The 205,926-nt window shown below is 40.7% G+C and overlaps 2 protein-coding genes and 1 long non-coding RNA gene across 3 annotated transcripts; 2 read left to right on the top strand and 1 right to left on the bottom strand.

Annotated features, from left to right (window-relative positions):
* The first annotated feature begins 4,715 nt into the window (after nt 1-4,715).
* On the top strand, nt 4,716-50,463 carry DHX36 (DEAH-box helicase 36). The gene is made up of 25 exons (XM_043875472.1): nt 4,716-5,047; nt 9,496-9,620; nt 10,392-10,623; nt 12,065-12,103; nt 13,261-13,431; nt 15,170-15,249; nt 16,326-16,400; nt 16,543-16,709; nt 18,821-18,902; nt 22,867-23,007; nt 23,476-23,578; nt 23,965-24,052; nt 26,674-26,729; nt 28,727-28,791; nt 29,522-29,665; nt 31,866-31,983; nt 32,925-33,023; nt 37,600-37,773; nt 37,915-38,001; nt 38,942-39,025; nt 41,590-41,689; nt 41,783-41,873; nt 44,559-44,679; nt 46,918-47,070; nt 47,368-50,463. Exons 1-25 carry the CDS (start codon nt 4,784-4,786, stop codon nt 47,551-47,553), a joined length of 3,045 nt encoding a protein of 1,014 aa, XP_043731407.1. The 5' UTR covers nt 4,716-4,783; the 3' UTR covers nt 47,554-50,463.
* A 7,844-nt stretch (nt 50,464-58,307) lies between these two features.
* Nucleotides 58,308-192,396, bottom strand: ARHGEF26 (Rho guanine nucleotide exchange factor 26). Its single transcript, XM_043875473.1, has 15 exons — nt 192,280-192,396; nt 190,718-191,863; nt 189,014-189,053; nt 185,350-185,495; nt 163,623-163,679; nt 160,234-160,394; nt 120,240-120,392; nt 117,409-117,538; nt 113,922-113,996; nt 101,753-101,842; nt 96,331-96,485; nt 75,893-76,102; nt 63,732-63,799; nt 62,451-62,555; nt 58,308-60,421 (listed from the first exon to the last, which is right to left on the bottom strand). The coding sequence occupies exons 2-15, from the start codon at nt 191,795-191,797 to the stop codon at nt 60,279-60,281; spliced, it is 2,613 nt and encodes an 870-aa protein (XP_043731408.1). The 5' UTR covers nt 191,798-191,863; nt 192,280-192,396; the 3' UTR covers nt 58,308-60,278.
* Nucleotides 60,416-68,663, top strand: LOC122676135. The gene is made up of 2 exons (XR_006335439.1): nt 60,416-63,916; nt 66,666-68,663. It is a non-coding gene; the product is annotated as an uncharacterized LOC122676135 (long non-coding RNA).
* Nucleotides 192,397-205,926: the final 13,530 nt, after the last annotated feature.

The following is a 205,926-nucleotide window of genomic DNA, read 5'->3' as shown; positions in this document are numbered from 1 at the left end:
TTTAAGATCAAACTTGAGGGTTAATTTAATATATGACAAATGGCCAGATTAATCCGACAGTATAAATCAACAGAGTTAAATGCCTGTTATGAAAGCAGAAGTTGAATATTCTAATAATGCTTTGTAAAAGATGGGTTTTGATATATTAAATTTAGATGTATAACTTTATAAAACAGAAAAGTGATTTTGCTGCTTACAGTATAATTTCTACCAGCAAGGAAATTACAAACAGAATCATAATAAAAATGAAGAAAATAGTAAAGGCAGCTCCTTAATAACTGCAGCACTTTGAGTGGAAAGGAGATGATGAAAATCACGGTTTAAAGAACATAAGGACTTGGTTGTAAGACAGTAACAGTCCTTTTCTCTCCTGTGTGCCATTTTCTTTTCACGGGACTTGGGCCTCTGCTGGGGGAACTGAAAACAAAACAAAAAAACAGTAGGATATTCCCATTTAATTGTCTTTGGTTGTTGAATTAACAATATGATGGATACACTTAAAAGCTCTGTTGTATTGATACAATACCAGGATTATTTACCCTCAAGCCATAGAGTAATCAGCATCACGTTGGTAACCTGTAACACTTCAAACTCCAAGGCAACAGGAGTGGATCTCAAGAGAAATCTACAGGTGCCTATGCCAAAGCATGAACGGCTCCTATCAATCCCTGTTAAGAGAGGGGAAAGTTCGACTACAACAATATAAAATCTGCTTACTCTTTAATGTGATTGTGATTGTAAAAATGTGTTCTGGTATAGGACATATCCTTACAGATATTTTGTGCTATGTTTAAATATCTTACCTTTGCATTGTTATATTGTTCTTATTATTAATAAATGCTCTATTTCATATAGTTTATCTCTTTTCTCCACAGATTGATATAACTGAAGACAAAAACTGTTTACTTAATAAAAATATCACCACCTGGTGGTGACTCCTATAAACTGAAAAGACATAATCCCTAAGATTTCCCAATAATATAAAAGCCTATTACATAATCCCAAAGACTTCCAAGAGTTATGACTGACAGAGGCAACCATTTTGAAGATAGCAAATATCACAGTACTAGTTAGAACATAATTTTTAAAAGGCTTGGTAATGCCTTATTTGGAAGTTTTTTCTCAAGGTAGTTCTGTAGTACTGAATAGATAAATAGATTTTCTCTTAATTTCTTACACTATTCAGCCACTTTCATTCATGTATTCATCATAATATTTAGTGAATGCCTATTTCATGCTAAAAATTATTCTAGGTACATAGGATTATAACTGCAAACAAAACCAAAAGAAATATATGTGTGTGTGTATACACATATATACTGTGACTAGACTGTGAGTACACAGACTTCTTTGACTTTTTTTCTTGGGGAATACAGTTGCTTTACAATGTTGTGTTAGTTTCGGCTGTAAAGACTTTCCTAACATCTGACATCATGTGTGAGTTCTGGTGTTCCCAAAATCACTATCAATTTTAATAATTCACTAAAAGAACTCACAGACCTCCTTGAAAGTTGTGTAGTCACAGTTATGGTATGTTACAAGGAAAGGGTACAGATCACAACCAGCCAAGAGAAGAAGCACATACAGCAGAATCCAGAAAAAAGGCCTAAGTGTGGAGCCTCTGTTTTCCTTTCCCTGAGGAGTCACGAACAGCGTTACTTCCCTAGCATCGACGTGTGACCACACACTGGAATATTGCCAATAAGGAATGAATCTTGCCGTGCAGACTTTCATGGGGCTTCATCATGGTAGGAGTAGGGCAGATATGGGTGACTGCTCACAAGACTGATCTCAGCTTCCAGCTCCTCAGGAGGTCAAGCTTATATGGAATGAATAACCCAAAGTTACTACACTAAATCACATTTTTACTACCTGGCTGATCTAAGGAACTCAAACAAAGTCACTTCTATCACATATAACATTCCAAGTGTTTAGTTACCTCCCCAAAAGAGCAAAGGTCAGGGCTCTCTTTGGATAGGATTAAGCTCTTCACTACATATACGTACACTGGTCATATACAGCTCTTATATAGGTCATATACAGCGCTTCACATATATATGTATATATGCATATGATATATCTCAGGTAATGCTAAGTATTTTGACATAAAATAGGCACCAGATGTAATTTTAAAAATTAGAATAAAATAAAGGAATAATGACAGAAGAAGTGTTGTTTTCAAATATTTTAGTGAGGAAAGCATTCACTGATTAAGGTAACATTTCATCAGAGACGCAAGTCAAAGATCAAGGTGTTAACTGATTTGGTTCTTGGTAAGAGCTCTCTTCTTGGCTGTAGACAGCCTCTGTCCTCACACGGCCTTCCTTCTGAGGAAAGAGAGAGCAAGCACTCTGGTGTCATTTGAAACACTATCTCAAACAATCCACACTATTTCCTTCTTCTTTTGTTCCTATCATCTCCAATGACTATCTAGCCCTATACTGAAAAATTCCCATACTTGTACATCAATGGGTGTGTACATCAACTGTGCCCAATGGGTACATTTATTTGAACTATTCATTCCTATAATTTTAATATTAGCTAAGAACTCCCAAAACATACTCTTAGTCTTCTCTCTCTTCACTTTTAACTCATATAACCAACTGCTTTCTAGACATCAATTTATATGTTTCATAGTGCCTCAAACTCTATTATTACTTATATATATTAACTCAAGCCTCCCCCTCTAACTTCCCCCCACCAAAATCTTCCTCATCCAATGTTCTTTATATTTTAGGATACAGTACCTCCCCATTGGATCATCTTTCAAATCTTCAACTTGGGAGTCACCTGACCCTTTCCTCTAATTCTCCACATCCAGTGAATTACCAAATCTTGACCATCTTTTCCCCATTAGTATTTCTTAATTCCAGTCCTTCCCATCTTCCATCTTGCTCTGTCATCCCATTCTGTCTCCCCAAAATCACAGCCTAAGTCTCTCTACATCCATTCTTGCCTTCTCCATTCCTTTCTACTCAAAGCAGTCAAAATATTTTGCTGACTTAAAATGTATTATTCTTTCTGTGACATGTAAGGTCTTTTATGGCCAGGCTCCTTTCCATCACTTTGGCCTTAACCATCAATTTCTTAAGTTTCAGTGTGGAATTTTCTCACTCTCCAACATTTTCATCATCTTTCTTCATGTACAACATTCCATCCCCCTGTAATAATTTACTGCTTACCCTCTCATTCTTTAGAAAGAACTAACTTGATTCCAAAATTATATTCTTTTGCTATAACATCTCATGGCTATTGGTGGGTGGGGGAAAAACTTTTCCCTTTACCCTCCTATGTTTAGTTCTCTGGGACTTGGCATACTAAATTGACAAAAGATGGATTAGCAAATGAAGGAAATGAAAATCCACTCCAGTATTCTTGTCTGGAAAATCCCATGGACATAGGAGCCTGGTGGGCTACAGTCCATGGGGTCACAAAGAGTCAGACACAGGTAAGCACACCCACACGCACACAAAACAGATTTAATCACATATCTACAGGAGTTCACAGAATTGTGCCTCAAGGCAGTGGTTAGAACTTGGCACTTAGGTACCATCTTTTAGGGAAGGGGAGGAGGAGAAAGCTATTTATGGGAAAACAAATGTTTTTTACAAAAGATAAGTGTGCTTTTATGAGAATAGATGGAAGATATGATATTTTTGTTACCAAGTCTTTTTAGGTGTGATGCTGATTTGCAGTCTCCAGTGACAAAAGTCCATCTAGTCCATCTTCTCTGATTACATTCCCAAGGAAGGGATTTATGACAATAAAGATCTTCTGAGTTCTTCTGGGAGGCAGTGTTTTTAGGCATTTAAAAGATTTCAGGAATTCAAATGCCACGGTTCAAAATAATGTTTTCTGCCACAGAGAAGTATTCTGAACCCTTCATATGGCATTTTCCTTTAACTCAAAACGTACATTTCTTTTGCCTTTATCTTCTCTTAAAGACTGTAAGCAAATGAAAGTTGATGCCAGACTTGTCTTGTTCAGTGAATATCTCCAGCAACTTTAAATCAGTAAATGTACAAATGAACCGGATATTCCCAGGGAAATTTGCAAACCTGTGTGGCCAAGCCACTTGATTATTCAAGAATAGCTCGTAGAAGATACTCAAGGGCCTGCTCAATCAGCAATAGACAGCTTCACCTGAACATAGGAATCTTCAACTGCTGTTTTATTTAAATTGCCTAAGTTCTCTGCACGGAATTTGGGTAAGCAGGCTCATCTTATGCCTTTAGATAAATGTAATAAATAACGACAATCCTTTAAGCGAGGCAGGAACGTTCTTATACTTAATCATAGATTTGAAACAGGTGCGAGGCTGTTTTCATGCCATAGCCACTAGTTCAAAAATTTTAAAAGGAATTGATTTCTTAAAGACTTTAGGGGGAAAAACATTCGACTCACAGGTTCTTTTACTGTGCCAACCGACGTTCACAGGGCCTACTGGGAAGCAAACTCCCAAGAGAATAAACTAAAACCCAAAACCCGTTTCCTCACATGCTGGACTTCGGTAAAGAAAACCTGAGCCTCCTGCCGGCTTTCCCTCCAAAGGTACAGAGGTAAACATCTCTGAGCACAACACACATTTCACCTGAGCCAACCCGGGGACCTCCCGGGCCGAAGTCCTCTGACGTCACCGGAAACGTCTGCTTGTGACGTTCAATGTCCCTCCCTCTTGCGCTGGGCGCCGGAAGCAAAGCGGAAGTGGACGCGTACCGGTTTCCGGCCCCGGTCGCCATTTCTAGCGGTTGCAGGTACTCACGAGTTGAGGTCTGCTGGGACAATGAGCTATGACTACCATCAGAACTGGGGCCGCGATGGTGGCCCCCGCAGCTCCGGCGGGGGTTACGGAGGAAGCTATGGAGGCAACCATGGAGGAGGCCATGGGGGGAGCCGAGGCTCTGGAGGTGGTGGCGGCGGCGGCGGCGGCGGAGGGGGTGGTCGAGGCGGCCGAGGCCGACATCCCGGGCACCTGAAAGGCCGCGAAATCGGCTTATGGTACGCGAAGAAACAAGGCCAGAAGAACAAGGAAGCAGAGAGGCAGGAGGTAAACTGTGACTCGGTAGTGGAGGGAGGATGGAGCTGAACAGGTTTCTTTTCCAGCCTTCCGCCCCCCCCCCCCTTTTTTTAAACTTTTTTGTTTTTTTTTAACTGGGGTATGTGCTTTGTGAAGTGCAAGTACTAAAGCTTCCTGTGGTGGATACTATAGCGGTAACGTTGGCCATGTGCATCTTACCTGGAGCTGTTGAGGTTTAGCGGGCCAAGAGTATACTTTGCTTGAAAGACAGAGACCTGGGAACCAAATATTAAATTAAAGGTCCGTCCGGAATTAACTTTATTGGATATCGCGTAGTATCTCTGGCTATCCTTTCTGGTATGATAATGTTAGTTTCATTTAAGTTCTCTGCCTGATGAACTCTAAAATAGCGGTTTTATACATTAATACAGGTTTGCGTGGAACAAAACTTTCAAGCCCTATTTTGAATGTAGATCCTTCCAGCTTTCATTTTAGTATCAAAATAGGCACAAACTCAGGTTTTTTACTTTTACGGTGGGCTGCGGAGATTTCTGCTGATTAGCAGCTCTTTGAGAAGGAAACCTAGGATCCTAGAAGTGGAAGAGGTTTCGAGAGTTGATTTGGTTTAGTCTTTTGTCTCAGCTGGCAGTTGTTCTTTGATTTGTATACTAAACACCTGTCTGTAGTAAAGGAACCATTAAAGTTCCCCCAGTGGCCTATTTTAATAATTATGTATATATGATTAAACCGAAGTGTTCTTAATATGAGCTTTACAGTAGCTTTCTACTGACTTAAAAAGCACCTTTCATATTAGATGCGGAGTGTGATTGAATCACCATTTAGGCGTCTGTGTTTCAGTCATCTCATTTCTGTTTTCCATTTATCCATGTCATTTTTATTGAATTTGGGGGAGGGGGAGCATTATCCATTTATCCTAACAACTTACCATTATTCTTCAAACAACATATTTATTTGACATGCAAAAATTAGCGTATTCATTGAGCAAACTTTCTTTTAAAGTTAAGGGAAGCACATTTAAGTTGTCTTGAAATTGGGAGAATGATTCAATGATTAGTATTAGAGAATATACATAGTAACTTCCCAAGAACTCTTTATCAAATTTTTTTTTACCCCCTTTTTCACACAAGGTTTTATGGATGATGCTATGGAGATCTCAACAGTATTCAAGGAGCTTACAGTCTAGTTGGAAAAATAAGAACTAAACAGATGAAACGTTAAGCAAATCAGGAAAATCTGTTATTTCCACCTGAAGCCAGTTGTACGTTGCATGATTATGAACTAAACTCTTGACTTCCACCACCTCCCAAAACCTCCTTTTTAGTACGTCACTGGCATCTTTTCATTTGTCAAGGCCAAAATGAGATTTGTTTTGATTCTTCTTTGATTTCAGCAAATCTGTTTTCCTTCTTAATATATCTCAAATCTAACCACCTATCTCCACAATAGTTACCATAGGTCAAGCCACTATTTTGTTTGTCCCTGAATCTTATCTGGTCTTCTACTCCTTCCCATAAAATCTGACTCTTATAGAGCCTTAGATCATCTCATTCTCTAGCTGACAGTTTGAAAACCAGGTCACTTGTCTCAGTCTCATAATTTCAGTCGAATCCTAACGTGTTTTCCAGGAATCTTGGCAATTTAGATTCTACATATCAGATTTCCTTCTACATACCATACTTTTCTGAGCTCGTTTCCGAACCTGGTGTAATTAAACTTTCGTAAACATACTTTTATTTTTGCTTTTTTATTATAGTTCTTATACCATTCTCTAAAATTATCTCTCCATTTTCTCTACTAAATGTTTCAATTTTTTGAATTTTTTGAAATATTTCAATAATTTGGCTCAGCTTATCTCTTTTTTTGGTCACTTTCAGTAAGGAAGCTATGGCCTTATCGCCTAACTCAAATTAGGAAGAGCCTAGTAGGTTCCCTAGAAAAAGAAACCCTTAAGCTGAAACTTGAGAAAGTATATTTGTGTTTGTGACTTGGGATCTTGGAATGGGATTTTTAGGCAGAAGCTGCAGCATGCACCACAGCCTAGAGGTCAGGAGGAATGTGTTCAAAGAACTGAACAAGTAAGGACGTGGCTGAGGAGGGCACAAAACGGACTATTATTTTAATTTGCAACCCAGTACTCATGTATAACTGAACAAGACGTTTCATAAAATAATAATTACCTGTACATTGCCTGGGGCTTTTGTTTTTGTTTCTACCTTTCTGCCGCCTCCGCCTGCCCCCCTTTAACGCTGGTCATGATACTTTCATTGTACAGATAGGAGTATGAAAGGTCCTGGACTAGAAGATAAGCAGGGCTCTGACATTCTTTCCCCTAAGAACTCAAGCAAGTTATTAAAGCATTTTAAGCAAAAATGAAGTGTTAGATTTGTGTTTAAATTCACTCTGGGTAGCAGTATAGAGAATGAATTGAAGAGAGACAATCCTGGGATGGGGAGACCAGTTAAGTAGCCCCTGAAGTAATTCAGGTGAGGAATGACACCTTGGATTAGGACATTGGCAGTAGAGATGGCAGGAAGTGGACCGCTTCAAGTATTTTAGGAGATAGACTCAAGATGATTTTATCTGGAGGAAGGGGAAAGCAGGTGTGAATGAATGACACTAATGACTACAAAAAGCACACTCATCGGAGGAAAACGATGGGATCAGCTTAAGCACACCAAGTGCAGTATTACAGGGCATATAAGTGGTGGTTTCAAGGAAGTAGAAGGCTGTGGGTCTGATGCCTAGAGAAATCTAGACTGCAGGTGAACACTTGACAAGTTCGTGGGACTATGCCTAGTAGTTGGGATATAGAAGTGAATGGGAATAGTGCTGGGGACAGGCCTGAAATCTGTAGACCATTGCTTCTCAAACCTGAATCACCTGGCATCTTGTAAAAATGTAGAACTCGGGTGGGCTCAGATATAGCTTTTCTCACAGGCTCCCAGATGACGTCAATACTGCTGGCCTGCTGAGCACTCAGGGTGTATAATGAAGAACAAGAAAAACTTAAGGTATGGGCTGAGAAAGAGAAGCTTGAAAGATCTAGGAAGGAGCCTCCAGAGAAGAGAAAAATAAGGATGTGGATGTTGTCTTGGAATCCAGGAGAATCCTTTAGGGAGAAAAAGAGTATATAAAAAAGTGAAAGTAATCAGTAGTGGCAAATGCTGCACTGATCAAGTAATATAAGAGTTCAGAGTGTCTTGGATTAAGCAACTTGTAATTGGTAGCCTTGATGAGATCACTTTTCATGGAGTGGTAGAATTAAAAACCAGATTACAGTGGAGTGTCTAGAGAAGGAAAGGAAGAAATGGGGGCACTTCCAGGCAGTTCTACAGTGGAAAGGAAGAAGAAAAGTTAGGGGTGGGAGAATTCATGGGAGGATATTTGTTTTTGTTTTAAAAGTGAAGAGGTTTGACAGTGTTCAAGTCCTACCGTCATGAACTGATTGAAGTAAGGAGCCAGTGGGGAGGAAAGGTGTACCAGAGAAAACTGATCATGTACAGTAGTAGTAAATGGCCCGTAGATCTTAATGCCTTATCACAGTAAAGGTTTTCTACTCACATTACTTGACCATTGGAGTTCACTGAAGAGTTCTCATGAGAATAAAGTCCACAGAGCCTCTGCTCAATAATTTGGACAACATTGTGAGTCTCCTTTGCCAGGAGTTTACAATTATAAGCTGAAAGAATATTTGAGAATGTCCAGAGCAGGAGGGGAATAATAAAAAAATCAAATACCTTGATAAGTCATGAAACCTAAAATATGTGTCAGAGATTCTTCAGGCAGAAGGTGAGGTAAAGTGAAAAGTGATATAACTGGAAGAAGGTTAGGAAGGAGACAACCTACAGAAAAAGGCTAGATTCAGGTTTGGAATTTCAGCATTCCTGAATTCACTGCCACAGCCTTTGGGGCCTCAATGTGCAGAAAACCTCATTAAAAATAAGTTGCCAAAAAACTTTTCTATATTTTTCAGGGGCTATTTCGTTTCAGAGGCCATTTAGAATCATCTCACCTTCTTGTGAATACAAAATTAATATTACAAGTTGAGAACTTTTTAAGTAAGAATATTTATAATGTAAGAGATTTAAATGCTCATTGCCACCAAAATACTTCTTGCATTTTTTAACTTTTGTTTTTATCAGAACATTTGTGTTTATTAAATTGTATCTTTTAAATTTTAAGATAGGAAAAAAGAAATAACAGTATAATGCAAGGGTAGAAAGAGCACCAAAGTTTTAGTAAAGGACATAAATAATGCTTTCTTCACCAGTTATCTTAGAGCTGATTTTATGGATACATAGTAGAAAAGTGTTTGGAAGGCAAGTGGGGGGTGAGTTTAACTTTCTCTCATATGCTTGCTGAACACATGTTGTGTTGCTTTTATTTTTTTTAGTTGTCAGGTGATTTTGCACGTTTCCCCATGTTGATAAGGGTGCTTTTTCCTTTGCACAAAATAGAGAGCTGTAGTGCACATGGACGAACGACGAGAAGAGCAAATCGTTCAGCTGCTGCATTCTGTGCAAGCGAAGAATGATAGAGACGAAGAAGCGCAGATATCCTGGTTTGCTCCCGAAGATCACGGGTAAAACAAAAAGTATTCTTTTAAAAAAACTGAACAGAGTGACACTTGTTTAGAGCATTTGCTTGCAAAAAATGACAATAAATATTGTCAGACTCTTCTATAAGTGAAATTTAGCCTCAAAGTATTTTTTCTTCTTATGTAGATTGAGCAGGGTTAGTGAAAGATTTAAAAATCTAGGTGGTATCCTTATTCCCACAGAAGAGTTTAATGGTAGGAATAATCTACTTACATAGGAGGCTGATGAAGTTATTATTTATTTTTCTAGCTACCCACCATTGTATTTCCAAAATTCTCTTGTGGAGGAGATCTGTAAGAAGTTAAATTGCTGTTTTAGGAAATTCATAGAAACTATCATCATCAGGGCAAATTAGAAGTAGTTTTTCTGGGACTGCATAGTATAGCATCCCATTTGTAGCTCAAAAAGGGTAGCAGGAAGAAAATGAAGTTGTGAAATAAAACAAGGCTCAGAAAATTAGGTAAAGAAAATTAGGTAAAGTTAAGTCATTGCAATGAAGGAATGACTATTGGGTTGATTTTTATTGTTTTAACTACCACAAGGAGTAACTTATCTGTCAGTATCTATTTGTAGGGTGGAAAAAATTAATTTATTATAAGAATCTAAGTATTTTCATATTGTTCTACTAATATTAAAGAATAAGGACTTGATTTTGGTGATTTTGAAATCATTAAACAGCATATTGTTTTATTTTGTTTCAGGGCTTGAGTGGATCTTTATTTAACCTTTATCATTTTTTTATTTTTTCAAAATAGATACGGTACTGAAGCTCCTGCTGAAAACAAACCAAATTCAGTAAAGAAAGTTGAGCATCAGGAAAAAAAAAAGATAAATCAAGAAAAGAGGCCATTTAGAATCAGGGACAAATACATTGACCGTGATTCTGAATATCTCTTTCAAGAAAATGAACCAGATGCAATTCTAGACCAACAATTATTGGAAGATTTACAAAAGAAAAAAACTGACCTTCGGTATATTGAAATGCAGGTAATGGAAAGAAAAGATTTTTACTTGTCATCTCTTCTGACACTTGATAAAAATATATTTATGGTTAGAGGTAGCTGCCTGATAATCTAGATGAGTGAGATTTCTCAACAAGCCATCCTCTGAGAATCTCCCCACCCCCACCCTATTCCTCCCTCAGACTCCGGCCTGGTCCATAGTATAGAAAAGTAGTGAGAATGGAATTACTGTCTCACAGTTTATATGATGAAGAGAAGAAATATTTAAGAAATGGGTAGTGCAAATGAAAAAAAAAAATCACTCTTTAAGTTTAGTATTTCTAAACTATTTTAGTGAGATGTCATAAGAGACAGGGTGGTTAGAATTGTAAAGTTGTTTTCTTCTGGAACATCGAATCCACTCTTTCCTTTTACAGATGTTAAAATTAAATCCCTCAAAAGTCATATGATGTGCTTATGCCACTGACACTTTAAAGACAGAACTGTGGCAGCTGAGTTCTCTTTTGAAGTTTTTTCAGTATTTTCTTTTCCTGGTCAAGGTCCCTCCTGCTAAAACATAAAATTGAATGATTTGTGGATGTTCTAGAGATAGATGTAATAAAATGTTCACTTTTTTTTTTAAGAGAAAATAGGGAATTCTGGGAGCCATGTCTTTAATGTGCAGATATGTACTGCCATTTTTGAGAAGGGCAGATCATTGTATCTCCTGTAGGAAAGAAAGGATCTTTTGGCTCAGTGAAGGTTGACTATCCTTCTTTAAACAGATCAGCTGAGGTTGTCTAGGGACCAAATGCTGTAGCTCTTTGATGCCTTTTGAGTTAAAATATGTATTAGGGACAGAGAAGATTTCAAGATGAAGTTATTGAGAATATTTTACCTGAGAGCTGAACTGCTTGTATAACCTTAGGAATACAGTTAGCTGCCATCTCTGCTTTGTATGGAGGACAGAACTCAGATATTATTGAAGATGAGCAATTGATCTAGTGCGGAGAAAGTCAGGAGAAGAAACGGTTGGTCTTCCTTTCGGTCAGGCGTGTTGTAAATGCTTCCTGTGTACCACGTCATTTAAACCTCTTGGCAGCCCTCTGCAGGAGGTTACGTTCGCTGTTTCACGGGAGGAGAGAGAATCTTAGGTTAGTGACCCACCTGTGCTTGCACACGTAGTACCAGAACCAGGTTTAAAATTTAAATGTTTTCAGGAGCTCAGCTTTTTTCATCCTTGGTAATATGCAATATATTTTTTTCCTTTAAGTTATAATTTTTTTCATAAACATTTTTCCACTTGCTTGATGCCTATCGTGCTATTTTTCAAGGTAAGTCTTGACACCTCACATAAGGTATGTGGTAATAAAAAATACTTGTGGACTCTTAATATGTTTATCTATGATATATTTTATTTACCAGGATTATAATTTGATTACATTTCTCTTGTAAAAAATTAAGAAAAAATTTTTTTATAATTTCAGCACTTCAGGGAAAAGCTGCCGTCGTATGGAATGCAAAAGGTAAAATTTATATAACTATTTAATATGATCTGCAAAATGCTTAAATACATTTCTTTTAAGTGCCGAATCAAGAAGAAATATAAATTAATGAAATTTTTCCTAAAGGATAGTCTTGGAAGTTCATTTTATTCTTTTGAATTGTTGAAAGACCAAAAAAAAAATTTCTGAAGCAGTTTTACTGAAAATTTTTTTATGTCCATGATAGAGTTTAAAAATAGAATTTTCACTTGTTAGTTTATGTTTCCTCATACAGTCACCCTATATAGAATAATATAGTCACCCATCCTTCCCTGACCTCTCAGCCATCCTTTGTTTTGACTTTACTTTTTTAAGGACAGTCTGTTTTGGTCACTGTGTACCTCTTTTTCAGAACAGTGCTTTACATTCTATAGACCCCTAGTAAATACCTTTTGAATGAATGAATCATGGTCTGCTTCTAAGTACTTCTAGCTGTTACTTTGTTGGAATTTGTTCTGATATATATGAGGTATTGATAAATTTTTAAATGGTGAGTTTTCAAGTTAGACTGTTTCATAGATTAAAAGTAACTCCTAATACCCTTTTGAAGTAGCGGTGGGATGGTTTTGTCAGTACTACTAATTTGAAAATATTCATGTTTATAAGAAGATCTTTCCTGAGTAGGCAGCTTTACAGATAGTACCTGAATTTTAGCCATTTGATGTAGTTATTTAAAACTTGGCTCTGTTTTAATTATTTAAAAGGGAATAGTCTTAAATTATACTCTTCTTTGTTCTCAAAACAGTATACAAAACTTGTCCTGCTGACGAAGCCATATTTTTTATTTATAACATAGATCCTTGATGTTCTGAGTAGTTTTTTAAGGGGATTAGCCTTATATTCAATAGACCCACATGTCAACATTAATCAGTGTTAATTCTTCCATGAATTTATAAGCTGTCTCCTTTTGCTTGTGTGCTTTTCTCTGACAGCCGTGGCTCTGCTTTTAAAATTTGGTGCCTCATCTCTTGAAAGCTGGTAGATCCAGATACCCAAACTGCCAGCATTGCATATAACAGAATTTTCAAGTATTAATATGCTTATTAAAAACAATTAACCTTCAGTTCGGTAAGATTCGGGTAACTTTTCAGACTTAGTTAACATGTGATGTCTTTCACTTTTTTCTCCTTTTGAAATAGGAATTGGTAAATATGATTGATAATCATCAGGTAACAGTGATAAGTGGTGAAACCGGTTGTGGAAAAACCACTCAAGTTACTCAGTTCATTTTGGATAACTACATTGAAAGAGGAAAAGGATCTGCTTGTAGGATAGTTTGTACTCAGCCAAGAAGAATTAGTGCCATTTCAGTAAGTAATCTCTCACTTGTTAAAATTCCCAACTTTTTTTTTTTCTTCATTCTTCTATGTAGTCTTGCTAGAAATTACTGATTTTGAGTGTTGGGGTGATTCTTAATTAGGTTTAGGATATGTTGCTATGAAAGCAAGTATTTGGTAGTAAACACCAAGAAATTGAATGACCTCTCTCTTATTGATAAGATGTTTAGGAGTTCAAGATAAATTGCAAATCCAGGCAATTTTCTATAAAACTAAATGAAAAGCTGATAATGTTTATAGAATTGATTATGAGCTTCAAATAATCTCTATCATTAGATACTTTACATTTTACTCCTTGATTCATTTAATACTGTTTTCAGCTCTTTTTTTCAGTGTATAGGTACTGAATGACAGCAATATTTCTGATTTTTTAGTGCAATTCAGTATTGGGGAATTAGTCACAGAAAAATAAGGTGTGTGGAGTTTATTTTGAAACAGGTATTAACTGCATGTTTGTTATAGATAACGTTTTTTGTTTGTGTTTAGTCAGATGACCTAGTTAAATATGAGTTGTATGTTCTGTAGAGATGTTTGGGGTCTTTCAACATCAGGTGGACAGTACGTTTACTTCAGTGTTAGGTAACTCTGTGTAAATTTAGATTATGAAGCTTTCCAGTTGTATTTGATTTTATGATAGTGTTATTTATTACATCTCTAAGTCATTTTATACAGAGTCTGTGGTCAGGAACTGCATTACCAATTACAGCAACGTTTTGTAGAAATTACAGTATACGGTTAAGTTACAGTTCCTAAGAGATAACTGTCTTAAAAAAGTAAACCTGCCGTGTCTGTGGGAGGATAATATTCCTGGAAGTGGCATAAGTTCACAGAATGGTGAAAAATAAGCCACTTTTATTGTGACACTATTATATAGCTAGATTTTGGTTAGAAGTCTAATTTTATCATTTTCACTAAAACATGACTGTCAGTTCCTTCACTCAGTCGTGTCTGACACTACGACCACATGGACTGCAGCATGCCACTATAAATTGACAGTAAGGAGAAATGTCAATTAGGTTATTTTGTTGCTTTTTTCCCCCCCAAGATCTGTTGGTATTTAAATGGGCAGTTTAATCAACAGTATAAAGTGAAGTAATGGTCTGAGTTAATGTATACAGGATATGATGATTGGGAAATTTTACTTCTGAAGTATTATTTCTTAAAAGCTAATTGTCATTTTCTATTTCTAACCGCATAAATCACTGCTCTGTCACTAAATGACTGTTGGTTACTTTCAGTATTGCACAAATCAGTATTAGTTTATAGGATTTCATCTGTCCAGAGCTTATCTTTAGCAGTCATAACTCTAAGAACTTAACTAAGAGTTAAGAATTAAGCCTGCCAATCTACAAAAAAGAATCAGATAAGAAAAAGTATCAAGTATATAGTTACTCTCAAGTTATATTCAACCTTTATGAGTTTAGATTAAAATTTCCAACTGTTTTTAAGACAAAGAGAGGACTTATAGAAAGTTGCTTTGGAAATAGTTAGGAGGGAGAATTTCAGAGGAAATGAAAAGTAAGCATAAGCAGGTAGTCTTCAGCTCTTAAAAGACACAGTCTTAGATACCTCAGATTTTAATATGTTTCTCTTATTTTAACTCTTGAAAATCTAATGAGTAGTGTTTCAACAACTCCAGATTTTCAGACATTTAGGATATTTACTCTAAAGGAAATGTTTTCTTTGTAACTGTATTTTATTTTAATTAAAGGTTGCAGAGAGAGTGGCTGCAGAAAGGGCAGAATCTTGTGGCAATGGTAATAGTACTGGATACCAAATTCGGCTCCAGAGGTAAAGAGTGTTCATTTGTTTTGTTTTTGGCCGTGCCAGGCAGCTTGTGAGACTTTAGTTCACTGACCAGGGATTGAACCCAGGCCCTCAGCAGTGAAAGGGCTGAGTCCTAATCAGTGGACCGCCAGAGAATTTGCAAGAATATTCACTTCTTAAAAAAAAAAAAAAAAGAATATTCACTTCTTGTTTACAGGTAGATTTTAGTGAAACTTCAAAGTTATCAGAGATTTAAAAAAAAAAGATTTTCCCCCAAATTTTTATGCTGGTTATTGTTTTTAGAATTAACATTTGCAGTAACTGCAACATAGGCTTGCAACCCACAAAATCTTTTTTTTTTTTTTTAATCCAAATTCAGATTTGAATTACCATTTTAAGATGTCTTTTGATCCCTGGGTTGGGAAGATCTCCTAGAAAAGGGAATGGCTACCCACTCAGTGTCCTTGCCTGGAAAACTCCGTGGACAGAGGAGCCTGGCAGGCTACAGTCCATGGGGATCTCAAGGAGCCAGACACGACTGAGCAACTACCACTTTCACTTCACTTTTTTTTCGCTTTAAGATGTCTTTTACACCAGGAAATGTTCAGAAGGATAACATTTTTCCTGGCTGTGTTAGTGGACCATCACTCGCCTAAAGGAGTGGCCTCCTGTACGTTTTGGTGCCACCACGCAGCCTCTGACCACCTTAGTTTAGTTTGTATCTTAACCCCCATCCCCCTCCACTGTATTTTTGTAGTCCTCTGCAGCTCATGATACTGTCTATCTTTTTAAATGAACTGATTTTCCAGTCACTAAACTGAAGTTGAGTTTCCTAAATATTTGGTCTTTTTCTGAATGGTAGGTCTTGTAGAGAAATCACTAACATTGTATTTATAACAAAAATAATGTATAATGAACTTGAAGCTAGTATTTCTCATTACTGTCCTGTAGGAGTTCAGGTAACTAAAAAATTAAGGATGAAGTTTTTCATTAAAGCTGAAAGCATTTTTTAAATTGAAGATATTCTCTTAAACGTTTGTGGTATTTAATAGTTCATTAGTAAAGAAAACCAAGAATTAATTCATGTCTTTTATTCACAGTCGGTTGCCAAGGAAACAAGGTTCTATCTTATATTGTACAACAGGAATCATCCTTCAGTGGCTTCAGTCAGACCCGTGAGTATGTTTCAACGCAGGACATCTAGTTAAACATCATCAAAAGATGTCATTATTACATTGGATTTTATTATTATGTAAAAGTAAAATGGTTCTGTTTTTCATTTTGTGCCAAGTAGCAAACTTTATGCTTCTGTTGTAGCCATCTGTCCAGTGTTAGCCATATTGTGCTTGATGAAATCCATGAGAGAAATCTACAGTCAGATGTTTTAATGACTGTTGTTAAAGATCTTCTCAGTTTTCGATCTGACCTGAAAGTAGTATTGATGAGTGCAACATTGAATGCTGAGAAATTTTCTGAATATTTTGGTGAGTAGAATTTATGATTGTTACATTATAGAGTTATCAGAAAACCACTGAGTTTAGAAGCAGTTTTTTAAAAAATGTATTCAGATGTTTAGTGATGCAAGTAGTCAATGTTTAGCAATGCATTATATTTGAATATTCATCTACCCTCTGCTGCGAAGTCACTTCAGTTGTGTCGGACTCTGTGCGACCCCATAGATGGCAGCCCACCAGGCTCCTCCGTACCCGGGATTCTCCAGGCAAGAGTACTGGAGTGGGTTGTCATTCCCTTCTCCAATCTACCCTCTAGTAGTTTTTAAAATATTATTTGTTTTTGACTGTGTTGTGTCTGTTGCTGCACGGGCTTTTCTGTAGTTGTGGGGAGCAGGGGCTACTATCTAGTTGCGGTGCGCAGGCTTCTCATTGCAGTAGCTTCACGTTGCAGAACACAGGCTCTAGGTCCTCAGGCTTAAATTGTTAGAGTATATGAGCTCAGTAGTTGTGGCACATGAACTAATCCAGAAGCACGTGCTGCTGCTGCTAAATCGCTTTAGTCGTGTCCGACTCTGTGCAACCTCACAGACGGCAGCCCGCCAGGCTCCTCCGTCCATGGGATTTTCCAGGCAAACCCGCTGGAGTGGGTTGCCGTTGCCTTCTCTGCCAGAGGCATGTGGGATCCTCCCATACCAGCATTGAACCCGTGTCTTCTGCATTGGCAGGCAGATTCTTTACCACTGAACGCCCAGGGAAGCCCTCTCTAGTAGTTTTTTAAATGGTGGCATCATCTCTGGTCTTGTAGTGAAGACATGTAGCCTCTTGGTGCTACCACCAGATAATTAAGGTGACATTAATGAAGTCAAACCGCAGATTTGAAAATTTTATTTACTTTTTTGATAGTCTTCTGTAGCTTTTATGTAGTATCTCAGGCTACAGTGGCAGTTTGCTAATAACAGTGGTAACTAGCGATAACTGATATCAGTGATAACTGGAATACCTTCAGCTTGCTGGGTGCTGTATTTGGCCTGTCTTCATTCATGCTCATTGATACCTCGTGAAGTAGGTGCTATTATTCTCATTGTTACAGATGGAAAACAACCTCAGAATAGTTAAGTAGCTTACCCAAGGTTGCATAATTAATAGAGGGTCAGGATGATTTGAAACTAAGTTTGAGGGAATTCCCTGGGAGTCCAGTGGTTAGGACTTAGTGCTCTCACTGCTGGGGCCTGGGTTCGATCCCTGGTCAGGGAACTAGGATCCCACAGGCTGCACGGAGTAACCAAGAAATAAAAGAGAACCTAAATTTGGGTAGCTGCAGAGTACATTCTTTTAAAATTATGCCTCACTGTCTCTACTGCTTAAATTGTTTGGGGAAGGAGGAGAAATGGGAGGATGTTCAAATGGAATAGCACTGTATTTAATGTGTGTGTAATCAGCCCAGTCGACCCTCAGAGCCTTCCTTTTTGTCTCTGTCTCAGTCCTTTTGATGAGAAATCCAGAGCTAACACTGTGTAAAAGTACGCAGGTCAGAGGCATAAGTGTCCTCAGAGCTGTGGTGCTGCTTCAGTTACCTCCCTCTGTGCCGGAGCTTTGGCCTTTGTTTATGGGCAACATGGTTTATTTTGTTTGGTACAGAACCTAAATAACATTTAAGTAACAGTACTGAGAGACTTCTTTTTTAACTAGTGATTCTAAAATAGTAAGCAGTAGTTTAATAGTCCGTTAGTTCTTGCTGTAACTACTCCTTTCTTTCCCTAATTCTAGATGCCACAGAGGTCATGTTCCTTATGTAGATTTCACTAAAACTTAGGTTCTCATGGCACCATCTTGGCTAATGATGAAGAGAAACAGACTTAATAGGTCCTGAATCCAACTTACAATATGCTTTTTTTTTTTGGTATTCTGGGTTACTTTGTAGAACTGTGAGGTGTGTATACAGTTTTGTAACAGTAAATTGCTACTGAATGAAGACTAAACTGTTGTTTTTATTAAGTGAGATATGGAAAAATAAGGTATTGCTGTAAAAGTTTCAGGACCCTTTTCTGAAGTTAAAACTAATGTAGTCATTGTCCTATTTACAGTTGATTTTTTTTTTTTTAACATTTGAATACAGATTTATGTTTTATCTACCATAATAGGTAACTGTCCAATGATACATATACCTGGCTTTACTTTTCCGGTTGTGGAGTATCTTTTGGAAGATATAATTGAAAAAATAAGGTAAGTAAATATTAAAAAGTAAAAGATTAAAAGTACTAATATACTTTAATATATTAGTATCACCATTTTGTCAAACTTTAGTCTAAGAAGCTCATCCTTAACTATTTCTTTCTAAAACATTGTTTTTCTTTAAATCAGGGATTCCCAAACTTGGTTGCAAATTGAAATCACCTGGAGTCTTTGAAAATCCACATTGACATTCATACCATATTATATTGCAGAACCTGGGCTGGAGCCACATATCAGTATTATCTTGGGCAGAAAAGTTTGGGAATCTCTGTCTTTAGTGTTGAACTTCTCTTCTGATTCTCCTGCCTGGTATTCATTCTCCTTTGCTGGCCTTTGTTTCCTACCCTTTAAATATGATATTCCCCTAGAGTTCTCACCTTAGATGTTTCTCAGCCTTTTATGATTTCACTGTGCAATCCTATTTCCATGACCATAGTTCCTAATTTTCAGAACTATTTTCCTATAGCTTTCAGAAGTATGGTTTCAAGACTGAATTCTTCCTGAATTCTAAACTTATCTAAATCTATACTCAGCAGCATTCCAGTGTCACAGATTTCTTGAACCTTACATTTTTCAAACAAAAATCGTCATCTTATATTTGATTCCCACTGTGCTTCCACCAAAAAAATTAAAATAATTTGTGTTGCTTAGTATGCTTTATAATGGTTGCTCCTGTTGTCCTCCACCCGGTTGTTTAAACTCTAAATCAAAGTAGCTGGTGTTTCAAGCAGTTAAGTTCTAGGATACATTAACTGCTTTACATGCTCAGTAACCAAAGTATTGTAAGTCATTCTGTATCCCGTCCCACTTTCCCCCATGAAAACCCTGAGAGCTTTCTCCTTGAACTTACCTTCTCGTTTCTGTTTCTTCTACTTAAGGTCCTTATTCTCTCTCCTATGTTAGTGTAAGAGTTTCTCTGTGGGCACTGTGGTCTTCTCTCTCACAGATGCTAGCCATCTGTTTTCCCCAAAACTCTGCTCATGTGAACTTTCTTCCCTAGGGTATGCCTGTTGAGATTTCTCTTTGAAAACTAGTTGAAGACTTTTTGTTGGTTTGTCTTGGCCTGGAGTGGAGCGCCTTAGCTGGTATGCCCAAGTTACAGTCCCGTTTACACTGGCCTCTAGCTGCTAGCAGGTTTCTCGAGGAGCCATCAGAATTACCTTAGTATCACTTTATGAGAGAGGGCTGAAGGCACAGACCCACAGAATCAGGGTCCAGCTTCTTAGCCTGTCACCCCAAGGCTCTTTACAGTCTGGCCCTGTCTGTCCAGTGGCATACATTCCTCATGCCGCTTCTCTTAGGCACTGTCTCTTCTATGCCAGCTTGTGCCCTTTCTTTCATGACTTTATGCTTTGTTACATGCTGTTTCCTCCTTTCAGTTACATTTGCCACCTTCTCCCCTTTTCATCTGTAAACTATTACGTAAGAACAAATCCCTGCCCATTCAGCCTTCTCTGATACCTCTCACAGTGAGTTACCTTCTCAGCAAGACTGCCAGAGCACTTTTATCATATCTCTTGTACCACTTACCTCATTGCCATGTGATGTATCTTTTTATATATGTCTCTTGCACTAGATTTCAAATTTTCAAAGTGGAAGATTTTGTCCTATGGATCTTTGTAACTAGTACATAGCACAGTACCTGGCCTATAGTAAACATCTGAAAACTAAATGGACAGATGTAGAAACATTTATGCTGAGATTTTTCAAGACCCCACAGCTTACTTGTTAAGGGAGAAAACCAGAAAGTGATAGTGGGAAGGTGAGAACAAAGATCCTACTGCATACTTTACATGGAGAAAAGTCAGCTGAATTTTGAATGGACATTTATATGACATATTTTTGAAATTTTATGGCTTGCACTGTGCACTAAGATCTGAGAGAAAACAAGGGAATGACTCATTACACACCTCCGGAGCTTGTGTCTAGATAGGGACACGTACAGGCTGTTACTCTCAAGGAGTATACTCTGGTCATACTCACGTGACCAGAGTTTTGGGGAAAATAGATGGCAGCATTTGTGAGAGTGAAGACCACAGTGCCCACAGAGAAACTCTTACACTAACATGGGAGAGATAATAAGGACCTTAAGTAGAAGAAATAAAAATGAGATGGTATGTTCAAGGAGAAAGCTCTCAGGGTTTTCATGGGGGAAAGTGGGACGGGACAGAGAATGGCTTACAGTACTTTGGTTACTGTTCTGGGTAAGTGAAGAGTGTGTAAGGCAGGGATAGCCTGGACAACTCAGGAAAGCAGTGAGGTCGGCAGGGCAAGGAGGGAAGTGTGTGTCAGGGAGGAACGCATTAAAGTGAAAGAGGGTATGTTGGTCTTCCATGCTCTGGTTATATCATCAGTGCTCATAAGTTTTTATGCTCTCCCTCCTCAGTTCCACTTTCAACCGTGTGTCCCCGTTTCTTAACCATAGCACATTGACCAGTTGTTTTCTAAGGTAATAATAGGCAACAGCCTGACAGTAGAAACAAAGATTCAGGGATCAGTAATCTAACATGACATAAAGATGAATTGCTTTCTTAAGGTCTCCAGAAGGCAGTGAATGTACACAGAATTGTAGTTAAGGGGTGTCTCTTGAAGCAACAGGCGGTATCTGTGCACTTGTTCTGTAGCCAGCGAAAGAGGGGAGGTGAAGTAGGGTGGTCATTGGATAGAAGTTTTCAGCAGAGGCCCCAGCTATTCCTTTTCCAGAGGAAGAGCTGCTCTGCAGAGAAGTAGGAAAGAAAATAGGTGAGATATTATGCTGGGTTGTGATTGGGTCCTTGGGGAGGGGGCTGAAGGTTACCTCTGGTCCTATAATTGCTGGGAAGGGAGCCAGCTGTGGGTCCATCCTGCTGACTAGATTAATCTCTGTCTCAGGTTGCCCTACCTCATGCTGGTGCCTCTCTATGTATCGAAGACTTAGGGGAGTCCTGGGTCACAGGTACTGAATAGGGAAGGGGATTGATGAACTCTTTGGGGTGTCTGCTATGTGTCAGGCACTGTGCTTTATCCCTTTATCCCTTCTTTTTCATTCTCATGTCAGTACTTAAAAGAGTATTAATCTCTCAAATAAGAAAACGCAAAGCTAGAGGCTTATACCTTGTCCAAGGTCACATAGCTAGTCAGTGGCGGAGCACGGATGTCAGTCCCATCTGTCTGACTCACAAAGCCCATGCTTCACACCCCCCATTCTGTCTAGATGCTCTCATCTAGGTGAGCTCCGAGGGGCTTTGCGGTTAAAGAATAGGTTTATCTTTCTTTGTCTCTCTCCACTCCCATGCCTCTCACACCTCACTTATGGTAGGTGACATGCAGTGCAGCATGGTGAAGTCAGAGCGTAGCCCTGGACTGACTTGTAAGCCCTCTGAATGCTGATTCTGGCTCTGCCATTGTCTATGTCTGAGACCGAGCAGAACTAAGTAGTTCTCAAGCATGAGTCTCCGGATCTACAGACCATGTTATAATTACACTGTCTGAATTTCCTGGGGCACTAAATAAAATTGCTGGATGAGCAGACCCCAGCCAGACCTACTGTATTCACATCACAAGATATAGGATTGAGGAATCTGTTTTATAAACTCCCCAGGGAATTATTTGTGCCCAAGTTTAGAAACCTCCTATATTCAAAATCTGAGTCTTCTAGGCAATTGTTAACTATTATTTTGAACCTATATTAATGTTGACTTTTGATATAAAAGTAAATTCAAACTTACAGATTGTAGTTACTCTACCACTTAAATTTTTATTGCTGAAGATTATCTAGAGCTTTTACATATTTTGATAATGATTTTAATCTAAAATGTTACGTGTTCATATTTGTAAATAAATTTAACTAGCATTTACTAGAAAGTATCGTGAAGATGTTCTTTAAAATTTCTTTTTAGAATCCTAAAAAGTCAGAGATATTAGTGAAAACCAATTTTAAGTAAAGTGAAGCTATTTAAGAGTATTTTTATTTTAGATATGTTCCAGAACAAAAAGAACACAGATCCCAGTTTAAGAAAGGTTTCATGCAAGGGCATGTGAATAGACAAGAAAAAGAAGAAAAAGAAGCGATCTATAAAGAACGCTGGCCAGGTTATCTAAGGGAATTGAGACAAAGGTAAGTCTGTTTTTGTTTGAAAGTGAGAACATAGTAGCTGAATGACTAAAACAAGATGCAGGTTTGTCTTGACTTTGTATGTATTTAAGGGTAGCATTGTTGTTTAGTCACGCAGTGGAGTCCAGCTCTTGTTATTTAGTCACTAAATGTAGCCTGCTAGGCCTCTCTGTCCCTGAGGTTTCCCAGGCAAGAATACTGGAGTGTCATCTACATTGGCAGGCGGGTTTTTTACTGCTGAGCCACCAGAGAAGCCCTGAGGATAACATTTTGAGTCTCATGTTCTAGCTGTATACTTTACTGATTTGACTTGTAAACATTATCATAATCTCAATATTTCTTTTTTTTTTAATATTTCTTTTTATTTATTATGTTTTCCCATTTGCAGATTGAGTTACTTTTAAAATTTTATGGTAAGTTAAACGTCAGGAAACTGTCAAGTATTTCATGACTTCATATTTGACTTGATAGGTATTCTGCAAGCACTGTAGATGTTGTAGAAATGATGGATGATGAAAAAGTTGATCTGAATTTGATTGCTGCCCTTATTCGATACATTGTTTTGGAAGAAGAGGTTAGTTTTGTTTTTCTTTAATTTTCAAAAGTGAAACATTTCAATTTCATGTCAAGGACTTGAAAAAATATTTTTTCTTAAATGCTTTTAAAAAAAATAATCTTTGGAAGAAATGGCTTTTGATACCAGGAGCAAGAATTTCAAAATACCAAATGATTTAGCAGTTTGACCTATTTGAAGAAAAGACTCAACAAATGAAATGTCTGGATTATAAATCCTATTTTTAAAAAGGGAACTTTAGTTCACTTTTTCTTTAGTTATAATTAGTAGCTAAAAGTCGTCTTGAGCTAATATAATTTTAATGAAGACTTAATTGTGCACAGAATTGTACTCTTATTGTATTTTATTATGTGATCCTTTGTAACAGTTATTTCCCCTCTGCACAGGATGGTGCAATATTGGTCTTTCTACCAGGCTGGGACAACATCAGCACGTTACATGATCTCTTGATGTCACAAGTGATGTTTAAATCAGGTATTTTAGAAATGTATTTTATTGCCATTCTAAGAATGGTACTTGAGTTATGTGTAGTCTGGTTATATTCTTTCATTTGAGCTTATTAGTCCAAGTTGAGTTTTTTCAAAAGTTGGATTTTTTTTTTTTCCCCCCTAAAGTTCTGGGTCAGAGATAAAGATGGTAGATACATAGTGAAGTTTCTTATTAGTTTTATGGTGAGACTGTTCTCCTCTCTGCCTAAATTTGCCCAATAAAATTGAGTCTTTGGTACCTGAGGTTTTTGTTTCTTCACTCACTTCTCGTTTAGTTGGGCAGAAAAGAAATTTGAATTTTCCTCTTAAGCCAGTATTTCTCAGCTCTAACTGTACAACAGAGTCACTCATGGCACTTCTTTTAAAATGCAGACCCAGATCACATCCTCATACCAAATATTAGAATGTGACCTGCCAAATGTTAGAATGTGACCTGAATATCTGAAGTTTAAAAAAAAAAATTCTCAGATGATCTGATTGTTTAATAGGATGTTTTGAAACATGCAACCTCTTATGTTTTAGAGAAATGCATTGGAACATTTTTCTCCTATGAAATTAAGTTATAGCTTTTTCCGGAGTCACTGTTAACTTTAGTAAAAATCAAAGCAAATTCCATTTAAGTGTATTTTAAAATAGTTCTGAATATGCTTCCTAGCCTTACTCTGTTGATGTGCTTTGATACATTTTATTTTTTTTAAAACACTGAAAAATATTTTGATCTAATTTTATTGGCTAAAATACTTTTTAAATCCCATCATGGTAATGCCCTCAAATTGTTCACTATAATAAAAATTATTTCCTATTCTCTCACTGCAAAAATATTTTTGTCTGGTTACCATGACTTCTCTATAATGAAATACTACTTTATGTTTTCCTCATCATTGGTAACTTCTGTATAGAAAAAGTATAGGTTGTGATTAAACTATACAACCATATATTTTTTTTTAAAACAGAAATATTTCTCTGGCTGAACCTTCCAGCTTTGGCCTTTCCTTCCCCCATCATAAACTCTATTATATGATCTACTTTTAGTTTTAAAAATGTGAGTGTGTATGTATTTTCCAAGAAAATGTAGAGATCATTTTGGAGGAAGTAGGGAAAGGGTGTGATATTAAAGATTATTATAATTGACTTCATTAGCTTCCTGATTTAATTATACTCAGGGATGGAAGTATTATAGTTCCACCACCAGCTTCAGTTCAGCTCAGTCATGTCTGAGTCATGTCTGACTCTTTGCAACCCCATGGACTGCAGCATGCCAGCTTCCCTGTCTAAACACCTGGAGCTTGCTCAAACTCACGTCCATCGAGTAGGTGATGCCATCCAACTGTATCATTCTCTGTCATCCCCTTCTCCTCCTGCCTTCAATCTTTCTCAGCATCAGGGTCTTTTCTAGTGAGTCAGTTCTTCGCATCAGGTGGCCAAAGTATAACCACCAGCTTAATTTCTTTTAAAGAAAATCTTTCAAAAATTAAACATTCCTAATCTTTATCATCATCTGATAACCCAGTCCATAATCAGATTTTCCCATTTTTTTCCCCCCAAAGTATCTCACAACTAGCTTGCTCAGACTGTAGAAAAAGTCAGACTGATAAATCGTTTAGTTTTAGAACATCACTCCCATCTTCCCTTCTTTCCCCATGGTGGAAAAGGCTAGGTTCTACTTTCTGGAGATGTCTAAATCTTTATAGTATCATTTCATTTGATCATCTTTTAATCCTGTTTTCCTGCCAACTGGAAGTTATATCTGAAGGCCTGATTCAGTTTAATTAACTTGATTGAGTTAAGTCAGAGTGGATGTATTTCATACTGTGTCACAGAGATAAGTAGTCGAAGGCATTCTTTGTTAAGCACTATTTGACAGCTTTTTACAGTTTAGAAGGGTCACAGAGGCTGTGGGAAACACTGTATCTCCTGAATAACAGCGGTTCTTTTTTTGGAAAATGCAACTACCTAGGGTCTTCTGGACATTCTTGTTAGAGATTTAAGTTAGGTTGCACTTTGGTAGCTATATCTGGCTGAAATTTACCTTTCTGTAACACTCTCTCCTTCCCATTACAGTACTATATCAAACTGACTGTTGACTGATAATCATGAGTGGGCTTGAGCAACTTCATTTTGAAACTTAAAACTTCCTATATACCTAAAAAATTATTATTTTTTAATGTGGGTGACTTTTGGAATATACTACATTTTACCAGTGCTATTTCATTATTTTTAAGTGGATGTGGGAATTTAATAAGTAATTTGCTTTAAAATTTTCTTTGATTAAAGTAGGATTACCCAAAGTCTACAAACGTATTCACCCATATTAAATAAAATCCTTTGATCTTTAGTTAGTGGTGGGAATGGAGTTAATGTTTTGTTTTGTATTTTTTTTTATATAATTTGAAAAGGTTGCTACCCACTTTTCAGCATTGTATAAGAATTTAGAATTTGCAGAAAAAATATTAAGAATATAAAATGTATATACTTGGTGTGACTGTACATAGGAATATAAATTAAGAATTAATGTGACTCAGCATCTGAACTTACTGTTCCATGTAATTTTTATGGAATTTTCTGCAGCTTTTTATCTTAAAGTTTAATTTTCTTCTTAATTTTCAGACAAGTTTATTATTATACCTTTACATTCTCTGATGCCTACAGTTAACCAGACACAGGTATGTTGTTAAATTTATCTCTCAAACTGAGACAAGCTTTAAGGACTGCTTATTGTATGTTTTGTTTTCTTTTATTTTTGAAGGCACATTTTAAAATAGTAATCTGTACAAAAAATACTTCTTTGAGAACCTTTGCAAATGAGTCTTCAGGGAATGACTGTACAGAAATTTGGATAAGAGGGTAATCTACGAATCACATTAGTTTCATCAGCATTAGGGGAACATTTAAAGGTTGCTTTTATCAATAGCTTATTTGGGTTTCCTGAATAAAATAAAAAGATATGTGAAAACCAATAAAAATAATTCAACCTAGGAGTGAATAATCTATGACATACACAGTTTGATACTGAGATTTTGATTTAACAGAATTAGTACATTTGTAGGCATGCGATTTCAGTGATGTATTATTAATTATGGTTTTGGATGTTTTGACTGTCAGATTCAGGGATCTCTCTAGTTAGAATGAACAGTGCATTCCCAAAGGAAAGGTAATTTTCTACTGTGTTTACAGGCCCTGGTAGAATGAGATGGGTCCATTTTTCCACTCCCTTTGTAAGCAATAATATAGATATTTTTAATTGAGAGCTTTTTACTGTCTCTGCTGGTATGATAGTTCTGAGTAAGGCTCAGCTAGCTGGAGTGGGTACAGTGTGCACGTCTGAGGGACGAGAAGAGGAAAGACAGAGCCCTTGATCCCAAAGACTGAACAGAAGAGCATCTGGTGTGGGAGTACTTCCGTCGCTCATGCCCTAACTGTGAAATATTGAGGTTAAAATTTGCTAGAGGATATGTGACTAGACTGGCAAACATCATTTTCTCTTATTGCCATTTTTATAAATGAGACAAGTTTATGCTGGTTTCTTTTCTTTTCTTTTTTTTTTGCTTTTCAGCCAAGTGGTGTTTACCATCATGGCGTAGGGTTTATTATGTGAAGGGGATTTTTTTTTAAGTCTGTTTCAGTCTCAGTAGCTGGTATACGGAGAAGGCAGTGGCACCCCACTCCAGTACTCTTGTCTGGAAAATCCCATGGACGGAGGAGCCTGACAGGCCACAGTCCATGGGGTCGCTAAGAGTCGGACACGACTGAGCGACTTCACTTTCACTTTTCACTTTATGCATTGGAGAAGGAAATGGCAGCCCACTCCAGTGTTCTTGCCTGGAGAATCCCAGGGACGGGGGAGCCTGGTGGGCTGCCATCTGTGGGGTCACACAGAGCCGGACACAACTGAAGCGACTCAGCAGCAGCAGCTGGTGTACAGTGGTGTAGCTGGCTGGCGTCCATTCTGGTGACTGGGCATGTGCCTTGTTGGTTGCTGTCATCTGTATGTCTGTGCATGCTCAGTTAATCAGTCGTGACTGACTCTTTGCAACCCTGTGGACTGTAGTCCGCCAGGTTCCTCTGTCCATGGAATTTTCCAGACAAGAACACTGGAGTGGGTTGTCATTTTCTACTCCAGGGGAATCCTCCCACCCCAGGGATCAAACCCTGTATCTCTTGTGTATCCCCCATCAGCAGGTAGATTCTTTACCACTGAGCCACCTGGGAAGCCCTGTTTTTATCTGTATAGTTTTTAAGTAATTCATAATTCTTTACACTTCTGTCCCTCTCCCTTAAAAAGTTTGACAGCACAGTAAAATGTTTGCATTCTGCAGCATTTGTTAAAAATTTCTTTACCATATTTAAATATCAAATTAATAATTTTGTATACTACGTAAATATCTGTACATTAAAATAATCTTTAAATACTAACCTTTCATTTGAAATCTTGTTTGTGATAGGGTTTTGATATCTATGGGAGATTTGGTTTACCAAAAGGGAATTTTGTGATAATGAAGATGATGTATAAGATATAACTATATCTATAAATATTAGATGCATATGTCAGTGAATGAACAAAATTGCTAAAAGTGAACAGTACTTGAAGTAATTACTTTAATTGCAAGAATGGATGTATCAGAAATTCACTCTTGGGATTTTGATGTATGTATTCTTGCAGGTGTTTAAGAGAACTCCTCCTGGTGTTCGGAAAATAGTTATCGCTACCAACATTGCAGAGACTAGGTAAAAATTGTTTTTTAATTACGAACTACTAGTGATTACATTTGTTTTGAGCACCATAATAGTTAACATATCTTAGTCTTTTTTCTACAAAATACTTTGTGATTTCTTTAAACCTGTTTTAATTTAGTTGCAGTGAACATGGGTTTTTGTTTTTGTTTTTTTTAAACCTATACTAATGTTTTAGCCTCCTTAGAAATAGGCTTTTAAGTGATTGTTTTAAAGCTTCCCTAAAGAAGCATGGGGACTGAGGTCAGTACTTCTGGTTGGGAGTAGAATTGATAGAATTGATTGATTGTTTGGTAATCAGTTTTATATATATATATCTATATATACTCTTTAAAATCACTCCATTGGAGGTACTAATATACCAGTACAGTCATTGCAACAGATGGTTCTGCAGAAGCTGGTGTTAAATCATGGCACTGGAGGGCTCACAGAGCTAGTTACAGAAGTCCTCAGGCAAGCTGTGAAGTTGGACTGAGGGCAGATAGGAATTGTAAACATGATCTGTAAAATGGGCCCTGTGTGCTGCTACTAAAGCTGCTGATACCGCCTGTGATGTGGTGTCTGATCCCCATTTGTCAATGTGGAAGAGTGGTGAAAATCCTGAACTACTGAAATCAAGTTGATTCGATAAAAAGTGTTTTAAAATCCCTATCTGTAGATCTGGTATAGGCTAATATGCTTTAGATGTGTTTTTAACAATTTTTGTGTATTTGTTTCTAAACAGCATCACCATTGATGATGTAGTGTATGTAATAGATGGAGGGAAAATAAAGGAGACGCACTTTGACACACAGAACAACATCAGCACGATGTCTGCTGAGTGGGTGAGCAAAGCCAACGCCAAGCAGAGGAAAGGCCGAGCTGGAAGGTAAGATCACAGCTTTGAAGCCTTTACAAAAACACCAAAAATTTTGTGTACCAAATTTATTTAAGGAAGTTCCCTTTCATCATTTTAAAAACTTACTGCAGCATGTTTGTAGATGGGGGGAGTCATTTTAATCATAGTTGTTTTGGAAAAAGTATGTCAGGTTTTTTATTTTATGATTTTTCTACCTCTAATTCCTCAGTCTGGTTAATTAAAGTTAATATTCTTTATCTTATTAGCTATATTATCTGTGATTGTGTTTTTCTTTTTTTAAAAAACATATTACTAATAATGATTGCTGTTAATAATACTTGAATGTCAGATCATCCTCTAGACACTATACACATTAACTTGCTTAATCCTTCCCACAGTGCTATGAAGTAGGTTATTATCTCTATTTTGAGGGTAAAGAAACTAAGGTATAGAAAGATAAAGTCATCTCTTGAAAGTCACACAGCGTTAGAAGTAGCAGAGCCAGGAATTTGAATTTAAGTAGTTTGGTTCCACAGCATGGGCTCCTAATCACTACACTTCACAGCTGTACTGGTTTTTCACTATGAGTTAACCAAGGAAAGTACTTTTTCCCACTTACGTGATAGCATAAGAAATAAGAATACCTTTTTTTTTGGTTGCCCATGGTCTTTTTTGTGGTGAGCAAGAGCTGCTCCTCGCTGACGTGCATGCGCTTCTCATTGCGATGGTTTCTCTTGTTGGGGAGCACACGCTCTAGGCGCACGGGGCTCGGGAATTGTGGCGTGTGGGCTCCGGAGTGCAGCCTCAGTGGCTGTGCACGGGCTTGGTTCTTCTGCAGCTTGTGGGATCTTCCTCGACCCGGGGACTGAACCTCTATCCTCTGCATTAGTAGGCGGATCATTATTCACTGTACCACCAGGGAAGTCCAAAACCTCTGTTTTAATGATCGGAGAAAAGATTTGCCTGTAACACAAATAATTGCACTTATTACTTGTTTTAATGCATACTTCAGAGTATTTTACACCATAACTCATGAGTGATAGAATCATGTCTGAAGTTTGAAGAGTTTTTATTTTACCTCTTACATGTAGAAAAAGATTTCCCTTAATTTTTAGATTGTGGCTTAGGTAAGGAAAGAGGAGTTCAAAAAAAATTTGACAGACCATTTATCAGCGTTTTAATAAGTTTATACTACGTATTTAAAGCTGTGACTCACTTGTTATAATGTTTGCAGATTATTCCAGTATAACTTACATCAGGTAGTTTATTGGATTATGCAGTTGGTGCTCTTGAGTCATACTCCTGACTTCGTCCAAGAAGTGTACCTTCTACTCTATTAAGAGGGGATAATTTGATTGGGAGCCTAGCAAGATTAGGGTTTCCCCATGCAGACCAATCAGTAAACGTAAAGTATTGCATTTTATAGAATTCTTCATCCCCACTAACCTGCTGAAAGTTAGTTGTGGAACTGCAGTGTTTTTGTTGATGTTTTGTCTTTAATTGAAGTATAGCTGGTTTACAGTGTTGTTTTAGTTTCTGGTGTACTGCACAATGATTCAGCTTTTCTATATATATATAGTATTTTAATTCAAATGGAAAATAGTCCCTTGCGGGCTCTGTGATACAAATTTCTTTTAGCAAAGCTAATTAAGACTGATAATTATTTTGAAGGCCAGTGTAAACTGTATTTATTATGTGGTCCTTGGTGGAGATCCTATAGATAATGGGTCCTCTAAGCCACCAGATAAGCCCATCATTCAGATCAGTAGATGCAAATAAGGAAAAAAATGTTTCCAACATCTCTCTGAGAGCTCACTAGATAGCACATACCTAAGAGCTTTTAAAATAATACAGACGGGCTGGCATAATACAGGGTTTGTTACAGAAGACGCTCACAAGGCCCAAAGAGATTAACCTGTGTATACTGCTGATTGTGTGTCTACCAGTCTGAAATCTGTAATAGGTAACCAAATTATTGGTAGGAGGGAACCTTGTCTTTTTTAGAACTAGGACTTAGGATTAGTGGATTTAAGCTTATTCAGAACAGATGAGGAAAAGGAATATATGAATAACAATGAAGTAACAAGTAAATTAGTTATGATGTGGCTTGTAAGAAATAGATATTGACTGCTCTCCCTGCCTTTTCTTTTCTCTGGAATTCTAAAAAGTCACTGATAATACTTACCCCCATCCCGCCCACCTTGTTGTTGGTTTTTTTTTCTTTTTAAAGAGTTCAACCTGGTCATTGCTATCATCTATATAACGGTCTTAGAGCAAGCCTTCTAGATGACTATCAACTGCCAGAAATTTTAAGAACGCCTTTGGAAGAACTTTGTTTACAGATAAAGGTAAATTAAGTGGGAGAATTAAATAAGGTTCTAGTTTTCCACATGTTTTATAGAGGAAAGTAATATATTAATCTGCCAGAAAGAATTTAGACCACCATTTGTTTTTGTGTTAGTACAGTTTGACCCCTGAGCAGCCTGAGGGTTACACTTGCCAGTTATCCCTTCTCTGCCTCAGAAAATGACTCATCCAAGGGTGGGCCACTGAAACAGCTTGGTTAGAATTGGGACTCAAACCCTAGTTCTGTTGGTTCTACATGTTATGCTTGCTTATTGAACACAAACTTTCCCCTGCACTTAGTTAATTTAAAGGTCTGTAAAACGAAAATGCAAGTACTATATTTATTGCAAAAAAAAAAATCTGCGTAGACATGAACCCATGCAGTTCAAAATTGATAAACTGTAAACTGTTTTTAAGCTTCTGTCATGTGTATATTAAACAGTTTTTAATTACATACTGCTCTAGAGCCAGACTATCTGGGATTGAATCCCAAGTCCTGTGGCAAGCTAGTTATTTTATATTAGGCAAGTTATTTAAATTAACTTCGTGAAATTCTTAGAACAGTGCCTGGCACATGGGAATTGTTCAGTAAATCTTAGGTACTGTCACTACATCTTAAGATTCCCTCATTATAAACTACTTACCTTTTTTTTTTAAGCATCATATATTTGATAAAATTAGCCACCTTATTTTGAAGATAATCAGTAATCAACTTGTTGAGATTTTAACCAGCTACTTCTCTCATTAATAGAGTTAGTGGGTGTTGAAAGTAGTATGTTGGCCTTTAAACATTGAGAATCACAAACATAATTGTAACTTATTCTGGTAAAATAACTAACTGGAAAATTGTGTATAGGTTTGATGCTTTATTCAAGTGAGTGACACGGGGAAGACTAAATTCTGTCCATATATGACATGTTTACTTATATTTGTCTCCCCCCAGATTTTAAGACTAGGTGGAATTGCTTACTTTCTTAGTAGGCTAATGGATCCACCATCGAATGAAGCAGTGTTACTCTCCATAAAACACCTGATGGAACTGGTAAATTTGTTTTGTTTTTTCAATAAATCCTAACTTAGATTTAGAGTGTTTAAGTAAAGCAAGCTAATTACAAAATTTACCCTTGATTACTGCAAAGTAGGCCAATGAGTGTGCAGGACCAAATTGATTCACTATTTGGCTGTTCAGCTTTAAGTATGAAATAAGTTATAAAATGATACTGTTGTGATTTTCTTATCATACTGGGCTCTTTCCACACAAGTTTTTTCATTGTAGGCATGACTTAAAATTACATAAAAATTTGGAAATCTTTCCATTTCAATCTTTTAAAACTTTCGAATCTTTCAGTTTCCTGTTTTGATCCTCTTCACTTGTATTCTTGAAAGGAATTTGGTCGCTGTATTCTGTTCTTTCTGATTTTCTTAGTTTTTTATAGCTTTGTCAAATCTAAGCAACTTAATGACAGTATGGACATCTTATAAAGGCAGCTCTTCTGTTTTTGAAGGAATGCTAACAGGTGACTTTCCCAGAATAGATCCCACTACCTATCATTGTTTCTCTTAACAGCTTTTGCCTTAGTTTATTTTATGAAGGCAGTGTTTTGAGGAACAGGCTTCATTGTCTCAGGTGCCCACTTAGTTGGTAGTCATCCCTATACAAGACCACGTTGAGAAGCCGAACACTACTGGCTGTAAGTTAGTGCCCTAAGTAGAAACAAAGAACAGAACTGTGCTGTCCAACTCAGTATCCACTAGCCACAGGTGACTATTTAATTAAATTACAAATTCAGTATCTTGGTCATACTCACACATTTTAGAAGTTGAATAGTCACATGGGGCCAGTAGTTACTGCATGAACAGTGCAGAAATGACAGTCCATCAGTGCTGCAAGTTCTGTTGATTAGTGGTGGGCTAGAGGATGCTGCTGGGTGTATTTTACATATTTAATTTTTTTTTTTTTTGAGTCATCTGTGTAGATAGTTTTGGGAATTTGGTCCATATGAAAACATTGAAATAAACTTGAGAGTAATAAGTTGTTTAAATGAAAAGTATTGTAACTGATCTGACCATTTTTGTTTGAATTTGGGTTAGATTAGTGAGATTGCTGATATTTTAGGGAACAGTGTGGTTTTACTGACTTTAAAATTAAAGTCTTCCCCTCCAGATTTTTCTCTAATAGAACATAGCAATAGAGAGCTAGGTGGTGATCAGAGAATCAACTTAATTGTGGTAGAGACAAATGACCAGAGGACAGCTGGAGTCTGAAGCCAGAGTGGGGTGACTTCCTTTCTCCTGACTGAATTTAAGCACCAGTCTTTACTGAGCCATTTGCAGGCAACAAAATTGTGAAAAGGCCTGGGACATCCTTGCCAACAGTAGGGTCTGAAGCCTGCATTTTGAAAAAACTTTTTTATTGTGCAATGCAGAATGCCCATCCAGGATAAAAGAGCAAAACAAAAACCATCCAGCTTAATGATTTATTACACAAAGTGACCACTGTTATTTTTATTCATGTCAAGAAGTTAAGAACATCTCTGGGATACTAAAAGGCCACTGCCTACCCTCTCCCATCACTCCCTGAGTCTCAAAAATAACATCTATCATAACTCTTTAATGGTAGTCTCTTGCTTTTCTTGATGATTTTACCAACCAGAATACATCTCTATAAAGAGCTCGATTTAATTTGATCCTTTATAAACTTTACAGAAATCCACATAGGATGTTGGGACTTTTGGAAGAATGGGGTTCTGAATTCTTTCAGTGAACATTGTGAAATTCATGTGCATTACTGCTTTTAGCTGTAAATAGTTCATTCATTTTCATTTCTTTATATGGCTACTGAAAGGTATTTTTGGTTGTTGTTTAATCGCTAAGTTGTGTCCGCCACTTTTGTGACCCCATGGACTGTAGACCACCAGGCTCCTCTGTCCCTGGGTTTTCCCAGGAAGGAATACTGGAGTGGCTTGCCATTTCCCTTCTCCAGGGGACTGAACCTGCATCTCCTGCATTGGCAGGTGAATTCTTTACCACTTAGCCACCTGGGGCTTCCGGTGGCTCAGATGGTAAAGAATCTGCCTTCAGTGCAGGAGAACCAGGTCTGATCCCTGGATCAGGAAGATCTCTTAGAGAAGGGAATGGCTACCCACTCCAGTATTCTTTACTGGAGAATTCCATAGAGGAGCCTGACGGAGCCCATGGGGTTGCAAAAGAGTCCAACACAACTGAGCGACTAACACTCACACTTTCACCTGGGAAGCCCAAAAGGCATTTTGCTTATTTCCAATTTGAAGCAATTACATACGCTGGTAATGAATATTCTTCAGTATTCATTGTTTCTTAGTGTACATGTTTAAGTATTTCTGATAGGTATATGTGTAGGAGTGAATTCAGTAGGTAATGCCCAACCATTTTCCAAAGTTGTCAAACTACTTACACTCCTACCAGGGCCAGTGGTAGGTGAGCATTCTCGTTGCTCTATAGCATCCCCAACCTATAGTCTTTTATTCTAAGCATGTTGATAGGTATGTTGTAGTTTAATAGTTTCAATTTGCATTACAGTGAGTACTGTTAAATTTGTATGCAGCGTTTCATGCTTCCAGCCCATTTGGATAGTCTCATTTGTAAATTTTTGGTGCCAGTTTTTCTGTTATGTCATAGGAGGTTATTATATATACTTTTTGTGTTCTGTTGATCTGAGCCTTTTGTCAGTTGTGTATTGCATATGTCTGTATTTTTACCTTATCACTTTTTACTAGTGTTTTGGTGAATAAATTCCTAATTTTAATGTGAAATATATATCAGTTTTTTCTTTATTGTTACTGCTTTATGAGTCTTTATCTACCCTGGAGTCATAGTGATAATACTGTTTTCAGTTTTTCTTCTTCGTACTTAGAAATAGAATCCATGTGCAATTGGGGTGTGTGTGTGTGTGTGTAGGTGAGGTAAGAATCAGTTTTTAGATATGTGGGACAGTTGACTGAAACTGTTAGAAGGAAGTTTATCCTTTTCCTTCTCTTTGTTCTGCAGTGTTGTCATCAATCAAATGTCTATGGGTTTGTCCATTTGTAGGCTCTGCTTTATTCTGTTGATATGTATTTTTCTTGAGCTGCTATCACACTGTCTTAATTATAATATTGAGTCTTAACCAAGCAAGAACATGCTCTTTCCCATTGATTTAGTTATTTAATCTCTTGGTATTTCAGCATTTTCTGTGTATCATACAGATTGATGTCTTGATTAGTGGTATTTTTGGATTCGAACTTCAAAATTTTGCATTATCTTGTGTGTCTGCTATACAGAAATCAAGTTGGTTTTGAATGTTGACCTTGTTTTCATTAATGCTGTGAAACCCACTTATTCTCATAACTGTATGTAGATTTTTTTGCGTACAATCACATCTGTAAATAATTAGAATTTTATTTCCAGCTGTCATCCAGGATCCTTAGTACAATATTGTGCAGAAGTGATATGATAGTATGCATTCTTATGTTCTTATTCTCAAAGGAAAAGCTGTCAATAATTTCATTGATCATGTTCTTTGAAGATTTTTTTGTGGAAACTCAAGGAAGTTTCTATTCTTAGTTTATTTGATTTTTATTATGCATGGATAATTTTATTATGTATGTTTTTATCAAATACCTTTATTTCCTCTAATGAGATTATCCAGTTATGCTGCTTTTTATGTTTAATTTGTAATGTATTGAATTACATCAGTTTTTCAAATATTAAACCAACTTTCATTCCTGAAAGAAACCTAACTTGCTGTGATTCAATTTGCCATTGTTTTAAGTTTCTCATGTATAAGGTAATTTAGTTTCCCTTCCTCCAGATGTCCCTGTCAAGCAGATACCAAGATTATGCTAAACTCAAAAAACAGGCTTAAAAGTTTTTTTTTTTCTAGTCTCTGAAAGAGTTTTTGTAAGATTAAAGCAATTTCTCTCATAAACTTTTAGTAGATCTCAATATTGGCTATATTCCCTGTGTTGCACAGTACACAGTCCATTAGTTTGTGCCTCTAATTCCCCTGCCCCTGTAACAAACTCCCAGTGGGTTGGAGGAGCAATATGAGTTTTATCTTTTGCTATTTTTGTTGTTGTTCAGATTTTGTCATTTTGAATGTGTACTTACTGGACATTGTGTTTATAGAGGTCTTTGTGGATAAAAACTTGGAACTTGGGGTGATAATTTCCTGCAGAGAGGATTCATGTTGCCTCCTCTGGGAAAAGATGCTCCAGTGTTGTTCACCTCTCTAGACTTCTTTCTCTCCCCAATTACTGGACTTGTAATTTTTGTAACTCTTTTGTAAAAGAATTTTGTAATTCTTTTGTCAGTGTCTTTAGGGCAGCTTTTCTTTATCTTATTGAATCCTGGCTAATACGTTATTTCTCATTTTTCTTCTAACATTTATAGTAAAGCTGAATTGTGAGTTAATTGTTTTTTTGTTTAAATCAGTTTCTAACCTTTGCTGACCTCAAAACTAATATTTTGATGATGAGAACTAAAGCTGAACAATATAAGGGCATTTGGACATGAGTAGACTGTCACCTTTTTTTTTTTAAAGCAAACTAAAATATGATGCTTTACAATGTCTGTTTTAAACATAAACTCTTACTTCACAGAATGCTTTGGATAAACAAGAAGAATTGACACCTCTTGGAGTTCACTTGGCACGATTACCAGTTGAGCCACACATTGGGAAAATGATTCTTTTTGGAGCTCTGTTCTGTTGCTTAGACCCGGTACTCACCATTGCTGCTAGTCTCAGCTTCAAAGATCCCTTTGTGATTCCACTGGTAAGAAGTATACAAATAAAAAGCTAGGTTTTTCTTTTTTTTAACACAGGGTAGTTATTTGCTTAGATACACTTTTTATTAGAATGCCATTCTCCTTTATATACCATCAGAGCAATTTAAGCTGCCTTCATCTGTTTTAAGGGAAAAGAAAAGGTCGCAGATGCAAGAAGAAAGGAATTGGCAAAGGATACTAAAAGTGACCACCTGACTGTCGTGAATGCATTTAAGGTAAAATGGACATATTTTAAATTTAAATTTTTTAAATATGTGTTATAGTTAACAGGAATGAGTTAGTGAGTGAAAATGTTTAAAATTAGGTGAATATTTGAAAAAAAATTATATACACTTTCCAATTTTGTGATAGTGCATTATTACATTTACCCTTTGGAAGAAAGTCTGTTCTTTGTGTTTTGATAACAGAGCAAGTGAACAACTTATTTTAAAGCATTATTTGCTATTATTCATTTCCATATTTGTCTTATTCACATTTATGACAGGAGCTTCTTTCCTGTTCATTAATAAACTATACCTGTATTCAGATTTAACATTTTGATAGAGGATCATAATCATGTATACTCTTCAAGAAAGAGAGACCTTTTCTCTTACAGCCAGGCTTATCTGAGGATAAACATGCCTCATCCATCTTTGCAACATTTAAGTGTAATTTGGGGTATGGAGACAACATCTTTTTATTGTAGTTCTAGACTCAGTTTCCTGTTATGGGATTGTTTATGTATTTTTTTTTGTTCCTTTGAGCTAATTCAGTATTTTTCCCCCCTCTTCCTTCCTTTTCTAACTTAAAGCAAAACATATTTGTGAAGGTGAAAATATATAATAGCATTGAAATTTGCCTAACAGGTTGTTCTTTTTGATTAGTACATCATGTGCAGAATGGTGCTGTTTTATGTAAAATGAACAGTACATTACTTTATAACTTGCTCTTATTTGTGTAAAGAAAGGTCTGTAAATTTAGTTTTGCTTACCTATTAATGACTAGGATCATGGGGAGTTCATGTTTTTGTAGTTTGTTATTTTTTAAATTATTTGGGTTTTTTTACAGAGAAAATTAAAAATCAGAAGGTAAGCATTGTTACTAAAATAAAGACAAACTAGTAAGTAATCTTTGCTTTGGGGAATAAAATTAATACTTTATTTCTTTGCCCCCTAGGGATGGGAAAAAGCTAAACAACGTGGTTTCAGATATGAAAAAGACTATTGCTGGGAATATTTTCTATCTTCAAACACATTGCAGGTAATGATGAGTGTTTTGAAGTAATTCTCATATATGTTAGATTAGGGGATATATGTATCCATTCTGTATGGTCAGATCTATACCAAAATGTTAATTGTGAATTTGTCTTGTGAAGTTGAATCATACAGAATCATAGAAAAGACTTTATTAAATCAACTGCTGCTAATAGCACAAGAAAAAGATGTACAACATAATAAAATAATGGCTAAGAGAAGAAACAAGCCCAGAGTTTGGCAGGAAAACACAGAAGCTCGTTTACTCTTTCTGCACCCATCCTTTAGTTGCCATTTTGAGGATTTGTTCTAAAATTTTCACTGATACTCCTAAAATCTGTTTTAAACTCAAATAGGGCAAGTATCTCTTTTTAAACTTTAGATAGGTATTTTTATCCTGAACTGACTTAGTATAGTGAGAAAACACTATTGGAGACACTTGTGAAACAGAAGAAAGTAAACAGTTAAGGCAAATGCAACATCAGGCACTGCAATGAACTAGAGAAGTGATCTCAAGCCAGCAGGCCTAGGAATATCCACACCTTTTAGGCTGTGTGGCATGAACTCTGGTAATGGACATTTAGCAGATCTACAAGGCAGTAAAGAATCCAGAATCCAGCATATGTAATTAAATGTGCCCAAACATTAACAGAATTAAAAGAAGGGTAATGACAAATTGTGAAAGATAATACAGCCAATGGATAAAAGAAGGGAACCTGGCATATCTCAGCAGAAAATACAACTGTTTCATAGTTAGAAACAGTTGAAGAATGCGGTTTCAAGAAAAGAAAAGAAAATAAACCAGTAAAAGGAATGAAAAGATTGCTGAGCCAAGAAGACAAATTGAAGGCCATAGCATCATAAGGAACAAAATGGGCAGCCTTTTAAAACAAAAGATTACCTAAAAGGAAAGCTTGAGATAATCACAGCCTGTAGATGCAGCCATGAAAGAAAAAAATAAAGCAATAAGGAAAAAGGTCATAGACAGGAGGACAGCATTGATCTGTCATGAAGGTAACAGGTGTCTCTTCATAGAAAATCCAGGAGTGATTGAATACGTATTCAGAGATATATGTAAGAACATGTCCCTTGAGTAGAAAAAAAATGAAGTGAACTACAGTATGAAAAGATAGTTAAATCCAGTGTTACTTGAGAATACTATATCCTGTCAAGATACTAATTCAAGTATAAAGAAAAATGACAGGCATTCAAGAAAGCACTTGAAATAGACACTCATGAACTGACCTTGAAAAACTTACTGAGAGTAAAATGCTGCGTATTAAGAGGTGAATCAAAAAGAATTTAGGAATGGAGAATACATGCTGAGTATACATTGAAATTATTTAAATATGGAAAAATGCAAAATGGTGTTGAGAATTATGGATATAGAAAAATAAAAAACAGTATTGTCCTGAACAATATATAATAATGGTGAGAGAGATCAGGAGGTGGCCTGGCGATTCAGTTGTAAGAGAAATTAGGTAGGAAAACTAAGGTCACACAATTAATAGAAAGGATATATATTTAAAAATGACTTGGGACTTCCCTGGCAGTCCAGTGGTTAAGACTCTGAGCTCCCAATGCAGGGGACCCAGGTTCAATCCTTGGTCAGGGAACTAGACCCCACATGCCACAACAGCGAGATCCTGCATGCCATGGCTAAGACCTGGCGCAGCCAAATAAATGATTTTTTAAAAATAACTGTATTTCATAATCTATTTTAAGCTCACAGACTTCTTTGTTAAATATCTCTTATGATTATAAAAATGTTACATTCATCTAATTCAGTTTTATTTCTGTTTAATTGCCTTAAATTGAACTAAGGGTAAATGCTTTTAATAAAACAGCTTCTGTACTGTTATTGCAGTTAAGATGGCATTTTTGTCCAGTTCTGATGAGTATCTGCAATATTGTTGATTTAATGATATTTCTGATGGTATTGAGATTAGGGAAGTCTTTTGTACTTTGCTATATTATTTGAATGCTTTTTATAACAAATCATGTATTATTTTACTCATGGTCATTTTCTTAAAAACAAGAAACAGGCCTTAAGCTTTTTTACCAGGATGTAACAGTAGTTCTCAGTAGTACATATGTGAATGTTATTTTACTGTATGCTTTGCTGTATTTCCTCCCCCCCAAAATATGGGGTGGAGAGCAATTTTGGAAATTAGTCTTTTTGCTGAATAAAAGAATTCTTAAACATCAGTTGTTACTCCCTATAGCAGGCAAGCCTTTTGTGTAGAAGATCGGACGATAAATATTTTCAACTTAATATACACATGGTTTCCGTGGCAGCTGCTCATCTTTGCCATTGTAATACAAAAGCAGCCAAAGATAATACGTAGACAAATGGGTGTGGCTTCGTTTCAATAAAACCTTGTTGACAGAAACAGATTTTTATAAATTTGTAGTTAACTATCCCCTGCTGCAAAACATCACATTTTTGCAAGAGTATTTTGTAAAGCAGGCAAAGCTCACCATGAAATTTATTTATGAGTGCACGCTTTATAACCCCTGTAGATTTGTGTGAAAGGTATTCTAGTTCTGTTTGTTACTGTTGCTCCCTAGATGCTGCATAGCATGAAAGGGCAGTTTGCTGAGCATCTTCTTGGAGCTGGATTTGTAAGCAGTAGAAATCCTCAAGATCCAGAGTCTAATATAAATTCAGGTACAGCAGGAAATACAGTGTAAATAACTTGCTGCTGTTGTCAGTTGTATCAGTAGTTTACTTTTTTTTTCCTCTACCTCTCACCCCAAATAGATAATGAGAAGATAATTAAAGCTGTCATCTGTGCTGGTTTATATCCCAAAGTTGCTAAAATCCGACTAAATTTGGGTAAAAAAAGAAAAATGTAAGCATTGAAGATTATTATAATTACTTATAGTTCTCTTAAACTTTTGAAACCATCTACTACAACATGGCTTGTATTGTACATTTGTTCTTACTTGTAGTAGGACCCTATTCTTTACTTTGGCTATTTAAGGGAAGGCAAACTGTTTACAGTAGATACCACTGTTCCTCACTGCATATCCTGGAGTCTTTTCCTTTGTCACCCAGTATTTCACAAAGAATATTAGTAATGCCACTGTAAATGTGCTTCACTGGTGGCTCAGATGGTCAAGAATCCTCCTGCAATGTGGGGAGACCTGGGTTTGATCCCTGGGTTGGGAAGATCCCTGAAGAGGGCATGGCAGCCCACTCCAGTATTCTTGCTTGGAGAATCCCCATGGACAGAGGAGCCTGGTGGGGTACAGTCCATGGGGTCACAAAGAGTCAGACACAACTGAACGACTAAGCACATAAATATGAGAATAGTAAGCCAGATGTTAAAAAGCAGTGTCTCGGTGGAACTTGCTTTGGAGTAGATTATGTTTCAGGATTTTTTTTTTTTTTCCTCTCTCATGAAACAGATAATCTTGTACTTTAGCTCTTTGGATGAAATTGTGGGGGTTTTACCTATTTTGAGAAATAAAGTATAGCTTTAAATATAGGTCCAAACAGAGTCAGCCTCAATAGTAATTGGAGACAACAATAAGGCATATTTTTGCCCGGTAAGCTCACTCATTCTGGTGAAGAAAAAAGAGAAACTGAAAGTCACCTATGGCTTGCAGTATATGAGTTGGTGTCAGACTTTTGGAAGACACTTTAATATTAGGTATCAGCAGTCATTAAAATAGTCACCGGCCCAGTGGTTTAATATGTTCTAAGAAAGTCATTCCAAATGTTTTTTGCAAAGTATATTGTAAGCAACATAGATGTCTAGTAGCAGTGGGAAAATTATGGTTTTATGAGACCATACTGTATGGCATTTCTGTAAGGTGTAAAAAAACATCATTGTATATTGGCATAAAATATTTGAACTAATGTTAAGTGAAAGAGTTGGTTGTTCTATACACATGAAAAAATATAGACCTCAAAGATAGCCTAAAGTGCAGTTGTTGTTCTAGTGCCGTGGTTCTCAGCATGGGTCATCTTTCCTTCCCAGGGACATTTGACAGTTTCTGCGGACGTTGTGGTTTTGTAACTGGAGACGTATGTGTTACTGGCATCTAGTACATGGAGGCCAGGGGTGCTGTTAAGCATTCCACAATGCACAAGTCCCCCATAAGAAGGAATTCAGTAGTCAAGAATGCAGATGTTGAGAAATCTATAATGTTGTACCTGAGAATAGGGTAACATGAATGTTGATCATTGTGATTGGATTATTTACATTTTAAGTGATCTGAGTATTTTTTGACTTCAGTACTTTTTCAAATTCTTCATATATATCCCTAAAATGTACAGGTAGCTTAACATGTTACAGGTAGCTGAAATATTTGGAATACATTTTGTATATCCCTCTGCCATCCTGGGAAGACTTTATGAAGAAAATGTATCTTTGGATTGATGCTTTGTTTTGTAAAACGTGCAGGGGTCAGCATATTTTGGCATACTGGCTGAAAAACATCTTTGTAAATTTTTGTTGAAACACAGCCGTGCCTATTCTCTGCCTGCTTACTAGCTACATTAGCAGAGTTGAGTAGTTGTGACAGAATGCCCCCAAAGCCTAAAATACTTTGTCTCTGGTCCCATATAGAAATAGTTTGCCAAATCCTGCTGCTCTAGTGATGTAGGGTTGCAGGATGACATTGGTTAAATTGACTGTGTGGTGAGGAAAAATAATTGATTTTATTTTAAATAATGGTTCATGACTATGATGATTTTATGGATCCCTAAAACCATTAAAAAGATACCCTCAAAAACAGAGGAAGTATTAATGGATTATCCCTTTATAATATAATCACCAATGATTATATAAAAATACTATCTCATATCTTCTTGTTGAATAATATTAACTAAAGACTCCTACAAATTGAGGTGAAATCCTTAACTATCAAAGGAAAGACCCCCTAAGAATGGAGAGACTGTGCTGGAGCTGTGTATGTTTATTCCAAGTATTCCGGTTTTGAAATGGGGCTGGAGGGTTCAGTGAATGTGAGGCCATTTAAAACATATTTTAGAATAGGTTTTTAAAAATCAGAACTATGTTTTAAACAGAATTCTCCGGTTTTTAATTTTACTTGTCTGGGTATGTAACCTGTGGATTTTTTTTTTAATTGATCATTCCATTTATTCCGTAAATGGAGGACAGTTTAACAGTTTCATGGTTTATCAGTATCATGATTTACAGTAAAATGTACAGACTATTCTGTTGGTCTGATTCACTTAGAATTCTCTCAGGTATTTATTTCATTCTTTGTCTTTTAATGGTGTATATATTAACATAATTAGGGAATATTTTGTCACTTTTCTAATATGTTGAGTAATTATACCTATAAGAGGATTTGTTTTATGATTTAGAGTGTTCATATTTATCTGATACTTTTCCATGTCTTATTAAAATAAAAATTCTCTTTCCTTAAATATAAGTTTGGAAATATATAATGCAGAAATAAGCTAAACTCATCTGTGGAGTTTCTTTTGAATCTGGGATGGTTTGAAGTCTCCAGAGTGTTTTGTTTTGTTTTTTTAAACTACATTTTAACTTTTTTTAAAGGGTGAAAGTTTACACAAAAACTGATGGAGTAGTTGCTATTCATCCTAAATCTGTTAATGTGGAGCAAACAGAGTTTCACTACAACTGGCTTATCTATCACCTGAAGATGAGGACAAGTAGTGTAAGTGAATGTATAAAATAGCCATGGATCTGAATAGCAGTCTTACTGTGTTTTTAAAATTGTTTAGTTTTCATAATTACAAACAAAACTTGTTTTCTTTAAAATATTTTTTTTAATTGGAGGATAATTGCTTTACAGTGTTTGGTGGTCTCTGCCCTTCATCAGCGTAAATCGCCTGTAATCATGCATATATATCACCATCCCTCTAGGGCATCACAGTGCAGCAGGCTGGGCTCGCTGTTCTCTGTAGCAGCGTCCCACTCCTTAGCTGTTTTATACTGGGGAGGGTGTACATGCCAGTGCTACTTTCTCAATTTGTCCTGGTCACTCTTTCCCCCACTGCGTCCACGAGTCTGTTCTCTACATCTGCATCTCCATTTCTTCTCCGTAAATAGGTGCATCAGTACTATTTTTTTAGATTCTGTATATATGCGTTAATATGTTTGTTTTTCTCTTGACTTACTTCATTCTGTGTAACAGGCTCTCGGTTCATCCACCTTACCACAGTTGACTCAAATTCATTCCTTATTATGACTGAGTCTTTTTTTTTCCCCCCATTTATTTTTATTAGTTGGAGGCTAATTACTTTACAGTATTGTGGTGGTTTTTGCCATACATTGACATCAATCAGCCATGGATTTACACGTATTCCCCATCCCGATCCCCCCTCCCACCTCCCTCTCCATCCCATCCCTCTGGGTCTTCCCAGTGCACCAGCCCCGAGCACTTGTCTCATGTATCCAACCTGGGCTGGTGATCTCTTTCACCCTTGATAATATACATGTTTCAATGCTGTTCTCCTGAAACATCCCACCCTCGCCTTCTCCCACAGAGTCCAAAAGTCTGTTCTGTACATCTGTGTCTCTTTTTCTGTTTTGCATATAGGGTTATCCTTACCATCTTTCTAAATTCCATATATATGTGTTAGTATACTGTATTGGTGTTTGTCTTTCTGGCTTACTTCACTCTGTATAATGGGCTCCAGTTTCATCCATCTCATTAGAACTGATTCAAATGAATTCTTTTAATGGCTGAGTAATATTCCATAGTGTATATGTACCACAGCTTCCTTATCCATTCGTCTGCTGATGGGCATCTAGGTTGCTTCCATGTCCTGGCTATTATAAACAGTGCTGCGATGAACATTGGGGTGCACGTGTCTCTTTCAGATCCGGTTTCCTCAGTGTGTATGCCCAGGAGTGGGATTGCTGGGTCATATGGCAGCTCTATTTCCAGTTTTTTAAGGAATCTCCACTGTTCTCCATAGTGGCTGTACTAGTTTGCATTCCCACCAACAGTGTAAGAGGGTTCCCTTTTCTCCACACCCTCTCCAGCATTTATTGCTTGTAGACTTTTGGATAGCAGCCATCCTGACTGGCGTGTAATGGTACCTCACTGAGGTTTTGATTTGCATTTCTCTGATAATGAGTGATGTTGAACATCATGACTGAGTCTTATTCCATTGTATGTATGTACCACAGCTTCTTTATCCACTTATCTGTGGATGGACATCTGAGTTGCTTTGTCCTAGCTGTTGTGAACAGTGCTACAATGAACATTGGGGTGCATGTGTCTTTTTGAATTGTGGTTTTCTCAGGTTATATGCCCAGTAGTGGGATTGCTGGGTGATCTGGTAGTTTTATTCCTAAGTTTGTTAAGGAATTGCCTAAGTTTTTTTTTTTTCCCGATAAGACTTACAATGTCCTCAAGCAAATAACCTGTACTTTTTAATGTCTGCAGGTTTGTTGTGATTGATCTTTCTATTTTAATTAATAGAAGGTTATTTGATTTTCATAATTTTCTTTCAGAGCCTATTTTTCAAGAAATACTGACATGGTATATAGGAGTTCACAGTGTATGAAGAATTTTATTGCCTTGCCAATATAACTTATAAATACTGGTCAGAATATTAAGTGGGAATTAATATATAAATAAAAAGAGCTTCAGCTACATTATTGTTTTGGTTTTATCACTTAGAAAAATACTTTGTTTCCAGAATAGTTTTACTGATTGAATCGAAACAAAAATATAAAACTACTTTGTAGTCTGAAGTAATGAAAAATGACTTGTTTAAAATTATATTTTTTTTAAATTAGTCTGTGATTACACTGACAGGATAATAATAATATCTGTTTTAGAAGAAAAACACTAATTGATACTAGTGATTTTACTGGATTAATGTGACAATAATCCTTTCCAACTCCTTAATATATTAACTTGCCTTAATTTTCTTTATAGATATACTTGTATGACTGCACAGAAGTTTCCCCATACTGTCTCTTGTTCTTTGGAGGTGATATATCCATCCAGAAAGATAATGATCAGGAAACTATTGCTGTAGATGAGTGGATAATCTTTCAGTCTCCAGCAAGAATTGCCCACCTTGTTAAGGTGACTGACTTTACATGATTGTCTTTGATTCTGCATGCAAGTTTGTATACAGTGTTGTGTTTTTATCTAAGTTTGTACATGTTACATTAAATATTTCTTGCTTTATTTCAACAGACGAAATTGTGTTGAGAAATCGATTTATAGTTTTTCTGAATTGGTTTTTGAGATAGTTACAGAGCAACCATTCTGAATGGCTAATAGCTTATGAAATTTCTTGTACCAGATCAAGTCACTTTTATTTATTACACTGATAGTAGACCTGCCTTTGTTGAACATGTATCCTTTTTCCAACTTCAGGAATTAAGAAAGGAACTAGATATCCTTCTGCAAGAGAAGATTGAAAGTCCCCATCCCGTAGACTGGAAGGACACTAAGTCGAGAGACTGTGCTGTGCTCTCGGCCATTATAGACTTGATCAAAACACAGGAGACAGCAGCTCCCAGGAGCCTGCCGCCACGCTTCCAGGACGGGTCTCGCAGCTGACCGGCGTTCTCTGTGCCCGGAGAGGCCACTTTACCCCTGTCTTCCATCACGGTTTAACTCCGGGCCAGATGCCAAACCCCAGGATATGAATAATTCTAATGTGTAAGGTAGAAACCTTCAGTAGGTAGTAAAGACTTAATGTGCATGAATTAACGGTTGTCTGTAGCTACTATAAATACACCATAAAAAGCAGGAAGTTCTCTGATCATACACTCTTACTGTGGTCATGCCCACATTTTGAGAATATTCCTCTTACGTACTTTGAATGTTGTGCCACTTGAGAAAGTCCTTTGCTATGAAATATTAATCTTTCTGCCCATAATGACCAAGGATAGAATCAGTAAAACTAGAATGATTAGCTAAAAAGCAGTGTCAAATAAGAATTTCGGCACATCCACATTTTTTCTAATGAAACTTCTGTCAGAAGTAAATTAATTTGTTGTAATAAAGTCCAGTATTTAATAAAATGTACAGTGTGTAAATCTCAGCTAGCTTTTTGGCTTGGTTTCTGCATCTCCACCTGTCCCTTGGGTGTTTTTTTTTAATCTTTTCAGAATATATTTGTATCCTTGTTATATCACCCTGTGCATCTTAATGCAGTAGTAGAGAGCCTGGGTCTAGAGCCTGGCCACCTAAGTTCAGATTTTAGCACTGTCACTTACCCAAGATCTTAGGCAGATTACGTGGCGTCTCTCTGTTCCCGTTTTCTTTCTCTGTAGAATACAGGTAACAGCTGTGAGAATTACATAACTTGTTATATATAAAGTGCATGGCCTAGTGTCTGGTGTGTGTTGGGTACTCAGCAGATGGTAGTAGTTACTTGTCCATGAAATACTGTTAATACTGACCCGTTAGGCTACACTTTTCTCCTCATGCTCTGAGTGCTCTTTTATACTCTGAGCCAGTGGCGGCTAGTCTGACCTGTACTGTGCAGCCCTGTCGGATTTAGACAAACACTGTTGCCTGTCAAACAGCCTTTTTGTCCTTCACTTCCTGTTTGCTTGTCATGTGTCCCCTCCTCTGTGCAGCCTTGTTCCCAGGGATGTTGGACCCTCTTGCCCAAGGGTGAATCATGCTTGGTCTAAGCCAATCACGCATGGCCTTACTCTCCTTATAAGTAACTCTTCAGGCATGAATATATGGACCTGTCGTGTCTGATGTCAGCTGAGAAGAGGTCTGCACCGGGGGCATCTGAGAAAGATCTTCCTCACTGGTACTTCGAGGAGGAAATTCTGCACTGCTCCTCTGGACATTGTCTTGTCTGTATTTGGCACTTAGAACCGCTGTAGCCATCTCAGAATCACTAGGTTGGCTCAGCAGGCAGGTGGAAATCAGCCGAGTCCTTGGTAACACTAGTGAGCTGTTGAATTATGGCTCTGCAGCTTCCCTGCACATGGACTTACTCTGATAACAATAAGCCCTTTATTGTTTTAGTTAGCCTCTTTTAGAAGTCTTTTGCATAACTTGGCAGAACGCGTGTTAACTGCAACACCTAACTGTCCATCATTGAGTGTTGTTTGCTGAGGCTTCTATCTCTATCATTTATTTTGTGATCTAACAGGTTGACCTTTATATCTGAGAAAAGATGTAAAAGTTGTAGTATTGGAAATACTGTAAAAAGACAAACCTTGGAAGAACAGCCTTGGTATACCATGAAAACTACAAATTTTCTTGTGTCTTCCAAAGAAGCCAGGGGAAAAGGAGTATCATATGATGACTGTGATGATCTTAACCGCACTGCTTCAGGTAGTGCCCCCATCTCTGGGAATGTATGTCAACCTATCATTTCCTCCTAGGGTCCTGAATATTTTTTTTGTGCGTTCTAAGTCCATTCTCTTGGCTAGTCTCCCAAAAGTGATTTGTCTGTCACTGAATTCTTATTCTGCGTCATATTGTGGCATGTTAGTTTTGGCCCTAAACTCAAGGTGATAATTAGGTACTATATGTTCTATAAAAATGTTGTTTTCATGTTTGTGCTTTTTTTTTTTTTTTGGCTTGCTTGCTTTTACTATACAGTTTAAATTCAGTTATTTGACCAAAATTGTCTTTGCAGAAAGCAGTTAAAACAGATTACTTGTTAATTAGTTCTGTGTTCACAGACCAATATTTACTCTCCACAAATGGGAAAGATGTTCCTGAAGGATTGTTTAACAGATGAGCTATTTAGAGAGATCAAAGGACTTAATTATCACCTCTAATTTATGTCCTCTCTATAGCCAATAAAGATGGAAATTTTAACTGACGGTGCTATTTATGTTTTTTGTTTACAAAATGGGTTGTTACTTAGTGACAAATGTATTCCAGGTCTTAGCACTATCTGTTATTTGGTAGTTTTAAAGAATAAGACATTAAGAAGAAAAATCTATTTGGCTTCCATTCTGATACCAAGGATAACTCTTGGAAAAAATAACTCTGAAACAGAAACTTATGAGGGGAAAAAAAAGGCACTGAATAACCTTTAAAAAAAAAAAGTCTTTGAAAAGTGAATCTATATAACACCTTCTTAATCATTAACTTGGGCAAAAGCTCTAGATGCATTTATACCAATTATTGCAAGTGATTTTCTCTTATTCATTTTTAAAACAAAGTCCACCCTACAAGTTTGAATAATAAGAGAGTTGTAGGAGGAATTTATTTTATGTACTCTATTGCTCAAAGTAAATGGTAATCCTTCTGCTCTTGAGCTCTGAGTTTATGTATATTTAAGTAATTGTGATCATATAGTATAATCATATTTATAATATACTAATTGTTTTTACATGGCGTTTTTATTCCGATTTTAAAAATATTCATTGTAGAATATTTGAAAATTCAACATATAAAATATGTTACTACTGTTACATACTTTTTTAATAAGTTTGAAGATATTATTTTATGTATAATAAAGTTACCCAAGTATAATTCTGTTAATTTTGTCAAATGTCTTCATTTGTAATTGTTACCCTGATGTAGAATATTCCTGTCACCTAAAAATGTCCTTTGTTCCCCTTGCAGTCAGTCCCCTGCTCCCACTTTCACGCATTGGCAACCATTGATCTGCTTTTGGTCACTAGAAAATTCAAAAGTTTTGCCTTTTCTAGAATTTCAAATAAATGGAACAATATATAGTCTTCTGTGTTTGGCTTCTTTCAGTTAACAAAGAATGCTTTTGAGACATTCATGTTGCTCTGTGCATCAGAAGTCAGATCCTTTTTGTTGTTTAGTAGTAGTTAGTAGTAGTGTTTGTTACACCACAGCTGGTTTTATTCTGTTCAGGATTTACTTTTGTTTGTATCTGTGGCTGCACTGGGTCTCAGTTGCTGTACATGGGCTCTTCTGTAGTTGCCTTGAGCAGGGCCTGCTCTCTGGTTGCGGAGCACAGGTTTCTCGTTGCAGTGGTTTCTTGTAGCGGAGCACAGGCTCGAGGCACGCAGGCTTAAGTAGCTGCAGCTCATGGGCCTTGTGGCTCCACAGCATGTGTTTTCTTTCCGGACCAGGGATTGAACCTGCATTGGCAGGCGTTTCTTTACCACAGAGCTACCAGGGAAGCCCATCACAGCTTGTTTATTGATTCACCAGTTGATGGATCTTTGTGAGTTATCTTTAATTTTTTTTTTGGTGTTATAAGTAAAGTTATTATTTTTGTATGTATACAGGTCTGTGTGTAGATAGGTACTTTCATGTCTCTTGGATAAGTACCTATGGTTAGGATTGCTGTGTTTTATTGTATTTAAGTTTATAAGAAATTGCCAAACTGGCTTCCAAATTGGGTGTTCCATTTTACACACCTACCCTCCATATGTTATGATTCCTAGTGTTTCAAATCCTCACCAGTACTTGGGTATTTTTAGTTGTTGTTTGTTATTTTTAGCCTTGAGTGGATGTGGAGTCTCATAGCTCATTGTGATTTTGTTTTGTATTTTTAATAATGATCAGTGATGAAAGTATTTCATGTACTTACTTGCTGTTTTCCTTGGTTGTCGTATATATGTGTTCTGATCTGATTTTCCACCTCATGTTGTTAAGTAATTGGGGCTTTAGGGATATTAGAGAGGAAGGCTTATTCTCTGTGCATTTCAGAAGTGCAGAAAATCTAAAGCCATTGACCTGAATATGGCAAAATGTGCCACTCTTCATTCGCTAGTACAGTGGAAAGAGTTATCAGGTGCCAGAAGAGAATTCAGAAGGAGCTGTCTTTTTCAAAGATGTGGCAAAAAACACCGCAGAGCAAGCAGCGACAGCTGTAGAGGGGTTTCTCTCCTGGGCATCAGCAAATGTAGGCATTTTTACAGCTGACAGAAATGCAAATAAATAGTCTTGTGTAAACACTGGTGCAGAAGAACAAAATAGCCCTGGAAACTACAGGGCTCAAAAGCGGGTTTTCTCTGACCCTTGGGAACCGTGCTATCCATGCAGAGTCCCTGAATCTGTAGTCACAGTACCGTAAGGATTACACTGAGAAGAACTAGAGCAGACTTCTGTGGGAGAGAAACACCAGGTGTAGTGGTCATGATGTCAAGAGGCTGCACATCCCCTGTGAGGAAAAGAGCAGGGCATAAGACAAAATTTTCTTGTTTGGGTAAGGGCCTGGGAGTGAACGAAGACAGCTGATGTAGAAGCGCTGCAGAACCAACCTTTAAGACTGCTTAGAGTTTTGGTGGTTTGTGGTTTTCAATGAACTGGCCCATTTTATCAATGTTGTTGAATAAATGTGAAGTTGTTTGAGTATCTTCTTACCAATATCTGTTAAATCTATAACAACATGTAGGCTTCCATTCCTGACACTGACAGTTTCTTTTTTGGTCAGCTTGCTAAAAGGTGTATCGATTGTATTCATCTTTTCAAAGAACTAGCTATTTCACTGATTTTCTATTTTCAGTTTCATTGATTTTATGTATTTATCTTTTTTCCTTCCTTCTGCTTCTTTGTGTTTACATTTTTTTTATTTCTAATTTCTTGAGGTGGCAGCTTAGATTTAAGTGTTTAGTGCCATAAATCCCTTTCTAAAACACTGCTTTAGCCCCAGCCTACATGTTTTAATGTCTCATGCCACTCAGTATATTTTTTATGTCCTCAGTATGTTTGCCTCTTAATAGATTGAGTGTGCTGTTTAATTTTCAAGTGATTAAAGATTTCTCTGTGGTGTTTCTGTTAATTTCTAGTTTGGTTCTTTTATGGTAGTTGGAAAACAGTTCTTTGACTTATTTTTTAAAAATAGTTTTATTTTTGACTGTGCTGGGTCTTGCAGCTTTCCTCTAGCTGCAGAAGCGGGGCTGCTCTCTGATGGCGGTGCACAGCCTTCTCATGGCAGGGGCTTCTCTCGTGGAATTTGGACTCTAGGGTGAGCGGGCTTCAGTAGTTCCAGCACGCGGGCTCCGTAGTTGCAACTGCCAGGCTTAGTTGCTCTGTGGCATGTGGGATTGAACTCTGCTGCATTGGCAGATGGATTCTTTACCTCTGAGCCACCAGGGAAACCCTGATTTCTTTTAAATTTGTCAGTTTATTACCCAGAGTGTGATCTATCTTGGTGAATTTTATATATCTGCATGAAAAGAAAGTATAACCTGCTGTTTCTGGGTGGAGTGTTCTCTAAGTTGGTATCAATTAGGTCTCATTCCTTGATGTCGTTCAGTTCTATACCATTACCCACTGTATTGTGGATTTGTCTGTTTTCTCCCTTGAGTTCTGTGAGTTTTTGCATCATGTGTTTTGACGCTCCAGTATTTGGTACTTACACACTTAGGGTTGTTACGTCGTCTTCACAGAATGCCCCTTTTATTGTTAGGTAGTGGTCTTTGTTCCTGGTAATTTGCTCTGCTTTATCTGTTCTAGTGTAGCCCCTCCAGCTTCCTTTTGATTGGCATTTGCTTGATACAATCTTTTTTCCATTCATTTACTCTGTACTTACCATTATAATTGCATTTGAACTGTTTCCAGAAGTTGACAGCATATAGCTAGGTCACTTTTTAAATCTGTCAATGTCTGCCTTTTAATTAATATATTTACATCAGTTACATTTTATGTGTGCCATTTTGTTTTTTGGTTCTCTTTTCATTCCCGTCTTTCCCTTTTCCTGCCTTCCTATGGTTAGTTACTTGACAGTTTATTTAGTATTCCACTTTACTTTGTCTGTTGTTTATCAGCATATCTCTTTGTAAAGTTTTTGCTTGCTCTATGGATTACAGTGGACTTCCAAGTGGCTCAGCAGTTAAAAAAAAAAATCCCTCTGCAATGCAGGTGATATGCGGGTTCGATCTCCAGGGGTCAGGAAGATCCCCTGGAGGAGGAAATGGCAACCCACTCCGGTGTTCTTGCGAGGAAAATCCCATGGGCAGAGGAGCCTGGTGGGCTACAGTCCATAGGGTCGCAAAGAGTTGGACACAACTGAGCACATGGATTACAGTATACATGTATTGCTTTAGTTTTCCCAAATATTTCCTTTATAAACTGGAGAAGGAAATGGCAACTCACTCCAGTATTCTTACCTGGAGAACTCCATGGCCTGGAGCCTGGCAGGCTACAATCCATTATATCAGGCAATATAATTTTGCTTCAGCCAACCAATATTTTAAAAACTAAAGGATAGTCTATTATATAATAGTTTACCTAAATGTTTTACCCATTCTATTGTTCCCTCTTCATTCTAGACATTTCAAGTTTCCTTTTCCCACTTCCTTTGAAGAACTGTTAGTGAAGGTCACTCAGTCGTGTCCAACTCTTTGTGACCCCATGGACTATACTGTCCATGAAATTCTCCAGGCTAGAATAGTGAAGTGGGTAGCCTTTCCCTCCAGGGGCCTCTTCCCAACCCAGGGATCAAACCCAGGTCTCCTGCACTGCAGGAGGACCTGTTTAATAAAGACTGTATTTTCTAGAGCAATTTAAGGTTTACAGGAAAACTGATTGAACTGTATATAGAATTCCTGTGTACTTTTACCCCCTCTTAACTTCCCCTATTATTAGCATCTTGGTACATTTGTTACAATGGATGAGCCAACATTAATGCATTATTAAGTAAAATGCACAGTTTCCATTAGGGCTCATTCTCGGTATTGTTATTTGAACAAATGTATGACAACATATATTCACCATGACTGAACCATGCAGAATACTTTGACTACCCTGAAAAAAGCCCTCTGTGCGCCACCTGATCCTCCTTTCTTCTCCCTGAAACCCTCGCCCTCATGGGTCCTTTTACTGTCTCCATGGTTTCGCCTTTTCGAGAATGTTACATACTTGGAGTCATTTAATGTATAGCTTTTTCACTTTGGCAACTCTTGGTAATAAGCATTCAAGGCCCTTTCATATCTTTTTATGGCTTGCTAGCACATTTATTGCTTGTTAATATCCCATTGTCTGGATGTACCACAGTTTATCTGTTCATCTATTGAAGATTATCTTGGTTGCTTTCAACTTTGGCCATTATAAATAATGCTGAGATCATTTTTGGGTAGATATTTCTGCAGACATAGTTTTCAACTCATTTGGTTAAGTATCAAGGAATGTGATTACTGCATCATACGGTAAGTGTTTAGTTCTCTAAGAAACTGCCAAACTGTCTTCCCAGTGACTTTTGCATTCCCAGCAGCAGTGAATGCCCCATGTCCTCACCAGTATTTGCTATTGTCAGAATTTTAGTCATTCTCTCATTTTAATATTGTAGTTGCATAATAATGTATGATCTTGAACATCTTTTTCATATGCTTATTTTCTATCTATATATCTTTTGAGTTTTCTATATTTTTGCCCATTTTTAATTGGGTTTTCTAATTATTTAGTTTTAAGAGTCCTTTGTATATTTCAGGTGCTAATCCTTTACCCAGATTTTTTTCCAAGATTTTCTCTTTTTCTGTGGATTGTTTTTTCATTCTCCTTTTAATGAAATTCAGCTTACCAGTTTTTTCTTTCACTGATCATGTCTTTGGTGTTTAAGAAGTCATCTCCAAACCCAGGATCACCTTGACTTTCCCCTGTATTATCTTTAAGGAGTTTTACAGTTTTGCATCTTACAAAAGTTTCCAAATAAATGGATAGTTCTTAATTTTTGTTACTGATTTCCAATTTAACTATGTTATAATCAGAAACCTCACTCTGTATAACTTCAGTCCTTTAAAAATGTGTTGAAACTTGTCTTACAATTCAGGAAGTAGTCATATTTAAATATTCTACCTGTGCATTAATGTATGTGCTGAAATTGTTGCAGCATGTCCTAGAGAAGCCTATTATATTATTTCCATCTTCTACACTTTCATTGCTTTTTATCTATTTTTTACACTTTTTATTTTTCACATCAAATGAGACAGCTATGTTAAAGTCTCAAGCTGTGACTTTGGACTTAATAAGTTACACTCTTTTTTTTTTTTTTGGCTTTTTCTTTTTTTCATTTATTTTTATTAGTTGGAGGCTAATTAGTTTACAATATTGTAGTGGGTTTTGTCATACATTGACATGAATCAGCCATGGAGTTACATGTTCTTGCTTTTACTTATATTGAGAACATATAATTGAGTGCTAAGTCGCTTCAGTCATGTCCGACTCTTTGCGACCCCATGGACTGCAGCCTGCCAGGCTCCTCTGTCTGTGGGTTTCTCCAGGCAAGAATACCGGAATAGGTTGCCATTTCCTTCTCCCAACATATCATTGGAAGAATATATATTTAAAATTGTTACATAATATCTTCCTGGCTAAATGAAACTTTCTGTAGGCTGTATCCCTAGTCGTACCTTTTATTTTACAGATGGTTTTATCTTGACACAGTGACAGGTAGTGAATGTTAGCATGTTGTGCCCAAACCTCCCTCAGGAACTGCCAGCAACCAACAGCTTTCGCTCATCAGCCATGTAACAGGAATTGTCCTCGGCTGCAGGGTGTCGCCTCAGCCAAGGGCACGTCCCCTTTCTGGACACAACCAGCATCCTTTGGTGAGAGCGGGGTTGCCAAGACCCACCCCCTTGCCAAAGCCCCTCTTTCTGCTCTGAGACTCCAGGTAAATCTTTGCACTCGCCACCTGTCCTCTGCGGGTTTCTTCTAGCCTCTCTCCCAGTTCTCCAGTAGCTTTTAACTGTCAAATCTGACGTTAAACCTACTCCATAATTTCTAGTTTTTTCTTTTTTCTGTCACTTCTTGTGGTTGTTAAAGCCAAACTTCAAAAAGCAGTAATTATCTCCATGATTATTAAGCATGCTCAATCATGTCCAACATTTTGTGACCCTATGTTGTATCCTGCCAGGCTCCTCTGCCCATGGCATCTTTCAGGCAAGCATACTGGCCTGGGTTGCCATTTCCTCCTTCAGGGGATCGTCCCAATTCTTGGATTGGCAGGTGGATTTTTTTTTTTACCATAAATGTAGCAATTTAATGACTTAATGATTTTACTATTAAGAATTCTCTTATGAGTGTATCAGTTTTTTTCTGTATCCAGATGCTGTGTCTGAGGTTTGTTTTTCTTTTTTTCTTTTGCTTACACTTTCATTTGAGAATTTGTTTTTTTGGAAATAATTGAGAACTAAGATGATGGTAGCTTTCTTCAGAATGAGGTTTTGTTTCCTCCGAAGGACCTTGGTATGCCGCAGTCCCAAAAAATGAAGCTTGAGATTCTTGAGTTTTCTCTCTGCAGAGTAAGCCCTTTGGGGACCGCACCCACAAAAAGGAAGCGGTGGTAGGTACCGTGGCCTGTTACTTAGTGCACAGAGGATGGGCTGAAGAGGAAGGTGCGTCCTGCTGCCCCAGAGAAGATACTCCCTGTCGCCCTGCTCCCCTCGCCCGTCACTCCCTGCGTGAAAATGCAGCAGAGATGCCTTTATGTTTCCTATCACACAGCTCGCTCTCAGCTGCAAAGAATGCTGGAAAACTAGCATTTTAAGGTGGTGTAAAGAGTGTTGCAGACAGAATCCTAAGACAAGCCCCATGATCTCTGCTTCCTAGGTGTTGGCATCTCCAATTAGGTTATACTGCATGGCCAAGGAATTACGCAGATCTAATTAAGGTCCTAAATCAGCTGAATTTGAGTTCATAAGGGAGATGATTCTCTGGGTTTCATATAATTACATGAGTTTTAAAGTTTTCTCCAGCTGGTAGCATAAGATGAGAGAGATCCCACGTGTGAGAAGGACTGAACATGCCACGACTGCCCTGAAGGTGGAAGGAGCCACATGGCAAGGCGTTCTAGTCCCTGGGAGCGGTGAGCACCGCCCCACCTGCCCTCCCTCCAGCAGCCAGCCAGGAAATGGGCTCCATACAGCAATCACCAGGGATGGAACTCGGCAAGTAACAGGTATGAGCTGGAAAGCAGTCAAGCCAATGCTCGATTCCTGTCTTATGATGCTAAATGCAGAGAACTCAGCCAAGCCATCCTAAACTTCTGACTTCAGGACTGTGAGACCATAACGGAATGTTATTTTAAGCCACTGAATTTGTGGAAATAATCCAGTCATTCTTTGTCTTCCACCAAGATTCACAAAGGGGTAAAATGTCCCAGGTACAAGGGTTCAGATACTGAGTGGCCAAAGTGAACTTGCAATAAGGTGTTTACTCCAAGGGTTAATAACTGAATTATTTGAGATAAGCTATTCAGTCATGAGGTTTCATGGCAACTCTTAAGAAAGAAATAGGATGGCCCAGTTCTTAAAAATGGCCATGTTTTAGAGCAGCTGAGGCCCACATGTACCCAAAAATGATTGGACAGACAGCTTTCATATTAGCTACAGATACCTTTTGAGTAGAACTCTGATTTGACTCAAAATGCGGGAAACTTAAATCACATCAGCATGAAAGAACAAGTATATACAAAATCTTTATAAACTCACGTATTTTTGCCAAAAGTGTACAAGCAGTCTCATTTCACTGGGACAAAAAAGAATATTTTTGTTCTCCACAGGTCACTGAATGAAGTCATTGTACAATTCAGAAAAGCTATACATAGAAAGTGAACTGGGTGTGAAAAACAATACTCTGTCACTCACACTGTTTTATCTAATAGCAGTATTAACCCACTTGCTAAATAGGCTTTGACTTATAAGATGCACGTGTGTCCAGAACTCTTCAACATCTCATACTGATGAAGGATTCATACAGTTGCTAATTTTTAGTTTTAACAGGGTATTAGCAAAAAATAATACGAAATGGTCTCTTTGCAAAGCAACACATTTACTTTCCTTCCGTGAAAATGACCCATTAGTTAAATTTTGTCAGCCTCTCCTCCAAAAAGCCTGTGGTTTGTTTTACCAACCCTGGGACCTCACTAGCTGTCCCACTGCTATTCTCCACTGACAGACTGGCCCAGACCTCAAGTTGTTCAGGACCTGGAATATCTTTATACCCAGAAATGTTCCACTGATAAGGGAGAGTGATCCAGGGGCAACGCGGCCACAGGGGGCCCCCCACCACGGGCTCAACTGCTGCAGTGACGGACACAAAGGTGAGCCAAGCTCACTCGCCTCCTGCGCTGGGCTCCTGCGGTTACTCACAGCAGATAAACTTGGCAGACGGTAGCTGGGGACATGTCAGACAGGGACCTGAGTCCTTGAATGGTGTTGCCAGGTCCTTCGTGGAAAAGAATGGAGTAGAGGTGGAAAGTAGCTGCCAGTAAAAAAAAAATCATCCCTCCCCCTCACTCTTCCAAACCCTCCATTCTGTCTTCATGAAAACATTCAATCATAATGACTCTTCTCTCTCCTTGTACTAGTGAAAGAAATAAAGTTCTGCATATACCCACAGTTAAGAGACTTCAAATCCAGCAAGCAAGGCCTTTAGTGCAAATAAAATGAGTTCCCATTAAGGTCAAAATGTTATGTTGTAATTAAGTACCAAGCTGGCTTGATACATTTTAAGGTCCAATTTTACCTTCCTTAAAATGGTTAAAGTATGTTTCAGCCAATTTCCTTCTGCAAATAGGAGTAGGAACCGTCTAAAACCTCATGTTATTGAAGGCAAAGCAGCCTCACGTCATCTAATCAGCTCAGTTGAGTCTGTTTTTAAAAAGCAGGATCCTTGTCCTATATTCAAGATTTTCTCACATATGTGAGGCATCTAAATTCTATGTTGTTAGAGTAGCCTATGTTTTATTAGAATATATTTACCTAAGACCAAAGTTACGTGAGAAAGATTTAAAAAAAAAAAAAAAATCTTCTAAGGCTCCTTCCCTTCCAATGAGGAAAGGGGTGACAAAAATTCAAGTGTCAATTTCCCTTTTCTGGGAAGAGGTTTAGAAAGGCTGGGCTCACCTTCAGAACTCTAGCAGTTCCTTTTGAAATCTATCATATCTAAAATATAAAAGTCAGGAAAAATAGTTACAAAACTGGGCATTTCTTAAAGACATAAAACCTTGGTAATACTGGAAGAACCATGTGAAGGAGATGTTTAAAGAGAGCTAATATACATTCTTGGTTAAGTGAAGATAGAGAAAATGAGGATGCAACATCTTACATAGATTTTCTTTTTATGCTAGGACATGATGCAATGAGGAGTAGCTGAGGCAGCCTGATCCCTGAAGTGAACTGCTCAGCTATTCTGTTAACCTAAAGAGGTTTGCAAAAGGATTGCTGTGCACAGACTGAGCGTTGCGGGCTAACCGTATCCGGTAGCTGTTCTCCTGAGAGAACAGAACCACCCGGCAAACTTAAAGGCAAGTGTTTCCATTCTTTTAATTAACTAGGCTGTGTTAAAATTAACATCAAAACCATATCTGAACCAACCAGCCCACCATGATGTAGTGCAAATCTCGCAGTGGCAGAATACCCTCGGAGAGGCTACACGTTGGTTTCCAGTCCCAGCAAACGTCCCATTCTCTCCACATTCTTGTCAATCGTAGCTTGACACGTTATCTCCTTAGCACATTCCATAGGAAACCAGCCCCGTTCTCCATCTCGAAGTCTTTCCCCTTCATACCAGCCTGCAAAAAAGAGCAGAGGTCTCAGGGGACACCAAGTATTTGGAGGAATCTTGATTGTGTTTGGCTCCAAGGGAGGAGCGTAGGGGCAAATTTCAGAGCCAGCATTCTGCCCCAGGTTGGGTATCAAAGATGATGCAAGGTGAGGAGAGAGGTGGAACAGAGGGAAACCTTTTAAGAGGGAATCAATGGCATGTCATGATGAAATGCAGGACATGATCAGAGGTCCTGAAGTGAGCTGGTTGGGAGAGTTTAGGAGCTTGGGCTGACTTGAAGAAAGGAATGATGATGCTTTGGGTACTGAGAAAGTAATTTTTTTTTTTACTTTATTTTTTTATTGAAGTATAGTTGATTTACAGTGTTTTGTTAGTTTTAGGTGTACAGCAAAGTGATTCAGTTATACATATACATATATATATATATATTTTTCCCCCCCAGATTCTTTTTTTTTCCCTTAAAGGTTATCTCAGAAGTCTCGAACTGTCCTCGTTTGTTTTCATTCCTTTATTCTGTTCCGTGGCAGTGATTTCCACCACTGTGTATTCCAACTCACTTATCCATTCTTCTGCCTCTTTTATTCTGTTGATTCCTTCTAGGTATGTTTTTCACTTCAGTTATTGTATCCTTCCACTCTGTCTGGTTGTTATCTTTTATAACTCTTTAAAACTCTTTGTAACTTCTCTGTGCATCTGTTCTTTCCCATATTCTTGGGTAGATTGCTGATCTCCACATCAGTTAAGTTGCATTTCTGAGGTTTTATCTTGTTCTCTTGTCCGAAACATATTCCTGTGCCATCTCATTTTGTCTAAACTTCTGCGTGTTTTTCTGTGTATTTGGAAGGTTAGTTGTGTTTCTCAAACTTGGAGAAGTGGCGCTTTACGGGGGCTGTCCTATATGTCTCAGCAGTACACTCCGCTCGCATCACCCAGGGGCCAGAGGCTAGCTGGCGCCTTCCTGCTGGGAGGTGGGCCTGGGTCTTGGCTCTCTGGTGGGCAGGGCCATGTTATGGGTTGTGTCTACAGGTGGCTGTGGGTTCAGGAACTCTTTAGAGAGCCTGTCTGCTTATGTCTGTGGCGGTGTTCCTGCTCTGTTGGTTGGTTGGCCTGAGGCTTCCCGTTCCTGGAGCCTATGGGATGTTGGGTAGGACCAGGTCTTGGTACGAATAAGCCAATATGTTAGGCACCAGGATTGTCATGTGGTTGAACATAACCCAGTATGCCTGCCATCAGTGTCTGTCCAGACAGTGAGCCACAGCTGACTCCTGTTTCCTCAGGAGATCCTCCAAGACCCGCAGGTAGGTCTGATGTAGGTTCCTGTGAAGTCACTGCTTTTACCCTGGGTTCTGCTTACACATGACCTTGTGTATGTCCTCCAAGAGTGAAGTCTTACTTCCCCCCCGAACTGTGGAGAGCCTACACTCCTGCTGGCTTTTGAAGCCAAATCTCTGGGGGCTGCTACTCCTGATGTCAGACCCCCAGGCGGGGAGCCTGAAGTGAGGCTCAGAACTCACTCCTGTGGGGAGAACTCTTGTAATATAATTGTTCTCCAGTTTGTGGGTCACCCACCTGGGTGGAGGGAATGTGAGATCTGCTTGTATCATAAGTGCACCCCTTGATCTTGTTGGGTTTCTTCTTTGTCTTTGGATATATAGTACCCTTTTTAGGTAGGTTCCAGTCTTTTTATTGATGGCCGTTTACCAGTTGTGATTTTTGTGTGCTCATGAGAGGAGGTGAGCTTAGAGTCCTTCTACTCTACCATCTTGTCCCCCATCTGACTTGAATGAGGAAGGACGAACCTCTGGAGCGGAGAACTAGGTCACTGGGGGACCAGGAAGGAAGGAAGCATTTCATGGTTCCTTTTGACTAACAGCCATTACTGCAGCCTATTAAAAACATTTAGAAACAGTAATGTGTAGGTACAGGAGAGAGAGGTGCATAGGAGAAAACCAAAGCTCAGGGAACATAAGCACTGACAATAAAATGAGACCCTGAGTGCTGGACCACCACCACCCCACTGAAACCCTCCCACTCACCATCGCTAACACGCTGATAAATGAGGACCACATCTGCCACCTGCAGAGAGAGTTCATCTGGCTGCTTGGCAGTAAATGACCGAATGATTTCCACTTGGGTCAGTGCTGAGGGGGAAAGAGGACATAATGAGAAACGCAACAAGGACAAATCAATAATTTGCATTCATTCAGCCACCATGGATAGAAAAAAGGTAGGCTTCCAAAAAGAAGCAGAAATTAGTTTCCCTTACTTGGCCACGAGCTTCAGAGTTAGAAGCTCAGAATCAAGAGAGGCCTTTTATGATACATGAATCCCCTCAAAATTAGCTTTGATAAGTCATTAGATACATCACACAATACAACCGGAAACAGCCACTGGGGAAACTGAGGCAAGACAGAATGGGTATGTGCCAAGGCCATGCAGCTGAGGATAAAACCCAGAATCTGTGCGGTTCTCCTGGCTCTCACCCAGGGTGCTGCCCCAGCCCACCCAGCAGCACCTGAGAGCTGCCCGAGAAGGGTAGAAATAAAAGAAGTTCCAGCCAAATGTTAGATCCTAACAATCTTTTACTTCAGTGACTTGCTCCTGGCTGACCTAAGTTCTTACTTTGTTTTTTAATATGAAACTTGATTCCAGAGAAATTTCAAGCCAGTCCCTTTAGCTTTGACTTTAAGCTGTGATTTGTGAGTGCTCCAGGAGATCCAGTTTTGTTGCCCTGGTCCTTTGAATTTGCACTTCCAGCTAGAATCACCCAGAGCAGCGTAACGTCAAAGCAACATGCTTAGCACATGGCACTGCCCTTCACTGTGTCAGCTAGGGCCCCCTAGAAAAATAAAATATTTCTAATATTATTTAATAACAAAAAGTCAAAAGGAAGGGTAAAGTGATTTACCTTAAGGTTAAAAATACACTTTAGTATGGAGAAGGTCTAAACATGCTATTACTGCCCACTGACAAACTAGAAATGTAGGAGCTTGACAGTACAAGCAAGGCGGTCACTGTGAATTTAACTTTACTCTCACTATCGTATGTAATGATGCCCCTGACTTGCAGGCGATTTAGAGACTCAGGGAGGCTATGCAATGATCTGCCACGTTACAGAGCAAAGAACTGCACTTCAGGTTGGAATCTGTCCCCTTGTCTTCCAAAGCGGGGTGCATCCAGTGCCGATGTGGGGCAGCAAGGGGGAAACCTTGGGACCTTACTAAGCGGGTAGTGTGGCATTTAACCACTGACAACCCAGCAACCAGCAGGGGGCAGAGCTCTCCATCTTTCAGACTGGCAGCCCTCCGGCTACTTACAGGTCCGATCTGGAGGCTGCTTCCCACTGCTGTGTCCCAGCGCAGTTATCCAACGGGCTCGCTCACTCCTAAACGCAGAGAACATCCAGTTGAGAGATTCAACAGTGCTTAGACACAGAATGAAGTATGTTCTAGAATGTAAAGGCTTCTTTTCCCCCAAAACAGGGCAGAGATTCTCTAGAAAGGTAAGTGGCTGGTCTTCAAAACCCAGGTAAGAGTTATTTTAAAATGATAATCTGGAAAATGTAAATAAGCCCCAAAGAAGTCATTGTCAAGAGATTCTGAATGGATCTGTCTTGTTATTAAGTGGAATTTCTCATATGACAGTTTGTTGTTGTTGTCGAGTCGCTAAGTTGTGTCCGAATCTTTTGTGACCCCACAAACTGGAGCCTGCCAGGCTCGCCTGTCCATGGGACTTTCCAGGCAAAAATACTGGAGTGGGTTGCCATTTCCTTCACCAGGGGATCATCCTGTTAATAAATAGCTGATTACACTAATACAATCACAAAAAGATACTTTGTACACTCACAATCTGATATTTAACATATCAAAATAAAATTTCATGAAAAAAAATTCTAGTATTTATCTCTTGCCACTCCCTCCTCTCTTCTCCCTGCACACTCCACCCATTTCCAAATAAATGAGAAAACTGAAAAACTGACAGATTTAAAGTCGTTCTGTCCTCCTACAACAAACATTACCAAATATGAGCCTTAGCCAACTAGAAATTCTCTGTTCTCAGATGCTTAAAGTGGTTTTGTGATTACAGAAAAAAGAAATTTTTTATATTAAGCTATAATTACATGAAACAATAATTATTTAACTAAAAGATCAAAAGTTTAAGATGAGCAAACATTACTCTGTGATACAGTAACCCCAAGTTTCTGATTTGGACAGTCAAATATTAGGACTGTGATTAAATAAACCACACAAACATACACACTTTAAAATCTTTTAGGAAGCATTTGTCAGACATACCACTTGAGAGCCATTATTTAAGTTTCCCAAAAGCCTGTTCAAAGGATGAGAAGACTGAACAGAAGTTCCAAGGTAAGTGACCCAAACCAAGGTCAGTTTCTACTACTACACTCTACCTCTTAAGAAAGGGATGCCTTATAATAATAAAAAAAATAACCAAATGGGACCTAATCAAACTTAACAAGATTTTGTACAGAAAAGAAAACCATAAACAAAATGAAAAGATAACCTATGAACTGGGAGAAAATACTTGCAAATGCTGTGACCAACAAAGGCTTAATCTCCAAAATATACAAACAACTCATACAGCTCATAGGGCTTCCTTGGTGACTCAAGACAGTGAAGTGCAATGCAGGAGACAGGTTCAATCCCTGGGTCTAGAAAATCAATCCCTAGCTCAGGAAGATCCCCTGGAATATGGGAATGGCTTCACTTCAGTATTCTTGCCTGGAGAATCCCACGGACAGAGGAGCCGAGTGGGCTAGAGTGCAAGGGGTCACAGAGTCAGACTCAACAACTAACATTCTCACTTTCATACAACTCAGTTAAAAAAGACGCAATCAAAAAATGGGCAGAAGACCCACACATTTCTCCAAGGAAGACGTACAGATGACTAGTAAGCACATGAAAAGATGTTCAACCTCACTAACTATCGGGGCTTCCCGGTGCTCAGACAGTAAAGAATCCGCCTGCAATGCAGGAGACGCAGGTTTGTTCCCTGGGTCGGGACGATCCCCTGGAGAAGGAAATGGCAACCCCTTCCAGTATTGCCTGGAAAATCCCATGTACAGAGGTGCCTGGCAGGCTACCATCCATGTAGTCAGAAAAGCTTTGGACTAAACAAGATCACATTATTGAAGAACACACATAAAACACTACATGATTCTTAAGTGTATACAGATCTGTAAGTGTTTCCTTGGGTACAACCACGTACTCACACCCCCAGATCAAGACACAGACCTGCCAGGAGGTTCCTTTCTGTTCTTTTCCAATCAGTGAACTCCCGCAAAGGTCACTGCTGTTCTGCTTTCCGTCACACAGAAAAGTTTTGCTTATCTTGAACTTTATGAAAATGGAATCCTATATTGTTGTCCACTTTGATACCTGGCTTCTTTTGTTCAAAACATTCACCCAATATTGAAAACACAAGACTCATCTCCTCCAAGCTGGCCTCCTCTGAAGCATGAACCACGTTTCTGACATCATCCCATTCTGATAATGCTGTCCCTAGGCCCCCCTCCACACAGCCCTGTCACACTGCTGGGCAGGTACATGCTTCCTAAAGGCAAGCACCTCATCTCTGTATCCGCCTGCACGTAACAGGAACTAGTCAACCCTGACCCCTGCTAAATTGGTACTACTCATCGCACACTGACCCCATCTTCTATGGGCTTATCTGTTTCTTCAGCTGGGCCACAGATTCCCCCAGGACAGGAACTGGATCCTAGAAACAGTATAAGGGATTGCGTATATGCCAGGTATGGTGCTTTTTTGTGTTTAGTGAGTACCGTCTCATCTTTACAACAATTTTGAAAACTGTTACCACTCTTTTTTTCCCCAGAGGATGAAGCTGAAGTCTGGCGTGTTAAGCACCTGCTCATAGTAAAACTGCTAAGTGGTACAGTCAGACTGTGAGCCAGGCAGCGGGGGTCATAAGAGGTGGTGCTCCTTAGCAAGTGCTCACAAAATAACCAGAGAGGCAGGAAGGGTAGAAACTGCAATCTGCTGAAAGACAGACTTACTTAAAAGAAAAACATGAGGTCAGGCCCTGATTGAGTTCATGTGTCAAGTAGTAATACGCACAGTTCATATAGAAACTCGTGATACCGCCTTGCTTTCAAGAACTTGATCTCTCTCTAATACAGGCCCAGGAGGTTTTATAAGGAGCCAGTAAAGCACAACCTCTTTTCAAATAATCCCTTTGTTAGGTAAGATTTTTTTTTTTTTTTAATTCAGGTTCAACGAGAATTTCTAAAGTACAAAGGCAATTGAAAACTAAACAGTATCTTAAGGATAGAAGCGCTGTTTGCCAAGCATAACCTGAAATGATCCATCTGTGTCTCCACACGCCATATCCAAACCCATCTGGCTCACCATGGCATCTTCACACGGCCCTTACCGCCGTCTGCAGTCCTCAGCGTGGACCCTTCTCTGGCCCTGAGTGACTGGTCCCAGCAGCAGCCTCACCCTGCAGCCGGCTTCCAGAAGTCCAGATGAAATCTTTCTCCTGTGGCACACTGCCTGGATGCTAATGGCATCCTTTAGACACAGCGGCCCCTCACAGGGACTCCAGGGCACAGAACAAGACACTCCTTGTTGCCTTGCTGAAAGGAGCCGCTTCTTGAAAGGGCTTCAATGGGATCAGCCCCACCCCCTCTGAGATGCCATCAAAACCGCACGACATTACCCGGGGCTTCCACAAACTGTGCCAAGGAGCTCCCACCCGTCGTGAGGCGGAAAGCGCTGCATCTCTAAAGCTGGGAAGAGACTTGGTCCACGTAAAATGGAATTCTAAGAACAAGAAAACCCTGAGCATAGACATACCCATTATTAAATTTAGATATGAGGTCCAGGGCGCTCACAAGCAGACAGCTATTTTCTCTAGGGACAATGAGACAACACAAATTAACAGTCCACACCACACCTAGTTCATTGAGATTTCCCTCTGCCCAAACAAAGTGCCAGAATCAACAACCAATCCCGCTAATGGAGACCCAGGGCAGGTCAACTTTTAAGGCACTTCTGACCCCTCCTTTCAACCAGCATTCACCAAGTCCCTGCCTTTGCAGGAGCCCTGCGGTAGGCAGGGGTTGCTAAGTGAGTAGTAAGGAGTCTCTTGCTCTTCACAGCCATCAGTGAGGGATCAGAGCAAAAGACAAACAGAATCCAATGCATCCTGCATTGTGCTGGGATGGCACCTTCTCCGTAAAACCCATCTGACCGGGAGAGAAAGGAGACCGAGCTGAGGAGAGACCCCTTTGACATAGATATCTGGAAACGCAGTCCTTTCTATCTGCATGGCATGAAAGGATGCACCTCCAGTTCTTCCCCACTCAGGAGTCAGCCATCGTAGCACCATGACCTGTCCCTTACGTGATTATGCATAGGTTTAAACTTAATTGCACAAAAGTCAAAGATACAGCCAAGCTGGACTTTCATTGACTATCAGGCATCTGCTAGAAAAGACGGATACATCCCGAGAAAATGGAAAGCACTGTTTGAAACGGGCAGGAGTGTGGATTAGGTGGAAGGGAATGAATGTGCCCACAGAGGGCTTCACTATTGGAGGGGGTCATCCTGGTCTTTCAATAGAAGCCCAGAGACTTCAGCTGCTGTTTGACCTTCCTTTATCTCTCTTAAAATGGCATTTGACCAGACACCTTTTGTGCTCCTTCTCACAGCCTACAAATTTACCAACAGTTCCTTTTGAAACTCCTGTACCCATGGCCTTTGGAGAAAAAGTCCCCTCAGCCTTCCTAAGGTGATCATGGAGACCACTGTTTCTGTTCATTCTCTCACACATTCAGTTCAACGAGATGAATTCAACGTGTGATCCAGAGAAAACCCACAGGGCAGAAAACATTCTCATGAATGCTATGCAACAAAGCCTTATAAAGCTGTACCAGCTCAATTTATTTAAAAAAAAATCTAACCAAAGCAGTTGCCCTTGCTCACTAAGAGTTTTTTAAAATTTATATTCTGTGACATGCTATATAGTTAAATCAGTTGTTTCTTGTCTGTCCTATCAAACAGCTCATGAGACCTAGTCTGGTCCACAAATCCTAGGGTTAATTTGAAGTGGATCAGCTACTACCTGTTTCCTTTAAAAAAAAAAAAAAAAAGACCAACGCCATCACCTGCTCTCCTTTTCCTGGATATCAGTGATGAGGAATCACCAAAGTTTAAGTATCCTGATGGGCACCTACAAATGTAAAAGATTATTAGACGTAGGTTCAACAAATACTACAACCTAAAATAAATTTTTCCCATACAAAGTGTCATCTCTGGATTTTTCTTAAAGGGCGAAGAGTAAGTTAGACATACTATTTACAGTTTTATTCCGTCCTATTTACTTCCTGTTAATTAAGTCATTAACAGAAGCAGGAAGAGAGCAAAAGACTGCCTACAAACAATGCCCCTTTATCAGGGGGCCCAGGAGTGGGCTGTCTGCATGGCTGACAGGACTAACCAAGCCCATTAGGCGTCTCGTTCATCTTGTGAGACAAACTTTGAGAAGGACCTCTGATTACAGCTTAAGGTGATTGTATCTTATAGCCAAATAGAAGATAAAAGTTTGTGTTCCTTACTAAACATGTCCTGCACAGGCTGGACCCAAATGCCATCCAGATTCCACTGTGGACACAGGAAGCCAAGGACGCCGCTTGCCACAGCCTCACTCCACGCCAGCTGCGGCTGTCCGGGCTTCACTTTAGTGAAGGCAGACAAAGGGGCGCTCGGGCGCCAGCATTGCTCTTGAAAGGCCAGAGGAAGAAGTGACCGGAGTAACACACTCTCCCCTCGTCCTTTTATCAAGGGGAAGCTTCTGTATTTCCCACAGACTGTTGTCTCATTAATAATACAGTGACTTAAGATCTTTAAAAAGCAAACAGATATAACACCGTATGGCTTCGAGGTACATCCTTAAAACGGTTTAACCATGTCCTTGAGAACACATGTTGAAAAACAGGTGGGATTTAGATAACACTTGCTCTAGCAGCACAAAACCACCACCACCAACAAAATCCCAGTCAACAGAGACGGACAGAGGAGCAGTGTTTCCCTGCACTTGGTTCCAAGTCCACCTTGGCTTGGATATAGGAAAATAAATTAGATTAATCGTGGGGCAATTCCAAAAAGTACTCATTGGGAACCTGCTGTGTACAAAGTGGGAAAAAGACAGAACAGGCTGAGTGTGGGGATTAGTAGTAAAACCATGCAGAACTGGGGAGAAGAGTTAAAGGCTCTGAGGATGCCTCAAAAGATAGATATGCAGGTGGTCCTGGGGGGTGGAGGAGGTGGGATGGAAACATGTAGGAAGACGCAATACACTTCCATTCAGGAAGAACCAGTCCAGGATGGATCTGTTCAGACCTCGAAGCATCAGAAATGCCACCAAGTGTCCCAACTGGATAATGTGAAATTAAAGAAACGCGCATGTTAGGGGAAGCAGAGGGTACCAGCGATGACTGGTTTCAGAAAGGCTGCATTTCTGAAGGGGAAGTGGAGAGGAAAGGTTACATGTGGGGGGGAAATGAGAGTGCATAGATAACAGGTTGAGAAAAATTCAAAAAAGAGGGGTCAGCATAAGAGCTGGATGGCTAACGGAATGGCATTAGAAGTAGAGAAAGGAAATCTGGGCTGCTGGGGGTGGTCCCCAGGAAGCCCTTGCTCATCCTCTGATGCAGTGCCCTCCCCGGGCGGCAGAGGAAGACTGCGTACTGAAGATGGTTGAGGAGTGACTCAGAACAGGGCCAGGGCACCGTCGATTCCTCTTTCCCTCACGGCCACCCCAGCTCGGCCAGTCCTGAAGCGGGCCTGTCGCCTCGGCCTCCACAGTGTACTGTTTCCATCTCTCACAGACCACAGCGCATGCTGCCGTCTGACTCATCTGGACTCACATAATAGGAGCCTAGCTGCTCTCCCCGGTGAATCTCCTGCCTCCACACCTGCCTCTCCAGCTTATGTGATTCTAAACCAGTGCTTCTCAAAACATCTGGGGTGGACTGGTCTTCACCACCCCAAGACCCCACCCCACCCCTGTTCCAATTCAGTGTGGACCGACTGTTCTCAAATACAATGAGAATGAGTTGCTGTTGAAATAATCACACACTAGGATGCTGCAGAAGTGTCAAATTGCTGTGTGTTTTTAACTGTTTCCCTCAGGCCGGGCCAGGAGCTCATGTGAGGACTGGGAGCCCACAGGCCCTACTGGAATAGCCCTGCTGAAACGCTCCCGGCTCCACCAGTGTCTCAGCTACCCACTCTCCCCTGACTTACTGTGGTCCAGTCACTTTCACGACGTTCAGGCCAAGTTTCCCGGCAGCTGGGACTTGCTGTGCCCTCTGCGTGGACCGTTCTGGCCCTGCCCTTTCCCAGAGGCATTCTCATTCATCCCTCAGGGCCCCGGAGACGTCTTTCTGCGCCATCTGATTTGGAGGACATTCTCCACCCAAGCGCCTAACGCTCACTCCAGAACACGCTGCCTGACTCTACTATTGCCCCTGCACTTTTTTTTCCCCACTCATTTTTAATATTAGATGAAGAGGGCTTCCCTGGTAGCTCAGTGGTAAAGAATCCACCTGCCAATGCAGAAGACATGGGTTTGTTCCCTAGTCTGGGACGATCACACGTGCTCCGGAGCAACTAAGACTGTGTGCCCCAACTACTGGGCCTGGGCTCTAGAGTCCTGGAGACTCCGGTTGGGGGTGGCGGTGGTCAGGAGTGCTAGAGCAGAGGGTGGGCGAGACAGAACCGACGGAGAAAAATGAACCAACAAGCATGGTGCATGCGGCAAGCGCTCGGCATTCTCGGGAACAAGAGCACCAGGAGCCGCGCTGAAGGGTTCCCTGCAGAGGAAAGACCTGGCACCTGGAGCGAGCCCCGAGGACTGAGACATCTGCTAATTTGAGCAGTTCCAAGAAGGGTATTCCAGGAAGTGGGAAAAACGGGCAAAGGAACAGAAAAGGACGTTCTGAAGTGGAAAATAACCTGGGGGGTGCAACATCTATTCAGCATTATAAAATATTTCAGATCACATGATGCCCTACATTTACCACAGACCTTTTCCTTTTTTGAGTCTATGGATTTATACTCCACATTTTAGTAGTTTTTACATTTGATGGTAACTGGCTTCCTGGAGTTTCCCCTTCAGATCCAGAGTAAGGCCAGGTGGGAGTGGAATAGTCTCCTGGCTGGCAGCTTCTCAGGAAGAAGCTTAAAGTTATTAGAACGCTAGAATCAGAAAGGTCAAGGTCAAGCCGCATCTTTGTCAGTAACCCATTGCCTGTGTCATTTCAGGCAATTCACTTCACCTTTTGGAATCTCATCTGACATCTGGGGAAAAAGCTGAGGGAGCTGGACATCAGACTTATAATGAGGGTCACTACATATTGTCTAAAGATGCTCTGGAGAGCCAAAGAGGGGCCTATTCTTAATTTTGCCAGAACAACAGATATAACACTGATCCCGAAGAAACCAAGACGTTGTCTTACTTAGATGTCATCTTACTTATTATGTACCTCAAAACCCTGAAGGACCATCCTCGAGAAACGCCCACAGCTCCCTTCTTCCTGCTCTCTGGCTGGCTTAGCGTCTGGCCCATCCCAGATGCTCGCCACGTGTTTGCCCCACTTCCTTTCCGTGAGCTTTTCTGCATTCTTTGTGTAATCAAAGCTATTAATCTGTTCTTCCACAATTCCACTGTCTTATGATAGCCTAACTGTCCCTGTGCCAAAGAGCCGCCCCCTTCCTACTGCTGCTGATTTTACATTCCCAGGTGGCCTCTACTGAGAACAGTTTTTCAAAGAAGGTAAATATTTAGGTACAGACCTCATTCTTTTTCAAACCAAAGAATAGCCAAAGAATGTAAATAATTGATCTGAAATCCTGCAATTATTCAAGGTCAGGGTGGTGATAAAAGCCTTGTTTTCTCAACTAGATTGCTGATGGACTATTTTAACCACATATAAGAGCTAAAAAACCTGCTCACCTATACCTTTCACAAACCTTAGATGCAAGGAAAACATTCTACACAAACCAAGACTCTTGATTGTTCAAAACCATGTAGCCCCGTGCCAACCTGCACATTTCCAAATGCAGCATATAACAGCTTGCCAGGGTTTTAAACAGCTGATTTGAAAAAAAAATAAAAAAGAAAGTGCATTTTGACTGTCCTGTTTTTTTTCAGCACCCAAGTATTTGTCCAGATTTTTACTTTGCGACTGTAACTGAGTTGGAAGCAGGGGAGAGTTAGGGAGTCATTCCTTCCATACCCAAGGATAGAGCTACCCGTTCACATCTTCTGGAATGTTCTCTTGCTATTAAAGAGCTACAAATATGAGTCATACCCACGGGTTTACGGGTGACATAACTAGATATTCTGAGAATTTCTAGTTGAGGAAATGAACATCCATTCAGTCCACGACAAGATTAAAAAGCAAGAAAACGGATGGAACACGGGTTACAGAAAGTCCCAGGAAGGGATTGAGCCTCGGTGTAAAAACTGAATGTTCCGGCTTACTGCCTACTCTCTTGGAATAATCTCAGAAACCAGCAGCAGAGATTACATAAATTATGGATGAGACAGTCAAGAAAAGATCTGTTGATATGTTGGCAAGATCTGAATAAAGAACAAACAATCCTTATAAACACAGAGAAAAGGAAAACATGAGTGAAACCAACAACACTTTCTCCCTTATTAAAAATGACAAACCAGTGTCTTCATCTCCGAATAATTCTTTAGAATGTCTGGACAAGCAGTCATCTCTGAAGTCTTTAAGACTTATTTTCATCCTTAAAGTTCTTTAAGATCTAAAGCTCAGAAGTACTAAATTCTCTTTTTTGAGAGAGGCTTCTCCAAACAGAGGAGATCTAGGTCTGTCTTTACACACTAAGGGGTTTTATCGTTTTTAAGAGTTGAAGAAATGCCTTCAAGAAATGCCTCAGCCCTGGCCTTGGGTGTGTCCCCCTGCTGGTCACCTGCATAGCCCAGTAAGCACCACACCCAACAGAGATGCCCTCCCCAGAGGCACAAACACAGAGGAGCATCCTTGGAATGTCGCAGGGCTTTCCAGCCCTTTCCTGGAAGAATTCTGGGGCCTAAGGAAGAGGCATTTCTTTGTTTTATAAACAAACACAGGGGATGGCGCTCCTTTTCTTACTCATTCCCTCTGTTAGCTTGAGAAGTGCGTTTGGAATCCTCCCTTTCTGCTGTTTTTCAATCTCAAATAGCTTTCTACACCCTGCCCCTCCTGGTTTTCTTCGCCCTTTGAAAAGTTGCTTCTAGTGCCCAAAACATGACATGATCGTTCATCGTTTCACGTGGATGGCTTTTCCCCTTCCTTCTCTTTTCTTGTGTCTCTCTTTAACAAACCAGGGTCCCTGTTAAATATTCTTAGAAGATGGAGATTGTCTCTTTGGGTTGACTTTCACTAAGATTTTGTTACAGTCTTAGGGTGGTTATTCACCCTGATTCATTTTCATCACACCATGTTAAGAGCCAAGTAGGACAGAGTATAGGAAACCCAGAGAACCAAGGATTAGGGACCTTCTTTCCCTCCACGGCTTCAACCTCTGACCCAACATAATACCTGCCTATGATGATTATTTTAAGAGGAGGCTTCCAGTTTCCAAACAAATTGGCCAAGTATCTCTAAATGGACAAAACTGCAATGTAAACGAATAGGATCCTGCGGGGCCTTCTGGGGACAGAACCCCCACCCCCACTGTCCTCTGCTGCGGCTCCTTCCAGAGGTACCTAAATAACAGTGTCTGATGCACATTCCTGAGCTGTGTCACAGATGCTGAAACCACCACCAACATGGAAGAAATACTGCTCGATGGTCACGCACCCCCAGACTACTGGTACCTAAGGACTGATAAGGGAGACCACCCTGTTACCTGAAATCCACCAATCAGAACTGCACCTGCTGACCACATACCCTGTTAACCCCCTCCCTCACCTGGCCTTTAAACGTGCTTTGCTGACATCCATCGGGGTGTCTGGGGGTTTTCAGAGCACGAGTCAGCCATCCTCCTTGTGTTGGCACCTTCACGATCAAGGCTGCACTTCCCTTCATCACAGGCCAGTGTCAGGAGATCGGCTTGACAGTGCACAGGCAAGCGGACCCAAGTTTGGTTCCGTAAGAGCGAGGGCAGACTTGACAATAAGCCCCTTAGCTTCATCCCATATGGCCTTCCCTGGTGGCTCAGATGGTAAAGAATCTGCTTGCAGTGCAGGGGATCCAGGTTCAAAGCCTGGGTTGGGAAGATCCCCTGGAGAAGGGAATGGCAACCCACTCCAGTATTCTTGCCTGGAGAATCCCACGGACAGAAGAGCCTGGTGGGTCACAAAGAGTCGGCCATGACTGAGCAACTAACCCTACCAGCACTGGCTTCATCCCACGTGAGAATGGGCTGCCTGCTAACTGCCGCTGAAACTGTTGGCACAACCGTGATGACTGTCCTGCCTCTGCATCGACTCTGGACAGGAGAGAGGGTTCATCAGAATGTTCGGGAACCGCTGAAGAAAACCACCCACCTTGACCAGGCAAGGCGATAACCACTTGCATGAGTTGTCTCACAACGGGAGCGTCCCGATAAGGAATGGGGTGCTGCCCCCAAAAACTAACCAGAAGAATTTGGGAGGGGCCGAAAGGAGGGAGGAGATGCCACCCCATAATATGAGCCAACCTCCCAGAAACTGTCAGGCCGGAATCCATCATGGCTGAGAGATGTGCGTGCCGCTAGGGAGGACCCTGAGTCAGACCAGGTATGAGCCAAACAAGATGATTCCTCATTACTATGAAACCGAGGTCGCGGGCTCTGGCAGAGAGGTCCTGCTGGGTTCCGTTACCTGTGGCTCTCCGCCTGGGCACCACTTCCCTATAAAGTCTCTTGCTTTGTCGGCACATGTGTCTCCTTGGACGGTTCATTTCCAACTGCTAGACAAGAGCCCGCTTTCAGGCCCTGCAAGGGGTTCCCCTTCCTGCAATAAATATATTTCCCTAAACCCAGTGTCTCTTTTGACAAATCACTGGGCTGCCCGGCTGAAGGTAGGTGACTGCAAAATGACTTCAATTTCAGTAGCTAAGGAAACACAGGGCCTAGACTCAAACTACCAGTAAGTCATATTCCTAGGGCTCCTGGGTCATATTTTTATCAATAATTAAAATAAACTGATTTTTAAACCATTCTGTAAGTATAAAACTCACTACTTAAAGCACAACATATCCATCAGGACTCATGGGGACAAAAATAACAATACCATCTCTCAGTACGTTGAGAGGATCAGAGTGAGAAGATGAGTATCTATACAAAACACCCAGATGCTCTGCTTGGTGCATAACAGGCAGGCAATACAAATACACAGTAGGTAGCGTTTTACTGTTTCTAGGCAGTCTGTGGACCAAGGGTAATTAGACCGTCAGCAGATATGCTGAAACTCTTGCCCTGCACATACTTACTGCGTCTCCGCTCCCAGCAGCATCTCGACTTTCTCGTTGGCATGGTTACTAAGGACAGTCAGCGTAAAGAGGTGACTGGCAGAGTTCTGTCTTGAATAAAGCATTGTGGAGCTGTTCTTCCCTGGAGAAGAATTAAGCTCTTCACTGTCACAAGACTCCACCAGTAGCTGATCTCTTAAAGAATAATCGTTGACATTGTAACTTTCTTCACTGTAAAGAAAAGGGGAAAAGAACATGATCAGGAATTCAGTGGATGAGACTGTGACGCTGTCAATTTTCAAGTCACACGTTGGGGGACGTGGAGGGGAAGGGAAGGAGGACAGGGAGAGAAGGATTTACCTTAAATACGAATTGAACTCTGAATTATTCCTACTGATTATGAGTCAGCATGTGTGCTCATTCACTTCAGTTGTGTCCAACTCTTTGTGACCCCATGGACTGGAGCCCGCCAGGCTCCTCAGGCAAGAATTCTGGAGATCGTCCCGACCCAGGGGTTGAACCCACATCTCTTACGTCTCCTGCACTGGCAGGCGGGTTCTTTACCACTGAGCCACCTGGGAAACCCTATGAGTCAGTATAACCCTCCAAAATGAAAACCTCTTAATTACTATTTTTCTGTTGTATACTGAACTGTATCTTAGGTATCAAAGCAATATCGAGACTTCCCTGGTGGGCCAGCGGCTAAGAGTTCATGGTCTCGATGCAGGGGACCCGGGTTCAGCCCCTCGTCAGGGAACTAGATTGCACATGTCACAACTAAAGATCCCAAGTGCTGTAACTAAGACCTGGTGCAGCCAAATAAATATTTTTAAAAAGTAATTAGAAGCAATATTAAAAACAATTATTAGACCCTCCAAGTTTCCCTTTACACTATCCTGACATTGCTGCAAAAAGTAAAACATAGAGACATCACGGGACTGCTACTCCCCAGCCTCACCTCCATCTGCAGGATGAGATCTGCTCACACTGGGAGGCAAGGCTGCCCCACCAGCCCCCAAACCGCCAGGCACAGGAGGAAGAACAGCCTCAGAGGTGGGTCTTCTGGCAAGACCCCCGGCCCTTCCTGCCAGCACGCACAGCCTCCCCACCAGCTTCAGAAGCGCCCACTGAGCCCACCGCTCCCTCCACCCCTGCCTGTGCCCCAGACTGACCCCCTGGTGGTCTCCATTCCCCGGACGGACTCTGACCTGCACAGCCCTAAGCACGTGCCTAACTGGGCCTCACCTCCCCAAACCCCCAGCTGGACGCTAAACCCTTCCACTGCGTCCTCTGGAAATCCAGTGAAGTCTTCTAAATCCTCAGCCTCTTCTCTGAACTCTCTCTTTACTTCCTTGCCTTAACAGATACTAGGCTCCTCCTAGAGAGCACTGCCTCTCTAGAAGGCTTTCCACCGGCTTGAGTTTCATTATTCTAGACAACAATCACTTCCTCCTCCCAGAATGTCCTCAGTCTCTATTTCATCATCAAAGTCATCTCCAGGCCCCTGGATCCTGCCTCATCCTCATTCATGAGTGTAGCTGCTGGCTTCCTGCTGCTGTCCAACACCCCTTTCTTGAATTTCCACGTGACAATCCTTCCACGATCCTGGCCTCTCAGTTCCTTGATTTCCCCTTCAAGGATCGACCCTGATATCACCAATTGCAACCTCTCTGCAATCCCAATGTCAAACCCACTTCCTAACCAGCCCTGCTAGTCTCTTTGACTCATCTCTTCTAATCCTCAACCCCAACAATTTTAACCCACCATTCCTACAACCCACTGATTCCACTGCCTTTCCCTCCAGCCTTGAACCCTTCATGTCCTCTCATTCACCCTTATGCAATTATCCAACTTGAATTTCCCGATACCTAATTATATAAGCACTCTTTGTATACACAGTCATTTTCTTGGCAAATCCCAACTCTAGTTAGATACAGCTCTCCTCTATTCTCTACCTGTCCTGCAGTTGAGCATGGCAGAGGTCAAAAATAACTGGTGAATAAATGGATGACCATGCAATACATTCTAATGCATTCTAAGAACCATATTGAACAATTAACTTACCTAATAAAAAATGCAAATTTATGAACTCAGAAGAGCTAAGAAAAATCCTAGTGCTCAAACTATACTAGGAAATTTCAAAATAGGCCATTTTGCTCAAGATTTCTGAGAAAATTTTTCATCTGGTAGTGGGCATCTGTCAACCATTCCCTGTAACTCTCCTTTAAAATCTTTATGATCTTTTTAAAAATTTAGTTTTATAGATCCTTCCCCCACCCCAAACCAGCAAATACAGTTGTATCATCCATAAAAGCAAAAAACTGCCTTTTGATCAAGCCTGTTTGTTGCTAGGGTAATAATCTGTATTAACTGGAAGTTCACATGGCAACATCATCCCCGAAACTCGCTGAGACCTCGCTTATACACACCAGCATAACTGTGCTCAGAATATATAAAATATTTCTCATATCAAAATGAGGGTTATCAAAGTTCATGTGATTTTTATAAAAGGAGGAAGCAGGGTAATATACTTTACAAACAAACAATATTATACCTTGTGGACCACAACCAAAGCAGTCAATTTTGGGCAAAGCAGGTGTGGGGTTGCAGCCTGCAGGCCCACAAGGCTTGTGGTTGCCCAGCCTCAAGACAGACCCCCAACAACAGAGACGTCAGCGGTTCATGGGAGAGGGGACCTCACATCTGAAACGAAAGGGTCCCAGAGTGACAAGTGTGCTGCAGGCGGCAAGCAGACCCGGGCAGCAGTCTTCAGCGCCCGGGGGAGAAGCAGCTACCATTTACAGGGGGAAGTGACATCAAGTGGGCTCACCGGTTTCCCGGAAAATGTCCCTCACAGCCCCTCTGGTTAACAATCATCACGAAGGCAGATGTTTCCCTTAACAGACTGGCATGTGAAGCTGTTCTGGCCAAAGGATGAGAACAATCACCAGCTAGGGCAGTGGGCAAGCACATTCCCGTGAGTTGGGCAGAGGTGAGGGAGGGATCCAGCAGGGCATGTAGACAGTAAGAGAAGGGCCATCCTGAGTGGCCTGACCACACAGCAGGTGAGGCTTCTAATACTGTCCAGACATCTCAGACACAGATATAACAAAATCCAGGACTCAGGATGAGACCAAAAGGAAAAAGAATAAAAATGAAAGCAAAACCTCAACAGCAGCAGCAAAAACGAAAGGAAAAAAAAAAAATGAAGCCTTTGGTACTGTCCTCTCTCTGCACCCCTGAGCCACTCTCTTGGTCCAACTCACAAGCTTAAAAAGATCATCTTTTAGTTAAAATCATTTCCAATTAAAAATAATTCTGCTTCAGACAGGGAACTCCAAGCTCCCTAATGGTGTGCACATGGGGTATTTAGGCAGTGCCCTACGCTATGACATTGCACAGGTATTCTCTGTATTCCCAAAGAAATAAATGGCAAAGAAATCTGCATGCTATGAAGGCAAGTTCCGAAAAGGCTTCAGCATAAAGTGGCTTTACTTGCTAGATGGTCCCCAACAGGATTCCAAACCAAGAGTTCATAGGAAACTCATGCAAATGGACATGAATAAGCTACTTAAATCTCCCCCCTCCTTAATTTTCAGAGTTATTATCCCCTGTGTTTGCCTAAATGCAAACAATATCAGCTAGTGTGTTTCACTGATGTGTTGAATCTCTGACTTCAGGGGGTAGGTAATTAGAGACAGAAGAAGTAGAAAAATTAATAGAATATTTTTTTTAATTGTTCTCTTAAGCCATGACAACTACAATACCGTTAAGACCTAGGGTGACCATTTGTCCTGGTTTATGCCTGTTGTCCTCTCAAACGTTCAGCTGGGATGGCAAAGAGCGGCCACCTCATTTATAGTTGTGTGAGTTCACCTCAAGATATCTGGTGTCCACACATCTGGGTCGTTGAGCTTTCCCACTGTTTTAACTCCTGTATCCAAAACAGGACACAGGAAACAAGTGTGCTGTCTTCCTAACTGATTCAATAGCAGTCACCCAATATCATTATTTTATCCAGACCTGCAAATGTCTTCATTATGTAATAAATAATGTCCACAACTTCTTCACCACTCCTTTAACGCACTTAATATTAAAAAAAAAAAAAAACAAAAAAACTTGATTTAACAGTAGTCAAGTCAGCTATTTATCCTTGTCGGCTACTATTCAAACCCAAAGGAACAGACAAGGAAAAGGAACTCGCTAGCATGTCCGTGCTCTCTCACACAAAATACACACTCACAGTTAATCTCATAAAGGTTCAAATTACTATCTCCCCCTCTCCAAATCTGCTGAATACTGACTGAAGTTCTTTCTCCTCATGACAACTGGCACCTACTAACTCTCTCACACTAATACAAAAGGATAACTGTTAAAATACATGCTTAAGGATTTCTCTGGTAGCACAGGGAATAATAAGCTGCCTGCCAATGGAGGAGACACAGGTTTGATCCCTGGTCCGGAAAGATTCCACATGCCTTGGAGCAACTAAGCCCATGTACCTCCAGCCTATGCTCCCCAACAAGAGGAGCCACTGCAAGGAGAAACCTGGGCACCGCAGTGAAGAGTTGGCCCCTGCTGGCCGCAACTAGAGAAAGCCTGTGTGCAGCAAGGAAGACCCAGGGCAGCCCCAAATAAATAATAATAATAAAAATACGTGCATAAGCAGAAGAGCGGGGAATCCACAGTCAGATGCAGCCATTCACAACCCCATTCCCCCTTCTGCTGACCCACCCATGTCCAGTAAAGTATAAAACAAGCTCAGCTGGGTTAGGAAAGATCCCCCTTCCCTAAGGGAAGTTGATGCTAATCAGACTTCCCCATGTTTGTTTCTTTCATTTAGCAAACATATGGTTTACATAGCCTCTGAAACAATCTGGATCATGAATTTAGGAAGTTAAACTGCTCAGAAAAAGGCAAATGGAAAAACCACCTTGCCTTGCAAGAAGCAGTTTACACGTAGACTTCCTCTGATTGTCTTAGCCGCACTCCAAGCTTGCCAGCTGCTCATCAAAGAGCAGCCGCTTTGTGCAAGCACAGCCTCCTATCAGGCGCAGCAATCAGACCAATGTAAGCCTGTGGCTCTGTGGCATAAACAACGATGGGTCTCCCTGTCGAAACTTACAGTCCTAGTAGCCTTTGGGATGCCTTTTCTTAACATGATAAAAAGGTTGGAATGCTTTCATAATGGGCATATATTTGAAAAAATAAAGCATAAGTATTAGTCGCTCAGTTATGCCTGACTCTCTGTAACCCTATGAACTGTAGCCTGCCAGACTCTTCCGTCCATGGGATTTCCCAGGCAAAAACACTGGAGTGGGTTTCCATTTCCTTCTCCAGGGGATCTTCCCTACCCAGGGATTGAACCTGGGTCTCCCGCATTGCAGGCAGTCTTTATCATTACCCAGGAAGACCTGGGCATATATTTATTACTTTTAAATAAGGGCAACATTTAAAACTGCATACATGCATGAAGTGAAAGTCGCTCAGTCATGTCCGACCCTTTGAATCCCCATGGACTATACAGTCCATGGAATTTTCCAGGCCAGAATACTGGAGTGGGTAGCCTTTTTGTTCTCCAGGGAATCTTTCCAACCCAGGGATCGAACCCAGGTCTCCCGCACTGCAGGCAGATTCTTTACCAGCTGAGTTACTAGAGAAGCCCACATACATGCATGCATGCTAAGTTGCTCAGTCATGTCTGACTCTTTGTGACTCTGTAGACTCTAGCCAACTAGGTTCCTCTGTCCATAGGGATTCTCCAGGCAAGAATACTGGAGTGGGTTGCCATTTCCTCCTCCAGGGAGATCTTCCCAACCCAGGGATCAAACCCCCGTCTCCTGTGTCTCTTGCATTGTAGGCGGGTTCTTTACCACCACACCACTGGGGAAGCCAGTTGCATACAACATACATTTTTAGAATACCAAATTTTACATATTTAGAATATTTCAAATAAAACTCACATATTAAGAATACCAAAATTTAGAATACCAAAGCTGCATGTGTATACACACATTAGTGACAGCATAACGACAGGCACCCAGCTCAGCATAGGACTTACTTTGGGAAAGAGGGGGAGAAAAAAGGGATGAGGAAAAGGCTCTAAGTAAACCTGCAATATTGTATCAGGACTTTTTTTTTTTTTTTTTTTAAGAGGCCTGGCAGTGATATAGCAGGGGGAAAAAAAAAAACAACTTGTATCTGTTAAACCTGGATGATAGGAATGTTGGTGGTGGTGGTGGTTTCGTCGCTAAGGCATGTTCGACTCTTGCAACCCCGTGGACTGTAGCCCGCCAGGCTCCTCTGTCCTTGGGATTCTCCAGGCAAGGATATTGCAGTGGGTTGCCATTCAGTGTTTGATAATTTTCTGTATTTTTGAAATATTTTGCAATTCAAGGTAAAAAAAAAAAAATCTAAATAATAAAGGCATAGATGTGAAGACTGTCAGCATTGCATGTATTCTGTGGATGCCTGAGGGTACAGGTGAAGGGACTCTTGGGCAATGGAGTATTTTTTGCCTTACAAACAACTGATTACTTGCAGATAACATCATTGACTGAAATATATTACAAGGTAAGAGCGAATTCACTAAAATGGTTGGGCTAAAAAAAAGAAAAAGGCTTTTCCATATATGAATAACACGCAGAAAATATAATGGAAGAAGATCTTATTTATAATAGACACAAAACCCACAAAATGTTTAGAATTTTATTGAAGTTTCTTCTACATGAAGACAGCCTTGAAATACTTTAGAAGAAGGCCTGAATGACTAGAAAAGTTTGATATTAAAGAGATATTAATTCTTCCTGAATTAATATATAATTTTAACATAATTTCCTTGAAAAATCTCAGTTTTGCAGGGGAAGAGAGGAGGGGGAATAGTCAAGCTGATTCTAAAATATGCAGAAAATAAACATGTAAGAACATTCAGATTGTGAGAAAAATGAGTGACTAGCCATATGATATATTAAAAACATATTCTAAAGCTACAGTAATTCAAAGACTGAGACGAATAGATATCAGCTGACAGAGGGGGTACTGAAACAAGAGTGGTTCACAAAGGGAAAGGGAAAGGGAAGTCGCTCAGTCGTGTCCGACTCAGCGACCCCATGGACTGTAGCCCACCAGGCTCCTCCGTCCATGGGATTCTCCAGGCAACAGTACTGGAGTGGGGTGCCATTTCCTTCTCCAGGGGATCTTCCTGACCCAGAGATCAAACCCGGGTCTCCTGCACTGACCCTAAATACATCTAGGAATTTACTACATGATATCAATGACATTTCAAATCTGTGGAATATTGATAGTTTAGTCAACAAATAATATTGGGACATCTGGAGAAACACCTGAAAAGTTTTAAGAAGCTGGATCCCAACCTCACTCCATTAATCAGGGTACTTCCTTGGAGCCAAGGTATGTAAGCATCATGAAGAAGAGGTGGTAATGGAACGGGTCTTTCTATAGAGCCTTGTGATTAGAGATGAGCTTTTACACATGCAAATACCATAGGAAGAGTTTCCACCTTAACCCTTATGAGCAAACCTCTTAGATACATAACAAGGACGACCAGGAATGAGAAACAGGCTGGATGACCAAATGGAACCAGGAGTACAAAAGCAAAGACAGAGATGGGGAAAGCAAGAAGAAGTGTTAGACTTTAAAAGACCAGCTTTCCCTATGCCCTGCTCAAGTCAGCCTTAATTGTCTCACCTGCCACCTTGCATTGTTCTGGAACTTTCTTTCAGAGCCAAAATCTGACAGACCAGAAGGAGAACTTCCGATTATTCCTTTTGTAGAAGAATTAAATTTAACAGGAAAATGCAAGCAAAGATTATCCAAAACAAAACACAAGGATTTTCTGCCATCTATCATCAAGAATAAGATTTATTTTTACCTATTCAACACCTCCCTTTCCACAGGCTTTTTGTAAAACATGCAGGCAGCTTCCCTGTCCTGAAAAAAAAATTTCACTTGAATCTGCTGCTGAAAAGACAAATGTCTACTGAGCTAGCAGCTGCCTGGCATTTTCTCAGATCCTTGTGCCCACGTACCAATGAAATTGCTCTCCAAAGTCATGATGGCCCATCGCCCCAACAAACCCCGGACCTGCATACCACCACTGCTCATCTCGGCCCTTAATGAGGTTGAGCACCCGTGACAACCTGGAACTCTTCCTCTCCTAACGCCTTCCACTACAATTCTAGGTCATCCTTTTTTTTGTAGTGGCCATACTCCAAGTTTCTCTCCTAGACCTTCTTACTTTCCTCAGGGATCTGTAATGGCTCTGCCCTGCTCCCAGTATGTGGATTCACAGAAGTTCCTGGGGTTTAATAAAATCAAAGAGATTCTTCCCACTTCCCTTCAAGACACATACAAGAATTCTTCCTCTGAAGATTTCAACTTGTTTCTCTTTCCCTTCTGAAATCATGATTGCTAATCCCCACACCTGACTTTGTGCTTAACTGGAACAAGAACACCCTAGTTAAACATTTCTAGGAGGCAGGAGATAGGATTATGCTGAAGTCTACTTTGAAGTTACACTTTCTTCACAGTGGCTGAAGTTGATTTTCATTTTAAATCTTGGTATTAGAATTATATATACAATTTTTATTTTTACTAGAATAATATACAATTTTAAAGCCGTGAAGTACAGTGTAACAGACAAGAGTACAGGATTGACTGAGCGTGTCTGGCTCAACTTCGTCACTCACGGACTTTGTGATTTTGAGCAAGTTACTGGTCCTTTCTGTGTTTTCTCCTATGTAAACTGGGGATTACAATATACCTCTTAGGATTGTTGGGAGGATTAAATGAAATAATACATTTATTATCTTTTTGCATGTAAAGCTCTTACAATCATGCCTGGCTTGCAGCAAATGTTATTAGCTAGTATTTAAAATCTTCCTATAGAACATCACGCCTTTACACTGCCTGACATCTTGTGAAAAGCCTAATAATTATAGGTGCTTTGCAAATGAGCAAGTGGACTAAGCATAATTAGAGCCAAATACCTGTGGTCAAAATATCCATTATTTGGCAGAGGCTCCAACCAGCAAAACAAGGCATGAAATTTGCCCCCAAGCCGATTTCAAACAGCCTTATGTGCTCAATGCCTCAAAATAATTCTGAAGACTAACAAACACGCCACACACATGTTATGAATATTTACTAGAAGTCTTTATGAACAGTTTTTATTTCTCTTAGAATGAAACACTGAATGGAATTACCAGGTCATATGGTAAATTGCTTAGCTTCTTGAGAAACTGCTGGGCCACTTTCCAAAGTGGTTGCATCACTGTACATTCCGATAAGCAGTGGATTAGGGCCCCAGTGTATTAGGGCCACATCCTTATCAGCAGCATCTTTGTCTTTATTATAGTCATCCTAGTGGCTGCCAAGTGGTACCTGGTTTTGGTTTCAACTTTCATTTCCCTACTGGCGAGTAATGTTGAGCATCTTTTCAAATGCTAAGCCATTTGGATATCTTCTTGGCTGAAACATCTATTCAAATGTCTGCCCACTTAAAAATTGAGTTGTCTTACTTTTGAGTTTAAGATCTCTTTATGTAATCAGGGTAAAAGTCCCATATCAAGTACGGCTTGAAAATATTTTATCCCAGTCAGAGGATTGTAAATTCCATTTTCTTAGTTTTTTTTTTTTCTTTTTCTATTATGTAAGTTTCAGGTCTACATTGTTCAGGTCCACTTTATAGCACAGCCAGCTCTAAAAGAATAAAGATGAAGTCCCGTGGTTAAGACTCCACCTGCCAACTCAGGGGACATGGGTTCGATTCCTGGTCCGGGAAGATTCCACATGCAACTAAGTCTGTGCACACAGCTACTGAACCAGCGCTCTAGAGCCTATAAGCCACAACTCCTGAGTCCACAGACACACACCGACTGAAGCCCTCCCACCCTAGGGCCCGTGCTCTGCAACGAGAGAAGCCACCGCAGTGAAGGGCAGCCCCCGCCCTCCGCAACTAGAGAAAGCCCATTTACAGCAAGGAAGACGCAGTGCAGTCAAAAATAAAAAAGTAAACCTTAAAACAAAAAAGACCAGACTTCCAGAAAACCCAGAAATGTCACGCACTTTCTATTTCACTGTTGAGAACGTAACAAATGGTGGCGATGAGGGTCACGTTTGTTGGTAAGATCTGTTATGATTTACCGCCACTCAAAAAGACTGCCAATGATTCACACAGGATCAGAAAGCCCCAATCCAGGAGAAAATAATAGCAAATGAAGAAACAGACAAAGGATTAATCTCAAAAATATACAAGCAACTCCTGCAGCTCAATTCCAGAAAAATAAATGACCCAATCAAAAAGTGGGCCAAAGAACTAAACAGACATTTCTCCAAAGAAGACATACAGATGGCTAACAAACACATGAAAAGGTGCTCAACATCACTCATTATTAGAGAAATGCAAATCAAAACCACAATGAGGTACCATTACACACCAGTCAGGATGGCTGCTATCCAAAAGTCTACAAGCAATAAATGCTGGAGAGGCTGTGGAGAAAAGGGAACCCTCTTACACTGTTGGTGGGAATGCAAACTAGTACAGCCACTATGGAAAACAGTGTGGAGATTTCTTAAAAAACTGGAAATAGAACTGCCATATGACCCAGCAATCCCACTTCTGGGCATACACACTGAGGAAACCAGATCTGAAAGAGACACGTGCACCCCAATGTTCATCGCAGCACTGTTTATAATAGCCAGGACATGGAAGCAACCTAGATGCCCATCAGCAGATGAATGGATAAGGAAGCTGTGGTACATATACTCCATGGAATTTTACTCAGCCGTCAAAAAGAATTCATTTGAACCAGTCCTAATGAGATGGATGAAACTGGAGCCCCTTATACAGAGTGAAGTAAGCCAGAAAGATAAAGAACATTACAGCATACTAACACATATATATGGAATTTAGAAAGATGGTAATGATAACCCTATATGCAAAACAGAAAAAGAGACACAGAAATACAGAACAGACTTTTGAACTCTGTGGGAGAAGGTGAGGGTGGGATGTTTCAAAAGAACAGCATGTATATTATCTGTGGTGAAACAGATCACCAGCCCAGGTGGGATGCATGAGACAAGTGCTCCAGCCTGGTGCACTGGGAAGACCCAGAGGAATCGGGTGGAGAGGGAGATGGGAGGGGGGATCGGGATGGGGAATAAGTGTAAATCTATGGCTGATTCATATCAATGTATGACAAAACCCACTGAAATGTTGTGAAGTAATTAGCCTCCAACTAATAAAAAAATTAAAAAAAAAAAAAAAATAAAGCCCCAATCCAGGTTTATCATCACTGACCTCTCCAAATGAAGCAAAAAACATACTGAACTCACTTCTATCAGTTACAGAGTTACAGAGTCTCCTAATCAAATACTAGGGATGTTACAAGACAACTGCTAATACAAACACGTACCCATGAACCAGATCACCGTACCAAAGAATAAAAGTTGATCAATGATTATCCCTCAGTCACTTGCCATCTGACACGGGTTCTTGATAGGAAGGGAGAGGCATGGTGTTAAATGCATTTACTCCTAAGGCCATATTTCAGAGGCCATAATCCAGGTTTGGAGAAGGAAATGGCAACCCACTCCAATATTCTTGCCTTGAAAATTCCATGGACAGAGAAGCCTGGCGGGCTGCGGTCCAGGAGACTGCGAAAGGGTGGGACACGACTTAGCGACTAAGCAACAACAGTGCGGGTTTGGCCCTGGGGTGCACCAGACTCAGCTCTCCAGCAGCGGCTTAAGGTTTCAAGGGCTTCCCTGGTGGCTCAGACGGTTAAGACCCTGCCAGCAAGGCAGGAGAAGTGGGTTCAATCCCTGGGTTGGGATGACCCTCTGGAGAAGGGAACGGCTACCCCCTCTAGTATTCTTGCCTGGAGCATTCCATGGACAAAGGAGCCTGGTTGGACACAACTGAGCGACTAACTCTAAGGTTTCACACCATTTTTTAAAATAAGAAAATGTTCCAGAAGTAAAAGGGCAGTAATATGATTTGTGCCAAATCTTCAGCGAAAGACACCCAAGACTAGGAATGATGATGATGCCAGCAGGCGTCAGTCCGGCAGCAGGGACCATTCACTGCGTTAGGCACTCTGTGAGCACGATGGCGATTCTCACAGACACTCCCGGAAGACCATGACATTGCTTCCTCATTGTACGGATGAGAGCACCGAGGCTCTGAGAGATCAAAGGCAACTCGCCCAAGGTCACATGGCCAGGGTTTTGACACAGTTCTGTCTGACACCAGGGTATTTATATTGTGCACTTGGGGCAACAATGACCCTTCTTACAGAAGCAGAGAAAAAATACTCTTAGCTCCCAGATGTCAGAGGATCAAGGATGTGTGGGGCAGCAAGAGAAAGAGAAGAGGAGGAAGACGAGATGGGGTTCCCACATCTCTCCCATCCCATCCCTCCATCTTGATCTTAGAATCCGATCCAAGTGGTCACAAACAACCAAGCTGTATATTCCAGGAATAAAAGGGCTTTGCGTCAGAGCCTTGTTGCCTTTTCTTTATCCAAGATACTCAAAAGTTAATTTCCCGAGGAAGGAGTTTACTCTGCAGAGGCAGAGCGACAATGTCAGGTAGCCTCAGCTTTCTATAGTGGCAAAGCTGTCAAAATAGAAAAACTCAAAATGGGGCCAAACTAGGCCATGACCCTTTCCAGGGAGCCCACACCACTTTAAGCTAATGGACATTCGAACTACTTAGGAAAAGGCAAGTTCCAGCACATCTCTGAACTCCTGATAATGATCAGGTAGAATTCTATTACAGAAAATCCTTTTCTTTAAAACTTGAAGATCTGTAATGTGTCATGGAGTTCAAGTTATGTCAATATACACAATATTTATGGAACTGGGGATCAGGAAGTGGAAAGCTCCGGTCTTAAATATCTGAGGGAAGGAAATGCGAAAAGGAAACGCTCTTCCCCACACTCTGATGCTAGATTGGCTAAAGGCAGAGGAAGGCTCACAAGTACACCTTGGGACCCCTTCTAATTTCCTCTCACAACCAGTAAAACTATAAAAATATTCACTTAAACAAAGACCCGCTTTGAAAAATGTGTCTATCAAAGCAAATAAAAAAGGTACCAGTTTGTAGGCTATTTTTCCAAGAACATTACAGGATGGTGGAAAGGTAAAAATATTCTAGAAAAACGAAATTAAGAATTAATGAACATAAATTGTTAGAGGAGGTTCCAGAGTCAGACTCAGATGAGAATCCTGGCTTTGCTGAGAGACCTTGAAAAAGAGACTTTAATCTCTTTCTGCCTCAGTGCCCTCATCGGTAAAATGGAAATAATACTTGATTCCTGTGATAACTCAACGACAGAGTCACAAACACTCTGAGCACAGTGAATGGTACACTGTAATGCTCAATAATACAGGCTCTTACCGTCATTATCACTGTTACTACTCACTAACTGTAGAGACTACCCCAGACCATCATGGACAGATCATCTGTGGGACAGAATCCAGGAGAAACTGAAACACACACATCACAACATGATTGCATTTACCGCCATGATAAAAAGACTAGACTAGATTGCTACAGTCTTTTGGGATTGTGCCCAGCACCCACACAAGGTCAATCTATCTGCAGCTCAAAACGTGCTCAGGGGCACAGTGGGGATGGTGGCAGCAAAAAGGCTCTACAGGCAATATGCTCAGTGACCCACACTGGAGGACTAACCCCAGCCAAAGGGACGTGCGTTCTACCTCTCCAGGCATTTCTGTCTTTTTTGAACCTACCCCCACCCCATTTATCTTAAAGGCAATGTGCTATTTTTTTTAAAGAGCTCTTAGGACTTCCTTGGCTGTCCAGTGGTTAGGTCTCTGTGCTTCCACTGCAGGAGGCAATAGTTTAATCCCTGGTCGGAGAACGAAGATCCTGCAAGCCATACAGAGTGGCAAAAAAAAAAAAAAAAAATTTTTTTTTTTCTCTTTTCCAAACTATCCATTGTCAATTGAGCTTCTGTGGCAAAGAAGGCTTCCCAGTTGTGGCCCTAACTGTCTACTATCTAATCCTCTGCCATCTTCCCCTGCCTCACAGCTAAACTAAAACAATCATGGTTGTCTTATTCCTCTCTGCTATATGCTGGCTTTCCCAGCCTCCTTTATAAGGTCTTGTGACCCAAGACAGATGGGTAAAACATAAGAAGCCTTCTGAAGACTTGTCTGAGGAAGGTTCTCCTCTGCTGATGAAAAGAAAAGGCACTTGAGAAGACAGTCCCTTTTTGGTCAGGCTCTAAGCCTTGCTCCCCTCCTACGTCCTTGAAGGAAATCACGATGCCTGGACTTGCAGCAATGGCGCTCCATGCATGCGCGGCAGAAGTGAACAGAGTGCAGAGGACGTGCAGCCAAGCAATGGGAAGGCGCTGGGCCACGGGTGCGCCCACTCAGGCTCTCCACGTTTGGTGACAGAGGTGAAGGTCTTCATTGCTTGGGCCCACTGCAATTTGGGTATCCAGTTACATATAGCCAAGAGCCTTCCTAAATAACCTCAGGGTAAATTTCCCAAAGTGGAAGAGTATGCAGGGTTTCCCAAGCTCATCTGACTTCTTATGTATGTGTGTGTTTGTGTGTGTGCATGTGCGTGTAATAAATGAACATTTTTATTGCTTAAACCCTTTTGTACGGGTAGCTCAAAACATTCGTTGACACAATAGGTACAAAATGAAAGCAAGCCAAAAAAACTAAAACAAAAACCCTCCCTCTGCAGAGCACAATTTTGCAAATACAATCCAAAGTGTTTTTCAGATTGAGGGTTATATGTCATTTACGGGTAAGTTTATAGGTAAAATTCCAGAAGATGTGAGAAGTCACATGATAAAGCCCCAGATTTGTTTTTGCCCAGATTAATTAAAAGTGAATCTATAATGGAACAGAACACAGAAATCACATATCTTTTAAAAATAAAAGAGACTCCAAAGAACTTTTAGCTTGGATGTGGAATGGGGGAAGGCCGCCCACTGAACAATAGTGTCACTCTGTTTAGACTTAACCATCTTCACATTTGACAGATATTTATTACCCGGTCATTATGGGCCAGGCAAAGGCTCAGCACTGAGGATGCAAAGGTCATCTCGACAGACATGAGCACACAGTAACACAAATATTATGACAGAGAAAGTGCAGGGCTCTATGGGAACGCAGAGCAGTGGAAATAAACCCACTCCAAGGAATGGGTAAGAGCTCCCAGTGGATGTGGCGATTCATCTAAAGCCTAAAGAATGAGAAGGACTTTGCCTAGAAAAGATCTGGAGTGGAATGGGGTTATGGAGTAGAGAGGGGTATTTCAGGCAGAGAGAGAAGCATGTGCCAGGTCTGGGGGGCTACAAAGGGGGACATTATTCAGTGAGGCATTTATGCTGAGTGCAAGGTAGATCACGGAAGGGCTGTTTGCAAAGCACAAACTGAGTCTTTTAAAAGGCACACTGTGGCTGTGGAATGTAAACAAATGGAGGGATGGTGGCAGGAATCCAGTTCTGGGCGAGTTCAAGGTGGTGGTACAAGGGCGTGGCAACAAGTGAGGACAAAGGCTGTTCCATCACGGGCAGAAGACCGGGGACTGGACAGATGGGGAGCACGGTGGGAAAAGGCCAAGGAGGGCGTCCAGGTTTCCTGTGGAGTAACTGGGTGGATGGAGAGTTACTAAGGAGGGAATAGACCCTGGAGAGGGGACAGTTTGAAACAGAAGATCTGTATATGAAGGCAACCTGTGAAACCTCCAAGAGCTGTTCAAGTCACATGACCGTGATGACATTCAGGAGCGAATGAAAAATGGCATTGTGCGTGTGTGCTAAATTGCCTCAGTCATGTCTGTCTCTTTGCAACCCCATGAACTGTAGCCCCCCAGGTACCTCTGTCCATGGATTCTCCAGGCAAGAACACTGGAGTGGGTTGCTATGCCCTCCTCCAAGAGATCGTCCTGACCCAGGGATTGAACCTGAGTCTCTGATGTCTCCTGCATTAGCAGGTGGGTTCTTTACCACTAGCGCCACCTGGGAAGCTCATGAAAAATGGCATCAATGTTAAAAAAACAAGCAAATATGTTCCAGAACTGGCTAAAACATTACAGCACACTTCTTCATTCTATGTTTAAGTGAGGCAGTGGGATGGGCCAAGCAGCACAGGAGACTGAACTCCGGTCTCAAAAATATGCTGAAACCTAAACTCCTGGTTCTGTGCACGTGCCCTGATTTGGAAATCAGGTCTTTGCAGATGAAATCGGCTAAGATGAGACCATTCTGGATTAGAGTGGGCCTGGAACCCAGTAGCTGGTGTTCTTACAAGGAGAGGGAGACTTTAAGACACACAGGAGAGAAGAAAGCCAGTTGAAGGTGAAGGCAGAGATTGGAGCCACGAGCCCAGGGAGCCACCAGGAGCAGAGGTAAGGAAGGATTCGCTCCTGGATCCTTCGGAGGTGTGTGGCCCTGCCGGCCTCCTGATTTCAGAATGTTGCCGGCATGACCGTGAGAGACTAAACGCCTATTTTAAGCCACCCAGTTTATGGTACTTTATTACAGCAGCTGTGGAAACTATTACAGGGAGGAAGACTTTGTTTTAGCTTCAGAAGAAACTGGAAAGGAAGGCCTAAGGCAGATAGAAGGCAATGAATGAGACCGGCAAGACCATTACAAATTGTGTTTGGGGAGTCTGGCCCAAACACTTAGGTCTTGAATTCAGTTTTTATATTTCAAAACTGAGGGCAACGGTACTTAATCTGTAAAGTTGCACATGGGGGTGTAGTCTGTGCACTGTCAAGGGTAATTATAAATATGCTATTGCGAGGCACAAATTAGATATTACATATATTTCTGTAGATTATTCAGTAATCTATGAACACACCATGGCAACCCCTTCCTCTTTTATGATAATACCACTGCTGCTGCCGTGTCAAGTCTGATAGACCTGTACACATTCATTCCCCTGAAGGCAAAGCTGGTTGACAGTCTGCCATCATTCTAGCACAGGGATTCTCAACTGGGAGACACATGACAACGTCTAGAGACGCTTTTGGTTGTCAGAGTACGAAGGAGGTCCTGCTAGCAAGCAGTAGGCAGAGGCCAGGGAGGCTGCTAAAACATCCTACACAGAATACAGCACCCCGCCCCCCCACAACAAAGAACTGTCCAGCCTCAACTGTGCTTCTAGAACTCTGCTCTGGAAGCACCCGATGGCCTGCAGCCAAGCTTCAGGGACCAAGGATACACTTTCTCATCCACAGCAGTCAAGCTGATCGCATATTCTCCTGAAATGTGACACAAAATTATTATCACTATTAATACGGTGACTCACAAGTAGCCCAGAGCTAATGGAAGCTTAAGTCCTTCTTGATATCCTAACAAAGAGTGAGAATTCCTGTCCTAGAAGCAGCTAGTGACCATGCCGCTCTGAAGGCACCAGCGGGGATACACATACACACACCGCAGGGCCCAGGCGTCCACACACCCCGCCCACCGGCGTAAACCCTCTGCCAGGCGGGACTGGAGGAGGAACAGCAGCTGTCCTCCCCAACAGTCCCTCCCAGGAGCCGGGGAGCCTCCCTGAAGCTGAGCAACCCCTGGAGACCCAGCAGTGGAGCTCCCGGACTGAACCCTGGAATTAGATATTCAGCAGTGGGTGGCTGGAGCAGGCCCTTGGCGCTGGCACAGGTAGTCAGGTTATCTTTTATCTGGACCTTGTAGCCAAGCCTGAAATATTGCCTCTTCCAAGCTGCTGTATCTTCTCTGTGGCTGCCTCTGGCATGCGAAGCATTTGTAGTTGCCTCCTTGTAGCTATAATGTAAATACGGCTGTGCATACTGGACATTTTTAACCAAGCTTGTTTATCAAGCCTCTGTGGTCTGCTCATCCCCCTCGCCACATATTCAGGTCATAAACAACTTGAACCTCCAGTGCTATTCTTGGAGTCAAGAGCACCTTGAAAATAGGATCAGCTAATTGCTAAAGGCAAGAAAACCCCAGTTTTGGTAAAGGCACAGTCAGGTACTCAGGGTTGCCCTCTCTGCTGAAGCTGTATGATTTTCTTTTACTGACAAAGAAGTTCAAACATACCTAAGGAAATAAATGTGGGACAGCACGCAGTGCAACATTAAATGGCAAAGTCTCCCTTGGAGGGCAGAGCACACTGCTAAGTAGAACAGCACATATGTTAATCCTAACTTTGAGAAGTCTGTATTTATTGGGTTCTAGGCAAGTTCAAGGATAAAAGTTGTGCCATACTCGTTTAAATACCCGGAATGTTTCCACCACCATAATCAAAACTACATTTACATTTAAAACTGGCTTGGTACTGTCAATGTATCTTTTATCATCAAAATCAAAAGTTTAGTTAAAGCTTTTGGTCCATTGAGACAGAGCAAATATTCCAACAGATGGAAAATGTTAAAAGTCAAGAATTCTGGCATTTGAAGATTCATATATAATTACCCTCCTCTAAAAGCAAAACATCATGAAGAAAGCCAAAGAAACATGCTATCTCATAGGAAACCAACAACAAAACACAAAAATACAAAAATTACAATTCCTCTCCAATCTGTAAAACAAAATTTACTGAGCTACTTGAACTTTTTAAACCTCCCCAGATAATAGAGATAATTTCTTCTTGAAGTTATGGGAACACTATTTTCCTAAGTATGAAAAATAATCATCAGCATCTTAATGTATTCATCACAGACACATGGCTTTTCAGGGCAGACCACACAAAATTTTCATGTCACGTTGACAACGAAGCGGCTGAGGTAATTCATAATACAGTCTGATTTGAAGGAGCAGAAAGAAAAGCTCAACCTCTGTTTCAGTTTGAAAAAGGAGAATTCAAATAAATATTTCATAGTAACTTGGACATTGAATTTATATATTCATAGAAGCCTGTGTCCATGACTGCCTTTGGGCAGTAGTGTGTAGCGTCAGTCACTCCGCTGTGTCCGACTCTTTGCGACCCCACAGACTATAGCCCACCAGGATCCTCTGTCCTTGGGGCTTCTCTGGTGGTTCAGATGGTAAAGAATCTGCCTGCAATGCAGGAGACCCAGGTTCTATGCCTGGGCCGGGGAGATCCCCTGGAGAAGGGAATGGCAACCTACTCCCATATTCTTGCCTGGAGAATTCCGTGATTGCCTTTATCTTGTCTAAATCGTACCCTGTGAACTAACAATTGCTATTCCTATCATACGCCATCAAGTCAGCCTACCTTTTTCACCTTCACACACGGAAACAAAAAACCCACAGATTTATATTTTAATTCTAAGCTCATATTCTGAGAAAGATAGACTGTTTACAGAGAAATAGCAAGAAGATCTTTTATAATCCTATCTATGTAGAGTACATTTAATAAAGAATGCTCCCCAGGGCTTCCCTAGTGCATCAGTGGTAAAGAATCCACCTGCCATTGCAGAAGATAATGGGTTCGATCCCTGGTCTGGGAATATCTGACATTTCAAGAAGCCACTAAGCCCGTGGGCTACACCTACTGAGCCTGTGCTCTAGAGCCTGGGAACCATAACTTCTGAGCCCTCACGCTGCGACTACTGAAGCCCGCGTGCCCCAGAGCCCTGCCCTGCAAGAAGAGAAGCCACCGCAAGGAGAAGCCCGCACACGGCAACTGGAGAGTAGCTCTCATTGGCCACAACTGGAGGAAAGCCTGTGCAGCCGTGAAGACCCAGCATAGCACAAATAAAGTTAAAAAAAAAAAAGAAATGCTCCCTAGAGAAAGGCAGCGCTAAGGGCTAAGCAGAGTGTGTGTGTGTGTGTGTGTTTTGAGTGGGGACAGTTAGAACAAATATCAGAAAAAAAGGCTTGTACACTAGTCCTCCTGGAAGTTTCCCTAGAGTAGGACCTGCCTACACAACCAGAAGTCTAAACTAAGAAGAAAAAACACTCTGCCACCCAGGAGACTGACTTTCTTCCCCGAAGAGGGGAGTACTGGACTACTGCTAACGTCCTCCCCATCACAGGGAAACTTTTTTGGACTAACCATTTTTAAGAACACTGGATTTTTAAATTAAGCCACAGGAAGCACTCGAGTTGCACTTCAGCTTGTTCTCAATCAGAGCGACGTTTATCTGTTTCACACAAAGGTCCTACAGCAGAAGTGTGAAAAACGCTGACGGAGAATAATACCATTGCCTCCCTAGGGATGTCAAGAGAATCCAAGGGCATAAACGTGTGAAATGCTTAGCACAGAGGTTTGCAGGCTATCAAAGCTCAGCAGTGGTTGGTGGGAATGATGATGCCCATAACAATTCGAATCTTTGCTGCAGAGGTAATTTAAAGAAAATGAAGCGCAGATGTTCGTATGATTTGCTGTGAAGAAATGTCACACTTAACATCTCAGAAGCTTTTAAAAGATGATCACCTCCAATAGTTGCTTGCACCACAGAATTTTAAAACTGGATGTGCAGAGGGCAATGCCACAAAAAGGCTCACCTCTTCTTCTTGGTGATGATGAGCACATCGTTAAACAGGAAGAAGTAGACTAGCTGTCGGGACGTCCTTTTCGAGAAAAGCACCGTGTCTTCCACGTACGCCGTCAGCTCGCCTCTTTTTACCAGCCACCGGGAAGAGGAGACCAGAGGGAAAGGCTGCAAAGAGAGAAACGCTCAGTACCCAAAGCCAAAGTCACGTCTTTTTAGGATCACCGAAAGCAAAGTTTACAACTTACATTCAAACAAATGATACGCCGTTATTCTATAATAGTTCATGTAATAGGTACATAATGGTAAAAACGTAATTAAAGGAGAACACATTCTTCAAGAGAAAACCAAAAGGAGCCAAAAGAAATCATGTATTTCTATTTTCCAATAGAAAAAAACTGTTAATATTAACTTGTCTATATAAAGACTAAAACTCAGTCAGAAAATGTTACTAGGTCAACCAAAAATTGTTACCCTCCCATTAACTCTCAACTTTTTGAAAAAGAAGACTGATAAGGAGTCACTTAAAACTGAAAAACCTCAAAATGAAATCTATTGGTATCAACTGTAGCCATTTCAGATACCACAAATCAGAATCCAAATATACCAAAAAACATTGATAACTGTACTTAAAAAGAGACAAACATAAAATAAGAGATAAAGGTCTGCATTCAATTCATGAATTAAAAAGATTTTATTCAAAAGGAAAGAAAAAAAAAAATCCCTGCAAATGTATGTTATGTCTATAGATTATCTACTTAGCTGTATTCTGGAGAACACCTATTCTTGAAAGTTTATGGTAGTTTCCCTCATGGAAGTTAGTCCCTGAAAGCATCGTGCCACTTTCTGGTTGTGAAAATGAACTTCTTCCAGAATAATCCACCTTAATCTCACAGAAAAGGCTATATTCAAGGAATTACATATTGCCTTTTCTTTATTCAGTTTACAGTTTCCAACTGGAAAACTCTCAAAACCTCAGAATAATCCTTACCCTTGAGAGTTCCTTTTTTTAAAAATTACCAGAAATGCTTACTGCCAAAAATCTGATTTAAAACACGACATCCATAATATAAGCAAAAGTTCTTGGACACACAAAAGATAACTCTAGTAAGTGTGGTGCAACCAAATGTCATCCATTTCAGAGAATAATGATTAAAAATAGCCAGAGGAAATTGAGGATATAAGGGAGGAAATTCAAAGGCTAAGAAACGATTTCATTTTTTTTTTTTTAAATTTATAAAGAACATTTCTAAGACGTCTGCTCACAAACACATACTTTTTGGTTGGCCAAAAAGTTCCTTCAGTTTTTAAGTAAAAAATAAAAGACACATTTTTCATTTTCATCAAGAACTTTACTGAACAGAATATCTACCATTTTGTTCTACTATCATCTGCCATTTTTCAGGCAACTTCATAATTTCATCTTCCCAAAACTTTTAATCTTTTCAGCCAAAGAACTGTTTCAAGTGCCTTTTACAGTCTTCCAGAGAATTGAAATTTTTTTCCATTAAGAGAATTTTGTAAAGAATGAAATAGAATTCAAAGGTGCCATGTCTGGTGAATATGGCAGATGAATCAGAACCTCCCAGCCAAGCTCCAACAGTTTTTGCCTGGTTATCAAAGAAACAGGCGGTCTTGCGTTCTCCTGATGAAAGAGTATGCGCTTTCTGTTGACTAACTCTGGGCGCTTTGTGTAAGTGCAGCTTTCAGTTGGTCTAACTGGGAGCAGGACTTGTTGGAATTAATCCTTTGGTTTTCTGGAAGAAGTGCATGAGAGAGGTGAGCCAATCCAACCCCATCATATACATAACATCACCTTCTTTGAATGAAGACCAGCCTTTGGTATAGTTGGTGGTGGTTCCTTTCATTTGTCCAGTGATCTCTTCCATTCCACATTATGCATAGTATTCACTGTTCATCGCCCATCACAAAAATGGGACATTTTCATTATGTTTAAGTACAGAATTTCATGGGGAAAGATGGTCAAGAAGGTTTTTTTCATTTTAACTTATGTGGAACCCAAACATCAAAGCAATTAGTGTAATCAAGCTGCTGTAAATGATTTTCAATGCTTGATTTGGATATTTTGCATATGTCTGCTATCCCCTATGTGGTGTAGCATTGAGTGTTCTCAATTAATGTCTTGATTTGATCACTATCAATTTCAACTGGTCTACCATCCAGCAAGAAACTCACAAACCACATCTGATATATTCAATCAGTCACAGCACCTTCTCCATATACCACACAAACCTTTTTTTTTCTTTTTTTTGCATTTTAGTCATGCTTTTACCTTTCCTGAAATAATAAGGCATAATATGCAAAAAACGCTGCTTTTTCTTCTATCTTCAATACTAAAATGGCTACACAAAAATTCATCAATTTTGATAAGTTTTTTTTTTTTCTAAATGCACACTGATGTGACTGCTGTCACACATCTAACAAACTTGTTCTGAGTTAAGTTAAAGACAACTAAGCATTATTAGAGCTATCTTACGGAAAAAAATAAACAAATGTTTTGGCCAATCCATATTTTCCTGAAGATTTAACAAAGGAAGATGAAAGACTATGGCTGATCTTAACATTTCAAATGTGTCTAATAAAAGAGTTCATATAGTTATCAGCCTCCAAAGTCAAATCAGTCTGTGGCTGAGACTTAAAAGGTGACAGAGAGGTTACTTCAATAATTTAGGAGGACCCCCACCAGCAAACACGAGAGGTCACAAATAATCAGAGTCAGGTTAGGTCCTGCCACAGGACCATAACTACAAGATAGCACTGAAACTGTGCCATAGATTATATAGGATGAATCAAGGAGAGTATTACGTACCTGCCACCCTACGCCTATTCTTAGTTTAGAAGACAAGGGGAAAAAACCCTTGTTCTCGAAATAGATTGAATTTTTGTTTTACTTTTTAGATTAAGTTTTGTGAACACTTCATAATCCACTAGGCAAAAATAAATTTCTAATGTATATCTAAAATTGACAGTGGCTTTCTCCAAAGAAGACATAGAGACGGCCAACAAGCACATGAAGAGATGCTCAACATCACTAATCATTAGAGAAATGCAAATCAAAACTACGAGAAGGACCTCCGTGGCGGTCCAGTGGACAGGAATCCATCTGCCAATGCAGGGGACACAGGTTCAATCCCTGATCTGGGGAGATCCCACACGCCGGGGAACAGCTGAGCCCACACACAGCTACTGGGCTTGTGCTCTAGAGCCTGCGAGCTGCAACCCCTGATGCTAAGCCCGCGGGGGCCAACTACTGAGCTTGTCTGCCACAGCTACGAAAGCCCACACTCCCGGCGCCTGTGATCTGCGACAAGAGAAGCCACGCAAACGAGAAGCCCATGCACTGCAGTCAAGACTGGCTCCCACACTGCAACCACAGAAAGCTCGCACACGGCAATGAAGACCCAGAGCAGTCAGAGAGAGACAAAGAAAGAAAAAACTACAGTGAGGTATCACTCACACTGCTCAGAATGGCCATCAGCAACATTTATACAAACAACAAATGCTGGAAAGGGTGTACGGGAAAGAGAATCCTTCTACACTGTTGGTGGGAAGGTAGATTGGTACAGCCACTATGGAGAACAGTGTGGAGGTTCCTTAAAAAATAAAAATAGATCTGTCATATGAACCAGTAATCCCATTTTCAGGCATATACCCTGAAGAAACCATAATTTGAAAAGATGCATGCACCCTGATGTTCACTGCAGCATTACTGATGATAGCCAGGACATGGAAGAAACCTAAATGTCCATCGACCAAAGAACGGATAAAGAATATGTGGTACATATCTGCAATGGAATATTAATCAGCCAAAAATAGGAATGAAATAGTGCCATTTACAGAAACAGGGATGAGCCTAGAGGCTGTCATACAGGGTGAAATAAGTCAGAAAGAGAAAAACAAATACTGTATAATATCACTTATATGTGGAATCTAGAAAAATGGTAGAGATGAACTTATTTGCAAAGCAGGAATACAGACACAGACATAGAGAACAAACTTACAGTTACCAAGGGTTGAAGGGAGAGTGGGATGAACTGGGAGACTGAGGTTGACATATATACACTGCTATGCATAAAATTGATAACTAGTGTGAATCTACTGTATAGCACAGGGAACTCTATTCAGTACTCAATGACAGGAAGAGGGCATTATAACAGAAGTGTGTGTGTTGTTTTTAGCGAGTACTCATCATCTTCTAAGAAAAATCATGGGTCATGTTTCTGCATTTAAAATGTTACAGTCAGGATGTCATAGCGGAATAGTTTACACTGATCTGCAAGTCAGGATATCTAGACCCTAGCCCTGATTCTGCCACCATAAGCCAAATGACCCTATTAGTGATTAATTATTCTCTGGGCTGTATTTTCCTCATTTATAAAATAAAAGGGTGTATCAGTGACCCTCGAACCATACGACACAGTAGAGAGTTATCTGCATAGAGCCATCATCACTCTAGTTCCACAGCTCAAATGCGGAACCCGTTCACTATGAAAAAATATGACCAGTGACTTTAAGCTGCTTAATTAAATTCAAGAGGCATAAAAAGAAATAAAATCACAACCATGACCACTCACATCCATTAAGGATTCAACTGTGAGCCACAAAGGACTTGACAATGGCCTAGCCTGGCCACGGTCATTTCCTTGTTCATCCTGTCACGTGGCCCTGGGCAGTAAGGGACACGCAGCAACATGCAGCACATAGGCACAAAAAGAATTACGTAAGAAAAACAAACGTGAAAAGAATAATCCACTAATTACCCTTTTTGCCAACTGGGAAAGGAGTCCCCTCATTTGATTGAGGAGAAATGCCCTAGTCCAGCTCATGGGATACCACTGTTTTGCCGGACACTTTGGCTCAGACAGTAAAGAATCTGCCTACAATGGAGGAGACCCAGGTTCGATCCCTGGGTTGGGAAGATCCCCTGCAGAAGGGAATGGCCACCCACTCCAGTAGGCTTGCCTGGAAAATTCCACAGACAGAGCGGCCTGCTGGGCTACAGTCCACATAGCCCATGGAATAAAGAGTTGGCCACAACGGAGCAACTAACACTTTCACTTTTATTTTTTTTGGAGAATACAAAAGCAATCTCCTTTCCAGTCTAAAAATTCTGTCATTTTACTATGTCTCCTCAAGTTTGGTCTCTTCCTCGGAGGAAAAAAAAAAGTTCTAGTTAGATAATACCTAACTCAGTGGTTTAGGGAAAGGTCACTTTATCTGGGATAAGCAAGAGCAGAATTACCCACAACAAAGAATCTGCTGCTCCGCCTGCCAGCCTCTGTGTAATCCATTTACAGCCCTGCTTTGACAAGCAAATTCCTCCACACTCTGCTACTCTCCACTATCTCCCTATTCACTGAAGATCTCAGCAAAAGCAGTAATAAATCTGTTTATGAAGAAGTACGAGAGAGTACCTTAATTTTAAATTCCAGCTGGGAGTTAATTGTGTACATCATTTCCGTCCTTTCCATCTTCCGGGCTCCTTCATTACAGAGTCGCACCAACTGCAAACAAGAAAAATCAGGGAGGGTTAAGAGGTGAAGGAGAGAAACCTCACTATCAAATGCAGATCGTGCAGGAAATAATTAGCACATTGGAAAACTCCAGACAGTTCAAGAATCTCCAGCTTCACACAGTCGAGACTCTGTACCCAGTTGGAAGTGGTGTCATTAGGGTGTGCAGACAGAGGAAGAATGCCCTGAGAGTTTTCAGGGACAGACGTCCTCGTGTTATGCGTGTTACTATATGACACGCTTCACATACACCGAGGCAGGTTCACCGCGTGGTCCAACCTGTCCGTTCTGCCCCCGCTCCTCGCCTTCACCCATGGGAGCCCCACCAAGCCCAGGGCAATTCAAATCAGAGGAGCCTGAGGGCAGAATACCAGACTTCAAAGGCAAATTCTCAGCTGAATGCTACGCTCAAAGCATGTGACGGGTAACCTAGATGCTGGAAGAGGACAGCCTTCCGCTGGAACCTAACAGTCAGTGATTCTTCAAGCTGAGGGGAATGCAGCTTAATTAGCACTACTGAATTATCCACAAATAGATGGACTAATAGTCCTTGGATGAGGCTGTGATACTGTGATTTATAATAAAACAGATATTTTGTCTTCTATCCACTGTTTCTGGCACATGGCTCCTAAAACCCTTGTAATTTCCTATATAAGAGCCTTGGGGGCATCTTTGGCTATAATTTAGTATTGTTGCCAGTTCCCAAAATAGCTCCAGGACATAAAAGTGAACCAGGTATCTTCTGTTATTCATAACAAGCCCCTTTCAACCTTGTCTGAATTTATATTAATGAGGCGATTTTCGGAAAGCTCCTAAAGATGGGGTTGGTTGCCAGGGGAACCATTCAAATAATTAGAGAAAAGACTGGAACTTTCAGGCCTACCACCTGACCTGCAGGGAGGGAAGAAGGGCTAGATATGACTTGATCACTACTGAGCAGTGGTTTAATAAATCATGCCCATGTAAAGAAGCCTCCAGAAAAACTGCTGAATTCTGGAATGGGAGGATTTCCAGGTTGGTAAGAAGACGACATCTCAAACTCTGAGGATAGGACATCCGGAGCTTGGGACCCTTCTGGACCTCACCCTATCTCTTCCTTTGGCTGCTCACTCATATTCTTTAGCATCCTTTGTAACAAACCACCAATCTAGTAAGTAAACTGTTTTCCTGAGTTCTATGAGCCCCTCGAGCAAATTAATCAAACCTAAGCAGGGGGCGGGTGGTGGAAACTTCCCATTTATAGCCAGTGGGTCAGAAGCACATGTAACAACCTGGACTCATGAAGAGTAACCAGAGTGAAGTCTGGGGTGTGGCCTGGGGGGCCTGAGCCCTTATCCTGTGGGATGCGCTATCTCCAGGCGGAGTGAAAACTGAATTGAATAGAGGAGGCCACACGGGCTTCCCAGGTGGCACTAGCAGTAAAGAACCGGCCTGCCAATGCAGGCAGACATAAGAGACACGCGTTGGATCCTTGAGTCGGGAAGATCCCCTGGAGGAGGGCACGGCAACCCACCCCAGTATTCTCGCCTGGAGAATCCATGGACAGAGGAGCCTGGTGGGCCACACAGTCCATGGGCCACACAGTTGGACACGACGGAAGTGATTTAGCACGCACACATGCGCAATGCCACCGAGCTGGGAGGGCAGAGTTGCTCAGTGTGGGGAAAACCCGCACACATTTGGTGACCACAAGTGTCAGAAGTGAAGCGTTCTGTGGGTAGAGTATTGTGCACAGAGGATCCACCCAAGAGCCACAAGAAATTTTGTATTGTTAATTTCTCATTAACTGAAAAATCTGTAAAACATGCCCATAACAAGGATCATTGGCCATAAAGACAGTGTGATTGTTAAAAACAGAAGCTAGAAATTCTGATTAGATTTACTTTAATATTGGTGCTTTATTAAGTAGCTCCTACTCTAAAAATAAATGCTAACACATAAGTAAACAAAACAGGCCATAAAAGGCTCTGACCTAATCCTACAAAGGCTCTGACCTAATCCTACTTCACCGAGGTAACTGGAAACAAGATGGGTTATACACTTCCTCTTTTTTTCCCATGATTATATGAACATATAAATACATATAATGTGTAAAAATTATTTTATTTTTGTAAATGGATCCCCCAATGCTTGTCTGGGACTTAATTTTTCCCCTTCACAATATTTCTCCTTATAAATATAACATTCACTGAAAAACAAGTTTATTTTGTACCCGGTATGTGTCAGATGCTAGGGTTGCAACATTTAAGAGATCTACAGTCCCTATTGTCATAAAAGAAGGGCAGACACAATAATCAGAGACTGAAGTCTTAAGGAAAAAACAGAGGGGCAGGGGTCCAGGGAGGAAGAAGGTGGGGAGAGAGTAGGGGGCCTCTCCTTAGAGTTCCTCTGAGCTGCGCTGAAGGAACAAAGGTAGTTGTAGCACGCAATCGAGGGGCAGCGTTGGCCCGGGCAGAGCGAACACCGGAAGCAGACTGCTGTGTGCCTGAGGAAGTAAGATCCCGACACAGGAAAATGGCACAAGGGGAAACTGAAGGGCCAGGCCAGGGTCAAAGCACACAGGCTCTTTTGGCATGTGGGTTGTGTTCTAAGTGCAAAGAGAAGCCACCCGCAGGCTTTCAGCAAAGCAGTGGCAGGATGCAACATACGCTGTGAGCACATGTGCTTTCACAGCATACCTGTTCCATCCCCAACTGACGGACGCTTGGACGATTTCCAATCACTTGACGGATTTTCTGGGCTTAAAGGGTATGCCTATCTTCAGTTCCAGCATATCTTTAGGCCCCAGTGGTATGAAGAGTTTACTGATGCAGGGACTGGTGGTCCACCTGATCAAAGCTAGGAGCTTCCCTGGTGGTCCAAAGAATCTGCCTTCCAATGCAGGGGACACAGGTCCAACCCCTGATCAGTCAACTAAGGCCCTACATGCCTTGGGGCATCTAGAGTGCCCGCTCACAGTAACTATTGAGCACGCACACACCACAACTAGAGATGTCCATGTGCTGCAATGAGCAAAGCCTGCACAGTTCATAGTATCTCCTTAATGCTGTGACCTCCAGAAAAACTTGTTCAGTCTTTATAAGTTCAAATCTGATCATGAAACTCCTCAGTTTGAAATCTTTAAAAGGCTCTTTGAAGCTTCCAGAATTAAATCTCACCAAGATGAGGCTCTGGCACCTACCTACCCGACCCTACTTCTCCTATCTGGGGCCTCAGTGCTACTGAATTTCCGCCAAAGGTCCTCCCCTCTGCCACGTCCTTCACACTTCTGATGTGTTTCCCTCCACCTGAATGCCCTTCACCCGACTCTGTCCAACTGACTCCTTCTTATCTAGATTTATACCACTCTGTTTGTCTTTCAGGTCTCATCTTGGGTATTACTTTTCTTAAAAGACTGGAGAACAGAGACTGAAATGTCCATATCTGCTAGTTAAGTGCCTGGCCCAGTGCCCAAGACACAAGGAACACTCAGCAAATAGCAAATGATAATGTATAAACTTTAGGAATTCTTAAAGAGATGGGAATACCAGATCACCTTACCTGCCTCCTGAAAAACCTGTATGCAGGTCAAGAAGCAACCGTTAGAACTGGACATGGAACAACAGACTGGTTCCAAATCAGGAAAGCAGTACGTCAAGGCTGTATATTCTCACCCTGCTTATTTAACTTATATGCAGAATACATCATGTGAAATTCCAGGCTGGATGAAGCACAAGCTGGAATCAAGATTGCAGGGAGAAATATCAATACCTCAGATATGCAGATAATAGCACCCTAATGGCAGAAAGCGAAGAGGAACTAAAGAACCTCTTAATAAAGGTGAAAAAAGAGAATGAAAAAGCTGGCTTGAAACTCAACATTCAAAAAACTAAGATTATGGCATCTAGTCCCATCACTTCATGGCGAATAGATGGGGAAAAAGTGAAAACAGCAACAGACTTACTTTATTTTCTTGGACTCCAAAATCACTGCAGATGGTGACTGCAGCCATGAAATGAAAAGACACTCGCTCCTTGGAAGAAAAGCTATGACAAACCTAGACAGTGTATTAAAAGCAGAAACATCACTTTGCTGACAAAGGTCCATCTAGTCAAAGCTATACTTTTTCCAGTATCATGTACAGATGTGAGAGTTGCACCATAAAGAAGGCTGAGCGCCAAAGAATTGATGTTTTTGAACTGTGATGCTGGAGAAGACTCTTGAGAGTCCCTTGGACTCCAAGGAGATCCAACCAGTCCATCCTAAAGGAGATCAGTCCTGAATATTCATCAGAAGGACTGATGCTAAAGGTGAAGCTCCAATACTTTGGCCACCTGATGCAAAGAGCTGACTCATTGGAAAAGTCCGTGATGCTGGGAGGGATTGGGGGCAGGAGGACAAGGGGCAACAGAGGATGAGATGGTTGGATGGCATCATCAACTCAACGGACATGAGTCTGAGCAAACTCTTGGAGACAGTGAAGGACAGGAAGCCCGGCGTGCTGCAGTCCATGGGGTCGCAAAGAGTAGGACACAACTGAACAACAATGTACAAGCCGCTTTCAGAGATCATTTCCAAGTACTTTAAAAAGGGGGGGGGAGACATATAGACCAATGGAACAAGATAGAAAGCCCAGAGATAAACCCAGGCATCTATGGGCACCCTACCTTTGACAAAGGAGGCAAGAATATAAAATGGGGGAAAGACAGTCTCTTCAATAAGTGGTGCTGGGGAAACTGGACAGCTACGTATAGAACAATGTACACTTCCTAACCTTATACACAAAGATAAACTCAAAATGAATTAAGACTTAAATATAAGACCAGAAACTATAAAACTTTTAGAGAAAAACACAGGCAGAACAATGTATAACATAAATCATAGCAAGATCCTCTATGACCCACCTCCTAGAATGCTGAAAATAAAAACAAAAATAGACAAGTGGGACCTAATTAGGCTTAAAAGCTTTTGCACAGGAAGGAAAACTACAAACAAGGTGAAAAGACAACCCTTAGAATGGGAAAAAACTAGCAAATGAAATAACTGACAAAGGATTGATTTCCAAAATATATAAGCAGCTCCTTCAACTGAATACCAGAGAAACTCTATCAAAAAAATGGGCAGAAGACCTAAACAGACATTTCTCCAGAGAAGACTTACAAATGGCTAACAAACATATGAAAAGATGCTCAACATCAAGTGCAAATCAAAACTACAAAGAGGTATCACCTCATGCCAGTCAGAACAGCCATCATCAAAGAGTCTACAAACAATAAATGCTGGAGAGGGTGTGGAGAAAAGGGAACCATTTTGCAATGTTGGTGGGAATGGAAATTGATACAGCCACTATGGAACACAGTATGGCGATTCCTCAAAAAACTGGGAGTAGAACTATCATATGATCCAGCAATCCCACTACTGGGCATATACCCTGAGGAAACCAAAATTGAAAAAGGCACATGTACCCTAATGTCCACTGCATAACTATTTATATAATAGCTAATACATGGTAGCCACCTAGATATCCAACATCAGATAAATGGATAAAGAATTTGGTACATGTAGACAATAGAATATTCCTTAGCCATAAAAAATGAATCCATTTGAGTCAGTTCTAATGAGGTAGAAGAACCTACAGCCTATTATACGGAATGAAGTAAGTGAGAAAAACTAATATCGTAATATATTACTCACATATACGGAATCTAGAAAGACAGTACTGACCAACCTATTCACAGGGCAACAGTGGAGATACAGTCATAGAGAACAGATTTACGGACGTGGGTCGGGAGGAGGAAGGTGAGGGTAGGACAGATGGAGAGAGTGACAGAGAAGCATACACCCTACTGTGTATAAAATAGGTAACCAATGGGAATTTGCTCTATGACTCAAGGAACTCAAACCAGGGCTTTGTAACAACCTAGAGGGGTGAGAAAGGATGCTTGGTGGGAGGGAATTTAAAGGGGGCGGGGGCATGTGTGTACCTACGGCTGACGCATGTTGATGGATGGCAGAGGCCCACACGATATTGTGAAGCAATTTTCCTTCAATTAAAGACAAATAAGTTTGGGGATAAAAAAGGTGGGGGGACAAACTCATTGGAAAAGACCTTGATGCCGGGGAAGACTGAGGGCAAAAGGAGAAGAGAGCGGCAGGGGATGAGGTGGTTAGATAGCATCACCAACTTGATGGACACGAATGTGAGCCACCTCCCGGAGATGATGGAGGACAGCGGAGCCTGAAGTGACAGTCCACGGGGTCGAAAAGAGTTGAACATGACTCAGTGACTCAACAACAACTGGCTGCTGGCTTCTGCATTGGGCAGTGCAACTCTACAAGTGTCCTCAGTATCACTGAGCAAGAAACTACACCGCTGTTCTTCTGCTGGGAAGTCAACGGCCCTGAGAAGAGGACAGCTCTAGAATTTCTCATTAGAAAATGGTCTCATATACCTATGTAGTATATTCTCGTGATCAATGTTCCTCTTCCTCAAAGTACAAGGATAAATGTTAATTTTATATTCTTCAGGTGCGAAATGGTGGCAAACTAATAATGAAAAATTTTCCAAAAGGTAAAAAAAAGTAAAAAATAGAAGGGGAGGGTGGGGGGGGGGGACAATTCCTTTATCCCATTTTAAAATGAAAGGGAAAATGGAAAATAAATTCATCATCTTTATTTCCTAAACTTCCAAATACCAAGTTCATCAGCCACCACTTCTGAAGGCATATGAAAAACAAAAACGTTCCCCAAGGAATGGTATCCTCAGTGGACTCTGTGTAGTGACTATTTTAAGGGACAAGCACTAATTTGGATATGTGTGCTCTCGTATTTTCCGTAAAATCAGCCTCTGCATATTGAAACTGTGCCTTCCTTCAACATCTGTCAAAGCTTTATTAAATTTAGTTCACTAAATTTTTTGCTTTAGGCAAAACTTATGTGTGGGGAAAAAACCTCAATCTCTCTAATGAAGTATAAATAAAAACAAAATATTTTCAATTTGTCAAATTCACAAAGATGAAAAGAATATTAGATGCTGGGGGGAAGATACTTAGAAATACTTCCGGTTGTCATGGACACGGGGACAATTTTTCTTACAGGTACTTGGGGGCACTTAAAACATACCAAGCTTTCCCCACCAATAAACCCACTTCTGGAAACTTTACAACAGAAATCATCAGAGGAGCACAGCCATTTATGCAAGGCCATGCAGCACTATTTAGAACAGTAAATGAAATGGGCACCGCATGAATCCATGTTTAAACGTACATTTACATTCACTGGAAGCACACACACAAAAAAATAAAATGACAACAGCCATTACCTTCAACAAGACTACTAATACATTTTGTTTTCTCTCATTTCAAACTTTCAAATTTTCTGTAATGGACACTTCTGACTTTTAAAAATGTACCTTTGTAAACTTTACACACATTCTTTCAGAGCAATACTTAAATAGTGAAAAAAAACAAAACAAAACATAAATTCCTCCCTGCCACACCCCCGTCTCTTCACCATCAGCAACCACAGTTGAAAGCTTGAGTGTGATACTAAATACTACTTCTGACACAAATATGTATATAAACGCACTTGATTATCTAGATGTCATTATGCTATTTCTTCTGTTCTGCAACTTCATGTTCTTCACTTAATACAGCTTAGAGATCTTTTCGTGTTAACAGCTATCTACCTCTTTGTAAACAGCTGAAGCGGTAAGTTACAGGAAAAGATTCAAGAGGACTTGGCTCTTCTGCCACTAGCAGAAGAGCTCAGAACTTAATACTATCTCCAAATAGAAGTAGAATTTTTATGAGGTGTAAGTTAAAGCAGTTATTCTCTTTCTGTGGGAGAATAAATAGAAGGCAAGAGCAGGGGAGATTTCATTGGCATCAGAAACCATCTCTTGACCACCATTCCTTAGACACAGACAGCTCTGCATCAGCTGAACTATCAGGTTCCCAGGAAATTTCCCTCCTCCCAGCTCCACCTCCCTCAAAGGAGCAGAAAATCAGAAAGTACATACATGTTTCACTTGATAGAAACATCCTGTTTTCAGACTAAGTTAATAAGTCTCTCCAACTGCCCCAATTCAGAAAAATTGTCATCATCATTTCATCAATACACACGAACAATTTCGCTGAAGTATTATTTGCACTAGGCAAATACATTTCATTAGCATTTTGATCACCAAAAAACACATTACTCATTTTTCCCCAAGAATGAGTAATGATTTAGAGAGACTTGCCCAAGGGCCCTAGGTGGAATCTGCTTCTAAAAATTTGGGTCTCAACACACCAAATTCACTGTAACATAAGTATTGGGAACTCTCAGTTTCTCTCATTTCAGAAAGAGCAAGCAAGTGAAAGTCTGCATTTTGATTTCGAACCATAAACGCTCTGTGTAGCATAATCTTTTGGTTAAGAATACTGACGTTGTTTTCCCATCTATAAAAACCCACCGGTAACCTGCACAAATAAAAAGAAGATGAATCCTTGAGCTGGCGGTACTGATGACCTCAGTTTCCTACATCTAGAGACTGAGGTTATAATCCTGACGTCCGTGACTCCTACGCAAGAGAGAAAAACGCTGTCCTAGGGAAAACACTTGCTTAGGTCACTGAAACAGCAAATCTTCACAGATGGTCTTTCACGTAGTAAGTACCAAGGTACTGCATGCTTAGTTGCTTCAGTCATTTCTGACTGTGCGACCCCACGGACTGCAGCCCACCAGCTCCTCTGTCTATGGGATTCTCCAGGCAAGAATACTGGAGTGGGTCCTCATGCTCTCCTCCAGGGGATCTTCCCAACCCGGGAATCAAGCCCACGTTTGTTAAGTCTCTTGCACTGGCAGGCGGGTTCTTTACCACTACCATCACCTGGGAAGCCCTGTATCAAGGTAAGGCAATTAATTTTTGCCAGCCTGCCCTAAAAGCACCAGTGCCAAATCAAGTGAAACAGCGATGCCTAAAGGAACATAGCAGTCTATTCAAACTGGGACGTAAAAGTCTCGAAAAAATTAGGTATCATTCCTAATTCAAATCAATCACTACTACCTTCCTCCTTTTTCTGTGTGAAGTTTTTTCTAGCTTCTCAGTTACAACCAAACAGAATCTGACAATCTCTTTCATATCCAAGACTCAACTTCTCCAAGTAGCTTCTCCTACGGATGCCCCCATCCACTACAGGATTTGGGGTCCTGGAGGAGAGACCCACGGGCAGCAGGATCGTAGGCAACTTCATACCTGTCAGGCTAAGTTTCTTCACTTAGTGTTTTGCAAAGTGGGATATGTGTATCTCCTTCTCTGATGGAGCAAGAGATGCATTCAAGCGGTTGGCAGATCACTATATTCTAAATGTTCACATCCTCCCAAAATACATATTGAAATCTTAACTCCCAAAGACGATGGTACTAGGAAGTGGGGACCTTTGGGAGTTGCTCAGAAGTCATGGGATCGAGCCCTCATGAATGGGGTTGTGCTTTATACAAAAAGTCCCAAAGAGCCGCCTTGCTCCCTTCTGCCTTGTCAAGGCTGCAAGAAGTCTGCAACCTGGCTGGAAGAGGGATCCCAGTCAACTCTGCTGGTTCCCTGATCTCAGACTTCCAGCCTCCAGAACTGAGAAAAAAATTTGCTGTTTATAAGCCAATCAGTCTGTGGTACTTTGTTCTAGCAGCCCAAATGGGCTAAGACACAGATAAACTAATTTTTAGTATAAAAATGTTAGAAAAATGAACAACTAGCTTATAAAACTCATGATTTTGTAGTAATTATTGGCAAGGATGAGGATAAATAAAAAATGGAGTCAGTTTAAAGTTGACTGAGGGACTTCCCTGATGGTCCAGTGGTGGAGTCTGTCTTTGCCTTCCAAAGCATGGGGTGCGGATTCAATCCTTGGTCAGGGAACTAAGATCCCACAAGCCTTGGGGTCAAGAACCCCAAACATAAAAAAGAAGCAATAATGTAACAAATTCAATAAAAACTTTAAAAATGGTCCACATAAAAATATTTAAAAAATAAAGTTGAAACAATAAAATTCAACATAAAGTTCAATTGATAAAGTTGATTGAAAGAAACAGTGCTTCATAGTCAAGTATCACAAAGATGCACAAAACTCGAGGCAGCTTAGAGATGCTTAGGATGTTTCTGTGATCATGAGCTTTGCTCTCCTGGGTCTAGCTCATCTCATATCCTCACTGATTCTCAAACCTTCAGCTGCATTTTCTCAGCGAACTATTCCTGTTAGCATTTAAACATACCCACAATTTTCTAACCTTTAAACAAAAGAAGACCCTCCCTCACTTCCCTTTCAACTCATTTTACCCTCAGAGCCCAGCGGTTGAAACGGCTACACTCACTGGCCGCACAGTCTCACCCTCCACACGCGCCAATCTGGCTTCCACACCTACCCCACAAGGACACAACTCACCTGATAATAAATATACCCAGTGCATGCAGCGATCATTATCTCCCTTTGTCTTTCCAGAGCAACCAGCGGGGCTGCCCTTCATTCCACCAAATTACACGCCATTTGCCAGACCATTAGAGGGCTCCCCTGATAGCTCAGTTGGTAAAGAATCTGCCTGCAATGCAGGAGACCCCCAGTTCAATTCTTGGATCAGGAAGATCCACCAGAGAAGGGACAGGCTACCCACTCCAGTATTCTTGGGCTTCCCTTGTGGCTCAGCTGGTAAAGAATCCGCCTGCAATGCGGGAGACCTGGGTTCCATCCCTGGGTTGGGAAGATGCCCTGGAGAAGGGAAAGGCTACCCACTCCAGAATTCTGGCCTGGAGAACTCCACGGACTATACAGTCTTACTCTTCTTACTTCTTACTCTTCTTACTCTACACACTCCTGGGTACTTTTTACCCACTTTCCCAGCTTCAAAAATCATGCCCATACTGATGATCCACAAACCAATGTCTCCTCCTCCAGGACCCCAAATCCTGTAGTGGATGGGGGCATCTGTAGGAGAAGCTACTTGGAGAAGTTGAGTCTTGGATATGAAAGAGATTGTCAGATTCTATTTGGTTGTAACCGAGAAGCTAGAAAAAAATTCACACAGAAAAAGGAGGAAGGTAGTAGTGATTGATTTGAATTAGGAATGATACATGTCTCCAGTTCAAGTCTCTCCACTGAGCTCCTGACTTGGATATTCTATAGGAATCTCAATTCCAACACACACACGATGGAATCGTCAGCTTCTCCCTATGCTCATACTGTGGAAGTAAGAGTATCCATCTAGTTGCCCGAGACAGGGACGATTTTCCTTGGCTCATGTCCATAAATATACCCACCCAAGTCATCTCCACGCCTACCTCCCCAATGTTGTAGGTTTGCTTCTTTGCCTTCTAGTATCATATCAGTATAGGCTCTGGTCATCTGTAACCTAAGCAACTGTAAAGGCTTCATCACTGGGGCCCATGCTCACTGCCAACTTCACAGCACATGAATTTGTAGCTCCCACAGCATCCTAGGATAAGGTTCACAATTCCTTAACATGGGTCCTCTGCGCTCTCTCTCCTGGACTGGGCTTTAGTCACGTGAAGAACATTCTAGTTCAAATTCTACAAACAAGTCTTTGGGTCTTTGCATGTTCCTGAAACACCCCTCCCCAGTCCCTGGCTCAAAGCTGCTCTTGCTCCAGGTTCCAGCTTCAACATTTCTATGTTCTTCCTCTCATGTCACTCACCATCCTTTATTGTAACTCTTATTTCATGTCTGCCTTCCCCTTTGTACAGCACATTCCATGAGGGCAGTAACCACACGTGTCTTACTCATCCTCACATTTTCAGGGGCTGGCATTGTCCCTGGCACTGTAGTGGATATGCAATAAATGTTTCTTGAATGAGAGAATGAATAAACAGCTATTCAGACACCAAAAGAAAATGAGATCTCTAAAGGCCCTTAAGACTGTCTGAAATAGTAAAAATACCAATTTCACTTGAGTATAGGAAACATAATTTTGTTTTTCAACTACTTAAAGAATGGTGCACAAATGGCTGTGAGAATCAACCAGTTTTTAGCATCAAATCCAGACAGGTTCTCTTCTGAGGGATCTGAGTGTTTTATTGTCTGATAAGCTACTCAACAGTTACCTTGCTCACTTCCTTTAAGGCTCTTTTGCAGACTTCATATTTCGGAGAGTCCTTAGGTGTCTTTTGACAGATAGTCTGCAATGAAATAAAAGAAGAGCAAAATCAGCTGATTTATTCTATTAAGTAAAATAAAACCAATGTCCAGCCATATACTCTTACTCATAGCAAACTTAACAATGCTGAAGACAATACTATGGATGAGTATAAAGATGACATTAAAATAGTAAATAGTCTTTAAAGGCATAGAATCCATGTTCATCCAGAGGATGATTTAATAAGAGGATAGACTTCAGAGGTGGGTGAATCTGGTTTCTAATTCTAGATCTGCTCCTTATGAGCTATTCGACCTTGGGCAAGTCACCTTCCCTTATAAGCTTCTATAAGCCTCAGTTTCCTCATCTGTAAAATTGAGATAAAGCCACCTATAAAGCCACAAGGCTGTTAAAAAAGTTAAATGATAATGCATGGGAAGTTCTTTATGAATAACCTGCATACAGTAGGTCTCCAATCAATGACAAAATTACTTCAATGATCCCTGTTATCATCATCATTATTACAGGTTATTACATTTGCAGATGATATCATGTGAAGAAAAAGGTCAAGAAAAAATGGCTGCTGGGTTTTTTCTTGATATGCTTATATTGCAATTTTTGTGATGGTAAAATTGAGTTCAAAAATTGTCAACTGAAGACATAATGAATTATACATAACTTTTGAAACTATATCCATTCAAAGCCAACAGAACCATTTCAATTGTTGAAAATGTTAACCTCAATTAACAAGTGTAACTAAATCTCCAAATGAAGTAAAATTGAAGAGATCATGTTTTAAGTACATTGAGATTCTGCCCAGTGGCCCAATTCTCACACATGGGCCACAGATGAGGGCAACAGGTATCCAGCGGAAGGGGAAGACACCAGAAACTAGCAAACACCAGAAACTACCTTACACGCAGAGGAACACCAAGCCTGTGAATCTCAAAGTCAGGTGTCAGGAATGCTGTGTGTGACATGTAAGAAGCACAGACCGGACCACTGGTGGTTTTATATTAATGTACTCAAAATTTTTTCGACTATGACCCCACTGTAAGAAATATTTTTACACTGCAACTAGTACACATGCACACAAAATGAAAGTTTTTTATGAAATAATATTTAATCACATTATGAACAATGTATATATCATATACTGTGTGTTCTACTCTATATTCATTTTCTAAAAACACTACTCATCATTCAAAAGTCAATTTCATGACCCACTAATGAGTACAAAAGCAGTTTGAAAAATATTAGTTTTTATTTCTGGGAGAAGGCCATAGTTTCTTTTGTACACTTTAATTTTATGTAAAATTTTGCACACACTAGGGAAGAATGACTACAGCTTAATCTACAATCTCAAAAGAGTCTCTGACCCCAAAAAGTATCATTTCTTTTTAGAGTCTGTGTGATACACATGATAAATATTGATACAAAAAATCAGAGCTAGATTTGCAAAACTGCAAGTTTCCCAATATTAACAAGGAGAGAAGTCCCTAAATCACACAAGATGGACAAGGATGGGTGCAAAGGTAGTAGACTGAGGTGACCTAGGAGAGCAGCAAGTGCTGTGAGTTCTGAAAAGACAGCTGAACCTCAACACTGTGCGGCTGGGCCAAGAAAGTGACCACAATCCCACCCTTTTACTAATTTCTAAATTTCACTGCTTCTTTGAACTTATAATGGAATAGAGAAAATGGAATTTATTTTGTAATCTTAGACAATCTTAATTTTTGCTATATTTTTATCCTGTATTTTGACTTATAAAAAGCAAGCATGTCAAAGCTGACATTATATTATCATCCAAATTTAAAGCAGAACTATGCCAAGATATTTTAACTTGATCAGAAAGATACTCTTTGAACTACCATATGATCTAGCAATCCCACTCCTGGGCATATACACGGAAAAAAACAAAAACTCTAATTCAGAAAGATGCACGCGACCTGATACTCCGAGCAGCACTGTTCACAATAGCTAAGATACGGGAGCAGCCGGAATGCCCATCAACAGACAACTGATTTAAGGTGCGGTTCGTATGTGTAATGGAGTACTAGACATAAAAAGGACGAAATCACGCCATTTGCAGCAACATGAATAGACCTAGAGATTATCACACTAAGTGAAGGAAGTCTGACAGAGAAAGATAAATACCATATGATATCACATATGTGGAATCCAAAAAAACAATACAAATGAACCTAAAGATAAAAGAAAAAACTCACAGACGCAGAAAACTTAAAGTTACCAAAGGAGAGAGGAAAGCAGGGGACGGATAAATCAGGAGTTTGGGATTAACAGATACAAACTACTACATATAAAACAGATAAGGAACAACGAGTTACTGTATGAAAAAGTAAATATCTTCTAATAACCTATAATGGAAAATAATCTGAAAAAATATATATACATATGGTATATCTGAATCACCTTGCTATACACCTGAAACTAACACAATATCAAAAATCAACTATAGGTCAATTTTATTTAAAAAAAAAAAAAGGAAAAGGCGCTTGTGGGCACACCAGCCGGATGGGAGGCACATCAGTCACCCCTTTCTCCTGCGGCTGCCGCGGCGGTTCGGGCCCAGCCAGTGTGCAGCCGTCCGGGGCCACCGCCTGGCGGTCCTCCCCGCCGTGCTCCCCGCCGGCCCGCCTCTGCTCTCCCCGCAGTCACGGCCTGCACTGCTCACAAGCAAGTACGTGTTTTCTTCATGAATGCTCCCTGCGATAAGATCAGATGTCTGGATTTTCCTCACTCACTCTGAGCAATGCAAACGAGGGCAGGTTTATGCCTTGTGATGCTGCAGAGACTCTTCCCATGTGAAATGGGAGCCCTTTGGCAACTTGGGGCATCCCAGGTGGCACCGGCAGTAAAGAAGCTGTCTCCCAATGCAAGAAGAGACGCGGGTTCAATCCCCGGGTCGGCAAGATCCCCTGGAGGAGGGCATGGCAACCCACTCCAGTTCTCTTAGCTGGAAAACCCCACGAACAGAGGAGCCTGGTGGGCTACCGTCCGAGGGGTTGCAAAGAGTCGAACATGACTAAAGCAAGTGAGCACACATGTAGCAGCTTGGAAGATGACAGAGAAAGGGATCCTAGTGACCCAACAAGGAGACTGAGGCCCAGAGAGGTGAAGTGACAGGCCAAGGTCTCACGCCTGGCGTTTCAGCCGCAAAGGAATTCAGGACTCCGGACCTCAAAGTCAATGTTCTTCCCATTTCAGAAAATGTTAAGTGAGGGTTGTAATCTAACTTCTTTAGAGCGACCACACAAGCCTAAAGTGAAGACAGTTTCCCATGTGGGACTTTCTAGCCAAACAGCACCTTCTCACTGAATTGGGAAATGTTATAGAAGGGATATAGTTTAAGCAGAAGAAGAATAATTTTCTTAATCAGATTTGTTGCAGCAACAGCTATCCGCAGAGGAAGAAGACACCAGGTCACATCTTACGTCCATCAGCAGGGGCAGGCGGGTCACCCTCTGCATGGGGAGAATGAGGAAGGAGATCATGGGGAGGTTCCTGCAGTCTTCATGGGACTCGATTCGGGACAGAACTTCCTTGAAAGATGGGTTGGTGGCTCTGAGGGAAAACAAAAAGACAGAACTTCAAAGTATTTCCTCTTTAAGTTAAGAGGCAAGTCAAAATGTATTATAAAACACTGTGATAAACGTATAGATTATCAATGATTTTTAAATATATAAACAACATAAACACATAATAGGTGGACATGGATGGCTTCGTCTCTTGACAGTCAAGACTGAATATAAGTTTAAGGTAGTAATAAGAATAATAAGATGAAAATATAGGTGCCAGAAATTTTTAGAAGTAGAAAGTAAACAAATGAAGAAAGCAGTGGTATCATAATGGTGAATGTATACATTAAAAATTAGTATATACACTACATCTCATATCTGATCATCTGCAAACATTCCACTAAAAAAAATGACACAGGTGTTTTAAGCCACGTCTCTAGCCTGAGATAATAACCTAAGAAAGAAACCTCAGGATTTACTTACTAGCAGGCTTTTGGACTTTTCCAAAGCTTCTAAGACAGAAAACTTTCTGACTATGTCAGCCAGAATATCCCTCCTCTCCCAGTGATGCTAGAACGGAACAACACTGCCACAACATTTCTACGAAATTTAGCAAGATACACGGACATGAAGGGTCTCATGTGGCACCATCCACGTAACTTTGAAGGGGATTCCAGTAAGAATGTGGAGTCTCAGCAAGGTCCCCAACTTGCCAAATAAAAGATCTAGCATTCGGTGAAGACAGAAGTCAAACCAAGGTCTTCTGACTTTCAGCGGGTCCCTGACATGGCATCTCAGAGAGTTCTGTCACCTCACCTCACCCTAAGGGTAGCTCTGTGGCGTTACAGTGTGACTTGTGAGGGGGACGTGGAGGAGGGGTTGACCTCAGATTCTGTGAGCCCCTGGTGAGGGGTGAGGGAGGCCAAGAAGCAGCTGAAACTGCTTCTTGAAACTGGCAACTGAAACCTTTTTCCAAAAAATTATACTTTGAAACTTAGATGATTTGCTTCAAGGCTGCTAGAAAGAAATCAGGAAACACCCAGAACAGCAAGTTAAAAGAAAGTACTCAGAAATGTTATAATTTCCTTTTCTTAAACTGAGGAGTTAAGTTTCCTGCTAACTTTGAAAAAAAATTTTAGGAAATTAAAAAAGAATTAAATTTTAAACCAGTTGCATACTTAAATCACTTCCGCCACCTCCAAAGATTCTGAATCTAGGATGGACCCTGGGTGTTGTTTGTTTGCTGGTTTTCAGATTCCAAAGTGCAGGTAAAGCTCAAAGTCACAGCCCCAAAGGTAAATTTACATTCTGAAAACACAACTACTAATTTCCATGTGAAAGCTCAAATGACGATATTATTGAGCTAATTTAAATAAAACCTTTAGTTTTAAAGAGTTACATAAAGTACAGAGTACTTATTCAAGTTTTTTTGATTTTTTTTTTTAATCTGGCAAAACAAAACTTAATTTAGCTCTAATTCCAGGCTTTGGCTTTTACACTTGTCACTTGGATTTTACAACAGTTAAACAGTAACCTTTACATCGCAGTTCCCATGGCAGATGAGGGCATCAGGTAAGGTCTGGAGACATTTCTGGTTATCACAGCTGAGGTGAGGCTGGGCTTCCAGCAGCTGGTGGACAGGAGCCTGGGGAGCTACGATGTATGGAACAGTCTCCACAACAAAGACTAGTCCAGGACAAAATGTCCGGCAGTGCGGACAAATCCTGCTTTGTGCTAATAACCTCATTTAGGGCTGGCAGCTGTGGGGTTTCCTCTCTGCCTGTACAAGATTTTAAGGAGGATGTGGAGGGGGCATCATCAGCCCTTCTCACCCACGTGGGGGCTGCTTCTCTAAGGAGCCATGAGGTCATCATCACCAGAGGGTCTCTCACATTGTCTAGAGACTGGCCAGTGTGCCACGCTTCAGTCATAAACACCACAGCTCACAGAAGGATGACAACAGCCAGTCAGCCCCCAAGCTGAGTTTACAGCGATGTCCAACTGTACTGCCAGACACAGAGCTCCTGGGGATAAACAAGCCCCGGCCCCAATAAAGCAATGCAGACATTGCTGAACCACTGCTGAATGCTTTCAGACTAGGGATGGCATATCCATCACACCAAAACTCTCAGCAACCTAAATAGAACAAAGGGAAAAGGTGTGTGTGGAAATTTAAGGTTTACTTCTTTTTTGTTCCACAATTAGAGCCTTTAAGAACTCAAAAAAAAAAAAAAAAAAAAACTGCCTTCCTTCAGACCATCCTTGTTCTCCTCACACCTAAACATCCAGAGGGAAAAGATGAGTGATTCCCATAAACAACTAAATACAGAGTTGTCATTTGAATGGAGGAAGATTAGAATACTAGAGGACACTCGGCTCCTAGGCACTAGTTCAAGAACTATATCTTGGCCTCAGGCAAACTATTTAATGACCAGATAACAGCTTAAAGAACAACCTTCTCACCATTCAGAATGATGATCATCCATCATCATTACCCTCCCCCACCCCGCCACCCAAATCTTGCAGGAATTAAAAAAAAGAAACAAGGAAAAACTCAACAAGCTATAATTTCAGAAGAGCTTTAAAGAAAATTCTCCACAATTGGGTTTTTCTAATCTAACACTCCTGCCCAAAAGCATCTCTCTTCCCAAAAGACATTGAATTTAAGAGATCAATGAATTTCAATCAATGTGACCAAATTAAAATATAATTAGATCATTAAAGCCGCAACATTCAATACTGCTTACAACAATTTTTGCAGTGTCCGCTGTTGGTAGACTTCATTTGTGCAGTATTTCACATATGGGTCAAATGTGGATGCTGTGTGCTTCTCCACAATGTCACTTATGTCCTCTATGAAGATATTATTCTGATGTCTTGCTTCCAACTCTGTAAAGAATCTAAAAAAAAAGAAAAGCATTTATACTGCTTTCTGTATGCTTTAATAGACAACAGATTATCCTCATGAAATGCTATTATACAGGGTTTGAAAATACCAGCAGTACATGGTGCCAAAAACATACAAGAAAAAAACTATAAAACAGTCTAAGTTTAAATCTATCATATTAACATCTTATTCCTTCATATGAAAGTGAAAGTGTTAGTCACTCAGTCGTTTCTGACTCTTTGTGACCCTATGAACTGCAGTCCACCAGGCTCCTCTGTCCATGGATTCTCCATGCAAGAACACTGGAGTGGGTTGCCATTACCTTCCCCAACCCAGGGATCAAACCCAGGTCTGCCACATTGCAGGCAGATTCTCCACCATCTGAGCCACCAGTGAAGCCCATTACTGCATACTGCTAGCTTAAAACATTGATAGTCCAGGACATTTCTACGCTTTCAGGTATATTTTGGAATGTACAGATTTCACTATTTTTCAAGAATTCCCTAGATACTTGGGGACGAGGTGCACCATTAATCCTTACATATATTATTGTATTGAAAAGCATATAAGCAAAATACCTAAATAAGTGCCTAAAAACTAAGTCTGAAACAGACCTAATTCTATGGGGCCTTTCTCTCCAAATAAAAATAATCATATCGTTTACATCTAACATAATACATGACACTTAAATGACTTTGTAAATGCTTTAGATTGCAATTTAGAGTTGCCTTGTGTGCACTCACACACACCTATATTGTGTCTAGCCCAGTCAAAATTAAATTTCAGATAAACAATGAATAATTTTTTAATACAACTGTGTGCAAAATAACTGTATGGGACATCTTGGGTGTCTTGCATTTCTTCTGTCAACCTTATATTGGGTCCAATTTTAACAAAGTATCAAACTCAGATATTTGAAACAGAGTGTTCTTCCTCTGGCCCACAGACCAGCAGCATCGGTATCACTCAAGAGCTTATCTAAAAGGCAGAATTTCACCCCTCACGTCTCCCAGTCTGAACCTGCACTTTATCAAGACTGCCTGATAGTCTGAACGCACACTACACTGAGGACTTCCCTAGAGCACACTTACTGACCCTGTTCGGAGCAGCAGGAAAATCTATCAAAAATAACTCTCACACGAGGACTAAAGGGTTTTCTCAAGTCTGAAGAAGGTGAAATCAATAACAATGTCTAATGTTGACTCTAGAATATTAGTACAAGGGAAGGTTAGTTTTGGTATTTAGCATGTCATTGCTCCTTACCAGTTTGTTGGGTGGACTCCATAATACAAAATTCAAGACAGACAGTGAATGAGACAACAGAAATTTATACAAGATTATTAATGGTATATGCGGGCTAACATTTTCTCACATTTTTATCTCAGTTCTTTTCAAAGAAAATCCTGGCACCCAGAAACAAAACAACTAAGAGGTTGAAGATCTTATTTTCGTAAGGGTTGGGAAGATCCCCTGGAAGAGGAAACAGCAACTCACTCCAGTATTTCTGCTGGTATAATCCCATTAACAGAAGAGCCTGGTGGGCTACAGTCCATGGGGTTGCAAAGAGTCAGACACGGCCAAGTGACCGCGCATGCATGCATGTTGACATGTACATTAAACTCATTTTAATATAAATTGTATTAGCTTGTCATCATTATCTATTCTTTTTTTTTTTTTTTTTTGACTACACCACACAGCTTGTGGGATTTTAGCTTCCCAATCGGGATTGTGCCCAGAAAGTGAAGAGAAAGTGCCGAGTCTTAACCACTGTACCACCAAGGAATTGGCTCTATTCAATTTTTAAAAGTCTCCAAAGGAGCTTACAAGACAAAGGAATACATTTTAACTTCCTAGAAGAATTAATATTTATATTCTGGGAAAGCACCTACATGTTTATTACCTTTAAAAAGGACTCAGGAAAATAGTCAATATGGTTCCTATCCACATGACCTCATCATCCAAATTCCTTGTTTAAAGAGCAAGCGGAGCAAATAAAAGCACACCGTGCTAGACTTTTCAGCCTTCCTTCCAATGGGATCAGGCTGAATAAGCACAGTGTCCCTCAGGATCAGAGAGCAGGTCAGAAGAACACATCTATGTTTCAAAACTCAGTCAGTGACTTCATGTCACTTTGTCACGCTGAGTTTATTCAACATTCAAAGAAAATATCAAACCCTCTCTAAAAGGTTTCAGAATTTCAAAAATGTCCAACTCCAAACCCTCGACAAACAAAAACCATGTTACTTCCTATCTAGACTAGTCCCTGACTTCAAGAAATCTGTCATCTATTAAGATGGTAAGAATGGTAAATATAAATGATACAGGAAAACAACATGCCTGTATATAATTAACTACGTGTTGAAACATGTGCATAAGAGTGCTGGTGGCAGTATCTTTTTAAAAAAATTATACAAACTATGTATCTTTTATTGTAGTAAAATACATATTACGTAAATGCTGCCATTTAAACCATTTTCAATGGCTTTAATTGGTGTCAGTATTGTGCAACCATCATCACTATTTCCAAAATACTTTCCCCACCCCAAACCGAAATGCTGCACCCATAAAGCAACAACTCCCCATTCCCCCCTCTCCTCAGCCCCTGATAACCTCCCATCTTCTTTCGATCTCTGTGAATTTGCCTATTCTAGATATTTCATGTGAGTGGAATCACGCAACTTTTTCTCTAGCTTATTTCACTTAGTATTCTGTCTCCAAGGTTCATCCATATTGAGGCGTGTATCAGAACCTTTTCTTCTTTATGGCTGAATAATATCCCATTGTAGGTACTTACTATAATTTGTTTATAATATGAACAGGTTGTTTCCACCTTTTGGCTACTGTGAATAATACTTCTGTCAACATCCCCCTCTGGGTATCTGTTTGACTGGCTGCTTTCAGTCCCCTGGGATATATATCTACAAGTGGAATTTCAACCTTGCTGACTCTGCCGCTAGTAGTGTATACCAAGAAATGACAGTATAATAACAAGAATCAATCAGAAGCTGAGTTAGATGCCAAGGAGAGGTTATTTCATTAAATGAAGGCTGAGTAAGAAATAAAGGATAGAAATGGTATGGACCTAACAGAAGCAGAAGATATTAAGAATAGGTGGCAAGAATACCCAGAAGAACTGTACAAAAATGATCTTAATGTCTCAGATAATCACAATGGCTCACCTACAGCCGACATCCTGAAGTCCGAAGTCAGGTGGGCCTGAGGAAGCATCACTATGAACAAAGCTAGTGGAGGTGATGGAATTCCAGGTGAGCTATTTCAAATCCTAAATGCTTGTGAAAGTGCTACACTCAATATGCCAGCAAATTTGGAAAACTCAGCAGTGGCCATAGGACTGGAAAATGTCAGTTTTCATTCCAATCCCAAAGAAAGGCAATGCCAAAGAATGTTCAAACTACTGTACAATCACATTCATCTCACAGGCTAGCAAAGTAATGCTCAAAATTCTCCAAGCCAGGCTTCAGCAATACGTGAACCATGAACTTCCAGATGCTCAAGCTGGATTTAGAAAAGACAGAGGAACCAGAAATCAAATTGCCAACATATGTTTGATCATAGAAAAAGCAAGAGAGTTTCAGAAAAAAATCTACTTCTGCTTTATTGACTTCACCAAAGCCTTTGGTTATGTGGATCACAACAAATGTGGAAAATTCTTAATGAGATGGGAATACCTGACTACCTTACCTGCCTCCTGAGAAATCTGTATGCAGGTCAAGAAGCAACAGTTAGAACCAGACATGGAACAATGAACTGGCTGCAAATTGGGAGAGGAGTACGTCAAGGCTGTATATTGTCACCCTGCTTATTTAACTTATATGCAGAGTACATCATGAGAAACACTGGACTGGATGAAGCACAAGCTAGAATCAAGATTGCTGGGAGAAAGATCAACAACCTCAGATATGCAGATGACATCACCATTATGGGAGAAAGTGAAGAGGAACTGAAGAGCTTCTTGATGAAACTGAAAGAGGTGAATAAAAAAGCGGGCTTAAAGCTCAACATTCAGAAAACTAAGATCATGGCATCTGGTCCCATCACTTCATGGCAAATAGATGGGGAGACAATGGAATCAGTGACAGACTTTATATTTTTGGGCTCCAAATGACTGCAGATGGTGACTGCAGCCATGAAATTAAAAGACACTTGCTTCTTGTAAGAAAAGCTATGACCAATTTAGACAGCATATTAAAAAGCAGAGACATTACTTTGCTGACAAAGGTCCATCTAGTCAAAGCTATGGTTTTTCTGGTATCATGTATGGATGTGAGAGTTGGACCATAAAGAAGGCTGAGCGCCGAAGAATTGATGCTTTTGAACTGTGGTGTTGAAGAAGACTCTTGAGAGTCCCTTGGACTGCAAGAAGATCAAATCAGTCAATCCTAAAGGAAATCATTCCTGAATATTCATTGGAAGGACTGATGGCTGAAGCTGAGGCTCCAATACTTTGGCCACGAGATGCAAAGTACTGACTCATTGGAAAAGATCGTGATGCTGGGAAAAACTGAAGGCAGGAGGAGAAGGGAACGACAGAGGATGAGATGGTTGGATGGCATCACTGACTTGATGGACATGAGTCTGAGCAAGCTCCGGGAGTTGGTGATGGACAGGGAAGCCTGGCATGCTGCAGTACATGTTGTCGCAAAGGGCCAGACACAACTAAGTGACTGAACTTAAGTGAGTAAGAAATGGGTCTTTACCTCCTGATGCTCAGAGGTGAGTGGCCCATGGGAGGCAGGGAGCCAATCACTTGCAATACGAGACCTAAGACAGGGCCATACAGTGAAAACGACAGTGTAGGGCGGGGCAACTGGAGGCCGAGGAGAGGAAAGGTGTGAGGGGTCGTCAGTGATGGGGATGGTAATGCAGGAGGCCAGGGGACAGAGCACCTGCCGCAGGACACCATGTAGGCAAAGGCACGAATCTCATTCAGAGAAACTGTGGGGTTTAGCAAGCTGAGATGTCAACCACAGGAGGAATAGGACAGAGAACAACGGTGGCAAAGCAAGTGGGCCTGAGCTGGACTGCAAAGTCTGACTGTCTACTGAGCAGCTTGAACTTAATCTATGCACAAAGAGAACCTGCTGGAGACACTGAAGCCAATAAATCATCCAACTGGACAGAGACAACTGACACAGAAGTGGGGAAGAGCATCTGCAGGCCAGTGAGATGCTCACCTAGGCCGGTAACAATAAAGCCTGCACGGGGAACCAAAAGGAGAGGACACATTAGGGTAACAGTTTGGAGGGAAAGTTAATACAATGGAGAAACTCATTTGATGGAAAAGTCAAGGAAGACACTGTGGTTTCTACTCAAAGTTTCTAGCTGGGCAACAAGTTGGGTCATTAAGCCATCCATGAAGGCAGGAACTTAGGAGGAAGAGGGAGAGGCAACAAGCGTGCAGTTTAATTTTCCCTGAAAATATCCATCTGTGAGAATTCAGAGCCACAGGAATTCTAGGTAGTATGTAACCAGGACGAGTTCATTTTTAGCTGGTTTTCATATAAATGCAAACTATTTGTAATTTCTTTTAGCTCCAAGAGTCATTTAAGAAAATGTTCAAAGAAAATGGAAAAAATAAGAAACCATTCATAAGGTCATTATCATGTAAATCTAAGAAATATCTCAGAGGCAAAGCTCTCTTCCAATTTCTTGTCTTCAGCTAACTGTTACAGTCTGAAAGAATGCAACTATATGACCAAAAACAACAGTAACTTGGCTTTTCCCAATGAAAAGGGAAATTCATCTATCACTCTTGAAAGTTTGCCAAAGTACAAGATTAAAAACAAAGCACTAATGAAATATCTGTTTACGCTACTTATTTTGATACAATATAAATGAAGCCACCCATCTTTTATTTTGACATGAGCATAATTAAGGCATAATTCAAAGCCTTCTATGTTCAATTCTCTACTGGTTATTTTGGGCAAATTTGCATATTTCACTCAATGAGCTGAGCTACCAACAGGCCAAGAAAGTATTACTAAAGAATGAGGTATTATTTCCATAACCGAGAATGCTGGAGATCCAAATGAAATCTGAAGCAAAAATAAAAGCATTTTGATTCCCTGGGTGAGACCTGAATGCAGTCTCTGAAGCAGTCTGGCTTACTTGAAGGACAACTCTTTAATGGAAATCTATTTCAGCCCAATGAATTCTTTTTTTCCTGGCACAATACCTTTATTATTTCTTCTTTGTAGCAGTACCAAGATGATCATGTTTTACAACTGATCATGTTACACAACCTTTCATTTTTTTTTTTCCTACCAAAATTTTAATGTCATCGCTAACATCTAGAGAAACCTCTGATGGATCAGGAAAGGCCTCCTGGAAGCACTGCCTCTTAACCAGACACCCCGGTTAACCCTGTCTGACTCTTGACTAACCATCACCAGCAGCCGGTAGCTCTGAATTCTCACAGATGTGTCTTTTCAGCATCTATTTCACCTCTCTAAAGGGAAATGAAAGTGACTTGCTTCTTGCTTCTTCTGCCTCTACCTAATCACATCCATACTTCACAGGAGGGCTGCAAATGATTGCAGCCCCTCCAGACGAGCTCCTTGGCTGTGCAGAGAAAAGTTCGGGGCCACCAAGAAACACCAGGCCAGCCTCCCAGGAGGTGAAGACTTCAAGATGAGAAGCACATGGTCACATCTGCAGAGCCTGCTCGAGGCCTATAGCCTCTCCTCTAATATTTCCTATAACTACAGGGACTGCATATTCTTTAGGCCTTTTGTGGTTGCTTTATCAAATGATGGTTTTAATTGTATCACTGCATTTTCAGGGAAAAAGCAAAGTCAACAGGGAAGGAGCCGCTTCTGACACACTCAGTACATATACTTTTGTGAGCATCATTTTCTCCCTTCTGTAGTAGGTGGAAAAGACCTACCAATATGAGGATAAATCTCGCCATACCACGACTAATAGCCTCTTCAAATTCAACTGGTAATGTCATTGGCATGGCAGGGATGAGTAATCCTGAGAGATCTTTGGAGACAGTAAATCCACTCATCTACAGAGGAGAGTAACACTTATTTAATACAGACAACACATCTGGCTTCAGCTGTCAGCCAACAAAATCTCCGCCATGGGTTTAGCACAGACGACATGCTCTGATGGATGTCAAGTAGCCAACAGTTGCTAACCATGACCACCATCCACTGCGCCACGTCCAGCACTTCCCACACACTGCCTCATCTAACTTAACCCTCAAGCTGACTTTATGACCGCCAATGAACCCATTTTACAGATAAGAAAACCAAGGCTAACCGAACTTATGTCACAACTAAACAACAAGCTTCAGTTTGAACGCAGAGCCTTTCTGAGTCCAGAGCCTGCTTGAACTACTTCACCTGCTGCCTCTGGCTCACAGGTACCCAGTGCTCTGGTACTACCCGCCAGTCCTCAATCTGAACATCCAGCAAGAAGGCTTACAGCTGGACCTCAAAGAGGCAATACGTTACTTTCCAAGAGTGACTACTGAATTATCTCAACAAATGATTTACACACATCTACAGAGTAAAGACCTTCTCAGTGGATTTACGCTGTGGCAAGAGGTGCAAGACAGCACAGGAGCTGACCATCTCCCTAGATGCTGCCTCCAGGAGGGCGGCAGCCAGTGATGCGTTCTGGTCCTGGTCCACAGAGTGAGAGCAAATATTGGTTAAGGGGTGGCTGGTGAAACCCTCTGGGAGTCATTCCTAGCCACCCCCACCCCCATTCCCTGCTGCCCTCCCCTTTGCCCCACTCATCCTTCAAGTCTCAGATTCACTTTCACCCCCTCCAAGAAGCTTTCCCTGACCCTTCTGGGATGGGTTAGGTCCCCTTACTTTATGTCTTAATAAACCTCTATGCTTTTCTTTTGGTGTGTCTGCTATGATTGTATTTAACTATATAATGATTTTGTTTACCTCAGCAAGGGAGCTAGAGGACAGAGGTCGTGTCTGTTTTGTTCAACACTCTATGCTTGGGGCCTGGCCATAGGACCTGAAGTATAAAAGACAGTTAAACAACGGATGGATGAATAAATCTAATTTGTGTTTTAAACAGTAAATATGAAGATGGAATCCACTCAGGGAATTTTGTTCTAATGCCATTTATAGGACACCTACAAAGAAGTCAGTCTCTACCTTGCTCTGTGCTGTATTGCGCTTAGTCGCTCAGTCGTGTCTGACTCCTTGTGACCACCAGGCTCCTCTGTCCATGGGGGTTCTCCAGACAAGAACCCAGGAGTGGGCTGCCATGCCCTTCTCCAGAGGATCTTCCCAACCCAGGGATCGAACCCAAGTCTGCCACATTGCAGGAGGGTGCTCTACCCTCTGAGCCACCAGGGAAGCCCCGACCTGGCTTTATTCACTGGTAAATACATATTCATATTTACTGACCACTAACTGAGTTCCCAGAGTTGTTCTAGGCACAGTGAAGGTCTCAGTGAAGACACTCACTCCCAGCACAAACTTTTACAATCCTGACAAGTATGGTCAGCGCTTCCTAGGTGGCTCAGTGGTAAGGAACCCAGCTGCCACTGCAGGAGAGGCGGGTTCGATCCCTGGGTCAGGAAGATGTCCTGGAGAAGGAAAAGGCAACCCTCTCCAGTACTCTTGCCTGGGAAGTCCCACGGACAGAGGAGCCTGGTGGGCTAGAGTCTACAGCTCACTAGGCTCCTCTGTCCATGGCGTTCTCCAGGACAGAATACTGAAGTGGGTTGCCATGCCCTCCTCCAGGGGATCTTCCTGACCCAGGAACAGAACCTGCGTCTCTTAGGCTACAGTCCATGGGGCTGCAAGAGAGACAGGATTTAGAGACTAAACAACACGTATGGTCACTAAGATGAGACGCAGTTTAGCCCAGGTTTCTTCAGTGCCAGCTGCCCTTACTGAAAACCTTGCCAGACTGGCTCCACCTTCACCAATTTAGGGAGGATTCCAGGTGACTAAGAAGCTCAGCAGAGAGCGCTCGGGCTGAGGAAGCACAGAGAGCCGGGCTCTGCTTATGGTCATCGCAGCCTTGTGCCTTTCTGGGAATGGCGTCCTCTCAAGGTCCTTTTCCTTCATTAATATGCGTGGGCCTAAAGCAAACTCACCTTCCTCCCTTGGATGAGCTCACGATCTAAGTGGCTGTGGTTTAGTGCTGGAGAGGGTCACATTCACGTACGCCAGAGACATGTAACATACCAGGCAGGTTTCACATGTCTAAATTGCTATTGCATAATAAAAAATATCTTCACTAAACAAAGAAATATTCCAGATAAGTGGCAGCAAACTATGTGCTCCTGGAAATACTTTCCTAACAGATCAACAAGAGAACATTCTGTACTCCACCAAAATGAATTTCTACTCTGCTGAGCGTAAGTGAACTTTGGGGCTTATCTGTTTGCATTTGTTGGGGGTTTTGGGGTCTTTTGTTTTTTGGGGATTTTTGGCGGTGGTCACGTTGACATTAAAACAATTTCTTTTAATAGAACAGACTGTGGAGAGCAAACTCATGGCAAGAATAACACCACTAACCCACGGCAGGCATCATTAACAGATTATGGTGCTCTACCCATATGCAGAATCTGTACTCAAGCCATTATCAATCAATCAAAATCAATGATGAACATGATGAAGCTCACCTATGAATCCTTCACTGGACTCACACTGATGGGAAATCTGTTAATTCAACAGAAATAGAGGGCTACTGCTTCTCAATAAGAATACCCTACATCCTGATCTGGTAACAGTCTCACAGGGCTTCCTCCCCAGCAGACTATACATCTCTTTCCATTCCATTTTAGTGTTTTGTGACATTTTCTCTCTGGATTGATAATAAAGGGATAAGGGCTGAATCAGAAGTGTTTTGGGAATGTGAGAGGAAAAAAAAAATTCTCAACAAAGATGTCCATAAGGTCCATCCTGAGACCTATTCTTTAATCCTGAAAATCTCTAGGATGAATTTTGTTAAAGGATCCTTAACATCTTATCAAAACCTTTTAAATCAACCTGGACATAGGACAGAGGCCACGGAGGTGAAAGAGATAAACAAAGGGTTTTTTTTTCTTATCCTTAACACCACACAACACAGAGCCCGCTAGGTTTAAATCCAGCTCTCCACTGATGCCTTCAGTCCAGGGCGCCCAGCAAATCTCAAAGATGAAAGGTGGAGCTGGGGGCTGGGGGAGGGATGGGAGGGAGCAAACACAGAACCAAGTGCCCCCGAGACTTCCCTGCATCAGTTAAGGCTCCTGCTTGCTGAGTTCTTTCTCTCACTGATCACAGACAAGCTAGAGGGAAAAGAAACATGACCAAACAAATAGTAAGAAAAATACCATTTTTAAATTTCTTGAAATTTTAATACCATTAGACCCAGTTTTTGCTTAAAAATGAGAATTTAAAGTATTTCTCATATGACTGCTTCACAGAAGCTGGAGGAAAAGGGTCTTGTTCCCATGGTAACCTTCTGCATACTCCATTCTTTTGTTTCAGCACTACTCATGAATTTACCCACATTTTAACTTCACTCAGAATGAAGATAACACTCTAATGAATGACAGGAAGCATGTACCAGAACCCGTCTCAAAACACCCTGACAAGAGGCTTTGTGTAGGCATAGGCCTGGGATGCTTGGGCTATGACGGACAGTTCTGCAGTTTTTAATGATGGTTTTAAAAAATCTGAACACAACTATACATTTCCATCTGAAAAAAAAATCACACCCCCTCCCGACAATTTTATATATAACTGTGAAGACCGAATGTGCCTGGTTCATCCCTGGATTTCCAGGACCTAACAAAGAATGAGGACTCCATCTCTTTGCTATGCACCTGAAACTATCACAACATTGCTAATCAACTATACTTCAATACGAAATAAAAAGTTCTTAAGGAAAAGAAATCTTTATTATACCATTATTTCAGATGTGGAGGTGAGAATGGGGGTGAAATTCGCCTACTGTTTTCAACCTGCTGACCTAACCAGAAACGCGGTTAGCTTATCTTGAAATTTGTTTTGATTACAGAATTGAAGGCTACTAATACACAATAAACTTCAAGTGTGTTACAGACTGTAAATAAAGGGAAAAATCAGGATTGTTTATTTTTCATGGCTGACCTGATTGCAACATTTTATTTAGTGTTATTCTTGAACATTGTTTCCCTGTGATGAATAAAGATTTGTGGCTAATTTAAAATAAAAAAAAAAGAATGAAGACCTGATAAATGCATTGATTGAATCAACACTAGGTTCCTATTATTCCTCCTTGCCCCACTGTTAAAGTGCTGACTTCCAAGGAGAGGAGCAGTGGGTGATAATATGAAACAAGCATCTCCCAGGAACATGAGTTAATAACTTCAGACATGAGTTAAATTATCAGGGTCCTCACAAACGGGGTGGGCAGGGCCAAATGGCCCTAACGGCTGGCAAGTAAGGCAGGTGGGTGTCTGCTCCAGACAGAGCATGCAAGATGCAGGGCATGTAACTCAAGAAGTTTTGCTAATCCACCGCCTGGCCGAAATTCTTTGAAAACTCCAGACCTAGAAAAGATTTATGACTTTCGGAGGGACTGTTTCCTTTTATTAGATGACAGTTACATAACCAATTCCATGACCCTCTCCCCTTGGCCGCCTGGAAGGCTGTTTTTTTTTTAACCCTCACTGGAGCTCGCAGCTCCATAGCAGGAGAGCTGGCTGGGCGCACTGACTACCCTTGTCCCCACCCTGGTCCCCACGTCCCCCTCAAACAGCCTGTGTACATCTCATCCGCTGCGACTAGTCTTGAGCCTTTGGTGGATGCAGTTGGAGGACAAAATATCAACTATGAACAAATAAGCCAGGAAAATGTGGATGCTTGGGTGTGCTTGGAAATAGCACCGAGCATGAATTTACAGAACGCTGGGACAATATCAAGTAAAACAATAACATCTTTTCATGCTGAAGCCCCCTTTCCTGTTGTGAACTGATCATTCTTGAACAAAATCAGCACAGGGAAGGACATGCGTGCCTTCAGACACTCTCTCCAGATGCTTTTTAGGTAATGCCCTCGGTATTCCAAGTCAGAATTTAAACCACAAGGAAGAGTAACATTTCCAACAAGCCCCAAAGCTTTGCATCTTCACTTTTCTTTATTAAATATGCCCCCAAAAGCTGTCTTCCTAAAAGGAGGCAATGCTTTCTATAGAACCATCAGTTTCAGCAAAAAGAAAAAGGAACCAGGACACAGAATTTTGGAAAACTCTAGCAGCTGGTTTCCTAAGCCATAATATCCTAAGAAAAAGGACGCCTGTCTGAACGAGGGAAACAGAATTCCATGTCTTTGCTGACACTTTTCAAACCTGCTCCAGTTTATCAGCAGCTGGCTCCAGTCAGGCCCTTTCTCACACAACCCTCTCATTCACCTTTCATCAGGGATTTTTAAAATACTTTCTTTTTAGATGGTTATTAGCACTGGCCAGCAAAGTAGCCAAAGAACATGATCTACAGGGTAAACAAGTTCTTAACCTGGTCTTAAGTGGATTTGGGACGATGATAAATTTGTTCCTGCATTTATTAAAATGAAAGGGGCTGAGTACAGAAGACTGGTCAAATCAGTCCTGCAACACGCAGGCATCAGCTCAAGACCAGTGGCAACACAAGGAAGCCAGAAACACACAAGGCCAGACCACTGGTAGAGGAGCATGAAGACGTGAAGAGAGAGAACATGCAAATACTAAACCTCCTCAGTACCAAAGACCAGACTTTCCACTTTCTCTTTTTCTCAGTCTTTATACTTTTCTCCAACATTAGCTGTATGTGATCTCTTATCTCATGAGTAAATTCTATGAGATAACAGTATCTATAAATAAATACACTTCCAGCTGAAGTCCATTTTGCACTGTACCCACTATATAGCAAGGCTATCATGTACCATTACATCACACCTCTGGAAGATGGATGTAGGGTACTGGTTACAAGTGCAGGCTCTTACAAGAGCCAGATGGCCTGGGTTCAAATCCCGACCCGTCTTCTGCTAGCCTTGTAGCCTGAGGCTACTTAATGTCTCCATGACCTATTTCCTCATTTGTAAAGTGGGAATAATAATGGTATGACCTCATGTGGTTCTCACGATGACTTAATGAATTAAAACAAGTGGCCAGAATGTGGTCTGGCATGAGGTATGTGCTCGTTAACATTAATTATTACTCAAGTGCAATAAAATTCCTTTCCCTCCCATGTGAATTTACACAATTCACATGTCTTTTAAATGAAGCCACTAAGCTTTCTCGATTTTCCAGTCCACTCTGTTCAAGGACAGCAAGTCTAGCTCCTATATTTCCATCAATTAAGTCTGGGTGGGCAGGTGCAATATCATCTCGCCATACACCAAATCTGCTCAGTCATAGGCATACACTTCCTCATCAACTTACTAAAAATTGTAATAGGTACTTATCAGTGACAGAATTAGAGGATTAGCTCAGTTCTTTACTGGGCTGAAGAACCACTGGCTTTGAATCAAAATACTTAAAGTTAAATTTCTAATTATTTGAGAATTTTATATCTCATTAAATTAAAAAATGCCTTCTCACCATAAGTTTGCTTTTGGTGTCTAGGAGTCTTGTTTCTGCTTTGCAGATAAGTTCCTTTGCATTATTTTTTTAGTTTGGAAAACTCACGATTACCAAAGGGAAAAGGGGAGGGGGAGGAATTAATTAGGAGTATGGTATTAACAGATACCCACCACTGTTCAGAAAATAAACAACAGGATTTACTGCATGGCACAGGAAGCTATGAGGGCCTCCCAGGTGGCACAGTGGTGAAGAATCTTCCTGCCAATGCAGGAGACATGGATTTCCCTGGAGGAGTAAATGGCAACCTACTCCAGTATTCTTGCCTAGAAAATTCCGTGGACAGAGGAGCCTGGCGAGCTATAGTCATGGGGTCGCAGAGAGTGGGACGCAACTGAGTGACTGAGCACACACGCACGGAAGCTGTATCTGATATTCCGTAATAACCTATCATGGAAAAGAATGTGAAGATGTACCCCTGGAAAAAAGGCTGCTCACAGTTCTAGAGTTCAATATCCATCTCATCGATCTTATATCCTACCCCAGTCATTTCTCTTTCCCCTCATTATCACAGAGATCACTTCCACATGAAGAGGTCTGATTCATTCCAACCCTGTGCAACATGACTTTTGCCCATTTCATCCCATAGACATTACTCCCTCAAAAGTCTCTAGAGTTTGACACTATCATCAGTTACTGCTTCCTTTTTAACCTAAACAGATAATTGTAAACGATTTAAAAGAAAACCATTTACTGAAACCATGATAAATAATTATAAAATTTGCATGCTTTTTAATTTATATTTTAATGACAATATAGTAAAATTCTGTAATTTTTAAAGTAATATTTATTCTCATTTATTTATTTGACTGTGCCAGGTCATAGTTGCAGCATGTGGGATCTAGTTCCTTGACCAGTGATCGAACTTGGGCATCCTGCGTTGGGAGCATGGAGTCTTAGCCACAAAAGTCTTCCCATCAGGGAAGTCCAATTTCGTGTATTTTGAATCTAATGACATTTTACTTTATTATTGTTTAGATTAGGACTACCCAATAGAAATATAATGTGAGTCACATATGTGAGCTACATAAGTAATTTAAAATTTCCTAGTAATAATATTAAAAAAGTTAAAAAAAAAAAATCAGGGGTGAAACTAACGCTAATAATATATTTTATTTACCAGTATATTAAAAACATTATATCAAAATATAATCAATATAAAAGCTATTAATTAAATATTTTACCTATTTTCATATTCAGTCCGGGAATCAGTGTATATTTTACACTTATAGCTCACTTCAATTTCAACAAACCATATTTCAAGTGCTCAGAAGCCACACAGGGCTAGTGGCCACCACATAGGACAATGTATCTTTAGACCACTGAAGTTAACAGAAAATATAAACTAAAATATGTGAAAATCTTTACTATAACAACTAAATTCATGATTTTGCTGAAGGCAAAGAAATCAAATTTTGTGAAATAAATGTATAATGATAAAAAGAAAAAAGAACCACTGGCTTTGTATAATGAAGACCCTAACACAGAAAGATTCACAGAAACTGAGAAATTACTGGAAGTGGAAATTTTATACCTGCAGCCAGGGCCTAGACTGGGGGGAACTCAGACTGCCACACTAAATAGCTTCAATTCCTTCCTTAAGTAATAGAGAACCACTGAAGTTTCTTCTGTTTTAGGAAGGAAATCTAGAGGTAGGAGGGTGAAGGACAGGATATGGGGCTGAAGGTTAAACTCAGGTACTAACAAGAAGGCAAGGAAGCCAGTCACCATCTACACACACGATCCACTTAAGACGAGACTGGCAGTTCCTCAAAACGTTAAACAAAAGGGTTACCATACGACCCAGTAATCCCACTCCTAGGTATACACTGGGAGAGAAATGAAATGAGAAGAGAAACGAAATGAAAACATATGTTCACACAAAAACCTGTACACTAATGTTCATAGAAGAATAAGATATAACGGCAAAAAAGGGAAAACAGCCCATGTCCATTAACTAATGAATGGACACATAAAAAGTGGTATATGCATACAACAGAATATTACTCAGCAATAAAAATAAAGATTTGCATATATTGTGACATGGATGAACCTTGAAAATATGCCAGGTGAAAAAAGCTAGTCATAAAAGATCATATATTATATGATTCTATTAATATGAAATGTCCAGAATAGCTAAACCCAAGAAACACAAAGTAGACAGGTGGTTGCCTAGAGCTGGAGAAGTCTGGGGGGAAACAGGGGTGAGTGCTAATGGATGTCATCTCTCTGTTTGAGGTGATGAAAATGTAAAGTTGATTGTGGTGATGTCTGCTCAACCTGTGAATATACTAAAAATCACCAAATTACACAACTGAAATGCATTATTTGTATGGTATGTGAATCATTCTCTCAATAAATCTCTTTTAATAAAAAGAGCAGCAGCTGGGAAATGGGCAACAGGGGTAAGAGCTGATCTGCACACATCCTGTTCATGGATAGAGCTCTTTTTTTCTGCTTTCCCAGAGAGTGAATTCTGTCTGTGTTTCATCTCTTTTCAAGTGACTCTTATGAAAAGTCCCAAGATTTAAACAATAAATGAGAGCTGCCCTGGTTCAGGCTGGGTCAGGAGGCCCAGAGTCCAGTTGTTTGGACCAACACCCAACTTGGCCGACCCTAAAACGCCTTCAGGGAATTCCGGGCCCCTGGGAACGCAATCTGAAACCACTCAGTGGATCCAAAGGGCTGAGAGATGTGGGAATGTGAAGCATCTTTGTAGGGTCAGCGAGAGGGAATCCAGCCAGACTCTGCCTAGTCACACCAGGGAACTGGAGACAGAGCATCCACACCAAAGCAGCCCTGCCCACCACCCACACCTTCAGTCCAGTGACAACTGCCTGCCCTCTGCCCACACCTTCAATCCAGTGACAACTGTCTGCCCTCTGCCCCGTCACCATACACACTCCCTTGTAAGGGTGAGTGATGGGTTCATTTACAGAAAGCTAGAAAGGTCTGGTTTTACACCCTCCCTTGAGGTTTTCAAAGAGCTCCAATGATGGTAACTGTGTTCAGAAGAGTCAAAATGATCCAAAATCTTACCTGGTATTTGACCATAACCAAGATGCTAGCAGCCTTCACTTTTCTTTAGTGACAGTGAATTTAGAATTACAAAATACATTATCTATTCCCTTAAAGAACGTTATACAGCATGCATAATGGAGCCTACGTTTCCTGCTGCCAATCTGTAGCCTATAAACCATGAGAAGTCTTATTTCACCACTGTTTGTGTTCTGTTTTATACATGTACCCCTTTTCTCGCACTTGTTTGTCTACCAAAATCCTGGTCCCCAAACACAAGTCTTCAGGAAAAGTATTTTGCACTTCATGTTATTCCCCACCCTTTTTTTTTTCCCCTGCTTCAATCCCACTTTTCCAGAACTAACAAAAACTGCTTCTAAAAGCTCTGGCCCCATCACCCCATTCCTCAGAACTATCAATGAGACCCAGCTGTCTGAACCGAATCTCCGACTGTTAACTTCTAACCACACAACCGCCTCTGAGAAAAGCCCATGATGCGCTTCTCTTCCTTCCTTTCTAACCAGCTCTACAAGCCACTCCGAGCCATCAAGTCAGCCTCCTACCTGCTCTCACCTACATCCTGCAAAGGGCAGTGCCGCTGCAGAAGCTTCTTTTATTGCTTCTTAACAATGTTGACAGTAGATCATCACAGCCATTCATTCACTAGGATATGCAGTGGCTGTAGACAGGTGACCACTTGTTTGTAGGGAGTTGGTCACTCCCTAGTTTTCCCTCTTTTTTTTTTTAATTGACATCTTCATGGCTGTGGTAGAAACAACCATCAAAAGCTAATCTGGATTTTAAAAAATTTATTGGAGTATAGCTGCTTTACGCTGCTCTGTTATTTTCTGCAAAGTGAATCAGCTACACGTATACATTATTGTTTAGTCACTAAGTCGTGTCCAGCTCTTTGTGACCCCATGGACTGTAACCCGCCAGGCTCCTCTGTCCATGGGATTTCCCAGGCAAGAATACTGGAGTGGGTGGCCATTTCCTTCTCCAGGAGATCTTCTCCACTCAGGGATCGAACCTGCATCTCCTACATTGCAGGGGGATTCTTTACCACGGAGCCAAAGGGAAGCCCATACACATATGCCCCCTCTTTTTCAGATTTCTTTCCCGTTTAGGTCACCACAGAGCTCTGAGTAGAGTTCCCTGTGCTACACAGAAAATTCTCACTAGTTATCCATTTTACACACAGTCGTGTATATACGTCAGTGTCGATCTCCCAATTCATCCCACCCTCTTTTCCCCTTGGTGTCCACATGTTTGTTCTCCAAGATACAGAGACACTTGCCTTTGGTCACTTCACCAGAGTAGCTTCCAACCATCTTCACTTCCAGCCACAGAAGCAGGGAGGGCAGGCTCCCTGCAAGCTGCAGGAACTTGAAAAAGAAACTGCCTACTTTGGCTTACTCGAGGGAGAGCTGTACTGTGATACCTTCATAAGGCGATGGTCTCACAGTCTCGAGTTTAAAAGGAACGTGAGCAGCTACACCTGTAGGAGGGGACGGAGCAGCTCCCGGAGAGCTGGACCACAGCATCCCCTGCCGAGGCATGTGACCGCTCAAGTCGTCAGCACCTTCTCAATTTCTCTAGAAACTGAAAATGCCTGGGCACCTGTGCTAACACGGTCAGCATGAATTTCAACCTCAGAATTGTTATCTGTTATTACACCTGATAGCTTAACTAGACAGTGTATAGTGCTTCACAGTTTCCAAGTGGTTTTCTTCATCGTTCTATTATACAGTAGTACCTTTTCCAAGGGCTGTCTTTTTCATGGCTTTTAGCTATAAAAACTAAATCCCCACTGGCAACTTTCTAAACCAGAATGAAACAAAACATACAGTATAAATTCTTTCTGGGGTATGAACTGAAAAATCGTAATTCAGCAATAGAGAACTACTCCACGAGAAGCAGTTTCTGAAACAAAAGGTCATTTATAGGTTTTATTATTTTTATACAACAGTGATATACTAAATAAATCAGAGGCAGTCAGCTTTATAATCTCCAGGAATTTTAAAAGAATTCAAGATCTTTGAAAAATATAATTGTATTAAGGTTTGCTTTTCTTTTATAAACCTTCAGGTTGCAGTATATTAATTTTATATATATATATATATATTTTTTAAGGGTGACTTGAAGATAAACAATGGAAAATAAAGAAGGAAGCATTTCATTTCCATGGAAAGTTGATGGACATATGAGGTTCCAGGCAGGAAGAGTCACCACCACGCCCGCCCTCCGTCTCCAGCGGTCTAAATGACCCACAACACGGCACATCCATGCTCTCAGCTCTACGTGCAGGCCACAGGCCAAGTTAACCTTGAATTGTCTGAAGTGTAGCTGCAGGTATGAGGACACAGATCAAAAGTCTAACCCTTTCCCCCCCTTTTTTTTTGGCCACACCACCCTGCCATGTGCAACTTTTAGTTCCCCAAACAGGGATTAAACCAGTGCCCTCTGAAATGGAAGCTCAGAATCTTAACCTCTGGACCACCAGGGAAATCCCTGACCACGTCCTTCTACAGAGACCGATCAAAGGGATGTTGGCACTGTTCCTTAGATTTTCAAAACCTGGACTTCACCCTCTACTCTATGACCAAGGGTAGTAAATTCAATTTTCTAAAAAGTGAACTCTTCAGCCTTTCTAAGTGGGAGACTCTTCAGTGGTAAAACCCCGATCTGCAGGTGGATGGCGCTTCTACTACCTCTAGGACCTCCAGAATCTCGGCCTAACAACGGTCTCCATCATCACCTTCCTCTGCTGTGCTTCTCCAAGCTGTGTTTCTCTTATTGGGCTACTTCCTAATGTCAAGCATTTCTCAGTTTTCAATAGTTGCCTTACCTCTTTGCCAGACTAATACCTTGAAACCAACTCAAGTTTTTTAACTGTTTTAAGCAGGAAAAAAAAAAATATCTATCTTTTGTTTTTCTTGTTTTCCTGTTCCTTTTTTATTTGAAGGGCATTGTTTTTACTCCCATGTTAATACTGTAAAAAAAAAAAAAAGACAAATCAACCTGATCCCTCAGTTGCTCTAATATAAAAAAATTTATCCCGTCTAATTTTAACAGGGGGGAAAAATAGGCATGTTACTGAAAATTATGTAACTGTATTTTCTTAATGCCTCAAATTGTACAGTATTAGAGACAAAGGTATATTTGAAAGTCCTTATGCTTAATTTCCCTAAGTCCTGGTGAAAGCATTCACCCTAATACATGAAAACATATTCCCCTTGCACCCCCGTCATACTTGCTAAGTTGATAGAGAGGGTCTCTGAGGAGCTTCAAGACTGTGACCCTGCACATGCGAACAGTCCCATCGATTTTCAGGTTAATTCAGAACAAATGATCAAATCAACAAAATGAACACCTGAGCTCTCAAATGGGTGGCTGATAGGTTGAAACTGCCCTACACATGTAATATTTTTAAAAATCTGAATTATCTTCCAACACTTAAAAATCAAGAGACTGTACCCACACACCCAGATTTCCCACTTCTGAAATATTAGCTCTCAACACGGAGCTCACATTCTCACAACAGCCATGGTGGCTGGGGCTGCTCACACCCCCATGTACAGTGACCCCCCCCCCCACTGTACATGACCACTCAGAGCCCACCCTGCTTTTCAGCTATGTGACCTGGTCGCCAAGACAATTTCTCCCCCTCTAGAGAGGGCTCAGAGTCAGATCTGGCTCTTAGCTCCGGCTCATCCTTCAGCATCTAAATACTTACTCAGCTCAGTTCAGTCACTCAGTTGTGTCTGACTCTTTTCGACCCCATGGACTGCGGCACGCCAGGCTTCCCTGTCCATCACCAACTCCCAGAGTTTACTCAAACTCATGTCCACCGAGTCGGTGATGCCATCCAACCATCTCATCCTCTGTCATCCCCTTCTCCAAGGTTCCAAGTCCCCTTCTTCTCCAAGTAGTAAGTAACACTTACTATTTGGGTGCAATTTACTTAACCTCTATGCCTCTCATCTGCTCCAAAAGATCCATTTCCTGCATAGATCATGGCAAGCACTAAATAACACAAAGTCAAAAAGGACTTAGCATAGTACCTGGCACATGGGGCTGAATGAATGATGATAAATGTTGTCGTCATCATCATCATCATCAAATGAAAACGCATCCAAGGGACACTTGGGAAGATGCAACTTTCCATCCAAGTCAGAAAGTTTCTGAAATCACCATTTCCACTTCCTTAAATGTATGTATTATTCAGAAGAAATCTACGTTACTAGGGACTCATTAAACTTTTGCTTCCAGGTATCAGGATCTTGCAAGCCCAGACTCCACATATGTGGGAAAAAAACAAAAACCTACATAACACCTGGTTTTCATTTAATTCCTCAGAAGAGCAACATATTGTTCAGAAATATTTTTATACGCAAATCAATCTGTCCCGTACCCCTGAGAAGCTTCCCCTATTAATATAAAACGAGAGAATACAAGCTTTTGTCAGCCTGAAAAAAATTTTATTTAACTGTGAAGAAGAATTAATTGCTGCAATTAGCATCAAATTTTAACAAACATATGGCTGTAAAATGTTTGTCTTTCACTATAAAGGCTTTGGAGTTCGCAGATTGCCATAACTGACACCTCTGTAAGAACTGTAATTAATTGGGAACTTTTACAGTTCAATTACAGAAGAATAAAGGAATAAAAATTCAGTCATCGCTTCATAATCTTAATGCAACCTATGTAAGTGGAAATCAGTAGAAAAGTCTTGTCAATTAAACTTATAATTTGAGCCAGAAGAAACTAGATGAGAGGCTAAATCCAATTATTTATAGCATTCTGGCAAAAGTCCATAATGAATTTTTAGACGGACTGGGGGAAGAGGGAAAAAAAATCCATAGAAACCTTACTAATAAACTCTCTTGCAATGGCCTATTTGGATATTAATAGCACCTGGCTGAACACGTCATATTCTGATGGTAAGTTAACTATGCTGTAAAGCCTTAAGTTTTCCTCAAATGTTGATTTTGGCTACTGAATATTTAAGAAAAAGAGAAAATTGGTATAAAAAGGGTTAAACTATGATCCTTATAACCATTTTACTTCAGTCAGTAACAGTAAAGCACAGCCCAACCCCCATACAATAATGTGAAGTCATAACAGGCACCTCGTTTATGCAATAGATGTTTTTATAAAGCTAACTTTTTTTTTTTTTGCAAATCAAGTCACTGCAAATGACTAAAAAAAACCCTGGATGTTTCATCTTGTGAAAAGAAACACAATCTGGGAGTGCAAATGCTCCCCCTTAGAAGGCATCTGTGCTGTGTGTCTGGATCTTAAGCCGGTCTGTTTTTAAACAAAACCAGTACTACCTGCATTCAGAAAACAAGTGAGACCAGGAAGAAACGTCCATTCCCGCTGCCACAGCGAAACTTCAACAGCACTGTGGCCTCGAAGAGTGCGGCACTCTCCACTTCCTTTCTCTGTTTGGAAATCTCTCTGTTTGCCAATTACTCTGACAATCCTATGAGTCACAAAAGCCACGTGGAGACTAAGGCGTTCTGAAGGTGCATCCTTGATCACTTGGTCCAGAGCAAATTCATCTATTGCTTCCTGTGCAGAACTTTGCATCTCACAGACATAATACTGAATACGGTTCCTCAAAAGGATTCCAAAAAGACTAATGTCATTCTTCAGGTACGTTGATTTTTTTTTTTCCATTAAGGAAAAGAACAAAACCTAGATGCCCTTTGGCTTCTAGAGCACACCATCCTTCCTGGGTTTCCTTCTGCCCCCACTGGCTGGGCCGTACCAGTCTCCTTTGCTGGCTCCTCCCACATCTTCAAAATCTCTTAAGAGCTGGAAGGTCCAAGCGCCTAGTGCTCCCTCCTCTGTCTCCATCCTTTCTCCAGTAAACTCATCCACACCATCGCTTGAAACTGCATCTACAAGCCAACCACTCCCCACTATGTCTCCACCATTCAGACCGCCCCAATCCAGACTTATGAAACGAAATGCCTCTTCGCAGTACCTCTGACAGCTCCCAGCCATCTCCAAAGACACAGGGCGTGTGGGACAAAGAGCAACATCAGGACTCAACGCTTTGTTAAAGGCAAAACTACAGAGGCGCTAAAAAGATCAGTGGATGTCAGGTGCCTGGGCAGAGGGAAGGATGAACAGATCACCAAGGGTTTTTAAGGCAATGGAAACCATTCTGTATGTTACTGTGATTGCAAATACATGTCATTGTACATTTGACAAAACCCAGAGAATGTACAACACTGAAAGTGAACCCTAATGTAAGCTAGGACTTTGGACAACGTCAAAGTAGGTTCAGAAGTTGTTTAAATGAGCTTCTCTGGTGAGGATGCTAATAATGAGGGAGGCTGTGCTTGTGGGAGCTCAGAGGGGCTATGTAAGAAATCTCTGTACTTTCCACTCAATTTTACTCTAATCCAAAACTGTTCTAAAAATTACAGTATAAGGACTTCCCTGGTGGTCCAGTGGTTAAAACTCAACACTTCCAATGCAGGGCATGTGGGTTAGATCCCTGGTTGGGAAACTAAGATCCTACATGCTGCATAGCGAAGTCAAAATAAAATTGCAATTTGTTAAAAATAATAATAATAAAGTATTAAAGAATATAGCTCAACTGTGAATGAACAAAGTGAAAGACATCTAAAAGCTTCTCATTCCATGTCTGTTCCACTGTCCCAGGGTGTATTTCTTGCATCCCAGTTAGAAAGGCACATGATGCTTTTCCTGAAAGACCTCCAGAAGAAAGGAGAGTGTGACATCACTCACCAGTGTATACTCGCTGACATCCACAGGCACTCTGACTCTTCTCATGAGGTTAAACTTTAAGACAGGCTTCATGAGAACTTTCTTAATAAGACCCCGATCTCTTAAGCCCCCTAGACCAGTGGTGTTTCCCACAAGTCTTTCCCGGCTCCTGAAGAAAAAACTGACCAGTGGGAAAGACATGGACTTCCAACTCTAGTACCAAGGCCAGACTCTGGACCACTCCTTCATAGAGCAGGAGACGAAACGAGTAAGACTCACATAGCTTCGTGCCACATCTGAACACTCAACTTGTCTTTCCCTCTCCTTTTCCACTTCTCCAAGCAGCTGTCCGAAACTAAGAGGAGTGAGTTCTCAATTTAGTTCTTGAAGAGGATAAGAAATTAATCATCCCAACTTGTATCTGCAGAAGTAGCCACTGATTAGGTATTAGGTGATACTTAAGAATCATCCTCACAGCTGACTGGCATCACCACCTAATGTATCCTTCAATCTGGGACACCTCTTGAGTGAGAAAGGAGTAATGAATGATTACACCCAACTACTGAAATTAAACTGGGCCAACAAGGATGTGTAGTTATCCTAATAAATTAAAGAGCACTACTATATACTAGGGACTACTCTTGCTGCTTTTCATGTATGGACTAATTTAATTCCCACAACAACCCAAAGAGTAGGGACTGCATCACCTCTACTTTGCACACATGCACACTGAGAAACGACACCAGGAAGCTTGCCCGAGGTCACACAGGGCAAGTGGGAGAGCCGGGATTGGAACCCAGATGGGCTGATGCCGCTGCCGGTCACCACCCCAGTACTGTAAGTGACACCCAGCTTAACGACATTCCAACAGCCCCAATGTCTACAGTGTTTTAGAATAAACAACGTTAACTGTTGTTTTTCACAGTCCTAAGATTTCATTCCTGAGAATTTTTTTTCCCTCTCACATCTAACTGAAATTAGTCCTGCTGCACCTCTGGAATTAGAATGAGCAGAAATAAGCCCAACTAGAGCCAGCAAGCAGCTGGCCACTTCGGTTTTGCGTGTGTTGCCTATTCTTGTTATTTGTGGTAGTTGTGTTCCATAAAGTTACTGTGAACACTGAATTAGCAAACCCTGAACCGTTACTCCCAAATGGAAATACAGAGATTCCCATAAGCCTCTGATCACAGTAGTTTCATCAACTGATCGATAGATAACCTTCAGTTTCTTAGCACTACATTCATGCCAACAGCCCTGTCAGTTATGCCTGAACAAAGCTTATCTAACACACGTTTCTCCGTATCATACATTGCAGTCTTCCTGTCTTGGGAACTCTACACAGTACTTCAGCACTACACGTGAGGGCCACTTTAAACAGCAAAATCACCCACCCCAAAAACCCACAAAAGTGCAAAAAATGTGGATTTAAATAGACCACAAGTCTGAATGACTACAAGAACACAATAAGCATTGATTTGGCATTACAAATAAACTTTAGTAGGAGGCAAATAAACAAATATGGATACCACAAATAATGAATATCAACTCTTCATGTCCCTCACTCACTAAGGTACCAAGCCTGTGATACAAAAGCACAGAGACTTCAGTTCCAGCCGGCAAATCTGAGTGCGAGTCACCAGTCAGACACCCACTAGCTGATGGCTGTGGGTAACTTACTTTAACTTCCCCCTGAGCTGTCTTTCTTCAACTGTAAACTAATACTGCCCCAAACCTTCTCTTCCTTCAGTCATATAGGAGCAATTTCAGTAGCTTTCAATCTTGAGTTCTATTTTCCATTTCTCATCGTTCTTCACTACCAAGTCTTCACAGAGCTAAGTTCCCATATTTGTCATCTGCTATAGAATTCAGGCTGGGGCTTCCCCAGTGTCTCAGATGATAAGCAGTCTGCCTGCAATGCAGGAGACCTGGGTTTGATCCCTGGGTCCAGAAGATCCTCTGGAGAAGAGAATGGCACCCACTCCAGTATTCTTGGCCTGGAGAATTCCAGGGACAGAGGAGCCTGGTGGACGGACTACAGTCCATGGGGTCACAAAGACTCACACAATTGAGTGACTAATACTTTCACTTTCACTTTTTTTCCATGGAGTCAGGCTAAACAGAGCAACATGGTCTGATCTAACTAGCAAATGAAATATGATCTGTAGGTACAGAGGCTTCTCAAAACTTTTCGTTTAAACTTTAATGAGAGGGGGAAAAAAGATGCAGAATAATGTGTATCATCAGTATGCTACATTTTTTAAAAAGGGGGACAGTAAGAGCTAATTTATATTTGCCTGAATTTGCATAAAGAAATGCTGGAAGCTGAAACAAGACATCTAATACATTAATAGGAAGTGAAGGGTAACAGGGTCGACAGAGAGAGGGAATGAGCAGGTGTCTCCAAATACAAGTACGTATCATTTGATATGGTTGTACTTTTACACCATGTAAATATATAACTTATTTAAAACACAATGAAATATCCTTTCCTGCAAAATAATGAGCCAAAAAAAAAAAAAAGTTAGAAGTTCCAGGTTCTAGCCTTAGCTCTGATTCTAGTTAGCTGTGAGGCCTGAGATAGTCTGTGGGTGCCAGGATGGGATAGATGGCCTCTAAGCTCCCTCTCTATCCCAAAACTGCACAGAAGTAGTCAGTCACAAGACAAAATAAAAGAGTAAACCGAAAAAAAAAAAAAAAAAAGAGTAAACCGAACTTGTACCAAAGTGTTTACTAAGAGAATAAATTAACAGCAAGTGAGCGCTCTCTTAGCCATGCTAACATGATTGACACGTTTTACAATTTCTATCTCCTATTTCAAATAAATTATCTGAATTTTTAAAAACAAGATAGTAATCATGAGAAATTTTAACAAAACCAACTGTTACCTAAGGACATGATACAAAAGGAGTTCTTAGTAAAAATGAAGCATAAATAACTTTCCCTTAAGCGAGATTAACTGAAGGTGTCCAAATCTCCCAGCTTTGTAAATAATTCAGAAGCAAGGAAATCGAAGAATCATGCACTCTAGCTAGAAGTATGTTCAGTGTTTTGAACCAAGACATAACCCAGGCTCTATTATTTTTCAAATAAAAATCTTCATATTGTTGTTAAATGACCAATTTAATATGTTGTAGAGATGTTTATTAAGTTCCAGTCCGTACATCCCAATTGCCCATTTAATAAAGTTACCAGCAAATATAAAACCAATAATAACAAATGACTAGTGTGGGACTTCTACATATAGAGACTAGGTTGACTTGTATTTGACCTAAAACATCTATTAACAAAGTACAGCATGGGGACTATAGTTAACATTTTACTATATTTTTGATAGCTGCTGAGAATGAAGCTCTTAAACATCTTCATCACAAGAAAAAAAATTATCACTATGTACAGTGATGGAGGTTAACTAGATTTATTATGATCATTTCACAATAGTTTATACAAATATCGAATCATTATGTTGTACACCTGAAACTAATGTTATATGTCAGTTGTATCTAAATTAAAATAAATCTATTAAAGACCATGAATCTTAGGAGACTAATATGATGAGGGAGCATAAGGAAAGCTAAGCAATTAAGAGTTAGAGAAAAGACACTTCCCCAGTTCCCCCACCACTCCGAGGTCTTGCTTTGAGGGGTATTCCTGCTCTCAGGTTTCCATAGCATGTGCATTCATCCCACCAGATCACCAGGACAAAGATTTCTGCCTGCCATCTTCACTGTTGTACTTCCAGTGCCTAGCATATTGTCTGGTACACAGACAATAAATTACATTAAATAAATTCCATTAAAGAAAGTTAACTCTAAAACACTTCATTAAAGAATAAAGATGTAATGCTCAATAAGAATCTCATATTCAGAATAATGCCTATCTCCCCAAGAAAATAAATCCCGTAACTCATGTGGAACCACTCATTTAAAGTTCCTAGATAGAATAAAGTAGACAGAGGACACCCTGGCTTATTTTAAGTATAGGAAGAGAAAAAAAAAACGGATATCTACTGCTTTTCTTCATTTAAGACTCGGGCTGTTTTAAAGACTGAAAGAAAAGTAAGTCAACATCAGTGCATAATAGTGTGTACGGTAGGCTATAATTGTATCTTTTTAATAATTTATTGATTGTTGGCTGTGCTGGGTCTTCACTGCGATACTGGCTTTTCTCTAGATTCAGCAAGCGGGGGCTACTCTCTCGTTGCGGTGAGCGGGCTTCTCATCGAGGCGGCCTCTCCTGCTACAGAGCAGGCTTCAGGGGTTGCAGCCCGTGGGCGCAGTCAGTCGCTGCGGTTCTCAGGCTCAACTGCTGCGGCCCACGGCTTAGTTAATCCGCTGGCACGTGGGATATTCCCAGATCAAGGATCGAACCCAGGTCTCCTGCATTGGCAGGTGGGTTCTTTACCCCAGAGCCACCAGGAAAGCCCTATAACTGTATTTTAAAAATCATATATGCAGAGAACATCTCTGGAAGCTACGTCACAAACCAGCTGGATGGGGGACTTCTCACTGCATATACCCTTTGGCAGAATTCGAATTTTTCACCAGGTTATGTATTATTCTGGGCAGTGGTGGGTGGGATGTCTCACCCACTGTCTGTTGGATGAAAGCAGAGCGGCCTCCTCCATGGGAATCAGCACCAAGCCAGCCCTCGACAAGGACATGCAAGGCTCACAAGGGAAAAGCACACGGAAAACTTCAAACGGGCCACAGACGTTCTAGACAAGTCAAACACGCACCATGTCGAACCTTGCCTACTGCTCAATTCTAGGCTTGTTGAAAGAAACACATCCACTGAGATTATCAAGATGCCATGCCCGTTTCCCCAAACACGGTGTCCAATGGTTCCAGGGGAAGGAAAAGGCAGCCCCGCGTCATCTGTTTTTCCTAGCTTGGATGTTCACTCTCGGAAAACTGTTCCCACATATCACCCTCGTATTAGAGGGTTATTCATGTCTCTACTTCCTCCAGGCTATCTTTCCCACATTAAAAACACTGGCAACGTGTACATCTTTTCAGACCATCCCTGAAAGGCTTTGTACTATAACCAGGCTCTCTAATGGAAGTCAGATTTCTGAGCCTAAGCCGCCGGCATTTGCAAAGTCCACCCTCTGGGAGACCAACCTGCCCGAGTTCACGTGCTGTATGGAGAATATACTGTGTAGAAAAAGCACTGACAGGAATCAGTAATTCTCCAGTGTGAGCTGTGATAACAGACTCACAGCAGGCTAGGGCCTCAGTGACCTGGTTTTTGACTTTTCAGTTATTCCCATCACCATTAGCTCGCTGCCCATGGAGCAGCTGACGTGCATAGGGATGGAGTGATCTTCTTAAGGATGAGATTAGGAGGATTCCTTATTCTGGTCTCAGGGAAGAGAAACGTGTTCAATAAAGACTCATCTTCAATGTTGGGGATTAAGTTCATCCCAAGAAATTCTGCAATAAAACAGTCAAAGGAAGACAAAGTTCCTTCAGTTTGAACATATAAGTTTCCAAATACAGAAGGTCTTCAAGGAGTCCAGAAGAATCTATTGTATTCAACAGTATGCAGGGGAAGAGTGTATGGAGTCTAAAGAACTATACTTCCTCTCTCCCCCGCTAAGTTGGAAATGATACCTCATGAGCAGAAAACAGATCATTCAGTCTACCTTTCAGAAGTATCAATAAGACAATACTCTGATCTTTAAATGTAATAAATTGGTAAAATTCTGATACTCTAATAAAATTTCATTCTGATCACAAAAACTGTGCTGTGGAAGTAAACTGGATATTAGCCAGGAAGACTGAAAAAAAAAGGGGGGATTAAGGGATAAACAAAGGTTACAGAAATGATTTTAACACAAGTGAGCTCCTGGGACAGCAAAAACACAAACAAGGTAAATTCTTAACCTGTATTTAACGTGAATTCTCAAGTGATTCAGATGCTCCAAAATTTAAACATACAGTAGCTAAATCATATAGGTTTTTAAAAAACCTTCCTCCTAAAGATTTTTAACTTAATGCCACTTAGTGAAATCCAAGAGAACAATTTCACGGTTTAATCATTTCTGATCTCTTGTGAACTGTACAGATGCAAGGAAAATTGCAACTTGTTGCGAACGACTTTCAAAGATGTCCTGGAAAACATCTTATTCCCGGCAGATTTTTCAAAGATATCTGCATGCACACACAAACACATACCTAAGTGTCTATATAACTGAGTGTCAGGCATCAAATAGACACAAGATAGAAGAAAAGCAGGAGTTACACGGCAGGAAAACTTCAGCAGATAAACAAACACGACTATTGTACCCTGTTCTGGTTGTTCGTATCACTTCTCTGCTAGAAAAGAAATTCCAATGAACTCCCAATATACAGGCAGTTTTCTCGCTACAAAGGGACTTTTGTTTGAATCCCCCACAAGTGACAAGGTCAATCTTAACCAATCTTGACATTTCTATGGAACCTTTCCACCAAATTTTTTTCCACGTTCAAATCATTTCCTGAAACCTATTTGAAATCCAAAGAAAACACTTTATAGATAATGTATAGGGTAAATTCTTTAACAAATGCCATTCATGACACACATTTTCCTCAGTATTTTTCTACAAATATACTTGCAAAATCTAAAATCACAAGGCTTGATTGTGATTTAATCCACATCCTTAAAAAGTTAAACTCAGTATGGTAATAATATACTGAATTAATATTTTAAACTGTGTTCACCTGTATTCCTAGCATATGGAAAGTGATTTCAGAATTTTTTTTAATAAAACCATATTTTCACAGCTTTTACACAAAGTTGACATTTTCAAAAGTTAAAACATTTTACCATGGGGTTTCTCTGTATTTACATAACTAACTAAGGGATAAAGAATTCTTTCATTTAAGTCCTAAGACAGACTTGCAAACTCATTTTTTATGAAAGTTTATTTTGGAAACATTAGTTTTTCAAAGAAGTAGAAGATTATAATCTGAATTCAGACAGCATTTCCCAAATAAACATTTTCTTTTCTTCCTTGGCGTTTACTATAAGCAACTTGGATGTCTTTTTAATTTTACAGTAGTGTTGAATGTTAGGGCATCTGATGAGATAGCAACTATGTAGGGCACCGTCTGTAATCAACTAGCTTATTTCTAGAGAATATTGCAACATTTCAACCATGGAGACACATTCAGAGACAGCTTATGATAAAGACACTGGAAAATATCCCTCACTTAGAGAACACTACCCACAGGGAAATGACAAGCCAATGACGTCTATGACATGCCTCGGAGCTGTGTCAGAAAACTAGATGCTCTTTGCTTTTAAGGTCTCCACATTCTAAGGGGTCAAAGACATTCAAATCGAAAATGCGTCTCATCACTCTCCACGACTAGCTTCATGGGTTAGATATATCAAAAAGAGCAAATCCTAACATTTTTCCAGATGAGTAATCCTTAGCAGAAGCCTAAAGTGAAATTTAGTTCTTTGGGCTGAAACCTTAAACATACTTAGAATATGTGTAATTTTGCAAATGTGGTCTAGGAGAATACATTCTGAAGAAAGAAAAAACTCACTACGAGTTTCAATTTCATTTAAGTAAATGATCTTAAATTTTCATAAAATTAATTGGGGTCTCAGTCTCCTCACCTGCAAAAGGGAAATGATGGTGCATCACAGGACACTCTAAAGGATTAAATCAGATAAAACAAGAATTGTTGGAAAAACACAAAATTGATGCCCAGAGGCTGAAGAGTAATGCACAGCAATTAGAGGCAAGATCCCACAAAAAATGAGCAATCAGAAAGCTTGAAGGAGCTTGCTTTTGAAACATAATTCATCAACCATCTTCCTTGTTCTTAAATCAAGTGCTAGATTTAACTTGGCTAAATCACAAAGTTTACATTAAAATATTTTCCATCAGCCGGAAAAACTGTGTGGTCCTGTGCTTGTTTAACTTACAACTGGCAAAGTCAAAAATCCATGTAATGGTTCAAAATCCACAGTTGCAAATGCAGTGCAGATGAAATACGGCAACTAAAATCCAGCCATTGTTTCTTTTTCCACGAAGTTCTACCCTAGTTTAAGATTGATAACTGCTAGTGACTAAGCTTGGTAACACTTTCGTCTGTCCCAACCAGGATCGTTAGCCAAGTTTAAATCTCCATGTGACAACTCAGAATCCACAGACTCTTGGAGCTTGCAAAAGCAATGCAAAAAAGCACATAATGGCCCAAATGCCTGCAAAAAATAAGCAGAACAGCCTGGTTGGCAGCTGGAGCGTGTCAGGGCCTGTTTTGAAGCCCTGGTCCAAGGAATGTACTACACACAAGCACACACCAGCCTGGGAAGAAGCAAATGGCTCCGTTTTTAATCCTAAGTCATGATTAATACACTTTATGATTAGGGAAGAATCCATTTATTTTGAAATCATTCAATGTCAAAATAAAGATGATCACTACATGTTGCAAAGCTCGCCACAACCGTCTTGAATTACAAACATGCACACCATTGCCCAAGAGTCTTTACAAAACGAGACTCGTTCTTTAACCTAGTCCTAGACCAATGCCGTCAGAGGCTAATACACAGAGGACGTACAATATATACCAAAGTCAATAAATACAAAATCTAGAGGTATTTCAGATTACCAGATTAGATGATCAAAATGACAGTATCAACAAAATCATTGCTATTTGAGAGCTTACCAAGTGTGAAACTAAGCCCTCTGTATGTATTATCTCATTTAATTCTATACCAACCCAAGGAGGTTAGATATACTATTATCCCCACTAGACATCAGGAAACACTTAAGATTTAGTTAATAAGTACTTGCCTAACATATTACTGAAATGTCTATATATATATATATATATATATATATATATACACATATATATAAATTTTTATTTATTTTTTTACATTTTGGCTGCGCCACGAGACATGTAAGATCTTAGTTCCCCGACATGTGGGATCTTAGCTCCCCAGGGATCGAACCCACACCCCCTGCAGTGGAAGCCAGGAGTCTTAATTGCTGGACTGCCAGTGAAGTCCCAAAATGGATATATACTTTAAAGATGGAGGCTTGATTTGTGCACACCTACAAAGCTTAATTATAAGAACACATCTGAATATAAACATTCTAGTTGAAAATTATAAAATGTTACTTAACTTGAATTAATGCCAGTCACCATTTGACAAGAATAGGGGGAAGGTAACACGTATGCCTGATTGTCAGGATTCCAAAAGGAGCGTTAGGGCAGAAGTCTTCAGGTGTCAACCATCAGTACATCCTTGTTTCCTGTCCACTGGCCACTTCCTCACCTGGGGCTGGGTCTCCTGAATCCCTTGGTCCAGTGTTCATCTATTTTGCCCCGCTGCTGGGTTGAAGCGAGGTATCCTCCAGTGGTGTGGAGCCAAAAAGTGCATGTGGGCTCTGACTACTGCTCAAATAGGCTGTGACGAAAATCCTGCTTATAGACACACCTTTACTCCAAATTCATTAATTCCTGCACCTTCCAGAGGTGCTGGGTTTCAATCTGGTTCCTTCTTGGCTTTCTTCACTACCAATTTAAACTTTCTCAGATTATCTGAAGTACTCACTGAGAGTCTTTATGCTTTTTTTAAGGTTTCAAAATATCATTCATTGCTGGTATCTCTTTCTTCGTTTTGATTTTTTAAAAGCTTTTGTGCCTTTGTGCATTGACTATCCCATCATTTTTAATGGGATATCAGAAGGGAATAAATGTTACAGCACATGGCAACTCAGTCATCTGCCTCCCATTAACTTTCACAAAGATTTTAGATACCCTCCCTGCTTTCCTTCCGTCTTAACTAAAAGGACTGGGTCTATTAATAAAATATTGGGGGCTCCCTGCCAGTCCAGTGGTTAAAACTCCATGTGTCCACTGCAGGGGGGGCTCGATTCCTGTTTATAGAACTAAGATCTTACATGCCGTTCACCATGCAAAAAAACAATTAAATTTTAAAAATACATAAATATTTGTTGTCTTTATGCCTCTACTTGAAATGATACTTAAATAATGACTATTTATTACTTCAGACACTGGTTATTAGTAAAAGCTGAATAACGTGGACTAAAATACCCACATCATTGTAGAGATCTTGAGGGGAATTTCAAATTAATTTCTTTGTTGTTTCACCTCAGACTAGAGAAAAAGTCATCATAAAAGTAACTTCTGAATGTCACTGTCTCAAATGTCAGCTAAAGACGTTTGGTTTTAGAAAGAACAGTTTTTCTGTTACATCTGTGAAATAGGGCAATTGCTTTAGTTACCAAAAAGCTTTGTAAAGTTGGTACCAAATAAAGTTGGTAAACTTATACTGGATATTGTGGAAGCAAAGAACATTTGCTAATGAAAAACAATGGCAATAGCCATTACTTCAGGGCAAAACAGGTTCTACAACGTAAGGAATTCCATACTCTCTGGCCAAGTTAAATTTAGTATGTTTTTCTTCTAAAATTTAGCTTTATGAACTAGTCAGGAAAGACAAAAGGCTAGTACTAATACTACAAAACTTTTGATAGTTTACTATCGATGCCTTCAAGTTGACAATTTTAATTACCAAATAGAGAAAACACTGTACAATATAGATACATTGTGCTGTTACTCAAGTAAAATGTCATTTTCTGTATAATATAGTCATTTTATAAAATAATATTGAAACATGCATTTAACAGTATCCAGGGTTCCATGATATTTTAATTTTAATAGAATCTGATTAAAATTAGAGAAAAGAATCTTCTGGAGAAGCAAGTTCTGGGTGAGTCCCATTTTGTCTGTTTACTATTACTGTAATTTACTTCTCCACACAAAGCAGAAACTGGAGAATCTGGCATTAGCTGTTCATTATATGTTGGGAACAAATTCAGTTCCTCAGGACACAAAAGCACGTTGATGGATATTTTTATTTTACTCGGCAGAAATTGAAGACAGCATAGTTTTAGCTTTCAATTACTTCCCAAAGAAATACCAATGCTTTAACTTTGTAATGAGAACAAGAAAAACAAGCATGTCTCAAAGTTCTTTAGCAGCATATTTTTATAAGTTACAGATAATAGTATATACTATTATTGAAAAATGCAAATGAAATATTGTTAGCATAACCTAGACATTTAGAATGAAAACTCAGAATTAAGATTGAAAACATACTGTGTTATAAAAAATCAAAGAGAGTTTTATCTAGTCTTCATTGTGCAGAAAACTTTTTAATACAGAAGACCTTACTTGGACCTTAACCCCATAGCAGTGGGGTTAATAATTTAGTCTTACACAAAAGGCAATTTCCTTTTCTGATAGTATCAGTCTTTCACTATCAATAGAGCTTAAACTTAAAAACAAGTGGAATTAAGATCATATTCTGTCCCAAATTCATGTAAATTAATCATACTTGGTCTCTATTAATATGACATCTATCTATAAATTATTCTAAATGAACAGATATATGAAAGCAGAATTCCTCCCCCCAAAAAAATCAAAAAAGTTGAAAGTGTTAAGTTGCTTAGTCGTGTCCAACTCTGCAATCCCATGGACTGTCCTGCCAGAATTCCTGTCCATGGAATTCTCTAGGCCAGAATACTGGAGAGGGTTGCCATTTCCCTCACCAGAGTATAAGGATATACACAAAGTATATACTACATGTGATGTTTAATAATGAATTAAGTATTCATTTCTAAACAAAAGTTATCTAGTACTACACTTTTTCATGGGATGTTTAGGGTTTTAGGACATCTTTGGGCCTCAAAAGACAGAGAGACCATGAACCCAGGGAGATTTCATGCATCTAAGTCAGAGGGAAATGGGCACAGTCACAGGTAGAAGGAAGTAGGTCCACAGCTGGGAGGTCAAAGACTCTGCCTTAGCACTGACCAAGGACACACTGGGACAGGATGTAGCTCTAATCATCCCAAGAAAAAGAAAAAAGCCACACTCTTGTAGGAGGGGTCAAATATAACACCAGTGGGGTTCCAACTGCCTCCCCATGTACGCCTTTAAAGAAGGTTACAAAAAATAAAAAAGAAGGTTACAAAGCAAACAGCTGCCTGGCCTACGGCAGATACAGGGGTGACAGGTGGGCATTAAAGAGAAGGGCGAGTTCTCCACAGTCAAGGGGCTTGAGAACGGTCCACGCAGTGCTTCTTACCCTATCTGCTTCAATTCTGCCCCACCCTCCAGGTTCATTCAATGTTTCTGGGCTGAAATTCTGACCATGGTTTTCTTTTTCTCTATCCGTGCTTCTCAAGGAGGACACAATTAGTATTTGGGTGGGACAACTCATGCTTGTCTGGGGGCAGCCCTACTAACATGTCTGGCACTTTCAGCCCCCATCTACTAATGCCAGCACAGTCCCAAGGTCACTGGAGCAAGCAAAAATACATTCTGAATGCCCCAAGGAGGCAAACACAAGGAGCACCACCAATTCAAAACCAAGGCTACAAGCTCTAGTATCTCATTTAAACCCACAGTGCCAAGAACGTACACAACTCAAATCTACATCTTGTGTCAAGATTTTCCTGGATTTCTAACCTTTTTCTCCTTTCAACTAGACATCTTCCCCTCATCCTCCACAGTTATTTTGAGCTTACCCCAAATTGAGTCCCCTTATCTCCCTCAAAAAGTCCCAACCTGCTTTTCTTACACCCTGGCTAATAAAACCATCATTCAAGGTCAATGAGGCAGAAACTGGGAGGCAAACAAAGCTCTTCCTCTTTCTCACCAACTTCTCAGGATTGTAAATTCTAAATATCCCTCAAGTCCTTCCTCTTAGGACTGCTATCAGATTCCCATCATCTCTGGCTATGTTTTGCAATGGCCACAAATTAAATTTTTCACCATCTTCACCTCCTCTCTAATGTAAACACTGTACCACTATCATCTCCCAGGTCACCAGTTCACTTCCCAACTTAATTGCTCATTGTGCCCACCCAGCCTTCAGGAAACAGAAGAAAATCCTCAGCAGGAACACAAAAGCCTTCACCATCTTGTCTCCTCCTCTCCTCTGATTCTCACCAGGGGCTCTGGGTCCACAACCTTCAGCTTGACCTAAGTCTGCCCACCGGGGGAAGCACCCTACTCCAGGATGCCTCCGCACACACTGGGGAAGCTCCACTGGTAACCACTGACCAGTGAGGACCAAGAGCCACAGGGCAGATGCTTCCTAGCCGAGATGCTCGAGAACCCAGGCATCTGGCAGAATAAGAGGCTCCACATGTATTGACGGAAACGAACAATTCTTTACATAGAAAATTCAGTAGGAATATCCACTGACAAATGTACACACCCAGAATCAGAATGGTCTTGTCCTTGTCTGTTTTCATGTAACGTCATCTTACACAGAAGGGCTTCTTGGTGACACTTACTGGCAAACAGTGAAAAACTCAAGCAATTATGAGGAGGACCAGACATCACACTATTGAGTCAAACCCTGAGCATGCAATGATCTTAGCCTCCACTAAATAGCCCATCACCTAGAGCTACAATTTTTCGCCAGGTAAAAGTAAAGCAATGAAGATAGTCTTGATTATGCCACACTTAATAATAACACACAATCTAATCAGTTTAGACACTGTTCATTTGTTTATTCAAGGAAAAAAATGAAAATTTTACGATTTCTTAAGACTGGAAACTCTTTCATGGGTTACACACTGAGAGTCAATCTTGGAGCCCAAATGCTGGAAATTCAACAAGCAGGCATTAATTACATAATGAAATAGGTTTTGTAAATCTTCTGAGCACTTTGAATTTTAAAAAGGCCATATTTAAGACTTCCCTGGTGGGTCCAGTGGCTACAATTCTGCATTCCCAATGCAGAGGGCCCAGGTTCAATCCCTGGTTAGGGAACAAAAGTTCACATGCTGCAACTAAAGATCCCGTACGCCACAAATAAGACTCAGCACAAGTGAAGTTGCTCAGTCGTGTCCGACTCCTTGCAATCCCATGGACTGTAGCCTACCAGGCTCCTCTGTCCATAGAATTTTCCAGGCAAGAGTACTGGAGTGGGTTGCCATTTCCTTGTGCAGGGGATCTTCCCGAAACAGGGATCAAACCCAGGTCTCCCACATTGCAGGCATATGCTTTACCATCTGACCCACCAGGGACTCAGCACAGCCACATAAAAAAATAAAAATAAATAAAAAAAAAAAACAACGCTGTATCTAAAATGAGTGTTTCAAACTTAAACTTCTGTAATGTAAGTTATTATGATACAGACATAGGATTACCATGTAGAAGCTAATCATTCTTAGCTGAAATATAACAAGAGATTAAATTACATAGGTAAGCATCTCTCCAAACTAAAACACTGCATTTCAAATAAAAACAGAACAAAAAATGTAAAGGATAAAGATGTTTCTTTTTTATCATTTAATGGAGGTTGAGATGTTTTTGTTTTAAAAATGAAAAATTGACAAAAAACATCCAGAATAGCCTATTATAAGTTACTATCAAAATGAAAACATTTAGATAAAATCATAAGAGATTTAAATTTTGTCAGGGAAATTCAAATAATAAAATGTTCATCTATAATTGAAATGAAATTACTTATTTCAGGGTTAACCAATTATGTATTTTTTTAGTCTCCATTTTACAGCTAAGTTGCAGAGGTTTAGAAACCTTCTCAAGCCTAACCTACTACCTGCAAGGGCCCAGGCTGTTTCTGAATCATGCTCTGATACATGAGCAGTGCTCTCGAGGCTCAAAGACTCTAGGACCCAAAACATCCTCTGTTCAAGAACTGCTGTTACTCATCAATCAGAATTGACCAGCAGCTTTCTCAAGAACCACTGATAGGCTGGGAGAAGTGGACTCATGGCCACACAATTCAAAGAACAGTTCCGAAGAGGAGTAAAAATGTGCACCGTGGTTTTCAGAAAATAAATTCTAATCAAAATCGTAACTCACATGCTATAGATATCAAAACAGTAATAATTCTGTGTAGCAATATAACTAATATAGAGATTCTTTGTCATAGTTAGACCAAAGTACAAGTTAAAATGAAAGAGACTCATTTTGAAATCTGAACATCTATCAAACCAGGACACACCATCTAAGGCTCTTGTTTTGCTCTCTTCACTAAGAGGAGAAAGATTTTTCATTTCTCTTAACAAAATGGGCAAGAATGGTGCCCCCAAAAAAGCAATGGGCTGAACACAAGCAACGACTCAGGTCCTAAAAGAGGACTTTTCATGCTGCAGTGCGTGTCACCACCTGCAAACCACAGGCCTCTCTTCTCTAAGGTTCAACAGGTCCTCTGAACATGAATTTTTAAGTATCCACGTCAGACACAAGATTGCCAAGATCTTTTCTTGTGGCAGAATGTGGCTTCAGAAGTTGTGTAACTAGCATAAAATACTAGGAGCACTCACTGATCTGACCACGAATCCCATCTCTGCAGTAGCCCAAACTCACACACCAACCTGTTCATCACGGGACGTTCAATCCTGTAGTTCAAAAGGAAAATCTATCATACCTGCACACAGAGACGGAGCCAGGAATACGTTCGCATTACCATCACTGCCTACCTGGCTCTGCCCTAAAGTGACAAATGAACAATGTCCAGGCTCACAAAGGGTATTCACCCCCTGAGGCAGGTCCAGTCTTTGTGGACCCTGAAGACTATACAATTCGGAGGCCCTCTAAGAAGAAATCAGGCACTATCCCAAAAGATGCCCTTGCAAAGTAAGCAGCCTTGAAGCATAAGCTTCACAAGTGGAATGATAAACCCACCTTTGACTCAACCATAAAAACTGCCAATATTTGAACCATTTTGACCACCCAAAACAGCAACTTGGCACGCTCAATTTAGTACTGCTGCTCAAGGCTCCAGCACAGGCTACGTAGTTCCCTCAGGACAGAAGAGTTCAGAACTGAGGTACAGTGAAAATATAATAATAATGAAAGTTCTCCTGACAGTGCTCATGGAAAGTGAAACAGGGAAAACCTACAGAAATCATTATGGACACCACGACTTCACTTTAAAAATAATATATACACATCTTAAAAAGCAAGAGTGTGAAAATGTAAACAAATAATTTTTGTATTTAAATGTTATGATCATGAGTTACTTTTTTTCTTTTCCAACTAAATGTTGTTATATTACTGGCATAATTAAAGAGGAAAAATAAAAGGGATAAAGGGGAAGTAGGGAGAAAAACAAGGAATCCGGAGACCTCAGATACAAACGTCTGCTGTGTCGATTCACTATACACTTAGCATCTATTTACACGTCAGCAACTTGAAACAGACCTTAAAATTTACCTCAAGGGACAAAGATAAAAGCCAACTGAACAAATGAGAGGCCCCACACCTCTCCTGTTTAGAGAACCCAGGTGTTTGTTAGTAAGGGATGCTGCTGCTGCTGCTGCTAAGTCACTTCAGTCGTGTCCGACTCTGTGCGACCCCATAGACGGCAGCCCACCGGGCTCCCCCGTCCCTGGGGTTCTCCAGGCAAGAACACTGGAGTGGGCTGCCATTGCCTTCTCCTAGTAAGGAACGTCTAAAGGCCAATGAAAGCGAACTTACTTTTTGCTGGCCTCACAGACATCTGTAATATTGGAGAAAAGATGGTGACTCTCGGTCTTCGTCATCGTATCACTCAGCGCTTTAGAATTTTTAAACATTCGTATCAAGATCTCCAAACTGAGTAAATACGAGTGTTCAGAGGATATGACTTCAAAAATAGCCTGATAAGGAGGAAGAAGAAATGAGTTATTAATTCTTTCAATTAAAGAATTAAATTGAGCTTTCATAATTCTACTATAAGAATAACAGTATCTTTAAAAATGCAAAACTGTAAGTATAAAAAAAAAAAGTACATTACCAAACTACTGTCTTTATATAAGGCACATATACCCAAATTTTGAGAGGCAGAGTCACTGCCTAGAGTGTAAATAGGAAAAAATAAAAGCATTTGGCATCCTGAGGTCACGTTTTGCCAGAAGGCAGAGTCTCCGGGAGGAAGCTAGGGCAGGTCGTAAAACCTCAGGGTGACATTCATTAACCTTTGGGGTCATCTCCTCCACCCTGATTTCAAAGCATGCTGTTCTGGGACAGTAAAGATTTATGGACCTCCCTTGGGATTCAGAGACAATTTCTCACAAATCCATTTCTTCCCTCCCCTGTGGGTCCTTTCTCTCCCAGTGTTTTAATTCAACTAATCTGTAGTTAATATGAGCAAATATTCTGGGTGTATCAAGGAGCATGACTGGACCTACCCTCAAAAGGTTCTTATCAGCCACAGGAATTCTTTTATATAAACTTATACAATCGAAAGTAATTCTGTCCAATAAGCCACCCTCTCTGCTCTCCTCACTGTCTCAAGAAGGAGTGAAGGACCCTCAGCAGAAACTCTTGGTGTCAGGCACACAGAGGTGGTTCACCTGATAAGCCTTCATTAACAACGAAAAGCCAGCCCACGTATGTGGAGAGATACCAGCGCCCTGTGTAAGGAATTCATCTCCGGCCTTAACAACATCAGATTCTCCTAGAACGGCCAGGCAGAGAGAATTCCTCCTCAGGGAGGCGTGGTGAACATCCTCGCGGGCTTGAGATTCCCATCCTTCCTGGAGATCGTCCCTAATAACAGAGCCATCATCACCGTGGCCTCCAGGGCTCCTCCCCTTAGCGCCTGGCCGAGAGGGACCCAGAAGAGTCTCCTTATAAGAACTAATGCTCCAGCTGAGGTCAGGTGGGAGCCCTGCTGCTGGTAGGTGGGCCATACTCTGTAACACTTGGTAAATCAGGTCAGTGGTGCTAAGCTCATTGTTCACCTCTATTCTTAGCATCCATAATCATTTAGGTAAGTCTTACTTCAATGTGCTGATCTAGCCTTGGTTGTGTTCCAGGGACTGTAAGTGATATAACCATCTAATGATTATGTCATTAGATGTAAAGACAAGGACGTTAATGCGTTTCATTTAACTTGTATCTTGTGTGATTCTATTCAATTAATAAAATTATCCCCAGGAAACATAATACAGACTAAAGAAAGTTCACTCTTCCTGACCAAAAATAATGGATTTCAGGTTGTTGATGGATATGGTGCCTTGGAATGATTAAAAACCTTTCAAAGTAGAGGCTTTTGTAATCAAATCCAAAATGTGAAGATTCAAACAAAATGATGTGATAAACTATACAGAATAGATCACAGGAAAAGATGAGTACGTGGTAGTTTAACATAATACGTTTAATGTAATAACTTAAAACATCCTGCAATAGAAACATCAGCTACTTAAAGGAAAACCACATTAGACCTGTTAAATATCTATATAAGAGCAGAAATAAATCATAAGTAGATTTGCTATCATTAAATTTTTATATCACAAATATGAATAAATATTCTCAAAATGTAAGGGAAATGGGATAGATTTAAAAGAGAAGAAACATTCCAATGGGATCAGGACCCTGGAGAAGCTCTTGAGCTGTTTATGCCATAATGTTAACAGTTAAAAAAAAAAAAAGTGCCACCTACTGCCCATCATTAGGAGAACATACTTTCTTTAGAAGTATTTATGGAATGGAATACTATATAGTGGCTTGAATAAATGACCTAGGTTAATATGTTTTTACATGGATAAATCTCAAAAACAATGCTAAATGTAAAAAGCAGTCAACCGAAACACACGTTCAGAATCATATCATCTATCTACATCTTAACAGGCACACACAAACATATGTACATAAATAGATGTAATACATAACAGATGGATACACATTGATCCATAATTATAGTTATCTCCAGGGAGGAGAGGAAAGGAATGAAAGGAGGAGAATGTAAGACTTCTATTTTATTGAAAGTCATATTTTCTTTATAAAAATTAGAAAAATTATAAATGTAATAATTTTTAAAATTCTCTGTGATGTATACACCAATGTTATACACTATTCTGATTTTTTTTAAATAGTCCTATAATTCACCCTTATATTTTTGTGTTATTGCAAGCCAATGAAATAAGAAAGGGGTACTTCATGTCCTCTATGGAATTTATTTATATGCATGTATATGCCTAAGCTTATTTATCTCCAAACTCATATGCATAAGACAGAAGGAAAGTGCTTTGAGAACTTCAAAATATTATTACAATGAGCAATTTTCTTAAGCTGCATTTACTAAATTTCAAGTTATGAAACTATTGCTATCTGTTCTATTTTTTATTAAGCAAACTTGTGTTTTGGTATAATTTTAGATTTCTAGAAATCTTGCAAAGAGGATTTAGAGTTTTTCCACTATCATCCTTTTTCAGTTCCAAAATCTAATCAGTGTCTTTTCCATTTTTCAACATATTTCTTCCAGTGTAAATATTATACCTGGACTAGGTGCTTTGTTAAGTTAAAATGACATTTTGTTTTTAGTTTTTGTTTGCTTAATCGCTCAGTCATGTCCAACTCTTTGCAATCCCATGGACTGCAGGGTCCTCTGTTCATGGGACTTTCCAGGAAAGAATACTGGAGTGGGTAGCCATTCCCTTCTCCAGGGGATCTTCCTGACCCAGGGATTGAACCTGGGTCTCCTGCATTGCAGGAAAATTCTTTACAGTCTGAGCCACCAGGGACTAGATGCTTTGTTAAATTAAAATGACATTGGATATTTTAAATTTTCTCTTCTGGGAATTCACATATAATTTTATTTGACAATAATCACATAATGTTTTTGTAAAAAAAAAAAAGAAAAGAAAATGAATATGCTGTCAAAGGAAAATGCTCAACAAAACAGGCACCCCGAGAACCCTAAAGAATCTGCTTGGTAGAAAATATATCTTTTGGAACTTCCCTGGGGGTCCAGTAAGACTCTGTGCTCCCAATGCAGGGGACCGGGGTTCAGTTCCTAGTCAGGGAACTAGATTCCACAAGCTGCAACTAAGATCCAACACAGCCAAATAAATTAATTAAAATTCAAAAAAAAACCAAAATACCTCTTGTCGCTTTCTTTCCTCCTGGCTAACTGTCTGAGATAATCCATTTCTTTTCACCTAGAGTAAAAAGCAAAATAAAGTTGAGTTCATTTACTTTCACAAACAACTTCTTTATTATGTAAGGCATAATTCTATGCCCTTCAAATATGAATTAACTGCAAAATGCTGAATTCAGTACATATTAATTTTGAGTCTCATATTCCTCAGACGACATTTAATCACATTAATAAATTAGCATAGTACAACATTAAAGGAATGAAAAGTGTCTAGAACACTACCCAATGGGTTTGAGTTAATTTGCTCTGGTCTTAGTTCTGGCTATTCCTAAAATACTTAAGAAATTAATCTCCTAATTCATAAGTGAAGTCCCTGACAATAAAAGAAAGGAAGCCACTGCCCTAAGAGTTTACTGCTCAGAAACCCTGGTCAGTAATATGGTGTCCTTATTACATTGAAAGTGTAATTTTAACACTATGTGAACACTCTGTGAAAACAGAAACTCAATGGAACACCCATGCACTTTACAAAAACCCAATCAAACAAGAAAACACAGGCCTCTTGGCCCAATTTCAACAGGTTTTTTGGGTATATTTAATTTTGACAAATAAGGATGTTAATCTGATATTCTTCGATGAAGTAAGAGTACCTCCAAGAGCCAAGAATGCCAGCCCCATACTGGGAACAATGCAGTTGTGTCCCTGGTTGAATTCCGAAGTTCCTATCTCAACTGCACACATTTCTACTTCATTGCTGCAGTTCCTACCAAAATTCAGTCTCTGACTCAGAACAGAGGTTGAATTATGAACCCCATGAAGGCAGGACCTGGAGTCTCTTCTAATATACCTGGCCCTGAGTCCAGCACATGAAAGACATTCATGCTTTTCAGTTAAAGTTTAATAAACGAAAAGTAAGGCATGTACACAATACCAACCAATTAGATCTTGAATTTGACAGAAGAGCAGCAAAAAAGGAGAATGTCCTCCCCTCATGTGAAAAAGCAATAGCAATAAAATGTAACAGAGGTCTTCAAACGTTTTGCTATCTACTTCCTAAAAATACTAAAAAACCATGTTCCCTTAGACCCATTTTATGTTGACATTTCAAATTTTCATCCAAAATTTAAAGAATCTTAAAGACATATCTTCCTATTAATTGTAAATCTAGACATTTTAACCATGTGCTATCATATTCTTTTAAATGTATCTAGTGGAATATAAAAACCATGATGACAATATCCACCATCATCGATTTAAAACATATGGAGATTTTACATTATTCTTCTTTCTCCTTGAAAACCCATTTCTATGTCAATTTTCCCTCCAAATTTCCTGATATAATTCTGTGTCAGAGTATTTAATTAGTCACTCTAGCATATTTAGGGCATAGGTTTCTACATTTAATTTTCTAAAATTTCTTGTGATCAATGAGCTTTAAGTATAAAGAATCTTCTGTATTGTATAATCACTACAAACACCATTAATAATCCATAATCAAAATGATGCAATTATTTCCAATTTCAATGCATTAAGCACTAAAAGTAAAATTTTACTGAGAATGCAACTCTGAGTGAGATGGGGGTGGGGGTGTATGGTGGCTTCATTCAAGGAGGCTTTGCTGAAACCAATATTTCAAATTGACCCCATTTTATTTTGTGCTGTGATTTAACATGCTGACACAGGGCACCAAACACCAAGTAAGATTTGAGATGGGCTTTCTTTAGAAAAATGGCAAAAGGGGTAACTGTGAAAAGTGGAAATTGGACAACAAAATCTGGTGTTAACACTTTAACTGCAGATACACTCTCAGTTTTAGAGAAAAGAACGCCTAGGAATCAAGGATCTGGAAAATGGTCCCCCTTAAAACTATTCCTGCCCACCACCTCGCCTGGTCTTGCTGAATACAGGCATGTGATGTGTGCCCCAGTGTGAAGACCGCCGGTATACAGTTCTTCACATGGTGGGGTCAGGGAAATAAAGACACCTATATGTTACTGCCTTCAATCTGGTTGTTAGAAAAGATCATAGAGAGCAGTACAATAGCATAGAAAGAGTCCTAAGTCAATAGTAAAATCAACAATCATTTACTGACTGCCAGGAAATATGCCAAGTATTTTATATCCCTGTGATCACTGAATCCTCAGAAAAACTCTAAAAAGCCAATACTATTCTTATGCCTATTTCACAGACAGTAATAACAACTACGACTTAGGATTCCAGATCACATAACTAACAGAAAGGAAGGCCAGGATCCTCATCCAGGCGTACCAACTCAAGGGCTGCCGCTCTTAATCATGATATTATCAGGGACAGGGGACCCCCAGTTTTCCATGAAGGCACCTTACTTCTAAGGTTGGGTGACTGTCACTAATGATGATCCCTTCTAACGCCAGGTCTGCACCAAATCTCCACATGTTTGTTGTCATCGCACATATCATGGGATGTTCTCAGCCTTATCTACCATGCTGACACTGGGCCAGCCTGTCAGCAAGAATTCATGGTTAAAAAGGCTTCTTCATACATTTTAATAAGGGAGGAGACTGGCCAAAAGAATGAAACCATTCAGAGCTGCTCCCATTTGGTTAACGTTGAGCAGGAATTTCACAGGATTTCCTGCCTGACTCAAAGCCCAGCAGATCAATATCCTGGCGCTGTGCCCACAGTCTCGGCAGGTGATGTCACCAGCAAGGATTTCCATGCCACCAGTATCTGCATCCACGGCTACTACTGAGTTCAAACACAGAAATCTTAAGGGGAAGAAAGTAAAGCATGTGGGCTTAGAGACCTACCCAGATACAGCTAGGTCACTGAGGGATTAAGAGTACTTCATCCTATCCAAAAGAAAAAAAAAAAAATCCCCAGCTAAAGTAGTTGCCCTTCTGAGGGAGAAGAGAAGGTAGTTTTGAAAAAGGCAAAGCACTCATACATAGACTTTCACCAACACTAATAAAAAATGATCAAACATTCCTTTAACCAAGAAGTCATCAATTAGAAACCAGTAGCCCACACAGAACTGACCGATAAAGAAAACAAAAGGTTCTAAAAGTACATTCTTGGGTTATAATTAAGAAAACGGGCACATTCAAGGATCCAGAAGGCCAAGTCTGGAGTTATGACAAGCCGGCTCTACCTGGCTGACTGCCAGACCACTGCTTGGGGCCCGGCTGGACGGGTTCTTCTCCCGAGCCAAGAGGAAGCTTTTTGTCCACCTGAGATCTTCCACATGCAACTCTAAATTACACAGTGCCTAAGAGCAGGTGCCTGGAGGCCGAAGATCAGAGCGGGCAAGAGGACTTCAGAGACCGAAGAATGTGGAAAATGAAACCAGAAAAAGAAGGGTAGAGGGGATATATAAGAGGGCCCCACAGAGACTGGCAGGAGACAGGTGGGAGAAAACTGGGAGAATGAAAACACAGCAAAATGTCAAGTGGAAAGAAACAAGGAAGGAAGGGGGACGAAGGGAGAGAGGGAAACAAAAGAAGGACAAAGGCTGTGTGCAACGATTTTAATAGTATGTTATCTCTGGAAATTTTCTATTCAAAACCAGTGACCTATTACTAAACCGAAGTAAAAATCACTGGTAAGCCCAGGCTTTTCTTTTGCACAAGCACACAAATATGTGTATAAAACATATGTTTACAATAAAACCTACAGTTTTTACATTTACATGTTTCTGCAGTTTGCACACTTTTGCTAAGAGAATTAAAATATCAAGTTTATCACATTTCTCCAAGTGTTCTCCCTGTTTCCACCAGTGGAAAAGATGATACACCAGCTTCCAAAACGGGATTCCTATTCTGTCATCTAAAAGGAAAGAAACTAAATCACACAGGCTCTTTTTTAAAACTTTTTACATATGTATCTTGCAGTGGAGGTTCCAGCCCAGCACAAACATTCTGCCAAGCAACAAGCTTTCCAGCTCCCTTCTGACCTCACTAGAACTTGCTCATTGCTTTAAATTTCCTATTCAACTATATCATCAATAAGTACAGTTACAAATGTAGTTGAATGAAACATTAAGAGCTACACTCCGTTTGAGGTTCTTGATTTTGTACAATCTAACTAATTCACAAAACCGTTCAAATCTTGCCATGGCAGATTCTACACTCTTAGGAGAACATGTGAATATATGTCAATATTTATTTGACATATAATGACATATATTCAAATAAAAATCAATACAAATTAATTCAAATAAAACAAGACTGTAGCCCACAACTACAGTTCTGACATATGTTAAAAAATATGAACATATATTATGTGACCTGTCAAGGTAGTGAATGCAGGGAACTCACTAATCTCATAACAGTTCTAAATTCATAATTATAAATTATATTTTTACTGCTGTAATTGGTATTAAAATTCTCCACCTATGATTTTTTTGTAATCAACATATTTTCCATGTTCAAAAGAGACAAATTAACAATTGGCTAAAACTAATAAAGAACAGTAGGAGATACTTCATCAATGGATATACTGTCTAACTGGCTCCAAGATATAGTTTTTGAAATTTAGGGTAAACTCCCCAAAGGATAGATCCAAAAGTTACTCCACCTAAAACTGATATCAAGTTAGTCTGAGAAAGACAAATATCGTATGATATGACTTATATGTAGAATCTATAAAAATTATATAAATGAACTTATTTACAAAATAGAAACAGATTCACAGACATAGAAAGCAAACTTATGGCTACCAAATGGGAAAGGAGAGATAAATAAGGAACTTGTGATTAACAGGTGCATACTTCAACATAGAAAACAAATAAACAGCAAGGAGCTGATATATAGCACAGGGAACTATACTCAGTACTTTATAATAACCTATATGGGAAAAGAATCTAAAAAAGAATAGATATATGTATATATACAACTGAATGACTTTGCTCTACACCTGAAACATGACACTGTAAATTGACCATGCTTCATTTTTTTATGATTAAAAAAATAAACAAAATGGATGCCAATTTCCTTCGTGATCCTTTGCAAGCCTGAGCTTGTTAGATGACTATCTCATGAAGGAACAAGCAGGCTTCAGGTAGTAATTCCACTTCTGCACTCATCACAGCTACAGGTGATTTCACCTTATGAAAAGCTGTCTTAAGGAAACCTAGGCAATGTTCCTTGGCCTCTGACGCCGCTGACTACAGAAGGCAGTAAAAGCCGGGTTCTCTAAGTTTCCAACAGAATCCTGAGGTTGCCATGTGTAACTAAGCCTATCCAGAGCATAGAGCCTGCCCTCTAACTGTGTACAGAGCCAAGAGGAATTACCCCAGTCTCTAGGCTGCTCGGATCATTTTCTATGGGGTAAACAGGGATATGACCTCAGGCCCTCTATGACTTGACATTGTTTCTATACAGATAAGATGGGTGCACATTCTTTCTCTTTTTCCCACCAGCCAAAGTAACTAGAACAGGAGGGCCTGCAAAAGACTGACGACCAAAGAAGCTCAGAAAAGTAGTCAATTAAAAATGAGATCAGATATTTTAATCCAAGTTCACTCAGGCTCCATAAAGCACTGATGTCCACTGAATACCCACAAGAGCTAAGACCTTCAAACTTAGAGTTACCCATTCGCAGAAAACCAGCTGGTTTATTCATGCCTCCTGGTGACCTGCTATTCATGGGCTTCTATTCTGGAGAGTTCAAGTGGGAAGAGAATGAATTGCAAAGTAAAATTATACCACGGCACACAATCACTCCTAGGTCCCTTTCTACAGACTTAATACAAATTGAACAGTCCCGGAATTTCCACTGAGTTAAGACTTCTTTCACTTCAACAACATGGGAACAGCAGCTCGCTGAGAGTATGCTTGAGGTTCCTATAATGAAAAATCTGCCATGGGCCTGAAACTGTCTTCTGAAAGTAGCCCCCAGGGTTGTCTCAGGCCCCGCCTCATCCACTGAGAAATCACTGGGATACGGTCCTCCTAAGCAACAAGCTGCTGTAGAACACCCACACCAAGGGCCCGAGATCCAGACGACCAGAGATGAGATAACCGAGGTCAAGACGGGGACGGTGCGGTATTTTTCAGGAGAAACAGGTACATAGATCACTATTTTTTAGAATAATGAGAAGTAGAAGACAATGGCCCATTTAATAAATCATATGCTTAATTTAAAAAGATCTCCAGTGACATGCCAGGAATCTCATCATTTGTTCAAAAAACCAGAGCTCCTCTCTTATCTACTGTTGTTAAACTTAAAACAGTAAAATTCCATAATCTTAAAACTATAAATTCTATCAACTTAAAACCGAAAATTCTATAATTCTCACCAAAATTCTTGAATCTCAAGAAACAGTAAGCTCTGCCAGCCTCCCAGAGGTAACCTCGCGTCTGCTAAAACTGTGGCGAACTCAGATAAGGCAAGGCAGGGCTCGGGGCTTTGACCTGGAAATGGCCTGGGTCACCCTCTAGAGTCAGAGCCAGGATTCCCGACTGAGTCCCAGTTACTTCAATACAGATAGGAGGCAGAGAGTACAGACCACAAACAGCAAGGTCATTAAATAAACTTCTGTGCCTTGTAGAATTTAGGAGACAAGAACGCATGTGTTACTTTGTAGCCGGCCCCTGTAAACCAGTATCCTTTATTTAGCCAAGACCTGATTCAGAGTTCTGGTTGGTTCCTCTTGTATTTCTCCAACTTCTGATGTATCCAATGCTTACCATGTACCAGGCACTGTTCTTCCCATGCATCTAAACCTTCTAACAATACCACAAGAAATGCATTACTATCGCTATTTTACAAATAAGAAAACAGAGACACAGGAAAGTTGTCATCGTGAGCCCTAACAAGTGGTCAAGCTGGTATTCAACTCAGGCATGCCTGCTGCCCACAAGGACAATTTCTTTACCACCGCGGTGCACTGCCTTCTCACACTTCTGAATTTCTTCGAGGTGTGCGTGACCCGCAGCTACCCTTCCTTTAAACTAAGGTCCTCCCCTTGGATACCTCAGAAACTGCATCCCCAAATGAATTCTCAGCTCTTGCTCCAGAAAAAGCTAAGCTGTTGGCAGGGTGCCTGGCAATTTAACTTGTTGATTAGTCCTGACATCCGTGGAATCTCCACAAATTCCTCTCTTTGACTTGTGGCTCTCAATACCATTCACTCCCCTGCAGGCTACTGAGCCTGGACCCAGGTGGACTCAGTCTCTATCCCCCAGTGAGAGAGAAGCCCACTTCTGCTTTTTCTATCAGCAACCAAGGGGAGAAAATGAGATCAGGGCATACATGAAAAGCTAATGTCACAGAAGTAAGATAAAAAGGAAAACTGGTTTTAGGGGGACAAGGCAATTCTATAAAATTATTTCATAAAAGATGAGCAGTTTTTAAAATTGGAATATTTAATAAAATACTGAGGAAGAGACCAGACTAATAATGATGGTGAACAGTGGCGAGAGGCGGGAATGATGGTAAAACCATAGCAATTTTTAGTCTTGCTGTGTTAGGTTTTGTAATAAGGTGAATGCACCTGCATTACCTTCATAATTCAAAAATGGCTATTGCAAAGAACTTAATTTACATTTTGAATTTTAAATTGGAATATTAAGAACAAACTGATGACTAACTAAGGGGAATTGGTTAAAAGAACCAAACTAAAAAAAAAAAAAAAAAAAAAACTACCTATTTGATGAAATATAAATATGGGCTTTACAAAGGTTGTTATGGAAGAAAGTTTAATGACATGAAAAGTCATTCACAATGTTGTTAAGAGGGAAAAAATGGGTTAAAAAACAGCAGGTTTAATGGTGAGCAAATATTTACAACATTATTAAATGGAAAATGTGAGCAATAAGGCAATATTATTTTATTAATTTTTGCTTAAAGGAAGAGGAAAATTCTAAATACACATTAAGAAAACAAAAAAAGTCTGAAAAGTTATATACCAAAGTATCAACAGTGACTACATGGGAAGGATTTCAAACAATTTTTATTTTCTTCTTTTTATCTATTGGTACTTTTTTATTTTTCGCTAATAAACATCTCTTAGCTTTGGAATTAAAGCATTGCTTTTAATAAAAACTAAGTTTCAAAGTCTTCTCTCAAAAAAAGAAACAAAGCAAGTAGGGGAGGCAAATGGCACTGTGAAGAGATGCCAATAATACCCGCATTTCTTCGTTGCTGCCCACAGGAAAGCTCCTGAGAGGTAACCATTCGCAGACAAAAGCAGCTCAGATAAAGGCAGGCGATGAGAAAGGTTTCGGTCCAGCCCAAACCAGGCGGTGGCTTATGAGGCGGTGCTGACAGTGAGGGATGACAGGCAGGCGCGCAGATGGGGGAGCAGAGGACAGGGCTGGAGGTGCGGAACTGCCGATGAAGCCGATGATGACACGGCTGAAGGCGTGAGTCGGGAGGGGCTGACGAAGGCAGCACAGGTCTGAGGGGCCCTTCTTGCAGAAAAGGACACCTGTTTATAGAGCAGGTGCCAACATCTTTGTTGCCATTCTGCTTTTGCTTGTTATTTTTGTCAAGTGGCAGAAGGGTAGGAATGATCACCTCCAAACAGTAAATTCCTTAGAACAACACTGACACTGAAGTGAGCCTCTTAGATTCGCAACACAATCTAAACTTGAGCAAAACTCGTTTCGGAAAAGTGGGTACTAAAGTGAACTGATGTTTTACGTGCAATGTTCAAAGCATGCCATGATCCCACTGGGCAGGAATTGCCTTATTATATGGAGGAGATCTGAGAAACAGGCTTAGAATTACCAATATTCTCCCGTTTACCTATACCTCAAGTTTCATTTTCAATTCAATCACTCAAGCAATTATTTTACACTTCTGTTGTTTTTATTTTCAACTCTTGGCCCATCTAGCCCATCGAGTTTTAGTCATAACCTCTAGGGAGCACTTTCCTGGCCTTTACTGCTTTCCATGACATCTATCCATGAAATCTATCCATGACATTTCTGCATTTTGCCCTACATTCTTTCAGAAACATCACTTAGACCTTTCATTTCTATTGCCTCCTAAACCAGCTTCTAAGTTCCCACAGAGTAGGTGCTGGCTTCAGGTTTGTTTTGTTTGCCCCATTTGCCCCGATGCAGTGGAACACGTATGAATTTCGGAGTCAGACACTAGCGTTTTCAGACTACAAACTTCTCATCACTTAGTGAACAGCAAAATAAAGCCCCCAAATTTCTTCTGCTTGTCATCCACGTCAGGGTAACAAAACAGAAAGGACAGGACGGAAAATACCATAGTGCACTGTGTGTATTAAGGGTATTAAGTGCACTGTGAAGCTTTTGTTTGAGGTACACAGACACGCACACCCATGAACATACATACTAGGTTATAAGTAAAATGTATTTCTCATTATGTTAAGCTACCGATACCGACCATGGTTGCAGGATAACTCCACCATGTGTGTAAATTTCCACTAGATACGTCAGTCATGTCACTTTACACTCTCATTCACACATGAAAGAAAAGCTGTCCTACTCAGATTCCGCAGAAGCAGCAGTCAGATTTCTCATCATGTGGGGGGTCAAAACGGATTGGAACAGGGCTGGTTAAGCACTGATCAAATAACAGTAAATGTTTAAATGACCTATTTAAGTGTGTGTTGGGGGGGGTGCAGAATTAGTGTCTAAGTCTACATGATTATCTCTTAAGAAACTCAACAGGTAGCTACCCATGGAAAGCTAAAATGGTAACATTTTACCTCCTCCGGCCAGGACCATGCTAGGTAACCTCAAGTCTAAGTTACAAGATCTCAGAAACTTTGAGTGTGTAGGAGCTCTCAGGAGAGCAGACAGACCAGGCAAAAAGGGAAAATGAGAAGACAGCCAACAGGCCATTTCTGAGATGGAGTCATATTATTGGCCAAGTACCTGATGGAAATGCGGTTTCTGCTCTTTCAGGGCCCTAGGTACATGTCTGTTATTTTGACAAACTTGAAAGGCTCTGTTCCAGGTAACCTCAAGACCATAAGAAAAACAGTAGGAGAGGAACCATATTTGTCATCTCAGAGCCTCAGCTGCCTCAATATATGGTGGAGAAATGGCCTCCACCCTCATGGTATTGTCACAAGGATGATACAAGCTGAGTGAAATGACCCAGTCCAATCCCTGCAGTACAGTATTCTCTGCAAGTCCTGGGTTAATACTTCACCTACATGTAAAAAAATTAATTTCATGATGACCCAGTGACAGGTCCCAGGGCTACATCCACCCTGCAAGTCAGCCTCCAGCCTGCCTGCTCACACCGAGACAGCTGAGTGTGCGTTCAGCAGACAGCAGCCGTAAACCTTTGTCTGTCATACCAGAAGCAGGGTGTCCTGCTGTTCCAAACGGGAACTGTTCCATTTTTATTATTGCAGTCAGATGAGTAGTCGAGTTTATCTCCTACACCAAAGGGGAAAATAATCTGCAATTTCCTTTCACTGGCAACAATACTTCCTTCTGCAGAAGCTGTCCACTGGCTATATAGTCCTTATGCCCCCAAATAACAGATATACAGGTTAACAAATGCCAAAATGACCCTAAGACAGAAGAGTACAGATAAATCATGCAGAAAATCAACAGGCTTTAAGTATTCTGGATAAATCAAACAAATTTAGAAACAAACTTTTAAGCACTAGCTCCATATTTATAGATTCAGTAGTCATTTCGATGGTGACAATTTCTCTATTCAATCATCAAGGAGACAAATCACTCTGTGGATGTGGAATGGCCCCTTCACTGGACCGAGAGAAGAGACACCACAAGGGGACATCTTAAGGTCAAGAGGGCAAACACAAGAATCTGATGATTTCCACAAGCCCAAGTTTAGTATTATAGAGCTCTTCCCCGTAGTTATTCAGAACTCCTCAAGCAACTGAGCTGGGACTTTCCCTGGTGGTCCAGTGGTTAAGAACCCACCTTACAATGCAGGGGACATGGGTTCAATTCCTGGTCGGGGAACTAAGATCCTACATGCCGTGGAGCAACTAAGCCCGAGGACCACAACTACTGAACCCGCATACCACAACTAGAGTTCATGAGCCTCAGCGAAAGATCCCACATGCCACAACTGAGACCAAATGCAAAAAATACATAAAAAAGTAAAGTAAAAGTCACTGAGCCTGCTTTCCTCTTACTTAATTACACTGTATTCCTACAGACTCCTACTGTTCTTAAATGCATCTCATCCACCTCCCCAAAAGACATTATCAAGTGGAGGACAAGGCTGTAATTTAATTTGATCTCATAGTATGCAAACACCTAACTTAGGTAATTTTAAACTATGAAGATACCAAATTTCCTAATGTATCAAAGACATTTGTTAAATCCAGGATGTAGCCAAGAAAACATCAATAACTTTCCTTTTAAAAGAAAAATTAAAAACAGCCTCCACTAGTCCCTAAATAGGAAACTTTCTGGCTATTTTAACTGCTGGGTAGCTTTCTGTTATTTTCACTTATGGGATTAGGCTTTGTCTTCATTCATTCACTCATAAATTCATCACAGATTTACTGTAAGCCTACTGTAATTCAGGCACTGTTTCATGTGCTAGGGATATAATAGAGAATACAATAGACAAAAATCTGCCTTCATGCAGTTTTCATTTCAGTGGGAAAATATGGACAATTAACAAGAAAAGTAAATCACATAGTATGTGAGAGGGGTAAGTGTCAGGAAGAGGATAAGAGAAGATGAGGAGGCGGTAGTGAAAGAGTCGTGTGTACGTTGAGGAGACAGCAAGTGCAAAGGTCCTGAGGCAGAGTGCACCTCACACAGAAGGAACATCCGCATAACTGAGCAACAAGCAAGACAGAGATGCAAGAGAGGAGCTCAGAAGAGTAACCAGGGGCCAGGACACACAGTCTCACTGGTCTCTGTAAGGCTTGGTCTTTACTTTTAGTGGAGTTAAGAAATCACTTAACACTTCAGAAAAAACAGGATGTCTTAGTACACTGTAATAGGGTCACAAATCAACAATATAACTACATAGCTGCTGTACGGAGAGGAGACCAACAGGCACAGAGGAAGACGCGGGGAGCTGAGCTGGGAAGCACAGGGGACAATGCCCCTCCGTGTTGACAGAATGGCAGCCGCAAAGCAGCTCTATTCTGAAGGTACAGGCAACAGGCTTTGCACCAAATTGGAAGCAGGTTATGGGAGAAAGAGAGGTGTGAGGAACGGCTCCAAGGGTTTTGATCTTCAAGACTGGAAAAAGGAGTCATTATTTGCTGAGAAAAAGAAGAGATTGTGAGAGAAGCTGATTTGGGTGGGAGAGAAGGGAGTGATCAGAAGTCAACTTTTGGACAGGTTAACTTTGAGATGCTGGCTAGATACCAGAAATGAAGTTGGAGATCCTTGTCTGACGCTCAAGGAAAGGTCCAGTCTAGAGACAGAAACCCGGAGATCGTCAGAGGCAGAGGATCCATTTAAAGCCACAAGACAAGGAGCAATCAGCCTGGGAGTGCAGATCAGGGAGGAGCCCCAAAGATGGAGCCTTGGGACTCCCAACCATTAATGATGGGAAGAATGAGGACTCACAAGGAGATCAAGAAGCTCCAGGTGCACTGACTTGATCTCAAATCCCCTGACCCTCTATCCTCAAAGGGTCTGTGTACGTGATGTTTCCCTGCCTGGGACTCCTCCACCCTGCACCCACCCCCTCCAACAACAACTCTGACCCGACATGTATCTGGCAGCTGATCAGATGGCAGCTCTCGTCACCTTCTTTGCCACCTTCCCTTGACTGACAGCAATATGCCCAAACAGATGCCCTTCCCCGCAGGGTCTCAGAGCAGCACAAGCCCATCCTTCACGGCAGTCACACAGCAATTCTGCATGTATTTAGGGGGTTATTTGGTGTCTGTCTTACCAGTTAGGGTGTCTGCAAGGACATGAACGCAGGGTGGGGTCTGTTTGTACTCCATCACCAGTGTCTATAACAGGGCCCTTCATAAAGAATAGGGGAAGGAAGGAATCCTTGATCAACCTCTCATCAATTTTCTGTTAAATGAAATAAGACCTCTTTGTGTGGGTCCCAGGTCAAGGTTTGCAGTTGAAACATCTCCTTTTGTACTTATGCCAACCAAAATAAAATACCCTTGTGCTCATGTCCTCCCACGTTCTTGGAGCACCTGTCTCTTCTGCCCCCTACCTCCCCTTGGGGCCTCAGGCATACACATCCATTTTCACAACCCATTGTTCTCCCCAAAGAATCAATAACATAAATATTGGCACATAAATTAGTATACTCATTGGCTCTTACTTAGCTCCAACCAGAATATTTTTTTTTTCAATCTCTATATATTTTCTAGAAAGGGTTATATAGTTCAAGTTCCACTATCACTATAATTCAGAAAAAAAGCCATTTCTAATAGTGATATGAACAATATGAAATGCACTAAGCTATACTGATGTGTCCCCAGTATTTGGAGATAAAAGAAAAAACACTCCCAAACTGGAACTGAAAAAAACAAAACCAAAAATTATAAACACACACTTCAAACATAAACGTGTGTGTACATTTTTCTAAAGAGAAGGTCGGTGGCTCACAGCTTTTATCAGATTCTCAAAGCAGATAACAGCCCCCCAAGAAAAGAAAGATGACAAAATGCATATCCATCCTACAGACTAACAAAGAGACTAGAAAAAATACTGAAAATCATCATGTATAGACATGAATTAAGACACATTGTTCAGGAAAAAAGCAAGTTTTAATATATGCACAGGCTTCCTTGGTGACTCAGTGGTAAAGAACCCACCTGCCAATGCAGGAGACTTGAAAGACATGGGTTTGACCCCTGGGTTGGGAAGATCCCCTGGAGTAGTAAATGAACTCCAGTATTCTTGCTGGACAGAGAAGCCTGGTGGGCCACAGTCCATGGGGTCGCAAAGAGTCGGACACAATTCAGTGACTAAACAACAGCCAACAATATCTGCACAGTATATTGTTTATGTAAGTACATATAATCTTTATTTTTTCTCCTTAAATGTATATACATGGATTTTGAGAGCAGTGTTACCAAATTGAGAAGGGTATTGCCTAGAGAGAAAGGGAAAGAGACTGGGATTGCAGATATGATCAAGAGAGACTTTGGTCTTATCTGAAATGTTTTTTTTTTTTTTCATGGAGAATGTGTTATGTATTGCTTATATAGTCAAAATCAGCTTTCAAAAATGTTAAGGGAATGCCTTAATTTAATTGTACTCAAATGGCAAGAGTGTAGCTCTGTCCTTGCCTCAGGCTAAGCAGACCCCAGCTCCAGCCCTCTTGGCTGGACCAGGATCTCTGCTGGGGGTCTCAGGTCTGAAGCACACAGACCTCCAGTTCTGTTTATAAAGACACAAACACCCTAGGAGACCTGATGTCCAACTTAAAAGCTGGCACCAGTACACGCCTAAAGCCCTGACTGATTACACGGTGAGTACTGAAAGTAAGGCAGACATGAAAAATGCGAACTTTTTTCTATTTTTATAAACATAAAAGACAGATATGATAAAAGGCATTAATCACCATTTAAGTTAAAAAAAAATAAGTTTATGAGGCTGCTGTGTTGCAAAAATGTAAATGGAAAATTCTATGACTGAAGAGATTATTTTAAGCAGCAAGTCACTGAACGACTGAAAATTAATTCAGACAAGTGTGAAAACGTAAGGGGAAACGATGAAATTTTCAATGACCTCTAAATACTTTAAGCATTTCTGCAAGCAGAAGGATATTCAGGTTTATTACATCTGCTGAGTTGTGATTTTCAGTAGAAAACTGTCTGTCTTTTACAATAAACATGGTGTAAATTCTAAAAGAATAAGTCCCACCAGATGGAACTGCTAAGACTCCAAAGTGTGTTATACTATAAGTATCATGAAATTATAATCAAATAGCCAGTTTTCAAATTGTCCTTTCTCGTTCTGCAGTTCCAGAAAGTCGTCCAGAGCAAACTACGTGTCTTAGGAGCCAAGTCCTAATTCTAGGTATGAGCCCAGTTAGCCACACTAGGACAGCCGAAGACGTACTTCACAGAAAACATAGAGAACCAGTTCCAGAATAAAGTGTTTAAAATATTTGAGCACGCTGGAAAAATATGCAAAACGAGTAGGATTACTGATAAGTCGCCTCTCAGCAAGTCCAGAGGAAAAGTCCAGTAAGAGGGTGACTATAGGAGGCACGTATCTGGTGACTGCGTCCGGTACTGAACCCAAGTAGAGTGTTCGCCTCTGTGCTTGTTCTTGCCTCTGGAGCCTGAACGCCCATGTCAAAGGTACCTGGCATGTCAAGGCTATGGGAATTACACAAACACCCCACGGCAGAGGGGGTCAGGGCCAACAAAGAGGGCTGGCAAGGGTGGCTTTGGGACTGTCACCAAAGTTAACAAACACTAGTTTTGCAACTGCCATTTTTTCAATCTAACACATAGTACCTGATAGGGGGAAGGGTCGAGTTATGACAACGGCAAAAAGGCTCCAGGCGAGGTTTATTTTTTATTTTCTGTAATACTGTAAAGCCTCCCGGGATCCTATGAAAGGATAAAACTTATTAAAAACCTGAAGCTCTCTTTGCAGGGGGGACTCAACTGCTATACCCCTGGCGCTAACTGCTACAGGTACACAGTGTTCTATCCCACACCAGTGACACAATCAATATTTTTCTTCAAACCCACAAGCCCAGAAATCCAAGCACTGTGGTCTTAGTCCTCACAATGCCAGTTTAGGTGAGTTGCTGGGTGAATCCCCTGTGGATGGCAGATTCCTTTGTCTCTGGGCACAGATCTCCAGAGGACAGAAAATTACTTTTTTTTCTAACTTTTGGACTCTGTGGGAGAAGGCGAGGGTGGGATATTTCGAGAGAACAGCATCGAAACATGTATATTATCTATGGTGAAACAGATCACCAGCCCAGGTTGGATGCATGAGACAAGTGCTCGGGCCTGGTGCACTGGGAAGACCCAGAGGGAGCGGGTAGAGAGGGAGGTGGGAGGGGGGATCGGGATGGGGAACACATGTAAATCCATGGCTGATTCATGTCAATGTATGACAAAAACCACTACAATATTGTAAGTAATTAGCCTCCAACTAATAAAAATAAATGAAAAAAAAATTACTTTTTTTTCAAATTGAAACCTCAAATTTCATTTCAAACCAAGCAAAACCTGAAAACCACGATCATGTAAGTTATTTTGCATATATTAGTGCTCCCCAAGACCTGAAGTGAAGTGAAGTTGCTCAGTCATGTCCAACTCTTTGCAACCCCATGGACTGTAGCCTACCAGGTTCCTCCATCCATGGGATTTTCCAGGCAAGAGTACTGCAGTGGGTTGCCATTTCCTTCTCCAGGAAATCTTCCCGACCCAGGGATTGAACCTGGGTCTCCTGCATTGTAGGCAGATGCTTACCATCTGAGCCACCAGGGAAGCTCAAAGAGCAGCAAAAAATTATGTTCCCTAGAATGAAGAAATCCTGTATTTCCACTGAAGAAAAGATTGATGCACTCAGACAATCAAGTAAAGGAAAAATAAGTCTGGCACCATCTGATGACATTAAGGAGCCCAGGTTGCCTTCCTGACACCGGAGAACACCCCACTTCTACGTGGGGGGGACCTGTCAACAAACCCACATTGCTACACACATTCACCAAGTCGCTGTAATCCAGTTACGGAAGCCTGCAGCAGCCTAAACTTTCTCCACTATGTTGAGGCCCAATTAAATGCCTCTCTTGCTCATTCCTAGGTGACTACAACACTCCAGTTAAACCTGTCGCAACACCTTACACAGAAAACCACCTCTTGCCTGCGTGGTTGTCCAACGAAACTGAAGGAGACACATCATAAACAAATGCACTAAGACAAATTCCATAAAGACTGGGGTTTCAACACCTCACAAAACAAGCAGAAGTGACTGCAAATTGCTGCTCTTTTTAAAGTCTCCCACACACTGGATGTTTCTTACATTTATCTGATAAGAAAAGTTTCATCATCTCAGGAGGCAGTCAGGAGTTGGCAATAGAGATAAGAGGTTTTCACAGCATAGGACAATCAACAGCAGCTAACACAGGTGTGCTCATAAGCACCCCCTCCCAAGTAGAAAATCAAGGTAGATCCAAATAGAGATCTAACCCCCTTGCCAGAAAACCCTTTATTCTACTCCCTTTCTGGAATCAAGGCCTCACTCAGAGAAGAGTTTTGTGTTAAAGACTGGATAGGGATGACCTTACTTATTTGGTATTACTAAAAATTACGAATGAAAAAATTAAAATTAAAATTAAGCATGGAAAGATGATGCAAAAAAATACAAAAAGTCGAAGTGCTCCAAAACCTGCCCTAAACACTGCAGCCCCTTTACAAGAAGAAATCAGGCAAAATATCAGACAGAGATAATGTAGGTGCTGACTGCTCATGGAAAATATCCTGACATTTTTCATAATTCACGAAGCCTCTTTTCTTTAGGGTCCTAACTGCAACCTGGATATTTACTAACTACTAGAATTTTTAAAAAGTAATGGCTGCTTTTTGTTGTTAAAAGTGTCCAGTTTTAAAGAAGCCGAAGGGGACTGCCACTTTTTAGTGGACAGGAAACCCACATGGGAACGACAGAATAGACACCTTCAGGACAGTAAGGAATGACACCTGGGGAGGCAGGAAGGAGAAAAGGACCGAAAGGAGGATGGCGAACAGGATCTGCCTTAAAAACTAGAGGCCTGAATACGAAAATGTTAACGTCTGTTCAAGCTGGTACCCGTGTGGCAGGTACCTGGAGATCCATTACACAAACTTACATGTTAGTTTATCTGCACATTTGCCCTCTCGCCTTTCGGGATGGCCCACACTCTTGTCTCTGGAGTGTGTTTCTCTCTAAATAAATCCACGTCTTACCTATCACCCCGTCTCTTACTGAATTCTTTCTGCCACAAGACATTGAGAACTTCAATAAATCCTGAGACCAGGCATGATCTCAGTTAAAAGACCATGAATTCAAGTTCCAGAGCTGGGATTTGGCTAGGGTCAAGTCCTGGACTGTAGGTTCAAGGCCCAATTTGAATTACATGGTTTCAGAGGGTACATTACAGATGAAATGACTTAAGAAATATGAATAAGTAATCACAATGTATGACCTTATGCAGATTCTGATTTAAATAGATTTTAAAAAAATATGAAAATTGAGAAAATGTGAATACTGACTGGGCATTGGATGGTATTAAGAATTTTTTTCTGAATTTTTAGTTGTAGCAATTTTGATTACTTTTTATTTTAAAAATCGGTATGTCTCTGAGATATATAATGAAATATTATTTACAGATAATTTTTCTAAATTCTTGAAGTTGTTGTTGTTCAGTCGCTAAGTTGTGTCTGACTCTTTGCAACCCCAGGGACTATAGCCTGCCAGGCTCCTCTGTCCATGGGATTTCCCAGGCAAGAATACTAGAGTGGGTTGCCATTTCCTTCTCCAGGGGACCTATCCGGACCAAGAATCAAACCCACATTTCCTGCACTGGCAGGTGGATTTTCTACACTGAGCCACCAGGGAAGCCCTGAGCTTGAAATACTTTATAATTAAAAAAAAAAAAAAAACTTAAAGTTTTTAAAAGTGAAACAGACACAGAAGGGCCAAAGAAAACGCAGGCTGGTGCCCAAGTGACGCAAAGGGCAAAGTCCAATCATGATGCTTTGGTTAAATGTAATTGCCAAGCAACACAATAAATACACACAAGTCCTGGGAACATGCAAATCCAAGATAACACAGTTCTGCAGTCAGAATCTACTTTACAACATTTTATCACCACATAGTCTTCTAATATCAATCTTTTTGTTAACAAAAGGCACAACAGTACATTGATCCTTTGCCAAATAAAATGCATGCCCGTATTTGAAGTATTGAAAGTTTGAAAGATACAAAGTAGTATTTAAATTTGCATTTGTTAATCTAAATGAAAAAAAAAAAATCTAAATGAAAGTCAAACTCCAGGAAGCATAAATATGGCAGCCTGGCTTTCGGTACTAAAGCTAGGTTGGAGAAGTGTGTAAGTGACAGAGAAGTACATGTTTTTGTTTAGCATTCAGAGATCAACAGCAAGATTTAGGCCTTGACTAACAAACACAGATGCTGCCCTAGAGAGAAAACTCAAAAAATCCAGTTTTCTTCTCAAGTATCCCCTACCAGATGGTCTATACCAACAACAGAATGACAGTCATTCAGGGTCAACTTGGCCTGTTACGTTGCCAACAAAGGTCCATCTAGTCTAAGTTTTGGTTTTTCCAGTGGTCATGTATGGATGTGAGAGCTGGACTATAAAGAAAGCTGAGCGCCAAAGAATTGATGCTTTTGAACTATGGTGTTGGAGAAGTCTCTTGAGAGTCCCTTGGACTGCAAGATCATCAAACCAGTCAATCCTAAAGGAAATCAATCTGAATATTCATTGGAAGGACTGATGCTGAAGCTGAAACTCCAACACTTTGACCACCTGATGTGAAGAACTGACTCACTGGAAAAGACCCTGATGACCCCGATGTTGGGACAGATTGAAGGCAGGAGGAGAAGGGGATGACAGAGGATGAGATGGTTGGATGGCATCAGCAACTTGATGGACATGAGTTTGCATAAACTCCGAGAGTTGGTGATAGACATGGAAGCCTGGCGTGCTGCAGTCCATGGGGTCGAAAAGAGTCAGACAGGACTGAGCGACTGAACTGAACTGGCCTGTATGGGGGTCTCCTAGGTGGCACTAGTGGTAAAAAATCTGCCTGCCAATGCAGGAGACATAAGAGACACAGGTCTGATCCCAGGAAGAGGGCAGGGCAACTCACTCCAGTACTCTTGCCTGAAGAATCCCAAGGAGAGAGGAGCCTGGTGGGCTACATACAGTCCATGGGGTCGCAAAGAGTTGGACACGACTGAGCAACTACTGGCCCAGAGATAGTGTTGGGCTCATGAAACAATTTTTTAAAACTTAAATTAGGATGATACTTGAAGGGACTTCCCTGGTGTTCCAATGGCTAAGATTCTACGCTCCGCATGCAGGAGCCGGAGTTTGATCCCTGGTCCGAGAACTAGATCCCACATGCCACAACTAAAGATCCTGCACGCTGCAACAGAGATTGAAGATCGTGTGCCGCAACTAAGACCTGTCACAGCCATATAAGCAAATATTAAAGAAAACAAACAAACGGAATTTTGCTGTTGTTCACTCACTGAGTTGTGTCCGATTCTTTGGGACCCCATGGACTGCAGCACACCAGACTTCCCTGTCCTTCAATATCTCCCGGAGTTCGCTCAAACTCAAAAGTCTGACTTTCTGTATTCTCTTTTCTAAATATCAGAAAATACTGCAACACTGAACTGGTTTGGACTAACTGACAGCTGTCCAATTTATACAAGGCCCGTGGACCACAGTTCCCACCACTCCCCATCACCCACACTCACCAGCATCGCTTATAACACTCCTTGGCCTGCCCCCACCCCCATAGGCATTTTAATCTGTGGTGTAACACTAAGGATGTCAGACTGTGGTGTGACGCTGCAAATACATAACTTCCGCTTCGCACAACATTAGGGGGTAGGAGGGTTTGGTTTCTTGAATTCTGAACTCCAGTACAGTGCAGAGAGGCGAGGAAAAGCCTGAGCCAGATGTCATCTCCATAATCAACATACACGCATTTCCACGGTCAAGTTTACAAGTGCTTCTTCACTTACGCTGACGGGTTCCCTAAGTGCATGAGATTCCCGATTCTGAACTGTGCTCATTTCGGCTTCAGAGAGAATCACGTCTGCTTCCGCTAAAGGACTCACAGGGGTGCACTGGCTTGTTCTTCATGCAACATTCCCACCACCCAAGCCAGTTATGGGAACTCTTTCCCACCTACAAATGCTGGACCCAAATTCACATCATGTAAACTAAGCATCACACTGTGACGTTGTTAAGCCAGGAGGAAAAGAAATTATGGCTGAAAACTAAAGAGGTTTGACGCAGAGAGGAGAATTTACTCGTCAATACAAAAGTAAGTATCAGACACCGGCCCACAAAAGATGCACACGTGGAGACAGGACAGAATGCCATTCATTAACCAATTTCAAGAAAATATAAATGTGTCTCTATCAAACGAAATTTCCAAGGAAGCAGTGTAACACATTCCCTGTTTTACATAGGTACTATACATACATACAAATATCTTACATACATATATATTATTGTCATTCCGTCGCTAAGTCGTGTCCAACTCTTTATGACCCCAAACGACTGTAACCTGCCAGGCTCCCCTGTCCATGGGGATTTTTCAGGCAAGAATACTGGAGTGGATTGCCATTTCCTTCTCCAGGAGATCTTCCTGGATCAGGGATGGAACCTAAGTCTCCTGCATTGGCAGGTGCATCCTTAACCACGGAGCCACCAAGGAAACCCCCAAACATATGCATACACAGCCATAATTACGATACAGTTCAGATATATTAAGAGATATTAAGCTATCACTTAATACAGATATATTAAGCTACCACTACATACACACTCTATAAAAAAACAAGAAAATATACTGAGCAGGAAGAGTTTCCAGAGCCCATAGTACATCAGTCTTAAAGCACTTTATTTTAGAAAAACATGATAAATTTTCCTGATCAGAATTGTCAAAGTTCACTTTCTCACTGCAGAGTTTCAAGAAACATTTCACAATCTAAAGAGAAGAATCTTTCTCCTGAGGGTTACAGGATCACTGGTAGAAAAAGTTAAAACCACAACCAGGTATAATTTCCACAACTTGGTCTCTTCACGCCCACAGATAGAAAAACCAGAAGGTACACACTCACCGCAGACAGCTGGCTCCACGTGGACCGCAGAGGCTTGTGGTGAATCACAATTTTTTCATCGGATTTCTGTTCTTTCGGCTCTGACTCCTCATCGGAGTCGATGTCAAGGGCCTTTTCTTTGTAGTTCTGATACAGGACAGCGTTTTCTGCAAAAAAAGAACCAAACCCTCCACATCACTAACTGCCACCCCCCCATCATGAGGCTACTTGTTCTAAAGAAACATCCAATATTTATGTGAGGTTTGGCCTCCAGTTTAATAAACAAGAGATAAATGGATTTCTTCATGAAGAGTCATGATCAAAAATCTATTTTCTCACTCATACAGTTCTATCCCCCAATCATCTGCAGGGGACAGGGCCTGTACGTCAAATGCCAACTGAAGCAAAGTTTCCATGACTCTGTCCACCACTCATGAAGGTCATGTCTATCACATCATTGTTTTTTAGGTTAAATTGAATTTACACCCCTTTATTTTTCGATTTAACAAACATTTATAGTACATCTACAATGTGCCAAGGGCTGGGAGTAAATAGAAAATAAAAGACACTTTCTGTGCCCTCATGAGCTAAAAATTTAATGAGAAATATAGTAAAAGTCAGTCATTCATGAATTCATTCAACTGATACTTAGAAAATGTCTACTAGACACCAGTAAATGCTAGGTGCTGGGGATACAACAAAGAACAACAACAAAAAAAGAGAAAAATCTCATTCTTCAAGAAGCTGACATCAGAGTGATGAAAGAATGACAATAAACAAACAAGCAACTTTTATAATATGGCAGATGCTGAAAAGTAACATGGCGAAAAATCAAACAGAGAAAGGGTGTTATGAAGGGTGATACGCAGATTTTAAACAGGGTGGTTTAGGAAGGCCTCATAGAGCTGACATTGAAGCAAAGATCTAAAAGAGGTTAAGAAAGGAAACCATCTGTCTGCTGGCAACTACAGAGACATCAGCAAACAGAGATAGCAGCAAGTACAAAGGGCCTGGGGCAGGAGTCTGCTTGGTGTGTCTTACAATATGCACACCGATAGGGCAAGGAGGCCTGTGTGGCTGGAATAAGTTAAGGGAGGGGAGGAAGCATAGGAGATGGGGGTTAGGATGAATAGAGGGCTGACCATGTAGGGTCTTGCCTTGATGCCATTGAAAGGACTTTTGTTTCTTATTCCAACTAAGACAGCAAGTCATTTTAAGGTTGAGGACACAATGATCTGGCACAAATACGTATGTACAAACCAAAAGATTTATACACAAGTGCTCTGAGGACAGACTGTCAGCAGGACATGATTTAGTCTGGGGGTCAGAGAGGTGTTAATGAGGAAAATCTTAAGATCTGAAAGCTGAGAAAGCACAGAGCTACAGAAAAAAACCACCTGCAAAAGCAAGAGGAAATAAATGACCTGAGAAGAACAAAAGAGGTCATGAGCTGGAGTATAGGTGTCTATCAGACAAAGGGTGTAAGGCGGGTTTAGGGAGAAGAGCCAGACAGTTCAAACCAGGCAGAGTTTTGCAGGCAAAGTTTAAGAACTGGATTTTATCATGAGCCCCAAAGCCCCAGTTTCTTTCATACTGTAAAGGTTTTATTTTATCCTGACTGCAGTGAAAATCCACTGAAAGACATTTTTAGATTGGAAGAGCAAAACATTGACTAGATAAGGGACTAATTAGGATGCTCTTGAAGTGGTCAGTGAAAAGCGATGGAGACTTGATGGGGTTGGACTGGGAACAGGGGTCAGACTGGCTGTGGTGGTCAGGATGTCTTCTAGCTCTGTTAAGTCCCACAGCTGAAAAGCGGAAGGGAACTCCAGAAGAAATTCGGCTTTAGTGGAAAGATTATGAGTTTGGTTTTGGAACATACTGAGTTTGAAACGCTTTCCCTATTTAGTGAAGCCAGCAAAACATCCGCCTAATGTCTCATCAACTATGGCATGTTCTGTGTGCATCACCATCACTAAATACTCAGAGCTCACACAAGACTTTACTGGTCTCTGATTGGTCTGCATATGAAAGCAGATTATGAGGGTACAGATCTCTGTAGAACCCTTTAAAGTACTTAATTATATGACATAAAATACGTTCGGACATTGTTGACATGATGTCTCATTCATCTCACAACAATGCAGGCAATTATGAGCTTCATTTTACGCAGAATAAAACAGGCTCAGTGAAGTTGAGAGGTGTGTTTAACGTCACTCAACTGATAAGTAGCAGCAGCAGGACAGGAACTCAGGTCTCTGGTTCCAATATCACAGGATCTCACCACTCAGCCACACAGCTTCCCGACTCACATTCTTGTTAGTCACCAACTGTAAGAGTCCTGCATTCCTCACGTACATATATGTGAAAAAGAATGTCTAGGTCATCATATTTGAGAAGAGCAGAGAGGGTGCACAGAAACAGCTCCTCATAAAAGGAAACAGCATAACACTAGTTATAATGAAGGTCTGTCCTCAGACTTCAAAAAAGCTCAACATTTTTAACCATTTGAAGCAAAAGTCCCGAAACTAATGCCAAATTCCAGAAGATGCAAAACATCTCTCATGATTGATATTAGATAGATGCCTGTTCACTTCACGGTCATAACAGGGTACAAGAGAAAGCAAAGTGCGTGAGAACCAGTTGTCTGTCCTGATCCTGGCTGTGTGACAGTGGATAAGGTACCAAGCCTCTTGGAGATTCCAGATTCCTCGGTTATAAAATCTGCAAGATGCCTTTATCCCAACCAGCAAAAATACTATATCTGGGTTTCTTCCCCATAGAAAACATTTTTCTAAGAGGGATACAATAAATACATTTTTATAAACTGGTCATATTTAAATGATAAAATGGGAACTAATTTTTATAAGAATTATATGGGGAAATGTTTTGTAATCAGCTAAGTTGATAAAACTCTGGGTGGTTTTACTTTTGATTTACTTAGAGAGGGGCATACCCTTCTTCACTGTTCTTTTAAAGGGTGGAAAACCTTAGCATTTCAAAGAATGACAGGAAGTAACTACCCTCACCTCCACCACACTCCCCCAGCTCTACAAGCTCTTGAGGTCCATTGACACTGGATCCATTTACACAAAGTCCGCTAATCTGATTAGGGTCTGAACACCTGGTGAAAGCTGCTTTTGTTTCTGAGATCCTTCACAAAAACTCTATACAGGGTCGAAGTTCATAGCAGTAGGGTTCTGTTAGTGAAGAGAGTTAGATTTCCTCCAAATTGAAACTTGGTTAGGAAACCATATTAATGATAGTAAAATGTAGAAATATGGGGATAAGACCATTAAGTCAAAGGAAATACGACCTAAGGAAATACGGACGTAAGATCTACATGCCAAACCTTCAGAATTTTAAATTGCAGAGCTAGAGCTTATCCTTATTCTTTCTTCATTTTTTGAGGGAGGTGGGGATGGAGCCAGAGCAGAGAAGAATTAAAAATCCCAGAACACTGGTCTGACAAAGTCATCGGCTTACAAAGAATGCCATTAATTTTATTCACTGCTGGTATTACTGGATGAAAATTTAGCTTAGTGCAGAGCTTTGTGCTGTATAATTTGAGAAGAAGTTGTACATTTTTCTCATCTTGTGTTTTTGTTACTTCAGTTGGATTTCAACTTATAATTGATATTCCACATTGAAACAGCAATAAAAGTCTGGAAAATCAAATGCTTACCTTCCCCATCAAATGTTCCTTGTCCTTTCAGCATTTTTTTCTAAGAAACAAGAAAAGCAAAAAGAGGAAAAGCAAAGCAAACTATGTATGAATGAGCCAAACAGAAAATACAGCTATTTCAAGAAAAAGTACTTTTTTGTGGTCACATTCATTGGATTTCCAACAGCATGCACACATGATCCCTTGAGCAGTCATATGACTACTACCACCCACTTAAAAGATGAAATAAAATGTACAATATCCCCCACACTCTGCCAATACAGCTTGAGAATCCTCAAATGACCAATAGCTTTCAGCTTATTACTGATGATTCACCATCACTGTTAAACTGAACCATGCTATACTTGCAGAGTTGGGGGGGGGGGGAGGGGAAGCACATAAAATGTTATGTAATTTCTTTACTTAGAAATTAGTTTGCTTAGTCGCCCAGTCATGTCCTATTCTTTGTGACCCCATGAGCTGTAGCCCTCCAGGCTCCTCTGTCCATGGAACTTTCCAGGCAAGAATACTGGAGTTGAGGACATTCCCTTCTCCAGGGGCTCTTCCCAACCCAGGGACTGAACCCAGGTCTCCTGCATTGCAGGGAGATTCTTTATCATCTGAGCCACCAGGGTAGCCCACTCATGATTCACCACCACTGTTAAATTGAACTCTGTTAAACTTGCAAATTTGGAGGGGGGAAAAAAAAATACACATAAAATGTTATGTAATTTCTTTAAGGCCATAGGATCTAAAATAAAACAGGCTCGCTTGTGTATTACATATGTGACATTTATATAGACTGGTTCCAGCTTTCAGATTAATCAGGAAAAGATGTGGCTGCCAAAATGAATTTCTGCCCTATTGCTGAGCTCTGTCTTGTGTCTGGAGAAGGCAGCACATGCACACTCCAAAATCTCCTTCCCTCGTCTTCCCTATTTATGTCATATTTGGTATTTTAAGGAGTGCAACTCCTAGGTCTTTATCTGGGAGCAACGCCACACCATTCACTCCAACCTGAAGTTCCAAGCTACCAGCTTGTTAAATACACTCAAGGGTTAAGTGGGCACAAAATGGGAATGAGATGCAACCAAAGCCCCTGGTGAAAGAAGCCAGAAACAACGAAGATGACAAACTATGTCCTTTGTGATTCTGGCAATTGACCTTTAAGATTCACATTTTACCTGGATGGTATTTAGTATCCGTGATCATCAGGGAAAGGAAAAATATTTCAGTAACTAAATCACTAATGTAAGTACTTAAAATAATCAACAGGCTGAAAGGAAATCAGTGTTTTCCTGTATCAGCTGTGGTGAATCAGGAACCAGTAACTGACACTTCTAAACAAGCACCACACTGGCAGATCCACGCCTGCCTGCCACCCCCTTTGCAGCTACCTGTATTAAAAGTGTTCAAGACTCACTCCACCAATACGTAATTTGCTGTGTTTTTTTTTTCTCCTACTTGTCCCCCACATTTTGCCGAACTTAGAAAATTAATACAGTGATAAGTTTCAGTTCCTCCCATAAAACTGCATTAACCTGGGCTCTGCCTACCAGCAATAAAATGGCCAAGAGATAGATGTGCAGGGCTCTGATCAACAAACAATAAAATTAAAAAACAACAATAACCTGTGGTTCCCTCTGTGCCCCTCCTCCCCACCCCAAACATCTTCACTGGCGGCTTAGTGACTGCCTAACGTGCGACCCTCTTGCCCACTTTTACCTTTATCCTTCCCAGGCTGGAAAACTTCTCCTTGTCTTCCATCACTGCTTTCAGAACCGGCTGGGACATCCTGTTCTTCTTCTTCGAGGTGCCAGGACTGTCAAAATCAACGCCACTGACCACCGCCCTGCGATAGGAGGTGGACCGCAAGCCTCTCCGCAGAGACCCCGGGCTGTCCAAGTCGCGCTCCGCCTCGCCCTCGTCCTCTGCTGGGCCCAGGGGAGCCCCAAGGCCCTCCACCATGCTGCGTACCTTGAGCAGTCTCTTGTGAGGTTCCACGTTCAGACTGTTGGACTTACTAATTTTAATTTCCGAGGCCAAGCTCTTCGGAATGATCTGCTGTTTTCCCACTTTGAGGGCGGCGGGGCTGTTTGTGCTCAAAACCACCGAAGGACTCTCCAGGAGTTCGTTCTCCGGTGAGGGCAGCCTTTGGAGGGGCAGTTTTTGTTCCAAAGACCTTTTGGGGGGCGAAGGAGAGAGCCTCGAGGGTCCTCGCTCAGGGTCCTTAGCAATGTTGCCGGACAGCGAACCGGCGCCTTGGGAGGAGGTATCAGGGGAAAGCCCATTTGCAGCCGGCGAAGGCAGGGGGCTGGTGGGGAATCCGGGCTTGTCCCCCTCGGGGCTGCACGGGGAGGACGCTGGAGGAGTCCGCGGGGGGTGCAGCGGCTGAGGCGCGGGCTTGGTCGCTGTGCCGTTCGCTGAGGACTTGGGGGAGCCGCCCGACGCCACTCTGGGGACTTGGGGTGACTTGGGCCGTCGGAGCCGAGGAGAGATAGCCCTGTACTCCGGGGAGACGGTCCTCCCATTGGTCACCGCCCTCCGATGGGCGCAGAGAAGCAGGGGGCTCCTCTGGACCGTCCTGCCGTCGGAGGCGCCGGGCACTTCGGCCAGACTCTGCGCCGCAGGGAGCGTCTCTCGGTCCTCCACCGGGAAATCCGTGATCAGCAACCCGCTGGGGCTCTGGTAGGACTGGGGCCTCGGCTTGCTCCGGCCCAGGAGCTGGGGCTGAGGGGTTGAACGCCTCCGCCACAAAGGGGTTAAGCTGTTGCTGGAAAAATCCACTTCGCTCTCGGTGTTCATAGCGGAGCCTCGGGGGTCAGCCCCCGGGGGGGGCGGGGGTGGCGGACAGCACCTAGTTAGTCTTGCCTAAAGAGGAAAGAAGTCATGGAGCTTGGCCTCCGGACTACCAGGCACGCCTTGCAGACGCGCGCGCTCTGAGCCCGGGGATCACCCGGCTGCCGCGGGACACAACTGCGTTCAATTACCCACCCTTTCTGGGGCAAAAACTGCGCCCACCGCGGCGAGGGGTCCAGTACAGAAACCTGGGTCGTGCCCAGGCGAATTAATCCAATCACCTCCGCGCCCCTCTCGCGGCCCAAGACCACCCGCACAGAAACAGACCGCCACCAAATCGCCGGTGCAAACTGATGCACAGGAAACGGGACGAGTTCAGCTTTCTTGGGAAACTCTTCGCGCGACGCTCCCCTCCGCCGCCATCCAGCGGCCAGCCCTCGTCGCAGGTCCCCTAGAGCTTCAGTAGCCCGTCTCCCAGGCGGATTTACCTTCAGGGCTTTGTAGAGCCCGGGGCCGACAAGCACCCCCGCCCAGTGGGTGGCCCGGGTCCCGGACCGAATCTTCGCAGCGGGAGCTCGGGAGAGCTCAGCCGCCGACCCAGCGTTGGCTCCGCCCCCAAGCTTGATCCCGCCCACGGCATTGGCCACGCCCCGGCCCGCCTCAGTCGCCGCCTTCTGGGAGCCGCTGCCTTCCCGCCCTGGTCTCGTTAAAACGCTCAAGCGCACCTGGGCCGTGCGCCGAGCCCCGGGTTCCGGGCCACGAGATGCGGGGAGGGGGCGGCGTGGGAGCTGCGGGCGCGCAAGGCTGTTGCTCGGAGCACAGCGTGGGAACAAACGTAGGAGGCCAGCCAGAAAGCAATTTGCGAAGGCCTGGGCCCCCGGGGGATCTCCCTGGTAGGAGCTCGGAGTGCCGAGCACCGTAAGGCGGGTGAAGGGCGTGAGCCGGAACGCGTAGCTCTGAACGCGGAAAGCCAGGCGCCTCTCAGTATTCGGGTGGTCTTAAATCCGACGCCCTACGCCCCTGCTTAAAATATCTTACGGACTGATAGGCTTGCTTGTGCCTGGAGTATTTCTGGAGAGATACTTAATAGCCAGTTCGGGGGAGCACAGCTGGGTGGCTAGGAAACCGGAGGGACGGAGTGTTTTCATACAATCACCTTTGGATCTTGTATGCTTTGAATTCCGAATGTTACCTATTAAAAGTAACCATAATTTAAACTGCCAAAAAAAAAAAAAAGCTATTGGTTTCTAAGCATACACGGGATAAAATTCAGAATCCTCTCCAAGGCCCTATAGGACTTGGCAGCTGGGTAGGAGCGCACGAACAGGAAGCGCTAGCCTCTGTAGCCGAGTCTTCCCCCACCCGCTACACTCGTTCCTCCGCTAATTTTAGGCCACACCCACCAAGTCTGACAGCCTCAAACCTTCCCTTTTGTTTCTCCTTGACCTTCTGACCTGTCCGTCAGAGAGGCCCTCCCTCCTGGATCTGATTATCGCTAGGCTTATTTACTTTCCCGGCCACCTTTTCTCATCTATCGACACTCACCGCAAATGCATTTAATCATATATTTAGTTTTATGTTTATTATCTGCTTTGTCGTCTTTTGACTGAAAGCTGCAAGAGGGCAGGGGCCATATTTCTTTATTGCCCCCTCTGTATTCCAGGCACATAGAGTGGCACTTAATGAATATTTGTCGAATGAATGAATGTACGAATGAATGAGAGGGTGACCTGAATGAAGACAGTGACCAACCACCGCAGAGTGCTCCGTTGCCAAGTAGTAGAAAGTTAGCTGTGTCCTGGACAAGCTCCAGCAATGTGAGAAGAATAAGGCAAACTTGAGAAGACAGATGATTTTTAGACCATAAGATCTGTGTGATTAATTCGATTACCAAGACATATGGGCAGTTCTCCAAACTCTCCTTTTTGGCATTCACAAATTCAACAAGCGTATACTGCACATCCACAGAGTCCTCCTGTCTGCCCTGGATAGGTTGAATTTTATTACCAAAAATAGTAGGAGGCAATTTCTGGGTGGTGATGAGATGAATGTTTTTCATGCTTATTTATACTTTGCTATACTTTCCAAATACTGTACATTAAATATATGTTACTTTGATTTGAGATGTTTTCATAAGTAGAAGAAATGGCATCAAAATATTTATAAGAAATTTTTCTAAAAAAGAAATTTACCAAATATTTTGGTTAGAAGATATGGCTGATTATATACTCATACCTACCCACTTTTTAATATAGGCTATTTTTCATACTAATATGTATTACTTGTATATTGGGAAAATATAATAAAGTTAATTTCTAAAGTGCTTAGTTAATGACAGATGAAGTGTTACCTAATTCGGGATGCAATCTGTGACTTACATTAAGAAGTTTTAAATGGTGATGTGAGAAAATAGCTTCTCTTCAAATTATGCTGGTTCTGCAAACAAACATAACTGATGATTATGAAGAAATTGCAGAATATTCCTACCTAATTCCTAAGCAACAACATAATACCCACCAAAACAACAACAAGGACAAAACATGAAGCTCTTGTTCCTTCACTAAGCTTTGAAATCCACAGATCTATGGCCCATTTTACAGTCCATTCAATTTATCATAATTATTCAAATCTAGTGTTCTTGCCTGGAGAATCCCAGGGACAGGGGAGCCTGGTGGGCTGCCGTCTATGGGGTCGCACAGAGTCAGACACGACTGAAGCGACTTAGCAGCAGCAGCAGCAGCAGGATACTTTTGATAGCATGTGCTATCAAAAAAAAAAAAAAGAGCTGTGAATTAAATTACGACACTGTGTTGTTACATAGGATCTTTTTAATACTTATGATGGTTTTAAATTTAGATATAGTTTTCTCAGTAATGTACATATTTAGAAAAGGAAAATATAAGCAAAATAAATTGATTAAATATTTCTACTAATTCTGTACACGAGTCTAATTTTCCCAAATCCCTCTTCACACAGAGCATCAACATGTGCTTGTCCACACAGTATCATTGATATACATGTAGTATTTCCTAAAAGGATGGCCTAACCGTGTCTCTGGGATTTGCTTCCTAGCCAGACATTCATTCTTCAAGTTTGATGCTGGCACACTCCTATTAGATTAAAAGCATAGTTTTCTTGTTCAACTGAATTATATGTCATTACAACCTATGTAGGCCTTCCCTGGTAGCTTAGCTGGTACAGAATCCACCTGCAATACAGGTGGTTCTATTCCTGGTTCAATTCCTGGGTTGGGAAGATCCCACTCCAGTATTCATGGGCTTCCCTGGTGGCTCAGATGGTAAAGAATCTGCCTGCAATGCGGGAGACCTGGGTTCGATCCCTGAGTTGGAAAGATCCCCTGGAGGAGGACATGGCAACCCATTCCAATATTCTCGCCTGGAGAATCGCCGTGGACAGAGGAGCCTGGCGGGCTACAGTCCATGGGGTTGCAGAGTCGGACACGACCGAGTGACTAAGTACAGCACAGCACAGTACAACCTACATATCCTCTCTATTAATGGCCAGAAAGAAGTTTCTGACAAATTGAAGTTCCAGGCCCTCGCTGCAATCCTGTGTGATCCATGAGTTGGTTATATTACCCTCTTGTTGCTTTGAAATTTCTTTCATCTAATCTGACACATCTGGCAATTTCTCCTGCCTTCAACTGCAGTTCTTAGCATATGGTTTTGACACATGTAGTATTAAATTGCATAGAATTCAGTGAAATGATGACAATTCAAATAGTTATAACTATGTTCACAAGTGCAAAGGCAATGCCAGCTATATCAGGACTGCCCTCTGGCCAATGGCTATTTCTTAACATTAGTAAAATGAGGTCACTGGTGATGCAGTTGGTAAAAAAAAATCCACCTGCAGTGCAAGAGGCCTGGGTTCGATCCCTGGGTTGGAAGATCCCCTGGAGAAGGAAATGGCAACCCACTCCAGTATTCTTGCCTGGGAAATCTCATGGACAGAAGAGCCTGGCGGGCTACAGTTCATAGGATCATAAGAGTCAAACATGACCTAGCGACTAAACCACCACCAGCACCACACATCCCAGTTTCAGAAATGTTAAAATATGAGACCAAAGTGCTTCTTAGAATTGGAGAAATACAGGTCCATCTAGTCAAGGCTATTGGTTTCCAGTGGTCATGTATGGATGTGAGAGTTGGACTATAAAGAAAGCTGAGCGCCAAAGAATTGATGCTTTTGAACTGTGGTGTTGGAGAAGACTCTTGAGAGTCCCTTGGACTGCAAGGAGATCCAACCAGTCCATCCTAAAGGAGATCAGGCCTGGGTGTTCATTGGAAGGACTGATGTTGAAGCTGAAACTCCAATACTTTGGCCACCTGATGTGAAGAGCTGACTCACTGGAAAAGACCCTGATGCTGGAAAAGATTGAGAACAGGAGGAGAAGGGGCTGACAAGAGTATGAGATGGTTGGATGGCATCACTGACTCAATGGACTGGGTTTGGGTGGACTGCGGGAGTTGGTGATGGATAGGGAGGCCTGGCGTGCTGTGGTTCATGGGGTCGCAAAGAGTCGGACACGACTGAGGGACTGAACTGAACTGAGGCTGAGTAAGGTGTATGATGAAGCTCCCTGTTCCCCAAAAGCCTCTGTGAAGAAGTCTGGGTGGAAGCGGACCTGAAGAATATGTAAAATATCGCGAGACAGAAGGGAGGAAAAAGATATCCTAGAGCCATGTCCCAGAATGAATAGAAACACAAGGGCATGGCTTGAGAACTAATATTTACTAAGTGCCAACTATATTTCAGGACCTAATCTCAAATTAATCCTCTCTCCCCTTAAATAGGAAGAAGCTGAGGGTCTAAAAGCTCTTCTTGTACTGTTGGTAAGCGGTTGAGTCAGAATCCTATTAATAACTGGGATCTGTCAGACTCCAGAGCCCTGGAGCTCCACATACCAGAAACTAAAGTCACAAGATCAGGGCATTTGCATTAAGAAGTTGTGGGAGATTGATTTGGCTTAATAGAGAATAGAATGTGATGTGTGACATAAACTGAGGGGTCTGGATTTTACTTGGATAACATCTGACACTCTGGAAGTATTTATTTAAACTTTGCTATCTTTTAAAACAATATAACTGATAACATCAATCTGAGATAAATAAATAAAAATAAACAGATTTGTTTGTGTGTTAAAAAAAAAAATCCACCTAAACCCATAAAATCTGAGGGAAATCTTCTCTTGGAAAGAAACCATGGAAACATATTTAAATATATGCATAACAGACAAATGTTAGTATCTAATCACTCACAAATCTTTAAGGAAAAAACTAACAGTGGAAAAATGAGCAGAGTGAGAATAATTTTAGAGTAGACACGAGTGCTTTCTATACATAAAAATACACTCAGCCCCAATTGGTAACAACAAAATTGAAACAGTAATGAGATCATAGTTTTTCATTCATTAGATCAACAAAGACTTAAAAAAAAAACACACACATGGTAAAAGTGCAGGGAAAAGAGGGTTCTGACTCCTTCATGGTAAGAATGTAAACAACTTTTCTGAAAAGCAATTAGATGATACTTAATCAAAACCTTGAAAACAGGCATATCTTCAACCAAGTAATTCCATGCCCAGGAAATAACCCTGAGGAAATCATCTTTGATGTGTAAAAATATATATGTTCAAAGATGTCCATTAAAGCATTTCTTACAGTAGCAAAAATATCAGAATCTGACTCTTTACCAAGAGATTTGTTAATAAATCATGATGTAAAATGAAACAACCAAAAATAATAGTGTAGACAGAAATTACTCATACAAAAATTCAAAATTCTGTATGGTAAGTAGGAGAGAAAAGTTATTTTTGAACGTATTATGCAGAATATCCTACACTGAGTTTTTTTTTTTTAATGCAAACAGCTGTGTATAACTACTTAATGATAGAGAATCTGCATGCAATGTGGGAGACCCAGGTTCGATCCCCAAGTTGGGAAGATTCCCTGGCGAAGGGAGTGGCAACACACTTCAGTATTCTTGCCTGGAAAATCCCACAGAGAAGCCTGCTGAACTACAGTCCTTGGGCTGCAAAGAGTTGGACACGAATGAGTGAATTAACACAATTACTTAATATCTAGATTTGTAATATTCAAAATGTTAGCATGTCCACCTCTGGAACAAAATTAAAGGTGGTATTTCAATTGTGCTTGGCTGTAAAGCAGACCACCTTACCACTTAGTGGCTTAAAATAGCAAATTGTATTATTGCTCCTCACCATTCTGCAGACTGGTATGGTGGGTTCTTCTGAGTGTCTCCCCAGGCTCTCCCACATGGCCACAGCCAGCTGTGGGGTAGGCTGGATCAGATGGACAGATGGACAAGAACAGATGGCTGAGGGTTGGTTGGTGCTGGCCATTAACTGAGGTTCCTCAGTTTTCCTGTTCTCAGATCTTAAACACCCTGGACAAGCTTAGTAACCCTGGTACAATGAAGTGATGAGTCAAAATGACAAAGAAAAAATTGGAAAGGATATTTGAAAAAGAGAACTTGAGAACTGATTAATTCTCACTGGGAAAAGAGTTCTTAAAAAGATACTTTCTTACAGCACTTATAATAATGATTAATATATTACCTTCTGCTTTTTAAAACATTTTTTGAGCACTTGCAATACACCAGACCCTCTTTGAAGTGCTTCAACTATATCACTGATACATGACTTAACCTTCACAACGACCTTATGAGGTAGGAACTACCACTGTCTCCAGTTTACAGAGGAGGAAACTAAAATGCAGAGAGTTTAAGTACCCATGCAGTCTGGCTCCATGGGTATCAGTGAATATTATATAAGAATTATATAATATAATTCTTAGATTATAGATTATATAATTATAGATTATATAATCTATAATTCTTATAGATTATAAGAATATCAGTGAATAATATAACGATTACATCATTATATTATTTGTGATTCCATTATTCACTGATATTCTTTTCCCACAAGTAAAACATAAGCACCCCACTGTCAGCTCTTCCTCTGTCTCCTATAGTTCTTCGGTAAAATGAACAGATGAATCGATCAATGACAATGTTAGTCCAGAGGAGGGGAGGCATACCAAGCAGGGTCATCCAATCAGGAAATAAACGCAAAGGCCTTGGAAAGGAAGACTGTTGTAAAGGAAAGGCAGTCCTGTTCATCAGCTAGTATTTTCTTTTGGTTCCTGATGGGTATCAGGCTCTGGACTTGTAGATACAGTGGTAAAGAAAGTCAGCATGATCCTGCTAACTGTTCCTGCCACAGTCTTGCTAACAACCTTTCGGGAAACACCAACCCCAGATGGCATCTCACCCATGTTGGCATTTCACCTAGTGCTCTTTCAACTAGCCCCTCTCGTCTTGGGGGGCAGGGAACCTGACATACAGGGCTTCTGGAGAAAGCAGGCAGCCTGAAGACAGTGCAGGCACTTCACTGCAATTGTGGGAATTCCAACAGTGAAAGGAAAGGCAAAAACAGAGCAGTCGCTGGAGGGAAAGGGAGAAATAAGCAGTTTTATTTCAAGACGGGGACACTTGGCTGGACGTCAGGCAGCTGTCTTGTAGTGTGTGTCTGCTGCTTTCTAACTGTGGGAATGAGGACAAGTCACTGAACCTCTATAAGACTGCAGTTTCTTCAACTACAAATATGAAATTGTTCCTCTTCTCAGCACAGTTTGAGAACACTGATTGATTAGAATAATTTGGATGTGGGCTGGGGAAAATGGGATGCAGGGGGGTGGGGAGGGGAACGGAGGCCATCTGAACCGTACAAAACAAATTCCTAACCACCTTTCCTCTATCTTGAACAGAGGGGCTTCCCTGATGGCTCCGATGGTAAAAAATCAGCCTGCCAAAGCAGGAGACTTGGATTTGATCTCTGGGTCAGGAAGATCCCCTGGAGAAGGAAATGGCAACCCACTCTAGTATTTTTGCCTGGGAAGTCCCATGGACAGAGGAGCCTAGTGGGCTACAGTCCATGGGGTCACATGAGTTGGACATGACTTAGCGCCTAAACAACAACAATCTTGAACAGAACATAATCAGAATGAAATTCTGTTGTTTCCAACTCTAGCATAAAGGAAAAGGATCATAGTGAGGAAAGGATGCTGAAAATGACTCAGAGGACTCTTGTTGATAGGACCCAAGAAAATGACAAGAGGAGAGAAAGGGCTTCTTTCTGCCAGTCTTAGCCAGCAGCATCTAATCTATTAATTCACAACTGTGACTCTGAGAATGAGTCACATCTGATCAACCCCCCAGTGACACTGGGTTTTGAGGGGAAGCTCTCCATTTAACTAGAGTGATTCAGATCCTAGGTAAACTACAAAGTCAAGGTAGACAGAGACTCTCTAAACTTGTTAGGCCCCAGAGAACAACTGTTCACTGTTGTCCTTTGAATTGTAGGGATAAGATAAACAACTGAGCAGCCACTTTCTTCAATAGGTTCTGGTCTGAGGTCACCACGTGGCTTGAACAGACCTTTCACCTCTTTAAGCAATAGTTTCCTTGCAGGTTTGGTCTTTTTTTTTTTTTCCTTTTAAAATTTTAATACATTCATGTGGTAAAAATTGGGATTGTACAAAAGTAAAATATATCTCCTGCTCTTGCCTCTAGTTTCCTACCCCGCCCTCTAGAGGCATTCACCTTTAACTGTTTGTGTATTTGATAATTTTCAGATTTATGGTAGGACATAAACAAGCATATATATCCCTACATACCCTGGACACCCCCACATGCACTAGTATCCTATAACGATGTTCTGTAACTTATTTACCTGGGATACTATTCTCCACCAGTAATTACAGAGACACTATCTGTTTTTAACATCTGCATAGCATTAGGAAGAATCAGATGCACTATCAATTTCATATGGTTCCACCTAATCTTACATCACTTATTGGCAAATTTCCTGTTGATAAACATTTAACTTGCTTCTTCACAAAATCTGAGCCCCAAAAAGGAAAAAAAACGCTGCCTTTAGTTCTAAATTTCCATAAGGCTTTTTTGTTCCCATTCTTCAATGCCTGGGTCAGGTAAGGTAGAAAAGAGAACACTTTATTGAACAAAGATACAAGGATGATTTAATTCTGTGACGAGTAATTAGGAGTCTGCTCTTAATACAATTTTAATGGTGATATATGGCAAACATCCTCTAAGTGTGTTTCTTTTGGGGGAAACTAGATTAGGGGTGCTATCATCACTATTACTGATTTCCCTCACTGATAATTTCCCAGTCTCTCTCTCTTTAGTCTCCCAGTTTACCCAACTCTTTGCGGTTCCTCTGTCCATGGAATTCTCCAGGCAAGAAGACTGGAGTGGGTAGCCATTCTCTTCTCCAGGGGACCTTCCCAAGCCAGGGATCAAACCGGAGTCTCCTGCATTGGCAGGCAGATTCTTTACCATCTGAGCCAGCAGGGAAGCCCTATGCCCCTTCTATACTGTTCTTCTCTGGATCCTGTTCTTTCTTTGAATTATCAAAGTGGTGTGAAGAATCACAACTCATGAAGTTTGCTAAGTAATTTGAACAAAGAGTTATCTGAATAGGCCATAATGTTCCTTTTGTGTGAAGTATTTGATGTTTGCAAAACGAACTCGAGATTAAAAAAAATTCTTCTGTGTGCCCTCATTTTCCAGGTAAAACTGTATCAGGAATCATGTGGGGATACTTAAAGCTAGCCAACACATTTCAAGTTTTCTTCTGCCCAGATTTGTTTGGAAGAAATCCAGTCTTACCTATCTCAAAAATTCAGCAGGGAAAAATAGCTGAAATAAATTAAAACCGTGATTACTAAATTCTGTGTTTACCTAGACAGTCTGGCATTTGGCTTAAAAGACAAAGCTTTTTATAAAGTGTTATTTAAACTTGGTTTTGCTACAGATTTTAAATTGGAAGAAAAATGGTAAGAGGGGAAAGCTCTATAAACCATACACGTTTGGGCTCATTACCAAGTACTTTCACCAAGCAGTACCAATAGAATTTGAAAAATGCTTTCCTGAGTTGAGATCTGCCACCTAGCAACCGCTGTGAACTGCTTCCTGCGCTGGCCCAAGACAACTCAAAGTGCCCAGCTTTAAAATCGATGAAGTGTTTCTTTAAAATTGATGGGGTGTTTTGCTGTGCGTGGGCCACAGTCATTGAATGGAGGATTAAAACTTTGTTTTTAGGGCAAAGATATGCAGATTAGAAGGACTGTTTAACTTAACTGCTCAGCTGAGTTTTGGAACAGAGTTGGCAGATTAAAGATTAAAGATGGCAGTAGACAGATTATAGTAAAGATTATTTGTAGTTTATCTGAAATTCAAATTTGACTGTGCATTCTGTATTTTTGTTTGTTCAATCTGGCCACCCAGTTCTGAAGAAACTTTTGTAGTACAGAGCGGGGGAATATTTGTAGAATATACATCACTTCTGGGCTTCCTCTGTGGCTCTGCAGTAAAGAATCTGCCTGCAATGCAGGAGCCGCAGGAGACACAGGTTCGATCCATGGATCGGAAGATCCCCTGGAGGAGGGCATGGCAACCCTCTCCAGTATTCTTGCCTGGAAAATCCCATGGACAGAGGAGCCTGACGGGCTACAGTCCATGGGGTCGCAGAGTCGGACACGACTGAAGCGACTTGGCACGCACGCACGCAGATACGCATACATCATACATATTAACTTGATCCCCCAAGGCTACTGATGTCATGGATCTAAAATGCCTTTCCAAGAGTGGATAGGAGGGAGTATGAAGCATAGGAGGCCACAAGTCGGGTGGGAGCTAACAAGGGGACGAGAAATCAACCCAGTGTTGCAGCTGAGAAAGCTAAACTGGGAGGACGACAGGCGAAGGAAGGGGTTAGCCGTGTGGGAGCAGGGATGCCCCAGAGCGGAAGGGTGTCGGGGAGGAGAGCTGGCTGCCTAGATTTCCGGGAGCAAGAGGAAGTGGGCGATGTCAGCATCCGTTTCATTTTTAAGCGTTAGAAGGAGGAGAAAGCCCGCCATGTAAATATGCCTTCTGAAGCTTGGACTAAGATGCGAGAGGGGCAACCTGGGATCCCAAGAGGCCATGGCCACCTCCAGGCAGCACCCACACAATCCTCAGGCCACTTGCACCAGGATGCAGAGCCAGCCCGGGGTGGAGAGGCTCTGTCAAGGCCCTGCCCTTCCCGCTTCACCTGGCCCAACTCTGAGCCTGTGAGAGGCCGCTGCTTTGTCTTCAATCCAGATCACAGCCCCTCATCACCCCCTGAGAAATCTGCAGCTCATTAACTCAGCAGCACAAAATACTTTAGACAGAATTCAAATATAATTCCTATGTGTTTGCACATGATTGAACATCTCCTAAAGGACACATAAGAAACTGCTAAATGGGGTGTGGAGAAAAAGATTTCCTTCTACACTGTTGGTGGGAATGTAATTGGTGCAGCCACTGTGGAGAACAAGATAGAGTTTCCTTAAAAAAAAAAAAAATAAAACATAGAGTTGCCATATGATCCAGCAATCCCACTTCTGGGTATATATCTGGAGAAAACTCTAATTTGCAAAGATTCCTGCACCCCAATGTTCATTGCAGCACTAATTACAATATAATTACAATAGATAACACATGGAAGCAATCTGAATATTCATCAATGGAGGAATGGATAAAGAAGATATGGTATATATACAGTACAATTGGGATTCCCTGGCAGCTCAGAGGGTAAAGCATCTGCCTGCAGTACCGTTGTTGTTTAATTGCCAAGTTGTGTTTGACCCTTTTCTGACCCCATGGACTATAGCGCTCCAGGCTCTTCTGTCCATGTAATTTCCCAGGGACCAATATTGGAATGGGTTGCCGTTTCCTTCTCCAGTAGATCTTCCCGACCCAGGGATTAATTCCGTGTCTCCTGCATTGCAGGCGGATTCCTTACTGCTGAGCCACCAGGGAAGCCCCACTGGACTATTTCTCAGCCATAAAAGAACGAAATAATGCCATTTGCAGCAACGTGGATGAACCTAGAGATGATCATACAAAGAGAAGTCTAACAGACAAAGACAAATATATGATATCACTTACATGTGGAGGCTGAAAAAGTGAGACGAATGAACTTATTAACAAAACAGGAACAGACTCACAGACATAGAAAACAAACTTCTGGCTACCAAAGTGAAAAGCGGGTGGGATAAGTCAGAAGTTTGGGATTAACACATGTACACTACTATACATAAAAAAGATAAATGACAAGATCCTACTGTATGGCACAGGGGAAAATATTCAATATCTTGTAATAAACTATAATGGAAAAAAATCTGACAAAGAACATATGTGTATACATGTATGTGCTAGTGTGATAAGTCGCTTCAATCATGTTGGACTCTGTGCAACCCTAAGTATTGCAGCATACCAGGGTCCTCTGTCCAGGGGATTCTCCAGGCAGGAATATTGGAGCGGGTTTTGCCATGCCCTCCTCCGGGGGATCCTCCTGATACATGTGTAAATATTTACATACGTGTGTGTGTGTGTGTGTGTGTGTGTATAAACTGAATCATTTCTCTGTACACCAGAAATGAACACCACATTGTAAATCAACTATACTTCAATTTAAGAATTATTTTTTTAAAAAAGAAACTGCTAACTGGGGCTACTGGGGTGGAGAGGACTGGAGTAAGGCAGTGGTGGAGGGGAGTGGGTTCTGAAATGGAGGTATATTTGCTCACATACCTTACATACCCACTGATTTATTTTCCTATGTGTGTTTATTACTGACTCATAATAAAAATTCAAATTTAATGACTATAATAAATTCAGTCCAGAATCTGATTCATGTTTCAACTTGCATCTTTGATTTTAGATGACTCATGGCAATAAGGTATTTAAAAATAAATGTCTTTATACACAGTGTCTGTTAAAGAGGACTGGGAGCTGACATTTCAGCACACTTTCCGGAAAACTTGCTGTTGAAATCAATGACAAAAATCAACCCTTGGCAGAAATTCTTGCTTGTTGTTTTACATGTTCACTCTGAATTATGTGCCATGTTGCTTTATATATAGGTACGTAAAAGCTCAGAATGAAAATTTGATGGAAATTAAATCTGAGGCTCTTTTTTTTTTTTAAATAAAAGCAATATTGAGTCCCACCTTGTAAGTTCTGCTAGGCCAGGTGTCAGCCTCCTTTGTTCAGTAATGGAGCCCTAGGACCTAGCGCAGCTTATTGGCACATGTTACATTTTCAATAAAAAATTGTTGAAAGAAGCAATACATGATTAATATAAAAATTCAAATATTACATAAAAAGCTTATACAGAATGTGCAATACCCTCTAATCTCTTTCCTCTTTATAATCTGCTATTCTAGTCTTGTAAAATAAAAGAACAAATCATTTACTTCTTAAAGAGTGAAAGTTTCATCCTAAGTATGTTTTTAAAAGATAGTTAATTGAATGATGCCACAAAGAATGGAAAGACAAGCAACACAATGCAAGAAAATGTAACAGATAAAACTGGCAAAGGACCAGCACCGAAAATATGTAAGAACTCCAATCAATCAGAGAAACTGGCAAAATTCTTGAATACACATTTCACATTAAGAGTAGCCCCTAACGGCCAAAATCAAACGAAAAGCACTCTTTCATTTAGTCAGGAGAGAAATGAAAATTAAAACTACATAGTTGGATTTCCCTGGTGGTCCAGTGGTAAAGAATCCGCCTGCCAATGCAGGGGACACAGGTTCAATCCCTGGCCTGGGAAGATCCCACATGCCAAGGAGCAATTAAGCCTGTGTGCCACAACTACTGAGCCAGTGCTCTGGAGCCCATGCTCCACAACAAGAGAAAGCCACTGAAATAAGAAGCCCTCCCATCGCGATGAAGAGTAGCTGCTGATCACCACAACTAGAGAAAGCCCCCACACAACCAATAATAAATAAACAAAAAGCAAATCAATCTAAATTTTAAAAAACCTACACAGTCAATAGATGGACACAAATGCTGAAGTCTCACAATAGTAAATGTAGGTGAGGATCCTGAGCAGCAGGAATGCTCATATATAGTCTTGAGTGAGGAAACTGGTTAATCCAGTGCAGAAAACTACATGACATTATCTTCCAAAGCTGAATATGCAGCAATTCCATCCCTAGTGTGCAAGAGAAATTCATTAACATAGCAAAGTT

This window comes from Cervus elaphus, chromosome 19, assembly GCF_910594005.1.
Source record: "Cervus elaphus chromosome 19, mCerEla1.1, whole genome shotgun sequence".
Lineage (NCBI taxonomy): Eukaryota > Metazoa > Chordata > Mammalia > Artiodactyla > Cervidae > Cervus > Cervus elaphus.
Note: the sequence above shows the minus strand (reverse complement) of the source record. Positions and strands in the feature narration are given on the sequence as shown.

Coding starts and splice junctions, on each gene's coding strand:
- DHX36 (XM_043875472.1), top strand. CDS start 4,784: ATGAGCTATGACTACCATCAGAACTGGGGCCGCGATGGTGGCCCCCGC. Junction 12,104..13,260: donor CGTCGTATGGAATGCAAAAG/GTAAAATTTATA, acceptor CTTTTGAAATAG/GAATTGGTAAATATGATTGA. Junction 18,903..22,866: donor GATATAATTGAAAAAATAAG/GTAAGTAAATAT, acceptor TTTTTATTTTAG/ATATGTTCCAGAACAAAAAG.
- ARHGEF26 (XM_043875473.1), bottom strand. CDS start 191,797: ATGAACACCGAGAGCGAAGTGGATTTTTCCAGCAACAGCTTAACCCCT. Junction 160,395..163,622: donor AGGAAAGAAAGCGACAAGAG/GTATTTTGGTTT, acceptor CCTCCTTATCAG/GCTATTTTTGAAGTCATATC. Junction 120,393..160,233: donor GTCTGTGAGGCCAGCAAAAA/GTAAGTTCGCTT, acceptor CTTTTTTTTTAG/ATTCTTTACAGAGTTGGAAG.